Here is a 288358-nt window from a genome sequence, read left to right as displayed (position 1 = left end):
GAAGCTTGGGCTGTGGGGACAACTGTGTCTGCTTCCACTGGGACCTGCGTCTAAAGGTGCCTGGGGGGTGCTGGCTTGGGAAGGCCCACTGAGGGGGGCCTGGCAAAGACGAAGGCAGGGCACCATCGGCTGTGCTGGGTTTTATGTTCAGTTCTGATTTCTCTGAAGATAATATCCAAATATAAAAGTGGTTGAGAATAAGTTTCAGAGATAATACTAAGGCTCACTGTCATTCTGCCACAATGACACTGTGTCGAATTTCTTCATGGATCTTTTTTTAGGCTCCAGAACTGAGATAAACTTTTAAAAAGTGGTGAAAATTTATCACATATCGGAGGGAGGAAAAACCCCCTAAGTTGTCTGGTTTTTTTTTTATTGATAGTCAAAGGTCAGTACAATTTATCATTATATTATGTGACAAAATGTTATTTTATGATAAAAATTAAGGTCATAAAATGGTGAAAAACAGAGCCTTTGTTCCCTCGAGGTAACTGGCTGCCTGTGACCGTGAACAGGAGCGGCAGGACGTCTGCGTGGCCCTGTCCGTTCGCGTGGACCGGGTCTGCAGTGCCACGTGGGTCCCGCTGGAGTCGGAAAACGGAGACAGCTGGGGAGACGCCCTCTGCTCAGCTCCACGCCGGCCTCCGCAGAGTGCGGAGCGGGAGGTACTGCCGCAGGCCCTGCGGAGAAGGCCCAGGGGAGGGTGCCTGCAGGTGCCGAGGATTCGGCGCAGCCTCGGTCCTCAGAGAGGCCGGAACTTGGCCCGCGGGCTTCACCCTACCCCTGGGCGGGGCCGCGCTCTCGGAGTGCAGGGCACACGGCAAGTGCGATAGTTTTTGGTCAACAGCGTAACAAGTATTCTGCAAGACCAAGCCATCTTGCCAGTAAGGAAACTATTTCGTGTTCAATTTGTAAAGGATTATGTGTTGGCATATCTCATTCATCTTCCTCATCATCTCTCCATTTTATTTTATTTTTGCAGCTGAAGCCTGTGGTCTCCATACAAATTGCACTTGGGGAAAAAAGAGACTAAGTCGAGCAAAACAAAAGAGAAATAACATCGTTCTACTCATTTCCCTTCCTCTCTCGCAACTAGCCTGGTACCCACCAGAAGATGCCACTCAATCCCCGCAGTCTTATCGTCTAGCTCCCCCCAACCGTGGCGTTCCTTTCCTGCCCTTACTGTCCACCCCAGTCACACTGCCCCCTGCTTGAGGAGAGCGCAGCGCACTGTGCGCTGAGGTGGGCGCTGCGCCACGGCCCCCTTGCCGCTGCTTGTTTTCTTCTTCCTCTGCCAGGAAACCTGTGAGGCAGAAATCATGGTTTCCATTGTACGGGTGGGGAGGTCGAGGGGCAAGGGGTTAAGCACTTCGCCCGCCATCAGAATTGCTAAGTTCCGGATGTGGAATTGAGACAGAAGTCTATGATCCTTATTGTGACTATGCAGCCAGTGCCAATGGAGACATCAGCTAACCTAGCAGCTTTTTGGAGAGATGGCCCATGCGACTAAAACATGGTGGAATGAGTCAGCCCTTGCAGTCCTCTTTCTAAGCTTTCAAATGAGCTTTTCCCTATTCCTGTCACCATGGCTCTACTTCTAATTCCGTCTTAGTGGGCTTTGTGTTTTCAGACTTCTGTCGAGTTTGCTGTCCCCACAGATGCTAGACATATCTTTCACAGGTAAACCTGACACGCTAGTCCTTCCTTGAAGTCCTTTCCTATTTTCCCTTCACCTACAGAGCAGTTTTCAGACTGTTGTGACAGGTGCTTTAGGGATGCTGCAAATGCTGAATCCCAATTTTAGTCTGAATCAGTTTTAATGTTCTACATACTTTGAAATGACCTAATGTGTTTTAATAAAATGTATTTTAACCCCTTCAAGTTGGTGTGGGGTTAAGAGTCCAGCCACCAGGGGGGCAGGTCGGAAACACTAACACCCCAATGAAAACAGGGCCCACGTTCCGCCAGTGAACCCGCAGCTCTACAAGAGCCTTTTCATCCGCAGCAAATCATAAATCTGTTCTTCCCTCATAGTGTATAGTACTGTAAAACAAAACTAAGAAAGTAAATCAATAAAATCTCCCACAATTTTCACTGGTACTTGTGAGGCAGAATAGATCACAGGCCAGGAAAGGGAGAGAAGAGAGGCGTGTCTCGCTCATTAATTCAGCAGTCATGAGCCTGATCACATAAGGCTGCCGTTCCGAAGATCACGAGATTCACCAGGGTAGCACCGGAGGAGGGGAGCCTTTGAAATCCTGTGTGCATTATTTCCGCTAAGAAAGGCAGCCTTTGAAACTGTATGTTAATCCCAAGGTCCGGAGAAGGGAAGAGGAAGACACTAGAAGCTGCCTGTGGGCATCAAATCTCTAAAATCCCAATAGACAGGGCACTCCCACTAGCTGGGTTCCCACTTGCAGCTTTGCGCTCAAGAGCATTTCACAGATAAACTTGCTATCTCACTTCCACCATACGATTTGTCTTTAGCCTGATTTCATCTGCTTCGGTGAGACAAGAACTGAGGAGGGGGTGCCCCCTAACTCTGGTCTCCCCAGTAACAGGACTGGCCTATCTTTGTTAAATACCTTAAGACTGGCACAGGCTAAGTGCACAAGCCAACCAGTCCTGCTGCAAAGTATCATCGTTGACTGGATTATTCTGAATTCTCGGTTCTTTTTGATGGATATGGGCACTCTTTAATTTTTAGAAATAGCTCAGGTCTATAGGTTTTCTGCCGTCCGACTCTGCCACCACAGAAAGGGTTAAAGTGAAGGTGAGTCTTGGACTGATCTCTACCACCCACCCATAAAACCATCTATTAGCAAGAAATTATAAAATAGTGGGCTATCACTTCTGAAAACTTGGAGCCCTACCTCCCTGTCTTATTTTCTGTAAAGTACACAAAAGACATTTGCTACAGGCAAACGTGACAATTTTCAGTGACACGTCTGGTTTGGGAGAAGGACTGTTTCCCTCGTTACTTGCTGCAGAGGGTCTGCTCCCTAACATGCAGGACGCTGGGCCCAGTCAATTCTCGAAAGGGTGGGATTCTCAACACTTTTCTGTTAATTGACATATGTTGGCAACTTTTAAGATCCAGTATGTTGATTTACCTCCTTTGTTGATGAAGAGGGGGTTAGCGGTTATAGTAGCTGCTTTTGGATTACGACTTCCTGCATCATGGACTTTTGTGTGTTAACTACACCCGAAGCTGTTAACTAACCACCTCTAAGAAACATGTGAGATTGAACGGTACACCAGCCTCACTAAGAGGAAATGAGTGGGATGCAGGCACTCACTGTTGCAGTATGAAGGTCATCTTCAGATGTGGGGCCTGGGGACCTGGGGACCATTGGAGTGGGGACTCTCCCTGACCCCCAAATGGAATCTGAGTCTTTGAGGACAAGGCTGGCCAGAGGATGGGAGGCTGGTTCCTCCCATCAGTAATCACATTTAAATTTGAATTTTCATGAGATATTATGTATCCCAAACTATTTATGTTCACCTCTTTAAAGGTACATTACAAACCATAAATAAGACCTCACTCACCCGTCAATGGAAATTCCTAAAGCTGATTGTCCCTGTAACTACCAGCTTTAACCCCAATAATAGGTGACCACTGGTCTTTACTGGAAATGAGTGGCTTGTCTTTTATTTATGTATTTTAAAAATCTGCAATGTGTCTTTCACAAATGTCTGGTTAGGGAAATTAAAGAAGGATATTGAAGAAAATATAATATGGTAATAGGAAATATTTCTTCACAAAATATCAAAGTTATTTGTATTTTAAAGAAATTTTGGCAATTATTAAGTTACTGCTCTTCATTGGTGAGTAACCAATGGTATCTAGCTAAGAAAGATGCGCAACCTGAGCAATTCTAGAAGTTATTTTCAGTGTGTGCACATTTTTTGACCTTCATGCAAATGTCGTTGATATCAATGTCAGTCCCCAGGCCCGGGGGTAAGTGCAGTGCGGTGGGTAGTCTGCCAACTGCACTTGGCCCTGGTGCCATCTTCACTTACTGTGGGGCTCTGTTGCACTGCTCCCTGCTCTTTTGTGTCTAAAAGGGGTCTGTCTGCAAGTGCCTCTTGGCAGGGGCGGGGCGAGGATAAAGGAACTGAATGTGAAGTGCTGTGACTACTGTCTGGCCCACAGTAAGTGTTTGAAATGGAGATATTTTTCTTTTCACATCTAAACTCCATGCTCTGCTCTGAGGACCTACCCCGAGTTGCCTTGCCCAGGAACGTTTGACTCTTACAGAGGACCGAAGGTTTCAGGAATGGCCCCTCCCGAATGCCTGAGTTGGTAACAGCTGGTGTGCTGCCCCTCCGAAGTAGCCGCTTGTCTGCCCTTGGGCCAACCCCAGGCTGCCTTCTGTTTCGGCAGGAGGAGATGGACCAGCTCCCTCCATCTCCTGTCCTGGGAATGCTAGGGTGTGGAAAGAACAGATGTGGAACCCCCGCTGCTCCCAGAATGTACAGCACCCCCACTCCCTGTGAGTTTCCAGGGAAATCCCCCACTATCTCCTTTCTTGGGCTAACTTCCACTTTCCAAATTTGGGCATCATCTTGTCTCATTATCAGCCCTGCTGCTTGTCCTGACCCACTTCTTCTCCCTGCCCCCAGACCTGGACGGGCTCCGCTCAGGAGAGTTTATGCCAGGGTGGGCCCCGAATGGCCCTGGGCAGCGCAGGAGCGCACCATGGTGGAGGGTGTCCTGCAGCACAGGACACCTCCCGGCTGTGTCCCTGCTGAAGGCAGGCCTGTGGCTCTTCCTGGTCTCGGGGCCTGAAGGTTTTCTTCTTTCCTCTGCACTTTCCACGTGGTTTTCATCCCTTGTCAATTCTGTTTGCCCCCACACCTTCCCATCCTTTCTTCATTTTAAACATTCAGATTTTCTTGCTAATGAAACATCTTAAATCCATAGAAACACATTGCTTACTGAAAGAATCCCCCCTCCCACCACCGAGAAACGTTCAGCAACTATTTAGACGTTACCGAGGCAGGCCCCGGGGAGGCCGCCTGGACCGGCGTGGCTGTGAGCATCTCGCCTCCGGCAGCTGCAACGCAGGCTCCTCTCCGTCCATCCCGGACCCAGAGCAATGCTTCTCGAGTCACTTCTGTTTATAAACATCCAGTGACTATTTGTAAAAAATTAGCTCTATGAGTTGACTATTTTGGCTAATGGGCCACAAAAATTACATTTAGGAATGTTATATTGTGATGTTCAGTTTTCGCAGGTTCCTGAAAGCCGCCTCTTTGCACTTGAAGCTGAACTGTGTAAGTTGGTGTCTCCAACTGTGGTTCCTATAATCATACTGATGAGGGTGTGTTTTTTCGTGTTTTAGATACTGGATGTCTAGGTAGCTGCTGTTTGAATAGGGGTTATTCTCAAAAATCTATGCCCTATCGACCATGCTTCAGGTGATTTTGCAGAGTTCCTAGGCCTGCAGGACCTGGCCTCGGCTAACCTGCAGCCAGGAGTCTGCCTAGCAATCACTTGTTGGTGAATGGGTGACTTCGGTCCTGCTGCTCCCGCCACTCCTCCCGCACCACGTGCTGGCTCTGCCTCCCCCCTTATTGTTCTCTCCTGCCCTGGGATTGGTTAAGGCCTGCTCTCCTGTCTTGGGATTGGTTAAGGACGGATCCTGAGAAGCAGGCCCTCGCCATAGGGCCAAGTGGCTGTGGAGGGCCCCTCCTGCGCCACCCACGTGCGGAGACAGGCGGGCCTCACCGGGGCTCGCACTGACTTCCCACAGGCTGTCCTGTCTGCCCGAATGGTCCCCAATGCAGAGGAAGCACAATGCTCAGCCCGAGCAGACATTATGAGTTATAACGAGAAACAGATGTGGGTATTCGTGTCCGTTTTTGGCACAGAGCAGCTAACATCCTCATGCTGTCCCAAGTGAGAAGAGCGCGAGGAGCATGTCTTGTTCCAATATTTGTACTATCCGCCTCTCCCCTTCCTGGCACATGCCTCCTGGAACCCTGGTCTTTTCCAGGGCGATAGGAGTGTCTTTTGATCCAATGGGGGGACTCCAGGTGGCCGCCGGATGGGGCTGGTCACCAGTGGCATTAGTGATGGTCACACCGTGTGACGAAGCCTCTACTAGCTTCCCCGTGGTACAGGGCTCCGAGAGCTGCCCGGCGGGCCGGCCGTCAGGGGTCTGGCAGCGGGACTCAAGGCGGGGCGGGCGGGGCCTGGCCCCACACTCCGCTTCCATGGAAGGCTCATCTGCTTTCTTTACCGCGTCTTTCATAGACGTGAACAAAGTCAGTGAACCGTTTCTCTGAGCTCTGCCAGCCACTGTGTCAGACCGATCGAGGAGGGGTTTGTGGGGAGACTTAGATTTAGAGCTGACGTGTCAGAAGCACAGGTGACAACCAGGACCTCAGCTGGCGCCTGAAGAGGGGGCGGCCTTGCGGGCCTGCGCTGTCGCCCTGTGGGGTCTGACGCCAGGTCAGAGCTGGGCTGAGCCGCGGGACGCCCACCTTCCTGGCGATGGGGAGCTCTGCCCCGTCCCCTTCTGCACACGAGGGAACACCACCCTTTACAGGGTGAATGTTCATATGCCCCAGCGTTGGTGTGTTCAAGCAGCTAAAGTCGAGTTTCCTACCTTTTTATGTGGTTACATGCAGGAAACAAAGAAACGGGAACATGTTCGATAGTGTCTCACTTGGCCTCTCCAGCTCCTTTTGTCTTCCCGAGCTGAGGCGTTTGCAACAGTTTTCCTCCAACTCCGTTCACGCTGAGTGGCAGTGGTGATGACCCGCCTGGACTCTGTGCTTCGTTTGCCTGTTTAACCCGCAGCTTTTGTTTGTTTGCTGTGTTGTTTATTTTGTGCTGTTTTTGCACACGTGTGTATCTGGAAGCTTGTAGCATTTCAAGTTTATTTTAAAAGTCAAAATTTCTAACAGGATTTGTACATGTGTGTTTCCCCAAAATCTTTTCTTCAACTGTAAAAGTTTGCCTTATGTAATTATTTGCTCAACTATTGATACACATCTTTTTTCTTTCTGTAAGCTTTTTTAGTGGACGTTGCCTGGCCTAGATTTGCCAAGCATATATTTTATCTTTACTCCATGTTTTATCTTTTCACCTCTCCATACTTTGAATGTGGGTGGGATCCACAAATTTGGTTTCTAGCAATATGTATTTTTGGAATTACCGAGTTCTCAGTTTCTCAGTCACGATTCTTATTCTCAGGAACCCTTCTCGTAGTCCGATCGCTTCTCTATCTTTGCAACTTGCTCTGGTTCCCAGTCGCTGTGGTTCTCTTGAGCCTCACTGAGAATACTTATTCTATAGTTTTAAAGTTCTCTCTAAATTCCTTCCTTAAAAATTTAGCAATTGAGCAATTTCTCTTTACCTCTTCAGGTACACATCTTTTTCCAATCAAGTCTGTCATGTGTGATGCATGCTTCTTCTTAAAATATCCCCTGAATATTTTAAGCTGAATAGTTCCTGGTACGTTGAATGCAGTGTTTTTCCATTAAACATGCTAACTGGTTAAAATGGTATATAAGAAGTATTTGATGTTTCTTATCACCATTTGTAAGTGTTCATCTCACACATGTCCCCAAATTTCTATTAGGTTTCAGGTAACCTGATTCTATTTTTCATTTAAATAGGACATGTTTGAAATACATAAAATGATATGACAAGCATTTGTACCCAACTCTTAAAAATAATATTTAGTTATACTCATTTTGAGTATTTGGAAATACCATATAACTATAATGAAATAAATATAGTAAACCCCCTTTAAATATACCTTCTCAATCCTGTTCCCTTCACTCTCAGAAGAAACAAGAATCATGAAGTAATTGATTATTTTTCCCATGTATGGTTCATTTATTACCTATGAGTTTCCATACACAATGCACGCTATTATTTCAAATGGCGTCAATTTGTCATAAATTCCAATATGTTGGATATACTTCATTGGTTTCTAAATGTTTTCCGCAGGATCAATCCTGATTGGTTGAAACGCTAGAGCACAAAACTTGAAGGAACTGCCATAAAATACTGTGGGCATTTATAAACACACATAGACCACCACACAAAAATGGCTGTAACACAGAGAATTAACACACCATAAAGTTATTCAAATATTAACCTATAATTGATTTTAATACATGATATTTATAACTATATACTATGTCCCTATTTGTCTGTTTTATTAGATTTACCATTCTTCTGCCATTATATCTCTAAATTACATAGTCACACAAAACATCGCAATGAGTCTCCATGTAGGTGGATCTTTATGTTTATCTTGAATTATTTCCTTGTGATACATCTGCATATTGGAAACACGTCTGAAATGGAGGTTTCTTAAAAAAAGGTTTTCCACTTCAGTTGCCCTCTCTAAAAGTCGCACTGCTGCTCTGTGCCACCAGCAGAGTGGGGACGGTTGGTTTACTTCAGCCAGTAATCTCCGGGGAAACAGCCAAAGCTTCTGTCTTTATAGCTGTATCTACATTTACACCCAAACATAATAGATTCTTGTATGGAATCGGCAAGCTGGGGACCCAAGACATCCAAGTCCAAGTCCAGCGGCCTGCAAACCTACCTCAGTGGCCTGCAAACCTACCACCCAGAAGTGGGCACCGCAGACAGGCCACCCACATCTGAGGGCTGGGAAAGACTCCAGTCCCTACTCCAGTGTCAGGAGGGAAAGTCTTTCCCTTGCTCGGTTGTGCAGTTCTCCTCGGGCCTTCAACGGGCCGAGTGAGGCTCACTCACGTTTGGAGGGCAGTGTGCTCTCCTCAGTCTGCTGGTCAATGCACACCTTACCCAGAGACACCCTCACAAGTAACACCCAAATACTGTGGGCCCCGGTGTGTGGGCACCCATGGCCCAGTGAGGTGGACACATACAGCATCACGAAGACTATGTTTTTTACTACTTTATGAACTCCTATCTCCCGTGCATTATCATGTCTCATATGCATACCCACTGGACATTTTTCAAGGAACCTGTCATGATTACCATTCATCAAATGGAAAAATATTACAAACATCACTCAGAAGAACATCTCCAAGACCAAGTATGGCTTCTATTCCTTGGAGTCTTCTTTTTATGTGCTCTTAATTTTAGAGGTAGAAAAACTTATCAGGGACATTCTTGTCCATAGTTCAAAGCCTGTCAATAAAAAGATTTACTTCTGTTGAATAAACCTCAGCCCACAAGGCAGGCTGGACACACTTGAACAAGAGCACAGACAGGTTTGGATTTGACCCCCGACTCTGCCACTTTAGCCAATTGTCAGAGAGGTGCAATAAATGTTTCTGGAATGAATAAATGAGTCAATATAACTTATCTTTCTGTTTTAGATTGCATTTAAAATGTTGTAAAACTTAGATAAACTTCAGTGTGAATGTACACAGAGATCCCAGCAGACAGGAATGGCTTGATAACTGGGCACAGCAAGTGCTGCGATGGCCGTGCTGCTTTGGTTGCTCTGGAGCCGACATCGGCCTTTTGACAATTTGTAGAGACGAGCACGTCTGTGTTGATCTGAGTTTCTGGGGGTGCCGACACTTCATTCATGAAAAATTAAAAACGACACCTGTAAGGTGCTCCACATCAACAACCGGCACATACTTTAGCACTTCAGAATTTCTGATAATGGTTGAAAGAAAAGATGATATATGATCTAAAGTATTTTCACCACATATATAGGCTTTAAAGTAAAATAGGTCTATTTTAGCCATATACATAAATATATACATACACACACATATAGATGTGTATATATATATATATATATATGTGTGGGTTTAAAATGATATGCTGGACAAATAATTTAGTTAATATAAGAGGTACAGAAAATGTAGGGAATAAAGGGAGGAAGTGTGTTATTGTAAGAAATGATCAAAATGAGGTAGCCGGAATGATAGCATTTTCTTAGAAATAAGACGTCTATTTCTCCTGACATCGCCCCAAACCATTATGAATCCTAATCCTACTGGGGCACTGTCTGCTCCACACTTGTCAGGTGGGAGCTGAGAGACTGAACACACCAGTGAACAACAGCCAGGCCACCTAGGAAAATAAAACTCTGCTCCGCAACCTGCAGCAGCCAGTCCAGGAAGCCTGGCCACAGCCTCTCGCAGTGAGCCCCAAACGGGAGTAAACAATAACTATCAGCTTCCTTAATTTTTGCTTCTACTTCTGACTTAGGACCAAAGAAAGTTAAACCTGCTTCCCTAACCAGTCACTTCTACTTAGCCTACCTCCAGCTTCCACCTGGCAACAGCCCTCCTATCAGGTGAACCCGACTGAGACCTCCCATTTCTTTCCACTCTTAAAGCCTCCCTGGCTCCTCCGCCTGCTTTCTGAGCCTCCTCCACTGAGCCCAAGGACGGTGACTGACCTTCTTGCTATAGGAAGCTCTGAATAAAGCCTTCGCTCGTTCTCACTCAGGTGGTCTTTGTTTATTTTCACAGAAAAGGTTTCATATAGTGGATCATATAAAATCATTTCACATAAAGAATCCTATGATCATGCAATATACGGAGTTTCAAACGGTCTGCAGGTGCCATGTTAATTAGTGACCACCTTGTGATTTGTTTGCCTTGTGTTTACGATGGCCTGGTTATTTTATTGCTCCCCTTAAGCTGCACTAACTGTCCTGTGTAGTAGCTGGAGTGGCAAGCGTATTAGCTGCTAAGCTCCCATCCGTTGCCAGCAGTATGGTTAATATTACAGTAATAATCCCGGAGATGGCTTCTCATGTACAAGGCGTGGATTGTGATAACTTTACCTGGGGAGTTAATGTTTAATGGGCACTTTCAACAGCTGCCCATGTTTAGTTTGTGCACTGCTTTCAGAAAGCCTTTGAAGGAGAGTGATATACAGCTGTCCAGACACCAAAGTCCTAGGCTGTCAGCAGGACACAAGCTCACAATTACTCCTTCACAGATGAGACGGCCAGCTAGCTCATCTTACATACCAACGTTATAAAAATATTGAAATATATTGTGAAACTGTGCTTGGGCATAACACTGGACTAATTTTAAATTGAGCGTACTGAGCCCTGGCTGGCATGGCTCAGTGGTTGAGTGCAAGCCTGCGAGTCAAAAGGTCACTGGTTCGATTCCCAGTCTAGGGCACATACCTGGGTTGTGGGCCAGGCCCCCAATGCTAGGAATGTGAGAGGAAACCACACACTGCTGTTTCTCTCCCACTCTCTCTCTCCCTTCCCCTCTGTAGAAAATAAATAAGTAAGTAAATAAATAAATAAAATCTGAAAAATGCATTGAATGTGTCAAGGTTTTACAGGGTGGGGCGGCAGAGGCATATAAAAAGATGTGTCACTAGCCATCAGAGAGATGCAAGTTAAGAGCACAATGACACATCACTTCACACTGGTCAGAATGGCCATATGACAAAATCAACAAGTGCTGGTGAGGTTGTAAAGGAAAGGGAACCCTAGTGCACTGTTGGTGGGATTGCAGACTGGTGCAGCCACTGTGGAAAACAGTATGGAATTTCCTCAGAAAACTAAAAACGGAACTGCCTTTTGACCCAGTAGATCCACTGCTGGGATTATACCTTAAGAATCCTGAAACACAAATTCAAAAGAACCTATGTGCCCCAATGTTCACAGCAGCACAATTTACAATAGCCAAGTATTGGAAGCAACCTAGGTGCCCATTGGTAAATGAGTGGATCAAACAATTGTGGTACATTTACACAGTGGAATACCACACAGCAGAGAGAAAGAAGGAGCCCCTACCCTTCACAACAGTATGGATGGAACTGGAGAGCATTATGCTGAGTGAAATAAGCCAGGTGGTGAAAGACAAATACCATATGATCTCACCTATAAGTGGAACCTCATCAATAAAACAAACAAGCAAGCAAAATATAACCAGAGACACTGAAATTAAGAACAAACTGACAGTTATCAGAGGGGAGGTGGAGGGGATAATGGGAGGAAAAGGGGAAAGGGTCATCAAGGAATGTGTATAAAGGACACATAGACAAAGCCAAAGGGGGACAGGACTGAGGGTGGGAGGTGAGGATGGCTGGAGTGTGGGGGGTGGTGGGGAATGGTGGAAAGAAAATGGAGACTACTGTACTTGAGCAACAATTAAAAAAAGCAAAAAGAAATCGAATGTATTGAATAACTTATAAATAAAGGCAATGAAAACACACATTCCATGATGAGTATTGCTATAGATTGAACTGTGTGTGTCTCAGCTTCACATGTTGAAGCACTAGCCCCCAAAGTTTTGATGCTTGGAAATGGGTTCTTTGGGAGGTAAAGTTTAGATGAGGTCATGAGGATGGAGCGACTACAGTAGGGTCCGTGTCCTTATAGGAAGGTCAAGAGACCAGACCTCTGTATCTCTCTGCCATGTGAGGACAGTGAGAAGGGAAGAAGAGGGTCCTCACTGGGGAACAGAGTTGGCTGGCATGTTGACTTTGAACTTCCCTTCTTATACAACTATGAAAAATAAATTCTTGCTGTTAGCCAACCAGTCTGAGGTATTTTGTTTTGGCGGCTCATGCTGACTAATACAAGTTTCAAAAATGTATCAAATTTTGATTTTGACATTCTAATGAATGTTTCCGTTTTCATCCACTAACCTACTATGTTGAATTTTTATGAATATCTTTTCTTTTGTCTTAAGAGGAAACTCATGCTGAAATTATTCGAATGATAGAGCTGGTTAAATTCAGATAACAACCCCAAACCATCAATTTTAAAAGATATTGTTTGAACTAGATGCAGTACGAAGTATTCAAAATCATGATTTTATCATGAGAAATTTCAGCACAGTAACTGTTTATTTAATAATCAAGGTACTTCAGGAACACTGTTTTTTCCACTTAAAGTCTTGCTGGTTGTATAGGTTGGGCATTATGTGTAACTTTCTATACTTTTGTAAATGGTGTGCCTTTTCTGTGTCGACCCCAGAGTGATTGTGAGCTGTTGTTGCTTAATTTCTGTATAGGTATGATTATATGGGTCTCATTTTATAATTTATTTCCAATTTTATTGATTATAAACATGTAATATACATTTCTTCCTCTCATATATGCATCTATGTATATGTGTATTCAACATCATTGACTATTTATTCAATTGCTTTTCTCCTTTCTATTTATTTTACTAATGGATATGTCTGTTTCTTTACAATTTTTTTCTCTGTATCCTTTGAAAAAATTGTAAAGCATTGAACAAGTTGTATGCACTTTTCCTGTAGTTATATGAATAGTTACCATCTCGGTCTTAGCCGTCATAATCACACTCCTGATCCCCACTAGACTTGGGACCAAGGCGGCAGCCGTTCCTCGCCGGGACTCGGTCCCGCTCCCCACCACCTTTCTTCTCAGCTGAAGCCTGTAGGACAAGTTACTTCCACGCCCTCCTCCTCCCTGCGATCTGAAACAGACACTCTCCTCTTCTCTCCTTCCCTCCACCCTACCTCAGAGATTTAATAGATATTGCTTAAGACTTTTAATGTCCCATCGTTTTCCTCTCGATGACAAGAATGTCTCTTTCATTTTGGTAGCTTAATCCATTTAATTTGAGAATGTCTGTTCAATCTGGAGCGGTCCTATGACCGTTTTACGATGCTCCTAGACAGTACCTCATCGGTTGCATTTAATGTATACTCAATGTGTGATTCCTCCTCCTGCCCCTCTCTTGATCACCTGCACGTGGTGGCTTTGATTCTATTTTCCTTTTAGGTAACTTGTTCCTTTTCTCTGGAAGCTTTTACTTTCTCCTGTTCTTTGAAGTTCTGGAATTTCTCCAAGCTTTTGTTTTTCATCATTAATGCTGCAGGGGTTGCGTAATGACTTCTCATCTGTAGGCTCAGTTCTTTCTTTAGCTGAAGTGAAAAAATGTTTCATTTTATTTGCTGTCCTCTGTTTCTGTTTGCCCCTTTGTAACTCTTAAGATTCACTCTCAGTGATATCTGATTTCTCCCTCAAGTCTTGCGTTCCCAGTATGGTTTTCTGCTTCTCTGTATTCTTGGTTCTATGGTGTAACGTATTCCCTGTACTGTGTCGTTTAGGCTACAAATTCTGTCTTGTCAGTTATGGTCCTATTTTTCAATGTGTGTTGAATTTCTCGTTTTATGCTTCCAAAAATCCTAGTTGTACCATGCTTGGACTAAATGCTGACTGCTGTTGATGCTCTACCTTATCTCTTCCAGTATTTTTATTCATTCATTGATGCTTAATCTAAGCTTAATTTTTCTTTCTCTCCTCGCTTGCTCATCTGTGTTACATACACGATTATTGTTTTGTTGCTGATTTTCTGATTCACCGTCTGGGGTGTCTCCAGAGGAGATAGCCACACGAGCAGCAGAGGTAACAGGGTTCCGCACTCCGGGCCCGGAGACGGGCAGCAGCAGGCCGTCGTCCCCATCACAGCACAGAGGTGAACGGCTGCCCCACCCATCTCTCCTCTGCCTCTTACCTCTGGAAGGATGGAAGCGGCCATTGCTTCCCAACTTCAGGGCTGAGAAGGCCATGCTCCTGTGGTGGGTGGATGCGTCTTCCCTGAGCACAAGCTGCGTTCACTAAAACACTGGACTAATAGCCTCTCCCTGGGTACCCAGCTCTGCTCTCTAGAGTAGTACCTGCCCCAACTTTCAATAGCTCGTGCAGGTTATTGTGGTCAAGTCTGTCGAAGGGTCCAGGGCCCAGTAGACAGGTGACTCCAAGGAGGGGTGGTGATGACTGGCTGCCCAGCTCACTGCTGCACACACTGTGCACATTTACCATCCCAAGGGCTTCTCCCTGGGGGCTCCAGGACCCATATGCACCCCAGGGGCCAGCCCACCCACCTTCTTCCCCCTCAAGGCTTGGCCAGGGCTCTCTCCTCTGAACTTAACCTCTGTTTCACGCCTCTCCTTCAGTGTGGTAGTTGGAAGACCCCACTGATGTCGTTTCCTGCCATTAACAGTGTTTGACTGATGGGTTGTATAACTCAACACACATTCACTGAATGAACACCTAAGTAAATGAATTCCTATGAGTATCTTTAACCTAAGATGATGAAGTGTGGAAAATGCATAAATATCACAGCACCTGGCACAACATGACTGATGCCCTTGCTAGGCAGAAGCGTTACCTGTGGAATATTCTGTAGGAAGCAGCAAGTGAGCACTGGACATCAGTCCCGCTGTCTTCAGAGCCACGACATTGGCTTTTATCCGATCTCTCCCTCCAAAGTCTGCCCAGCCGGCTACGAGGAAGATGCTGAGGATGCCTTTGAGCATGGCGTTGGCGCCGGGAGCCACGGTGTCGAGTGGAAGCACGTGGCCGGCGAGGAGGGATCACGGGCCAGAGGTGACCGTGGGGCTCGGATCACAGTGGTGATTGTGACGCACAGTGCGTGATGTCAACTGTGTGCAAAGTCCCATGCAAAGAGCAGGGCTAACGAAGACGCAGTGAAATAAACTTGGCCTCGCTCCCTTCAGTCAGTAGGTGTCTGCAGGTCGAAGGCGGGAGCCCGTAGAAGACTGGACCCCAGCCTTTCCTGCTGCGGCAGACACCGCCTCCAGCACAGGTCGCTGCCGGCTGCTGTGCCTTGGCACTCAGCACCGGCTGGTCCTCTGCGGTGCCCGTGGGCAGGGACCTCCACAGGCTGTGGAATGCGGAACGCAGCATTGAATCAGGGAATTGTCCAACATACTCCCTGGAAACTGAGAGAGACCCATGGAGCTACCCACGGAGCTGCCCCCCGGCCATGCCCTTGCACTTCTGCACGAGGAGAGGTTTGGAGAAGTGTCTCTCGCTTGAGCAAGTCTCCACCCACTGGATTATCAACTGTTCATGGTTTTAGGGTTTCTGTTTAGTATTGCTTTCTTCATTGTGTTCACAATTCTTTTGGAGGTCAATTTCTGTACGTTGAAGTACAAGAATCTAAGCGTGGCGTTATGAGGGTGGACAGAGTGCTTAGGTGAGCATGGGGCCTCCTGCAGGTCCTCCCACTCCCGTCTGCCCCGGTGCAATGCCCCTGACCAGGCAGCGGACGTGCATGCAGGCTGAAGGTGCGGAGCAGCAGACCCGGGCCTGGTCCTCAGTGTCTGTGCGCGGTAAGGACCGAGCCATCGGGTGCCTGTCCAGAGTCCCCTCCCGTTGGCTGAACCAGTGGATGGAGGGACCCCGAACACCAGCATCTCCCGCACCGGGTTCCCACCCAGGTCAGCTGAACCGCACACCGTCACCTTCCCAGTGAGGAGCCGTTCCCGTGAATTCCTTCGCGGAAGGAGCTGCATGCTTTCACAACACATTCTTCTTCTTCGAGAAAGCAGCCGGAGACTTCTTCTCTTAACTGAGATTTTAATACACAATTTCTGGTTATGGAGATGTAAGTCTGACCTTATCGCCCACATGAAACATACCAGGTGACGCGTGTTGAGAAAATGTAGGTGGAGGTGTGAGAGGGAAGGAACGGCTTGTAATGCTCAGAGCTCCTCGGTGCTGCGCGGAGGCCCGAGGAAGGAGGGCAGTGACCGCTGACCGGCTCGCCCTGTTTGGGGATGGACGTATTTGAAAATGGGGTAGCAAAATCGCTTCTTGTCTCTCGGCTGAGATCGCGTGTAAAATTAGAGAGGGAGGGCAGGCCAATTCGGAACGCCCTAAAGACCCCTGAATTGTGCACTTCACAAGGATGAATGTTATGGTGCGAATTGTAATTCACACACGAAATTATAACTCATGGACTACATTCTATATTCACCAGAAACCTACTATTAAAAAGGAAGGAGTCGAGTAAACTACAAAGCTTAATAAGTTTCTGAAACAACACACGAGCCACGGCACACGAACACTGGGCTGGTCTCAGAGACGCGCTGCGCAGGGACGTTCCCGGATCCCTGCAACTTCCCGTGGTTGCGACCGCGAGAGCGTCTGAACCAGCGTGGAGCGACTGTCACGGGCTCCCCGCGCAGCACACGACGTCGTGTGCAGTGAGGCCAGAAGGAGGAATCGCATTCGCCACACATCCCTGTGGTGCACGCACTTCCGTGTGTAGACACGGGCATGCATGTGCACACGGACATGGCACACGCACACAGCAGATGGGATGTGTTATTGCTCTCATGCTCCCATAAGGAAATATGGAAATAGAAAATTCTGTGCAGTTTCTTCATGTAAAGAAATGAACTGGAACTGGATTCCGAAACGGCTCATAATGTTTTTGGTTTACCTGATTTAATCTAGTCTTTTTTTTTTAATTTTATTGATTATGCTGTTACAGTTGTTCTATTCCCCCTTTCATTCCCCTCCACCCTACCCCCCTCATCCCCACCATTACCCCCCCTTTAGTTTATGGCCAAGTGTCTCAAGTCCTTTTGATTCTATATTTCCCATGCTATTCTTGCCCCCCCATCTATTTTCTATCTACTGTCTATGCTACTTATTCTCTGTACCTTCTCCCCCCCTTCTCCTCCTCCCACTCCCCTGTTGCTAACCCTCATTGAGATCTTCATTTCTATGTTTCCACTCCTGATCTAGCTGTCCTTTTAGTTTGCTTTTGTTTTAGGTGTGGTTCTTAATAACTGTGAGTTTGCTGTCCTTTCACTGTTCATCTTTTTTGTCTTCTTTTTCTTAGGTAAGTCCCTTTAACATTTCATATAATAAGGGCTTGGTGATGATGAACTCCTTGAATTTGATCTTATCTGAGAAGCACCTTATCCGTCCTTCCATTCTAAATGAAAGTTTTGCTGGATCTGATTTAATCTAGTCTTTTTAAGAGGAAGCATCTACCTTCTCTACCTTCCCCTCCTTCCTTGCTTGTAGCAACTAAGCAAAGATACCAAAGCCATAGCTTTTCTTGTATCTTGACCTGAGTGACTGGGGATCGAACCCATAACCTGGGTGTATCTGGGTGAGGAGAGTCCAACCAACAGAACTACCTGCCAGGGTCTAAATTGAAATTTTTAAAAGCTGAGTACATTTTAGTTTATTACTTAAGAAACATTTAATCTTCATATGAGTATGTTCTTTATGTTAATGTGCAGTTTTGTGTGTTTTCTTTCCCCTTTTTCTTCTTTCTTAAAATCTTCATCTGAGAACATGTTTATTGATTTTTTTAGAAAGAGAGGAAGGGGGAGAGAGAGAGACATCAATGTGTTAGAGAAAAATCTATTTACTGCCTCCTATACACTCCCTACCGGGGATCGAACCCACACTCGAGATTTGTGCCCTGGCCAGAGATCTCAACCCTGACCTTCTGTTGCATGACATGACACTCCAAGCACCTGAGCCACCCAGCCAGGGACCTTGCCTTCCTTATATTTGAGTGTATTGCTATACTAATGGGGAAAAAACTGCTGATTTTTAAAGATAAGACATTCATTCTATACATGTCTTTGGCTGAAAAAAGAAATACAGAAATAAACAAGAGAAATGGACAAAATAATAATAAAAACCATCCTCGGTTGTACTCAGGGCCTTCAAGAAAATACATTTCAATCATCCCACTTTAAGTGTGAGAAAATTGTTAAGATTTGATCAGGAGAGTGTTCAAGAAACAGCTCTAGCTTCGAACGCGTTGCCATTTTTTTTTTTGCACGTGTAATGATAGGTGCCCAGAATACATGGGTTTGGGATGCCCCTGGGCAGCCGAGCTGCATTGCTGTGGACAGCACTGTGCCCACTTGGAGGAGGTGCAGAGGAGAAGGTGGTGGCGGGAACCAAGCAGACCGGCCGGGAGGAAGGTTCCTGTGCAGCCAGTGGCCAGTGAGTTCAAAGACAGCCAGGCCAGGCCAGGCCAGAGGTGTCGCTTTGTCTGCCTCTCTGTCCCCAGCTCCCCACCAAGTGCTGGCCCTTGCTTAGTCCCTAAGTAAATGTTTCTGCAATTGAGTCAATTGAATTAGCACATTGCAACTCTATAATGGCCCAGTTAGGTCAGTAACATTTCCATTTACTTTTAAGGTTATCAAGGCTCAAAAATTACATAATAGAGGCAGGACTGGGAGAACTGGGATTTAAATGTATTCTTTGGGTATCAAAAACTCATATAGTACTGCCACTAAACCAAGGTTTTTCAAACTGTGACTTTAGCTCTATAAGAAAATTGAAGACAATGGGTCTTTGGTTAAACTTCCAGGAATTCCTATACATAGCCTTGCCCTGAAATTTCATAAAACATCTAAAATATGAAAATCTCTAACAAAAATTTTAGTTAAGCAGTTGTTCTAACTTTATCTGTCAGCACTTCTGGAATGTGATTTATTGCAGTTTTCATGTCTTTTTTCCATGGTTTTTTTTTAATGGGGGAGAGAAAATGGCAGGAAATGTTCACTGTCCATCATAGTAAGAGAAATTGTATCGCTGACTAAAAACATGAAGAAATATCATAGTCATTACATTCTGGAAGAAATTAATTGAAGAGAACAGAAAGTAAAGGTGGTAAGTGTCTGTGCTTGTAAGGGTGTTTACTCTCCGCCACACGCTCCCTGCAGTGACGGTCTTGTAGTTGGAAACACACATTTTTTGCATCTAGTACTTTTCTGAAGTAAGATAGACAGAAAAATGCATTATTGTCTTGCAGTTGTCCACACACTTGTCATTTAATTATGTTATAAACTGTGATATTTGGCATGAAAAAATCTCTTTGAATTTAGGGAGCTCATTCTAAGTGTTTTATCATGTGTAGTTGTTTCCTATCATGAAACTTCGAACAGACCAACCTGTGAATAAAATTAGAAACACTGTAGTCATAAAAGAGGTAATTGGAAGCATAGTAATGGATTCATAAGTACATAGGTGGGCTGCAGAAATTGTACCTTATGAATGTTTCCCTGTGAGATGCTAAACTAACATATTCTCTTTTACAGATACGGTGTTTGACAAGCACAGACATGAGGCAAGCAAGATACACTTAAAATAAAGTGTGGACAGAGCCCACTGTGTGCTAACACCAAGGAAAGTCATGATGACTTATTATGAGTGTTGTTCAGTGCATTAGCCACAAAACTGCTTACACTACCAGAGATTAGGCAAGCAGACCAAACATATGTCAGGATCCTGGCATTTTCATTTCATTACACCAGGGGTGTCAAACTCATTTTCACCAGGGGCCACATCAGCCTCAAGGTGGCCTTCAAAGGCCCAGGTGTAATTTGAGGCCCAGGTGTAACTTATCATTTCTACACAACCTTCCCAGGGAAAAAGTGCAAGTTAGGAAGGAAAAAGTGCAACTTGCTTCACTTTCAACAGAACGTTTTATTTTCTTAAAAAGTGTATTTATTGATTTCATGAAATAAATACAGGGTGGCGCAAAAGTAGATTTACAGTTGTGAGTATGCAAAATAGTGTATTGTATTATTACTTATTAATTGTTTTATTACTTCCATGAGAGCAGCCGGAAACCTACTTCTGCCCCACCCTGCTTACAAAGTCAGTCTTTGTTCTGTGCACTGTTGCTCGCACATAGGAAATGAAGACTAAACAAAGGAATTAGCAGGCAGGTATTGATGGAGCAGCTGTTGCTTTTTAGGTTAATATAGTAGGTTAGCTTTGGGGTGTCAAATGTCACGTTTAAAACATAACAAGGAGGTTTGGTTGTAGACCCGTGTCTGACACATGTTAGAAACTCAATAAATTATTTTTGATAGATGGAACATAAAAATGTGAAAAGTTATGTTATATCCTGACAGCATAAGAATGCAAAGAGTAATTAGTAAGGAGTTCCGGATGTGAGTTTTCAGTATGGATTGGAACATAGGAAAAAGCCTCATGAAGAAAAGGGGCTTAACTTGGCTTTCAAAGGTGAGATTATTTTTTCATGGGGGAAATAAGACCAACATTAAAAGTCTGGAACTGATGCTTAACACAGAAGTACTCAGAGTATAGGAGGTCTGTGCAGAACAAGCCCATCCATGGTCAATACACTGATAATAGTTTGCAGTGACATCTACGTAGCTGGGCAGCCAAGGAGAGTGGCCTGGGATGCTCATGCATGAACAAGGACAACTTCACTGTGCTGGTCACTGGGGGGGTAGATGCCATTGAGTGAGCATGTGCACTGTGTGTCCATCACATTCAAGATGACTGGGTGAGTAGAGCAACGAATCTGCACAACATTTTGTGTTAAGCTTTAACATTCCTCTGCAGAAACTATTCAGATGATTTTGAAGGTTACAGCTAAGGGCCTTCAAATGGTGATTGGCAGCTTCATCACGACAATGCACCCACTCATGCATCAAGTCTGGTGTAGAGGTTTTTGGAGAAACTTCAAATCACCCTGGTGACTCAGCCCCACTACAGCCCAGATTTGGTGCATTGTAACTTCAGGCCTTTCCCCTAATTAAAATCACCTTTGAAAGGTAAGAGATTTCAGACCATCAGTGAGATTCTGGAAAATACGATGGGGCAGCTGATGGCGACTGGGAGAACTGCGTGAGGTCCCAAGGTGCCTACTTGGGGACTGAGGTGCCATTGTCCTATGTACAACATTTCTTATATCTTCTTCAATAAATGTCTCTATATTACATGGCTGGATACTTTCTTGACAGACCTTGTATGTGGCAGAGAGACCTCGTATATGGTGAGCAGAGAAAGCCGGTGAAGATGATGGCGGGTTTGATGGAAGAGAAGAAGCAGGGTGGAAGCTGAGACTGTGCACACCCATCAGGGAGGCTGTTGCTGAGAAGGTTAAATAAGAGGCAAGGGAATCTGGTGTGATAGGAGTTTTAGCCATTGGACATCTTTAATCTGGGAGTGAGACCCATTTCCATTCATTAAGAAATTCTCTACAGGCTGCATTAGAGTTTTGTGAAGCATTAGATAGGTTTTTTCCTCAGATGGATAGATTTAGGAAACTTTTGGAAATTCAGGCCTGTTGCAAATGGGACTGGCGTAGGAGAGTGCAAGGAAGTGTGCAAGTGAGGTAGGCATTGGGACAGAGACCGGCGTAAAAGGACCTCAAGGGGAAATCCTGTAGGACTTAAAATGAATGAAATAGCAGATTTACTAAGTAAATTTACTAAGTTAAAAGTAAGAGCAATATCAAATAATGAAATTTATTCCTACTTACATTATTTTTAAAAACTTAGCATAGCAATAATAGTAAAATATGAAGCAACAAATAATATATATGCATGCTATTAAAATGTAAATGTTATTAAACAAAGAAACTATTTTGCATAGCAACAACAAAATAATAAATACCTATGAGTATATGTAATAGAGGTATGTAAAACTGTTATGGAGAAAATTATAAAGCTTTATTAAAATACATTAGATAAAACCTAAACTTACTAGACAGTTATCAAATGCTCATTTGGTGTCATAACAATGTCAGTTTCACTGAAAACATGAGGTAAAGTCTGTGTAATTTCTAACGAAGGGCAATACATACTTTTCAATTTGAAAAGCTGATTCCAAACTGTGCACGTAAGTAAGTAGGGGGAACATTGATACTTGGTATAAAAAATTAATATAACATTGAAGCAACTTTTAGTTAAATGGCAGGAAAACTAAGTGGAACAGGAACAGGGGCCCAGGGCCAGTCCCGCACCCTCCGGATGTGGTGTCCGCATGAGATGGGACTGCGGACTCCGGGGAACGGCAGACCGTTCAATGACCACTAGCTACTGTAAAGGACCTGTTGTTACCTCACACAACAAACAAAAGTAAATTCTACATACACTGAAGATATATGTGAGAGGCCACATTTTAGCAGAAAATTAACCTTGGCCTAGAGGAAGGATTTCCTAAAGCAAACAAACCCCCTCAAAAACCATTTTAAAAAGCTTTGATAAATTTCATTGCCTTCAGATTAAAACTTTTCAGCAACAAAATCACACTAAGAATATATAAAAACTTTTATTTTTAAAAATGTTTTATTTATGTATTTTTAGGTGGAGGGGACGTGAGGGGAAAAGAGAGGGAGTAAAACATCAGTGTGTGGTTACCTCTTGCGTGCCCCCTACTGGGGACCTGGCTACAACCCAGGCATGTGCCCTGACTGGGAATTGAACCAGCAACCCTTTGGTTCACCGGCTGGCACTCAGTCCACTGAGTCATACCAACCAGGGCGAGAATATATAAAAACTTGTATAAACAGAACAAGGAACTGACAATAAATCTAATGGATAAAGGAGCAAAGGACATGGGCTGGGCAAAGGGAGTCAGTGCAGACTGGTCACAAAACAGTCCCCTGGCTGGGAAGTACGGCCCAGAGAATGTGGTCAGTAATCTAATAACCACGGATGGGGCCATCTGGACCCTGGAAGTACCTGGGAAACAACTTTGTAAATACACGGTTGTCTAACCACTATGCTGTACACTTGAAACTCATACAAAATAATATTGAATATCAACCGTAATAGAAAAATAAAATTAAAAAAAGACATAATAAGGCAGTTTATGGAAGACATATGAATGACTCAGATCAAATGAAAATACCCTCCCCATCAAGAGACATCATGGACATATAAATTCAAACTGAAACGAGATGTCTATTTACATGTAATAAACTGGCAGAAACTAAAAAATATGAACATGGCAGGGACGTGAGACAGCCCACTTGGAATCTGCTGTGTGATGTAAATTGATACAATCTCTTTGGGAAACATAATGGTATTACCTAATAATTTGGAGACGAGCCAACACTATGACGTAGTCATTTCCCTGCTACTTGTAGACCACAAGGGAACTATTGATATTTCACGTGCGCACTGAGAATGCGCATAGGGGCCTTGCTCATGGTAACCAAACACTGGCAATCGCCCACTGTTCATCAGTGTGGAAACAGAGACACCCATGCTGGCAAATTTGTATCATGCAGTCGTACACAGCAGTGAAATTGAATGAACAATGGCTAGAAACAAAATGTCTGTTTCATTTACAACTGAATGCATAAAGCAAAGCCACTGTAGAGATATTTTCCAATACATATTTGTTGCATAAATGAGTGAGGATCATAAACTGACCACCACTGGAAAGAGACAACTTGTCACTTGCACAGGTCACCGAAAGCAAGTCCAGGCTCATTCCGGAAGGCCGGCATCGTCCTCATTGAAACAGAGGCACCTTTGGCTAGTAGTTGATCTAGGATGCCCAGGTCTGAAGAGGTCAGACATGGGTCCCTTCGCTTCCTTGAGTGTCCCACCTGCTGTGGCCTGAGGCTGTAGACCCTGCACCCTGCAGGAGCAACAGGGACACCCACACTCCTTTGCCACTGCTTCACCGGAACTGCTACCACTCTCATACCTTCCTGTTTCCAAGTGGGGGTCACAACATTGGACTCCAAAGGGCCACACGTGCTTCCTCCTTCCTTCAGTGCGCAGGCATTCTTAGCTGCCTGCGGCTCTCAGGCCACATCTAGCTGGGCCCTGACCGTGACAAGACACTGCTTTCTGTCTGCACTGGGGCCTCTACCCTCAGTCCTGAGTACAAGCCCGTAATTTCTCTGAAGTAGCAAATGTTCTTTCTAACTCCAGCCACATTATTTCCCCCACCTGTTTCACAGAGAAAAACTCCAGCCTTCAGGGAATGAGTCTGGACACAGTGAAAGGCTGGTCCCTGTTCGCAGGGTTGTTGGCTGTCACGGCCTTCACTCATGTGGCTGCTTGCAACCACTGGCTCCTCCGCCTGCTGCCCAGACTTGCAGTGCCTGGTGCATCTGTTCTGTGGGACAGGCAGGCTCCCCGGCCGGAGAGAAACAGGCTGCAAATTTGCAAACTCAGAATGGGTCTTGAATGTGACAGTATCATTCACAAACAAATAATTGTTCTATTCTCTCCTTACTGCCCTCTAGAAAGACAATAATACCTATTTGCGAAACGAACGTCCAGAGATGTTAAAAATAAAAAAATACTCAGTGATGGTGTTATCTTAAAACATCTGGTTGTACCATTTTACTTCATTCTTCTCTTTCTTTCCCTCAGCGGGTGCTTCCCTAGACTTTCCAACCTGCAGAGATGAGGGCCAGGGGTCTGTTTGCCCTCCTGTGTTTACGAATGGTGAGCAAAAGGCTGGCTCTTGTATGCAATCAGATGAAACCAGCACGCAAAGCAAGCAACTCATTTTGGTAAAAGTCAAAATATTTATTATTTTTCAACTTGTAGCAAGATGTATGCAGAATGTGGTGTAATTCTAGAATGTTCTGGTTGCTTTCCATTTAAGTGGAAACCAGACAAAAAAATGTTTTTAGCAAATATCTGCATTCTAAGACAAAGCTGGGGGTGTGCCAGTTGCTCAATGATCTTATCTAACTTTCTAATAATGGCTTTACATTTTAAATGTTTTGTGGATAGTTTCTGGGCTACTCATGTATTATCTCAGGAGATCATGACCATTTTACAGGCGAGGAAATGGAATTGTATGGAGTTTAACATGCCCAGCGCTTAGGTTAATTCTCATTGGAGCTGCTATTCAAAGCTAGATCTGTAAGCTTCAGGGCTTAAGCACTTTTCCAATAGTTTACATAACAGCCAGTCAATAAATCTTTGTTTCATTTAAGTGAATTTTGCTACCCGAGACTCAAAGTGCCAAATGATAAGGGGAAAGGGTTAAAGAAGTGAGTTCAGAGTTGGAGAGAATGGCAGAGTGATTACAGTGAATCTCGGACAGTGCCATCTCTGTATGTCTCTGTGTGTTTCTTTGCACTTGGTGATGCCCGGTATTCAGAGACTCTTTTTATAGACTTTTCAGTAAGTACTATAAAAGGCAACAATGAAAAGTGTAAGTGGCAAGCCAAAAAGAGTTTACTGCTTCCTAATTACAAAAGGTGAAGAAACCAAATTACTTTGAAATATAAATGCTCACAGCCTGTCAGTCTGTTCTCACAGTTCCCGAGCAGACTAATCATTTGTTCAATTTGCTTCTTTTACCCTAAAGCTGCTGATGAATTGATTGAAAATTGTGTACAGTACAACAGATGATTCTTGTTTTTGTTTTGGGGGTAAAACTGAGGAGACAGGGAAAAGACGTATGGAAGGAGAATAACCTACCAATAACAAGTGGAAGTCTCAGAACTGAGGGCTGTTTTCACGAAATTGTTATGGAGTGAACGAAGAGCGGGGGCTACGCTGCTATGCACGTGTGTGTCCGTAACCATCTCACACGGTGGTGCCACAGTTTGTTATTTCACTGACTTGACCGTTTCTCTCTGTTTGGAGGTTGCCATTTTTGAACTCCCAGTTCACCTTAATCTTTCTGTGATAATCATGTTCCCCTATACCGACATGCATCTCTACCTTACCCCAAAGTCTATATACACTGTGTCACACAAATACACATGAGCACATACATGCATGCCAACACATGCACAGACGTGTTCACATGCTTACACCAACACAAACTTAAGTCCATACTCAAATTAGGGAAATCACTTCAATGGAAATATATTTTACCATTGTTTAACAGCTATTTTTTCTTTGTGAGGTCATTTCTTCTTTTGTTTTTCTTTTTTGGTTTTCAATTACAGTTGACATTCAATATTGTATTAGTTTCAGGTGCACAGCATAGTAGCTGAGCATTTATAAAACTAATGAAGTAATCTGCCTGATAAGTAACTGATCACCCCAACAAATTGCAAATGTTTCTGTGGTCTCAGTTGGACGTCACAGCCATGATCACTGGCATTTTGATGCCCTGCTCTGCAGCTCTTGGGCACCAGGTGGCCAGTGCACAGACATCGCTGTGCTCAGCTGGTGTACAACCCACAGCAATTCAATCGTCTCATACAACGTTGGCCAGGGAGCCTGGGGCCTCCTTTGGAGGTGCTATGGTTTGGGCAGTCTCGTGGCTATTCTTTCTGAAGTTACTGAGAGATTTATAAGCATGTGTTTGTGAGCTCCCACTCTGCACCAGGGAGATAAGCGCCTGCCAACATTGGCCAAAAACCATCTTTTTGAAGGCCAGGTAGACAGAATGTTGAGAAGCTTCCCTTTCCAGCAGGTTGAATAAATTTAAAGGAAACTAATTGCAGGTGGAATAAAGTAAAGACAAGGATGCACAGAGGTGGGTTGGGCATTACTCATCTTTTTTAAGTTGTCTCCTAAGCAGTGACTTGAGGTCTGTGAGGGGTCTGCCAGAATATTCGACTGTCTAGGCATGTCCAGAGCGGGGGTATGGTCTCCTCATGAATGCATTTCCATCAGCTTGGGGCCATCTTGAGTTCTTAAAAAGTGCTGGAGCAATGTAACACAGGGATGAGTTATTAAAAGAACCTGGTAGCACCCATCCACCTGGGCTTGTGTTGGACATCAGGATGTTTGTTCTCACATGATTTGAAAATACCCGACCCCCAGGGCTGATGCAATGGAGAGACGCGTCCGTCAGGGGCGCAGTCCCGCTGGAAGTGGACTCTTAAACAGCTCTGTATTCCAAAAAACCAACTACCCTAGCAAACAACAGGGATTTCAGATACAAATTTTCAAAATACTTTTTAGACTGTTCATCTGTATATCTTTTCCATGAAAATTTGACACATACGCAGAATGCAAATTAAACTCAAATGTAGGTTTTGTGAGTTATAAGAGAAACATTGGTCTAAACTCCATCAAGTTCAAGAAATAAAGTATTTCTAGAACCCCAGAAAATTTTCATCTTTCCTCTCTTTACAAGTGACAATACTCTTGAAATGTCCACTTTTGCTACCTAAGAGTGTCTGACTACTGACGACAGTCAGTCTGGTTTTGACCTGTTGTGAGAGTACACACAGATCACGTACCACCCCCACTGTCCCATCCCACAGCTGTGCGGGCCTCGTCCATGGCGGTGTGTGGTCCCTTTGGTTCCCGTAGTGATCTGTTCTGTACTAAACCATAGTTTATTGTCCGTCCCTCTGGTTGTGTACAATTGGATCGCTCTTCCTGCTTTACTGATAAGTAGTTGACATATACGACTGTAAGTTTAAGGCACACAGCATGATAGTTTTGAGTACATTATTGTGAAATGATTTCCACCATAGGTTCGGCTAACATCCATCCTCATACAGATAACAGTAAAAAAAAGGCAAAGCAAAATGATTTCTCCTTGTAATGAGAACTTCTAGGATTTACCCTCTAAACCATTGTCCTATGTGTCATACGACTGGAGCGATTGGATGGTTTTGAATTTTAATTCTCATACTGCAGCGCGAACACACTGGCATCTCTCTGGGTCTTCCCCTCCAGAGCTCTGGGTGCGTCCCGGGAATGGCGTTTCTCAGTCGCAGGAGCGTCACCGGGGAAGTTACTGTACCCACTGGTGTGGCCGTGCAGACTGGGATTTGGCTGCCTGGCGCCCTTACACATGACCCAGCGGTCTGTGTTGAAGCAAACAGGTTAGTACCAACAGGAGTCCAATTGGGGGGGCGGTGCTGAGAGCACTCCTGCTCTGAGCCTTCTCTCCCATGGGACCCGGAGCTTCCCTGGCTCCCCAAAAGATTACAAGCCAAAACCACACCTACAAGTCCCCCATTTCTTTACCTGCCCTTTTCGGAGCTTAAGCTGCACACGCACACAGGTCTCCATCCTCTCTGGAGTGTGCACTGGGGGGTCTCAGAGTTGCCACCCTCGGGCGGCAGCTCTTTCCCTCAGGCCCCGGGGCTGCTGCTCACGGTCTGCTGGTCGCCGTCAGGGACTCGTGTGCCATGCTGCCCTGGACCGCAGTGTCCTGGGGGCTGGAGCCCAGGGAGGCCCGCGTCCCAGCGTGAGACCCTGCCTCTACGAGCGGGCTTCCATTCCTGCGGGCTCTAAGCCCCTGGCGGGCTCAGCATCCCCCTGGTCCCTCAAAGGCTCCTCTCTGGGTGGCAGGGCCAGAGGCCTAGAAGGTCCAAATGCCAAAAGCCCAGAGAGAGCCTGCGCCAAGCTCCAAAGCCCTGTACCAAGAGCCCTGTACCGGGAGAGCGACTTCTCTGTACCAAGCGCTGAACCAAGAGCCCCAGCCTTCCTGTGCCTTTGCTCCCTTGAAATCCCGCGTGCACGGAAACCAGGGGGAGCGTCCAGCTTCTCCTACGACTGTGCATCAGCGTCCGCCACTGTCGTCGGGCCCCCAGCGCCTTGGACCCTCTTTCACCGGCCACCTTCTGTCAGGGCGACAGTTTGCCAGCCACGCACAGGCGCGCACACATGGGCCAGTCCCAGGGGCCGCCCTGTCGCGCTTTTAATTTATTTAAAATCTTAAATAAGTAAGCAAAATAATTAATTCTAGATTTCGATAAAATCACTTTTATGAATCAGTTCACTAATCAGTCACCACTTTCATGTCAAATGTACTTTGAAAATATGATCTCAGTATTTTTAATTTTTTACTAAAATTGTTATAAATGTTCTGTAAAATTTTTATTCTCTGGGTTAAAAAAATCTAAGTTTTCACTTTTCTCTGTGAGAAAAAGATTGTATCTGTAGAGTTAACATAAACATGCATTCAATAAGTTTTGCTTCTGGACAATATTTTGTATTTAAAAATTTCAGTAGGTACCCTAAGTATTTCCACACGTATTGGGTTTTTTTTTTTTTGGTTCCATCAAGAATATATTTTCACATAATTTCACTGGGAAAAAACGTTCAAATCAATTGTTTTGCTAATGCTGCAAAATTAAAGGCATTGTTAATTTCATTCCATTCTAATAAAAAATATAAATTTTACTAAAAATAGAAACTCCATGAAAAATTTCTTTCTGCAAGTCCCTATATCTTAGAAAGAGACTTACATATTTCAAAAATAAAGTTTTATGAGGTTACACGCTTTGTTAGCTTGCTCAGTTTCTCTCTTGATCTCACATTTTTGTTTAAATAACTAGCTCAGTAAAACCTTCAAAGATGTTTGATACTATGTTGAATAATTGGATTAAGTCTTTTTTACAAGGGTTGGAAAAACAGAGGCCCCCCAGCATCAGAGGGCCCATTCGCAAACATTTCAACACAATCGTGGCATACCTGGGTTGATTTACAAAATAAATCTTCAAAGGCACGAGCTTTTCGAAAGTCCAACACGTGGTCCGCATTGCTGTGTTGGCGGATTTTCTTTGGTTTTTCACTGTCGACTCGATCATCGGAGCTTTGTGGTTCAGTCACTCAAACCGCGTGCACTGTCCAATCTGACAACGCCGCGCCTATCCCCCTCCGCGGGCTGCCTGCCACCGTGCTGGGCTCCGTGGAGAGTTTGCAGACGCCACAGGTCCCAGCACACCGCGGGAGGGAGGGGTTAGAAAGAGCGTTGTCACTAACCATCTTTTTCGGATTTCACTGTGTGTTCACCCGAGACTCCTGTTAAGACTCATGCGCTAACAGGAAACGGCGTAGGAGAAAGGGCGTGCACGGTGGGGTTGCCTGCTCCGTCCGGGGTTTCAGGGCAACTAGCAGCAGCAGCACAGTCGGGGATGGAAAACATCTGGGGTAAGCACTCAATGGCAGGGGGCGCCAGGACGGCAGGGAGGCTGGGACTGTTCGTGCATCGTCCTCAGGGGAGCAGGCGAGGCGCGGAGTTCCAGAGTGGACCAGGGGGTTCCGGCTGTTTCTTATCCTTGCTGGCCTGGTGGGGTGGATGGGCCTCCTCTCACTTGGTGTTTTGTTTTTCTACTTCCTTGAATAGTACCTGTTTTACTTTTACTCTCCATCTCATCCCTCAGGAGTTTCGTGTTCTTTATCAGAGAAAAACACACACTTAATTTACATTCATCAATATAGACTTCAAAGCACTAAGATACAACAATTAACACTATGGTTTAAAATAAGCTAAGTGACTAATACTAGTTACTGAAGTGTACAAACTATCACGGTGTCTTTAAAGGACAGCTATACAAAATGCCTCACGTGGAACACATGCACACCTTTCATTTAAACATGGGTTCCTGCTATGTGTCCCAGAGAAATATTTATCCACGAACAGAAGGGCTCGTTCAGAAACTTGGATTAAAGCTACAAATGATTTCACTTAAAATACATTAAATGCCACCTTTAAAGTGAATTACAGGAGCCATCGTTTTGCAGGGAAAAGAGTGCCCGTGTGGATTTTTCAAGGAAAGCAAGCTGCCGTGAGAGTGGACAGGCGGGGCCCCCAGGAAGCTGCGGAAGCGTCAGGACTCAGAGCCCTGCCCTGCACGGGTGTCCGGGTCTGAGGTCTGACCCTGAGGCATGTACATTCTAACAGCCTGTGTGTTAGGAAAGGCTTTCACGAAGCACAGACACACTTCTGCATGTTCATGTATGGCCATATAGTCTGACAAACAGATCAGAAAGAATATACAACGAATTCCTAAGAATGATTATTTGGAGCTGGGAATTAACACTCAGAGTCTGAAGAAGAGACAGGAAAAGTCTGAAGAAGATTTAACTTTATATTGTCATAAAATTCTGTAGAACGAGTACATATTATTTTATGATTTATGTAGTAGAAAGAAAACTGTTGATTTTAGATATCAAAAAAGTAGAAAGAAAATAGTCGGTGGAATTTTATTTTCTTGTCAGGAATTAAAAAAGGGGGGTACCAAGGGAATAGGAAAAAATTATGAAAAATAACTCGAGACTCAGAGGACAGTTTGAGAGTCTGCAAATCATTTCTGAAGGAAGCTACACAGGATGAAAGTGAGGGAAGAGTTAAAACAATATTTAAAAGGATGGAGTCTTGTCCTGGTTGGTGTAGCTCAGTGGATTGAGCACAGGCCTGTGAATTAAGGGAACCTGGTTCGATTCCCAATCGGGCAACATGCCTGGGTTGCAGGCCAGGTCCCAGTGGGGGCCACATGAGAGGCAACCATACACTGATATTTCTCTCCCTCTCTTCTCCTTCGCCTCTAAAGATAAATGACTAAAATCTTTATAAATAAATTAATTAATATAATATAATTTTTAAAAAAGATGATTTTTGTAATGGATGGATGAGTTTTCAGCTCAGGGGTGGCCTGCAAGGGAGTTCTAGTCCCTGTGTTGGAACCCACCTTCACAATGCTGTGTTTTTAACATATTGCGAGAGTATGTTCGTGTGTATACTGTTTAGGAATACACATGTAGATAAATATGTGTATTCATACTTATATACAACATATCACAGCACATACATGTTACTTACATATATGTGCACTCTGACATGTGCTGTACATACAGGTCGTGATAAGGGCCTGGAGTCCTCTTCTGGGTGTCCGGGAGGAAAGAGACCCATTTGAGGAGAATGACATGTGCCTCTCAGAGCACCGAGATTATGCCAACAAAGTCTCAGGACTTCACCTTAGCAATCAAACGCTGTGAAGCAGGAGAGAAGAAAATGACCTTGGGGAGAAGAGAGAGGAGAAGACCCAGTGGACTGGCAGCCAGAGGGGTCTTGATGTCCAGTCTCGAGCAGAAGCCGTCCATGTCTCCTCGAAGGTTTGATCCCAGATTCCTAGGAGAGCTGTGTCCTTCACCAGGAAGGTGAATGCAGGAGATTCCCGAGAGGTTCTGTTTCAGACCTGCTGTCGGTGTGGATAACCTAGGAGGCGGGGTAAGATATCCCTTCACCTTGGAAAGGAGAATTCAAACTTTTAATGAAAGCTACTGTAAAAAAGATAATTGGGTACTATATGATACTTTATTAAATAAAAGAAATGACAACATGGTGATTGCCAGAGGGAACGGTGGGTGGGAAGAGGTAAAAGAAAGTATAAGGGGGATCATGGAGATGGATGGATGTCACCAGTAGTCTGCCCGAAACACATTGACCAAGATCGGGACAGGCATAAGTGTTTCCAATGAGTACACAGAAGGCCAGCAAGATAATGGGATAGCGGAATAAACCCTTCCAGGCCTCCTCTGGCACCAGATTGGGGTGCGACCAGGGGAAGGCAGTCACATACGGCATAGAAGTCAAAATGGCACCAGGGGCCCTTGCTGGTGTGGCTCAGTGGATTGAGGGCTGGCCTGTGAACCAAGGGGTCACTGGTTCCATTCCCAGTCAGGGCACCTGCCTGGGTTGTCAACCAGGTCCCTGGCTGGGGATGTGGGAGAGGCAACCACACATTGATGTTACTCTCCCTCTCTTTCTCACTCCCTTCTCCTCTATTTAAATGGCACAGGGGTAGGTGCTGGACCAGAGAGTCCTGCCAGTCCAGCCTGGGGAAAGAAGGGATTGGTTGGGAGGTAGACCCACCCAAAGTGCAGGAAAGTTTGGGACCTCGACTGGTCATGTTTAGAAAGCACCGGTCTGTCCCACACCCTAGGCTAATATAACTCCAGAAGAACAAAGACATGCTCTCTGGTGCTCACGGCTGCCTTGCTTAGTACCTGCACTCACACGGTGCCTCAGCAGCCACGTGGCCCACGGCCTCCAGGAGGGAGTCTCTCTCCTGCCCTCACAAACCTGGTGATGCATTCACCAGTGTGTTCACACTCTCTCCCAAGCATGCATCCTGGTGGCCCTTGCAGCCATGTGGCCCACCACCCCATGGACCTGCAAGTAGGCTCCAGGAGGGAGCCTGAAATGAACCGCAGCTCCAAGCAGGTGTACTTAACCTCAGAGCAGGAACTCTGCACACTGGCTTTGTCTTGGTCTCGCTGAGGAAATGGGCTTTGAGACGGGAGTCCATCATTGTCCCAGGTCACACAGCGCCTGAATAAAAGCTCTTTTGCACCAGCATCTGCTGTGTGCCTCACAAACATTTCTATTGTGGTGGCTGTTTTGGTATTGTTTTTTCAGTAACAAGAGACTTGACTTTGCTTGGTGAACACACAATACAATATACATGATGTTTTATAGAACTGTATAGCTGAAACTTATATAATTTTATTACCAATGTTGCTTGATAAAGTTAATTAAAAATTAAGAAATCCAAAAATGAAATAGTCATACCTCAGTACTCATCAGCTTCAGAACTCACCCAACCCTGTATCGATTGCATCGTTCGGTATTCGCTGGTTTCAGCACTCGTCACCAGTTCCAGAATGAATTAGCAGCAAGTACTGAGGTACCACCGTAAAATAAACAAAATCCCAGCTATTCTGGTTGAGGCGGCGCTGAGAACTCTGCTGTTCTCAGTGCCCCAGGCCTACCCCTGGCCTCACGGGGTGCCTGGGATCTCGGGCTGGGCCCTAGGAACCAAGGCGTAAAACACCTGATGGAGGGAGAGCATGATGTAAACTTACATACGTGTGTGTCCCTGTGTGTGCGTGTGTGTGTAATGCAAGTCTGAGCACACTAAATGCAGCACTGCTTAGAAGCAAATCTTAGCGCAGTTCAAGAGGGAACACAGTCACTGCCTATTGACATTCATCATGTAAACAAAAGAATCTCCAGCAGCGAAGCCCAGTGTGGGAGGAACAGAGAGGGAATGAGAACTGTTAGTGAAACACAGTTGGACATCAGTTTTGGGTTGTCTGCTATGGTCTGCTAGTAAGTTATCTCATAGCAAAGGGGGTTCAGTGGAAGTCTTCCACCGGGGATGACATGAGAAAAATTAGTTATTCTTGAAGAAGGTTCCTATGGGAACGGTGTGTGGTTTAGCCTGAGCCGAGAAAGCCTGGTGGCAGCAGGACAATGTGGAAGTTCTGAGAACAGTCCAGAGGCGGACATAGCGTTGAGGCTAGTGAGGTGGTGGCATGGGACCAGGGCAGCGGGGAGAGACGCGCATCTCAGGGCCGCTACAGAAGCCGCGTGTTTCAATCTGCAGGGCTTTGTGACTGATGAGATTGTGCGGGGATAAGGGAGAGAGGATTTTAGACATAATTTTGAGGTTTAAAGCTTGGATGTCTAGGAGGATTATGGTTCCATTAACAAAATTAAAAGCAACAGGAGCACAGTGAGCTTCTGTGTGATCAGCAGATAGAATTTGACTTCGGACTTTGTGAGGCTCTTGTTCCTGGTTCGCACTGGTAAACATACCGTCAAATCAGTTGTTTTGATTAACCTACATTTGTGAAATGACTACTAGGCCTGAAGTGTGTATAGTATGATCCTCTCACAGTTTCCAGTTTTAAAATACATTTCCTAATAGCTGTTACACTGAACATCAACACGATCTGTAGAGTACAGCAGGGTTATGGAACTGCCAATCCTAACAATTTTAAAACTCTGAGAGGTAGAAAATGCCTGTATTTATCTATGTGAGGAATTAGCCTGGTCACACACTAGCCTGGTCACACGCACTGCCAGACATCTGACAGCTGATACTGGTGCAATGACAAAAAGACAAATCGAATGGAGTGATGCTCCCAGATGTCACCCCACAAGTCCATCTGGGGAGCAAAGCAGCCCCGAGACAGCAGGCTTTCACTGCTCAAGCCCCTGTGTGCCGGACGGAGGCACGTTGCTGCCCCCCTCGTAGGGATGAACTCTCGGAGCACTGGCCCCACCTCTGTGTGTGTGGATTCCTCTCCCAGAGCCTCTGAAGACACACAGTGACACTCGGCTGCAGATTTGCTGCAGGTTATGTGGTGGAGTGTGTAAGAGAGGGAACTTGCTCCCTTTGTAAGCCCAGGAGTAAAGCTGGGCATTTTAAACCTAAAGGCAAACAATTGAAACAATTCTCCATTGTCATTGCAATTTGCATACTGAAAGATCTCCCTGCCTTTCTGTCGCTGGTGGACTTGTTCCATATGTATGAGCTCTGCGGGATATAGTCAGATGTTCATGCTTTATGGAGGAAAACCAGAGCTCTCACCCCAAAACAGAGACCTGCATATGATAATCCTTTACCCGGGTACCTGCTAGTTGAAAAGGTAAATTCACAGCTCCATATCAGTGTCCCTGAAATGTGTCCCAGTCAAGCCCCTCCACCCCCACCCACACACCGCCTAACTTTACCTGACCCAGAATTCCCTTTGGACCTGATCCTTCTTACACATATGTTTTTCTGATTTACCTAGAAACACATGTATTTACTCTTTGAGACAATTTAAATATTACCTGTCCTACATTTCTGGAATTTTTTAGGTAGTATTAAATTGAAATTAACTATTATCCTGTAGTATTTCATTTTCTGCTTGAACACTTAGAACTTAGTGGGTCGGCATATATTTACAATGAACTGTTCAGTTTGCGTGTTTGTTCTACCTCATCAAATGCTTCTAACTCAGGGCTCCCAGAGAACCCAGTTAATGAACGAAGACTGGCCTTCATAGCACAACTCACACTGACCGGCCCTGGGTAAGCCCCCCCTTCCCTGACGCCACTGGGCCCTGCTTCCCTCTTCCCTACCTTTCCTCTCTCCCTTTAAGATGCCCGGTCTCCTCTGTACAAACTGCAATTAAATTTATGTTGGACCCTTCCCTATTGCAGTGGCTCCTACTGATGAAAATCTGTGACCACTTTAGTGTCTAGCTTTGTATGGCAATCCTTTGGCAAATGCTTGATCCTCATTAAATCCGAATGTTGGGAAACTAAATCTGGATTAGTCAGTTTATCGTGAGGCAAAACATCAGCTTTCACGTGAAGTAACAGATTGCTGAAAGGAACATGATTTGTGTCATATGGATAATAGAGATATTATTAAAAATATTCCAATCTCCATTTTGATTCGCACAGATAGATGCAGTCTAAATATACATTTATTACATAAACTATTACCTCTGAGAGAACAAACATGGTTCTTATCAAACTCTATGGAATATGAAGTTACTTGGTTTTTCCTGTAATATAATTTTGATTATGATGAACTTAATATTTTTGGAATATAGGGAACATATAAATAAGAAAATCTTACATATACCCACTATTCTTATTTAGCCACTATTAATACTCGTTGTATTTCTGTCAAGCTTTTTCTGTTTCCTAATCATCACTATTACGTCACAAAGTCTCCCGTGTCATCCGAGATTCTCTCCGACACCTGTGGTGAGTGTCGGCCCCCCCCCCCCCGTGCCTACATCAGCGTGGCATGCCCGCCCGCATCCCCATTTACACAGCTTCTCATTTACTTGCTACAGACTAGTACAGACAGGGCTATCTGAGCACACAATGAGCTTTTATGTTAGTTTACTTTCAGGTCTCACTTGTAGAAGTGAAATTATGAATTCTAAGGGCAGAAACATTTTATGCTCTTGGTGTGTATTGCCAACTTGCCTTTTCTCCCCTCACAAGTCTGCTCCAATTTAAAGCCTCTTTGGAAGATTAAGAAATTGCTGCATATACACATTTTTAAAAAATTATTCCTTTTTATCTCATTCTATGGATGGCAAGTGATGTTTTACTTGTGTATTAATTATTTCTTTTCACTATTGCGGAAACTGAATTAAACATCCCAGGGAGACAGTTAGGATCAGTGTGAGGCTGCGGACTATGGTCCGAGAGCCATAATAACCTCTCGCTTCCTGAATGACTTCCAAACTGTGGCATTTATGTCCCCAAGAGGTTTCAGCTGATACCACCGAGAAAATGAAGGCGCTGCATTTCTGGGACGGGACCCCCTCCAGACCAGGGGATCTCAACTGAGCTTCAGCAGGAGCCTCATCCAGATGGACGTGATGTAGGTTTCCGAGATGGAAGGAGTATCGGGGTGAAGCAGAGGGCGGACCTGGTGTAGGTGCCGGGTGGGGCCCCAGGAACGTCCTTCTCACGTCACTGACACGGTTCAAGAGCGAACAAGCAAAACGGAGGGACAGAGAAACGGAGGTTCGGTCTGTCCGGTGTCACACCGCTCTCACTGGTACAGCCAAAGCGTCACTCAGCGCTTTGCGGACGTGTGTGTGTACACCACGTGCATCTTCTCATTGTTTCTCTCTTCTACGGCCCTGTGGTCCCCATTCTAGTAGCAAGAGGACAGTTTCCCTCAAAACGTACCATTCTATCTGTTGACAATATTTGCTTCAAATGTCATGCATTCCTAGCTTCACAGCTGTGAATTTCATGCTGTTGCCATAATCCAAGCTTATTTGTTCCAAAAATATACTCATAGGCAAATACTGAATAACAGAGAATAAAAAAGTCAGGGTAAAGGAATGAACGGAAAGTGACAGAATTCCAAAGCCCCAGAACCTTTTGCATTTCTTAGATCTTGAAAAAAAGAAACACGGGGATGTGGGTTTCCTCCTCTGTTTGTGGGACACGAGGAGCTTTCTGCTGGGATCATGGCAGAGACCCTGGTTTCTTCCACATGGAAGTAACAGTTTTTACTACTGATTTGGCAAAATTTTCAGCCTCTTAAAATATTGAGATACTGAAATGGTAACATTTTTTCTTTATATCATAAGGGAATAATGGAATTTTAAAGTTTTTTCTTATCAATTAATCTTATTTTCCTCTTTTCAAATGGTATCACAAACACAATTTAGAATAAGGAATATTTCATGAAATGCATACATTTTTTGGAGTCTCTTTGGGTCTCCATCTAGTGAGCAAACGTTCAACATTTTTTGATCCCGGTCATGGCCTTTATAGCATGAAACTGTTCATGAGCGAATATTGAACAGTAGCTACATGTAGGGGTGGGTGGAGGGAGTTTGAAGGGCTCCCTCTGTCGATAGAAAGGCAGTTTGAGAGCTTGAGACACTGCATCTGAGATGGTTCCGGGAAGAGAAATTAAAGAGTCGAGGTGAAGACAGCACCTACTTGTCTCTTCCTGCTGCCCGCAGGTGGAATGAATCCAGAACTCGTACTATGTACGCCAGCTACCCTGTATCCTCCATACGTCAAAGCAGTGTTAAAGGAGCTGCTTTCTTCTTTACTCCTTGCCGTTCTGTTGTCAGATGTTGTTACTGCATCTTATTTATCTGGGAAGGGGAGGAGGCAAAGGAGCTTCTACACAGGCGATCGACTTCAAACAGGACAGTCCAGCCAATGGCTTTCAGTGGACAGACAATGGCTTTCTTGTTCAATGGGCTGAAATTCAAACACTGCCAGTTACCTGCCACCTTCCTTCAGCTTTCTTACTCAGTGCCTAACAGAGCTACTCCTTGGGGAATAAAACAGGGACTTATCTTAAATATACTACTGAACTACTAAATGCATGATAGACTGGATTGACAAACGAAGGATATACAACTTTCGTATTTAAGGAATGGTTTACAAGAAAGAAAACTGAGCTTCCATGAATCACAGTTCACACACACACACACACACACACACACACACACACACGAATCTAGTTAATGTTGTGAGGACAAAACCTGGTGAGAATTTTTTTTTAATTGCTGGGAGGTGTGATTCAGGGCCTAGGTGTTTTGGGTAAATTAGATTCATTTCCTGGCAGCTGTGCATGGCTAGCGTTGGTCTGCCAAGCTGCCACAGCTTGAGACCATCCAGGATGACCTCTGACACAGGCTCCTGTGCCCAGAGCAGTTGCTGTCACTCTGCCCTGCCTTGTGTCCCGCCTATTCAGGTTGAACTGAGGGGGCTGAACTTGAGTCTTAAGTTCTCTAAAACTCTATCACTGTGATGGCAAAAATGATGTAATACTTAAAGGATTCTTGTATATGTTCCTTGAAATTCACTACAATTCTTCTCATGAGTTCCTTTTATTATTTGCTTTGTTCCCCTCAAGAACCCCAGTAATGATGTGCACCATCCCTCTGTTTTACTAAGAGTCATTTTCAGTAGACTTGAAATTTAGTTTCTAAAGATTTGAGTGCTAAATTTCTGTTGGAAAAAATTTCAGTGGGAAAATATTTCTGATAAAATTACACTTACCATTTTTATCTCTAAAAGTCTTCAAAATATTAAATAGCAGGTGGAGGGAATAAGCTGGGCATTTTTGCCAGAGACCTTGAATTTCAGGTGCTTGGCATATGTTCAAATTAAATCTCATATTTTCCAGCAAGTATTTTACTTACATGATTTAACAGAAAGGATGGTTACAAATACACTGGGAACCATGCTTGTGCAGGTAATGGAATCAAGGCAATTTATTATTTTTTTATAAATTTCTTTTACTTTACCACCAGTTATTCATATGCAAATTGAAAAATAATTCAAAATAATATCACCATTTGTTTTTCGCCATTGATTATCTACATTTTAACATTTTACTTTTTCTACTCCTCAATATTAAAGTTTAATTTTTTTACAGACAATTATATTTTTATTCCCTTTTTTTGATGGTGAACAATTAAATTTTATTTTATTTTTTAAAAATTTTATTTAGTTATTTTTCAAGTACAGTTTTTTGTCTATTTCTTCCATCCCAGCCCCCCCCCCTGTGCTCCCCACCTCCCTCCCATCTCCACCCCCGCTAGCTCTAGTCCCTGCCTCCTTCACATTTGTTCCTCCAAATCCCTCCCCCCTTCCCCTTTAAATTCCCTTCCCTCTCCCCTCTGGTCACTGTCCCCTTGTTCTCTATTTCAGTGTCTTTGTTTTTATTCTGCTTGCTTGTTCGTTTTGTTGTTTAGCTTCCTGTTAAAGGTGAGATCATCTTGTATTTGTCTTTCAACACCTGAGCTATTTCACTCAGCATAATGCTTTCCAGTTCCATCCATGTTGTTGCAAAGGGTAGTAGCTCCTTCTTTCTCTCTGCTGCATAGAATTCCATTGTGTATATGTACCACAATTTTTTGATCCATTCATTCACTGATGGGAACCTAGGTTGCTTCCAATTTTTTAAATTTTTTTTTTGATTATGCTATTACATTTGTCCCATTTCCCCCCTTTATTCCCCTCCACCCTGTGCACCCCCTCCCACCTGCATTCCCCCTTTAGTTTATGTCCACAGGTTGTACATATAAGTTCTTTGACTTCCACTCTTCCTATACTATTCTTACCCTCTACCTGTGTATCTCCCACCTCCCATCTATGCTACTTGTTCTCTATACCTTTCCCCCTCTCTCCCTACCCACTCCCCCGCTGCTAACCCTCCATGGGATCTCCATTTCTGTGATTCTGTTCCTGTTTTAGTTGTTTGCTGAGTTTGCTTTTGTTTTCATTTTAGGTTTGGTTGTTAATAACTGTGAGGTTTTTTTTGTCATTTTTACTCTTCATATTTTTATCTTCTTTTTGTTAGATAAGTACCTTTAACATTTTATATAATAAGGGCTTGGTGATGATGAATTCCTTTAACTTGATTTTATCTGGGAAGAACTTTACCTGCCCTTTCATTCTATTTTTTTAATTAATTTATTTTTTATTGATTATGCCATTACAGTTGTTCTATTCCCCCTTTCATTCCCCTCCACCCTACCCCCCATCCCCACCATTACCCCCCTTTAGTTTATGACCATGTGTCTCAAGTTCTTTAGATTCTATATTTCCCATACTATATTCTTGCCCCCCCATCTATTTTCTATCTACTGTCTATGCTACTTATTTTCTGTACCTTCTCCCCCTTCTGCTCCTCCCACTCCCCTGTTGCTAACCCTCCTTGAGATCTTTTTTTCAGACTGTCAGCGGATTTCTCAAAAGAGACCTTACAAGCAAGAAGGGGCTGGAAAGAGGTATTCCAAGTCATGAAATCCAAAGACCTACAACCAAGATTGCTCTATCCAGCAAAACTTTCATTTAGAATGGAAGGACAGATAAAGTGCTTCTCAGATAAGATCAAATTCAAGGAGTTCATCCTCACCAAGCCCTTATTATATGAAATGTTAAAGGGACTTATCTAAGAAAAAGAAGATAAAAAAGATGAACAGTGAAAGGACAGCAAACTCACAGTTATTAACAACCACACCTAAAACAAAAGCAAACTAAGAGGATAGCTACATCAGGAGCAGAACCATAGAAATGCTCTTTCATTCTGAATGAAAGCTTTGCTGAATAGAGTCATTTTGGATGTAGGTCCTTTCCTTTCATTACTTCAAATAGTCTTTCCAGCCCCTTCTTGTCTGCAAGGTTTGTTTTGAGAAATCAGCTGAGAGTCTTATGGGAACTCCTTTGTAGGTAACTCTCTCCTTTTCACTTTCTGCTTTTGAGATTCCCTCCTTATCTTTAATCTTGGCTAATGTAATGATGATGTGCCTTGGTGTGTTTCTCCTTGGGTCCTACTTCTTTGGGACTCTGAGCTTCCTGGACTTCCTGGAAGTCCATTTCCTTTTCCAGATTGGGGAAGTTCTCCTTTATTATTTGTCCAAATGTGTTTTCAATTTCTTGTATTAAGTATACAACTTAATGAATTTTTCACAGTTGCCCATATCTTCATACCTGGCCAGAGCAACTAGCGCCTCAGTTTCCAACTGCATAGAGCAGTGTGTCCTGTTTTTATGAATGGGATTTATACTGCTTTCAGTCAATTACATTTAAGATGCTCATCCACTTCATGGCACACAGTTGCAGTTTGTTTACTCTTGATGTTTTATGGGGTTTCATCTAATTATGCTACAGGCTGTTTTTTACTCAGTGGTGGATAAGTATTTGCTTAGTTTCTAGTTTTTTGTTTTATGTTTTTATAAACAGTGCCTACATAAACATGTCTGTGTGTCCTCTGGTAAATGTGAATGTGTATCTCTTGGATCGGTACCTCGGGCGGACATGGTGGGCCACAGGCACTGCCCTTATTCAGCTTTATGAGTCCCTGCCAAACTGTGTGACAGGGAGCAGACAGATGCACGTGCTGGCAGCACTGCCTGCGTGAGAGCCGCGTTTGACTCCATTCTCTCTGAGCTCCCTACATGCTTGCATCTGCTCTCTTTGTCCTTCACAGATTTAAAAAATCTTAGCCAATGTAATGATGATGTGCCTTGGTGCGTTTCTTCTCGGGTCCAACTTCTTTGGGACTCTCTGAGCTTCCTGGAAGGACAGATAAAGTGCTTCTCAGATAAGATCAAATTCAAGGAGTTCATCATCACCAAGCCCTTATTATATGAAATGTTAAAGGGACTTACCTAAGAAAAAGAAGATAAAAAAAGATGAACAGTGAAAGGACAGCAAACTCACAGTTATTAACAACCACATCTAAAACAAAAGCAAACTAAGAGGACAGCTAGATCAGGAGTGGAACTATAGAAATGGAGATCGAATGGAGGGTTAGCAACAGGGGAGTGGGAGGAGGAGAAGGGGGGAGAAGGTACAGAAAATAAGTAGCATAGACAGTAGATAGAAAATAGACGGGGGGGGCAAGAATAGTATGGGAAATATAGAATCTAAAGAACTTGAGACACATGGTCATAAACTAAAGGGGGGTAATGGTGGGGGTGGGGGGTAGGGTGGAGGGGAATGAAAGGGGGAATAGAACAACTGTAATGGCACAATCAATAAAAAAAATAAATTTAAAAAAATCTTAGCCATTGCATGATACTGTGGCTTTTGCATTTTTATAATTTCTAATGAGGTTGAGCACATTTTATATGTATTTTGTCCATTTGACTATACTTGTTTGAATTGCCTAAACAAGTTTTTATGCACATATTTTTATTTTATTTTGACCGTTTCTAATGGGCTTTCTTTATATATTGTAGACACAAGTACTTTGTCAGATATCGCAAATATCATCTCCCATCCAATTGCTTAGTTTTTTCTCTCTATTAAAAGTTTATAATTACAATATGTTCTGATTAAATCAAAGTTTCTGTTATTATTTTTATTATTTGTTTTCATGTCCTGTTTAAGAGCTTTCTTCCTCCCCCAAAGACATTCTTCTATGTTTTATTCTGAAAATTTTGTGGTTTCACCTCTTTCATTTTCAATCTGGAATAAACATGAAGTTAATTTTGGCCTGTGGTGTGAGGTTTGACTCAAGATCTGATTTTTTTCCGAATGGATATCCAATTGACAGGACAGAGCAACATGCATTAACAACAAACCAACCCTCGCTGCACTGCACTGCACTGACCTCTTTGTCAAAGTGTCCATGTATGTGTGTGGTCATCTCTTGTTGGAAAGTGTGAAACGGGTAAATTAAGCGTAGCACAGGGGCGTGTATATATGAGCACATGCCTGTTTGGGTTCCATTGAGATGTGATTTTTGCGTTGAGTATTTAATTGAACGAGGGTTTTCAACTATTCCATTTTTCTTTTCAAGTGAATGCTGGTAATTTTTGCCTTTCAAGGAATGTGCCCATTGCATCCAGGTTATCAAACCTATTGGTGCTGTGCTGTTGATAATGTAACAGAGGGGTCAGGTTGAATGGAAGGCGGGGCGGAGCAAACCCTCAGCGGAGATGGAGACTGGAAGTGCTGGCCCTGCCTGTGGAGAGAGGGAGGGCAACCTGGGCGCAGTTTCAGGCTCCGCAGACAGAGCCTACATGGAGCAGGTGTCCCTGGAGACCTGGCCACCTCAGGCAGCAATGTGGTGGCCAGAGGGGGCGAAGTTGGCCACGGCTGACATTGGCCCTCACTGGTTGAAAAGGTGAACATTCCCACTGGCTTCTGGCCAGTGAGATTTTGGGGAGAGGACTTTTAAACCAAAGGCAGACAGAAGTTGCTCTCTTGCTGTTTCCCTACACGTCAGGGAGCAGTGGACACGAGGCCCACCGGGGTCTTCGGCCCACATGGCGGGAAGCCAGCTCCGGAGCGGGGAGTGTAGGGTCCCATCCCAGGATGTAGGCTCTGGGACGCCCCGACCCCGGGCAGCAAGGCACGTGGTCCTGGACTGCTTCAGCTCTGCCGCCCTGAGGGCAGCTCACGGGGGCTCAGGAGTCAGGCCTCCCCACATGGCCTGAGCTCTGCAGCCTTTCACGGGCGCCAGCGCCAGGGAAGACCCAGCCCCTCGGTGCACCTTCCCCAGTACCTGTGTTGGGGGGGACCCAGCTCAGGTAAACAAGGGTCCTTCCTATGCCGTCCTGGTGCGTGCCATGTGGCCGCAGCAGTCTCCACCTCTGCATCGTACTTGGGGTCGGGATTCATCCGCCTCTGCGGGGATGTGGCCGCTGCAGTCTTCCCTGCTTCCTGTCTGCATGGCCTTCGATTTCCAATTGTTCACGTGCTCTCGCCTCGCTCTGTATTTACTGTGTGGCTCTTGTAGATATCTTAGAGTTGGGGCTAGTTTTTAACTTCATTCTGACAGTCTCTGTCTTTTAATTTTTGTCCATTACATCTAATATAATTTTTCATATGTGTGACTTTTGGGGGTCTATCATTTTATTTTTATTGAATTATCTTTTTTTGCTTGATTTCTTATATAATGTCATCATGTTATTATATTTTCATAATTGTATTTTAATTGTATTGGATTTAAATTTTTTTTTATTGTTAGAGGGAGAGGAAGGAAAGGAGAAAGAGAGGGAGAGAAATATCAATGTATGGTTGCCTCTCCTGGGTTCCCCACTGGGAACTGGCCTGCAACCCAGGCATGTGCCCTGACTGGGAATCGAACTGGCAACATTTTGCTTCACAGGCCCGCACTCAATCCACTGAGCTACACCAGCCAGGGCAATATTTTATTGGCTTTTTAGCTAGAATTCTTCTCTGTCATTGGTCTCTCATATAAAATATATGCCCTTAACTTTTCATAGTCTAAGTACTGTAAACACTATACCAGCTCATAAAAAACATAAAAAATATAGGTCCACGGCCCTTCTTAATTTTTCCCGTTATAATTATTGTATGTGTCTCATCTACATAATTAACCCTATAAGAAAACGTTACAATTCCTCTTTGAAATAGTCATGCGGCTTGCACGTAAGTGAAGAGGGATGGATACAAGATGCAGAAGACACGCCCTTTACACTTCCCTTATGCGGACACTGACCGTTCTCAGCCCTCTGGTCCTCACCGCGCACCGAGCTCCGGTCTGACCGTTCCCCTCCAGCACGAGGACCTTCCGTGATTATCACATATAAAGCAGTGCTGCTGCTGGAGAAATCTGCCCGTTTTCCTTTATCTGAAAATTTCTTTATTCTCGCCTTCCTTGTGGAGAACGTCTTCGCTGAGACGTAAAATTCTGGGCAGCTTTCCTTTCTGTTAGCTCTTTATAGTTGTTTCACTCTCTTCTGACCTCCGTGGCTTCTTATGAGAAACAAGCCATTAATTTTCTCACTGTTCCCTGTTTGTGATGTTTCCTTTTTTCCCTTGATGCTTTCAAGAGACCTCCTTTATTTTGGCTTTTGACCTTTGGAAATGGGAAAATCTGAGGCAGAACCAAAGCGGAAACTGCAGAGAGGACACAGGAGTGGGCCGTGTGTGTGTGTGCAGCTGCCTCGGTGGGTGTCCCCGGGGCCCACCCGAGGGCGGGGCGGGCAGGGCCGTCCTTGGCCAGGAGGGCCAGAAGGTGGAACAGTGACATGTCCGTGGGACAGAGAAGAGAGAGTGATCTGAGGCCTGCTGTGCTCTTGCTTTCGCTTGTCACCACATCGGACCCACAGCGGCTTTCTGGCAGCAGTGGGCTCTGTCCTCGAGGTCTCGTCCAGAGTCATCACCAGCAGGGAAGGCTTTCGGGCACCCGGGCAGGCCTGCTTGGTGGGCATTGCCCTGGCTGCTTTGTGGGGAACTTCTCCGGGGGCAAGCTGGTGGCAGTGAGGACAAGAAATGCAGCAGTGTGGGTGGCAGGAGGAAAATGTCATCGAGGGACCTGTCGGAGGCGGATCCAGGGAACGTGGCAGGAGACAGATACACGGGAAAACTGGGGAAGGGCCGTGGCGAGAGCGCTTCGAGAAGAAAGAGTAGATGGGGGATGGGAGCGGGAGCCGAGGGCGGGGAGAGGAGAGGAACTGACGTGAGGGCAGAAAGGCGCTGGGGGCTCCTGCCACAGCCACGGGGACTGTGCACACAGCAGAGGCCTGTTTGCTCCAGGGGCTCGGGGCTCGGGGCTGGGATGGAGAGCTAGGCCTGACAGTCGACTGCACGTTGGCGGGAATGGAAAATGTGGCGTTGCCCAGCAGAGAGAGGGTACAGGTATTATCATTGTGGATGATTGGACACATTGGTTTGGAGACCACTCTGGTTCTCGCTGGGCTTAGAACATAATGCAGCATGGAAGTTTGCCTTTCCTTACATTTATGTTATGTGTTCCACTTTATTGCATTCCAATAAATATTATGTGAGGCATCTTATTAATAAGCTACACAATGTGTGTTTCCCTATTTTATGTGACTATCAACCCAAACACAGACAGACAGCTTGTCAGGGCCTCTCTTGGGGCATTTGTAATTGCATGTTTTCCATTTACGATGCAAATTGTACTTGACAGCTTTCCCCCAACTGCAGCCCTGCTTTAAATTGCTTTCATTCTATCAGTGCAAAGGTGAGTGACTAGTGCAACCACTAGCTGCTTAAACCGATGCAGCTTTTGGCTGTGGACTCCTACATTCTGGTAACTGGGAGGTAAATGGTATTAGCCACCATGGCCAGTTAAATACTAAAATATATTTATGATCTTATGTAAACATTTAAAGGTAAAGTTCCTTGAAATCGTATTTCCTTGAAAGTAGGTGAAATCAGACTTTATAAATGCAATGGCCAGTGACAGTCCCTTAGGCAGTTGCTTAAGGAGGTTTCCAGCTGTATCTTGTGACTGGGATTACAGTTCAAGCTTTAAAGCTTTCAAGCAACGATCAGGATTCACTATGTTAAATGCCACTTGTGTCCCTGCAGAATTATTCTTCACGGAATTTTATTATGCTACGATATACTGTCTTTTCCTTTTTCAAAAACAATCATTTTATTATTTAAAAAGAAAGAGGCTCTCAAGTGCAGTCATCCGTTGGCCTTTGTCTGCCTCTGTAGTGTCCGGATGAGAAACGCGGTATTTAGAGAACAGGTTAATTAAGGTACCATGTGGAAAAATTACCCGTAAGTAACACCCTGTCGCAGACAGAACTGTTAAGGATGTAACCATGGACTTAGAACTGTGACAGTGCAAAATGTTGTCACCAAGCCGTATCTGAGACAGGAGTCTTTGTCATCCGCAGTCTCCTGCAGGTAGGTGGCTGTCTTGTGTCTCAGGAACCTAAGGCCGCTGATGTTCCCTGCCTCTCTGTGCGAGCCTCTGGTGAGCAGAAGGACAGAAAACAAGGTGCTTTCCTTTGGCACGTGCTGCTTGGTTTGCATGTTGCTTTACCTAAAAAACAGGCCTTCGCCCTTGCTAAACAGTGGGGTTTGTAATTTTTGTAATGATTTTTCTCACATGGGACCTTCTCAGTGGCTGTTTTTAAAGCAGCCTTATTTTTCACATTTATTATTATTAATGTGTCAACATACAAACCCTGTTAATAGGGCCTTCCTTAATGAATTAGTTGACATGGAGTATGAGATGCTAATGTGGTGTGTAGCAAACGTACCAGGAAGAGCCTGGGTGGTTTCCTACTTTTTGAAGAGTAGTGTTTACTCACTACGCATGCTGTGTGTTGGAAATCTGTATTGGACGGTTACTGGGGTTGACGTCGACCTGACCTTTTCGATCATCGTTGTAAGTATTGGAATGGATGGAAATGCCTTACACACATGTGCTGACATGGGAGTAAGCACCGCAGTACGTGGTTTATTTCAGGCTCAATGTAGTTCCATATAAAAGTTATACATGCAGCAGAGAGAGGCCTGCCTTCAGGTGAGGTCTCCTACTAAGAACCTGTCCAGCTGTGAGGGGGACCCTTGGTGGGGCCTTGATTCTGTTTATTTTGACAGCCAAATTCAGCCGACTTATTTCGGGTGTCGTGTGGTTTTGGGTGCTCATCAAGTTGGCCAGTACTGCCACTCCTTGGTAGACGGCTTCATTTACTGGTTGAAGAGACTTCCCACACACTGCAAATGTGGTTACGCAAACTTCAGTCTTTTCGGGGCTGCTTCCTCTTGAATTTTGTCATTTCAAAGTCTTGCCGTTCCTCAGACCCTGAAGCCGGGTGCACAGCAGCTGGGATGTCTGTCCGTGGGCCTCTCACCCCCCTGCCTCCCTCCCTCTCCGCCCCGTTTCCCCTCGCTGCTCCGCACTGTGGCCAGCTCTGGCCGTGGTGGGGTTCGAATTCGCTTTTCTTGGAAAAGTAAATTCAAGGTTAGGTAAAGCTGAGAACACCCACACTGAGGAGCCGTGTAGCTTCGGTGGCATATTTATGCATTCTGGCTGTGCAGTTGGGGTTTATTCATGGAAGTGTGTAAAATTCAGTCATTGGGTTGAGGGAGCTTTAAACTGGTCCTCTAATGTGTTGGTTACTGATTTCAGCTGAAACGTCAGGCACTGCTCCTTCCATCAGGTGGAAGTTATTTAGTGGTAACTAAATGTTACAACAAGTTACAGTTAAGAAAATAGGCTGTGGAGTCAGACAGATTCAAATGGTGTTTCTTCCACACACTGCTTTGTGATTGAGGGCAAGTTAATTCTTTTGGGTCTTAAATTCTCCAGGAGAATTTTCTAAAGCTGATTAAGCGATCCTTTTGTGCCTGCTTTCGTAGCTTCTCCTATTAACGTTTTGCTGTCACTCAGAGTCACTTCACAAACAACAAACTTAAAACACTGCCAGCTTGCACGGGGCTGGTCTTCACCGCAGGGCCTTCTGGGTAGCGCCACGCCCAGCACCCAGGGCTCTGCAGGTGGAGCGCCTCTGATCGGAGAGGATGCGAGACTGGCTTGGACACACTGAGAAGCATGTGGTGAGAAGCTCGGACACAGCCCTGGTTTCAGTGGCTGCTGTGCGGGTGCTGATTCCCTTCCTCTCTCCTAGTGGACTGGACTCGGAGGACGAAAGCTACTTTTTCTTCTTTACCTATAACCTATTTTGAACATGTAGTTATTTGTCTCATAGACTTTTATGTGACATGCTGTCTAAAAAGGGATCTAGTGAGTCCCCGACTCTGAGTTCTGTCTAGATTTAACAATAACTAGCTGAGTTGCAGAACAAACGACTTTCTTGTACAAGGGCTGCATTCATCCAGGAGTGAGCACTGGGAAAGGGCATATTCTGTTCAGAATGGGATCTATTGTTTACCTCTCAGCGTCTGTCAGCCTGATGCCTTTCCTGTCACCGGAGGCACAATCCATGAGGGGTTCCCCCCTCATCTACACGCAGGGCACAGACCTGAATCCATATGTGTTTTTGTCGGTTTAGCAGAGAAGCATTAACGTTTTCTAGAGATAGTCGTGTCCTACTGTAAACAGTATTTATAACACCGGGGACTGGAGAGCCGGGGAGTTTGGCTGCCTGAGCGTAGCTCTCCGTCTCTGCTCTTGGCATGGAGCCCACATTGTGCAGTTGCCTGAAGTTGTATTGGCAAAAACTCACACTTGGAATTGTTTCGTAATCACCCACTCTTAAAAGCTGGCCTGTTGTGTGTGTGGCAGGGGTGGATTTTTTCTTCTGTGAACTTTGACATTACAAACTTTTGGTGCTGTTTCAGAATCTTTTCTTGCCTATTTCAGGAACTAAATGACTTGCGCTCAGCTCATAATCAGCTCACAGCCTCCTGGTGACTTAGGTTTCCTTTAGGTCGATGAAAGTTCTTCAGACTCAGGTGAAGACTGCCTGTGGCAAGTCTGTGTTAAGAGTAGGAACAATTTTTGTGAACATCACTGCTATCGCGTTACTAGCTTTAGACTTTCTGTGCACTGTCGCAGCTTCATTTTTTTATTTTTTTTGACACAGCAGGAGTCCTGGCACTTGATGGTCGCAGGTAAGCTGGCTCCTGGCTCCATTCAGCTTCTGTAGGCGCCCTTCTGAAAGATGGCTTGGCATCGCTCCTCTCTCGTTCTTGGTAGGAGTGTTCTGAACAGCGAGAATTCGCTCGGGTGGACTGGTGCTGTCTGTTTCTGTCGTCGGGGGGCCTCAGCAATTTCCAACTGTGCAGTACACTTCGAAAAGTTCTTTTCAGATGTGTTTTCCACCAGGCTGATTTCTTAGTATGTGGGCAATTTATAGAAAAAGAATGTAGAATTTAGGTGTCTCGTGTCACTCTTTCATGTCTACTCAGAGCTGTTCCCACTGAAAGCCCTTTGGAGGGACCTTTAATGTTAGATGGGACGTGAATCTGGCAGTGGTCTGAGGCATGTACTTTCTCTGCGATGAAAGGTGATTTGTTTTTGTTTTGTATTTTTACTTGTAGAAGAGGTTTCCTAAGTGTGTTCAAGACACATTAAAAAAGGTCATTTTATTGGGTTTGAGGCAGGTTCTATTCTGAGTTTAAGGAAAATTAATTGATTAGTGTTTGGAAAATAAGTAGACTTAAGTGAATCTATATGAATATGAAATTTAATATATACATAATAAACACACACATAAATGCACTTTACATATATATATATTTATACATATACAGCTGGATAATTGCTAGGTAGAAAATATAAATCCCTTCAATTATTATAATGTCAAACAGTTTTATGGCTTTGTTTTTAGAAATTTAAATCCATACCTTGATATATATTGTAAATTACATTAAAATAAGAGAAGAAATATTTTAAATGTTATTCATTTTATATTAATATTTATTTCATGTATTAAAATGTTCTCATTAATTATTGTGTTTTTCTAGAGCTTCATGAAAACTGACTTCTAAATGCAATTCAAAATGATGTGAACAATTAGTGTTCCCCTCTTTTATTGCATTTCCTTCAGAAGACACTGTGAACCGTCTTTTCCCTGATGCATTATTAACTGGAATTTGAAGGGCCAGGAGAGAATATTTTTAAAGGTCTCAAATGCTGGTGATTTTTCACAGATCTCTGGCAGGCACTGTGGACACGCTTCTGTGTGCCGCTTAAACTTTGCTGTCATTTCATTGTTCGGACTCCGGGGCTGACTACTGTCTTCACGGATGCCTATGCAGTCATGAACATAAAGGCAAGAGTAACGTTTTAACCCCATTAAAGCCACCAAAGTCCCTCTCCCAGTGTCCCCGCCCACCTGCACCGCTCTCCTTCTCTGTGGCAGTGTGCGGAGGCGTCTTTCGGCCCTCACTCCAGTGCCGCTTTCTCCTCACTGTTTCCTGCTGCTGATCACGTGCCTCTCCCTTTTCAGTCCCATGGGCTGCGATTGAGTATTTACTTCTTGTTCTTATTTTTTTTTATCTCGTGGTAGTCTGTAAATTCTGGGAACAAGGCCCCTGGTCTTCCTTTCACCATTGTTGCCCTCCACGCTGGGATAAGGCCCGCAGTCATTGATTCTGCTGGAGGCACGAGTGGCCCTGGAATCAGTGAGCTGAGCTTCTTAATGCAGTGGGAGGGCTTGTAGCTTGGGGTGCCACACCCACAGGCCCCCCACTGGGATGCTGGGAACCCATCAGCAAATCCAAAGCAAGGAGGAAGATGTCCTCAGAGAGCTGACCTTGTCTTGACCCCAAATGGACCAGTACGGAAATCTCAGAGGAGTCAGCTGGCTTATCTGGTCATGGGGGTGTATTTTTTTAGATGGCTTAGTTGTTTCAAAAATTTATTTGAATGACATTGATGTGTAAGTAAGTAAGTGTGTAAGTAAGTCAATGAAATGAAAGATTGTTGTCGAGTTGTCACAAGTGCTTAAAACAGTGGCCCTCCTGACCATGAAGAGGCTGCAGGAAGAAAGGTACAACTGTGGTTGGTCTTGGGGGCACATTTGAATGTGATGATCCAGGTGAAGTGTGTGCAACAGGCCTAGAATTGTAACCAAGACAGGTCCTGTGAACTTGCCCACCCCAGCTGGAACCAAGTGATAAGAGGGAGCCCAGGAATGTCTGCGTGTGCTGGTTTCAGTTGTAGTAGGCGTGATGGATGCCCTGTCCCAGCTCAGGGCTGCACCTGACGCTTGGAACACAACCCCCCACTCAGGATGGGAAGAAAGCTGGATACATTGCAAATGGATGGCTGTCCTTGGACCTGCAGAGGGCAGGGGTTGCAGAGCAGGCTGGAGGGATAGGTGTCTACGGGGAGACCCAGCTTGCCTTCCTGCGACAGACAGCCTCAAACACATTTCAGCTGCTAAAACAGTTAGGGCGGACTGTATAAGGCATTGCTCAAGGCCAGCTGCACACGACAGTGAGAAACTGCTTGGGAAGCAGACACAAAGGGCCTCCAGCCTCGTGCAGGCCTGCCCTCCAGTGACCTCAACGGAAGTCACAGAGAGTCCAGGGCAAGCTCTTCTTTGGAGCTGGTGGGCTGTGGGAAGGGCAGCCGTGGCCAGAATCCCCTCAGACACACACCGTCCTCTCCTCTGGGCCTGGGCCTGGGCCTGGGCCTGGGCCTGGAACCTTCTTCAGGGAGCAAGCTGAGCAGCCCCAGGGCTCCTGTGTTAGTCCTGCCTCTCAGGGGTCACTGTCCCTCACTGTCTTTGGTCCCTGTCTTGAAATCTATTGACGTGTATCTTCTGGTTGTTTGTTTTAGGCAGGAGGGTACATTGGTCTCTGTTATTCCATTGGGAATAGAGACACTAGTTCCTTACCCAAACAGTTTTAGCACCAAAATTATAGAGAAACTACTCCAGAGCCTTTGTGTTTTGAGTTATGAATAAAGGATTGAGAACCATCCTCAAGTTCCCTGGGTCCAGACATAGGCTGTGCATTCCCAAGTTGCACCATTGATTCTCACACTGAAGGATGAACACATTCGAGTATGTTTGTTTCTTATAATTTCAGTTTTACATCATGTTCACTGCAAGGTACATTTATTACTCCTACTCTAAGAAAATACCTTACCCATTTTTACATGAATTACGTTGTCTCTCTGGAAGCATTTATGAAACATGACATTTTCCCAACCATCTCCCACTCCTATTATGTAATTTATTATGCATTTTAGAAAAGGACCTACCTTCAGGTGTTATGAATCTGTCTCTTGACTGAATATAATTCAGTGAATCTTCAAAAATTCTTTAAAAATGTAAGGATGGAGTTTTCAGGACTGTTGCTCAGAAAGGTCTTGTACTATATAGCAAAATCCTGTGGCTTGCCTTTTCATTGTCTTAATGCTATTTTTTTAAATAAAAATAAGGTCTTAATTGTAATGTACAATGTTTGACCATATGAAATTGACTTTGCTTTTCTCAAAAATGGCCAAATGGTGGCAATGTCATATGATTCAGCCCAGAGGTTTAATTGTTTCCCTTTCAGGATAGTGTTTTCCTTACATGTGTTTAATCCTACCTTTTACAATTGAGGTAAACTTGACGAATGGCACTGTACTAAATATTTGATGAAATATAGAAACAACCCAAAAAACCTTATATAAATTTTAGGTGTGCAACATGACGATTCCATATCCATACATATGGCACATGGTCGCTGCAGAAAGTCTAGTTACACACACCGTTACGCTGTGTGTGTGTGTGTGTGTGTGTGTGTGTGTGTGATGAGAGCTTCGGTGGTCTACTCTCTTAGCAAGTTTCAGGATACAATACAGCATTGTTACCAATAGTCATGTGTTTTAAGTGATATTTCCTTCTTCCAAGTCACAGTAGCCTCACGTTTTATATTTGAGGAGACTCCTTGTCTTTTCATTTACTTTTAGTGCTACAGTTCATCTGGACTTATTTTCTGGAGCTTTTTGTACATGCCACAGGTCACCCTGTCATAAATCATGTGTCCACATTCTGATTCTGGGCTTTTTATTCTATCCCTTGGTCCTGTTTGTCTAACCCTGCTTCAGTCGGACTGTCTCTTAAACACCACCCTTTAAAACTGTTTACAGAGAACGTGTCCACACCTTGTACTTCCTCAGGAGGGCACACTACATTCCCTTTTAATTCTTGTGTACTTCTTTAAAATTTTTATTTATTTATGTTTAGAGGGGAAAGGAAGGAGAGAGGGAGAGAAACATCAATGTGTGCTTGCCTCTCGTGGGTCCCCTGCTGGGAACTGGCCTGCAACCCAGGCATGTGCCCTTACTGAGAATCGAACCACGATCCTTTGGTTTGCAGGCCTGCAAAAATTCTCAATCCACTGAGCTACACCAGCCAGGGCTAATTCTTGTGTACTTCTGATCCAGCTGTGTTTAGGGCAGAGGTTGGCAAACACTGAGTGTGGCCTGCAGCCTGTTTGTAAAAAATGGTTTTATTGAAACACAGTGCATAGGCCAGGTGTTGAAAGACAAATACCATATGATCTCACCTTTAACAGGAAGCTAAACAACAAAACGAACAAGCAAGCAGAATAAAAACAAAGACACTGAAATAGAGAACAAGGGGACAGTGACCAGAGGGGAGAGGGAAGGGAATTTAAAGGGGAAGGGGGGAGGGATTTGGAGGAACAAATGTGAAGGATGCAGGGAGGAGAGCTAGGGGGGGTGGAGATGGGAGGGAGGTGGGGAACACGGGGCAGGGGGGGCTGGGATGGGAGAAATAGACAAAAACTGTACTTGAAAAATAACTAAATAAATAAAAAAAGAAACACAGTGATGTCCACCTATTTAAATATGTCAGTCATTGCTCTCCACTATAAAAGCAGAACCGAGAAGTTGCTACAGCGTGCGCTGTGTTTACTGCCCAGCCCCTTACAGACCGGGCTGGCCTCTGCTTGAGGACGCAGTGCTCTGTGGGGTCAGCACAGGCCTCCTGCTGCCTCTCCAGGACGTGGAGGGGCCAACGTCCCCCTCTGGGGACTTGTCCCAGGTGCTCCCAGCTCAGTGTCAATGTGGCTTTTGCTTCCTCATTTGCCTGGCAGTTCTCATTATGCTGCAGGCTTCCCGTGGTTTTAAACACAGTCTGAAAACGTATTTCTCAGTATCCTCAGCATCCTCAGTAAAAAGGCCGGTCTCCACGATCTCACATGCTATACGTATAAGCAGAACATTCCGGGGTTCAGACAGTCTGCATGCTCTGTGAGGACACCAGCCCCAGAGTGCAGGGCGGCACCAGAGGGTCTCCGTGCTCCACCAGTGTCGCTGAGTTAGAAGGGGGGTTGTGGGTCCCAGAAAACCAAAGCTCAGGGGCACTTGTGGGCTGGGACTCTCATCCCACGGAGTATCACTTTCCCAAGTTGATATTTCTCCTATCAGGAAGCAAGGAGAGCGCAGAGTTTGATAACTGCTATTCATATCATAAAATATCAATAATCCCCAGCTGCAACAAAATGCTACTTTGTTTTATGAGAAATGTAAAGATGAACTTTATGATTAAACATCGGAATTTATTAAGCTGCTTGTAGTTAAAACCCAAGAACTTGCTTTCAAGTCTGGAAGAGTACCTTTTCGCCTTCTGGTAGTGGGTCTTTCATATAAATAAGAAGTAGATTTAATGTATCGCTGCAGAAAGAAGACCCCAATGTCTGTAGATACAACTTTAATTCCAAGTAAGATTCATTCTTCTGAGGGCCTATAATTGTCATTAAGGAGCGTTGAATTGTCTCCTTGCTGGAATTCAGGGTCTTATCAATAGACTTTTTGAAAATTTAATTTATATGAAGTTGCCATTAATGATGCAGGGATGAAACAGCATGTGTTCTGTCACGTTTTCAGGCAGGGTCTGAAGAGCGCGCAGCTGACTCCAATAAGCCGTGTGCCCCCTTGGGTCCTTCCGCTGTGCATGGTACAGTAAATGGTAGGGTGATTCACGTACTTATTCATTACAAAATACTTTGTTTAAAATTTTTCTGTGTTAACCTTGTGATCTGTTTATCTAATGGCGAGGCAAAGCCCACAAAATTGAATTTACTCTAATTTTTTCATCTCCCTTTGACTCGTTTCTCTAAAGGGACTCTCCAGGTGGCGCTGTTCTGCCCTAGTAGAGCATCACCGTGCCAGGGGTGGGGGAGGGGAGGGGTCTGGCTTCTGTGATCCCCTGGCAGCCGAGAGAAGACCAGCCCTTGGGATCGCTGCAGAGTTCACTGGGTTGTCCCGGGACTCTGTGCAGAGAGACTGATCTCCCAGTTGACCTTTTGACATGGAAGGACAGTCCCTTTGGCTGGTTGGATTGGACGTGCTGCTTCCAAGACTGCAAATGAGATCCAGCCTCTGGTTCAGCAGCCCCGCCCTCTACAGCCCAGGAGTGCGGCTGCCTGCGTGGTGTTGGCCACCCGCCTCCGGACCACCTTGCTGGGAACGTGCAGGGTCCTCACAGCCCCGTGCTGGCCTTGAAGAACCAGAGGCCCTATCTTGGCTCATGTACATGTTTCCCTTCTGCTAACATGTTCACACCGCACTGCGTATGGTATCATTTTGGGTAATTTATAAAAATCTGAGTGTCTCCAGTGCACAAATTGACACTCTTCTGTATACCTACATATAGCCAACACCTCAAAACATGCATATTAAATGCTTATAGTGTCTGTGCAATTAAGGTCATTTTGCTTTGATGTTTTTTTGGTTTTCTAAAATTCTGCGGAACACTTTTCTACTCAAGGAGAAATAAGTGAAAAGTAAAAAGAGCTAAGTGCTTTATTACAAAACTGAAAAAGAACATAGCCTGTTTGATAAATGTATAAAAATGGTAACTTCATTAGAAAATAACATACTTAAAAATAAAGGACATTTGCCATTGTTTTACCTAGCAAATCAGAAGCATTATGCTAATTATTTTCTGCTGTAAAGAGTAATTTGGAGACATAGGTACAGACAATTGCAATGGCTGTCAAAGATCAAGCATCCGGAATTGCTGACTCGCGTGGTACTCACTAGGAAACACAGCGTCTGGGGAACCATTTCGTCCATTACCGGAGAGAGTAAAAGTTGTTTTAGGGTGGTGGTTTGACAGTCTCATCAATATCTATCTCAATGTCAGGAACACATTAGGGACACTGTGGGTGAAAAGTCCAGAGACGGGGAAATAAGGAGCAAACTGACCGTGACGAGAGGGGAGGTGGGAGGGGAGGTACCGAGGGAAGAGGGGCAAGGGCCTAGTCAAGGAGCATGAAGAAAGGACCCATGGACATGGGCAGCGGTGTGGGGATTGAGTATGGGAGGGGCGTGCAGGGCAGGGGAGAGCAAGGGGGGAAATTGGGACAACTGTCCTGGAACAAATGTAAAACTTTTTTAAAAAGTGAAAGACAAAGGAACCCTTTGAGACCCAAAATAACAAGCCTCTCGAGAACAAAACTGATAAGAAAACATAAAAGAGGTCTAAGTTTTAATTAATCCTTGGGCTAAAATTCAACCTGTTTCGTAATACTTACAAGTTTTATTTAAATTAATTTTGGCTTTTTTTGTGGAATCGGACTTGATATAGTTAATCTGAAGCTCTTTCTCAGCGCAATAGTTCTACTAACTTGCAGTGGTGAATGATAGTTGGCCAACCCCTGTTTAGTGAGGGCTGTTTCTTAGACTGTAAGCACCCCAAGTGCCACTTGACACCCGTGTACACCTCAGAGCTCTGAGAACGCAACCTCGCGTAAAGTGCATTATGTGATGTGCCTCCTTGCTAAATTAGAGATCTTGTGAAAGTAGATTTCAAATTTTAAATGTGCATGTTTTATTACAATTGCTGAGAATTTCATGGATTTATTGTTATGAACACAGTTTAGATTTGGGCAGGACTTGACAGTTTAAAGTGCACTTTCAGATACACTCTCTGACCCTCACAACAGTTCATGACGTAGAGTAGGTATCCCAGTTTCACAGGCAAAAGGTGTACATGAGGTTACAGACCGAAAGTGCAGACGTGCAGACTGACATTCAGGTCTTCCAGTTCCATGCCGTTGTGCCACCTCCTACGTTACGGAGCGCAGGCGAGGTGCCACGTTGTCTCTGGGTCTGGAGCGTGTTCCCACACCCAGAGCTTACAGAGCTTAGATGTGGGAAGTGGAGGGATGAGGCGGGAGGGAGGGAGATGGGGACTGCGAGCGCACCCCAGTCTACAGGGAAAATCGGTGCTTATCTGACACTTGTCCTTGGACTTGTGGGCCTAGACTCTCCAAACCTCTGTGTGCTATGCAGAAGCAAAATTGAACTGCATAACACGAAACTGGAAAACATTTGTACAAGCTAAAGCTGCCTTCTTCATTGCATTTTTAAGAACTGTTCTAAAGCAAATAGTGACTAAATTGCTGTACTGTCGAGCACTCAAAGCTATTACAGAAGGTAAAAATATTTTTGTAAGTTTTTATTTTTGAAAAATGTCAGATTTCAGAAAATTTGCAATAGGTATCAGATACACATATAACATTGTATGTCAACTGTGGTTGAAAATAATAAAAAAATAGTGAACAGAATTCCCATACATCCATTTGTAAGATTCCCCTACTTAATTATTTAATTGTATTTGCTTCATAGTGTTTCATCTACACACATATAAAATAGTCATATAAATATAATGTGTATTTGAACCACTTGAGAATAAGTTGAGGGTCTTGGACATAACGGTCCCGTCACGTGTACATGCTGGGGGTGAGTCCTGGGAACAATGACCTTCTCTTACACATCCTCACTCAGGTCAGGGGATTGGATGGTCCACACTGTCATAGAATCTACAGCCCTTTTGGCAGATTTTGCAAATTGTCCATAACATTTCCTGTACGAGAACAGAAAATCTCTTATCTTGTGTTAAATTTTCATGCCTTTTTAGTTTAATTTGGAAGAGTTCCTCAGTCTCCCCTTGTGTTGCATGACCTTGAGGTTTGTGAAGATGCTGGTCAGTTACTTTTTAGAATGGTCCTCAATTTGGGTTGGTCTGATGTTTTCTCATGATTTGACTGAGGTACGTTGTTTATGTAGCTCAGAAGTGACTTTGTCCGCCGCACATTCCGATCAGGAATCACGTGCTTGGTTTTGTCCCATTCCTGATGACAGTAATTAAAGTCTTGCAGTTTTCTCCACTGAAAAACTTACTGATTTTTTCCTTTTGAGTTAATATGACAGGAGAATATCTGAGATGCAGAGAACTGATTCATCGTCAGTTATTGCTGGGAAATGTGTCAAATAGTGTTTTCCTCACTACACTTTTGTTACTACATTTATCAGTCAGCATTCTGCTACAAGGAAGAACATGTCTTTCTTTTTATTCATTTACTTATATCAGCATGGACTATTGAATTCCTATTTTATTCAATGGATTCTAATCAAGGTCTAATTACCCATTAGTATAACTACTTGCTTGCACACTTTCATGTGTATCTACTTATTTCAAGTAAATATCCATGAAATGTATTTAAATTATTATTTTTCTCTCAGACAGAGATGATCCTAGACTTAGTTAGTGGGAGCTTCCTCAGGCTGACATCTGTCCTTAGGACGTTTCCCGTCACCATTCCCTGAGCACGCTCTACGTTCTGTCACAGGAAGCCTCCCGGGTTCACCCACAGCCGCCTGCTCCAGAGCCGAAGCCCTTTCTCTGTGAGGCCAAGCCTAATGTGAGGGAATCGATCATATGTAGAGATTAATATGTGTGTGCCTGGTGTGTTCCTTGCTCCTGGGTGCTAATTTTAGTCCTCCACAGCAGTCAGAGATAGAAAATTAAAACTTTGACATCCATTTGTTCCATGGAAAGACAAGAGCAAGTGCTAGAGATGTCAGGAGTCTTAGGCATGTTCAAAGTCAAGTCCAGGAGTCACATAACCTCACAAAGTTGCATAGAATATGTGCATCATCATTTTGAAGTATCCTTTGATTTCTTTACTTTAATATGTCTCTAGGCTTTTCAACATAATGTTATTGACTATTATTAGGGTTGGATTTGAATGTCATAGAACAATCTCATATTGAAAGAAGCTCCAATAATATTGATAGCTTCCCATTTATGTTGGACAAATTGTTCACACAGAACAAAATTTTACAACTACTATTGAATAGAGTCTAGCACATGAGCCAATACCCAAAAGTTAATATAAAATGAGTAGTTCCTAAAAGGACCCTCTTCCTTTGTAGGATTTTATTTCAAAGAAAAGTTTTTCTTTTTAAAAAATTTAAAAATTTATTTTTAGAGAGGAATAGGCAGGGAGAAAGAGAGGGGGAGAAACATCCATGTGTGGTTGCTCCTCATGTTCCCCCCACTAGGGACCTGGCCCACAACCCAGACATGTGCCCTGACTGGAAATTGAACCAGCAACCCTTTGGTTTGCAAGCCAATGCTCAACCCCCTGAGCCACACCAGCCAGGGCTCAAAGGAAAATTTTTCATACACAAAAAATTACTTGTTTTCAGTTTTGCTATTCTTAATAACCAAACCCATTAAAAATGAGAAATTCTTCAGGAACATGAATCTTGAAGAATGTGTAACTTCATGTAAATAAGAACAAATTTTCTATCAATTTTGAGAGCTTATTTATTAATAGATTTCTGAGTGGTCACCTTCCTGAGGGGGAGATAGAAGGATCTCTGGCCCTGTTGTCCGCAAGGCTGGCAGTGTTCCACGCTGCACTGTCACACTCTAGAACAGATTCGCACTAGCATTCATGCTAAAAAATATTCGAGTGTTCTAATGCTGCTTCAGAAAGCACAAACTTTTGAACATTGTTTTAGGAAGTAAATGAAATTTTGAATATGGCTTGAAGAATATCTTGAGAGCATAGTTACTCAGAAATCTCTAAGTAGAATCATTTCTAGATTCTTGATCAAGAGCCAAAAATGGATGCTTTGTCTTCTTTCATAATACAAAACAAGACAACACAATAAAATATAAAGTAAAATAAAAAACTTCCTCTACTTCTGAAATGCTGTTCAGGTATGATCAAAGACCTTGACAGAATGTTGATTTTTTAGATTGTATGTCAGGTAAACATCGCCATTAATGGAATCGATTTACATTTGTGTTGATTATTGGAAGGGGCCAATCCTTAAAGGTACAGCATTCTGACTAAATTACTTCTGATTATGCAGGAAGGATGATTCTAGGTTTCTATAATTAAAAATTAACATTTTAATTTCAAAATCATTTAAGTAAAAGATAGCTTTTTAAATAAAATTTTTTCAGAGAATAGTTTTTATATAACTTTTATTGGTATATATTCTTTTGTACTTACATGGAAAATTAATAAAACATTTTTCCTCACAATAGTGAATTTTCATTCACTGAAATATCTTTTCTATAAAATATGATTGAATCTACCAATTACTATATCTGACTTTTAATGAATTACCATAACACAGTAACGGTTATTTAAATAATATGTTTTCTTTTTATTGATTCACATAAATTACTCAGGAGGAGCTGGTATACTAATATTAATCTCTGCATATTGTTCTAATGCACAGGAGGTGAGCCTGGGAGAACTCCCTCTGGGCTTTCCTGTGGGGGCAACTTTCTCTTGAGTCCCCCCAGTTGCCATGGATGAGGGTGAATCTGGCTGAGACATGATATGATCTGCTTGGGGAGGAGGAGTGGGCTGTGGCCAGTTTCTCAGGGGAGACAAAGGCCAGAAGCAGCCAGTCTCTCCGAGGAGAAAAAGGCCCTGAGCCCCCACTTCCATGGCCTTTTATTGGGTTGTAATACACAGGAATACAGGGCGGCAAAGATCAAACAGTAGATAACATTTCAAAAGAATCTGAGGGCTTCAGAGTCTGTTAGAAACAGAATTTTAGGGTTTCCTGCTCGAACCCTTGATATATGAATGACAGCACTCTTAGAAGAGCAGATTTCACAGGTTTATCGGGAAGTCTTTGTGATGCCAGATTTTTCCCCAGGACATACTCTAGCAAGGCAAGGAGCTGCACCTCTCTCCATCAGGTATTCAGGCTTAAGAGGATTAGAGTCAGGAAGTACTTCTCCCAGAGAACATGGGGACCCGGGCTATGTCAAAGCCTGGGGGGGGGGCAGCAATAGTCCATTGCTCTTTGTTGCAGCTTCACCCCCGCCAAGTCCTTCCATGAAGGCCTCCCACGAGATCGAGTCTGGCTTAGGTTGCCCCCCCCCCCACTGTGAGGGGTCTCACCCATCGTTGACTTCCGACCAAGCTCTGGGGGCAGGGACAGGAACTGAGGCAGCGTTTGCTACCAGAGACAGGCTTTGTCTCCTGTGGCTGGCATTCCGAAAGTCGTCTCTTGCCCTTAGCCACAAGGAGTCAAGATACAATTCCTAGAACCAGGCAGAGCAGTCTACAACACTCTCCTGTCTCAGTCTGAGCCCGTGGGTCACGTCCTTCCCATCTGGGCAGTGCCCGGTGCCACGCCTACGCAGGGACCGGGGCTTCGCAGGTACCTCTGGGTTCAAACAACAGCATCCCACGCTCTGTGCAGGGCTCAGGGTGTGGGCACAACCTGTCAGCTATTCTTGTGGAGTAAGATGCAAAAAATGTGCATGACTGAGAGAAAAATAATAATTTAAATAAATTTCATGTGTATTTATTATACCCGTGCTCATGTTCACATCTTTTGCCTCTCAAATTTATTCCACCCTCATCCTGACTTCCTGGTCCTATGTCTATCATATGAAGAGTATTTCTCTAACGGTTACCATAGTTAAAAGGGTGGGCAAAAGTAGGTTTACATGTGTGAGTACACAAAACAGTTTATTATTTTTTTAAAAGATTCTATTTATTTACCTTTGGAGGGGAAGGGAAGAAGTAAAGGAGAGAAATGCCAATGTATGGTTGCCTCTTGTGGGTCCCCTGTTGGGAACTGGCCTGCTGCCCAGGCGGGTGCCCTGACTGGGAATCAACTGCGGTTGTGTGGTTTGCAAGCCCGCACTCAATCCACTGAGCTACACCAGCCAGGGCAACAGTTTATTATTTTATTGCTTATTAATTATTGAACTATTTGTATGACAGCTGTAAACCTACTTTTGCTCACCCTTTGTGGTTATAGTGAGTTCACAGAAACTAAAAAATCTAGCCTGAATGGCTTGACTAATTCCTACCACTGCAGTCATCCTGGCCAGCTTGGGGTTTTGAGAAAAATAACTCAGTTCCTGGAAAGGGCAATGAGGAAGATGAAGCCAGTAGGAAAACGGCGAACCAAACACAGCTCCATGACATGGGGCCTGTTCATGTCTGTCATTTAAACTGAAGTCATGCTGTGTATTGGTGACAAAGTCTTCACACATTTCACATTTTTAACGGTTTAGGTGGCTTATTTCCATAAGAGCATTTAATTTCGATAAATTAATTTAAATGTTTTGGGGAGGCAGGTTGCTGGTGTGAGGTTAGTTCAGACTGGGGAAGAACAAGACTGAAATCCAGCGATTTCCCCACACCCTAATCCGTTCATTGCCCTCACTTATCTACCATTTCTGCTCCCCGCAGGTACCTGGCTGCGACTCAGCCCTGTACTTCAGCAGCGGAAGTCCTGTGTGCCTCTTTCCAGTCCTGGCCAACACATCCCACTGCGTAAGAGACGGGACTAGTAACAGGGTATTGGACCAAGGCTTTGTGAAATACTTTACTCCCAGCTGCAAGCAAATGTCCCACATCCTGTGTGATACAATCTAGTGTTTAAGAATGATTTTTTAAATTTACCAGTGAGGACCCTGAAATAATGTTTCTCTGCAGAAGCTCACGGTGTGCGGTGAGAGAGCTGTTGACTGCCCTTGACGTCACAGCTGCAGCCGGCCACCGGCAGCAGCGGAGCGAGTGATGCCCCGGACGCCGCAGCGCAGGCTGGGCAGCGAGCGCCACAGCCCCAGACATGGTCGGGGCAGCCTGTGCGCAGCTCGGGGACACGTGGTGGCAGCCGGCCAGAGCATCTGCGCTCATTTTCCACTGAGTCACTCCGATCGCTCCCAAACTCACCCCTGCTCCCCTAAATCTTTTGTTTCAAAATAAGTCGTTTATTTAGGAGCATTCTTGGACTGACATAAATAGGAATCTGAAGGATAAAAATAATAGATAATATGGTATGGTAATTCTCAGCCTCCTCACTCCTCTCTGGCTGTTGTTCTCCACCGCTCTGATCTTTTCTTTCCTCCGTCTGCGCTGGCCAGTGAGCATGTGTCCAGCGGAGCGCCCTGCGCGTCCTCCCACGCCCACTCGCTGAGGGTCTGTCAGGCCCTGGACACGGCCCCCCTTAGTCTCCAAAGCCCCTTCCCTCCGGTCGGTGCCTGGGCTTCCCTGGTCCAGGCACCCAACCTCCAGAGATGCCGGGTCCTCTCAGGATCTGCTCCTGGCATCATTTAGTAGCTGTGCCAACAAGTATATTGCCTTGTTGAACAGAGACTACCAGAGTTAAGAGTAAAATTCCGAACAAAACAAAAGCGAAATTCTGAATGGTGTTCATCACAAAGCAGAGGAAACCTTGTGCTTGCTCTCCTGGTGTCTCTGAGGACTCCGGCAGCCGCGCCTCTGTTTCCCAGAGCCTCACGGGGGATGTGGCTGCCACAGCCACACGTCCTTCGGGGCGGAGTCAGTCTCTCTGTTGACAGTAGAATGAAAGCTCCCTGGGACTGGGAACGCCCTTGTTCATCATTGTTGCCTGGCGTGTAGTATGTACTCAGCATATGCTTTTATAGTTGAATAGATGTTGTGTGTAAGGAAAAACATACAGTTAACTTAGATTAAGATGGTTACTTGAAGTATAAATAAATTTTTAATGAGCCTCTGAGGTGAAAGAGTAAATAAGGATTGTTTTTGTTCTATGTACCAAGCTGGTACCAGAACATAAACACTCTACAACCTGCTGGTGTCCCCTGAGGCCCTGGATGAACGGCTCAGTTGGTTAGAGCACCGTCCCACTGCCCGGAGGCTGAGGGTTCGATCCCCACTCAGCTCATGCATAAGAATCACCCCATGAATGCATCAATGTGTGAAACGACAAACTGACGTTTCTCTCACCCTCCTCCTCTCCTCTCCCTTCCTCTCTTTCTAAAATTCAGTACATAAATTTTTTTAAATTCCCCACTGAGAACCAGGTGCATCCACGGGCCTGTTTTCAGCACCGGAGCCTGCAGGTATCACAGGCTCGATTGCTCACCGGCAGAGCTCGTCCTGTCAAGTGATTGAAATGAAACGCGCCTTCACCGGCGTTGCTTTCTGATTTGAGAATTTCTTAAAATCCATTCTTAATTTTTCAATGAAAAGTATGAAATGACCTATTTTCTTAAAAATAATTTGTGTTTTTAGTATTCAAAATTTGAAAAAACATTAAAGTACAAAAGATAAGTTACGGAACTCAGGGGAGTCCCCACTTGGGGTGCTCTATGCGAGAATGGGACCTGGTTGTCCTACGGTAGTTTTATTTACTTGCAGCAGATAAAGCAGACGGGATTAGCTCCCAAAGCTCCGTCTCCTCCTGATGGAGGCTTATCCATTGCTGAGCTGCACCGTTTGGTCACTTACACGTTGATTTCCTCTTTGCAGTTGCCTACATTTACTGGGTTGAGTTCTTGGTGAAGGTCATCCTGTTCACAGCTTGCCAAGATGGTCTACAAAATGCTGAGCTACATTTTAACATTGAGCAACAATGGGGATTGCTTTTAGTTGTATTTTATTGTTTCTGCTATTGTGATTGTCTCCATTTTTCCCTCTTTGCCCCTTCCACCCGGCCCTCCCCCTCTCCCTCAGGCAGCCCCCACACTGGTGGCTGTGTCCGTGGGTCACGAGTGTGGCCGCCCAGACCTTGAGTCTCTTGTCCTACCCAGCAGGTACACAAATAATAAGGCTTCTCACCCCAGAGGGTCCATGTTCTCTATTCAGAGGAATACATTCTCTCTAATTTATTGTATTTCTCTCAGAATATATACATTTGTTTTTTACATACATTTACATTTGTGTAGCATTTATCCACACGTATTAAAAAATGTGTTTACATACAATACGAATGGAACTGTAACTCTGAAACAGCCCACATCTCGTATTTCACAGCCTCTACAAGGCAGGAACGGCTGCGGCTCGGCTGTCCGGGCCGGGAGGTCTGCGGGAGGCCACCCCGGGCCACTCCGCCACGTGCGTCCCAACTCGAGCGCTGGCTGCAGGGCTCCCTTCCTGCTGGTGGCTTCCGGAGGCCACCCCTCTGCTCCTTGTGCATCACCTCGCTGCGAAGGCCGCAGAGGAAGTCTGACAGAGTTCAACCTTGTCATTCTTTTTTCTACCCTCGCCTGAGAACGTGCTTCATTGGTTGCCTCCCGTACGTGCCACGACCCGGGATGAACCTGCCTCTGTGGTGTAGGACACCTTGCTCCTGGCAGCCGAGCCGCCGGCCCGGGCACACTCTCCTGTGACTCCCATCGCAGACGTTCCATCCCCCCAACTCAGAAGCATTCCGCTGATAAGAGGCAGGTTACTTAAGGGGAGGGTTTACACATACCCACAAACACCAGGAAGTGTTGGAAATTGTCCTAGAAATGGCTTAATAAAGTCTGGCATCAAAATTCTCATATCACCTTCACATGCCAAACAGTAAGCCCCCACACCAAAAGTTTTTAACAGTTCAGACCTATCACAGAATCTGCTCCAAGTGCAAACACTCACCTTCAGAAACACGCTCAGGTACTTGTTAAATGGGACTCCAGGAACACAATCCCTCTTGGTCTGTGGACACGTGAAACTAAAAAGACAAGCTGTCCTGCCCAATACCTGCTGGTGGATGTTCGAAGTGGATGCAGAGGTTCCTGTTTGAAAAGGGGAGACAGGGAGGGGACACGTCGGCACAGGGTTGCAGGGCAGCGGGACACATGCCGGAAGTTCCTTCATGAGGTTGCAAGACTTCAGAATAATTTTATGTACCTTTTTGCAGGGAGAGGAGCACTGATTTGTGCATCTAGTCTAGAACCCGTCCCCCACACCCCAAGAGTATTTCAAAGGTGTTAACTGCCATGCTGCATTTACAACATTTCAAAATCCAAACCACCCCTGGCTGGCATAGCTCAGTGGATTGAGTGCGGGCCTGAGAATCAAAGGATCACGGTTCAATTCCCAGTCAGGGCACATGCTTGGGTTGCAGGCCAGTTCCCAGCAGGGGACGCACAAGAGGCCACCATACATTAATATTTCTCTCCGTTTCTCCTTCCCTTCTAAAGATAAATAAAATCTTTTAGAAAATTTCCAAAACACCTTTGCTGGCAAATCGAGAAGGAAAAATTTAACTACCAGTGACTGGCTTTCTGGCTCTGGATGGCCACCTCTGAGAATACATCCCGAGAGTCAAGATAGCTTATGGTTCACACGTCTTGCAGAGGACAAAGGTAGTGACAGATCTTATTTCCATCTGTGGCAGTAGGAGAAATGACAGTCACCCGCCAGCCACTTGGTCTTGAATTCTGTTACTGATGCACACCCGTCCCAGACTAGCTGAGTGTGTAACGGCGAAGCACCAGGCCGAAACACTGCCTTTCACACAGACTGGTGGACGGGGCCGAAGTGCGGGCAGCGGGTTTCCTCCGGGAGAGTCTCGCGGCTGGCGGCACAGTCGGGAGCCTGGCCCTGCGTTCCGAGCTGGGCCCCTGCCTGTTCCGGCAGAAGCGCCTGCTCCACCCCGAGATGCTTTGTGCAGCAGGCTCTGCCCGGGAGGCCCACAGCCTCTTCATTTTCGGTTCTCTTTCTTGCTTCTAGTTCCAACTGCCAGTGGTTTTGTTGACAGGATTTTCTAAAACATGTATGGACCTTTTGTGGACTTTGGTGGAATTCACTCCTTCAGACAAAAGCCACACCCACAAATGTCTCTTGGACAAACCACTTCCGACCGTGGCTTCTGCAGAGGTGCAGGGGACAAGGCTCTTGAGCAGCGATTATCAGCCTTTGTCATCTCTCGGCACACACAGACTAATGGCTAACATTCTGCGGCACACTAGAGATATATATTTTTGTCGATCTGACTAAAATAGGTATAATTTTGATTCGTTCCCACCAGACGGCTAGTGTTGTGTTGACTGCCGTCATTTCTTTATTGGACAATCTGAGGAAAAGAGGTCAGTGCCGCTGACCACTCAGGCAGGGCAAGGTCAAAGGTGCTTTGGGCACACCGGTTCCTGGGCGCCCTGTGGTTTCGTGGAAGTGTGAGGCACACCGTTAATCTTTCCAAATGACTCTTCACGACTGAATACTCTGACGCTTTATCTTTCTGAGGTTTTAATAAAGGTTTGAGCAGTACATGCTCAGCTTTATCTCTAGACCAGGCCTTTCCCTAGAAAACTTTTTCTGACCGTGCTTGGCAGTCACTTCCTTGCGTGAGTGTCTCTGGACACCTGCAGATCACCATGTGGGTGTCCTTTTGTTCGACAGTTCACCCCTCAGTTTTCCCTCTCCGAAGCTCTGTACAAGCAGCAAGAAGAAACCAGGTGCATCCTGACACTTGGCTTAGACATTTCTTTCATGAGATAGCCAAGTTTACCACATACATGTTCTGTTTCTCATACAGCTGAAATGAGAATTCGCCCAGCTTTCCACCGCTCCAAGATGAGGGGCTCCTATCTCTAGGTACAGATGTGCCCCACTCTTCTACCCCCACAGCGTGGACCCCACTCCTTCTGCGATCTTGCTGGCAGGGTCCACAGTGGCCAAATTCCTTCTAACACCCTGGTTAAGCAATGTTGACTTTCCGAGTTATCTCCCTCCAAAGTCTTCGAGCCTCTAACTGCTGTCCAGTTCCAAACTGCCACCCTGCTAGAGAAGTACCCCACATCCAGGTGCGAAAATATGTGTTAGCCATCTCTGCTGCCAAACCACTTACTGCATCATAAGCACCTTAACATATGCCTCTGTACTGCTCACACTTTCTCTGGCCAAGTGTTGAGATGTGACTGAATTCAGTCCTCCGCTTTACCAAGGTGTCCTCCAGGCCTGAAGTTCCTTCTGCACGCTTGAGGGAAGAACCCACACACAGCTCCGTGGGGGCTCTGGGCTCAAGGGCTTCAGTCCCTCACTAAGAGTTGGCTGGTGGCGGCCCGAAGTTCTTTGCCATTCAGATATCTCCCACATGGCCACTGGCTGCATCAAAGCAGTAAGCCAAAGAGGCAGGGAATCTGCTAGCGAGACAGCTGTGTTGCAATCTGACGTAGCCTAAAGGTTAGTGACATCCGTCACTTTGCCATGTTTAATTCATTAGAAGAGTGACCCACACTCAGGTTGGGATTACTTAAGGGCCTGAATATCGGGAGACAAAAACCAGTGGGGACCATCTCAGAGTCTGTCCCCCCAAATTCTCGGAGCCATTTCTTCCCATTAAATAATGTAATTTAATAACCATAGCATGTGTAGATATAGCTCTTAAAATGGATTCTTAATACTTTTATCTAACTCCTTTGTCGGGATGTTTTACAAAGAAAAATGCAACAGGAAAGGAAAGGTATGTGAAGTCTATTGTAAGTTCTGTTACAAAAACAAAATTCCACCGAGTACATTTAGAAATCAAATCGGCTTTTTGTTCATTTTTTATTCAACATTTGCTGAATCAATGCACCCTCTCTAGCAAAAAGAGTGGGTTTCTGAGCAGCTGTTGAAAATGAAAGGCTTTTATAGGCAGGAGGGGTGGGAAAAGGAAGTTTCTAGCAAAGCGACTGCCTCAGGCAAGATCACCTTCCTGTGGGGGTCAGAAAGGGTCCCCCGGGCAGATTGCCTGGCAGTGCTGACCAGGTGACTCCAGTCTGACTGGTCACAGGTGGCACTCCGGGGGCAGGATGAAGCTGCAGTCAGGGTAGGTGTTGAGTCTTAGTTTGGTGACAGGTGCTCAGTACAGCGACTCCACCTGGGTGCTGGTGGTCTCTTTTCTGGCAGTTTCATTATATGTAAGTAGAAAACTTTACTGAATGTATTCTACTCCACAGAGCTGTTTTTAAGAACTTTTATGGCCTTCTCCATACTGAATTCAATTTAGAAATACAAGTAACAAGGCCTCTATTGCTTGTCCTTCATTAGGCCTTCTCACCAAAAGTTCAGTTCCACACCGTGGAGAGAATTCAAGCCTCGGCAACGTTCTCCACTGAATGTGTAGCTTTCTAACCACCCTGTCACCTGCCCACTGGGAGGTCAGGCCTGGCAATGAGAATGGTTATAGGAAGTTACAAGGCTCTAGGTCTTGTGACTCTACATGTAGAGCTGGTATCACTTAAATAAAGAGAACGTTTAGCAAGTTCCCTGGTCACATATCGGAGTCCAACCTCTGCATGTGTGCAGGGGGCAGAGGAAGCCTTGTGCTTTGAAGCTGTGGTGCACTCACTGCCCTTAGCAACCTGCTTAGGGACCCTCTCTCCCTGCTCAGGTACAGCACAGGGTTTCTCTCTGCTCACCCGGCTTCTCGGCTCCAAACCTCTGACCACGGGTTTCATGGACATGTCTGTTAAATGACTAGAGAAAGATGACCATTTATTTCAAGACTCTTCATGAATCTGGAAAAATATTTGACTTCAGAAACGGAAAACGTATTAATTCCCAATATCACACAATAGATCCCTCCAACGATAGATGTCTAGTAAACACCCAGAAATACTGAAGGAGAAGTCTGTAATGTAACAAGGTATCATCTTTTAAAATGTTTTCATTGACTCATCAGCACTCTCATGAATTTCTATGAAAACTTCTCTGTTAATAGGACCTTATTTTGTTACTTATTATATTTGGTAGCAAACTCCAAGAGAAGTTTTCACAATAGAAAAAGCACCTTGTATGTTTTAATACACAAGTTTGATTAACTTGTAATGTGACCAAACCTGGTAGTGTTATTTTTTCATGTTACATATGTCAATCAAGTTTAATCTTATTACAGTGGATTTAACAGTAAATAGCAAGTACATAGAACGTGAGATGATTTCAACAATTCTTCATACATAGGTATGAGTAGTTAATGAGGTAGTGATATTTTATAATAAAGTTTTGACCAAGGTTACATTAAATCTCTAGTTTAAAAAAAACTCTACAGATAATCCAAACTTTCAAAAAGATTAGAGAGGGGTTGAAATTTATAGCAGTCCCTTCCCAGTGGTAGCAGAAAATGTGCTCAATGAGCTAGCAGGGGCAATAGGTCACAGGTTCAGGGCTGGGTGAAGGCACCACCTTCCTTCTTTGGGGCTAATTTTTCTTTATTGTTTTTGAATCTCTCATCCTACGCTATGCCCTCCTGTTTAAAGGCGTGTATTGCTACTTTGAATCCATGAAGCACAAAGCACGGATGGGCACCGCGATGGCTAAATGTTGTTCTTTGTTCCTGCCACGGGCTCTGCCTGCTGCGGGACAGTGTTACAATCATTTTCTTCCGGAATCATAACCTGCCGCACGGAGAGATGTGCGTCCTCACACATTAGATTTGAAGGGAAGCGGCGACAGTGCCAACCACGGATTGTTACGGTGAACGGCGGTCACAGCGGCCAGTCGGAGGGGTTCCGTTCCTGGACAGTCCCATCCTGCACTGGCAGAGCACCCGCGCTCCTGACTCAGAACTGGACTCAGGCTCCTGTGCGAGCAGAACTCTTGCTTTCTCTGATATTTCCAGTTTATGTGTATAGGATAGAAATGACCTTTAAGTGGTTGGAAATACCCAAGATCAGTCCTGATGCTAATAAGCATTAAGAATTACATACCACTATTGCAGTAATAAAACATAAAACAAGTCAAATATATATATTATATATTGCATATATATGTATGCATGTGTGTATATATACATATACACAAAAAGGTGATGTATATAGTTTCTTTTTAAATTTAAATTTCTTACCGTAGTATTTGAAGTATCTACTCCAAAAAAATACAGCATCCACACTGGCAAGTTGCATAGCGGTGCAGTGGGTGGTGTTAGCTGTGACCCCTGCAGACGAGTAGGGGCTGATTAATTCACGGCATTATTTCCAGAGTCCAGCAGACAGTCCTCACAGGCTGTTTCCTAGGGCTGCTGAACAGTGTATCGGACACTGGGGAACAGCAGAAATCTATTGTCTTGTGTTCTCAGGAGACCAGCATTCTTCCTCCGAAGGCCCTGGAGAGCGGGGAAGGATTTGCTCCAGACCTCTGCCCTAGTTTCTGGTCACTCCCGGCTTGCAACAGCATCACCCTAGGCTTCGCGGAGCCTGCCCCTTGTGCACAGGCCTGACTCCGCATCGGAGTTTCCCCTCTTTATAAGGACATCAGTCGATAGGACTGTAAAACCCAACCTTAATTTAAACAACTGCTATGCAATGATGTATTTCCACATAAATTCCTTGTATGGTCTGCTGGGTTGCTAGGACTTCACCATACACACTTTTGTTTAATGTAATCCAACTCACAACAGATAGCAACAAAATAAATCTTACATTGCATTCAGTTGATATAGGATATAATCTCAATAAATAATCTTTAAAGTATTTATAAATTTAAAAAATACTTTGGCCAAGATACATCTCTTTGCTTTCATTTTTTCATCTGGAAGTTGGAGATAATTTACTTTTTTATAAATTGATAAGATTAGAAAGACACTGTTTAAAGTGTTTTGCAACATGTATAGAACATAGTTAAATGCTCAAGAAATGTTGCATTTAGTACTACTTAAAAATACTTAACAGGAACATTATCATTGTTTCTAGATTCTACATGTAAGAGAGATCATATTATATTTGTCTTTCTTTGGCTCATTTCACTTAAACGGCAAGATTTTGTTCTTTTTTATGGCTGAATAGTATTCCATTGTGTGTGTGCATGTGAGTGTGTGCACATCACATTTTGTTTATCCACTCTTCCGTTGATGAATGGAAAAGCTCCTAAGTCTGGAGTACTACTGGTTTTGTTAGTGATAATAAGCAACTACAAAAATAGAAAACATTTATAGTAGCAGCTCTTTGATCCGAGTGGTGTTCTAAGCATTAATCCTCATAATAAGTATATAAAATAGTTAATATTACTATACTGCTGATTTTATAGGTCAGGAGGTTGAATTGCAGTATTTTGTTTATTATATATACGGAAACTTACATAGTTTCCGTATCTCAGCTATTGTAAATAATGCTTCAGTGAACACTGGGATGCATTTGTCCTTTCGAGGTGTTTTCATTTTCCTCAGAAAATTATCCAAGAGTGAAATTATTCAGTCATCTGAAAGTTCTGTTTTTAATTTTTGAGGCACTTTCCTAGTGTTTTCCACAGTGGCTGCACCAATTCACATTCCCACCAACAGTGCACAAATGTTCCCTTTCCTCCACATCGTCGCCAGCGCTTGCTGTTTGCTGATTTATTGATGGTGGCCGTTCTGACAGATGTGAGGTGATACATCACTGTGGTTTTGATCTGCATCGCTCTGATGGTCAGTGACATTGAGCGTACTTTTCATAAGTCTATCTGTAGCTTCTCTTTGAAAAATGTTTATCCAGATCTTCTGCCCACTTTTAATTGGATTGTTTGAATTTTTTTGCCACTGAGTTATATGAATTCTTTACATATTTTGGAGATTAGCCCTTATGAGACACATGGTTTGCAAATATTTTCTCCTACTCAGTAAGTTGTCTTTTCATTTTGTTGACAGTTTCCTCTTTGCTTTAAAGAGAACTTTGTTTTACTTAACAAATTTTCACAGAATGTTACCATGAATTTGCTTTAATTGTATTTTAATATATATTTTTAATCTGCTTAAATTGTTTACCTCAGCTTGAGGGTTTTCTTCTCTAAAAAAGCTCTATAAAGTAAGAATGGAAGATATAGAAATGCAATTCCAATCTTTGAAAAGACTAGTAAACACTCTGATCTCCGTAGAAAATGGTTGCGAGCTGGGTATTAGGTTTCTCCTTCTCGCTCAGTGTGTGGATATTTCTAAAGTCTAGTGTGTTCACATCTGTTTATAACCCAGTGGTGGGACCCCCCCAAGAAAGCTCTGCTATATGTTGTTTGCCGCTTCGAATCAGTTTCATTACTTGTTTCCTAGTTTTTAATCAAATACTTGTCATTGTTTTTCAGTTGGTCTTCATTCTCTCTCTTTCTCTCTGTCTCTTTGCTCATTTTTGTTTTGTTTTGGGTCATAATTTTTGGTCAATGATAAGATACAAATCAACTTTGCCATTATGAGCTTTACTGTTCATAAGTCTGGGGTACTACTGGTTTTGTTAGTGATAATAAGCAACTACAAAAATAGAAAACATTTATCGTATCAGCTCTTTGACACAAGTGGCGTTCTAAGCATTAATCCTCATAATAAGTATATAAAATAGTTAATATTGCTATACTGCTGATTTTATAGGTGAGGAGGTTGAATTGCAGTATTTCGTTTATTATATATATGTTGTACATGCAAATATTCATATATTTTCCAAGCATTAGGAATATGGAATGTATTCAGTCCTAATTTTAGGTAATTAAATTTCACTCTGCCTGTTTACAAGATGGGTGGTCAGCAAACATTTTCTCTAAAGAGTCAGATAGAGACTAGTTTAACCTTAACTTAATATCTGCTATATTTTATCAACTTGTCATTGAAAATAGGTAAATGAATAGCGGTGGCTATATTTCACTAAAAGTATTTATAAAACTAAGAACTAGGTCTGATGTGGGCTATAACTTAGCAATTTCTTAGCAATTTTTAAAAAACTTATTCTTAAATTTGAAGAAACTGCCACGTTCTCCATATGATACATAGATTTATTTTTCTTAGACTGCATGTCAGGAACTTTTGTAAGAAAGTGCCTTGCCTTAAAAATAAAATATTGTCTTCAATTTTTAATTTAATGTTTATAATAACAACATATCTAAAACCAAAAAGTAAATATATCATTAGAAATGCAGTATCATATCAATTCTAACATATGTACTTTTCACACTTGAGTGTTTATGAAATTAGAATGTGCCTTATAATGTATAGGGTCTTCCATTTGAAGAACTAACTCGTTTTTACTATACTGTCAATAATTCTTAGTGAAGGGCCACCAGGAGAATCACCGGTGGCTGGGCAGGCTGTGTGAACTGGGCGTTTCAGGGAGGAAGAGGACACACAGGGGTGAAGTGGCCCCGAAATGACTTATGGGCTTTGGGAGTGTGCAGCACGTTTAGGTGAGTGCTTTATAAAAGTGGAAGATTGTTTTAGGTTGGATGCTCTCTGGAACGGTGAGTATGTTCTATGACTGGGTACCAATAAATCACATGGAAGATAGGATGGTTAGGTCAAGGCTAAGTTGGCTGTTGTCCAGGGTAGAGGGACCTTTAGTCCATTCTGTGGTTGGACGATTTTCACAGTCACAGAACGGTTTGCTTTGCTCTCTCCAGCCCTCATGGCCACACCTTGGGGGATGCTGTTGTACAGGGACTGACGCAAAGGCCTCTGCGGGTACCAGGCCAGCCTTTGCTTTTCTCTCTCTAGAATGTTACATTAACCAAGTTACCACCGATATCTAAACTTGTAGTTATTAACAAAGAGCTCCATGTGTACTTTTTATTCTTAGATTTAACTCTCTCTGAACTAATTACGTTCGAATTAGAGGGCCTAGCACAGATTCCTGAGCGTAGTAGGTATTCCGTAAACCCCGGCTAAAGGAATAGACTCCAGTTCTTTTCGTGACTATTAATAACTGAACTCTAAATACAATTTCGAGGAAACGAGTGTCACATAAATGCTGTTATGTAATCTGATATGTCTAACAAAGCCTTTAAACATTAGACTGGCAAACCGTTATTCATTGAAACACTGGATAATTTCAGTCTGAGTCCTTACTGCCTAAGGCAATACCACCTTAGAACACAACACAATCATTTACAATTAGACCAAAAAACCTCTGAAATGAGATTGTCTGGGAGAAATATGTGAAAACTATTCACCCTAAATGACAAAATAAAAAGGTAAAAATGATGCCAGTAACTATAGCTTTTGATAATTCTGATGGAGAATTATGAGTGATTTATTGTGGATCTGCATTCTTTCTGAGTCTGTGTCCCAGAAATTAGAGCTTCACATAATAAGAGCTGAAAATATCTGTTGCTAAGATTTCGAATGGCACGGGAAGATACAAAATTAGAAGAAATACAGCAAACAAAGCACAGAGGATCTTGCACAATGGAAATATTAACACTAATAGTGGATTGTTGAAGTTATTTAAATTCCTTGACTTAAATTTTATGGTTAACTGCATCATTTTTTCCCTACAATTCTTAAAATGTTATCTTTTTTTTACAATGTCGTTATTCTCATAAATAAAATTTAAGGAACTTGTTTCTGAAAACATCACTTTTTAATGACAAGAGCAGAAGTTTGTAAAATGTTTTCTTACATAAGTGAGGAATCATGGAAGCGTTTATGAAAATAGCTTTCTGAAGAACTTTCTAGAAACTGCTACGTGAAATGTGTTAGGATTGAGTTTAGCTCAGACTCCGAGGATCAGGAAAACATTCCTTATTAAACTGTCACTCAGAGGCCGCACGAGTAGACAAAGCTATTGCTGATTTAATTAGCTCTTTAGGATTTTGCAGTTTAATAGTGGCAGTTGCCCACACGTGGACAAGAGGGGCGTTATTGCTATCTCAGTGTTACCACATTCAAAGTCGACGTCATGGTGAAGGCAGAGACTTGCCCTTTTCAGGGCTGCAGTCATGGTTTATATCTGGTGTCTCTCGGGTACATGGAAACCGGCTTTTTAAAATTAAGCTTCAGCCCATTTTCACTGAAGTGTGGGCTGAAGTAAAACAGATTGGAAAATCATTATGAACAATAAAATAAGAAAACATATATTTTTTACCATTCAGAAGGAAAGTTAGTTGAGGCGGAAGCCTTGCTCCCAGAAGTGTGCTCCCTGTTGTGGTAGATTCCTTCTGGGTGAACAGCTGCTTTTGTCCATCAAGCAGGGAACAGCTTTTCATTTTCACACAGGTGGATACCCATGGAACATTATTGAATATTAAATCTTGAATTCAGTATAATTTCTCAGGGACTTTATTTTAAGGTATCATTAGTGACTTATTTTTCAAATGTGATTATTCATCATGTGGAAATTGGGAACATAGACAACTAAAATTTTTCTTTTGCGGTCCAAGATCAGACCACTTGACTATGAAATTCCAAGTCACAATGAAATGGAAGATGTAAGGATATGCTCAATCTTAGACGCCTACACTGCTTCATTCTGGGCACGAATGATTCACAGCCATAATTATGCCGTTATTCCTGAGAGCAGTTCTTGGGAAGATATGAGTGAACAGAATCCAGAAGTTTAGTAATTTAGGCAAAATGTGCCAGGAAGTAGTCCCAGCATAGAAAATTTCTCTACAGGATGTGGGGGGGGCAGCTGTTCTGGGACGCTTTCCTGGAGACCTTGTTTAGGGTACCATGGTCAGTGTGTCTCTGGTTATAGGGTGACCTGTCCCCATCAGACAGGCCGGTAACTGAAGGTCTCTCGGTAAACATGTCCTTGTATGACCTTGGAATCCTGCTGCCTGTCTTTTCAAGCCTGACATTACACTTTTATACTGTTAGTATTGATCTATTCATTGAACAATGGGTCACTGATCAGCTCTTCCAGAGTGAGTCTTCCCACATAAGCAGCATGGATACACTTTGCTAGCTCTGAGTTCCTGACCAGGTAAGTTTTCAAGAACCTGCTATCTCCATCATGTTCAATTCTTCTGTAATCTTCACAACAGATGAATAAGAGTGATGACTAGGAATAATTATAGTAGCTATATTTGTATGGTCCTTGCATTAGCTTGCTAGTCTGCTATAACCAAGCTCCACACACGCAGTGACTTAAACAAAACTCTATCATCCTGCAAACTTCTGGAGGCTAGAACTTCAGAACTGTGATGTCCCCAGGGTTGGCACCCCGGGCAGCCACGAGGGACAGTCTCTCCCAGGCCTGCCCCCTAGCTTCTGGGGGTTTGCTGTGTTTTCACATGGCATTCTCCTTATATGGATATCTGTCTCCAATTTCCCTTTTTTATAAGGACACCAGTCAAACTGGATGAGGGCCTGATAATTCCACTTCAGGTTGATTACATTTATAAAGGTCTTTTCTTTTTCATTTATAAAGATCTTATCCCCAAATAAGGCCACCTTCTGAGGTCCTGGGGATTAGGACTTCAATATATGAATTTTGGGGAATCACAATCCATACAAGTCCTCAAATAGAAATGACCTAAAATTTCATCAACTCAGAATGGATAAATAAAATGTAGATCTAAAATGGAAGGAATGTTGTATGGTAATAAGAATCAATGATGTATTGACAAATGAATCAACATGGATGAATCTCACAGTCATAATATTGATCAAGCAGCCAGAAATTTACACATGGAACACTACATAGGAGAAAGCACAGGACGTTTCAAAACAGTGGCACGTTTTCAGGGCGGGCACCGTAGTGACTGGAGAAGACTCAGGGGTTGCCATGGGGGCGTTCTGTTCTAATTCTTGATCTACAAAGTGACCAAATGTGCGGTTCCACTAAATTAAACTAACTAATCAATTAATTAAACTGTGCATACATAATTTGTGTGCTTAAAAATATTTTGAAAGGACATAATACAAAAAAATCAAAGGTGTGAGAAAGGGGACGACATTCTGTAGTGGCCATAGTGACATCGCAGAACACGTACAATCAATCTCAGTAAAAGTATTGTCCGATTTAAAAGTCGTTCATAGTCTAATAGGAAATAAATGCTTTAATAAATAGGGATGAATTATATCTCCAAGCCCCACAGTTGGAGCAACTAACTTTAGTTAGAAGACTGTGTGCCAACTTTGAAGTAAAGGTGATTTACGAGCACATTCTTCATGGGTGAGTAAAAATGCTACAGGCCTGAAAATGGAAGAGAAGTTTTAGAGAAGAGAACTGGTGTGGTTTAGCGGAGATGATTCACACCAGCTGTTGGGAGGTGTGCGCACTCTGAGTCTGGTGTCTGCCCTGCACGTTACGTCTCTGACATGACCAGGCAGCTGGCAGAGCCCTCCCCGCCCCCGCCACATCCCCGTGAGGAACTCACCTTCAGCGCAGGCCTCAAAGATGTCCCAACTTGTCCCCAAATTAAAGTCTAAGAAAAATGAGCCAACTCAAAAATTATTAAAATATCATCAAACAAACAGAATACAAATGAATCAACAAAAAAGAAATCAGGAAAATCATCTTTGAAAATCTTATTTAATATATTGATATATATGATGATCAGAATGAAAAACACTGGAAAATAAAAACATTATCAAAAAACAAGGAGACTGATTTAAATGGATTTGTAAAAGTACTAGTCCAAACAAAAGTAAAAAATATATAAATTAAATTAAAAATTCAACTAATATTTACACATCAGAATGAATGTAACTCAAGAAGGAATTCCCAAATTGGAAAATATAGGTGAGTAAATAACACTGAATTCAGCACAGAGAGAGATAAGTAATATTTAATGTAAAGAAAGGTTTACAGATTGTATGAACATTGTAAATGATGAATAGCCGTATACTAATAGAAGGCTTGTTCACCAAAAATCTTTCAATTCTTCACCATTATACAGTCAATACATGACTTCTAAACTAAGGAGGCAAATATTGACTGATTATGAAAGAAAATGGAAAAATTACAATTACAGTAGAAGATTTTAATTCAGTATTCTCAATTATTGTTGGATCAAGCAGAGAGAAAGTGTATACAAGTGATCAATATAACATATAAAACAAACTTCATCTAATAAATTTATATACAACATTTAATAACTGAAAAATGCACATTTCTACATGAAATCTTCCAGAAAACTGAAAAAGAGGAAATACCGACTCATTTAAAACCAGCATTACTCTCTTACCGAAGCAATACCACATTATATAAAAGAAAATTTTGTGAATATTTATAAAGCATTAATGCAGATTCAAAAGAAACAAAATTAAGGAAGCTAGTGTGTAAAGCAGTGTAACAATTGTTCAGAAAGTGAACCCAGGATTGGCATAGGACCCGCGAGTCTGCTCCAGACGTGCGCTGCGAGCCAGGGAAGGGAGGGCTCAGACAGGCGCCCGCGCGTCCACGGCCTTGGCAGCGCCGTGCACAGCAGTCAGAAGAGCGAGGCCACCCGACTGTCCATTCGCGGACAAATGAATGAGCACAATTTTATATGCAGAACGAAATATTATTTCGCCTGAAAAACGAAAGATATTTTGACCCATGCTGTATCACGGGTAAACCTTGAAAACATTACACTGTGTGAAATAAATCAGTCACAAAAGGACAAACGTTACATCATCCCACTTATATGAGATGGGTGGAGCGGTCAAGTTCATAGAGACAGAGTGAATGGTGGGTGCCAGGGTCTGGCGGGAGGGCAAAGGGCGTGAGTGTTTAAAGGGGACAGCGTTTCAGCTGGGAAACGAAGCGTCATGGAGCCGATGGTGGTAATGGCCGCGCAACGACGTGAATGTACTTAATGCCACTGAGCCCTGCACTCAAAATACGGTTAAAGGGGTAAATTTTGTCACGTATATTGTACTAAAATGGAAGTGATAATAAAACACTTGCTAATTGAATCTAAACATTTATAAAATAAATATGTTAAGGTAAAGATGGATTCATCTTAAGTATACAAAGATGTTTTAATATTTAGGTGCACATATACTTTTAACAGATTAAAAAAGAAAAATGTTAGGACAGGTTGTTTTTGAAATGAAGCACTCTTCAAGATGAGAAAAAATCTTATGAATAAAAATAAGTAAGAGAAGGGGACTTCATTAGCCATATATATAGCCATATATATATATACACACATATATAATTACAGAACAAAGTATGTCATCCTAAATGGAGACATTGAAAAAGATGATCACCATTATTACTTCTGCCCATCAATGTACTGAAGGTCCTGGCCAGGGCATTCAGACAAAAATTAATTTTAAAAAACCCATAAAACAAATATAAATAAACTAGAGAATAGGATAGGAATAAAGAACATGGTAGAACTATTATCCTAGAAAATCCGAAAGGACTGACAGGCACCCCGACCAGTGAGGCTCAGTGGGTTGGGCTTGTCCTACAGGGTGAGCGGTCTCCGGTTCAATTCCAGTCAAGGCACGTGCCTGCGTTATGGGTTCTGTCCCTGACTGGGACGTGAAGCAGAGGCAACTGATGGATGTTTCTCTCTTACATTGACTTTTCTCTCTCTCTCTTTCTTCCTCTCACCCCCCTCTCATACTCGCCCCAACTGGGGACCATACTCAACTGGGGACCAAACCCGTAACCTCAGCATGCGTCCTGACTGGGAATAGAACTGGCCACCTTTCTCTTTGAGGGAAGACACCCAACCAACCAGGCCACATGGGTCAGACCTCAACACACATTTTCTCTTTTAAAACTTTTATTTACTTATTTTAAAGACAGAGAGAGGAAAAGAGAGAGACAGTGAGAGAGAGATTGGTTTGTTGCTCCACTTGTTCATGCACGCATTGGTGGATTCTTGTACGTGCCCTGACCTGGAATCAAACCCACAACCTCCGTGTATGGGACCGACACTCAGACCGACTGAACTGCCCAGCCAAGGGCCCACACATTTTCTTAAAATGGGATAGTATGACCCTTAAATAAATAAACAGGTCAAATGGAGGAAGACTATCTAGGTTACTTTTAAAAATGCAGATCACTGGGAGGGACTTGCCCTCTCCAATATATATGGATTTATTCTGAAGCCAACATGAAGGAAAGAGTGTGGTATTCTTGCAGAGGTAAAACAATTGGCAAATGGGATAGAACACAGGACACAGACCCAGATTCGCACACTTGGAAACCTGTAAGTCCTACAGATGTCGCATCGGATTAGTGAGAAAGGAGGCACTGTCCAGGAAGTGGATTAAAAAATAATCAACGTGGGAAACGTTGAATTGTGGATGTATTACCCACCATATTAAAAACTCAACCCTAAATATGGTAACTACTTAACTGTTCAAAGGAAAATTTTTTGTTAGGAGAAAATAAACATGACAATTGATTAAAATAAGTTAAAGTTAAATCTGTTAAGACACAAAAAACGTTCCTCAGGAATAAAAGGTACATGTAACTCATTAAAATTAAATGTGTGTTTCTTCAAAACACACCTTTACAGATTATAGTGAAACAGAGATACACGTTCCCAACAAACCAGGGGAGAGTCGTTCAATGTCATATCAATTAGGAAAATGCAAACGTGACCATAAAGAGTTATAATTTTATACCTAAATAGCCAATTAAAATAAAACATTTATTTGCCTTATGATCCAGTTATTACTCTAGGCGTCATCCTGCCCCAAGGGAAAGTTGGCTGTAGCACAGGTGACAACCGAGAATACCTACCAAGACCCAAGTGCCCGATGACGAGCAAGTGGGTGAGAACCGCTGCTGTTGCACAGTGGCGGTCACGCAGCCCAAAGTGAGCGTGAGCGGGACATTATACTGAGTCTTTGCAGCACAGCCTTAAGTGGGAAGCAAGTTCCAAAACCTAACATACAGCAAGTACCTTGTATATTTGGTTGAAAACTGTATAAAACTAAAATTAATGTGTGAATATATGTGTAAATACACAAAAATTATTTTTAGGAATACACACATATGCATTTAGGAATGCATAAAAGCAAAGCATATATTAAGCTAAAAGCAAGGCAAAGATGAACTTGGAATTTATGGAAGTTTGCTGAAATGTGGGAGAGGTGGAGGAGTGTAAGGGTGGTAGATACCGGTCATTATTCAGGTCGTAGCTTGTGTTATGGTGACGGTCTCGAACATTGCTACAATACGGTACGAGATGGTAACAGATTGCAATACTTGATAACAAATTAAAGTGGCTATGCAGGGGTCAGTAATGAGGTGTCATACTGTCAATGCTAATAATAGTTTATATTTAGAGGTCACCCAAACGGCATTGATCTTAAAGAAAATGCTTGGATAATGTGTCTATCTTAAAGTTGAAATGTTTTGTTCTTCAAAATCACATATAATTTTATTAACCAGTGTCACCTCAACAAATTCAATAAAATTTCTTTAAAAACTATTTCTTCCCTAAATAAATAGATAAGAAAAAGGTAAAAGGATGAATTTCAAGTGGAGACAATGTGTGCATCCTGGCTTTTTTCCCCCACATGTGGGAAACCCTAATTAAATAAACAATCAGCCCAAATTTAGGTTCATGACTAATTCTGGGCAGAAGGGTAGAGGCCTAATAAGAGAAAGCGCAGCACAGACCTTAAAGACACTAGTACTATTCTGGGGACTGAGCCTGCAGCGGGTGTACGGCTACTCTTTGTGAGTAAAATGCTGTTGTGTGCAATATTTTACCTACATTTACATGCATCGATATATATTTAGGCTCTGGGCCAGACCACCCAGAGGGATTCTCGGTTCTCACTAACGCATCTTCGAGTTGTACGTCTCTGACATGGCAGTGCCTATGCTGCCCGCTGATGTTAGAATTAAACAATTTATTACACATAGATACATTACGGCAGGGTCTTGCGCACAGTAAATCCTCTGTAAACGTCAACTGTTGTTTTTATTGCAAAGCCCCATAGAGCCCATTTGCATAACTACTTAATCAGCAAAACAACCTTCTGAAGTTGGCAGCTTTAACAACATTTTGTTGATAAAAGGTTTTATGCTTTCCAATTTAAATATCATCCTCTTGGTCATATATTTAATGTGAAATAGAGTCAGAAGCCAGATTATTATACTCTAAATTACGATCAGTTTGTTATAAAATGCCTGAAAAGCACTCAGTGTTAAAGCGAAGGCGACGTGCTGTGGTATTCAGGACAAATGAGTTCCGTCCAGTCTGCTGCAGTGAGCTGTGATCTGGCCTCCTAACCGCCCTGGGCCTGGCTGGGGGAGCCAGGCTGGTGGGGTGGGGGGTGTCCGCGGGGGTGATTGGGCAGATGAGTTTGTAGCTCACGCAGGACTCTACCTCTAGGATTGTGTCGCAGCTTTGATTTTTACCTCTGGTGTTTTTGTAAGATTTGACCAGAGAGTAGGGGAAGGGGCGATATATCCACATTAATTTCCTGAGATGAATTCTGCTTCCTGTTGGTCGATTTCTTGTCCTTCCTTTGGTTCACTCTTGCTTTGTTTTCTTGTCTCTCTTCATGTGTGTCAATATAAAACCAGTTAGCATTTTTTTCTCTTCAGCACTTTATTTTAAATTAGAAAAAACATAATCCGATCCTCAGCCTTTTGTAGAGACTATACCATACTCTTCATCAGCTCTATATCCTGGCGGTTCACAAGAGACATGTACGTCTTCACACTGTTGAAAATGTTTTACTGTTTTGCAACCTACGGAGTTTTATCTGGAGAAAAACAGAAAGAAAGAATAGAAGGTTCTCACCTTTCTCTTATTACTTGAAAAGTACACAGATGACCTAGCAGCTGAGGAGCAGTGAATAAAAATTTGTTTGTATCATTGCTAACACTAATAAAATGGAGTTAGGCCCCAGATGGTGTGGCTCAGTGGATTGAGTGCTGGCCTGTGAACCAAAGGGTTGCAGGTTCAATTCCAAGTCAGAGCACATGCCTCAGTTACTGGCCAGGATCCCTGGTGTGGGGCGTGTGAGAAGCAACCAAACATTGATGTTTCTCTCCCTCTCTTTCTCCCTCCCTTCCCCTCTCTGTAAAAATAAGTAAATAAAACATTTTTTAAAGCTAAACTAAAATAAATAAATGAATAAATAAATGAGATGGAGTTAGGCCTTGACATGAAACGCCCGGAGCTATCTTTTGGTTACGTGGTAGGGCAAATACAAATGTCAGTGGGTAGGAGACTGTGTTTTGTAATGAACAACAGACAGGCGCTGGGCCCCGGGAGGAGGGGTGAGGAGGGGCCACGCCAGTTGCTGGGGCACTGAAACCACCCTTCACCCATGTGCACCTGCTGGAGCTGGTCTTTGCAGAAGGTACCTCGTTCTCAGGGAAGCTGTTAAAGCAGTTTCCGAGCTGATGAACATGTTTCAATGCTGAGCCCTAGGTTAGCTGACCCACTCCGGAAATAATGTATATTTCCATAAATGCCATTGTAATGTACTTCACATTCTATAGATAGTTCTAAAATTATACTCTAGAAGGAATGCCAGAAGAATCCAAATACAGAAAGCAGTAATATTACTAGGGGTGTTCACATTATTTTTAAAGTAATTGGGAAATAATGAAAAACAAACATCATAATTTAGAAGGATTTCAACATCCATTCAGATAACATCAATACTATATATACTTTGTATAGGAAGCTGTTAGGTATTAGACTTTAGGTAAAGACAAAAGCAAAAATATTAAATTATTTTTATAGAAAAAAAGGAAGATTTCTGCACCTACAGAAAAAGTCAGTTATCACTCCTTCTACTACCAACACATTCCAGCAGCGACTCTTTGGGGTGAGGACAGAGTGTGGAAGACAAGATGGTCTCTGCAGGAAGACCTGCCACTTCCGGAATCTTCCTGAGTCCCCCTCAAAGAACTGTATGCAGGTATTAAAAAATCATCCAAATGCTTTCACGATCATGAAAATCTTTTTCTTTGTTAAGCAACTATTTCAGTGAAAGGCTTATGTTTATCTAAAAACACACTTTACTCTTAAATGTCTTGACTTTTTTCTGAACATAACATTCTATTTGTAGCAATTATGATATAAAAATACAGGTGACCTAACATAATAATGGCAGTTTTAGTAATATACTTTCTCTTTTAAAATTTTTTATTTATTTATTTTTAGGGAGAGGGAAAGGGAGGGAGAGAGAGAGGGAGAGAAACATCAGTGAGTGGTTGCCTCTCACACGCCCCCTACTGGGAACCTGGACCGCAACCCAGGCACGTGCCCTGACTGGGAATTGAACTGTTGGTTAGCAGGCCAGCACTAAATCCACTGATCCACACCAGCCAGGACTTTATTAATATACTTTCTGAATATCCTTGTTCAATAATATAATTTAATGAAACATACTAAGAGGTTCATCAGCTGCCAATCATCTGCAAATTAAAATTGATTTAATTAGGCCAAATATTTAGAATATTTATATGTTCAACACTGTGCCGTCACATAGGCAGTTGCATGGGTACTGTTCCCTGTTATTCTCTGTTCCCTGCTTGCTCTTTGCCTTGTGAAAGGTAGTATGTGAAATAAGTGAGTCTGGAATCGTAATGCCACTTGAAGAGTGGCAGGGGGGCATTTTCTTAGAAAACATTTAGAAGTGTACAGTGGAAGAAATGCAGAGCATTAGATGTTTACAGTGTTGGGAATAGGGCCCTGGCCAGGTAGCTCAGCTGGTTAGAGTGTCATCCAGATTCGCCAAGGTTACAAGTTCCATCCAGGGTCAGAGCACATGCAAGAATCAACCAATGAATGCGTAGGTGAATGGAACAACAAACTGATGGGGTTTTTTCTCTCTCTCTCTCTGTAAAAAAATATTTTAGATGTTAACATTAGGGAATCCTGGGGCATTAAATTTATATAAAAAACAACACTAAAATGTTAAAAAATAAAATATTTTTATTTTAGAAGACTAATTACTTAGAAATGGAGGATTTTAAGAGTGCTATATTTCAAATCTATTATTTTTAAGATATTTTAGTTTAATTATTAAATTTATATTTAATGTGATTTTATTTGTATTTTTCTATTACTATTTATCCCTCTTATTCCCTCTCCCTCCAACAACCACCACACTGTTATACATGTCCCTGAGTCCTTTTTCCTTTTTGCTCGACCCATTCACACCTTCACTGACCCCCACAGCTGTCAGCCTGCTCTCCATCTATGAGTTCGTCCCTAGTTTGCTTGTTAGGTCAGTTTGTTCATTAGATTCCACAAATGAGTGAGATCATATGGTATTTGTTTTTCTCCAACTGGCTTATTTCACTTAGCATAATGTTCTCCAGATCCACCCATGCTGTCCCAAAGGGTAAAATTTTCTTCCTTTTTATGACCGAGTACTATTCTACTGTGGAAATGTCCCAGAGTTGTTTTACCCATTCATCTACTGATGGACACTTGGGCTGAGTCTATATGTTGGTGATTGTAAATAACACTGCAATGAATATAGGGGCTTATGTTCTTTCAAGTGAATGCTTTGGGTTTCTTCAGATAAATTCCCAGAAGTGGCATTGCTGGGTCATAATGCAATTCCATTTTTAATTTTTTGAGGTACCAATATGCATTCCTACCAACAGCGCAAAAGGGTTCCATTTTCTCCACACTCACCAGCACTTGTTGTTTGTTGATTTATTGATCATAGCCATTCAACACAGAATAAAATACCTGGAGATAACTCTAACCAAGGATGGAAAAGACCTGTAGTTTAAAAATTATAAGACACTAAATAAATAAATTAGAGAAGATACAAATAAGTGGAAAGACATACCATGTTCATTGATGGGAAGGATTACCTCATTAAAATGTCCATACTACCCCAAGCAATCTATAGATTCAATGCAATTCCTATCAAGATACCAATGACATATTTCACAGAACTAGAACAAATATTTCAAAAATTTATATGGAACCACAAAAGGCCCTTAGTAGTAGCAGCAATCTTGAGAAAGAAGAACTAAGTTTGAGGTATCAAACTATACTGTAAGACCATAGTAATCAAAATAGCATGGTACTGACATGAAAACAGACACATAGATCAATGGAACAGAATAGAGAGCCAAGAATTAAATCCATACCTTTACAGTCAATTAATTCTTAAAGTTATTTTTTGAAACAAGAAGAAAAATTGTGAGAAAAAAGTTATAGAATAATTTGAATAATTCTTTTCAAGAAACTACTAATCATCTCAATAATGAGTCAATATAACATTGTAAAGAACAGTCTAAATTTTAACTCATTTATTGGTTGTATACTAACTTGAGAAAATAACATTAGGAAATTAGAGGATGCTGGGAAAATCACAGCCTAGGTACAATAAGGCAAGCTTCTTTCCCCAGAAGTTGACTATGTGTACATGTGTGTACCTGCACTGGGAATGAGGGATGAGGGAGGCACCTGTCTTGCTAATTAATCCATGAGGATATGGTGGGGATCTATAGTCTGTTTCCAATGAGTCATCACTGTGCTGTTGGGTGTGGGAATAAGAAGGAGAGGATCTAGTGTCCGGGCAGGACCATTGCCTCTCCAAGTGAGCCTGGAGCAAAGAAGTGCTGCTTGATGTGCTTGCTCACTGAGGGCACCCAAAGAATGCACACGGTGTGTCTTGTTAGCCATCTGTTCATTCATTAGTCATTCATTCATGCTCTTCCGCTTAGTGTGTATTTTTCAAGTTATCTATAATTTTTCAGGAAATGACTTGGTATTAGATCTACAATGGGAACAAAACAGACATGGTCTGTACCTATGGAATTATCAACTGATGGACATTGGGTGATGGCCGTAAATGAGTAGAAAAAGCATCAAATTAAAAAACATATTCTCCTTCAGAAAAACATATGGTATGTGAAGGGTCTGTGACAGGCATGATCTAGCCAGGGGAGGTCCCTAACTAAGACTGGACAAGCGAGGAGGTGTCCCTCGCTGCACAGAAGGGCCTTGAGAAGAGCATTGCGGGAAGAAGAAACATCATGTTCGAAAGTCCTGAGGCAGAAGAGAGTGTGGTTCATTTAAGGAATTAAAAGCTGGATGGTTTGACTGGAATGAAGAGAAGAAAGAAGAATTGCACACCATGATGCCAGAAGGGTTGGCAGTGCCCAAATCTGCCCTTCAGTCTAAGGGAAGGTATTGGTTCAAGTATTGAAACAGGATGGCATGGCTGGATTCGTTTTGTATGAATGGCCCATGGACCACAGGCCCCTGGAGTAGCTTTGAAGAGACCCTAAGTAGATGGAACTGGAGGCAGTGACGAGAGGACAGATTGTGAGATATTTGGGGGAAAACATATCAGGTACAAGAATATGATAGTCAAATTGGAAGGACTATCAGTTTATTGCAAGGGGGTATTTTTTGGATACATCAAATTTGGAGAGCATTTAAACTATCCAAATGGAGATTCAAAACAGTAGTTGGATGTGTGTAATTGCAAATGTCAGCTACGTCCTGGGCTACAGTGGTCACAGTCATGAAGAAGTGACATCCGAAACGGTACGTGTGTACGTTACCCAGAAGCATGCAGCACTCAGAAAGAAAATTACAATAGCAGTTGGGGAAGTAGAAAGAAGACGGCCTAAAAGAGAGGAAAGGGTAGAAAAGGGGGATGAAGAGAAGAGTGGTAAATGTTATCACAGTGGTGACGGGGAAGCTGCTGAGATAAAGGTAGAAAATGTTCATTGTTGAGAATGTGGAGGGTCTGGAAGTGACTGTGAGACAGCACAGTAAGAAGCAAGGGACATCCCTGGGCAAGTGGGATGGGGAAACTGAGGCAAGAAGATGAAACAAAGCCAACCAGTTTGAGCCACTTAGAGCCAGCTGGTGAGTCACAAGACCTTGTCTCCCCTAACACTCGAGGACAAATGGTCTGACCCTCTCCTGCCTGACCAGAGAATGCGCAGCCTCCCCAGCCATGAACCGCAGGTGCCAGGGGAAGAAGGGAATGTGATGCAAATGGGGAAATAGCCGCAGAGCAGATCCCGCCAGCTGGGGAAGGAGCTGTGACTCCCGTTTCAGCTGCAGCTCTCCTTACTCCCGACAGCAGCAGCTCGTCAGCTCCCCCTGGGAACTTCTCCTCCCCAATCCCCATGTTTCCCCTATAGCAACTCACTTCTGAAAGCTTAGGGTTTTAACCCACCATCTTCTCAGGCTGCTGGTCTCTGATATTGATAAAAGCGTAATTGTAATGGGGTCCAGAATTTGGGGTCTTCCAGGAAATAGGATAATGGGCCCTGGGGAAACATGAAAGTTGATCTTAAACAGGTTATAATGAGAAAAACATTGTAACTCTGAGCTATGGATGTTAGCCAGGCTTATTGTGGTGGCTATTTCATAATATAAGCAAATATCAAATCGTTATGTTGTGCACCTGAAACTAATATAGAGTTATGTTTCTATTCCATTTCAATTAAAAACAACAATAAAAATATCAATAAATATGAAGTTAAATCTGTGCTTAAAGATCATGGAGAAGGCTGAACCACAATCTAATACTTTGAGTCAAAAATTAGATTTAAATGGAGAGAATTGCATTAGAAAATAGTATTTCCTTAACATCTTAATGGGATAAGAATCACTGTGGATTTTGTTCTTACCATCATTACTTTTAAAATTAAAATTAGATTTGTCATCATGTGTAAGTACTTCCAATATTTTAATCTGAACGAAACTTTTGGCTTCCAAAAACTTACTTCCATAGAGCCGGCAACATGGAGGATCCAAAGAAAGGTGTTATGTGGTTTTGTGTCATGTTTTCATTTTGGTTAAATGATCATTCAGATCTGAGTTAATGTTTATAAAGCGGTGATCTGCCTGAAAACTCCGACCTAGGCTTGGCTCACAGCCAATTTCCGTCCAGGGTCCATTTCCTGGAACAACCGCATCGTATCATAGACTGGCGTGTAGACGCGGTGGTGCCGCGCACAGCCGCTGGCGTGCCAGGTAAAGTGCGGTGTGAGGCAGCGTGGTGCCCTGCAAACGGTTGCCTGAGTGCTAGGAGTCCACCTCTGTTTTGTTCAAAGTATGTTTTTTTAGGATATATGAAAGGCAAAAAGAAAGCTCACCTGGGAAATCATATGCTCCTGGGAAAACCAAATAACAAAAAAGAGGGAGGCCCAGTGAAAAGCACAGGGCTCTACTAGGTAGGCGCCTCCAAACGCAAAGAGTGGACGCCTCTGCTCTCTTTAAGGTAAGAGCGAGGGCGCCTCAGGAACAGGAAGGCCCAGGTGGGCCTCCCCTGTTAATGCAGCACTAACTGGAGGAGTTTATCATCCTCTTCGGAGGGTCTCAGTCCCAGCCCATGGCCTCACAGGCCTCGTGCCCAGCAAGGCAGGATGGCCCTACTCCTGCAGGCTGACACCCAGAGGAGCTTCCTTTTTCTTTTTTTTTAAAGATTTTATTTAGTTATCTTTAGAGGGGAAGGGAAGGAGAGAGAGAGAGAGAAATATCAGTGTGTGGTTGCCTCTGGTGTGTCCCCTGCTGGAAACTGGCCCGCAAGCCAGGCATGTGCCCTGACTGGGAATCAAACCATAAGCCTCTGGTTTGCAGGCCTGTGTTCAATCCACTGAGGCACACCAGCCAGGGCTCCTTTTTCTTTATCAGCTGCTCCGCAAACAACCCAGGGAGAGGCTCTGTCCTCTTCCCCCTGCCCCTTCTCCGAGTCCTGGTGTCCAGGTGCGCAGGCAGCAGGGGACTGCGGGAGGGCCCTGTCTGAGCACACAGTACGCACCCCTACAGTCAGCAGACCCGCCGCGGCCAGCGGAGGGGCCCTCCCTGAGATGCAAGCCACCAGCAGATGTGACAAGGACCCTCTGGGTTTTAGGTGTGGGTCTGTGGTCGCCCTTCAGTTCCTACAAGTTGTCCTTGCATCTCAAGTGCTTCCGAATTCCGTGGCTCAGAGGTTTCCCAGTCCTCACTGTCCTCTCCTGGACATCAGGTGCGACAGGCAGACCTCAGGCCTGACTGTTCCACTTCCACTGTCCCCTGGCTTCTCTGCCCCCTCCCTGGGCTGGGCTCCAATGGGTTCTGAGCCCCTGCAGGGAGAAATGGAGCTTGTCTGAGGAACTGGTTAATCCTATCATTATCTTCAGGAAATACTCGTGACTGCAAAGCAACTGAGAGAAACCCTCACTATTTGTCACAAAAGAATACTTAGAACTTAGAAATAATAATGAAATAATAGATGTGCTGTGCCCTTATTGATGTGAGTCCAATTCAAAGGGTGCCTGTTACACCCCTACAAAGTAATGGGATTCAAGGGAAAAGACATCAAAAGTTACAACCCCCGTTTTCGTGGACATACAGAGTGCAGTACAAATCGATGGCATAGAAAGCGAGTGTGAATAATAATGGAATAATGATAAGACTATGAAGACTTCATCTCGATTGGCAAGATGAGAAAACTTCAGAGGAGGTAACCTTTGAGGGGAGATTCAGAGTGTTTCTGCTGATAAAACTGAGATTAGGAAGCCAGGTTGTCCATTATAAAGAAAAATAACATGAGAACTAGTACAAATGAATGACTGGAGAGTCGGGAATCATCTGTGTACTCCATTTTTGTTTCATTTAACAAATAGTTATTGAGCATCAGCAAACAGTGTCTAATAAGATAGCGTGGGCCGTACTCAAGGAGTTACAGCCTAACACTGAACACAAGCATTAAAAGTGAATGATTGTGTTTGGAATAAACGCTGTGGAAAATACCGCAGGTAGGTTTTCATAGGTCCTCACTTAGTCCCTCCGGGTGGAGGGGTGGAGAGATCTTTCCGATGAAGAGACTTGTGAACGTTTAAGTCAGCTATAAAGATTGTTTATATTTTGTGATATTTAATCTTTTTTGTTAAATTTTGAGAGTAAATTGTAGACACTGGCTTTTAATGCATAAATATTTTAGTAGGCCTCTCTAACACATAAGAATATTTTCTACATAATTTAAAAATCATTATTAAAGCTAAGGTGGTAATAGTTCCCTAATACCATATAATAGGCATATTTAATCTTCTCAAATTTTTTTCTTAAAAATGCCAAGTTTTTAAAAAAAACCAAACTATCATCAAAGCCATGAACTGCATTGCGCCCCTAACTTAGCTTTGTGTGTGCGCCCACATGTGTGTGCACGCACATGTGTGTGCGTGCACATGACATTGCTGTGGGCCATGTTTGATGTTGTGGGTTTGTCTAGATAATTTATTTTTGGTGTATTTTAACTTGTTTTTTATACCCTATATTTCCTGTCAACTTTACATCAAATGTAGAGGTTGTGTAAGATTCACCCCAGAGATGACGCTGTGTACTTTGTATAGCATCATTTCAAAAGGCGTGTAACACGCAGAAGAAGTTTTCTCAATTTCATTCATTTCAAGCTTGGTCTCTGACTTAATGTGAAATTGGCAAGATTTCTCCAGTGCGAGGTGCATTGTGCTCTAAAGTCAGCAAGTGAACTGGGCTTACCTAACTGAGCACCTTGGGAAATGTCTAATTCTTTATGTACCTTTAACCTAATAGTTTGTGTCCAAGGATTATACTTAGGTAGCAAATGTACCACTACAGTTGCAAAAATGTGGTTTCCTAGTTTTATCATCCAATATGTTTTTATTAGTTGATCATTTTTAGTTGATTTGAGAAAGAGTGAGAGAGACCTCACCCTGTTGCCCACTTCTCTGGGCATGTACTGGCTGCCTCCGTTATGTACCCTGGCCAGGAATTGAACGCACAACCCTGGTGCATCAGGACCACAATCCAAACAACTGAGCTAGTCTACTAGACCCTAGTTGGTCATTTCTAGAGCTGTTCCTAATGTCGACTGGAGATATTTTGTGACCTTGAAAGACAATTTTTACTGAACTATCATCACAGATGCCTAGTGAGGAGTTAGTTTACTAATTCATTTGATGAAACACTTAAAATAGAGACAAAGGAAAAACAAGAAGCAGAGAAATTTTTAGAGAAGGAAAAGCATTTCAAAGACTAGATTTGAAAGTGTACTGCTTATTAAAGGAAACGAAAGGATGGAGTGGAGATTGGATAGAGCACAGGTGGCAGACACAAGGCCCACAGGCCGAAGCCGGCCTCTACCTGGTTTTATCCGGCCCAGTACCTTGTCTCTACCCGGCAGCAGCGCCGAGCTCGTCACTGTTACGGAGCAGTTACACCTACACAACCCTAACACTGCGTTCGGCCCTTTGAAGGCCACCAGGTGGCTGATGCGGCCCCTCGTGAAAATGACTTTGACACCCCTTATATACAATAAGCGAGATGATGCTGGAAGAGATGAGGCCCAGTGGTGGCCTTAGAATCAATGGTGAGGACTCCGGTCCTCGTTTCCATGTCATTATAAGATCATTCACGAATTTTAGGGAACAGAGCAAAGTATGCGTATTTCCGTTTTTCTTTCCCCGTTTCTCAAATTGAGTTACATGACACAGAAAGTAAAGGGTGCAAGTCCTAAATGCATGACTCGATGAGCCTCCTCGTGTGAGTGCACCCACCGGCCTCCACCGAGAGTCGTTTTGTGTGATGCCAGCGCTGCCGCCTCGCTTGGTCTTGCTTTCCGGTGCACGAGTATCTTCAGTCTCTTCACTTGCAGCCTACACGTGGCCTTGAAGTTTAGGTGAGTCTCTTGTGGGCAGTAGAGTTGGGTCTTGCTTTTCTTTATTCATTCAACTACTGTATGTTTTGTAATTTTTCAAATTTGTTCCGTCATTTTACACTCTTTAAAAAGTTGATTAAATTTATTGGGGGCGATGTTGGTTAATAAAAGTAAGTAGGTTTCAGGTGTGCAGTTCTATAATATGTCTCTGTATTTTGCATTGTGTGTTGAAAACTCAAAGTCAAGTCTTCTTATGTCACCATGCACTTGCGTACCTTTACCCTTTAGCACCCCACCCTTTCGCTCTGGTAAACACCATACTGTTGTCTGCATCTATGACTTTTTGTTTGTCTTGTTTATTTGTTTTTTAAATTTTTCAATTCTGTCAGCCTTCTGTCTGGGAGAGTTCGTCTAGCTCTTGTCCTGATTCCAGACAATTCAGTTCCTCTCATGGGCCCTGGGGCTTTTTGAGCTGCTGCCACTGTGCTGGAGCTCAGAGCAAGTGAATCTTAGTGAGTCTGCGTGCGGGCCCTTTAAGAGGAACACCTGGGACTCCAGAGCAGCCTGTCTCCCTCGGCCTCAGTCCCCACTGGTTTCCACAGCCTGAATTTATGGGGGGTTTCTTCCCAGGACTGAAACCCTGGGCTGAGGGTCTCGGTGTGGGAGTGGAGCCCCTCACTTCTCAGGGGGACCTCTGTCGTCGAGACGCCCTCCTGATTTTTATCCACCAGACATGGGTGTGGGGCCAGACCATGCCACACGGCTACCCCTCCTACCTGGTCTCACCATGGCTTCTTTATATCCTTCCTTGTCGGGCTTCTGGAAAGCTACATTTTGGCGGCTCTTAATGGTGTTTGTTTTCTAGTTTAGTGGTGATTCTGATGTCTTGCTTGTTCGCGTTTTATTTCATTTAACACTTTCACTATGTAGTCAACCATTCTAGCTGCTCCACATTCTCACGAACAGTGGTACTGTTCCTTTTTGATATAAGTCATCTGGGTGGATGTGTAACGGTATCTTGTGAGTTTACTTTGCATTTCCATGGTGTGGGATGTTCCACAGTCTGTGGCTCTTTAAATATCCTCTTTGTGATATATTTGTTGTTTTTTTGCCATTTTACTTTTGATTTTGATCTATATTTATTGATTTAAAGACTTTTTAGGATTCCTTTATATTTTCAGGATATGAGTCATTGCTGTATATATGTGAGAGGTTTTCATTTTCTGTCTCTTGATGTCATTTGTTATTTAGCAGAAGTAATTAAGTTTAATAAAACCAAATTTATGTATTTTTTTGTTTAATGCCTAGTGGCTTTTGTGCCCCATTTAAATGTTTTTGCTTATTCCAAAGTTATGAAGATATAATTCTGTATTAAATTAAAAGCAGTATAACATAATATGCCATATTTAAAGCCATTTTAAATTAACTTTTGAATAAATCATGGGGAAAGGTCGGGTTCATGTTTCTCTGGGATGGCCAGTTGGTTCAGTGTTGTGTTCCGAAGGGCCATCGTGTGCCCTAAATTCCAGTGGCACTTTTGTCGCAATGAGATGGTCGTATAGAAGTGAGTCTGTAAACGCTGTGTGGGCCCCGAATGGATCCCGGAACAGAAAAGGGACGTTAGTGGAGAGGCTGGTGACTCTCCCACACACTCTGGAGCTTAGCTAGCAGGAATGTGGCAGGGTTGCCTTCTCACCAAGGTATCACGGCGATGTAGGGGCTAACACCACAAGAAACGAGCGAGGACGTGGGGGAAGTTTCTGTGTTATCTTTGCAAATTTTCTCTGTGTTTGAAATTATTCCAAAAGAGGGAGTTCGTCTTTAAGGGGTAGGTCTGCTCAGATTCTATTTTGTTTATCTTTGTAATCTTTACATTGGTAGCACAGTGACTTAATAACCGTAGCTGTATAATCACCCTTGATACCTGTGGTCCAGTTAAATGTGGTGGAAGTGAACTTCCAGTTCTGGAATTAGGCCCTACGAGGGCCTGTCAGATTCTGCTTTTTCACATTTAAGAGTCCTGAGTCTCCGAGGCAGTAGCCCCAGCTGGAGAGACGGTGGACAGCTATGACATGGAGAGATGACAGGGAGGATGACGCAGCTGTCCCAGCCTGTTCGCCAAGCCTTCAAGGTGACCCCTCCAATCAGTGGACTGGGGAGCTCCAGTCCAGATGACTGAGGCGACTTCCAGTACCTCGTGGAACAGAATTTTTCAGGGGGTCCCAGCCCACCTAGAGCACTATAAAAAGCACCTTTTAAGCCACAGAATTTGGAGGCTGTTTATTATGCCACAAGAGCTAACCAAAATAAAAGACTTTAAGGAAGGCAGAGGCTAGAGATAGGGTAGTCAATCACCGAGGTTAAGAGAAGATTAACTGGTGACTGGGAGGGAAGAGATTTCTGTGCCGAATAAACAGAAAGCAATTGACCTAAGACAGTTCTCTGAGGGAGACAGTACATGGCGTTTTGATGAGGTGAAAGGAAGAAAAAAAAAAGCAGTGAAGTTATTCAGAGAAGGGAAACGTGGTGAACCCATGCTCGCACCAGATTCTACTCAGAAGCAATTTCCGAGCCCAGGCGCAGGGGAGAGGAACCGCCTGCACAGCAAGGTGACTGTCCTAGCTGAGCAGACAGGGCTCCAAGTCCAGGGAAACCTCAGGAGAGGTTTCCTCTCAGAAGCCTCAGGAGAATGTGCAAGGAGAAACTTGCAAAGGAAAAATGCAGGAAAGTGCTCCAGAAATCAGAATAAGGGTCCCGTGGACTCTTTAGCTGAACCTGCCTACACACATCCATGAGATAAGCCCTGGGAGAGAAGGGGGCATGGATGGGGGTCTGCGATGGGGACAGCCTCCAGCCTCCCGCAGGGCAGGGCCGTCAGAACCCTGGCGGTGCCGGGACCACTCTGAGCATGTTCCAAGGAGCAAGCAGGAGAGACGCAAGAAGGGTCCACCCTTGGTGGCAAGGCCAGTTGAGCCCGGAATCAAGGCTACTACAGATCCGCCCTACAAACGTTTAAAAATAAGCCTCCGAATATCAACCTGACCAGCAAGTAACTGAATTGCTTACAAAAACAAACTTCAAAACTCCAAAAGTTTTGAAGTTTTAATATAGCTTACTTTTTCCTGGTACAGAGCTATGAATGTACACACATGGCTTATACACTTGTGAAAACTCACCAAAATGTGCACCAAAAAGGAATATTTTATAGTACATAAATTATAGCTCAAAAGTTAATTAAAAACTAGAGTATAAAACTGTCTTGGCATACAGGATCTGGATCGAGAGTGGGAAGAGCAGTGAAAGAGATATTTGGAATAATATATAAATTTTACATTTTGAGACTTTATTCTGCTCTTCAGGCTGCTGGAATATCACATTTCCATATTTAGTATTAGACATTCAACTTCATGAGTTAAGTATTGTATCACACAACGAGACATGCGTGTAAGGAGAAACTTGTTTAAACATCTGGATGTGAACTAACAGATATACCAGGATGGATAACCTTGGCCTCAGGGAGACTAGTCGTCTGAGTGTTAACTGGCTCTTCTTGGGAGGCGTGCTCACAAAACTATTGTAACAGACTCACTGAACAAAGTCTAAATAAAGCAGACTCAAGTGCTCTGAGGTGGTCATTTTCATGGTGGAGTTATAAATCCTCCTCTTCTACATTTAGGAATATATTTTTATTATGATACCATTTACGTACTAATGGACAAGCAATAAACTCTCCTGTCTCGTGTATGTTGATCGCCCTCCGTATTAACAAACTCCAAAGGGTGATATGATTTTACAGTTTGCAAAGCGTTTTTATGTAAAAGTATATATTAGTTTTATTAGTTATAGTAGCAATAGACGACATACTGGCTTTATTTATATTGGCTTCATTACAGTGCTACTTCAGAGATAAGGAAAGTGTGAACCCACAAGTGAAGGGAAGGAGACACAAACACGCTGACATTCAGTGAACGTTCACTGGTGTGGGCACCAGGACACACAGCCTGTTTCAGTTAGTCCCCATGACGCCTCGGGGGACAAGGGGGGCGTCTCTTGTGAGCGGACAAACAAATGGCTCTGGAGCGAGTGCAGGCTGGTACAGATCCGGTGGAGAGTGACGCCGGTGTGTGAAGCCCGGTGTCTAGTTCCAAAAACCTGTGTTTCCCCAATTACACTGCCTTATGAGAAAATGTCAAGATGTAGGTTCTGAATCCAGCATCTCACATTCCAAATTTAGTTTTCCCACTGTGCATCTGCTGGTCAAAGTTGCTTTTCTTCAACTTGCTGCAAATTAATTTTATAATGTCAAAAGTTTTCATTAATTCCCAAACTCACAGATTCATTTTTACCCACTTTATGACAAAGAATAGTTCAATTCATATAGAATTTCATCAGTGACATAAACCAAACTCTTAAATATTATTCATTTCTAAAATGTTTCGCTCCACACCTCCTCTTTTCTATATTTTGCGGATTTGGGTAGGCTGCCTTCACACAAACGCTTCCTGACAGTCACCCGTCTTGTTATGTAACTTGGGACAATGGGCTCTTGTTTTCTATTCTGGGACATACCTGTCTTCATTGTTGGCACGTGACCCAGCATGCTCTTTCTCCAGAGGTCACTCTTGACCTTTGCTGGGTGGTGGCGCGCTGCGGTTTCCCTCCCAGAGTCCACAGTGTCCTGCTGAGTCGTGGCCCGAAATGCATAGTCCCAGGATCCCATGGGAGGTACCTGGGGACTTATAAGAAGGCAATTAAAAAAAAATGCTCAAATGAATGGGCCAAGTAAGTTTATAACAACAGATTACAAAGTACTCATAAAGAGTACAGAAGCAGTTAATTTTGTGTGGAATGAGCAGTGACGGGCCATTTGGTTCCCACGTGCTGCCTGCAGTGAAGAGACCGTGGCCTCAGAGGAGCTCCGGGAAGAAGCCTGCAACGTGGCCGAGCAGCGGGCGTCCTCCCGTCAGGACCGAAGTAGCAGGACTGGCTCTCAGCCGCCCAAGTGTCTCATCTAAACAGACCGAGGTCGCGATTCCTCACCGGACACTGAAATGCTCTCAGCGTTTGAAACAAGGTGCCCGCTAACTCAGAGTTGGGGCCGTAGTTTTCTGGGGTTGGGCTTTGCTCCCATTTACTGCCACTTGGCAGCACTTGGCTGTTTATAACAAGGCGGGGGATTTTACAGACACTGTGAACCTAATTAATACTTTTCAAATAATTTTTGAGGAGTTTATGAATGGCACAAATCTTTAAATGGCTGTTTTCCTTGTTTAGTTTTATAGTTCATGAAATTTCAGAGTTGAAAAAGTCTTATATATTCAGGCTTTAAGCAAGTGAAAACAACTCCACTAATTTATCTAAAAGTTACCCGGATTTAGGCAAAACTTGTGTGATTTTCTAGAGTTTTGTTTGTGTCTGCTTGACCTCACGAAGCTTGCGCTCTTACAGCTTACATTCAAGCAGAAGTTAATGGTCCCGAGAGGGTTTACTGAGTTCTGACTCGCGGGGCAGTTTTGCCAGCAGAGGGAGGAACGTTCCTGGAGGAAGGAACCCGGGGGTAAAACTGTGGAGGCCGCAGCCACTCCAGGAGAGGAGCCAATTAGGAACAATGACTTACTCAGCTGCGTGAACGAGCACGCTGTCTCTGTGCCCGATGTCAATATTGTAGCATAGTGTTAACTAGTTCTCTTCGTTTTACCCTAGTAAACAGGGGCTTGCCACTTTAAACATCTAAACATATATGTATAGTATGTGACCATAGCTCCTAAATACACAGTCCTTGTAGGGGCATGACAAAAATGACTAGTTTTACTAGCTGAAGCTGGGAGTTCTCCTTCAGAAAGAATGGCCATTATTTAGGAAAACCCCCTAATGCAGACCTCGAAGGTTCCGGGCAGGCCTGATGGCGTGGGTGTGGAGGAGATGAGGAAAGGGCCAAATTTTCTGCAGAAAAAGAAAACAGATAGGAATTGAGAGGCAAGAAGGGACTTGAATAAGGAGAGAGTCTGGGCTCCTATGAAAATGGGTATGATTGAAGAGTGGAGGATTCTCTATTTATCTCTCCAACCTCAGGCATTTCCACAAAAATCCCTGCTATTGCCATTCACATTCTGTGCGTGCCCTTTAGGGCAGAGCAGACATCCGTGACGAGCCAGTCCCACATGTCTCACTCGGTGAGTAAATGAACAAATGGGCGACAATAATACTAGCGTGCATCCGGCAACCACTGTTGGCAACCATTCAACTTAGGTTCTAACATGGAAAGATCGCTGAGGCCCTAAAGGCCCCTGGGCCAGTTCTCAACTCCACTAAGTGGGGCCCTTCCACTGACCTCTGGCGGTCACCCATGTCATCTTCTGCTGGGCTGTCAGTGAGCACTTACAAATCCAGCCCGTGCCCCCGCTCACCCGGTCCAGTTCTCTCCAGTGGCCTACAATCACTGCCGTGGGTTGGGAAGAAACATAGGTAGGTAGTCCTTAAAATATTGTCAGAAACCAGTAAGTAGGCTGTGATTTGGGTCAGGGACTAGGTGAGATTCTGCAGCCAGTGTTTCTGGGCACATGCCTGGGCTGCAGGCCAGGTCCTCACATGGATGTTTCTTGCCTTCTTTTTTTCCCTCCTTTCCCCTCTCTCTCAAAGTAAACAAATAAATGAGTAATTAAAATCTTTTAAAAAAGTATTTTGGAAAAAGTATTTTGGAATGAGCCATATGAATACAATGGAAAGAAGTATGACTATTATTTTGTACCTCAGCTAATAGTATATGCAGGATTATTTAATGATATTTAATGTAGGTTAAGAAATATGAACTTCTGAAAATTACATTTTTGATTAATTTTTTTTGGTTTAAGAATATCACTGCCAAAAAATATTAAAGAAGAGTAAATTCAGTAAAAGTGAGCAGTACAACACATTAACATAAGTTTTAAAAATAGTTCTATGTGTGGGAGAGAAGCCGGTTGCTCTGAACTTCATTAAGCCGATTGTTGAGAAGACATCTGGAGTCTGAGGTGGGGGGTGGGGGAGGCGGGCCGCACACGTGCACAGCGGTTTCTGTGAATGTGCCCCAACAACGTGCGTTTTCATTACTTGCCAACTGTGTGGCTTCCGTGGGCCCTCGTCGGGGTTGGGGGCAGCAGGGCAGAGACAAGGAGCGACGGCCGTGGGAGGCGCTCCCCAAGCTGTGCCGTGTGACCTGCTCGTGTGAGCCACCTTATTTTTCCCTCCCGCATCGTAAACTCATCGAGCATAAAACCATGGGCTTTCTGGATCCCCATCACCTCGAATAGTGCGTATTCGATGAAAACGCATTAATGAATCGTTTACTTCCCAGGAAATAGCATAAGAACTGTTTTGAAAGAAAAGTCGTTCAGAGTTAGATATAGTGGGGATTCAAGGAGCAGCTCTTGTGAAACATCACAAGGTCCACGGTTTCAGCCGATAACCACCAGGCCCGGCTCCTGGGCAGGGGAACAAGACCCGGCAGCACCTCCCAAACCTTGGAATTCCCGGAGCAGGAGCCTAGCTGGGAACTGGAGCGCTGGCCGCGCCCCTGGATACTCCGTCCCGATCCTGCTGCGGCTGCCACCGGGGCCCTGCCCACAGCCAAAGACACGTGCATGACCTTGCATTTCTACTTTTATGACACTACTGGAGCTCACCACAGTGACGGTCGGGACACAGCATGACACAAAGCATGCAAAAAGGACTTTCCAGCTGGAGCACTACTTGGGGCCAATGCCGGCTTCTGCGGGCACCTGCGTGGCGCCTCCGCCTCTGCGGAGGGACAGGCTCTCCGTCCTCTCTGATGTGCTGAGGGGCGCCAAGTCATCGTCAGGTCATTGCTCTGTCTCACGGGCAGTTACTAGGTGCCTGCTGGAAGCCGGGAACTGTTCTGGGCAGTGGTGACAGAACCAGGATCACACGCCACAGGGTCATATGCTCTGGGGGCCCGCAGTTCCAGGCCACGTGCGCCACATTGTGTCCCCTCCCTCACCTCCCGCTAACTGTCCCTGCCAGTCTGTGTGCTCCTCTGTGCACCTGTCCCTAAGGGGCCCTCGCCCTCAGCTGGGCTGTCTCCTCGTTCCCAGGAATGCTGGCAGGCCTGGGTCCATTCGGCCGGCATCTGCTTTTGCCTAATTCTGGCAAACAGTCTCAGTTTGTATCAGCTGTCATCCCTCCAAGTGTCTCCTCTTTCCTTCACCAAAGCACATTTTAAAAGGACTGCATTTTTCTTCTGGTTCAAAACAGCTTTTTCAAAATACGTACAGTTTTTAAAAAGGCGTTACCCAGGACCCGCTGCTCCTGAGTCTCCCTGACCCTGCCTCCCGGCCAGCGTCCAGTGCCCAGCGCACCCGCATTCGACTTGGCACGTTTCTCGGAGCTTTCAGTCCCACAAACTTGTGGTGCTTTTTCTCATGAGGGAAAGCAATAAGGGTATTGCCATTTTGAACAAGCATCTAAGGAGATGTGCCGGGCAAATGTATTCTCAGAGGAACTGTTCAAACATTAAATCGAATTCATGTGAACTGTTAAGGTTACTGCAGAAAATAAAGCTGTTTTTCTTGTGCAGAGTAGATAGAAGAGGGAAGAGATGTGCCCGGCCCGTCTCCTGTAGAATCAGGAGCACCGTGGAAGGCACATGCGTTCTTCCTCTAGAGTATGTGGAACACTGAACAATTCCCATTTTTCACATACAAATTGATCACTTAATTCTAATAAATTACTGCAGTCAAGGACTTTGAGCACAAAAGAGGGGGTTTTGACCGGTGCCATATAAAATAGAATGAACAGAACTTAGGACCTGATTGTCATTTTGAAAGACCCTTAGTCAGATAAACAAGTCTAACCAACTTGACTCCTGATTTTGTGTAATATTTCTGTTCCAAGACCCATCCCGACCACCTCCCTATTCTCATGACCCGTTGCCCCCACCACATCCAAGCGTCCAGTCCAGAGGTGAAGGTTGAGATGAGGTGAGAACACGGACATGCATCGCTCATCTCAGGGCCACAACTTAACTTCCCCTCAGGTCCCCTCAGCCTGGCCGAGGACAGCACTGCCTGCGAGTCCCTCACACAGCTCTCCCCCCTGTTGCATGTGTACTGTGGTTTCCACGGGGCCCTGGACCACCTGTCTGTGAAGTCCTTGAGAAAACTTTGGCTCCGTTCCTAGAAGAGTGATTGTCCTAATAGGGGATATACTTAGTTGTTGGAAATAGGGTTATTTTGATGATCTTTGGCATGGGAAATTTGGCAGTGGCAGTGCTGTCAGAGTGGTCCGATGACGTTTACGATGTCAGTGTAGGGCGCGGTGCTGCTCATGGAATGAGTGACGTCTGAGAGCGTGTTTCCAGCTTTTCGATTTACCACCCTGTTGAGTTGGAGGAACACAAAGAAGTTTTTCTATGGTTACACAGTACCTGTCTGCATTACAGTGACCAGCTCCCAGTGGCCCCAGGAAGTCCCACCTTCCGGCGGCATGCCTGCTCTCAGCCTCCGCCGGGCAGCAAGGCTGACCTGTGCATCCACGAGGACACTGGCGTGATTACTGCCTCTCTGCCTTTCTTTCTCCGATCATTGTCTCAGGGTGATGCCAGCTACCATGTCCCGAGAAGACACAAGCAGCCTTTGCAGGGATCTCTGTGGCAAGGAACTGTGTCCCCCTGCCAACAGCCAACGCTGCGGGCGTGGTCCTCCAGCCATGTCAGTGCAGATGGCAGCCGTCGGGCCAACAGCTGGACCAGCAGGTGAGAGGCCCGAGCCGAACCGCGATGAGCCATCTGCAAAGCTGCATGCACAGGAGATAAAATAAACGCGTGCTGCTTCAGGCTGCCCGGGTTGGAGCAGTTTGTTAGGCAGCGAGGACGGGTACCAGAAATCGCCACCACTTCGAAAGTCTCTCTCCCTTTCATCTTCACAGATCGAAAATATGCTTTATATCATAAACTAAGCCTAACAAACTAGCTGCTTTATGTGAGGTTACAACCACAAAAACACTCTAGGACAGAAATATTTAAATATATCTCACTCCTGGTCATTTTTATTTTTAACAATGCCAGCAACCAACAGAACAGTTCTTCTTACTGTATTTATGAAAACTTTGTCTTAGAAATGGTTTTATAGCTTTCGGTTTAAGAATATCACAAATATTTAATTCATATGGTGTCCAATTAAAATATAGCTCTTTACTATTCATAGCTTCATTTAATTTAATAAGTTACTCTCTAAATAAAAAAATATGAGTACAAATCTACGCATTTAATCTACCTGAAAACAAACTGATGCAAAGTGCTGGGTTTTGACCCACTATGCTTAATCTGTTTTAGAACTCCTTTTGCAAATAGTTACTAAGAGACCCGGCATTCAAAGACGTGTTCTAAGTTGCAACACGAGGTAACACGGCCGTCCATGTCTCCCTCCGCCTCCGTCCTGAGAGACACACCGAGAGGAAAGGCGATCCGCCCTCTGCCCGCCTTCCTACTGATTTAGTCCGCTGAGCGGCTGTGCTTCTTCCTCCACAGGTAACCTCTCACCATCCTCCAGGATTTAATATGTCCCTCCTAGAGGAGCCATATTTTATTCCTTTTCCAAATAACTGGATTTTTAATCATGCTGAGGCCAAGTATATTTGAGGTCTAGGTGGTAACTGAAGTAAAATATTAATCTCATCAAATCAAAAAGAAACTCAAATTATGAAGCCGGCCAGCTATTTACCTACTGGTGATCAGAATGAACAGGTCTCAGCGGAAGTTCGCTCCTCAACAAGTATTCATGTTCAGTGCTGTTGTTTCTTAGCTTGTTGGGGAAAGGTTCTGTGTGTTCCAGGGTTGCAGTAAAGGGTTGGCAAGGCTCCCTGACTACTTGTCAATGTAGGGAAGTGGGAATAATGGTGTTTTTTTTTTCTCATTGGACTCCCTTGGTATTGAAAAATGATGAGTCTGGTCTTTGTGAAAAGCCGTGCTGCTGAATATGCTCAGCTCTCCTGCAGGAAAACAACAGCATTTCGCATTCACTTATTTCCAGAAATTTTCTCTATGATGCTCAAAATACTGAAAGTTCACATAACGCTATTTAATCAAATAGAGTTGGTTCTTCTACTTACTAGTTCTCCTGAATGTAGCTCTTTACTCATTTATGTTTTATAACCTTATAGTGATTATATTTCTTTTCTATTGAATTTATTGGGGTTACATTGGTTAATAAAATTACATAGGTTTAATCATGTAATATGTCACCTGGATATGGTAGTGTATGTTTGCCGCCCAAATCGTATCTTTTTCTATCGCCATTTATCCTTCTCTCTACTTTCTTCTGTCTCCTCCCACTGCCTTTATTCTGGCAAACACCATACGATTGTCTGTATCTATGAGGGTTTTTTTTAATCTTTTCACCTTTTTCACCTGATCCCCTCCCCGCCCCCTCCAACAGTTATGAGTCTGTTTCTATTTTTTTTGTTAGTTTCGTTTATTCCTTAGATCCCATCTATAAGTGAAACCATAAACCTTTCTCTGGTTTATTTCACGTAGCATAACACTCTCCAGGTTCATCCATGCTGTGGCAAAAAGTAAGATTTCCTTCTCTCTCTTTTTTTAACTACTGTGTACATAGTATTCCATTGTGTAAATGTACCACAGCTTTTTATTCAATCAACAATGGATCGTATTTCTTAATCATGTGAGCCTTAGTTTTCTCAGCTACAAAATGGAAATGACAATACCTAATATTATTGCTATAGGACTATGATTATTTCACCTGAAGAAAAGAAATATTTTGGTTTAGAAGGCACTCCTCTGAGTAAATGAATGCAGAGAACGTGGAGCTGGGCAGGCTTTGGGGGCGGCAACGTCTTCTTCCCGAGAACGTTTAGTGCCCTGAATACAAGAAAGCAGTTCAGCCCCGACCTGCAGAGCTGCTCTCTGAGCAGCTCCTAGCACAGACATGGTGCCTCTCTGTGAGGTGTGGGCCAGCCAGTCTTTGGATGGGCAAGCCTTCAGATCCGTGGAGGGCTGGGGCCGGGTAACCAGGTACACCTATAACATGGATTTGACCTGTCCACAGGACACAGTTCCTAGGGGGCTCCCTTTAAAATAGCAGTCACAGGTCATAACATCATCAAATGATTGTGTCCAGTCTGCCAGCATTCTCCCTTGTCTTCCAGGGCAGGACAGTGGCACAGTGGGGCAGTTGGCCATCGAACCTTATCGATCCTCCTTTTGTCTTACCTGCCCCTGAGGGCTCAGTGCCAGGACCTGTGTGTGGAATTCCCTGCTGTAACAGAGAACCACACAGAGCACCGAAATGCACTAGGCCGTGGAGCTGGTTAAGTAAAATATGAACAGACATGGACAGCAGGCCCAGGCCACGGCTCACATCCAAATGGTACGTATTCCCTTGTCCTCGTCTCCACTTTGCAGTCACTTACCAAAATTTACTTTTTAAAAATAAACTAATCCTCACCTGAGGATATGTTTATTTATTTGAGAGAGAGAAAAAAAACATCAGCGTGAGAGAGAAACTTTCATTGGTTGCCACCTGTAAGCACCTCAACTGGGAATCGAACCGTAACATTCTGGCGCTCGGGATAACACCCCAACCCACTGACCTACCTGGCTGGGGCCTACAAGATTTACTTTTAAGGAAACTTCTTACTTAAATGTTTTCTGATTTTGCCTTAAAATGTTTAATTTAGGAAGCATTTTCTTCAAACTATGTTGAATGAAGTTGTAGGTGATTTCAACTGTGCTCAGATTTGAGATCGATACACACTTTTTAAACATTAGAATGACTCTTTGGATTGTTCACTTTTTTGGTCAGTGACTCTTGCTACATAGCAGTTGTCCTAGAGTGTGACATAGGGCCCCTGGGCAGCAAAGGGCCAGGGGTCAGGGGAGCAGCGGGAAAGGGGCCACCCTGGCAGAAAGTCCAGGTGCCCAGCACCTGCAGCACTATTTCCAGACCAGCTGTGTCTGGACATTTATTATAGTGCAAAGATACGACATATAGTACTTGGAAGGCCTGGGACACATCAGGACCACAGATCTACGCACAGGTGCCAGAGAGTCTATGGTCAGGGTTAGGCGCACGGCCTGGGATGCTGTGGACGAAGCTGCACAGGGAGTGATGAGGGTTGAGGTGGGGAAGTTGCGCATCTGTTGAACTTACGTGACTGCACGTGAGACTGACTGACGCACAGCCGCTCACCTTCCCCAGCGCAGCCGCAGCCGCACTGAGTACTTTACTGTGTCCCATGGTTCTCTCTGCCTCCGTCAGAGTTCACACGAAAATCGTTCCTACGCATAATGCTTTTGTGTGTTTTGGAAGTGATAGTCATTTTGGTCCTTTAATTCTTTTAAAAACCGAATCTATGAGAAATCTGTGAATTCCTATTTTCAGGACAAAATGCCTCAAAGGTTAATTTAACTTCTTTTTTAAAAAAGCACATATAAAATATAGTTAAATAAATTCCTTTCACAAAAGCGTTTCTTCTCAATGCCAAGAAGGGATTAAAAGCAAGTGTATTTTCAATAGTTTCTATTTTATCTTAAACAGCTTAAGTTTTTCATTATTTCCAAACAGTTCAAGATTAAATGGGGGTGAATGGGACAAAAGAACAACTAAATACAATATCCTAAAGGCTTAAACAAAAGCATGTTCATTTGGACAAAACCTTCACTTTCTGTAGATTTTCTCGTAGCAAAAGCCTAAAAATGTCCTGCTCAGATATTAAGATTTTTCAAGGTTAAATTTATAACATATTCTATTGGCTTTTCAAAGGTCAAGGTATGAACTACATTTATTTTTACTTTTTTTAATATTTAAAGGTCTATTATTAACATTTCGCAAGACACTGGAATGTGCATTTATATGTCTTCTTGAAGCTGCAGGAAAAGGCATTCAACTGGATGTCAGGCAGGAATATACTGAATTACAGATGCTAATATAGTGTGGATTTTCATAAGGCCCTACATATATTTATTCAATAGATATAAACAATATGTGAGACCCCTAGGTCGGAGGGATTCCGTGAATTCCTGGCCTCATGAATCACAGAATCTGAGAAGCAGGGCAGACTTCTCACAGGTTAACTACATTTGGACAACATCACCTGAGAGGCTAGAGAGAGAGCCCTTGAAAGGGAACTTTGGGGGAGTCCAGAGGGAGGAGTGAGCTAGCTCTCCTTCTATGAGTGACAGAGCAAAGAACAGGCCTGAAGGGGCAACTTCCTTTTTTACATGTTTCTTTCCCCCCCTTTTTATTGAATGTATTGGGGTGACACTGCTTAATAAAACTACACAGGTTTCAGGCACACAGTTCTCCGACACATCCTCTGTACACTGCATTTTGTGTTCGCCACCCCAAGTCAAGTCTCCATCCATCAAATTGATTCCTCCTTTACCCACCCCCACCTGCACCTCCCCCACGCTGAGAATCACCATGCTGTTCTTCGTGTCCATGAGCTCTCTCTTCTTCTCTATTTTCTTTTTTTGCTCAGTACCTCTACCATCACCAAACACTGCCCCCCCCCCACCGGAACTGTCAGCCTGCTCTCTATCTATGAGTCTGTCTCTATTTTGCTTATTAGTGCAGTTTGTTCATTACATTCCGCATGAGTGAAATCATATGGTATTTGCTTTCTCTGACTGGCTTATTTCACTTAGCATAATGTTCTCTAGGTCCATCCATGCTGTCCCAAATGGTAAGGTTTCCTTCTTTTTATGGCCAAGTAATATTCTACTATGTAAATATACCACCGCTTTTTTACTCACTCATCTACTGATGGACACTTGGGCTGCTTCTAAATCTTGCCTATTGTAAATAACACTGAAATGAACATAGGGATATTTATTTACTTATTTATATTTGAATTAGTGTTTTAGGCTTCTTTGGAGAAATTCTGAGAAGTGGAATCACTGGGACATAAGGCAGCTCCGATTTTAATTTTTTGAGGAAACTCCATACTGCTTTCTGCAGTGACTATACCAATCTACATTCCCACCAACAGGGCATGAGGATTCCCTCTTCTCCACATCCTCTCCAGCACTTGTTGTTTGTTGATTTATTGTTGATAGGCATTCTGACAGGTGTGAGGTGATATTTCATTGTGGTTTTAATTGGCATTCCTCTGAGGATTAGTGATGTTGAGCATCTTTTCATTTGTCTATTGGCCCTCTGTATGTCCTCTTTGGAGAAGCATCTATTCAGGTACTTTGACCATTTTTTAATGGGTTGTTTATCAGGTAACAAATTTTATATGTTCTTTATAAATTTTGGGTACTAACCCCTTATCAGATGTATTGGCAAATATGTTTCCCATTCAGTGGGTTGTCTTTTCATTTTCTTGACGGTTTCCTATGCTGTGCAAAAACTTTTTAGTTTGATGTAGTCTCATTTGTTTATTTTTTCTTTTGTTTTCCTTGCACAAGGAGGTATATCAGAAAAAATAATGCTACAAAAAATGTCTGAGCTTTTATTGCTTATGTTTTCAGGATTTTAATGGTTTTGAGTCTAACATTTAAATCATTAATCTATTTTGAGTTTATTCTTATGTATGATGTAAGAAGGTGGCCTAATTTCATTTTTAGTGTGTATGTCCAATATTCCCAACCCCTTTTATTGAATAACTATCTTTACCCTATTGTATGCTTTTGTCTCCTTTGTCAACTAATAATTGACTATAAATGAGTGGGCTTATTTCTGGGCCCTCTATTCTGTTCCATTGATCTATATGTCTGTTTCTATGGCAGTACCATGCTGTTTAGATTATTGTGGCCTTGTAGTATAGTTTGATAGCAGGTATTATGATTCCTCCAATTTTGTTCTTCTTTCTCAAAATTGCTGTTGTTATTCTGTTCTTTGTGTGTGTATGTGTGTGTGTGTGTGGTTTCATATAACTTTTGGGAATATTTTTTCTAGTTAAGTGAAATACACCATTGGTATCTTCATAGGAATTGTCCTGAAACTATTGATTGCTTTGAGTAGTATGGACATTTTAATAATGTTAATTCTTATCCATGAACACGGCATATGCTTCCACCTATTTGTATCTCCTTCAATTTCTTTATTAAGTGTCTTATAATTTTCTGAGTACAGGTCTTTTATATCCTTGGTTAAATTTATTCCTATGTACTTTATTCTTTTTGAATAAATTGGGAATGGGACTTTTTTCCTTAGTTTTCCTTTCTGATAGTTCATTATTGGTGTGCAAAATGCAAAGGCTCTAAATGAAAAAACTGAACAAATCTCTGGAAAAAGAGCCACTATCTTCTAAGGTTCAGGTAGAGGAAACAGAGAGTTAGGAGAGGCCACAGAAATAAGAAGAGGGAGAAGAAAGGAACTGAAAAAACAAAACTAGAATCACAAGTCATAAGAAAATCAAGGGAAGAGAATGTAAGATGAAAGAGGTCAGAACTGCCATTGCTGTAGAGAGAGATGAAGTAGGAAGATGCTGATAGGGGCTGGGACATGGGTGGTCTGGACATTGTGTGAAACCTGAGCATCACTATCTTGTCACTGATTGAGGGTTCACTGGAAAGTAAGGGAATGAAGACAAATATATGCCACTAGAGCTTAACCCTGTTGGTAGAAACTCAGACTGGTGCAGCCACTTTGAAAAACAATGTGGAGATACCTCAGAAAATCAAAAATTATTCTGCATTTTGGCTTAGCAATCCCACTTCTAGGAATATATCCAAAGGAACCCAAAACACTAATTCAAAAGAACATAAGAACCCCTATGTTCATTGCACTATTATTTAGAATCACCAATATATGGAAGCAGCCCAAGTGTCCATCAGTAGATTAGTGGGTAAAACAATCATGGGATATTTACACAATGGAATACTACTTGGCCATAAAAATAAGAAAATTTTGCCCTTTGGAACAGCATAAATGGACCAGGAGAGCTTTATGCTAAGTGAAACAAGCCAGTCAAAGAAAGGCAAATACCATATGATCTCATGCATATGTGAATTTTAATGAGCAAACTGAACTAATAAGGAAAATGCAGACAGACTCATAGGTGGAAAGCAGGATGACAGCTGGTGAGGGGAGAAGGTTAGGGGGTGGACGGGTTGAACTAAAAGGTAAAAGGACTCATGGTCATGGACAACAGTGTAGTGATTGCTGGAGAGCAGGGGGTATAAGGGAACTAAATGTAATGGAAAAAATACAGTAAAGATTAAATCAAAAACCAAAATAAATAAAAAAGTTTGGCTCTGAAAAGATTAAAAAGCCAGAAATTGAAAGAAAGTAAGGGTAGTTGGAGAAGATTTCTGTTTTGTCTCACTATATTATGTTCTGAGAATGCAGTGCTGTTGGTATCATCACAGGAAACACAATGGGAACTACAATAAAGAAAGTAATTCGGACATGTTAATAAAAGTAAAAATGTGTTGAAAGTGAGTCTTCTTTATAATTAATGATTTAATTATACACAAAAATACTGAAATATAAAACATAAGCAGAGGAAATTTCAGGGGAAGGGGGAAGGGTTTTCAGGAACAAGTATAAAGGACTCGTGGACAAAAACTAAGAGGGGTGGAAATGGGTGGGAGGTGGGGAGCACTGGGGGGATGGGCTGGGATGGGAGTAAAAGACAGAAAACTGTACTTGAACAACAATTAAAATAAAAAAAACTAAGCAGAATTATGAGATGTGTGATTATATCTCAACATTTTAATGTCACATAAAATCTAGAATATTTTCAATAGTACTTAAAGCTCCAAAACTAGCTACATTATTCAAATTGACTTTAATGGTTCACCATGTAATGACTGATTATTTTCTTGGCTTTGACCCAGAACATATGAGGATATTAAATAAAATCAAGTAGCAACTAACTCTCCTTAAGAAGGAAGGCTTTGTCTAGCTTATAGTTGTGTCAGATTAAAGGGTTAACACAACTTCTGTCTTTGCTGAAGTCTAAACTGTGGATTCAGGTGTTGAAAAGAAGGATTTTCTGGACCAGCCATTAACTGAGTGAAACTTTTTACACCTTTCACTTAATGAATGGATGAACTAAAAATTAATTAACAGTTTGAAAACACATTCAGTCTTTGAATACAAAGTATGCCATGATCATCCATATCAATAGCAACTATTGCTAAATTAAGCCTAATTGGAAGTTAATCAAGACCCTGTTTTATCATTGTGAACTACAATTGAAAAAGTATCTCACAGTTCAATATTACCTGTGTTGTATTAAATGATTATCTTCTGTTGGGAACTGCCCTTCCTGGTTTCAGAAGCTATAATCCCCTCATGGCTAAGACTGAGTGAGCGACCTTGGGACCATCAACCACTAAGGACACAAAGCTTATCTCCCTGGCAGGGATGCTGCCTCTGCCCCTTTTACTTCACCCAGCCTGACCCCCAATGCATTATAAGTTAGCTAATGATGGGTAAGATTCCTTGATGGAGGGATGACCTAAGATGGGCACCATCACTGGGGGCCACCAGGGAAGGACTTGTGGGGCCATAGCAAAAGGGGGTGAGAGACCCTCACCCCTCGGTTTTGACACAGCCTGAGTCCTCATTCTGTCTGCAAGAAGTCTCCTAATCTCTTGGCTGCCTTACTTCCCCTGCCTGACTTAAGCCTGAAACTATGACAGAGGGCGGTACAGCCCTGGGCTGGAAAGGGCGGGTTCCCTGGGTGATCAGGCCTAAGAAAGAACACATAAAATCCTCTGAAACCTGCTTTACTAAGAATGCTCTCAATTAAATGATAAGGATCTGAGCAGGAACTGAGTTTCTTTCTCAAAGTTTTATAGCCCCTTAGCCAACAGACTCTGACTCAAAATAAGCCCTCATAGTTCTCTTTGAATGTTATCTATTGTTTGATCCTTACTGCCTGACAATGACTGATGAGCTTTACCTGTACTCCTGTGCAAAATGAATCCAGTAGAAGCCCACTGAGGAACAGGCTTGTGGCCCTTCTCCTTTGACAGATCGGCCACCTTTCCTCCCCAAGCGGATCATGTGTTGGTAGACTTATTCCCATCAATGGTGTCCGAGGGCCGGGGTGGGGGGGCCCTTTGAATGGAGGGTCCCCCCCAGTCTTCCATTAATTATTAAGTACTTACTATTTTATTAAACATTTAGTGACCACTGTCTTACCAATTAAGATAATTCCATGGAAGCACTGGATTAATCTGTTAGAAATAATCATTTTCCCTGATTATGATTCTTCTATGCTTAGAAGACTGTTTTCAAAGTCAAACATTGTAGCAAAAGAAAAAAACGGGTAAAATTAATGATTTCTAGTATTACAATTACTTGATTCAATTCAAATAAAAATTCTTAGTAGAATATAGGTGAAAATAGCTGATATTAAAAATAGATAATTTAATAAATGATATTTTAAAAGTTGAGTAGTCGTGGTTAATAAAAATAAAGATCTCTATTTTTTTACATCATAATAAATTCCAGATGAATCAAATTTTTAAAGCTAAAAATAAATCTGGTTTTCTGGATTCAGCTCCAACATGTAAAGATCTGGGAAGTAGCTATTCTTGTACTTACACAAGAAAAGGCTGGACAAAGGAAAACTGATTCAGGCCTCATGAAATGACTGAAGCCACAGGACAGACTGATGCCCCAGGCATGCTGGTGCAGAAACCCAAGGCTGGCTACTTGGATCAGAATGCTCTGAAGTCATGACCTGGTTGGAGCACGTACACGGCCCTTGTGCTGAACTGAGCAAGAGTCAGAAGCTCCTGGGAGTTGAGGGAAGCCCCCCCCCATGTGTTTCACAGTGAGGACCCGGCAGGTGCAGGGAAGTCATCGTTGAGCGAGAAGCCCAGCTCATTCTCCCCGCACTCTCAGAGGTGGGGCATGTGCAGGTGAGAGGAGAGGAAGACCTGCCTAAGTGTGATTCTCAAACTTGATCTCAGCTGTAAGGAGGGAATGCCACCTGTGCACATCTCCACAGGTGATAGGGTTTCAAGAAAATAGTTTGGAAATGTTGCAGTCTGGAAAGGCAGGCGGGATGGGCCGGGAGAAAAAGCTGGGTGACTCAGACGGAAAGTGAGGGCTGTGTGCTTGCTCAGGAGACCAGTTTGCCCCTGCTGCTCCTGCTCCCTCCATTGCGTCACAGCACCAATGGGGCTCTGGTGTAATTTCATGAACCGCAGTTGAAGGAACAGCAAGATGTCGACTCTTCTTTAGAAAGAGTGCTTAGATAAGCCCAAAGTCTAGAGTAAAGGCAAAAACAAATAGAGAAATTTGAAACCTGACGCTCCACCTTCAGCAAACAGTAAACACGAACTCCTTATCACATTCACACATTACTCACCCCAGAGCACTATCCACCTGAGACAACATAGCTGGCTTTCAGAAGCAGAATTCCACAGCCAGATGAAAGGCAAGAAGAAACACACTATGAGGAGACAAAGCAAACATCAGAATCATACTGAGATATGACAGATTTTGGACTCACCCCACAGGGAACTTAAAATAACCGTGAATAAAATGCTAAGGAATTTCAATGAAAAGAAAAAGAGCATGTAAGGACAGATGAGTAATCTAAGCAGAGGGATGGAAATTCTAAGAAAAAATCAAATGAATATCTTAGAAATAAAAAAATACAGACAGCAACAGAAATGAGTTACCTCTGACTGGCTCATTGGTACATGCCATGAGGCCAGAGGGCGATTCTCTGACCCTGTTCATGGGTCGATAGAAACTTCCAAGCTGAACTGTCAGAAAAGAAAAAATGAATGTGTTGGGTTGTCCAAAAAGTTCATGTGGTTTTGTCTGTAAAACAAAAGACACATTTTTATTTTCACCAATAACTTTATTGATTTGGATATTTTGAGCACGTCTACTAGCTCCTGCATGGTATAACATTGGTTGTTCTTCACTGCCATCTTGATTTGCCTGCGATCAACTTCAACTGCTCTACTGGACCGTGGAGCATTGTCCAGCCAGAAATATCCAGCACAAAACTTCGTAAACCACTGTTGACGCATTCAGTCAGTCACAGCCCCTTCTCCATACCCTGCACAATTCTTTTTTGCATTTCTATTGTGTTTTTACCATTCTTGAAACAATAAAGCATAATATGCCAAAAATGTTGCTTTTCTTCCATATTCAATATTAAAGTGGATACAGAAAAATTCACCAATTTTGATGTTTTTTAAAAATGCTCGTTGATATGACAGCTGTCACAGAACAATCTAACAAAAGTGTTTTGAATGAAGTTAAAGGCAACTAAGGGCTACTAGAGCCACCTTATAGAAAAGAAACCAAATGAACTTTTTGGCCAAAACAATAATGTCAAGGAAAAAAACAAAACCATATTATCACACCCAAAAACTGTGAGATGCTATTAAAATATATAATCTATTTGTCATCGAAGTACTGGAAGAAGAAATAATAGACACAGCAGAAAAATACTTGAAGTAATAGTGGCAGAAAACTTTCTAAAATTATTATAAGTATAGACACCAAACTACAGATCCAGAAACCTCAGAGATACCAAGTAAGATGAACACCGATAAATGCACATCAAATCATACATTCGAACTGCAGTAAACCGAAAAGACAAAAAAGGATAAAATCTTAAAGGACATTAGGAAGTGGGGGAACAGGTTACTGACAGAGGGACACAGGAAGGGGGCAGGCTCTTCAACGAAACAACTCAGTTCAGAAGACCATGGGCCTGCACGTTTCAAGGACTGTAAAACATTAAAATAGTGAAACGATCAAACTAGAATTCCATGTGGACAAATATATGTTTAACAATGAAGGCAAAATTATGACATATTGCAACATACAAAATCTGAAACAAATTATTACCAGAAGATCCACATTTTAAGAAATATTAAAAGAAGTCTTATTATAAAGCAGAAAGAAAATATCAGTTGGAAAGAGGTGTCCATATAGAACAAAGAAGCTCATTGGAAATAATCTTCATTTGGGGGAAATTATTTGCATCATTTTTAATCTTTATAACATTTCTGCAAAAACTACAAGCAAACTGTGAAGACTGCGAGTGATCATTATGTGGGTTACAGCACATTTTTAATTAGTAACTTCCAGAAAGGAGCCAAATTACAAGCATTCTGTTGCCTGATTTTTGTCTGATGTATTCTTTTCTGTTTTTGTTGTTCTTTTTCATGAATTATAATTTTCTCAATTTTTGTGTAAACTGCATTTTTAGTAATAGAATGTAGCAACCCTGGGTGCTGTGCACACACCCTGCAACTGTGTTCTCATTTATAGTTGTTCATTTAGTGACTGACTGGATCATTTAACGTGAACCTATTCTAAGCCCCCCAGAGTTAAGCCTCTGCTGTTACACCTTAGGAGGGACAGAGCCCTGAAGGACTGGGCTTCTCTCTGACAATCTTTATTCTTAACCACAACTCAGGTTCCATTCAGCAGTGCCCCAGGGCATAAATTCCCAAAGGGACTGCACTCATCACTTGAAGACTCCTTCGAGAGAACACTTGCTGAGGTTGAGGTTCAAGGCTGTGAACACCAGTCAGGCTCGGCCTGTGGCCCTAGTAGGGGGTCTCACAGGAAAACCAACCAGCAGCAGCTCAGCTCTGGCCACCAGGATGCTCTGGGACTCAGCCTCAGTGTCTTTAGTGGGAGCCTTGCCGATTTGGAGAGGTCGTAGGCTGGGACCTCTCCACACTTCTGCAAACAAAGTCTGTCTGTTGAGGTCACGGTTAGGAGCCATCTGTTTTACGCACTGCTTCTATCCCAGGGGAAAGGCTGAGACTGGGGTCTGGAGCTGGGTTTGGAGACAATAAACACATGCTACTGAAAGGCATCACTGCTTTAGGAGTGAAGCACTCAGCAGCGGGAAAGCAGCCCAATGGGTGTCCCAGTGTCCCGGTGCCTCTCCTGGCCCGATGCCATTGGCCCATGGGAGCGGGGAATGTTCCACTCACAGGTGAGTGCTCACTCAGCCTTCCGGAACTCAGCCTCAGCAAACAGCGCCTGGGGCGAGATGAGAAGGGCTGCCGACCTGCTCGTCCCTGTCAGCTAGCCCTGCAACCAGGCAGCAGCTGCAGCAGCAGCTCGGGCTCCCTGGCCACAGCAGTCTGGATGGGGTTTTCACCTGCCTGGACTGGAAGCGGGAAGGAAAGCACGTATCAGTTCAAATACCACAAATTCTCACTGCTTTTACCAAACGTTACACATTCACCAGTTGCCTCTTTGTAGAAGCCCTGATATGGGATCAAATCTGAGACCTACATATCTGCCCTGACCAGGAATCGAATCTGCAACCTCTCAGTTACTGCCGAGGCTCCAACCAAGTCACAGGGTTGTTAGTACAATTTCTTTTCTTTTTATTGAGACTTATTTTTAGAGAAAGGGGAAGGAGAAGGAGAAACAGAGAAACATCAGTCTGTGGTTGCCTCTATGGTGGGCCTCCTACTGGGGACCCAGCCTGCAACCCAGGCGAAATCTAGCCTGCAACCCTTTGGTTCGCAGGCGCGAACTCAAGGCACTGAGCCCCACCAGTCAGGGCTTTCAGTAGAATTTCTTGAGTAAATGTTTCACTGTTTGCTGAATATCTATGGGGCCCTTTCCAGAGACCGCTGATGTTTGTTTTTTATACACAGACACACACACACACACACACACACACACACACACACACACAATTGTCCCTGGTATCAGTGAGTGAGGGGCCCACAGGGTGCCTTGCTGAAATATTGTAGTACTGCAGAGAAATGCATCCTGTAGTGTTCAATTAGAATAGAAAATGCAAATTCAAGTGGTTGGGATTTAACACAAGGAATTGTAATATAGAATTAATTATAAAGAAAATAAAATAAGGAAGCAAAATCATTCCTCTTGTATATTAAAATGTTATTCGGAGCTCACGTATTCAATCCAGTACCTTTATTCATTTCAAAGGCAGCAAACGAGAAAATAATGCATTAAAAAGCCTGTAACCAACTGCAACAGATGTTACAAAATCCGTGCACACACTTATACTCAAGTATTCAAGACCTCACTCAGAATCAGGTTACATTCAGTGTAGACACAATTCTACCTTAGTTGTCTGCTTTTGAAACCCAAAGCAGTTTAGGAGCAGTTATTAGTAAAGTGAAGAAATTTCATTGCTGCAAAATTTAGAAGCACAACAGAATAGACCCGGTGAGTATAGGGGACAACCATCTGCGATACACACAAACCTAGCAGCTGCTGTGAGCAGGGACTTTGGGCTGGGCCATGGCCAGTGTCAACCCCTAAGCTGTCTTCTGTGTCCAACTCAAAAACCAACACAGGGACGAACCTCACAATGATGCTTGTAGTAGTTGGCGTTTTGTAAATGTTCATTAAAAACTGGGCTGATAAAGGGTTATGCTCGATGCATTTTGTTATTTTCAGAGTAACTATTTCATGGTTAAAATAGGTGATGACTAAACTGTGAAGCACCTCCTCTCTCCCCTAGGTGAGTGCAAGGCATTTCTCAATGCCGCCTCCGCCTTCCTCTCTACAGTGTCGTCCTAACCCAGAGACCAGAGTTCTCCCTGGAACCTATAATTACACATGTTACTCTTTGCCTGGAACCATTCGGTCCTCCCATCTCAACTGGGAACAGACCTCGAGCTTCCCAGCCGCGCGCGCTGGGCGTTGCGCTGGGCCTGGTTTTCCCACCAACGGCCGCGCTCGCTGCTCTCTCTCGGCCTGTGCCACTCTGCCCCGCTGCTTCTACTCGCTTTGCTCTGGTTGGAACACACTCTCCCCGGTTCCCACTTCCTTCCTCTGCTTCCGCGGCTCGTCCCGCACTGGGCTGCGGAGCGCCTTTCTCTGCCTGCCTGAAATCCTCGGGCTCCTCTGCGTGGACTTGTACGACCGACCCCTCGGACACTTCCTACGCCCTGTCCCTGCGCACTGTGCTCCGGGGCTCCCGTCCCCCTCAGAAATACTGTTTACTGTCTACGTTCCTGTGCACGATACAGGGTATAGGGAAGCAGGGTGTTTCTTTGTTTGCTTCGTTAATAGGTAAAGTCCCAGGTCCTACAAAAGCGTTTAATACAAAATATGATCTCGCTATTTTTTGACTGGAATGCCAATGAGCTGATGATGCCCTTAAATTTAGGTGGAAAAAAGGAGCCAAGAAAGAGCAAAGTGAGAAGGCAGTCACGCAAACCATGACTAGAAAGAGTGTCATGAACTTCTGGATTGGCCAAGACGTGAAAACGTCACAAGTGGTGAAGATTTTGAGGCCAGATCATAGTTTGAAGTCAGGAGGTGGATGATAAGAAAGAACCTTCCACAGAAGGGTGGGGGATTTGGCACTGATGAAGTCCAAGCAGCATTATCTGACCTGATACTACAGACTTGGAGCGAGAGAAAGGAATGTAGATGGAAAATGCTTCTATGTGGACTTAGGGTTGAAAATAGATTATTTTTAGGATGTGGGAGACCTGAGCTGAAATGAAGGCTGGAAACTAGGAGAGATGAGCTCTGGCTCAAGGTGATAAAGTGGAGTTTTCTGCTTTTATGGATCCATAATTCTAACTGTGGAGGAAAAGCCAGAAATGGCAGTAAAGAACAGAATATAATCAGAGTTATTAGAGGGGCAATGGAGTTCAACCAGAATAGATCATGGAAATGAGAAAGGTTTCATCGAGGCTCTGACAGAGAAGACGGGCCATGAAAAAGACGACGGTCCATTTGTAATACTTACACATTTACAGTTTTCACTTAAGACTCAAGTCTGGCTAAAAAATACAAAATAAAGTTAACTTACACTTTGAAGTTTTGTTGATTAAGCCGCTATGCAAAATATTAAAGTGCAAGGAAAAAAATTTATAGAAGTAAATTGTGGACCTCTGATCCTGGTGGTTTTAAGAGGTTCCAGAAGAAATATGCTACACAGAAGGTTCTCCCACAAAAAGAACAGAAAACTCCAAACTGAGCCAAGGGAAGGGTATGTTAAAGCAGCATCACCACAGCCTAAACCTAAAAATAATTCTTCGCATCTTAGTGGGGAATCTGGCTGCAGAAATGAGAGATTTTGGAGGTATATGTCATCCTAACTCAACTATTTAAATTTGTTTTTTTCTGGAGTGGTGTTGGGTCTTGAAATTTCTTAGTATCTATTTATTTGTAAAATTGGTGGGCCTCTGTATTTGAAGGATATGATGAGAAATGATAAATATAATTAAGCTTGTGCAAGTAACAGGCAGGAAGATACTGCTGCTTCAGCGCCTGAGGTGGCAAGGCATTCATCAGTGAGGAGTGACAGGACGGTGGCCTGGGTAAAGCCAGGACGGTGACAGGAGACCACGTGGCTCTGCCCTCTGTCTTAGGTGCACGCATAATCACATACGTGATAGGTACAGTGTTGCAAAGCTTCCCGAGGAGACCTGTGATGTATCTTAATGACTAAGGAGGGGCTATTTGGAGTGCACTCATGGGAATGTTACTCAGATCATCAGATCGGTGTCATTGGCATGGGAGCTCCTAATGAGAACAAGGACAGACAGACAGCGTGCACACTGGCGAGGGGAAAGGTAATGAGTCGACTTCATGTTTGCTTCTCATTTCCCAGCAGCATGCTGGTTTAAGGCGATTAGTGCTCTGTAAAATAAGTTATTTAAGCAACTGAATGGCAGGGGAAGTTCTTTACCTATTTCTATAACACTCGGGACTTTGTATGAACACAGTGAAACGTGGTTTCTGGGAATGAGAAAGTCCCGTAAGGTGTTTCATTGTGTTGTCAGGTGAAAGTAAACGTTAGATTGTAAAGGAATACTTCCGTAAAAAGATATTTTTCATTGATCAGCTGAATGAAAAATTATATAATACAGATTAACCTCTGTCTTTTAGTTTGTGAGAAGAATGGAATGACCAGGTTTATAGTCATTGTCATTAAAAATGGAATCATTTTAGGGCCCTGGCTGGTGTAGCTCAGTGGATTGAGCGCAGATCTGCGAACCAGACAATCGCGGTTTGAATCCCAGTCAGGGCACATACCGGGGTTGCAGGCCAGTTCCCAGCAGGGGACACACGAAGGGCAACCATACATTGATGTTTCTCTCCCTCTCTCCTTCCCTTCCCCTCTAAAGATAAATAAATAAAATTTAAAAAAAATGGAATCATTTAAAATGGAAAATTTATCATTTTTAAAGCAATGGATGATTTCTGAAAATTTTGCACTCATTTCAATATTAAATATATATTTTAGAAACAGTTTTCTTGCTGTTTTATTTTAAGCAAAAATAATTCAATACCTTCTCAATATTAACCTTTTTTTATAATGCCAAACTATTCAGTCTGCTCTTTGATTAGAGGTTAGGAATGTGAACCAATCAGTAAACGGAAAAATAATTACATAAACTCAGAGCTTAGACATTGGAAGCCCTTTGTTATTTTGAAGTTTTTTCATTGTGAATGAATAAAAACACGAGTCCCAACATTGACCTCTGAGCCACTGAATTAGCTCGTTTCATCAGCGATCTCCTACTGACATTCGGTAAGCACAGTGTGTGTGCTGAATGGTTCCTGAAGGAGGTTTGCAGCCCAGTGGCACAGCGAGTAAGGAAAGAAATTCATCATAGCACTGTGACTACGTGAGGCTGGCAGAGGAAGCTACTTCTGGTTTCCCTGGACGGAAACGGCACCTGCGGGAAGAATACTCAGGGACGTGGGCAATGAGGCCGGAGGACCCAATGGGACAAGCGGTGGTGGGTATGGAGACGGAGTTGGGCGCAGCTGCTGGCATGGTCAGCACTCCCTGCTGCTGCACGCGCTGGACCCTTAAGGGCACCTTCCTGCGACTGCAGATGATTTCCCACCAGCCCTTGCAACTCTGCCTCACTCCCTGACTCAGACTCAAGGTGACAGTCTGGCTGAACTTAAGGGCTGCAGCCCTGACCCTGGCTGTCAAAGGGAAGGCAGAAAGCATTTGCCCCACGCGGTCAGCAGTCCATCCAAGGCCAAGGCTCCCACCACAAGGGTCAAGAGGTGGAGCCTGGAACGCCTAGGAGCAGTTGAGCCTTGGGTGGCTCAGGCCAGCCTGAGGTGAGCCCAGCTCGCATTCACATAAATTTGATAACAAAAGGGGAAAACAGATCTTCCAGCACCTGCTTTGGCAGGTGCTCATCCTCCGTTTATCCCGACTAGTCCCGACTTCTGCTCAGCCAGGGTTTCCTTCGTCTACGTGCAAATAAATATGGAGGTGCTGTTGTTTCCTCCCACTGACACGTGAGAAAAAACATGAAGCCACTGTCCTGCACCTTGCTGTTTATATTTAGTATACCTTGGAACTCTTTCTCTATCAGGAAATATTTTTCACCTATCTTTTTACAGGTCCGCATATTATGTATGGATTGTTATAATTTCTCTTTCATTTAAATTGCTTAAAATTGAAATAAACTGAATTACATTCTTTGAATTTAAACTATCATAATTTAAGGTGCATCAACAACATCTTACTGATATGTATTTAAGTTCTTTCTTCAATCTTTGCCAACACGAACAATTTTTGCAATGAATAGTCAAAATCATTTTGCCAGCGTGTACATATACATAGATAAATTCGCATGTGTGAAATTTTCCGGTTCAGAAGTGTATGTGTCTGCTGCTTTGAAAAACACTGACAAAATGTTCTCATCAAAGCTGAATTTTTTTTTCCCAGCAGCATATGAAAGTGCACAATTCCTCACGGCCTCTCCAAAAAAGAACATGACATTGAACTTTTGTATTTTTGTCCATCTGCCACAGTTGCAGATTTTTTTCCTTGCCACTTTTCTTTTACATGTGTTTACCAAGCTTTTCAACTTTTAAGTGTGGCTTTAGTCGTTTTGTCGTTGCTGTTGGTTAATATGTCAGGTTTCTCTCCCCGGGCTGGTCTCGATGATGCTGCACAGTGAGAGAGGCTCCCACGGCACGGCTGTGATGGGCTCTCCCAAACCACCCGCCAGAGCTGTGTGCTGTTTTACATTTGGATCTTGGGTCCATTTGGAAACAATTTAGTGGAAAGTGTATGACCAAGCTCCAAAGCCATCTTTCCCGCATAGATACCTGGTCACCTGTTTATTTCAGTTGAAACTTGGGTCACTGTCTGAGCGTCACTTTCATTCTCCCCTAAGTTACTGACATATTTCTAGGTTTCTAATCATATTACCTTGGCACATATACCTAACTTTCCAAAAAAAATATTTTTATCTACCAGGATGATGAATTGCTTTTCAGAATATAAAGAAAAACTTGATGCAAATTGTTGCACTTGGTTTAATTTTAACCACTGAAAAATCGCTGGGAATGTGAAAGTACAAGCAGGCCTCAGAGAAAGGTGCAGAGAACACTTCTTTTTTGCCAAAAATATCTCCCCTACCAACTTTTTCATAATTTTTGCAATTATCAGACAATGCATTCTTAATGATTACAGTGTTGATGGCTCTTTTTCAAATGCAAATATTAAACTGCTTAAAATATTTTTAACACAATAAAATGCAGTTAGAGGTAAACCCTTAGACAAAGCAGTCAAAATCCAGGGTAAATGACAGAGACACCAGGGAATCTTCATGAAGTCTTTCACATTCAGAGATTTTCCAATTTTCTGTTCCCTGGCCATTTGTTTCCATGAAACCACATTAGATCAATTCCATAGTCAGCAATCTGCCAACTGCTCTGTTGAAAGTTCAGTAAAAGTTCAATATGTGCTTTTAAAATGAGGGTTCTCCCCCCCCCAGAGTAAGGACTGATTTTACTGCTCTGAGGAAGCAGGATCATTTGGGGCCTTTACTGTCTTTACATTTTACAGACATAACCTGATCTTCATCCAAAGACTCAGAAATGTTCTCTCTGGCAGGGGCCCAAGCCAGTGCACCTGATGGCAAACCGGGAGTGTCTGGAAGGTGGCTGTGACAGGGACTGTCAGACATGCTGGGTAACGAGTGTGCAGCCCAGCCTGGCTGGGAGACAGGCAGCTGCTGTGGGGCCCCAGTTCGTGTGCTCACTGGTCATGTGTGATGAAATGAACAGGATCTGAATCCTTAAGAGAGAAGCAAAAGGGTGTCCTTAAAATCGATTTTTGCTCTTTTATTGCCCTACCACTTATTATTTTTTACTATCGCTTTCTGCACATTTTTAATTGTTATAACTTGTACAATAGTATAAGTTTGTTTTGCTTTAAAATTAACTTTATTCATGTGCAATATCATAAAGTAAAAGGCTCCCATTTTAAGAGCACATTTCAGTGAGTTTTAACAAATATATACACCATATAGTAAGCAACACGTCCATACTCAAAGTCAAGAAAGAGAACATTTCCTTTGCCCCCAAAAGGAGACTCCTGCGCCTTCAGGTCCTTGGCAGTAGGGCCCCCACTGCCCTGCAGCCCCCGCTTCAGGGGGCCACCATCGCTTTCTGGGGCACAGATCCACTTTGCTTCTCTAGAATTATGTGTCAATGGAAACACGCAGCATGCACACTTCTGAGATCCTGTTCTCTCAAAAAATATGTTCTCAGATTCATCCGCGTGGCTCATCATCAATTCAAAGATCTCTTTGAAGTGCTTAGTTTTATCTCTTGCACATTTAAATGCAGTTGCTGTCTTATTCAGTTGTAGACAGTATCTATTCTGGACACCAGTCCTTCATCAGATACAGGCACTGGAACACGAGACTTTCCTCTGGTTGTAGCCTTTTCACTGGAGACCAGAAGTTTTTCTCACATTTTTATCTCTGATGCGGTCCAATTTCTCATTTCTTTTTATGCCTCAACTAAGATCACTCCAACTAAAACAAACAGCAACAACAAAGATATTTTCTGCATTGTTTTCTTCTAGAATTTGTATAGGTATAGATTTTAGGTTTAATGTTTTTTTAGTTATTTTTTCTGCATGATGTAAGGAAGATAGCGTAGTTGTTTTTTTTCTAGTTGTCCTGGCCAACTTTGTTGAAAGGTTTTAATTTTTTCATGGAATTATCTGGTGCATTTGCTAAAACATCAATTGTCCAGGTGTGTACAGGTTGCTTTGTGGATCCCTTCTGCTTCATTCATCTTATATACCCTGGCGCCTTAATTGATGCAGCCTGTTAATAAATCCTGAGTTAAGATTTTGTGAGCAAACATCTCTTCATATGTCCAACTTTGGCAAAATGGTTCTGGCTATTCTGCATCTACTGCATCCCTTTGTACTTGTAGACATGAGTTCATACTTACTCCAGATATATCCTGCTGGGTTTTGGTGGGATTGCACTGAATCCATAGATTGATGTAGGCACAGTCAGTGTGCTCACAATTTCCAAACCAGGAATGTGGTATCTGGCTGCGTTATTCAAGTATTGAACTCTCAGCAGAGTTGCATGGTGTGTAGGTTTTGTGCATCTTTTGTTAAAGTTACTGATAGATATTTGATGGGATACATTTAATTATTTTAGAACTAACCAACTTTAAATTTAATCTCAAGGTGTTTATACCTATTCTGGAGATACAAAGTTAATTTAGCTTGACCTTGCTAAATCAATGTATCAATAGTGATAGGTTTTACAAAGTCCACAGCATGCCTCGCCCACAACCACGCCCTCTGTGGACAATGGCAGCGGCTTCGTGGGTTCCTTTTCACACTGCATGGTGTTTATCCCCTTTAACCACTAAATTAGGTCCCCACGTGTTATTTCAACTTCTGTTTTAATTAAAACGTTTTTAAAAATTTTTCCTAATCACTTCGGTAAAATAGAATTGACTAAAACACTTTGCGCATAATTAAATGATACAACTTGATAGTTTTGGACAATGTTCACCTAAGAAATCATTGCCCCGAGTAAGGTAGATGACACGCCAGTGACCCCCAAATGCTTCCTCTTGCCCTTTGAAATCCTTCCAAACCCATCCCATTCCCCCACTCCCACTTGCTTTCTATGGCAATAGATTAATTGGCATTTTCTAGAATTTTATATTAATAGAATCATACAGTACACTCTGTTTCTTGTCTGACTACTTGCTCAGCACAATTATTTTGAGATTCGGCCATGTGTATTCTGCGTAAGCAGTTTGTTCTTTGTGTTTCTGAGGAATGTCTCACTGTGAGGCCCTGCCGCAGGGGGCGCACCACTCACTGTGCAGGGTGTCGGGCTGTTCCAGGGTTGGGCTGTTAGCTCGGTGCTGCTGTGAGCGTTTATATTCACGTCTCCATAAAGTCCCCTTCTCCTGAGTGACTAGATCATATGGAAGATGTAAATTTCCAAACTATCTTCCAAATTCTAACTCTTTACATTCGAGTAGGATATGGGAGTTCAAGTCGCACCAATTATATGCCAAATTTGGTGTGGTTTTAGTCTTTTAAATTTTAGATATCCTAATGTATGTATAATGTACCTCATTATAGTTTGAATTTGTATTTCCCTGATGACTAGTAATGTTGACATCTTTTTATATGCTTATGTATGACATCAAATCATAATAAATTAGTTTAAAATGACACATTTCTACAAAACGAAGTGACAAGAAAGTAGACATCTATTATTCTTTAACAATTATGACTAGAATGATTATATATGAACCACAGTTGCAGTATCTTGCCATTAGTAAGTTTGATCTGATATTTTCACTGTCTCAGGCTTAAAATATATTTAAATGTGAAAAACTAAGAGTGCCATGTATTTCAAATACTTTTCACTAGAATAGTTCTTTCTGAATATTTCCCTAGTTTTTCAGTTTACCCAGCCATCCCCCTGTAACACTTAAAAAAGTCAAAGACCATAAATAAAAATAATGTTAGACTTAGAATTTTAAAGTCTTGTATGTACTATTCTTCTGATACTACTTCTGATGTGACTCCTATGTAATATAATGTGCTTAGCTCATTTCTAGTTAGTAGCGAATAATTTCTGGCATTTTATCTGACCCTCCTATGACAATGTCAAATTAAATGTAATGGCACTGTCCAAACTACTGTACCACTGCGGTGGTTTGGCCTAGGAGCTGTCTTTACAGGAATTAAACCAACAGCCTTAAGTCTGTTGAAGACAACTTCTAACCAAGATGGCTTATATTGGACCAGTTTCTATGCTTGGTTGGAAATATGCTTTAATGCTGAGTATTGATCAGTTTTGGACTCACTTGGCTTGGGTTCAATTTTGAGGTTGAATGTGTATGAAGCATATAATTTTGGTTGAGTAATTCAACATCACTGCTGCTCAGTTTTATAAGTGATAAAATTGCATGAAAATCTTTCTGATGTGACAAAAATAATAAATATACACTTACAGGCATAGAAGTGATGGAAATATTTTAACTGAGACATGGTCTCCCTTGTGGGCCCCGTCCCAGCCACGGTGATGCGGCAACGGTGCAGGTGCGAGTCCCGCGTGGTTCTCGCCTTTGAGGTGCTTGTGTCACGGTCGAGAAGACAAGCTTAAGGAAATGAGATCAGTAGAAATATTGAGAAATAAAGGAGGTAAATAGGGACATGAGGAAAGATGATAATAAGGCAGAAAACTTTCCACAGGCAAAAGCCAGTAATTAAGAGAGTTAAACCTTTGTATCGGGGGCAAAAGTTTGGAAAGTGAAGGGAGAGAAGGTACAAGATGGGCCTAGAGGGTGAGTGGGAGGCGGCCCAGAGCCGTGTGCGCATCTCAGTGAGGATGGGGCTCGTCCTGAGTACAGTGGGGTGACTAGGTTAACCTTGACTAAATTGCTGTTCTTCTAGATCAAAATACCTATTTGGTCCAAACTTGATAAATAATAATAAAACATAAAACAAGGTTGATGACAGTATCTGACATGTAGAAATAAAAATTTACAGGATTCCGTACATTTGAAGTGCTGAGCCTGTGTCATGGTGCATAAATGTTAACTCTATTTGGACAAGCCTAGGGGCGGCCATGATGGAGAGAAGATGACAGATAAGAGGTTAGGTTTAGAAAAGGTAAGATTATTTGGAAATTTATTGGTTATAAAGGAGTAGGGTGAGTCCGGAGTTTAAGGATGACCTTCAGATTTCTGGCATGATGCAGATTATGGCACTACTTCTGCGAACTTGAACAGGATGAAGATACAGGTAGGGGAGCTGGGTTTTGGACAAGAGTTGCTGGGAATGGCAATGGGCTGAGATCATGGAGGCGTTTGGCAGTTAGATGCATAGAACGCTGTCAGTGAAGGCTGGCAGGAAATATCCGTGTAAGACTTGGCATGTGGGTAATAACTGAAGGGGTGTGAAAGGAGTCGAGGATCCCGGGGGAGTGTGCAGCGGGGGAAGTGAGCTACACCCACTTTTAAAGGGTGGGTGGGAGGGTGGAGACGCAGAGCAAGAGACTGAACAGGAGCTCCCGAGAGCAGGAGTGTGTGCCATCTCAGAAGTCCAAGGCGGAAAGGACTTTGGGCAGGAGTCACCGGCAGGGAAGCCAGCAGACGCAGTGGGGTCAGCTCCTGCACCCACAGGAAGGCTCTGCTCCCCACGTTTCCTCCACACCCGCTTTGTTTTCCTAGTGAATTTCTGCCAGGAAGGTGCTTCGGGGGTCCCCCAGAGGCAGCACGGCCGCAAATATCAAGGAAAGACTGTTACATCCCTTGATGAACGCCAGGAGACACAGTTCCAATATATCCCAAATCAGACTTGTTCCTATGACTGTTTTTACCCTGTGCTGATGGCAGTATTTGTAGAGGACCGGTTTGTCTTGGCCTAGCAAACGCGAGTCAGCTCTGTATGGAAAACCTACAGAACCAAAGTGGTGGGCGGGAGCCAGACCTTCAAACCGAGTTTTCCCGTGGGAATCAGGCCTAGAAAATGCATACAGACTGTTATGGCTTGCTCTTGCTAAAACTCCCTCACCCTGGTCTAAAGCAACAAATGTATATTGTTTATCCTCACGGTAACTCCCAAACCCGTGTGAGCTCTCCCAAGGACAGAGCTAATGAGCTCATTGCCATCCCCCTCTGAATGCTATTTTGATTTCCTTGATTGTACCTAGAATGTAGATAATAATGCTCTGTGTGATAGATAATAAATCTTTCTCTGATGTAAGACCCCAGGAAAACAATAAAAGCCTGTCTAGGCAAGGGTCAGGGCGCTCCCCTCTTGAGGGAGTGGCCGAGGCACCATAGGCACTCTCCCCTTGAGAGAGTATTCGTACCTGTTCCCTTTTTCCACACAGGATTGTCGTCACCTGTGCATTCATTCTTGTTGTATACCACAACAGGCAGACTCTGCTGGCCAGGGTCTGCAACAAGTATTGACCAAGATAAATGCCTGAGAAAAGGCAGGAAGTTTGACAGTGAAAATGTAATGATTTGAAATCTTGTTTCAAAGTCATTGGTATTCATTGAAAATGAAAAGAATGTTAATCTTTTAACTCATAACTAAGCAAAAGTAATCAAACGTGGAAGGAGCTTGGAGCACCCTCCGACGAGGGAGCAGAAGGGCCCTGCACCTGCTGCCGCTGGCCTCACTCTCTGGCAGGGCCTCGTGAACAAGGGCATCCACCCGACGCAGTGCTGGCCGGTGCCACGCTTGTCACATTCCACCATGTAATTGGCAGGTTATTTTGGAGACTCTGTTACCCATAAGCATATCAATGAAGGAATAATTTACAAACTATTTGCAGTTCCAGAAGTGATGCTATCTTGGAAGATATTTATAGTCTAGTAATAAAAACCCCAGGGCGTGAAATAGCAAGATACATATATTTCAATACTTCTGATACAGCATTCTAAAATTAAGTATAACAGAATAGAAAACTTGCACCGATGGAAGTTTATATTGCAAATGGGTTTACACACTAATCTAAATTCTAATGTTTGAATGTTATTTATGTTCATGGGGGGAGAGGGTTGGAGGAGAAGACACTGGTTATTATATAGCTCGTGTAACATTCCACTTTCACCTAAAAATAGAACACCAGGGTTGCTATCCTCTTCTTCGAGAAAATAGTACGAAACAGCGTGTCATCATCAGTAAATGTGGGTGAGCTGGACGGGGCTCTCGGGCCGTGCCTCGTGGTTTCCTGCAGACTCAGCCCTTCCGTTATTGACCAGTGAGAAATCGATGTCCCTGTTAAATGGGCTGACCAAGCACAGACGTCTCCTGAATGTCTTTACAGAGGAGGGGGAAGAACAGGAGGAAGTTCGGGCCACCAGTGGTGAGCAAGGAGCAGAATATAGAGCAGTGGGTAAAAACTACTGGAAACTCACAGTTTATCAGGAGGTTAATTGGAAAAAGAAGAAAATTAATCACTAGCATAGAAAAGGTGATTAAAGGAGGAAGTTAACAAAGTTACTCAAATGCTAATGAAGTACAGAACAGAAGAAATAGGAAAAATGTTATCCTACTCACCTGGAGATGGAGAATTATGAACTTAAAAAATAACTACCAGAACTGATAAAATGAATGTTTCTGAAAATAAACTCTTATGGTTCATTCAAATATCTAATATAAAAGCACCACATAGAAATGGGATTAAAGTAATTCTGAGCATTTTGGAGGTTTGGAAGTCTACAGCTTTATTGAAGTGAGAATAATTTTGGTGTGGGATTTTTAAATACTATATTAATTTACAGTTTTAAGTCTTCTCATGCACAGAGGTGTGAATGATCACTAACACTGGTTATGTTTTCTATTTCACAGATCCCTACCAATGCTTTAGTCAAATTCATATTGTGAGTATACCAGTGACATTGCCCTCCAAGGTCTGGCTGTACACTTTTTAAACAGATGAGGTAGACGTCATCTCAACATTGCATAGTGCTAAGGTGAAACCAATACCTGAGGATGAGGCTACATTATTACTAAGAAGATAGATTACAATTTAAAAAGTCCAACAAACAGCAACCCTCTCTGATGGGCTTCAGTAGGAAGCCTCGTTCTCTAGTTCTCACTTCGTCAGGAGGAACATATCACTTATTTTTTCACTGCTCTTGAACTCCATTTTAAAATAACCTCCAGCACTTACCGAAATGACCTTACTACGTGCTCAAAACTTAATTTCTCCAAAAAGTATTCCTTGGGAAATCTATGGTTATAATTGAAAACTTCAATTTTTATTGATTCTCTCAATAAAACAGCAAATAGAATAGGTCTCTCAAAGAGAATAGCAAATAAATGACTTCTGACATATGTTTTAGGAATTTTCCAGAAGATGTGGAGACACTTGAAATAATAATCCAACTCAGAAAACGTATGAAGCACTCTGCACACTGACACTGGGCCAGTAGCTCAGCTGGTTGGAGCACCGTCCCAGTGTGCCAAGATTGAGGGTTCAGTCCCTAATCGGGACACATATGAGAATCAACCAATGAATACACAAGAGAGTGGAACAATGACACAGTGTTTTGCTAACTCCCACCTTTATTCTCTCTCTAAAAAATAGATTAAAAAAGAAAGAGGCACACTGGGTGGTACAGCATGGGGAAGTGGTGAAGGACGGCGGACAGATGCCTCCTCCTGGCTGTGTGACTTTGGACAACTGTGGAAGTGGGAATTCATCAGTATCCACTGTTGTGAGCACTTGCAAGGTCATGCATGAAAGCACACAACACAGTGCCTTCTACATGTACATGCTGATAGAAATACTGGTCTGTGGATGACTGGTCAGCCAGGGATTGTGACTGAATTACATCTACAAATGAGAAAGCAAACAAGGCCAACTTAGAGTTTACGGGTCCCCCAGAGCTTATGCTGAAGTCCAACAGTGGAGGGACGGTCAGGCACTCAGAGGGAGCAGGGGGACCCTGTGTTCTCTGTAAATCCTCAGAGTCCACTAGGTAGTATTCCATCTCTCTGCACCTCTCCTGGAGACTGGCTTTCTTCTCTGAACAGATAAAACCTGAGTACCTATAGACCAAGGCTTAGCAGGTACACAGAAGCCTAATGCTCAGGTTCTGGAATATGAACATTAAATCAAAAGTCTAAAGACTGAAAGGAAAATCTCTTGGGCCCATGCTCCACCTCACATGAGAACACAGGTGGCCCGGAGAATCAGAGAGGGCTTCCTCCGGATAGCACCATCTGGGAGGTTGCCTTGCAAAGCGACCTCACTGCCTGCTCGCCCACAGGGAAGCCTGCCTGTGAGTACGTCTGTCCCCGTACACGTGACCGTGGCCTGCACGATTTGGGAAGAGCTGCAAAGGATGCCACTTCCGGAGCTGTGGCCCCTCCCCCGTGAACACACTGACATCTTTGATTAAATGTATTTCATGTGAACTTGACTATGTCGTTTTCACTAATATATTTAAATTTTACTAGAGAATCAATCAGAATCTCTAGCTCCCAATAACAAAGGAAACTAATTTGCAGCATTAAATTGGAATGAATAAAAAAGAACCCAGATGGACTGAGTACGACTTCCAACTTCCGGTGGCCATTTGGGCATAAAGGTGACCTTGTTAATAGGGGGCATCACATGGGCGGTGGCCTTTATTCTTCACAACGAAGAACATGTAGCCACCAAACTTGTTGACTTAATATACCATGTTAGGATAATCATGACTTCTGACACATCTAGAGAATGACTTTCGGCAAATAGTCATGCCTCACAACACTATTTTTCTTCTATATCAAGAAAAAAGTGAGAGATATCATCTATGTATAGACTATTATAGCAACCTCATCACTTTTCTGTTTTTTAACTTTCAGCTTACTGTGAAATTGTTTTTCCAATCTTCCTTGTACTAGGCCTATGAAGAATTAACCAAAGTAATACCAAAGAATTGTAATTATGATATAGAGAAGGCATTACCTTCTCTTAACATTCTAATAACATTACCTAGAGAAATGTTATTGGAATAAGTGATTTTCAAACTATTAAAAGAGTAGTTTTAAAACATTAAAATGCTAACTTTGAGAAAATGATAAGATTTAGTATTCTATCACTTGTTATTTTCCATGATGTAAGCAACTTGTTAATAACCAGAACACCCTTTAGGTAAAAGCACCTTAATTGTTCTCCACCTGCTGACACTCAGGGTGACCACTCACATCTTCCTGCTCTGGGTGACGTCTCTGGCACAGGGTTATTCTTCCAGAGGCTGAAAGAGGAACAGGACAGGCCATGTGTTTGCTTGCTGTTTGGTTATCAGTGCCACTCACATTCAACCGCCCTGTTTCTGCAGGTCCTTCTCCGTTGGAGCCCTCACCCGCCCCACGTCTCACCTGGCCCACGTCGCGTGGGGGCCGTCTGGGAGAGACGCTGCTGTTTCAGGACACGGACGCTGCACGTCCTGGCCAGCACATCCTCCCGTGGGCTCCTTCAGAGTCCTCACCTTGGCCTTCTGCCTGCCTTCTCAGAAGAATGCCTTCCAGATGACTCGGTGCAGCTCCCTGGCCAGGCGTCCACGCGCCAGGAATTCACATCTTTGCAAGTCAGGGTGCCCCCCAGCCTCCCCTCCGCTCGCCCTGCCGTGGGGGCTGCTCATTCTGAAGGCTGCCGCCTGCCTGCAGCCAATCCATAAACTCTCATACTAACTGCTCCTGGAGACTTAGTTCGCATTTGCCCCAACAGGCACTCATTGGATTTCACCCAGAAATTACCTTATTGTCTCTGTATGTTAATTGTTGGCTTGTAGATATCCAAACAAAGAGGATGCAACAAATTTGGTCTGAAGACTGGCACCTGGTAGAGGCTACAACGTCTGCTGCGCACTGATGGTCGAGCCAGACCTCCTAACCTATCTAGAGCTGCAGGCAGGTTCCTTTCAGCCCCTGTCCTTGCAGAGAAGCCTGCCTGGCAGGCTCCCGACTCTGTGCAGGTGACTGAGGGCTGCCACCTGACTTGCTTGAGCCCAGGAAAAGCCAGTTATTTTCCACAAGAGAAGCCGTCCTTTCGCCCTGCTGCTGGGCCAGGTTCCTCAACTGTTCCGTCAAGCTCGTGCCAGGTTTTGAGCAGTGGCAAGTTCACCGTCCTTGTTTTAATTTAAAGATATGCACATCATACGTAAAAATAATTTTGGTGATCACGACCTTTTTATCTCGGTTTGCCATTATTCAGAAGCATTTAAAATATCGTGTTCCCCTGGGGAAAACTAACACGTTGCCTTTTCAGAAAGTTGTAATGTGTGTGTAGCACTGGAGGTTGCAGCCCCATCCCCACGGTATGCGGGGGAGGGAGACAAAAGGTTTCAAAGGGATCAGGTGCCCGAGCCAGGCCTGCCGCAACCTCATGTTGGGTGACTTGTGGTGAGTAAAAAAGCACAAAGTTAAACAACTCAGGTGGCACTTCTACGCTAGTTTCAGTGTGACATGGAGCTAATTAAGGTGCATGTGTATATATGACCTCATATGTATGTATATATGAACATTTCACTTTCAACTGTGTAAACACATGTTTTTAATCGCCATTTAACAAAAAAGTCTGAATACTGATACCCAATGAATTTTTATGAAGTGTCTTGTAGTTGGATGGTGATATCTTTAAATATATTTTATAGAGAAAGTGGCCTGATGTGTTTCTACATTACAAATTGGTAAAATTAGATATGGTGATTTTTTTCAAGAAACTTAAATAATAGTCAGGACCGTTTTATAATGATATGCAAATAACATTTTAAATACAAAATGTTGCTTGCAAATTAGAATGACAAGATATGACTAGGATATTTTCAACTAGAGAAGAAAAATGTAACAATGAAATTAAAGTATAATGACAAAAGAAACTACTTTTTTGAAATATTTTTTATTTATTTATTTTTAGGGAGAGGGGAAGGGAAGGAGAAAGAGAGGGAGAGAAACATCAGTGTGTGGTTGCCTCTCACCCCCCCCCCCCCCAGGAAACCTGGCCAGCAACTGAGGCATGTGCTCTGACCGGGAATTGAACCAGCGGCCCGTTGCTTCACAGGCCCATGCTCAATCCACTGAGCTACACCGGCCAGGGTGAAAGTACATTTTAAAAACTGTGTTGTGCAATTGTTTTCAATTTCCCACTAGTAAAATAAGTCGTAGTGTGAACTATTATCAGGGTGCTTGCTGAGATTTTTCTTTTTTAACGAACTCCTTTGATTCATATTGCCTCAGAGGGAGTGGGACAAAGAAGCCAGATGAAGCACCACCCCAGCTTGTGGCTTCTCTTTCTTCGCAGATGTTTGCTTACACTCCCGGGCTGGGGCCTCAAAGGGCCATCCAGACTCACTTAGAAAAGAAGACAACGTCAGCAATGCCGCATTTCTGAGCCACAGTCCCAGGATACACAAGCCCTGACATTGGTTTCCCAGGGTCGCCTGTGCAAGCAAAGCAAGGTCTCTGTTAGTTGACTAATTGTAAACATTGCACAAGAGGCAACCATCAAATTTAAACTCTTAGACTGTTGCTTATTAGGTCCCTATGTTTTGTCCATTTAATTTTAGTGAAAATATCTTTTGAAGATGCAAGTAATTTTATCAAAAGTTGTTTTGGAATAAGTTAATTTTGAAGACAAAATTGGATGTGTTCATTGACTTTCATTTTGAGTTGATTCAATTCAGAAACAATTTGTGAATTATCCAGCTATTGAAATTAATTTTTTTCAAATAGTTCATTTACATACCTTAAAACTCTTAAACTTAAATTTTGTCTTACTGATGCATATTTAGAATGTAATTAGTATTTTAAAATGTATGTTTGTGCTTTATCTTCAACTGCATCCTGTCTAAAGTAAATGAATGGTAAGCAAACCTTCAAACTAGGTAATAATAGATGGTCACTGTAATAGAAATGATGATATTGTCTAATTGCCCATTTTTAATGTCAACCAGATGTTATCTGTTTATTATCAGATGGCAATAATCTGATTATCAGATGATGATATCAAAGTTCTTCCTCTTTTTAATATATTTGAACAACCTCTTTTTTTCTAAAAATGAAGAACAAAGGATAATATATTTTTAAGCTTAACATTGTGTATCATATTCTCACTTAGAAAACGTATCATTGATTTATTTGCATCACCTACAATTGTAGAATATAAAACACATAAGAAAGACTGTAGTTTAAAAATATGTTTATTATATAAGCTCATTATAAGGGAAAAAATTATTCTTCTTGTCAGAATTGTCAGAATTTTCTATAATCAGTGTACATGTAAATAATACAAATATGTTTTGTTTAAAAATTTTAGTTTCCTTTGCTTGCTTTTGTACTTTAATTTTTGGGTGTTAATTAGTTAATTCATTTATTTATTTTTGACACTATTACAGATTTGAACTAATTAATCATGCCTGGTCTGCTTGTTTAGACCAATGTTCATAGTTTTTACTTCAAATTCGCATGTTCCTGTGCAGTGGTTGTCAGACTGGATAGTCTCGGCTTTCAAAGACAAACACTGGAGACATTGGATAAAAACAAGATCATCGATAATGATAATGGTATGTAGCATTTGCTGAGAAAAAATGCAGCCTCTAATTAGGTAACATGAATGGACTCCGGGAACTGTGTCAGGAGCTTGACCTTCAGGAAACCTTCTCCTCATGTAGCCGTGCGATGCAGAAGGTCCTCAGGGTCAGGCTCCAGCCTTTCCGGCTCCCGTCGCTGGAGCGTCTCTGTCCGGAGCAGGCAGGCTGAGGTCAGGACATACAGCAGTGCCGAGTGAGGGACACACTGCTGTCCCCGTTGACTGGCCAGTCCGTGCTGCACCCAGGCCACCCTCTCCCCTCACCCTCCACCTCTCACCCCTCCCCTTCACCCTTCGCCCCAACCCTTCACCTCCCAAACTCTGTCCCCGACCCACCAGTCCCTGACCCCCACCCTCCACACCCCCCTCCTACCACTCACCCTGCCCTCACCCCATCCTTCACTGTCCACCCCCACCTTCGTCCCTCCATCCCATCCCTCAGCCTGGCCCCTCTCCCCTCCCCTCCCCTCTTTCTTCTCTCATTCCCTCCCCTTCTCTATCTTTTTTGCAGTGAGGTCCGTCTGAGCCACTAGCCCTTCAGAAGTGCAAAAGCAGCAGAGTTGACACTAAGGCGGACTTCTCCAGTGTGTCACAGAACTGCCATTTTCTCCCTCCGAAGTCGGTTTGGTTTCTATCGCGGGATGTCAGGAAGCTTTGCGTTCGTGTTCTGCACTGGAGACGGGGGTCTCGTTTTTGCACATCATTTCCTGCTTTGGTTTTCATGATGAACAGCAAATTTAGATTCTAGGCCAGACTGTACCATTAGCTGTGGATTATTTATTCCAATATTGTTTCCATACTCATAGGAGATGCAATGGTGTGCAAACAAAATACACTGTTTCTCCCACAGGCTTTGAGCATTTTGTTCAAATCATCCTATGAACTGAGGTAAACTGTGAGAAAAAAGTGTCACCTAACAGAGCGAATTTAACCCAGACAGGGGCTGTTGGGGGGCTCAGGGAAAGTGGCTCCAAAGGAGATGCTCTGAGCTGAGACCGGCGCAGGCACTGGGGGCTCGCCGGGCTGTGGGGAGACCTGTGCACTCTCTGCTCCTGCAGCCTCCTTTCAGGTCCACTCGTCCAGCCTTCTGACCTCCCAGGTCGCAAGCTGGCTCTGAACGGGAGCGGGAATGTATGGGAAGCAAACCATCCATGCAGTTCATCTTTCTCTCCCTACTACAGCTTAAACAAACTACCAGCCGCCGTACTCTGTGGGTCAAATGCACACACACACAGAAAATAATAATCCAAATGCTGCTAAGGAAGAAGTAACTAAGCGGATTATCAGATTATGATCCAGACCTAGTTACTCCTGTGTTCTGAATTGTATTGTTTTACGTGAAGAAGCACGCCTATGTAAGGGAGAGGTGAGTTGTTCATTGAGAATATGACCTTCCCTGAGAGAAATGCACTTGACAGGTTTCTTGATAGCTGTTCATTGCCAAACTATGAGATGTCTTTGTGACTTATCATTCATGCTCCTTCTTTGCGCTTTTGATGGTTTAATTGGTTGCAGAATTCAGCTTTTTCTCTTACATGTTTTTTTCTTCCCAACTCTATACTTTTAAATCTGAAACATCACTATTTTCATCAATTTTTGTCATGGCAAACTCATGTCTGGAGAATGGATTCATGAACGTCTTGTCAAAGAGAGGCCACACATTTCATCGCTTCATCTACGTGCCGCACTTGGAAACGCAGAAAGTGAAGATGAACGGACCTCGTCTGGGGCAAGTGGATGAACAGACGGCTTTTCCAGACAAGCTTCCAGTAACCAGTAGGCAAACCAGTTATAAACTGGGACTGGAGCCAGTACGCACATCTCTTTCTCTCCCAAAATTTTTGACAAGCAAAGAACTGTGATGTCCTGAGAGAGTTGATCGCGGTCCTTCTCCCAGATGGGCCGAGCTGAAGTCCTGCGGGAGCCTCTGGCTCCGGTGGGGTTCCAGCGTGAATTCAAGCCCCAGTGTGTCACAGGCCTGCCATTTTTTCCCAGTGTGTCACAGACTGGTCATCGTGACCTGGTGTTTTTCATGAGCCCATCCATCCACCAGATGGGATCATTTTGGAAAAGTGTTTGAAAGTAGCCGTGTGAGACAATTTGTGCATTACCCTTGGCATCGATAACAACATTTCACCTTGGGACCTTTCGCTCCCACTAACAAGATTCATGGGGGTAAAGTAAGTCAACTGTGTGTAGGGCTGCAAAAATGTTATATTGTTTAAATTTTTAAAAGTTGAATTTTGAATGAAAGAAAACTGGTGAGTTGTGAAGAGAAGCTGAGAAATTTTGTGTAAAGACCATAGTCTTTGACAATAGGCATATTTAGGTTCAAATATTTTGTCTATATATGAGCTATATAATTTAGAAGTAATTTTTAACTGTTCTTGAGACATCCATGCCTCATGTTTAAAGTTAGAATAATAATATCAACTTCTAAATTTTCTATGACAGAGAAGATTAGGTTTCGGTTTACATATTGAAATTACAAGCTGCCTTGTGTGGTATTTGTTTTAAATTGCATGTTTTTCTCGCTGTCATTGTATTGCTGTGCCGTGAGTGTTATCACACCATCTCAGGGTATGAGTTCAAGGATGGCACTGCCCCCAGTTTCTCAATGGTGACTAGCCTATGACTTTAAACATTTTCCTGCCAAACTGCATTTCAGGCTTCATGCGGGTTTTTACAGGAAAGAAGTGAAGCACTAACGCCGACATAATCAGAGAACAAACCGCATTAGACATTGTAACCACCGTCGGGACCAGCCTCGGCTACCCGTTCACCGATCGGAGTCTGCCCTTATCAGGAGACAACGGGTCAAGTTTGTCAGTGCTACGGCCCCAAGCCAAGAGATGTTAACTTGTGTTATCGTAACTAATATCTTCTTGTCAATAAAAATTTTACCACTACGGAGGAAAAGTAGTCTAAAATAGTATTTAAGTGAACTCTGAGTTAGGTTTAAAGTATGTTTACTAATAGCAAAGTAGAAATTAAAGTCTTGGTTAAACTGGAAAAACGAGCCCCCTTGACTGAATGCCTTCTCTGGTAGTCTGGCAGGCGGTGTGGAATAGCATATTTACTGCGGGGTCCAGACCCTGTGCGGTGGGGGCAGCAGCTGGGGGGCAATTCCGGGGAGGTGAGGCTGTGCCTCCCAAATTTATTTATTTGAATAAATCCGGGTGCTCGTTCGAGTCCTGTAAGAAAGCACGTGCTAATTAGACGCTCGTTCTTGCTGGTTATTCGTGTTTTTCCTGCGCTGTCCTCACGTCAGAAACTTCCCTGCAGCGTTCGGGTGCCTCAGTGTCCCCAAATGTAACCTGTCACTCAGGCTCGGCCTGGGACCCAGGTGCTGAGAGGTGGGCCATTGTGGGGCTCCCACCCTTGCCTCTGATGTGGGAAGCTTTGGAAAACCTTTGCTCACCCAAAACCCCAGGCGCCCTGGGACAGTGATAAGGCCGTCTGGGAAAAGCAAACAGCAGGATAGTCACAAGCACTGGGACTAGCACCCCCGCTGATAGAACTAATTCTCACATTTAGCCTTTGTACTCTGCTTCTGCCTGTAGCTAGAACTAATTACCGCATTCTGCTTCTGTATCCCGCTTTGCTACATAGACAGGAAGACCCCGTAGGCTATATAAACCCAGAGAATCCTTTGTTCGGGGCTCAGAATTTGGAGACTGATCCTCTGGGCCTGTGCACATTAATAATAAACCTCGTACTCCAGAATCCCTCGGTGTCTGGTTGCTTCGTTTTCCTGTAACATCTCCACTGGCAGGCGGCACACGGGGCAGCTCTAACGTGTGACACCGAGTAAGGCCCTGGAGTCCACCTGGTCCACTTGGCTCCTAGGCCTCTGCGTGGCTTCTGGGTCCCGGGCTGGAGTTCCTTTCCTCCCCTGGACGTCCCCCACACAGCAGCTCCTGTCGGTTTGCTCCTCACCAAACCAGGTGCCCTTGGGGACTGTTGGGGGCTTGTGTTTCGGATACAGTTGTTCCCGTAAGTCAGCCTTCGGTTCCTGCTCAGATGGTCGGATCTGGGTCTTAACAACAGAAAGCTCTGAGCCACTCGCATGGTCACACCTGCAGGTGACACTGGCACCTGTGGGAGCAACTTAGCCCTCAAATCCCCAGTCCGCCACGGATGAAAGTAACACTACCAAGACATGATCTGCTCGGGGAGGAAAGGTGGCCAGTCCCTCAAAGGGGAAGGGCCAAGAGCCCCTTCCTCAATGGGCTTTTATTGGGTTCACCTGCACAAGAATACAGGTGAGGATCAAACAATAGACGGCATTCGAACAACCGTGAGGGCTTATTCTCAGTCAAGGTCAGATAACTAAAGAGTCATAAAACTTTGAGGAACCAACATCTTGCTTGGACCCTTATCATTCAAATGAGAGCATTCTGAACAAAGCAGGTTTCACAGGATTTTTACATATTCTTTCTTGGGCCTGAACACCCTGGGGAACCCGCCCTTTCCAGCACAGGGCTGCACCACCTTCCCCATCACAGGTTTTTAGGCTTAAGTGGATTAGAGCCAGCAAGTGCTTCTCCCAGATGGAAATGGGGACTTGGGCTACATCAGAATAGCTGGGGGGGGGGGAAGAGGGTCCATCGCTCCCTCTTTGTCGCAGCCCCGAGTCCTTCCATGATGGCCTCCCAGTGATCGTGTCTGGCCTGGGTTGGCCCTCTCTGAGGGGTCGTACCCACCATGGACATCGACCAAGCTTTGGGGGCAGGGGGAGAAGCAGAAGCAGCGCTTGCTGCCAGAGACCAGCTTTGTCTCCTGTGGCCCACATTCTGGAGGTTGCTCACTCAGCCTTAGCCATGAGAGGCAGTTACAATTCCTGAATTCAGGCAGAGCGGTTCCCAACAGGCACCTGGAAGTAGCAGGGAGCACCACAGGTGAGCTATTCACTTGGCTTTTACTAATGCAGATTTAATCCAAATCTATACTAACCTAGTAAGTCCTGGGTCCAGCAGGGCACACCTTCCCAGCACCCATCAGTAGCAGCAGAACCGGGGTGGAGCAGCACCTGGGTGTCTGGGGGCCTCAGCTGCAGACCCCTTGAGGGTCTGTACTCCACCCCCCTGGGTCTCTTGACAAGTGTCTGTGACACCCCTGTGGGCGATCGGGGAGATTCCCTGGGGCTTCGCCTGGGGCGCTCTTCAGGCGCTCCACCGCCAGGCCTCTTCAGGTCACTTGCAGATGTCTGGCCCATTGCGCCCTGCCAGGCCGGACTTGGGTCCCGTTCCTCCTGAGGGGCAGGGCCAGGGCTGACCGGCAGCCACCTTCGTTGGCGTAAGTGACTCGGTGCTGTTCTATGTTGGCGCGTCACTGCTCCTGCTCTCTTCAGAGAGGAAGGGGCTCGAGACAGTTTGTGTGCCGGTCCCACGCGCCACAGAGCCTGGAGGAGTGTTCTCCTGACAAACGTGGCAAGGCCGCCCCTCCAGTCTCTGCTGCCCCGGGGTGGAGCGTGCGGGTGTCTCCGGTTCGCCCAGCGTCTGTGCAGTGGCTGCTAGTTCCATCTGCAGTTCTGTTACCGAACAAGAGGTCGGTAAGGGGGGGGGCAATATTTGGCCCACCTGGGGATGCCCATAACTGCTACAGAACAGGGGCCCCTCCCAAGGACAGAATACTAATATCTACTGGGCTCTTCTGTCCACCGCCCATTGGAAAGACATCTCTCAATGCCAGAGATTTGTGAAAAGGAAACGAAATGTTTATTTCAGACCTAATGCCTCCACTAAAATATCAAAGTCCTTTAGGGTATACACCTACACCCACACAGTGCTCCCTTCTCCCACTGTCCCAACTCCGGGTACCGTAAATTAGGAAGAGAGCACACGTCTGTGTTGCAGGCCGCTGGCACCGTCAGCTGTGTCACCGTGCAGGCAGGATCTCTAGTTAATCGAAAGTACTGTGGTACCCTCTCATGGTCCACTGGCAAGAGTCCTTTGTACCCAGTTCCAGTCAAAGTCTCTCCTGCTTTCCAGGCCCCGTGGCCAAAGGGGGCACCCCAAAGCCGTGTGGGCCTCTTCTACCAAAGCTGCAGGGGTCCGCACTCCACCAAAAGCATGTGGCTTTCTTCTTCACCTGGCTGCAGGGATCTCCATTCTGGCAAAGCTGCCTGGTTTTCCCTTTCACCTGGGAAAGAGGGGTCTGCGCTCTGCCTAAAACCACGTGGCTCCCTCTTTACCTGGCCAAGAGGGGACCCTTACTTTACTGAAACTGCGTAGCTCTCTCTTTCATCTGACTGCAGGGATCTCCATTCTGCCCCAAACCGCGTGGCCCTCTCCTCACCTGGGCAGTTCTCCCCTCATGTCCCAGAGCCAGTCCTTTCCAAGCTCTCAGGCAGGCCCTTCTCACTCAGGGGCGCAGCCCTTAGTTACATCCTGGATAGAAGCCACTCCCTTCTCCCTGGCTCAAAACTTGGCCACAACTATTTAACATAGCTATGAAACCAGTTAAAGGTTATAGATATGTTAAATAATCATTCCAGAGGTTAGCTGCAGAACTGTTGCTATGCAAAACAGCTTTCAATGGCCCTGGCTCTATTCGTTCTTTCCCCCAACTCACACCTGTGGGGGGAAGGGGTAAGGACATCTTATTATGTCTCTCCAATACTCCTATTCACTTTGAATTTTGAACACAAATCTGATTCCAAATCTTTTTTGGGCCTCCCCCCTTGGCTGCACCCTGTATCAGTTCCATTTAGGTTTCTTATGACCCCGTGTGGATGCAGAATGAATGTAGGTCACACAACTCAGTCTTTCTCTTTCCATTGACTTCAAATAGTTAACGCTTGCATGCAGCGGAAGGATTGGTCCCCTGTGAGGGCACTGGCTTGATATGGGAAACTTTGAAAAACCTCTGTTTAACCTTTATTTGCCCAGGCCACAGGTGCTCTAGAGAGAATGATGGGGCCGTCTGGGAGGGCGGGTGGCCGGATAGTGAGGACTGGAACTGGCACTTATAGGAGAAGCCCTGGGAGACCTTTGCTCACCCAAGACCCCAGGCGCCATAGGAGAACCATAAGGCCGCCTGGGAAGAGCAAATAAAGCAAATAGCCAGATAGTTGCTCCGGCCCGCGGAGCAATCAACTGGGGCTCGACCACCTACCTAGAACAAATGAGTTGGGGGGACAAGAGGCGGAAGAATGACAGCAAGACAAAAAATTCTGATCAAGCTGCAAACTTTATTTTTCCGAACTGGGTATATATATAGGGGGGAGGGAGAGGAAGGAGATTAGGTTGCTTGCTATTGGCTAGCTTGAGACAAAGAAGGGCCCGCTTATTGGTTACTTGGGTGCAACTGGTACTCGTGGACACCTCATGTGCCTGTAGCCGATTGGCTTGGGGAGCGCATGCACACCTCATGTACCTGTAGCCGATAGGCTTGTGGAGCGCACAGGTTCCTGTAATCAATGCAATGTTTTTAGCTAGAAGCCAGGTGTAAGGTTCCCAACAGATAGTCACTAGGACCAGGGCTAGCACCCCCACAGATAGAACCAATTTTCACATTTAGCCTTTGAACTCTGCTTCTGCCCAGTAGATAGAACTAATTACCGCATTCTGCTTCTGTATCCTGCTTCGCCACGTAGATAGGAAGACCCCTAATCTATATATTCCCCAAGAATCCTTTGTTCAGGGCTCAGAATTTGGAGACTGACTCCTTTGGGCCCGTGCACGTAAATAATAAACCTCGTACTCCAGAATCCCTCGGTGTCTGGTCGCTTCATTTCCCGTAACAGGCTTTAGTTCAACAAGGGCCTGTGCTTCCTCCATTTACACAAGTCCCATCATGATTGAGAAGTTCCAAATGATGGTGATGCTTGCTGCCATTTTTTCTAATTTTTTAATGGAAATAGATATATAAAAAATTTTTTTCAGGTTTTGCTCAACTTAGTCATTGGTAGTTAAATTTGGCATTTACAAGGATAATGAACAATTTCTTTTCAATTATAAAACAATCAAATGTTAAAAGTTCTGTAATTTTAAATAAGCCTGAAGTTTGAGCAGTTAATAGTATTATCCCCTGGGTTATAAAAATCTGCTGAATGCTAATTTCACCATTTTGTTTATTTCTATAACACGATCAGCTTTTTAGTGTGTTCTCCAGACTAATCTAATTGCAAGAAGAATTAAGGGGTAAAAATCTACATTATCGACCTGATGAAGCCAAGAAAATCTCAGTTTGCGTTGAATGCACCCTTCATTCTTATACTGCCTGTATTGATACAGGGTACAGCCAAGGGGGAGGGCCCCAAAAAAGATTTGGAATGGTGTCCAGAATTCAAAGTGTATAGGAATATTAGAGAGACATATGAGATGTCCTCACCCCCCCACCCAGGGGGAAGAGACAAATAGAGGCAGGGCCACTGAGAGCTGTTTTGCATAGCAACAGTTTTGCAGCTAACCTCTGGAATGATTATTTAACATATCTATAACCTTTAACTGGTTTCATAGCTATGTTAAATAGTTGTAGCCAAGTTTTGAGCCAGGGAGAAGGGAGTGGCTTCTATCCAGGATGTAACTAAGGGCTGCGCCCCTGAGTGAGAAGGGCCTGCCTGAGAGCTTGGAAAGGACTGGCTCTGGGACATGAGGGGATAACTGCCAAGGTGAGGAGAGGGCCACGCGGTTTGGGGCAGAGTGAGGACCCCTGCAGTCATGTAGGGGAGAGACACACGGTTTCAGCAGAGTGAGGACCCCCTCTTGGTGAGGTGAAAGAGGGAGCCATGTGGTTTTGGCAAAGTGCAGACCCCCTCTTTCCCAGGTGAAAGGGAAAACCACTCAGCTTTTCCAGAATGGAGATCCCTGCAGCCACATGCTTTGTGAAGAAGCATGTGAAAAGCTTCTTCACATGTGAAAAGCATGTGAAGAAGAAAGCCACATGCTTTTGGTGGAGTGCGAACCCCTGCAGCTTTGGTAGAAGAGGCCCACGCGGCTTTGGGGTGCCCCCTTTGGCCATGTGGCCTAGGAAGCAGGAGAGACTTTGACTGGAACTGGGTACAAAGGACTCTTGCCAGTGGACCATGAGAGGGGACCACAGTACTTTGGATTAACTAGAGAGAGAGATCCTGCCTGCACGGTGACACAGCTGATGGTGCCAGTGGCCTGAAAAACAGACATGTGCTCTTTTCTTGATTTACGGTATCCAGAGTTGGGACAGTGGGAGAAGGGAGCGCTGTGTGGGTGTATACCCTAAAGGACTTTGATAGTTTAGTGGAGGTGTTAGGCCTGAATAGCATTAAATAAACATTTCATTTCCTTTTCAGAAATCTCTGGCATTGAGAAATGTCTTTCCAATTGGCGGCGGACAGAAGAGCCCAGTAGATTTTAGTATTCTGTCCTTGGGAGGGGCCCCTGTTGTATAGCAGTTTTTGGCATCCCTAGGTGGGCCAGTATTGTCCCCCCTCCACCTCTTGTTCTGTAACAGTATTGATAGCTACAAGTCTTGTTAATAAGATTTCAGAAATTATTCCTTAATTTTATTCAGTTTTACCTGTTTAGTACAACTCCAAAAAAAGTGCTAGCACAAGTAGAAACTTGGCAAGGTAAAAATGAAAATATTTGAAATTAAGTATAATGTAAATTACTTGAATAGTCATCTAGTATTGATCTAGCATATGATATGTATTTAAAATAAACTTCTCTGGTGAAGTTTCTGGTGAATACTTAGGGCAAAAGAAAAGGTTTTCTTAAAAAGGGATTTCAAAGGGTATAAAACCATGTGGTTCATACATTTTTTAAGTAACCAATTCTGCAGTTGAAAAACTCCTTCTTTGAAAATAGACTAAAGAATTTCTCTAAAGAAGTTCTGATCAGGCACTGAAATGAAACATAGTGTCTCAGACAGCAGTGATTGTTTCCCGTTTGAATGAAGTCGACCTTGCCAGCCCCAATATGTTTCTGTCTTCAAACTGAGCAGGATTTAATATGTACATCTTTCGAGTAATGGCCTCTTGTCGATGATGCTTAAAGGTTCTCATCTACACTCTGTGCTTTAAATGTCTTTATTTAAGGCCATATTCTACTTTGTTTGATTTATTTTTTTTCCCTTCCTCAACCCTTTTTCATCAAAACTCAAAAGTCTGGAGTCTCAGTGTGATAGAAAAAATGTGTGAATATGAGTAAAATGGCAGAACGGTGATGATGTCTCTGAAGATATTTTCCCTCCATTCCTCTGTCTCACTCCCAGTTAATAATTGTATCTACTCCCGTAGCCCAAACCGGGACCTAAATGTGGGGGATTTGCTCCCACCAAACCCATCCTGAGCCTTTGCCTGTGAGGAGTGACCTCAGCTCCCCTTGCACCTGGATGTGCTTGAACTTCTCTGCCCTTCAGGAGCAGCCGCCACCAGTGCTTCAGTCACCGTGCCCCTTACTCCCACTTCAAGCATCTCTCCAGGGCGTTTCTGGGAGCTCTGCACAATTGTCATCTGGGCTTTTGAACACGTCTACTCCTCCTCAGCAGTTGCTATCTGGCCTGCCCATCAAAGTGTTACCGAACAAGAGGAGGTACGAGGGAGGGGCAATACAATATCTGGCCCACCTAGGGATGCCCAAAACTGCTATACAACAGGGGCCCCTCCCGAAAACAAAATACTAAAATCTACTGGGCCCTTCTGTCCGCCGCCAATTGGAAAGACATCTCTTAAAGCCAGAGATTTGTGAAAAGGAAACAAAATGTTTATTTAATGCTATTCAGGCCTAACGCCACCACTAAAATACCAAAGTCCTTTAGGGTATACACCTACACCCACACAGCGCTCCCTTCTCCCACTGTCCCAACTCCGGGTACCGTAAATCAGGAAAAGAGCACACGTCTGTGTTGCATGCCGCTGGCACCGTCAGCTGTGTCACCGTGCAGGCAGGATCCCTCTCTAGTTAATCCAAAGTACTGTGGTCCCCTCTCATGGTCCACTGGCAAGAGTCCTTTGTACCCAGTTCCAGTCAAAGTCTCTCTTGCTTTCCAGGCCCCGCGGCCAAAGGGGGCACCCCAAAGCTGCGTGCGCCACTTCTACCAAAGCTGCAGGAGTCCGCACTCCACCAAAAGCATGTGGCTTTCTTCTTCACCTGGCTGCAGGGGTCTCCATTCTGGCAAAGCTGCGTGGTTTTTCCCTTTCACCTGGGAAAGAGGGGGTCCGCACCCTGCCAAAACCACGTGGCTCCCTCTTTCACCTCACCAAGAGGGGGTCCTCACTCTGCTGAAACTGCGTGGCTCTCCCTCCATCTGGCCAAGCGGGGGCCCTTCATGTCTTGGAGCCAGTCTTTTCCAAGCTCCCACCCAGGCCTTCTCACTCAGGAGCGCAGCCCCTAGTTACATCCTCCTGAGTCGAAGCCTTTCTCACTCAGGAGAGCAGCCCCTAGTGAGTCCCTGCCACAACCTTCTCCCTGGCTCCAAACTTGGCCACTCCTATTTAACATATCTATGAAACTAGTTAAAGGTTATACATATGTTAAATAACCACTCCAGAGGTTAGCTCCAAAACTGTTGCTATGCAAAACAGCTCTCCATGGCCTGGCTCTATTCATCCCTTCCCCCTGGTGGGGGGCGGTGAGGACATCTTATATGTCTCTCCAATATTTCTATACACTTTGAATTCTGGACACCATTCCAAATCTGTTTTTTGGGCCCCCCCCCCGGCTGCACCCTGTATCAAAAGGACCTCATCATGTCTGGGTGCTGAAGAACTCAACCCAGGCCCAGGTGCTCCTGCTCTGTCTTCAGGGTGTGCCCAGCTCTGCAGCCCCACCCAGCACTGGGGCTCCTGGGGTGGGTGCTGGGCAGTGGGGGGAACGAGTCTGCAGTCACTCTGTGTGCTTCTTTCCAGCCAAATACGTCATGCTGGTTCCTGGATGCTTACACTTTCGTGCATACAGCGAATGTATGAATTGGTATCTCTTTCATGAAACTTCATCAATCAGTGTAGTGAATGAATCATTCTAATAATGGATCCTCTCATACCTCTCCTACTCAAAAATTATTTACTTGCCCCTAAACAATAATAACAATAAGAGGAAAGAAATGACTTAGGGAAACTTGAACAGAGAGGTTTCACCAAGAGGCAGAGTCTCCCACGTGGGCTCAGACCCTGTATCCCACTACTCGGTAACATCAGTATCTGTGCCACTTTCTGAGCTTTAAATTGTGAGTTCTTTGATCCTTTTTAAATCAACCGAAATTTAAAATCATGTCAATGCATTGTCACTTTCTGGCCCCCCTCTTCGTCTCCCCGTAAACTTACTGCCCTGTGCAGGCCTTGCTTTCTCCTGTTTGATGCATTTGTTTCATGAAGGCGGCCTGTGGCGTGGGTGTGTGTATATATGATTTTGGATTTGGGATCTAACAGTGACAAAGACGGGTTTAAAAATAGGAGTAGGTGGAGGTATTGGTGCAATTGTACTTAAACATTTGGTAGAATTGATCAACGAAACCATCTGCTTCTGGGCTTTGCTTTGTTGGAAGATTTTTGGTCACTGACTCAATCTCTTGTTATTAGTTTATTGACATTTCTGGTAATGGTTTGAGTACAGTTTATCTAGGTTATCTGATTTTTTGACATACAATTGTTAACTATTCTCTAATAATCCTTTATATCCTGATATGTTCCCTCTTTCTTATTTTGGTCATTTGAATCTTCTCTCTTTTTATTGGTCAGTATTACCAAAGGTTTGCCAATTTTCTTGATATTTCAAAACATCAACTTTTCATTTTATTGATTTTTATCATTTTCTCTTCTGCAATTCATTTATTTTCCTTTAATCTTTACTATTTACTCTGTTCTCTCTTTTTTTGGTATACTTTGCTCTTTGTCTTTTAATTGACATTTTCTGTGTCTTAAGGTAAAAGGTTAGGCTATTGATTGAGGTCTTTCTTCTGTCTTGTGGGGACCTTTGCATGTCCATATCCTCCCCTTAGCACGGCTTTAGCGGGGCCCGATAATTGCTGCTACACTGTGTCTTCAGTTTTATCATTCGGTTACCAGACAGACTGTGATTCAGCCACCTGCCACGGTACACAAGCATAAGACAGTAGTTTGTGGGGCAGGAAAAAGGGTTTTGTTAACACGTCGTCCAGTTTGGGAGAATCTCCAGCTCCAACTCATAATCTTCTGCAAAACATAGGACGAAGCCAGCCACCCCCAGCACCAGAGTCAACGTCCAGACACCCTGCTCCATTCTTATCTGTCTTCCTGGGGCCCCGGCTCTTAGGCCAACAGTCTCCGTGTTTCCAGCTCCAGGCTCTCTTTCTCTGGAGTGAGCACTGGCCGGGCCAGGGTCTCCACTGTCTGACCACAGTTTCCTACCTCTCCCAGGGCCAGCTCACTGCTGCCAGATCAGGCAACAGGCTCCGTGCGCAGGGCCCCAGCATCCAAGGCTGCTCACGCCCCGGAGCCAGCGAACACTCCAGCCCACTCATCTGTGCCCCGCTCTCAGAGCCGGTGGAGGGCTGCAGTCAGGGTGTGTGTGGTGCGGAGCCGCAGCATCTTGCCCAAGCCTGCTCCCGACCCGGTGGGCAAGAGCAAGAGAGCGGGGAGGGGGACCGGCATCCACTGGGCGCCACCAACGCTCTAGACCCCGCAACAAGGCTTTGGAAGGCAAAAAGAGAGCCAAGACTCCACAGCCTCTATTTAAATCTTCCACCCCCAGAATCTTGCACGTTGTGGGGCCTTCTGCCTTGCCAGCCAATCTAGGCCCATGTCCATCACACACGTCTCCTCCACTCCTCCCCCACCATGACCCAGAGCTGGCAGGAAGGGGGGCTTGCTACATGGGTGCCCAGTGCCTGCCGTGGCAGGGCGTCCCGCGCTGGCTCGTTTGCCCTCACCCAGGGGTATGGAGTCACGTGCTGGCTGCGGCTTCAACCCCGCGACGCCTCCCTCACTTTGGGGAGTGCAGCTAGTTCCTCCCGTAGTGTGGCTGCGGCTGCCCGGTTGCCAGGGCAACACGCCCTGCAGCGCGGGGCTGGTTCACAGGCCCGACGGCTCTTTCAGGCAGCCTCCCCCTGGGGCCGCTCCTGCTCCAGAGGCGGGCCTCCCACGGCCTCGCGCATCCCTGCCCCCTCTGCCCACGGGTCTGTCCAGATCCCCTCCCCCCGTCACAACGGCACAATATTTTTAAGTTGGCCTCTGATTTCTTCTTTGACTCCTTGGTTCGTTAGGAGCGGGTTGTTTAATTCCAACCATTTGTCTGTTTCCCGAATTTCTTTGTTATTTATTTCTAATTTTATTCGATTGCAATATAGACACATACTGTGTATGATTTCAAAGCTTTAATATTTATTTAAGCTTACCTGGAGGCCTAACGCATGGCTCACTCGCAGACCGTTTCGTGTGAAACTGAGAAGAACTGGAACTCTGGCCCTTCCCCGCACGCCGAAGGCTCTGCTGCCGCCCCTCTGGGGTGCAGCCTGGCGCGCGCTGCCGCCCTGGGGCGGGCGTGGCGCTGCCGGGGTCCCTCTAACCGGCTCTTCCCCAGGCCTTCGGTGCCGCGGTCTGCCTCCGCGGGCACTCCGCTCAGTCCCACTAACAGGCTGCTGGTTCTGTGGGGTTTCGTGGCGCCTGGGACACAAATGGTTCCCACTCTGACCCTGGTAAATGCAGACTCCTCTGAAGCCGTGTGTCTGGGGTGGGTCTCGAGATTACACCGGCCCTAGGCTGCCTCCTTCCCCAACTCTCTCTGAGGACTGTGCCCACCGAGTTCAGCCTACGGGTCTGTCGCTTACCCCCCCCCCCCGCCCCGCTCCGTGTCACCGTTGTTTGGAGAGTAGGTTCCTGCTCGAGCTTCTCCACTCTCTCGTTCGAACTAAGACAGTTTCCGTGGGAGTAGCTTCAGAGTTCTCTGTCACCGTGGACTGACTGCTCCCCTGGGGAAAAAGCTTCTGATCCTCTCCAGAGCAGGCGGAGGGAAAAGGACCCACTTTCTCCCAGAGTGAGCTGCCTGCTGAATGATGGGGCTGAATGGAGGCAGTAGCCTCTCCCTGCCTCTCCCAGAGGGGACATTTTACAGTATAAGGGAGTGGGAACGAGGGGGGTCAGAGCCCCAGTGCTCTCAGTTTGCCGTCGCTGGGAATGCACCTGTGCCTTGTGCGTGCGAGCCAAGTGGAAGAAGGAAGCCCTGCTCTCTCAGCAACACCCACCAAGAATTTCATCTCTGCAGCTTGCAGTTTCGGGGAGGGAGGAATGCTGGGGCCCGATTTTCCCCGGGAGATACTGGAACCCTCACCTGAAGTTAGAGGAGTGGGACCCACTCTCTTAGCCACACCCAGGGGTGGATTGGAGCTGAGAGAGAAGGATAAAGTCGCTGCTCAAGTGCCTGGACTCTTGCTGTTCAGAGATTTAATATATTTTTTTCTGAATAAATGTTTCTTCTTTTGCTATATGCTCTTAGGACAATTTCCAGGGACTTTAACCACTCAAGGCTGATCTGTGGAGCTGCGTACACAGAGCTCCCCATGCTGATTTTGATTCAAAGGGTTTTTATTTACCACAGAGATCGAATCTAAAACATGGTAGTAAGATCAAGTACAAGAGTGGGGTTTTGGAGAAGAAGAATATTTGGGGCTAAAGTACTTCCCTTTGTTATGTAAAGAATTATTATAAAATTATTGTACTGTGCCCTGGCTGGTGTGGCTCAGTGGACTGAGTGCCCACTGGTGAACCAGAGGATCACCGGTTGGATTCCCAGTCAGGGCACATGCCTGGGTTGCCGGCCAGGTCTCTAAGTAGGGGGCGTGTGAGAGGCGACCACACATTGATGTTCCTCTCCTTCTCTTTCTCTTTTCCTTCCCCTCTCTAAAAATGAATAAATAAAATCTTTGAAAAAATAAGACTATTTAAAGTAATATAATAAGAATGGTGAGTGAACATGGAGACAAACTAGAGAACCCTGAGACAGGTGCATGAAAGCATGACCTGCTATACAAAGAGTGGCGCCCTCGTGAGGAGGAAAGGTTAGCCGGTCCGATGACCGGTACAGGACAGCTGTTTTACGTATAAGGTGACATTGCCTCAAGAAGTGTGCATACATTTAATATTTTTGAAAAACCACCCGAATTTGATCATTTTGTTTAATGATTGTTTAATTCCAACTATTTGTCTGTTTCCCAAATTTCTTTCTGTTATTTATTTCTAATTTTATTCGATTGTGACATAGCCATCGTACCCATTATATTCAACCATATACGATCTATAGGAATTTGTGGAGACACCTTGGGGATGAAGGAGACGAGGAAAGGAGGAGAGAACACAGCAGCTGCTCCCAGGAGCTGTTCAACTGGGGGGTTCGGGAAACTGGCGGCTAATCCTTTGTGCAAACATTGTAAAATGCCGGTGGTTTGGAATCATCTGGGAAATGTTAGCAGAATAACTTGCTTAATCTGGTAGTAGATGTAGGTGGAACCCAGATTCTTCTCCCAGAACCATTTCCTCTTGTTCTTGGTTGTGTGAGTTGACGGTGTCTAGTCTCCCTTGCAGTTGGGTGTGGACATGTGACTATTCCGGCTGGTTGGCAGTGAGCAGTTTGGAGGTGCGCCACTCTCATGCCCAGTGTACAACATTTCCTGGACCCCTCTGCCGTCTCGTCCCTCTTCTGTGCAATGGATGCAGACATGGTGAGGCCCTGGAGGATGGGGAGACAAGAGATGGAAGGAGCAAGAGCCTCTGGACCACCACGCCGAGGAGCTCTGCTGACCACCTTCGTACCACATGGGGCCTTGCGTGAGCAAGAGAGGAAACCGTGTCATGACGCCGCCACAACTGTGGTGCCCATTTGTTAGCCCAACACACGTAGTTCACAGGTGTGTGTTTTTAGGATTGGAGGGTGTCAGGATGACATCATAAAAAGTGTAAATTTGGGTCATTGGAGGAGGAGGAGATAAACAATACCTCTATATCCTTCATAAAACAAAGTGGACAAGGACAGGGTACTAGGCTGACCAATGGCCCCTAAATGGGAGAAGACTGTCCAAGTTATCCATTGCTGTGAAGTGAACTGTTCTAAAACTTAACTACTTAAAGTAATAATCATTGCACTCTATGTTCTTGCAGTTTAAGATTTTGAGGGTCAGGACTCCGGTAAAGCTCAAGGAGGCGATTCCTCTGCCCCAGAGGGCATTAAGAGTAGAGGGTGGGCCTGGCCCATCCAAGATGACTCCATTCACGTCTTGTGCCTTGCCGGAAACGGCCAGAAGGCCGGGCTCAGCTGACTTTATGGACTGAGGGCCAGCACAGCTCACACACGATGCCTGAGCCTCCTAGCACGGGTGTTCTGAGAGCCTTGGTGGAAATCAGGCAGGCTTCAGGTGGTCTGGACTCAGAAGTCCCAGCTCAGTTTCAAGGGCAGAAAAGTTAGATTCCACCACTCCTTGTGAAGTGTGGCAAATAATTTGCTATCACCTTTAATTTAAAGCAGAAGAACAACTCTTTAATAATCCGAAAGGAAGAATTGATTTATAAGAATGTAAGTTTGACTTTAGAATCTCTAAAAATATCATTGACTTTCTATTGACTCTGAGGTGATATTTTTGAGAGTTTCTGAGAATTCTGGTCCAAGTCCATTTGGAAGCAGAAACTAAGATGGGATTGAATATGCAAAAGATTTATTTGGGTAAAATTCAGTGAAGGACAAAGGACAGAAAACAGCAGCTAGCAGGGACAGCTGTTGGATCACAGGCAGGCATGACAGCTTTTAAGAGACAGGAGAAGGATCGAATCAGAGGAGGCGATGAACAGGACTGAGAACACCGCGGGCAGGGACCGGGAGTCCCAGCCAGAGCGTGCCCTGCAAGGAATCCCCCGTCAGAGAGAAGATTGCTGTGTCCCCTCTGCACGGCAAAAGCCCGGGCTGGGGCAGCCTGGGAGCAGTCTGTCCTGCCGCAAGGGCTGTGACCCACTCAAGTCTGACAGCAGGACTCCGTAAGCTCCTCCCAGTGGACCCCCCAGGGAGGCAGGAAGGAGCAGCACATACCCATGGTGCCATCAGGTTTTTGGGCAGTTGAGAAAGTATGAACACTTCCTGTGGAGAAGGGACAGTTGACGTAGGAGAAGTAGGAACAAATTCTGTAACTGAGACAGCTAGGTTTGGTGTGTATGGATTTGGAGCACAATAGACCCCTTGCAAATTTCTCCTGCTCAGCTGTCCGGGTTCAACCTTAAACTCTTTCTTATTTCTAGTTTCTCTGTCATTCCTTTGCTGCCCTTGTCTTCCGTAAATGATTGCCCCACCCACCATGGAACTGAGACAGACGACAGATGAGAATGACTTTAAAGCACACATGCACCACGATTTTAGAAAGCGCTGTCCGGGTTGTTTTCAGCTCCTCAGATATTCTGCTAAAAATACTCATGCAGTGGTTCTGCAGAACAAATGGCACCAGGTGAGGGAGGATTTACCCAGGAGTGAAATTTTTAGGCCACGAGCATGCACATTCCAAGCGCAGAAGACGGAAGACATCCCAGCCCCGCCTGCGAGTCCCTGATGCTCTGCTTGTCTGCTAATGCTCAGGAGGCCATTTGCTTGGGGTCTTCTTTTGTGTTCCTGCTGGTTTTTGTTCTGTTTTTATCCATTCTGGGAATGTATAGTGGACACTAATTATGCTTTAATATGTACTGTTCCTACTTACTCCTAATAAAAATAATCTTCCCAGGTTATTACTGGAGACTTGGATGGCTTCTACTGCTCAGCTCTTCCAAGTCTTACGCCCATTTTATTACTTGGCGATGTGACCTTTTTTAGTGAAGGCTAGGCCTTCTTTGTGCTCCCAAATGTGAGGTCTCCACCAGTTTTATATATTTCAAATGCCGTCTACTGGTCCGGGGCTTGCATTTTCACATTTTTAATGATACCTTTTAATAAATGTCTATCAGTGTTAATATAAAGAAATAAATGGTTTTATTCATATAAGAAAATTCTACACAACAAAAATTGGTAATCTGAAGCTACTTAGAAAACTGCGTAGATCTTAGACACACTGTTCATAAAATAAATGATGTAATAAAATAGTGTCCCCTTTGTGATTCCATGGATTACAAGCTCCAGAATAAGCCCAGTTCTCAATGCTGCTGTCAGTCTGGTTGTGCGTGGGTCTCGTAACCTCCCCTATTGGACCTGAGCTGTGTTTGCGTTTTGTTTACATTGTTGGTCATCGAGTTGTATGACTGTGCTATCTGTACAGTTCAGGTGCAGAATGAATGCTATACTTCAACTTTAAGCAAAGATTAGAAATGTGAAATACTAATTTTACCAAGAAAGTGTGAAAAGTACTATGAAAACAGAAAGCATTCATAAATCACAATAGTTTTCAAGGTGATCTTAATAAGGATGGGTACAAAAAGCACACTAAAATCCAGAAAATTATCGCACAGACTTGTTAAGTGATATCGTCTATGAGGTTACTGCAGAATTGCTTTGTAGCCAATAAAACAGTTTCCCTTGTAGTTAAATCTCAGACTAAAATTTGTCTGAGCAACAAGAAATCCTACTGTCTTGAACAAGAAGCCCAGGGTGAGGGAGCTCCAGAGCCTGCTGAACCCACATGTTACGGGCTCCATGCGCCTCCCCAGATGTGTAATGTGAAGTGTAAGGACCCTGTGGGACCGCGCCTGTGGGAGGTGACTGGGTCCTGCAGATGCAGCCCTCGTTTGCGATGAGATCCATGCCTGACTGCAGGCCTGGGCCGGGAGCTGGCTTCCTCTCCCTCCACCCTGTGAGGGTGGAGAGACACCCTGCTGCCTGCAGACCAAGCCCGCACCCAACCTGCAGCCTCCGAACTGTGGGAAACCAATGTTTGTTGTCCCAGACCACACCGTCTTCTCTCACCGCAGCCTGAACTGGCCCAGACGCCCATGTTCCATGTGACCCCCGCAACCCGGTGTTCAAAATTATCCTGCTTTGCCATCTTCTGTCAGATTATCCTAGGCTGGTTCATCGGAGTCAAAATATCTCAGTTAGCCCTGTAACAACCAGCATTATAAAAGGGATTCTTCTTAATCAATAGAGCAAGGACATGTTTCCTAGAAACTCCACAGAAGTTCCCCTTTGTCTCTCATTAGCCTAAATCACTTGGAATACCACTGCTCTCATCAATCATTATTAAGGGGAAGTCATCGTGTTTGATTAGCTCAATCAATAACCACTCCTGGGCTTGAGATGAGCTCATCTGCTGTGAATTGGAATGGCTAAGAGAACTGAGAAACAGGGATTGATTTATAAACAGAAAGAGGTAAGTGAGGACAAAATTGGGCGGATGGAAAGAAGGGGAGGGGAGGGAGAGAGGAGGGAGGCGGGGGGCAGGTAAAGTTGTAGGCAGCATGCACCGACGCTTAACGAATGGGAGGTTCCTGCCCAGTGCTGTGAGGAAAACTGACTACACAAGCCTACTGCACACCACCTTCTCGTATTTTCTGCCCATTAAGAGACCTCTCCTCATATTTCACAAAGACAAAATTCAAAGCAAATGTCCACATCCTGTCAGCTTTCTCCTTCAGAGAGCTCCTCTCTGCCACGTTGAATTTTTCCCAAGATTTTTTTCTTCCCTTCTCAGACTGCTTCCTTGGACAGACTCAGCAACAGCTCTGTAGCTGATGTGGCTGTAAGTGCCTACAATCACGAAAACCTACAGAAAGTTTTTTAATTTTTCACTTTCCCCTTAGGCATACATGGTCTCTTCTCCCCCAGGGGCAGATCGTGCCGAGTGTGTGTGTGTGCACATGTTATAAAGACAGCTACCATGTTAATAAAATACTCAATTTGAAATCCTAAAAAATAAAAAGGTAGACATCTTTAGCAGGAGGAAAATATGGCACATGCACCATTTGCCTTTCTTGCGTCATGTTGCATTGGAGCAGTAATAGTCATTATTAGACATGTAGATAATTTTATGGTTTACAGTGAAATTGTAGACCAACTTCCGGGGCGCTAAATCATAGCACTTTTTTTCCAGTTCGCTTTTGCCTTATATATGGGGCATTTTATTCCCTTTGAAATGTGCATTTCTTTTCCAGCTTCTGGCCTCTTTGTTTACCTGCCTTTCTTCTCTGCTTGTTTACTGTATATCAGACCTGCATGGTGCCGGGAAAAATGACAGCCAAAGCAGAGAAGAGCCACTGAAATGCTGTCAGTTTAAGGGTCCTGGTCAGGGTTAGTGGCTTTACTGTAGAGGTGGTTAAAATTCCAAAACATCTCTGATGTTTGGTCCATAGACATTGCCCTGATTCTGCTAGTGTCCAGCGCACTCCCAGCACATACTCCTGTCTCTCTCGGATGGATGCCCCCTATCCACAGGGGATGCACGTCCTAAGGGCACCTGGCAGCCCTGTTCTCCAGGACTCAGGCCAGCCCGGCCAGGCCCCCGAGGGCGTTCCTGCCAGGAGACTCAGCCAGTCTCTGCAGCCTCACTTCTCCGGTGGCCATTGGCTGCTGGCCTCCCATCCTGCCATGATGTGAGTTATTACATTGTGGCAACAGTCCAGAAACTCAGGTGAGGGGTTGTTTACCAATAAACGCACACTTGGGGTTTAAATATTTCAAATGACTGGGCTGAGCATTGACTATTTTATTGTAGCAGCACAGACACAAAAGGAAATAAAACTGAGTTTCTCTTTTCAAAAGGGGATTCAGTTTTTCTAAGATGATGGGCCTTTTCGTGTTAAATAGTTTTGAGTCCAGAATGTATTAAGTTTGGTGGGAAAATAATTTGTGAAATTAGTGCTCTCTAAAGCAAATCTGGCTGCCGTGCTAGGAAAATCACTCTTCCGTGGCTCTAGCCTTTTGCTTCCACAGAGCCTGAGGGATGTTTTGTTTTGTATTATCCTCTGTGCCCGGGAAGTTAATGATGTCTGAGAAACCAAACAGGATGCTTCCTTCGGATGAAATGTGATGATTGTGTTCACAGGAAATTAATTTAACTAGATTTGGGTGAGTTAAACATAAGTTTTCTTAACAGAGGCACTAACTCTTCTCTGACAGAATGTGGTGTTTTCCATTTAAACCACATAAAATTGCTACATTTTTCAGATTCAAAAACCGATGCCATATCCTTTTATCCAAAGAATTCACTATCTCTCATCTAATTTCTTAAAAATCAGGAGCCCAGCAAATTTATTAGGGCAGATTAAATGGAAGAAATTTATGAAGAGTGTCTTTCCCAGCCAAGAAGTCACAGCTGTGGAAAGAAACCAGGCCGGCTCTAAACCATTAAACTTTTCTGTGTCGTTGAGCCTTCAACTTTCCAGGAAAGGAAAGTGAATGAATCCACTAGGCAGTCCATACGATTTCACTCAATTGGTAATATTCGTCTATAAACTTGGAAAGCCTCCATGGATCTCACTTTAAGAAAATGTACAAATGAAAAACACGTATGCATTTTAAATAAATGAAAATTGTCAGTTGTACTAATTCTGATAACTGGTTCAGATTTTTACCTTGAATAATGGTTATCTAATGGTCTAGCCAAAGCTCAAAATTCCGAAAAGGTGTTATTATTCCAGGCGACATATGCATGCTGCTTTTGAATTAAAATTCTGACAGACTTACGAGGGTGTGTTCTGACTTGTGTCTCCTCCCTGCTGAAACTCAGAGAAACATTAAGCTCGTAAAACAGCAAATCAGCCAACTGGAGTCACTAAACTAAAAACCTTCCGTCTGAGTGCATTCACCATACTCCATTGTAGGTTGTCGGATGAGCCATTCCTGTAGGACGGGAAAACGCGTGGCTGGTCAGTGCTGTGCTATTTCCTTCAAGCGGAGGTGTCTGAAAGGAGTGTAATGAGAGGCACATACATATGTTTCAATATTCTAATAGTCAATCTTCAATCTTCTAATATGTCATTAAAGATATAAAGAAACTTGTGATGCTAATTTAAATATAATTTAATTCACCCCATATGCCTGAATATCATTATTTCAACATGTTATCAACGTAAAATAAGTGTTTGTGTTATATTTTCACTAAGTCTTTGCAATCTAGTCTTACTCTGTTCTTACAGCACCTCTGTTTGGATGAGTCCGTCTCACGTGCAGACGCCCACGTGACGCCCGCGTGGCTGCGCGAGGGGACGTGGGAGAAAGGTTTTCTTAGGCTGCACAGAGGAAGAAACGTCAATCGGCCACAAAGTTAGGCAGTATAGAGCTTTATTCGGGTTTGTGCATCCGCCGGGGGCGAGGTTCCCTGGGGTTTATTTGGTTGGCTCTCTTCGTGGGAGCTGAGGATTGGTCCCCTTTGAACAAAGCATCAATATATCATTGGTGGCTTTCCTCAGGCTCAGGTTGCTATGCGGATATAGCCCGCCCTTTGGGCTCCCTGGTTTGACGCCAGCCGTCTTTTCCGGTTGTAGTTCAGCCGTTCTTTCGTCCTGCCCCGCCCATCTCGACAAGGCACAGGTCTAGACCGATCTGCAGTGACCACGATGCCGTGGTGCCTTCTGGAGAACTGTACACTGCTTGGAGTGTTCCATTTTAAAAAAACATTTCATTAAGGCTACATTGTAACATTAGAATTCTCTATGGCCTGTGATTGCACAGTTTTCAGAAATTTTAGTCATTCCCAATCTGATCAAGACACTTTGGAAAGGTGTCTTTCTAAGGGTGTGGGGGCCAGTCATGTGTCAGAGGGGTGGAGGGCCCCACACAGAGCGGTTTTTTAAGGCCTTGGAGATTTTAACACAGCTCCCATAGGTGTGCACTGTTGTTCTAACAAGCACAGGAAACCAAGCACGATGTGGTTGTGTGCACAGGTCTGGAGTGCTGACGTGAGACCCTCCTGTTGGGCTAAGCCAGTCTGCGTGGAGTCCGGTTTTCTGAAACAGAAGCACTTGGAGCACTTTGAGTGATCTTTTTTTTTAAAGATTTTATTTATTTTTAGAGAGAGAGAAATTGAAGGAGAAAGAGAGAGAAATATTAATGTATGGTTGCCTCTCACATGCACCCCACTGGCCCTCGACGCAGGCATGTGCCCTGACGTTGAACCAGCGACCCTTTGGTTCGCAGCCCACGCTCTATCCACTGAGCTACACCAGCCAGGGCTACAGATTGGGTGATCTTAACAGGGCTTAACATCCTGCTCAGGTCTCTGCACGTATCCACGTTTGTACTCACTGCTTCGTCTAAGAATGGGTTCATTTCCACGTCTCAGATATAGTATGTGAGTTCTTCTCACTTTTCTGCAGAGCTGTAAGTTTCTGTGTCTCAAACTCATTATTATTCGAAGGCTATCCTCATCACCCAAACTTCCATGGAAAAATAGAGAAGAACGGCTGTTCAGCTCTGGATGTTGTAATGGAGGTAGGGAATAAAAATACGCATAGATTTAAAATGAATTTCATAGATACGTTTAGCTCTAACGGTTGTTGGGACGCAGCTGAGCACTGCCGGCCCGGGAGCGTGCACGTGGCGTCAGGGGTGGTTGTGCGGGGAGGCCTCGGACGCACCCGCGGCTGGTGCGCGCCTCCGCACTTCTGTCCCTCCCTGTGATCATCGCCTTGTGACCAGCATGCGGCAGCCGCGTTTTGGAGAACGAGGTCTCACTGCTGATGAGACAAACTATCTTGAGTAGACCAAGTTAAAGTAAAATTAACAGGCATATATTCAGTGGTTCCTACCGAACTCTTTTGAATAAGCATATTCTTGAAAATTCCCTAGCGATTTGGAGATTTTTGCTACTTTGCAGTTGTTATGCCACGGTCAACTTCACCAAGCATGTCTTTGAAATCAACTAGAATTCAGACAGCATCAAGCTCATCTTAAAAATAAATAAATATTTTAAATATCAGAGGCATCGTGTATAGTGACCAATGCTTTCTCTATTTTTCAATGTTAAGGATTTAATTACAGACAGACTTTGAGGTGTACACTATTTTAATATGAAAGAGGAGCAACTGGATAAGAGAAATCATTATTGTTGGCACGACCGATGAAAGATGCATCACTATTTTCTTGGTGCTTGGATGGGAAATGTAATTTTATGTAGCGTGTCCAACGGGGTCATTAAAAATACACTGAAGCACATCTGTGTGTGCACGCACTTGTGTACAGGGTGGTGTGAAGAAAGAGATGTTCACAGTTTTACTCCGGATCCCAGAAGCATAACTCAAGGACAAGAACTGAGATGACGTCAAACTGTTTTCTTGGGGAGATGTATCTCAGAGAGCCAAACACATTAATGGGCCGAGAGATACATGACAAGTTAGTTCACCCTCTGAAATAAGAAAAAAACAGCATATTTCACAGATTTCTCTGCAGAAAATATCATTTTTCATAATCTCATTATAGGTGGAGCATTTTTAAATTGAAGAGAACTCTATGCTCAGATTCGCTCTGTATTTGAGATACACAGGAAGTTTAGAATTCTGAACGATTTGGGCAAAAGGAAATAACTTGATATTTAGGTGTGTTCTAGTTTATACTAATAATATTAAAATTTTTGAGAAGACTAACTTACATGAAAATATTTACAAATTCTGTAATTGGAATAAATGCATAATTTGAGAATAGTGGGTGCAGAAAACAAAGTCTACTTGTAATATTTATGTGAATCAACACATTTGCTTGCACATATGCTGCCAAATGAAAATCAATGCTGTACCTTTCCATTGAAAAAGTAAAATTGATTCCTTGTTATCAAATTGGAGACCTTTGTGCTGTGGGTTTTGTTTTTAAAGATTTTATTCATTTACCTTTAGAGGGGAAGAGAGGGAGAGAAACATCAGTGTGTGGTTGCCTCTCATGTGTCCCCCACTGGGAACTGGCCTGCAACCCAGGCATGTGCCCTGACTGGGAATCGAACTGCGACCCTTTGCTTCACAGGCCCCTGCTCAGTTCACTGAGCTACACCAGCCAGGGCTGTATTGTGTTGTAATAATCTGGACTAAGCATTTCATAGTGTACGACTCTGAAGGGTGGGTTTAACAGCTTCCGTGTGACATAGCCAGTCAAAAAGATTTGTGTTACATTACACCTTAGGTGAAAGGCTCATTTTGTGAGATGTTATGTATCATCAACATGCTTTAAATATGCTGATTTTTATAGTGAATATAATTCAAGAACTTTATTGGAGTGTTTGTAAAATCTAAGTTTGATAGGTGCTGATGGGCTACCAAGCTAAAGAAAGCTTTTGGAGGCCTTTCAGTCCGCCCAGAATGAAATAACTTAACACCTATGGAAACCCTGTACTGTAACCCAAACAAGAGAAAGAAATCTTTTGAGCCTGAAAGCGCCTGGGTTTTGTGCATTTGTTACCGCCTAGAGAGGTGGCGGATCCAGAGAACCTGGCGATCTCGCTGAGCTGAGGATACAGATACTGAGAGAGAATTGGAGGGCGGAGCATCGGGGAAGAGAGCTAAGCAGGTCAGGGAAGAGCTCTAATTCCCCGGCTGCGTTTTCCCCGAGCACCTGTGGTGCACAGAAACAGCAAAAATTAGGCAGAAGGCAGCCAGGTCACTGTGAGTTGGAAAAGCAGTGAAGATACACAGTTGGAATCTCAGTTTATCACAGTGGCGATATCTCGGAGGCACGGTGGAGAAATCGGGGGAGGCCAGGAAAGGGAGGTCTGAGGAGGAGGGTGAAGCGCGCTTCAGGCAAAGCTTCAAACACGCCTTGGAGTGCCCCAGTGGATGTGCAAGTGAATCGCCTCCCTGAGAACACAGAACTCAGGACTCCAGAGAGCAACAACAGAAGTCACATGCTTAGTAATCTAGGGTTCGGAATATCCAGCAAGGTCTGTATTTACTATACAGGAAAATATGCTCCATACCCAGGAACAATCAGTTAGCAGGAACAGAGCTAACAAAAAAAGTTTGAAAAAAGTTCGGAGGATTTAATACTTCGAAATTACTCAGTTTATTTTCTAGGTGAAGCACAATTGAATTAAAAGTCAATGATACTGAAATATGTAGGAAAATAAAAAATATTTGGTAATTAGACCACATACCTCTCAATAATCTATGGATACAAAGGAAATCACAAAGAGCTAAAATGCCTCTTATGAAAGAACATGCTTCGAAGTTACTCAGACTTGGGTTTTAATTCGGCTGTGCCACTGCTAACTGGGGCTCTTTGGGCTCTAATTCTTGTTTTTCTCCCCTTGAAAATAGCTAAAAGAATGCCCGCCTTATTGATTTGTTGTGAATATTCAACATTTACTACAGGTCAATTACTGTGCATGGTCGGTCACGGACAGCCCATCTGCCCACCGTATGTAAGTTCCATGCTTTCCTCTTCTTAGCGCCTCCCATTTTATTCAGACAATACCAGGCGCTGGTGTCCTGACCTCCGCGTGCTATTGCTCGTGCGTGGAGATCTGAGGGGACGGGAGCAGAGGAAAAGTGCCAAGGGACCCTGAACGCACATCTTCATTTTCCCTGCTGTGCAGTGCCCGTAGTTTTTAGATCCAAGCTCTGTAATTGCTGCCTGCAAACTCCCCTTGGACAGGGTTGATTCAGGCCAAAGCCCAGGAGAGAATGAGAAAGAAACAGGCAATCAAGACAAAGTAATTTCCTTCCAGGGAAAAGAAAGAGCGCACCCCGGGAATCTGTAGCGGCGCTCAGAATCCCAGGAGAAAAGTCACTTTTAGGGAACAGATGGTTGCAATCAAATAAATGATCGCGAGTCTTTACACTGAGTCAGATGCCACACCATTGGAGAGAAGATAAAATACAAGCTTTAGTGAGTCGGGAATTAACTAAGGACTCACTCAGAATATGTTAACAAACTTTTCAAAAAAAAAAGATTCACTTAAAACTTCCTGCTGCTGCCTTTACATTTTTACTCCATGTTGTAGCATCAACATGTCCTATAAAATGAACACATTTTCTATGTGCGTGGAAAACAGTAAATGTGTGGGGTTTCTCAATAGTTACCGATTTTAAGAATTTCTTCTTGTTTTTCTCTTTTTTCCATTTTTGTTTGTTATATTTTATAGTTGCAGTAATCTTTACTTTTTTCTTGAAACATGACATTAGAAATACATTTATTTCAGATACAAGGGCACTTTATTTTTGTATTTATATAGTAAATTTGGTAAATTTGAAGTATATCATGTATTCATTAACTATTCATTAAATGCTTGTTAAGAAATCACTGGGTGTCTCAGTCCACTCAGGACAAAAGCATACCACAGACTGTGTGGCTTATAAACAACAGAAATGTATTTCTCAGAGTTCCTGCATCTTCACACAGTGGAAGGAGAAGGGACTTCTGTGAAGTCTTTTCTATAAGGGCACAAGTGCCATTTACAAGGGCTGCATCCTCTGTAGGAGTGACTTTCCTCGCAAGTCCCCCCAGCTGCTACAGATGAGAGCAAATATGACTGAGACATGATGTGATCTGCTTGCGGAGGAGAGGTGCCCAGTTTCCCAGAGGAAAAAGGCCATGAGCAGTGACCAGTTTCTCAGGGGAAAAAGGCATTGAGCCCCCTCCTCCAAAGACTTTTATTGGGTTGTAATACACAGGAGTACAGGGTGGCAAAGATCAAACAGTAGATAACATTTCAAAGAAATCTGAGGGCTTAGTCTGACTCAGAGTCTGTCAGGAAGGGAGTTTGCAGAAACTTTAGGGTTTTCTGCTCGGACCTTTAACATATGAATGAAAGCACTCTTAGCAGAGCAGATTTCACAGGTTTATCAGGAATTGTTTGTAGTGCCAGATTTTCCCCAGGACACGCTCTAGCAAGGCAAGGAGCTGCACCCCTCCCCATCAGGTATTCAGGCTTAAGGGGATTAGAGCCAAGAAGCACTTCTCCCAGAGGACACGGGGACTTGGGCTTTGTCACATAGCCTGGGGGCAAGGGTCTACTGCTTGCTCTCTGTTGCAGCGCCCCCACCCCCCGAGTTCTTCCATGAAGGCCTCCCAAGTGATCATGTCTGGCTTAGGTTGCCCCCCCACTGTGAGGGGTCTTACTTATCATTGACTTCCAACCAAGCTTTGGGGGCAGAGAGAGGAACTGAGGCAGCGTTTGCTACCAGAGACAAGCCTTATTTCCTGTGGCTCGAATTCCATAGGTCGGCACTCACTCATCCTCAGCCACAGGGGGTAGAGCTACAATTCCTAGAACCAGGCAGAGTGGTCCCCAACAATCCTCATGACCCCACCTCCCACAACCTCCCACCTCCTAGCTCTGCCGAACTGGACAATAAGATTCCAACACATGAATTTGGGGGAAACACAAACATTCAAATGAGAGCGCTAGGCTAGGCTCTGTCAGGATAGTACTGATTATATATATATATATATAAAAAATCAGTGGATTGACAATTATGGTTGTGCTTCAAAAATACTGTATGACTGTATTATTGAAACTGATTTGAAAAACCTCAAGACTGGAATCGTGAATATTCTCTAGGAGAATATCTAGTCATTATCTATAAACTGAATATAGTTTGGGGCTATGCTCTGTCTCCATCTTGATCCAGCGTAACATTCGAAAACATACCAGGGTACCAGCCAAAAATAATCGCCCAGCAATTTAGCACCCCTTTTCCCATCTCTCTGTTTCTCAATGCCTCACTTGTGTTTCTTAGTTATTCTCAATGCTTTTCTTCGACTACAGACCCAAGCCCCTTAAACTTGGTCGCTGAACTCTGTCTAGGAAGACTCTTTAGCCATTTCCTCCTTAGAAAAACCTTGTCTTGCTAAGGCAGGTATCTTTCAGACATTTCTCATATAAATTAAGCCAGATTCTAAATGCTAGGGAAACTAGTTTTTTGTTTGATCCATTATCTTGAATTGCAAAACAAAGATTTTGTAAAGATTAGGTAAAACAGAATTTGTTCCATTATGTATCCATTCAACAAAAATTTGTGGGGCAGAGCTCCATGCTGGATACAATTACAACCCAGTACTACAGTGGTAATCTGGGGAGACATCATAGTGGTGACTGAATTAAGGCATAAATAGGAATTAAACATAAATAGGAATTAAACAGTAGATGCTTGTAAGGAAGGAAGGAAGAAGATTTAAAAAAATGGAAGATTATGACTTCCTAAATAAGTCGATGTTTATGATGTTCAAAAGATGAACTCAGGAATTAAAACAAGTTGAGGTGAGAGTGATTTTTCATTTTGGATATTTTGGTAAAAACTATTTGAAAAACACACTAATAAAGGCACCCAATAGACAGACAATTTTACGAAGGGTTCCAAAATTCAGGAGAGTTATCTGGAGGCTGATACAGATTTGGTTATCACTAAACTTCAGGTGTAAATTAACACTGCAGAAGGCATCTGACTTCATGAAAAGTCAAATGAGAAGGAACAAAGTAAAAGGTCAGTGGTTAAATCAAATGACGGGATTACATGAGAAGTCAAGGTTAGAGAGCCACTTAAAGTAGAGGAAGTTGTTCTCCTGGGAGTTGAAGGAAAAATCGCGTTAAATGTGCTGGGATTTCTCAGAGAAGTTGCTCCATTTGACAAGAAGCAGTTTCATTGGAGCTGTAAACATTGATACCAATCTTCAAAAAGCGTCAAAGGAAATAGAAGTCAGGAATAGCACATTGAATATATAGCAGTCAAGCATAATTATGAAGCGAAAAAATATTATGGGCAGGCGTATTCTTCTCTCCCTCTTTCGGTGATCGAAAGAAAGGAGTGGTTCTAGTGAATATTTTTATTCAGCGAGGTTGTTCTTTAGTCCTGATCGCCCCTTTCCTGAATTATCTAATGTTATCCATGCCTTGATCTTAGAGTCAATGCTGATCTCTTTCTTTCTTTTGTACTGTATGTTCATTCGTTCAACCAGAAATCCTTGGATCTGCCTTCAACATAAACCTGGCATCTGACAAATTCTCTTAGATCCTTATGTTGCACATTCCAAATTTATATCTTGGATTATGCTTTTTCTACCATTCCTTTCTTAATTTGGCAACCCATTTTTTTTTAATTAAGCCACTGTCCAGCAACACAGACAACTGAAGCAACTCCTATTGGGGAAAACTCCCTGAGGCAATACCATTAGCAGAGTGTAGGCCCCTTGCTGCCTACTGCATTAAGGGAAAGCGCATAGATGTGTGGACGTGAGGATGGGGGAGATGATGTTGACCAGAGGCTTGTAAGAGCACAAGTACAAGAGTGGTCCCATGAACAAATGGGGACTGAGATCCAAAGGCAAGACAGCATGCTAAACGTTGGCTCAGCCCTACCTGCCAACTCCTCTGCTGGAGGCCAGGTCATTCTTGAGCACACTAACCCTTACCTCTCTTCCAGATCATGCCACTCTCCCATCAACAACTCCCAGTGGCTCCTCAACCTCATTCAGAACAAAATTCAAGAGTCTTTTTTTCCATTTATTTAATTGTTGTTCAAGTACAGTTTTCTGTCTTTTACTCCCATCACAGCCCACCCCCCAGTGCTCCCCACCTCCCTCCCATTCCACCCCTGTTACTTTTTGTCCATGTGTCCTTTATACTTGTTCCTGTGAATTCTTGCCCTTTTCCCCTGAAATTCCCTCCCCTCTCCCCTCTGGTCACTGTTCCCCTGTTCTCTATTTTAATGTCTTTGGTTATATTTTGCTTGCTTGTTTGCTTTATTGTTTAGGTTCCTGTTAAAGGTGAGATCATATGGTATTTGTCTTTCACTGCCTAGCTTATTTCATTCAGCATAATGCTTTCCAGTTTCATCCATGCTGTTGCAAAGGGTAGGAGCTCCTTCTTTCTCTCTGCCGCATAGAATTCCATTGTGTAAATATACCATAGTTTTTTGATCCATTCATTTACTGATGGGCACCTAGTTTGCTTCCAACTCTTGGCTATTGTAAATTGTGCTGTTATGAACATTGGGGTGCATAGGTTCTTTTGGATTGGTATTTCAGGGTTCTTAGAATATAATCCTAGCAGTGGAATTGCTGGGTCAAAAGGCATATTGATTTTTAATTTTCTTAGAAAGTTCCATAATGTTTTTCATAGTAGTTGTACCAGTCTTCAATCCCACCAACAGTGAACTAGGGTCCCCTTTTCCCCAAAACTTCTCCAACACTTGCTGTTTGTTGCTTTGTTTATGATGGCCATTCTGACCGGTGTAAAGTGGTATCTCATTGTGGTTCTTAACATGGCTGCCACGGCCCTCAATGGTCCAGCCCCCTTATCTGTCTCTGATTTTGTTGTTTACCCTCCTACCTTAGTCACTGTACTCTAGTCGGTAGTCTCCCTCTTCTCATCCATGGCCTCGTGGGAACATTTCCCCACCCACCACATCTGCAGGCGGGCGTTTCCCTCATCCGGGCGCATGCTCAATCATTATGCCTTCCATCAGCGCATGTGTGAATTCCTTTCTTGTTCGGTAGATACAGTGAACAGCATTGATTTATTTTTAACTGTTGAAAACATTCTTTTAAATGATTCCATTCTATGGGATATGTAGTGGTATACTCATTGCTATTTATTTTGAATTTCTCCATAATTAATGATATTAGGGATATCTGCATGTATTTGCCACCAGTATATTTTAATTTTGAAAGTGTCATAGAAGATTTCATCAGTTAAAAAATTAGTTTGTCTTCTGATTCTTACTGTATATAAGAGGTCTTTTTTTATATATTCTGGATACAAGTCTATTGTCATATTTCTATATATAAATATTTTATTTATTTGTTGATTGTCTTTATTATTTGTAACTGTGTTCAAATAGTATATTTTTTTCTTTTGAAGAAATCTAGTTTATCAATTACTTTCTTTTTTATAAGGTATGATTTTTGCTCCCTAATTAATATATCTTGGTTAACTTCCAAAGTCACTAGGATTTTCTCTCATATTTTTCTAGAACTTTTATATACTTAACAACTACATTTAGGTCTTTGGCGATAATGTTGGTATATGGTTAAATATAACCAAATATTATTTTTGTGGTGTATGAATATTCAATAGTTGCATACAATTCATGTAGAAAATTGTATTTTCTCCATGTAATTTCTTGGGATTGCCGTCAAACATCAGACAATTTGGATGACTCTGTTCCTGAGTTCTGTATTTAATACTATTTATCTATGAGCTCATTTTTATGCAAATTTCACAGTTGCCTGGATGTAGTCATTTTAAATTAAATTTTGAAGAGAGATATAGTGATGGTGTTTTACATTTTTTAATGTTTTTTTTACTATTTTAAATCTTCTGAATTTCCTTACTATTTAAAAAATGAGCCTATCTATTTACGCCAAGAACAATCTGAGACTTTGACCATCACTGCAGTGAAGCTGTAGTTTAATTTTGTCAAAAATAGACATCTTAACAATTTTGAGTTTCCAAATCCACAAATGGGAGATATCTCTCCACTTACTTTGTTCTTTGCTCTCTCTGTGCAAGGTTTTCTAATCTTCAGTGTACCGATCCTGTGTATGCTTTGACAAACATATCTGTCATTATTTTATACTTTTTGATGCTATTTTAAGTGGCACATTTTAAATCTAAATTTTACACATTCCTCTTGTAGTATATAACAAATCCAGTTCATATTTGTTTGTTGACTTTATATTCTAGAAGCTTACAAAACTCACTTACTAGTTTGAGTGGCTTTTTTTGTAGATTTCCTTGGATTTTTTTTACAGATAGGATCATATTACCTGTGGAAAAGGACAGTTTTAATTTATTTTTTTCTGTCTCTGTGGACATGCGATGACTGTGAGCAGCACATGTCTGTCCATCTGGCTAAGACTGTTGGTGCGTGAACGTGCAGCTTGAACTTCAGCATTTTTTACAAGATTTCATCGTCACACACGAGTGGGAGAAAGCTCCTTCCGTTCTGGAGCCTGGGAGGCTGCAGACCCACAGTTCCATGCTTCTCGGTCCACATGCCAAGAGGCCATATGTCCACTGCGTGTGGTCATGAGTCCATGTGCATGGGGACACTTACAGAACAGAGATGAGAGTTGAAGAAGTGTCTGAGAGTGTTTGAGTTTCCGGATCTGGCTTGTTCCATTCTCTGACTATACATCATTTCCTAACACAAGAAAATGTATTCCTCCTCCCTTTTAGGTTTTGCTCAACTTAGTTTAATTTGGGTTTGCATCATTTGCAAGTGAAATGATCTTGAATAATAAAATAACGATGAGTTGGGAAGATTATAACACTTGCACAAGTAGTATGAATGCCAGAAATAACACAAAAGCTGGGAGAGGTGCAATGGGATGTGCTGATTGGCAGAGCCAGAGGTCTGCCATATTGGGACTCGGGCAGCAGCCACCTGTTACCAGAGGGTCTTGTTCTGGGTGAAGCTAAATATAAAGTCAAATACAGTCTGCATAAGCCTCAGTATTAAAAATTAGAAAACAAATACAAACATAGAAATCAAAATTATTTCATTCAAAAAAGAATAAAATAGCACAAACTGTCAAGATATATCAAAAATAAAAACACACAGGCCCCAAAATACACATGTAATTAAGAATCATAATGAGATAGATTCTACCCTGTGTAGCAATTCTGTAACAAAATCTTTTTCTTAATTCTGATGAACTAAAGATTTTTTTTTGTGCAAAAACAATTCACTGAGGTGAAATCAAACCCAGTGCCCAGGTTTACATGAAAGTAATTTGGAAGTTGCCATTGTCCTAAAAAAAAAACAGAAAGTGGAACAGGCTTGGAAAGCCAACGACTTTTCTTGGATCTGAAAGGGAGGTGAGTACACAGGACGAACAGCTGCACCCAAGACTGGAGAGGGACACAGGCGAACACAGGGAGGCCTGACTGCCCCCAGCGGTGACTCCACGCGGAACCTGCACTGGGGCAGGGAACCCTGGACTGTAGTTGGTGAATTGCCGGGAGCTTAGTGTGGACAAGTCTGAGAGTTAACAACTCCAGGGTTATCCAGCCAGGGGAGCCCCGATATTGTGAGGCTTTCCTCCAGGAGCCAGCACGGTTCTGACAGTAAACATTGATGGAAGCCTTCTCGTGCTTCCCATGGGGGAGGGGGGAGATAGGAGCCATACTCTCCCCCTTCGACATACACAAGAGGGCTCTTCTTCTTAACTAGGTTGTGCTCAGGAGAAACTAGCTGGCTACACTCTCAACTCCTGGGTATTGTCAGAGCCTCACTGACTCAGGAGAGGGGAAACGTCCCACCACAGATGTGCTAGCACTGCCGTCTACCTAAGGGGGAGGGGACCAAGAAACACCTGTGGCCTTCACAGTCCAAAGGCACAGACTCACTGAAGACACCTAATCACAGGACACAGGCTGTCTCCAGCCCACACACCCCACGGCACCACATCACTGGAGTCCTATTACGGCAATCTGTTTATGGGTACATGATGTCATCTACAAAGAAAAAATTAAAATGTAACCAAGCAGACAGGGGTCCATTCACGTGAAGAGACAGAACCACCGTTTCAGGACCAGACATGGCAGGGACGCTGGAATTAACAGACAGGGAATTTAAGACAACCCTGGTTCATATGCCAAAGGTTGTGGTGGATCAAGTGGACAGCTGCAAGAACAGACAGGTGAGGCGACAGAGAGAGAAACCCTAGCAAGGAACTGGAAAGAAGTGCCAGGGATCAAAACCACTGTTATAAAAGAGGAATGTCTTTGATGGGCTCATTAGCAGACTGGACACAGCTGAGGGGAAAAAAAAAACCCTCTGAGTTTGAGGATATGTCAACGAAATCCTCAAAAACCATAGAACAAAGAAAACAGAGACTTAAAAAAGAACAGGATAACCAAGCCCTGTGGGGCAACTACAAAAGAAGTAACAGACATGTAATAGGGATACCGTAAGGAGAAGAAACAGAGGAACAGAAATGATACTTGAAATGATGGTGACTGACGTTTTCCTCAAAATAATGTTGGACACCCGACCACAGATTCAAAAATCTCAGAGAACAAACACCACATAAGCTAAGTGGCAAAAAATAAGAAACAAAACCACACTATTCCTCAATATATCATTTTCTTTTTTTAAAAAAACATTTTATTTATTTATCTTTGGAAGGAGAGAGGGAGAGAAACATCAATGTATGGTTGCCTTTCGTTCGTCCCCTGCTGGGAACTGGCCTGCAGGGAACTGGTCTGCAACCCAGGCAAGTGCCCTGACTGGGAATCGAACCGCTATTGTCTGGTTCACAGGCCTGTGCTCAATCCACTGAGCTACACCAGCCAGGGCTCAATATATCATTTTCAAATAATAAAATATCAAAGATAAAGAAAATATTTTGAAAGAATCCAGAGGAAACAAACACATCATCTACATGGGAACAAAGACAAAAATATTGGCTTCTCAGAAACCATGTAAACAGATGAGTGAAATATTAAATGTTGAGAGAAAATAACAACAACCTAGCATTCCATACCCTATGAAATTACCCTTCAGAGGTGAAAGGAAAATAAAGACTTTCTCATGCAAACAAAAACTGAAGGGATGTTTTTGCTTCCAAACCTACCTTGTAAGAAATGCTACTTTTTTAGAGAAGGAAAATAATATAGGTAACCTTAGACCTACATAAAACAGAATTACTCAGGAAGGAATATGTAAAAGTAAAAGAAAAACTTTCTCCTTACTCTTAACTGATCTAACAGACAGGTTGGTTCAAGACAATGATAGCAACAATGTATTTGTGTATATATACACAGACACATTCGGTCAGATGGACACAGTCAAATTTAAACCATCTGCTCTGTGAAAGACAATGATAAACAACTGAGAAGACAAGTCACAGACTGAAAGAATATTTGCAAAGACAATAAGATAAGGAAGCATTATCCAAAATATACAGAGGCTCTTAAAACTCAGCCACAAGAAGACGGACAACTTGTTTAAAAATCGGATCAAAGACATGCACAAATACCTCATTAAAGAAGATATACAGATGGCAATAAGTGTATGAAGCTGTCCTATATCATATGCCATCAGGAAAATGCAAATTAAAACAACAGTGAGGTACCACTGTACACCTATTTATTTATCAACATCTGGAAAACTGATGATATCAAATGTTGGGGACAATGCAGAGAAACAGAAATCTTTAGTAGATATGCAAATATCCTGGTAGATATGCAAAATAGCACACACCTTAGGGAGATGGTTAGATATTTTTCTTACAAAACTAAAATAGTTTTACCTTATAGTTCTGCAATTATAACCCTTGGCATTTATCCAAGGAGCTGAAAACTTAACGTCCACACAGATGCTTATTGAAGCTTTTTCATAATGGCCAAAATTTTGAAACAATCAGGGTGGTTTTCAGCGATGAACAAATGCATAAACTCTGGTAGATCCAGACAATTGAATATCATTCAGCACAAAAAGAAATGAGCTATCAAGCCATGAAAAGAGATGCAAGAACCTTAAATGCATGTGGCTGAGTGATAGAAGACAATCGGAAAAGGCTACATGATACACCAATCTAACGATATGCCACTATTATATGAAGACAGTGAAAAATCACTGGTTGTCAGGGGTTGGTGGGGTTAGAGGTGAAGAAGGGGAGCACAGAGGTTTTGGGGGGCAGTTAAAAACTGTGTGATACTGTAATGATGGATTCACATCAGTATGTATCAGTCCAACCCCACAGAATGTTCAAGACTGAGTGTGAATTTTAATATACACTGCAGACTCTGGGTGACAATGATGTGTCCCTGTTGGTTCAGCAGTGGTAACAAATGTACCACCTGGTGGGGCGCGGTGGCAATGGGGAAGGCTGTCCAGTGTGGGGGCAGGGCTGTAGGGGGAACCCCTGTACCTTCCTCCCAACTCTTCTGGGAACCTCAATTGCTCCCCCCAAAGTCTACAAAATATCAATTAAAAGTAGGATATTTGAATAGGCAAATATATGGCAAATAGCTGTTAATGAATTCCAGTGAAAATGCACCAGATACAGGTAATTTCACAAAACAATTTAGTTAACCTTCAAATAACATGCAGCGCAGGTAGCATGATTTTTCAAGCAATATAAAAATGTACATATCAATCTCTCCCATTTGTCTGAAGATAATATATCTCTAATAATAAAGCACACAGAGCCTATTTGCAGACTGTGAAGTATTCTTCCCAGGGCCTGGATTGTCTTCCAGGAAGCAGACGCCCGTCTTGGGCTTCTCCTGCATGACATCTGATAGAACTCCCTGAAATTCATTATAGTTTGACTGTTCCACGCCTTTGTTTTCTAGCATTTGTTTTGCTGTTTCTTCATTTTATATTTCTTACTTAGCTTATTTTAGAATTTTGCTGAGAAATAAAAGTATGCCATTAAGCTTATATTATTAATTTATAAACACTCTTGCTTTTCAAATGATGAAACTGGGGAAAACTCATAAGTCATGGAGATTATAAAGAAAGTAGGAAGTAATAACTCATTTATTTCTCTGGCATCTGCTTAGTCCCCATTCCAGGGTCTGGTACCGCAGCTGTCCTGACTCAGTTCCAATGCTGTGTGGAGAGCCCTCCGGCTTCACAGATGATCCATTTTATTTTGAAGTAGTTCCGATCGCAAAGAAAGAAAAGAGAAAATGTACGTGTTTTGAGAAATCAGATTTTTTATTTGTGGGTTTGTTTAATTTGGGGGGGGTATGTGTTTGGGATCTGGATCTGAGCTTACAGCCCACTAACAAACCATGTGTTGCCCTGGGACTTTGTGTTTTTCATGGGTTTTTTATAACAGTAAGTGAGGGCGGGCTGTTGTGCCTTAAGGGGGGGTGTACCAGCAGGTCTGAGACACCTGCGGGGAAGGCAAAGGAATGACTATATCCTGAGTACATCATTGGGCTGTGAGGAATGACTGTTGAAGTTAAATATATGCGTGTATGTTCATACATACAACTATGTAATTATATTGACGTGGCAAAACTCTTATGTCTCACTTTGATTCTATTGATGGTGTACAGGTGAGATCTTGGGAACGGTATTTGTACATCGCCACCATAATGGGAGAACATTCGCATTGGCTGTGATAGTGTTAGTAAAGAATAGTGTTGTTGTTAATGATCCATATGTTGTTAAATGGTAAAAAAATTCTATTAAAAATAAAAAAGACAAGTTCTTCATTATGCAAATTTATAGTAACAGTAATACTTCATATATATTTACAAATAGTAACCACTCAATTGTGGCCCAGTCTTCTTCTCAGTCAGCTTTTCACACCAAAGTTTTGTTTTAAAATGGTGCAATGTTTTCTTTCAATGTTCTCTTGCATGAACAAGTTCAAAGCAACCAGTCTATATAATTGTCCATTTGTCATTTTCTACTCAATCATCTACCTGCAGAGAAAATCAAGCACACACTCAGAAATTATGTGCTCACTTTTGGTGACCACAGCCTTTAGTCTACCTTTGAAAATGCTGATTAAAATTTAGGTTTGAGAGTTGAACTCTGAGAGTTTGTTTACATCTAAGTTCAGGTGCTTATTACATAAGGGATGAATCAATTCATTTTAGTCTCTTCGCTTGAGGGAAATATATTTGACACAGTAAATACTAAAATGTTAAAAATGTTTATGGAGCCTAACCGTCAATTCTTGGTTCACATCATTTGAAAACAAAGAGGGTAAGCAAGCATTCCCATGGAAAAATAACAAAGCCATGAAAAAGTGCCATTGAGCCCGGAGGTGTTGGAGGTTCCCACGGACCAGAGAAACGAGTCCCTGACAACCTAAACATTGGCGGACAGCTTGTCTCAGGTGCACTGGGCTGCCCAGTAGAGTAGCCAAAGTTAAAGTCAAATAAGTACATTTGGTCCCTCCGGTGCTCTGGTCACATTTTAAGTGTTCAGTTAGCCACATGGGGCTGAAGGCTGAGCTCCTGCGGAGCACAGAGCATTTCCATCGTCCCAGAGGCTCTACGGGACAGTCCTGAGCAGGCCTGCACACGGAGATGCCCCACAGGTGGGAATGTGGGTGTGAAGGTGGGCAGTGGACTTCTTTGTAGAATCATCAGCTCCACCCCTACCCACAGGCAAGGAAGAGTTGGAGCCATGAAATAGGTAAGAATGCTAAGAGCAGCCCTGTCAGAAGATCTGCTAAGAGCAGAAGCCGGAAGAGCGGACCATAAAACCCAGGATGCTCGGGAGGAGAGGAAGAGTCTAACTCGCCCATGCCATCAGGGTCCTAGGTAACAGTATTTTCAAAAACGTGCCCGATACACAATCCCACACAGAAGAGCAGAGACAGTCCCCAAGAACCAAATCACCAAGTATTTTCCTTTCAGGGACTCTCACTACCATGGTTTGGGGAATGTTTCTTCTCTTTTGGCCTTTGAGGTCCGCACCAAGATGGGGTCCACGCACAGCAAAGTTTCTGTGTTTCATTGTAAGTGAAGACTTGGGGCAAACCTTTCCTCAGGACAACTAAGAGGTGACAGGAGTTTTGATTGAAAATACATATCATAAAGATACATAATTAAAAATACATTCAGTAATGTGTTTTCACATAGTGCATTTACATCATGTAAAAATACATTAAAATATATATTTTAAAAGGAGATCTATTTGCTCCATCCCTTGCCCTTCCACAGGCCCTGAGAACGGAGTCAGCGCCTGTGCCAGCGGTCACTTTGCTCTGCGGGCTGTCTCAAACCACGTGAGTCTCCCCTCCCTGGCGCAGGGCAGTCAGGTCCTCGTCACGGCTGGAGGCTGCCGCGTGACAAGCTCCTGTTCAGAGCCTTGACCTTGTCAGACTTGTAAGACTTTTTACACCTCATTGGTGTAAAGTAGGATCTTGCTGTACCTTACACTTCCCTGAAGGTTAGAAAGTTAAAGCATCTGCCCATGTGATATCAGCCAGTCCTTTTGTTCCTGCGCACCGGCCCTTTTCTCTAGAGTTGTTCTTTTTTATTTTGAATCACAATGTGCCTACTTATTTATTTAAATTATCAGTATACTGTCTTGATTGCTAATGTTTTTAAAATAAATTCTTTTTCTAACGTCTTGCCTTTGAAGTTTCCTTATGGTGTTTTTCTGTGAACAGAAGTTTTGCAGTCTAAACTTCATTTTTATGGTTTATACACTTTGTACCCATATAAATCCTCCCTTACCGAAGGCTAATGACATTCTCTGACTCTTTTTTCCCTAAAAGATGTAAAACATTGCTTTTGTTTATATGTTTACACTAAATTGAGTTTATAACTGCTTCGTAGGAGGTATTTTTAAAAATAAACCAGGCGCTCGAACCAACTACTGAAGAGCTCAGCACTTTGTGGCTGTCCTGCTGAGCCCGGGCAGCCCTGCCCCAGGTTTCCACGTGCGGGTGGCCCTGTGTGGCCTTCCTGCTCTAGGTCACTGGTGTCCCTGTCCCTGTGCCAATACCTCAGTGTCTTCATTACTTTCGTTCGATACTAGAACTTTATATCTGATAGCAAAATACTCCTGTTTTTTCCTCCAAAATTTCGATTTTGTTGCTGGCCCCGGAAGCTTGTTGGCTTATTTTTGAGCCCAGCAATCTCTTTCACTTATCGTTTTCAACATTTTTCCTATTTTTAGGGGACATAGAGTGCATCAAACCCTGAGGAGCTTGAGAGCCCCAGTGTCCGTCTTGTTCCTTTGTTTGGCCCGCACACCTGTGGCCTTGGGCTGCTTAGACTGAGCGCACGTGGCCTCCCACTGTGCCCTTGAGAATGCCTTGTGTGTGCAGGCGGACGTGAACATCGAGCGCAGGCCGTCAGCACCCGGGAGCGGACTCGGGCCTTCTTCTTCTGTGGCTTTGACTTTCCCGTCACTTCGTCCTGGTTGTGGACGGTGACTGTACACCGCAGCGGGCTGCTGCGGCCTGCCATGGGCAGTACGCAGCGCAGACTGGGTGTGGGGGCGGTCAGAGGACAGAGCGCGTTCGCCTGCGGGTGCCTCCCAGTGAATGCCTGCTCCCGGGGCGCCACCAAACACTCTGGTGTGTTTTCTGCTCCTGAAGAAGTGTGTTTATTTTTCAGTTAGATAAGGTTACGAGGTTTGGAATGTGCACTGTGGAAATAAGATTTCTGTTAAAATCCTCAGTGCCGAGTATAGAGTTGACTAGAGAAGACAATATCTATTCAATGATTTAACTAAAGACGTATATAATAGTTAACAAACAGACACAGTGTCACCACAGGATAGCCTTATATGTCCTGACCTATATGGTTTGTCTAAGTCCCTTCCACTGAGCCTGGAGAACGACTGTCGTTTTCACAGAGGAGCTGACAAGTGGACTTCCTCAGGAAGTCTCATGGTTCAGGAAGGTCTCCATGGAGCAAGTTCTGCTGCTTGGCGCTGCTACTCCAGACGCTGGATTTTGTCTAACTACTTCCACAGCATGGCATTTGCTGGGCAACCAAGCATGACCCAAAATACAAGGAACTAAGGTGTAAGCTAGAGGGATATTTTAGCAATTTCTAGAGGAGTCCATTATTACTGTGACCAAAATATTTCTAACCACACTCCTGCAGGAGGCTTTGCTGTTTCAGAGTACTTGGAAGGTAATCAGTAATGAGATGTTTGGTTAAAGTGGAATGTGAGGGAAGGAATACAGAATACAATCTTAACAGATATCAAATTAAGTCACATGTCAAGCACCTGCTGAGATCTCACTATTCACAGATTACTATTATAATTGTTGAATATGGTGACATTTGGTAAAATACAGCTGTTGACTCCATTTCTCTACAGCTGATCCTGCGCTTATTTCCCTAAAAAGTGATGAGTAAGTAAACAAATTCCTCACTGAGTGTTCAATCTCACACTTGAAGAAGCTTAGCTCTACTGGTGCAGTTGTCTGAGGGCAAAGGGCACTCGCCGGTCGGGGTCCAGCTTTCTCGCTGCTCCCACCTCACTCCCAGCACGCTCGGATTTCACCCAAATCACCTTGCTTTGAGTTTGGGGGTCTGCTCAAAATTCAGTTTATTCCATTTTCTGATGTCATACACACAGGTAATCATAAATGTTTCTATGTATACACACGCTTCCATATCATCACACACCTATATACATCATACATACATACATGAAAGCATATATGCTAATTGTGAATATACACTCTGTATAGATTATATGTGGATACACACACATTCCCAGAGGGTCATCTTATTTTCCTTATTTTAAAGTTGTTGTAATATTAGAGTGCACAAATGACACTGTTAATCTTTATTTAAGAAGCTGGTCTACTAGCAAATTAGTCAACTGAGTGAAGAAGAAATACAAAGAACAATGAGACATTTACACAATGGAATTCTACTTGGCCATGAAAAAGAAGAAAATTTTACCCTTTGCAATAGTATGGATGGACCTGGAGAACTTACGCTAAGTGGAATAAGCCAGAGAAACACAAGTACCATACGATTTCACTCATATGTGGAATCCAATGAACACACTGAACTAACAAGCAAAACAGAGACAGACTCATAGACGGAGAGCAGATGACAGCCAGTGGGCGTGGGGCAGGTTAGAGGGTGGAGGGATTGAGCAAAAAGCAAAAAGGACTCATGGATGTGGACAACAGTGTGGTGACTGCTGGGGTCAGGGGACATAAGACTAACTGGTAATGAGAAAATATAATGAAGATTATATTTTTTGTAAAAAAGAAGAAATACAAGGTATTTAAAGAGATCGTGGTGAAGAATATGGCAGTAAAATTGTGATCTGGTTACCTGTTCACCCGTTTGCTCATTCTTGGTGCTAGGTACAAAGTTCGGGCCCTGTATCACCTCGAAGAATTCTCATGACATTTTTTCAAATGCTGCATTATTTGAATTAAAATAGTAATGCTGCATTATTTAGTATTAAAATTTTAAATGGTAACTCTTAGTGTTTGACTTTTACTTCAAGAAGGTAAAATGTCGTCCTTTGAAAACCTGAGCCATACATAGCACAGAGCTGAAATAATGTGTAAGTTCTAGTCACGCACATTCAAGCCTTGTCTTCTTCTCTCTTCCCTCTCTTTGGTTAGATCTTATGTCTAGAAAACATTTCCTCCTCCACACTGGAATGGAGTCAGCACGTACACAGAGTATGGGTCCCGTATTCAGGAGAAGGTTTTAGCTAAAGATATAAAATTGGGATGATGTTCCAATCCATGTGGTCAAACAAAATGTGCAAGAGAGCAGTTAGGTGAGGAGAGATCATAACCGACATCTGAGTCTAGGGCCATGTCTGTATTAACTGTTGGGAAGTGGGAAAGAAGAAGACAGATTAGAGCAATCAGTGACACAAGAAGAAAAACCTCTAAGAATCAAATAAAAATAGTATCTGAAAACCTGCTAAGTCACAGATGAAGAGAGTCAAGTGTAGACCATCACAGTTGGAAACATGGATGTCAGGAGTGCTCTTCGCTGGTGCACTTCGGAAAAGTCACGAGGCAGCAAATTGCTGTGGGGCTGGTTTGAGGGAAAATGGGAAGAGAGGCCCCAGCCCCAGTGAATATCAGCAGCTCCTCGGGTTTGGCTGTGAAGCAGAGTCAAGTCACTAGTTTATAGCCACTGGGGAAGTGGGGTCAAAGGATTTTTTGTTTCTTTCTGTTTCTTTTATATAAGAAGATAGACTTAATGGCTAGCTGATGGGAATGATTTATTAGTGGGATAATAAATATTAATGTAAAACAGAGAACAGAGATTTGCTAAAGGAGGTCCTTGAGGATGTGAGGGGAAATGAAATGGAGTGGGAAACTGGGGGAATGGCTTATTGTTTTGGGTCCAGGGTTTTAATCTGTGTGCCTTTGTATCCGTGTCCTCACATGTGTATGCATGTATGTGTGTGCATGTACCTATCTATGAGTGTGCGCACACACATGACTCTTTGTGGTATGCCCTTATGTGTGCATGTACATGTGTGCTCTGTTTGTGTATGTGCATCCCTGTGTGGTCTTCAGATCCTAGGAAGCTCTAGGAAGACTCTGGGCTATTTATCATGAATAATTTCTGAATGCATAAGACAAATTCCCATAGGATTAAAAAATTATAGTAAAATATAGTCACAGTAATTTTAAATTGCAGTATATTAATATTGTTATTATTTTATTAGTTCATTAAGATAAAATAATATAATGCAGATACATTTATATGCTAATGGCATAAAGGTTAACGTTGCTTGGTTTGAAAGATGGCTGGATAACTTTGCCCGATAGTGGTAAGTGTATAAGACATTTTACTTGTCTTATTCTGCTTGGGCAGCCATAACAAAACACCCCAGACCAGTGGGTTAGAAACAACTGAAATTTATCTCCCACTGTTTTGGAAGCTGTAAAGGGTAATATCAAGGTGCTGGCAGATTTGGGTTAGTGGGAACCCCTTCTTACTTGATGTACAGCTTACTTGGCTCTATCACCTCTCACAGCAGAAGGGGCAAGGGATTTTTGTGGGATCTTATTGTATGGGCACCGATTTCATTCCTAAGAGCCCTCTCCTCATGTTTTAGTCACCCTACAAAGGCCCCACATCCAACCACAATCAAACCGGGGACTAGTTCAACACAAACATTCAGTCCACAGCAGATGTGTATCAGCAATGTGCAATTTAATACACATCCCCAATAAACATTTCACAATGCCAGAAATTGGTATTATATACTAAGTGGGTGATGATGATGATGGTGATGATGACATGATGCTCTGAACATGCCTGGCTGGCACGCAGTTGGCAGCTGAATTGTCTCGTCTCCATTTTTATTTTGCTTCTTTAGGGTGATGGGTCGCATGGTGGATTGTGAGGTTCAGTTGCCACCCCACCCTGCCACCACCTCTTTGCAAGGCTGCGGGCAGCCTCCTGAGTGTCATCATCAGACACACTCTGGCTGGTCCTTGTCACAGTCTTCCAATCCTTTGTGATACAGGGAGCCTTTTACTGATACGTGGAGCCATAAGTGCACCGGATGTTACCGAAGAAAGCATCTAACCACAACGCAGAAGGGATATTTTCCGCATTTCCAGCTTTTCTCTTCTCTGTTGTAGTTGATCGCTGCCAAAAGTATAAAATTTACAAACATTTTTTGTCAGTACCAAAACATTGAGATCTTCCAAATTGTCCTATCTCCCTCCCGCCACAATTTCTTTAACTCCAAAATTCAAAATAGCCAAGAGGATGTACCTGAAAAAATTATGGTTTCTGTTTATCTGTTTGTGTATTATGAAGTTATTCTTTATTAAACAAAATCATCACATTATTTTCAAGTTTTTTCTTATCCAAATTTTAAAATAAAAATTGGGGAACTAAAGTCTAGATAAAAAATACATGTAATCAGTTGAATACACACACAAATAATCATTTAAATTTTTGATTGACTTACACATTTTGTAGTAGATTGAATCCTCTTAACCTCATGCTTATTTAGTAAATATACTGGAAACTCTTTTATTATGTTACACTAAAATAAAAGTAACATTTTCTGGTGCCATATAGTTAGCTTATACTTTTCTTGTTTTGTCTTAAAAGTAAACAGGCTAGCAAGCTAAATTGCAATAGAAGAAAATATGTAAGGCTTTTGAAGAAACTCATAGTGTTTGAAAGGTTAAAATTCTTACCTTTCGATTATTTTTTTAGTTTTTTTTTCCACAACCACAGTTGACAGGAAGTCAAAGAGTGGTTAGGTAAATTTTGAAGTAGTTCATATAAACCTCACATGGATCAATGAATGGAATGCTTCTGTTTACACATTTGGATTAAATATTGAATTTGTACACAGACCCAGAGGCCATAGGCTTATATTTTAAATCAAAGCTACTGCACCTCACTGAGTAGAACAGACCACTTCTATAGCAAAATCTATTTAATTCTGATTGATTTAGCATATTTTAAAGAAATGCATAAAATACAATAATACTTTAAAATAGAGAACCACTATGGAAATTAACTTTATATGCCTGAAATTATTCAGCATTGTGCACGTGTTCTAGATAATTATGTTATCTTCCTATTAAGATCTAATCTTAATTTTATTTATGTGTTTTCTCCTTGTCACAGCTTATTTTTTCAAAAATATGTTAACTGGAACACACAATATATTAGAATGTACTAAGAATACGTGGAAAATATAATTTAGTAAAGAAGTAAAATATAATAAAGTAAGCAAGAAGCGAATACGTAATTTTCAATTGCGAACAACAGTACCAGAAGGGAAAAACAAAACACAAGCATAGAACATAGGAGAGCTTATTCTGGTTACAAACTTCAAGGGGGCAGGTTAAAATTGTAAAGACGTGGAAGATGTGGAAGACAGAGAGATCCGGGGCCACAGTAGGGGTTTGCATTTCATCCAGACAGTTTAAAAGGCGCTGAAGTGTGAGGGCCGGGGCGGGGCTGCCCGGTACACCGGGAAGTCCCTGGGCACGACCAAAGCAGCAGTGAGATCCCAACCCAGATCAGCTTCTAATGAGATAGATTAAACCCACAGACAATGCTATGCTCATTCCACAACAAGAAAACGGTCTCCATCTCTGACGTCCAGAAATCACTGAAAAGTATAAGATGTACAAAGACACAGTAAAAGCCAACTGATTGATTAAAGAAGAAGTCATCATGTGCAGGAAACCCAGACATGGCCCAGATACATGGGTCCTATCCACAAGAAATACCTTCGAAGTTCTGGAGGAAAAGGTGGAACATACGCAAAAGTAAAATAATGAGGTGTAACTCATAAGCAATAGTGGACATGAAATAAAATAAACAGTTGAAATAATTCAAAGTAATGGAGGTAGAAAAGGAACATAGGGTAAAGGGCCCTTGCCAGAAACGGAAAGTCACCAGGTGTCTGTACGGACATATCAACCATTGCATGAAACAAAAGTGGTCAAACACTGCACTGAAAACACAGATGTGGTCAGGTAAAAATTAAAATATGGCCGAGTTGCGTTTGGTCCATAAGAAGCTGACATGACATGTGAAAACACAGCTCGGTTACATGTAAAGAGATGGCCAAACACCTAACAAAGAAAGTTAGGGCTGCTGTACTCATATCAGATGAAGGGGCCAAAGAGCGAGGGGTGAATTCAGCCACAAGACATGACAGCCAGAGCTGTGAGATTCATGCAGCAAAACCTGACTGATCTGAAATGAGAAACAAAACCAAACGTCCAAAGCTGGATCTGGAGACCTGACTGCCCTCTTCTCGGGAGCTGGTGGGTCAAGTGGAGAAAGAAATGATCAGCATTATCAGAGGCCAGAACACGAGCCAGCCACTTGCCCCGGATGAAATTAATCAAGTAATCTCCTTATAAAGTGCAGAATCAATCACTTGTATTCTTAAAGTGTTCCTTACTTCAATTTAGAAGACGTTTTTCTGATTTTTAAATTATATTTTACTCATTATGCTATTACGATTGTCCTGATTTTCCCCCTTTACCCCTCTCCACCCAGCACCCCCCACTCCCTCAAGCAATCCCCCCACCATTGTTCATGTCCTTGGGTCATATGTATAAGTTCTTTGGCTATTCTATTTCCTGCACTGTACTTTACATCCTCATGGCTATTCTGCAACTACCTATTTGTACTTCTTAATCCCTCATCTCTTCACCCACTCTCCTCCTTCCCATCTGGCAACCATCTGCTAATTTCTTTTCCTTTGCTATTTTTAAGAATCTCTCTTTATCTTTAATCTCTGGCCTTTTAATTATGGTGTGTCTTGGAGTGGGCCACTTTGCATTCATATAATTGGGACTCTCTGCACTTCCTGGACTTGCATGTCTATTTCCTTCATTAACTTAGGGGAGTTTTCTTTCACTATTTTTTTCAGATAGATTTCCAATTTATTCCTCTTTCTCTTCTCATTTTGGCACCCCTATGATGCAAACATTGGACCTTTTAAATCTGTCCCAGGGGCTATTTTTATTATCCTCATTTTTTGGATTCTTTTTTCTTCTTGTTCTGCGTGGTCGTTTTTTGCTTCCTTATGTTCCAAATTATTGATTTGTTTCTTGGCTTCATCCACTCTACTCTTGCTTCCCTGTAAATTCTCCTTCATTTTAATTAGTGGATCCTTCATTTCCGACTGGGTCTTTTTTATGCTGCTGAGGTCCTCACCAAGTTCCTTGAGCATCCTTTTAACCAGTGTTTTAAACACCTGACAGTTTGCTTTTCTCCATTTCATATAGCCCCTTTTCTGGAGTTCTGATCTGTTCTTTCATATGGACATGATTTCTTTTTCTTTTCATTTTGGCAGCCTCCCTGTGTGTGTGTCTGTGTATGAGGTAGAGCTGCTCTGACTCCATGTCTTCGTAGTGTGGCCTAGTGTAGTAGGTGTCCTATAGGGTCCAGTTGCGCAGCCTCCCCCATCAAGCTGGGAACTTGAGGCGTGCCCTTCTTGTGGACTGAGTATAGCCTCTCTTGTAGCTGAGCCTTGGTTGCAGTTGGCAGATCAATGGGAGGGATTTGCCCAGGCCAGTCAGCTGTAGGGACTGGCTGTGACCAATGACCACCAACCTTCATCATCCATGGAGGATGGGCTGTACAGGGGCAAGGTGGTGGTGCTCCAACATGGTCTGTAGCTGTCCACTGGGTGCCCGGGCCCTGGCGCTTCCCAGATGGTACAGGCCAATGTCAGCCCCCACCAGTGTTTTGTGTTGGGCACCCTGCCTGAGCTGTGAAGTGCTACTTGTGCTGAGCTTAGAGATTCCCAGGTGAAGCCAAGCTGTGAGTCTAATCTGGCCACCACTAGGGCTCACTGAAGCTACCTGTTGCTTGTTCAATAGGATTTAGGAGCTAAGACTGGCCATTCGTATGGAAAAGCAGCTTGAGTGGGCCCATAAATTGGGTGGGGCAGAGCCCCTATTGATCTCCAAGGTAGATCGAACAGTATTAGTCAGGTTGTTGGAGACTCAGATATGGCACCAGTTTACCAGCTCTGTGCAGGGAGGGTTTAGCAAAGGAACAAGGCCCTCTGCTTGCCTTGATGCCAGACACTTCGTCTCTCCTTATATACCACTGGTGCCTTTCAAGCTGCGATCCTGGCGCTGGAGCTCAGAGAGGGGGAGTCTGAGTCAGTGAGTCCGTGTGTGTTCTTTAAGAGGAATTGCTTGGGGCTCCAGCAGTTTCAAAAACCAGAAGTGGGGACTCAACCCCCACTAATTTTTGTAGCCAGAAGTTGTGAGAACTTACCATCCTGGACCTGGAATCTGGGGCTGCGGCCCTGGTATGGTCTGAGACTACTCTCCTCCTGAGAGATCCTCCCCAAGTGTTTATCCATGGCTGTGGGACCAGCCCATTCAGCATCGGCACCCCTCCTACCAGTCTGGATGGATGTGGTTTCTTTAATTCCATAGTTGCCAAACTTCTATTCAGCCCAATTTCTGGTGTTCCAGAGTGATGTTGTTGTATATTTTATTTGTAATTTTGATGTGGTTGTGTGAAGAGGTGAGCCAGGTCTGGAAGTCACATTTTTCTGATTTTGCATTTAACATATGTTCCTTATAGAAAATTAGGAAAGTGCAGGAAATGTATAAAAACATTTAAAACCTTTAGTTCTTTCTGATAAACAAGTAGTACTTTTGTTTTGGTGTAAATATTGTGGAAGAAGAAAGTATTCAGTAACATTTGGCAATGGTGAGGTAGGGAGCAGGCAATGAGCTTTACAGGGAAGGAGAGAGACTGGGCTTCACACAGCCGGGGGAGGGGCGGCATTTGTGGTCAGGGAGCAGGGCGGGGCCCAGTGGGTAGACAGTTGCTAGGAGGTGACATCAGGAATAAAGCAGATACTTGCTAAACTGACCTCACTTGGGGGAAGATTTTAAGTTAATAATTCATTTCCTGAATAGTTCTAGAGCTATGCAAATTGCTATGTCATATTCAGTTTGTTGTGATTTGGGGTTTTTTTAAAATAATTGGTCCATTTGCTAAATTGGCAAATATATGTGTATGGAGATGTTCTTAGTATTCAGTCATTATCCTGTGGGTGTTTGCAGGGTCTACAGTGAAATCCTGTTAGATTTCTGATATTGGCCAGTTGTGTCTTCTCTACTTATTTTTTGTCAGTATTGCTAACACTGACAATTTTATTGATATTTACAAAGAACTAGAAAACATTATTTTAAATTGCACAGTGGAAATTCTCTAAAATGGAGCGTATTCTGGATCAAAACAAGAACCTCAACAATTTTCACATATTTAAATTCAATGGGGTGTGTCTTCTGACCCTAACAAAATCGATAAAAGACATTTGGAAAATACCAGGATCCCTGGAAATTTAACAGTGCACTTCAAAATAACCAGTGGGTTGGAGAAGAGAAGTCTAGAGAAACGAGGACATATTTTGAAGTCAATGAAAATGACAACCTGGCAGTAAAACTCTGCGGAACACAGCCATAGAAGGGCTCGGGTGGAAAGGGAAACACAAGTGAAGCTTATGTGAAATAAATATATTAGACCAGAAGGAAGGTCTCAACAGAATGACCTCAACATGCACCTTAAGGAGACAGAAAAACACTAGCAAATAACACACTAGCAGAAGAAAAAAGAGAGAGAAAAATAAAGACCGAAAGTTGCAGAAATTGAGGTCAGAGCCCAGGTTCTGAAGCAGGACTTGGCCGTGGGAGGGTCTGTTTCCTCCGGTCCCGGAAGGGCACTGTCCTCGGTGTCCATCCCCAGGGTTGCCTGGATCTGTTGCATCAATGCCGGTGTCCTGTTGGGGTTCCTGGCCTCCCCATCCCAGGAGATTTCAAATTTCACAAGGAAAAGGCTGGGAAGGACAGACTTGCTGATGGGCATTTCCCGCCATGGCCGCCCTGCACTCTGGGAGGTGCTCTCAGACGCCGCGACGTTGCAGCTTTTCTGAAAATTGCCCACCCAAAGCAGAAGAACTGTAGGTGTGTTGGCCTCGTGGCAGAAAAGTTGAACACAAAGTGGAACTATATCAAAGTCTGCTAAAATTATTTGCTGGCTTAAAAGCTTGTGGGCTCCTTCGGTCTGGAGAACAAGTGAGGGACGGAACTTCATGTTTGACTAGGAAGTCGTGGGCCGCATCTCCACCAAGAAAAGTGCAAGCCAAAGGGATCCGATGCTGGGAAACACATTTCCTGTGGGAAACAGCTTTTCCAAGATTGGGAAGCATTTCTTTTCAAAATGTATTTGTTATAACTTTATACAGGACGACTATTCCTACAAACCATAAAAGGAGAAATACCTGGAAATGGGTAATAAACCCAAATGGAAGAGCCAAAACTACAACCCTTACAGAAGAAAACATGAAAGAATATTTCTGTGATCTTGGCATAAGAAAATACATCTTTCTTAGGACATACATGCATAAATCGTAAGGCAAAGACTGACTAATTAGGCTTTATTGATTAAAATCTTTTGTTTTTGAATGATGCTATTTAAAAATGAATAGTCAACAACAACAAAACAACCAAGAGGAAGTACAGGCAAAACATATTTAACGATGTTTGATAAATGCACAGGTGTAGGCAGCCATAAGGTTAGGAAAAGGCACTCAACAGGACTAGCCATCAGGAAAATGCAAATTAAAGCCACAATATTAGGACACTACAGACTCAGTAGTGGTAAAATTTAAGAAAACTAACAAGACCGTGTCCTGGCCATTCTGTGGAGCAATAGGACACACCACTCACTGCCAGCAGGATGCAAAAACTGTTCAACCACTCAGGAAAAATCTTCCCTAACTTCCCACCAAGTCAGATTCGCACCCACCACACTACCTAGCCATCACATCTCTAGGTATGATACGGAAAACTACTTGAAATAAAAGTGAATAACTGCTGATAAATGTGACAACATGAATGAATTACAAATGACTAATGCTAAATGAAAGAAGCCGGAAGCAAAACTGTGCATGATGCCTTTGTGTGACTTCAGCTGCAGCCAGAGAAAAACGGGTGAGTGGGGGCCAGCAGCCGGTTCCTGGGGGAGGAGGAAGCTGGTTGCCAACTGCCGTGGGAGAGCTGCACAAGCTGAGGAAATATTCTGGGTCTTGACTATTTTGGCAGTCGCATGACTGTGCATGTTTATCTAAAGTCATGGAACTGTATACTTTCAACGAGTGAATTTCATTGTGTGAGAATCCATCCTGAACACAGCTCCCTTAAAAAGCCCCTCCTTGTGTTTCACTGGCGGTCCACCTTGGAAGTAGCTGATTAAACTGGAAGCCACCATCATTAAGAAAACTGCTGCCTTGGGTTTTCTTAACGCTGGTGTTGGGGCTGGGGGCACAGGGGAGGGGGCCAACAGCATGGGAAAAAGCATGTTAACTGGGAGCTTTTAAAATTATAGGCCCATGGTCTCTGTACTTAACTAGATTATAAACCTAATTAAGAGAAGAACAGTTTTTGGATTTAATGAGGGAGTCCTTTTTTGTATTCCACAGACAAATACAGTAGCAGGTGCTTCGTGAAAAATTTTGAAGTGAATGAAGGAGTGGGAATGAATGTACTGAAGAGTTATAATCACAGATTAACAACGACTCTCAGAATAAACTTTTAGAAGACTGATGGACTCCACAGAAAAAGTCCACTTGGCCACATTCGTGACTGCTCCCCAGGAGTGTCCAGTCGCTGTGATGGAGGGATACGGCCGTCCCTATGCTCCATCCTCAGACGTTTGCATTTTAGGCTGTAACTGGGATGAAAGCGTGCTGTTGTTATACACTGTGTGTGGGCCAGGCACGGTGCTTCCCCCAGGGGCCTGGGATGGCTCTATGCAATTAAACATCGCCTGGTGTCTTACTTGATTTGAGAATGTCATGTACGGGAAACACATATTTATAATGACATGAGCTTAGAAATAACTGTCAGGTAACAGAAGAACCTTGTTTGTCTTTTGATGCACTCTGAACTCTGCGAGAATGTGAGTGTGAATGTCCTGCCAATGGAGAGGAAAGGGTGACTCGTTTCATTAGAACTTTAGTGACAAGGATCTCCACTTGAAGAGTGATGCAATACCGCAACTGTGGATTCATTCTCCAAGAAAACATGTCTACATGTGTGGGGGTGACTTTCCCCACAAGTCCCCCAGTCTGCCAGGGATGAAAGTAAACAAGACATGATCTGCCTGGGGAGGAGAGGTGTCCGATCCCTCAAAAGGGAAGGGCCTCGAGCCTCTTCCTCCAGGGGCTTTTATTGGGTTGTAATACACAGGAGTACAGGTGGCAAAGATCAAACAGTAGATAACATTTCAAAGAAATCTGAGGGCTTAGTCTGACTCAGAGTCTGTCAGGAAAGGAGTTTTGCAGAAACTTGTATGGTTTCCTGCTCGAACCCTTAACATATGAATGAAAGCACTCTTAGCAGAGCAGATTTCACAGGTTTTTCAGGAATTGTTTGTGATGCCAGATTTTTCCCCAGGACAAGCTCTAGCAAGGCAAGGAGCTGCACCCCTCCCCATCAGGTATTCAGGCTTAAGGGGATTAGAGCCAGGAAGCGCTTCTCCCAGAGGACAAGGGGACTTGGGCTATGTCAAAGCTGGGGGGTGAGAGTCCATTGCTCTTCACTGCAGCTCCCTGAGTCCTTCCATGATGGCCTCCCAAGTGATCATGTCTGGCTTCGGTTGCTCCCCGCTGTGAGGAGACTTACCCATCACCAACACAGACCAAGCTTTGGGGCAGGGAGAGGAAACTGAGGCAGCATTTGCTACCAGAGACAAGCCTTGTCTCCTGAGGCTTACATTCCAGAGGTCACTCGCTCATCCTTAGCCACAGGGGGCAGAGTTACAATTGCTGAAACCAGGCAGAGTGGTCCACAACGTAAATGAGAGTGTGTTTGTAGCTGCCGCCATCCCAGTGGCAGGTCCTGTCAGCCTGATTATCGGGGACCTTCGTTATGATTTCTTGTGCAGTGATGCCCAGCACGCACACATTAAAACCACGACCTTTCTATAAATCAGTTTTCTTCTTTTCTCCATTAAGTTACAATTTTGGCATTATGTTGAATTTCACGAAATTACACATATGGTCTGTATACATTTTCTTTTGACCTAAAGAACATTCAGTCTGATAGAATTAAGAACAATGTGTGTGTGTGTGTGTGTGTGTGTGTGTGTGTGTGTGTGTGTGATCCTTGACTTGGGTGTACATACACAATGCATGGCCAACCATCCCCCATTTTGGTCGCTGTTTCATGTCCGTTATGCTTGCTAAGTGTTTTCCGGCTTTACTGAGGTATGGTGGTCAAACACAGTTGTAAGGTATTCAAAGTGTGCAGCGTGATTCGAGGTACATACACTTTGTACTAAGATTCCCCCAGTCAGTTAATACATCCATCATCTCACATATTTCCTTCTTGTGAGAGCACTTGAGTCTTATTCTTTTTGCAAACTTAAATTATACGAGACAGTATTGCCAACCGCAGGCCCATGTCACACGTGTGATCCTCAGACCTCATTCACCCTGTAATTGAAAGCTTGTGCCCTTCAATTGGAAATCATCTCCATCCAGATCAAATATTTTATTTGTTATATTTAACTATAAAAATGATGCATAGCAAGGAGAGCACTTTTCCCAAGAAATTAAGCCACCCATTCAGATAATTATGGTTTATAATTCGCATGACCTTAGTTATGTAACAATGTTTTATGTCTTAAATTCAACAATAAAAAAGTCATTAGAGCCAGGAAATCAATTAAAAAACAAAAGCAAAAGAGAAATATGAAAAAAGATTGAGTGTACACAAAATCAAGTAGGTTAATAACTGATCTAGTCAACAGAGAGATGCTGAATAAGAGAGTGATACCTAAGGTAAAATTGAAACTTCCTACTATGAAATATAAGCCCTTATTTATTTTGTGTTTGTTTTTGTTTTCCTTTTCAATAGTTTTCGCTGCTCCTATGTACTGAATTGTCCCTGAGTTCTTCAGTTGAAACCCTAATATTTCCGCCACCTCCTCCCAGCTCTCCTGTGAATGCATTCATAGGTACAGCCTCTAGGGAACTAATTAAAGTTAGGGGAGGTTTTAGGGTGGGGGTCCCACTGCCAAAGAACTGGCACCTTAAAAGCGGAAGAGACTATAAGGACCTGTCTCTGCTCACAAGGAAGAGGGTCGGCAGGCAGCTGACTGTCCACAGGCCAGGAGAGGGTCCGCACTGGAAAACGGGTTCCAGCCCCTTGATCTTCCCTTCCAGCCACCAGAGCTGTGAGGAAGCCGTTTCTGTAGTTCAGCCACCTACCTGGTGCCTGGCATGCCGTTCAGGCTGCCCTGCAAACCGACACCCTCTCCACATCACCACCTCCCACTTCTGCTCCGTTACTTAGTCATATGCTCCCAGACACACCCTGCGTTGGCATCGTTTCAGTTGTTAGGGGTACAGCTCTGTACTAAATACAAAATTATCACTTCATAGGATTTATATTCTAGAGGCAAAGATAAAAGTGAACAGGTCAATAATTTCACAGTATAATATCACTTAAAAGCTGGGACAATGATGATAAAGACTGGAGAGGAAAATAACAGGAGGCCTTGCTACCATTAAGTCAGGGAGTCCTTGCTAAGCAGGGGACAGCTGGACAGAGTCATGAGGGAAAGGAGTGGGGGGACAGAGAAATATGGAGTGACAGAGGGGGCAGTGGCAAGTTCAAGGCCTGAAGGCGGTAATGCGCTTGGCACAGGGAGAGTCTCACGAAGGCTGGGGTCCCGAGCTCTGGAACAGGCAAGAGAATGAAGGAGGACAGCAGGGAGCACAGCAGGCTTTGCTAAGAACTTGGAGCCAATGTTGGGAGGACCAGCATCTCGCAGCCTGTCAAGGCCAGACACGTCCACTTGGGGTTCGGGCAGAGGAAGAAAAGGTGCGCAGCCCTGGGGATGCCAGACAAGCTCTATTCACTGGCGGGCAAGCCACACTCGCTGCGAGCCACGTGTCACACAGCTGGAAGCCCAAGTCCCTTATACAGTAAAGGGACACAAAGCTGGCAAGGTGCCAAAATACTGTATGACACAGTGTGATTCTGCGCATGCGGGCCCACTCAGGGTCATGGGAATACGGGAACACAGTTTATCCATCCCAGACTCACGGCTATGGGAACACTGCTTATCTGAGTTCCCCAGACTTCTGGGTGAGGGAGCCAGACTGCCTCCACTTACCCTACGCCATGTGGCCGTGATCTGAAATAGTCCTGAAGGACTACTGGGGCACCCACGGGTCGGAGGGATGGAATTGAAAGCGGCAGGAAGCACATAGAAGAAAGGAACCAGAGTGTTATAGCAGGAGGAACAATGGTTTTTAACGTTGTTTTAATGTCCGTTCTTCAACACTCCCCAGTGGTTTCACCCCTCAAAGGTTGCAGTCGAAGAGTAAGAAGAAATCAGGAAATGGGACAGAGCGAATTAATTAACTCCTAGGCCAATATGGACTGCTTTCAGAGAGTCAGATAAAGTGAATTGTTCCGTAAACAAATTACTCCAATCCCTCAAGACTTAGTGAGGGCAAAATTAAAAGGTTAAAGAAATCAAATCTTGTTCTATCCAGAGATTGGGATTCTGAAATCAACAGTTATACATGTACATTTAAAAAATACAGATGCATCTTTTAAGGATTTTGTTTATTTTATTTTTTAGAGAGAGGGAAGTGGAGAGAGAAAGGGAGGAAGAGAAACATCGATGTGAGAAATATTGACCTCATGCCCACCCCAACGGGGGACTGAGCCCCCAACCTGGACATGTGCCCTGACTGGGAATCAAACTGGTGACCTTTCACCCTACTGGAGAATGCCTGGGTGAGTGAAGCACACCAGTCAGGCCCAGATGCACTTTTAATAGACTTTGGCTTTTTTAAGAAAAAAAGCCAGTTCTATAAGGTTACTAGCAATTTTTACAGTCATATGAAGTAAAATCAACTGAGTCATACCTAGCATCAGATTTCTTCTTAAAAAGTAAATGAAATAGTATTCTATTTTTCAAACAGCTAGGAGAAAATATTTCCTCTTATCTACCATACAGTAAAAATTGGGAAAACTTGTGTGTGAGAGAGAGTTTGGAGGAATTTCTTGTATATATGAAAAAGAAAACACTGTATTCCTATTACATAGAATACACATGTCTAAACTAGCTACTCAGCAATGCAGTACCACAGATCCTAGCCATTCTTTATGGCTATATTGTACTCAGTGATTAAACAATTAATTATCTAAATGATACAACAACACCAATATTTCCAAAACCAAGTTCATTGCCTTTCCTTTAAAAAATTGCTTTACTAATTCCTTTATAGCTCATATCATACCAGGCAAATATCCTGAGAGATACATTGTATTACTAATAATAGTCAATATTCTTTCTGGCTTTGCCTGATTCTTCCAAAGCCCTGACTTATTTTCACACATACTACTACCATGTATAATGTGTTTTCTCTCTCTTGCCAGCAACAATCCCGGGCATATTTGTTATTTCTGATGCAAAACTCTGCCTTCACAAGCCAGTGGGTTTCAAGTGCCCACCCCCATCAAACCTCATGAGACGTGAGTCCAAGTCCCTCAGTGCTGCCAATGCCCAGCCAGGGCCTGAAAGACTCTGGTGATTGGGTCTCGTTCTTCCGGAGCTCCGTCTGTTTTGGAAAAATCAGGACAGTGTATTGGCCAGGTAATTTGCAATATGCTGTATCCAAATGCAAAGTGCTTTTCTGAGGCTGAACTGGGGACCTTTTATGCCTTGCTTATGCACACCGATACCCTCAGAATGGCGTCTTCACCACGAACAACCTCGCCTTCATATCTCCAAGTGAGTCAGGTGCGTTGATCTCAAACATCTCCATTATCGTAAAGTGCAAACCCAGGTGTCCAGGTCACGGAGGTGAGTGGCTTAGGGACATGGGTATGACAAAATCCTGAACAATAAGACATGAAGGTACATCCAAGGAGGAGCAACATTAACTGGTAAAATTAGTCAGCCTATGTTTTTATTTCCTATAATGAGCTCACCACAAATTTAATGATACATATGGTAATGTCAATATTTAGATTTTGCAAATCAATATATGGGAGAGTTTTTAAATTTTTCACATGATTATGATTTGCAAATTTGATGAACAAAAGTATAATCGGTAAGTTCACAGTCGGATGTCCCCGGAGAGCTAAATCCTACTTGAGAGGTAATACCCTGCCTGGCCCCAGGACAGAGTCCTTGGCATTGATGTCAGCATCTCCCATGGCACCCAGAGCGGCTTCCTTTGTGTTCTCTGAGAACTGGCTCCATGGTCTTATTTTCTGCCATCATCCCAGTGAGAAATTCAGAGAAATTGCCAGATGGCTCATTCTGTGAAGTACTCTGTGTAATCAGGAAGACTGAAATCAAGCAAGCCTTGGCAGAAACCAGCGAGCAGAGCTCATTGTTATTGCTGTCATTGGAAGGTCTGCTGTCCTGTGCTCAAGGGGAAAATGCAACTGCTGGAAAGCCAGATTGCCACAGGGCTGGATACCGGAAGTTAGTCAGAGTTTATGGGGAGCTTTGCTAGTGACCACACGTGTGTTCGTCCTTAACACACAGAGTAGAAAAGTCCAATTTAAACCAAAGGAGGAAAGGTTTCAATGACCTCTATGCAGTGCTAGATTTAGCTGTGAAGAAGATCACCAGAAAATCTGATGATGGAGTTTTCACCATCATTTTGGGGTTTAAGACCTTTGTGACAGGGATTAAGTCTTTAGTATATAATGATGTACGATGATGTGACAAATTAACTATATCACTTTTGTTGAAAAGTATATATAAAAAGACATCTCGGCTCTTAAAGGAATAAGTGGTTCTATGTAGATCTTTACTATAACCTGTCCAATCAGTTTTAACAAACATTAATTTTCATTGTGTTGTTTTGTGTGTAAGGACATGTATTTTTATCTAATTTTTTACCAAGCCAAATATAAACTCTGGAACTTGGGATTATTTCTTATTTCATCTTCATCTTTGTTTCAACCCCGAACACACCCCCAAAGCTACTGCCCGTTCATTAAGAGCGCCATTACTGCAATCATCAGTCTGCTTCCTGACCGGAAGATTCTTTCTTTTCACGCTCAGAGCCTAAGCTTACTTATAATAATTAACGTCTGCATGTCTTTCAAGTCCACAGCCACCAAAATGACCCTACTCTGAATTCTTTAACTTAATTGTTTATAAACTGCACATTATTTTCTTATATTCTACCTCGAAACATCCCTTACCAATTTTTCAGCACGGCAGAAGTCTCCCAGGCTTTCCCCTCACTAGGCTCTCCTGTATTTCCATTTGTCCCCTCGCCCCAACACCCACATTATTAACTCTCCTGAAGTAACTCACGTTGCGTCTCTTTTCTGCTCCAAATCATTCCCTTAATCTTCAATGTCTATGGAAACCATTGCACAGTTCCAAGCTTAGTGTTTTTAGATCTGCTTTTTAAAAAAATCACCCAGGTGTATACGATACATATACATCAATAAATGGAAAGGAAATAAGGAAACATAAGTGTTCTAAACAAGCAGTTTCCTTAGAATGAGAAGGTAGCAGGATGAATAACAATGAGGGAGATGTCTTGATGAATTTGAGTTTGTTTAATATGTTGGTAACTGTAAGGAATACATGATCTCTTTGTTGAGCAAGAGAAGAATGTGGGAGGATTGCAAGTCAAACCTGAATATGTGAGCCAGGCGGAGAACTTGGCGCTATGTGTAGTAGCAACTGAGAGAGTGCAATTTGGAGAAAAGAGGGAATCCAAGAAGGGACATAGGTGTCCTAGAGACACCCACTCTCTTTGGCATGTGACGCTACACTCCTATTCTTACCCCACTTTGTGCCTGCTGGGTCCTGTATGAAGGCATTCTCTTTCATGCCAGCTCAAATTCTGGGTTACTTCTAAGCACCATTTTTCATCCTGCCATCTTTCCTACTCATTGTGGTGACTTTTCTTATCTCCTCCTACAGTGTCTCTGTACATTAGCGTTCCTCCAAGACTTGTCCTCTGCCTTCCTTTTTTTTTTTTTCTCTGGAAGATGTTCAACAACACTTTGGCCTCTACCCCCGAGAGACCAAAGGAGATAGCTGACATACTCAAAATGTCCAAATCAATAAAGTTATTGCTGAAAATGAAAAGTGTACCTTTTATTTTATGGAAAAATGAAACACACTTTTTGCCCAACTCAATAATACAATTAACTGTATTATTTTCTCATATTTTAATTTCTGTCTGAAGAATGTTGGTTGTCTTTGCACATGAAATGACTTGATTGCCTACTGATGATGCATTTCTTAGCCACCTCCGTCTGCATTCCCAAGGTGCCGTGGGGAGAGGAGGTAGAGAAGGTCCTGCCTGTGATGTACATTCTGACAGAGCATCTCTCTCTCCTTCCGAAATCTAAAATTACTGTGGAAGGTGACCAGACACTGGTTCCAGTGCTCACATCCACAGTCCTTGGGGAGAAAAGCCAACAGCCTAGCTGCCCTGGGCAATCTGCTGTGTGCTTCTAGGACCCACACCTCCCTGGCCTTGACTTTCTGCAGTCTTCTATGGGATATGTTTAGACCTGGTCTTTCCTTCAGCTGTGCTTCTGTCTTGATCTTATACCCTTTAGTCCTTCCAGGAATTTCTCAAATACCAGCTATGTTTATAGTTCCATTTCAAATCAACGTTGTTCTGATGGAATTTTTAAAAATCTTATGAATATTTTCTGTAATTTTATTCAAATTAAAATATGCCTCCCCAACAAACAATACTAAATAATTGGGAAATCTGCAAAGAAAAGTCACCTTAAACTCTACCTAACAGGAAAAAAAATTGAAGATGCCCCATAAACATAATTGACTAGAGACAGATAACACAACAAAGCTTATAAAGATAACATAGTAAATTTCTTTATTTATTTAGAATAGTCAAAGTTTTCTCAACTACAGTATAATTAGGTATTGATCATAAAGAAAAAGACTTTTCTTTAAATTGGACTGAATTAAAATCTAAAACTTCTGTTAATTAGAAGGCATGATTGAGTGAAAGATAAGTCACATAATGAGAGAGATTCACAACATTTTGACAAGCAATTCCTGTCAGAGTACAGAATTCTGACACTAAATTAATTTTTAATAACAATCCTTACTTTCTTTCTTTTCATGTACGATAAAATTACTAGAGCATGAAATATGTTGAGTAACCGAGGAGTGAAGTACATTTCCCAAGGTGGACTTCCAAGTCAGCTATGTAGTCAGGCTGAAAATCCACTCTAGCCAAACAATGCACACGTAAACCAGTGCTCACAGTCACAGTACTTCAGATGTTTTCAAAGGTGAAAGGAATCAAGTGAAGGCATAAAATGAAGCATATTCAAGTATATGAGATTTTAATACTTGGAAATAATTTAGGACAATACGAGAGAGATGTGTATCAATATATCATATTGTTAGCTAAGTTAGTGGTGACATTTTTCTTTCTCCTGTGTGATTATTATTTTATACTTAAATGATAGTCTATAGTCAGATATTTTCATTAGAAAAGATATTATCTGGAAATCATCTGATTAAGGGTAACAATATGTTTCCATCTGTTTTTAATCATCACCTTGATTTGCCAGGAAATTAAATAGAGTCTTTCACAAGTTGCAATGTTTTCAGTATGAAATACGCTCATGCAAAGCTTGGCAGTTTGGTAAACTTTTCAAAATAAATAGTTTTTATTCCAAATAGTTATTTAAAAATTGGTTTGATAAATCCTGAATAAATTATTTTGGAAAGTATTTTTTTTATTTGGATGCTTGTAGATTTTTTTAATTGAACTTGGTGGATCAAAATTAAAATTCAAAATGCTGACAAGGCCCTGGCTGGGTAGCTGGGTTGGTTGGAGCATGGGCCTGATACACCAGGGTCATGGGTTTGATACCCGGTCAGGGTGCATACAAGATACAACCAATGAGAGTGTATGTAAGTAGAATAACAAATCAGTCTCTCTCTCTCTCTCTCCTTTCTTTCTCTAAAATCAATAAAATAAAACAAAAGTGTATTAAATTTTTTAAAATGCTGATAGTATCTCAGTTTGGAAATGAAATTCCTCATTTTCTTCTCACATAATACAGTTTTAAGGCAGGACTCTGCTGGCCTTGGCGTCAACTGAAGTCTTTGTATGATAGCTAGCTGTTCTTTCCCAAATCAAGTTTGAAGGGGTTTCCTTTATGCAGAAATTACAAGAGAAAGCTTTAAGAATTGGCTCCAGGAGCCTTGGACTCCTAAGATGATAAAGGAATTAAGAATAAATGAGAGCTAAAAAAGATGAAGAGGTTTAGAAGAGCTTTTTTCTAGGAAGTGCATTTGCCAAACAAAGTCTGCCCACAGGGAGGATGGTAGATGACTGCTTCCTTCAGCTCCACCCAGCAAGAGCTCAGCCTGGTGGTCTTCCAACCTTCCAGCCCCTGAGGACGCAGGAGTAGTGACTGACTCCCCCCAAGGAGCAGCAACAGCACTGGGTGGAAGGTCACAGTGGCCGCCCTGGGAGCCACTGCAGATTCAGAGCCTGTGAGGCCGGGGAAGCATGCTCCTCCTGAGCAGTTCCACGAACGTGGGAGAGAAAGACAATGTGGGGTCATATCGAGACTTGTCTTTTAATGTCTTCAAGAGGGACAAAGAGAAGCAATCCATCAGCAGGGAGCAGGGAAGAATGCGGTACCCAGGAACTACATGAGATGTCACAAAGGGACACCCTGAAGGGAGTTGTCCCCCCAGACCAGTGGCAGGGGGTCTCCAGTGACAGAATTCATTCAAGAACCTCAACAACTGTGTGAGAAAAATTTATGTTATTTTGGGGGTTTGTGTCTTCCAATAAAATCGTTCATTTTGTCTAAATTATCAAAATTATTGCCATTGAGATGTTTATAGTATTTCCTTATTATGAATTTAATATCTGTAACATCTACAGACTTACTCCTTTTTTCATTCTGGATATTGGGTCCTTTTGGAATTTCTTCTTTGTTAATGATGAGGAATGCATCAATTTTACTATTCTTTCTTAAGGCTTTGGTTTTATTTTTTCTCTACTCATGTCCATTTTCTATTTTCCTAAATTCTACTGTTATCTGTATTGTTTTATTTCTTCTACTGATTTCGGGCTTGATTCCCATAACATTTTTTTATCTCCCCAGGGTGAAAATGTAGATTACTGATTTTAGGCCTTTTTGTTCCAGTCAAATATAAACATTTAAGGTTACAAAATGACCTCTAAGCTCTGCTCTAGCTGTCGTTCATGAATTTGATGTGTGTGTTACTGTTTAATTTTAGTTCAACTGACTTCTAACCTGTTCAACAGGTCTAACCAGTGACCTGTACTTTGGTCATGGACTGTTTACAAGTAAGTTCTTTAATGTAAAAAATAAATGAGCCTTTTCCAGATTCTTTGCAAATTGTTGATTTTAATGTGATAATTTCTTAATGGGACCACATACTGTGTGTGTTGTATCTTCTTATGTTTATGGAGACTGCGTTCCTGCCCCGTGTGTGGCCTGTTGTGGGGGAGATGGTGGAGTAAGGGTCTGGAAGAACTGTGTGCGCTGCCGCTACTGTGCGAGTGTCCTAAACTGTCAACAAGTGGTTCTGCTCTTCTAATCACCGGGAGCTGGGTGAGTCCCACTTTAGTTACACTGTCAAGATACGGGAGCAACCCAAGTGAAAAATAATGGAAGAATATTAATTTTTCTAAATCCAATTTTGGATTTTTCAATTTTTTTCTTCAGTTACTATTGTTTCTATTCTTCCAAAGTTAGTTATTAGGTGTATAGGTACATGTTTAGAATTGTTTTGTCTTTAAGATGAATCGACACTTTATCACTAGGAAATACCTGTTGATACCCCAGACAGTGATAGTTTTGTAGAAACTATTGTTTCTGAAATTAATATAAGCACTGGATCTTTTTATGTTTTTATAATGATATTTCTTACTCCATCATCTTACATTTAACCTCTCTGTATCCTTATATTTAAAGTGAGTTTCTTATAGACACCTTATTACTGCATCTTGGATCTTTATACACTTGAATATGCTCTACTTTTTTTGAGTGTTTAGGATATTTACCTGAAATAAAATTATGGATATTATAGGCTTAAAAATCTACCGACATGCTATTTGTTTTTCTTTGTCTTCTTTCATCAGTCTTTTTCTTTGCTGCAATTTTAAAATTATATTGAGTTTATAATTGCATTGTTATCTCTTCTGTTGGTTTAGTGTGATAACTTTTGTTTGACATTTTTAGTCATTACCATACAGGAGTAATTGACAACTTTGGCTGTGAGATGGCAGTGAGGTTTGCAAATTAAGTTTTACTGGAACAGATAAACCTGTTCATGTGCATACTGTATACGTAATTATTTAAGGATTGTGTTGTGCTATATTGTCAGAGATGAGTGGATGAGACAGAGAATGATTGGCCTGTAAGCCTAAATAGTTGTGATCTAGCCCTTTAAGGGAAAGTTTGCAGACTCTTATCTAATCCCATTCATGCACCATCTGGTTATCAAAACCACAACCTAGATAGGTGACCTGGCCAGACTTGAACCCGAAACCTTTTGGTGTGTGGGATGATGCTATCACCCACTGGGCCACCAGGCCAGAGACTGAGTCTTCAATATGCATCCTTAGTTTATCATTCTCTACCATCGCCCAGCGTGCTCTCAGTCCAAGTGTAATGGGACAGAATTTCAGCTGTGCACCCCAACACTGTTCTTTATGCTGCCTGCTCAGCTATTTTATTTCTGTAAATGCCAAAACCTCATAATGTGTTGCTATGGATACAGGCACACCTCGGAGGTGCTACAAGGTAAGCTCTAGAGCACTGTGCTAAAGAGGACATGTCAATAAAGTGAGTTGCACAACTGTTTTGGTTTCCCAGGGCATATAAAAGTTACGTTTACTCTATATTATACTCTATTTAGTGCGCAATAGGATTTTGTATAAAACACAAAAAAATGCCTTATTGCTAGAAAATGCCAACCACAGTCTGAGCCTTCAGTGAGTCATAACCTTTTTGCTGGTGAGGGTGGAATCCTTTGCTGTCTCAACAGTGTTCACCTTATTTGCATCAGGAGTGGTTTCCATCTCAAGAAACCACTTTCTTTGCTCATCCATGAGAAGCCGTTCTTCATCCACTACAGTTTGATCATGAGTTTGTGGCAAATCAGTCCTGCCTTCAGGCTCCACTTCTAATTCCAGCTCTCTTGCCATTCCCACCACGTCGGCAGTGAGTTCTCCCACCAAAGTCTTGACCCCTCAAAGGCATCCATGAGGGCTGGAGTCAATTTCTCCCAAACTCCTGTGAATGTGGACATTTGGACCTCTTCCCATGAATCATGGATGTTCTTCATATCATCTGCAATGGTGAATCCTTCCCAGAAACTTTTCAATGTATTTTGCTCAGAGGCATCAGAAGAATCACTGTGGTAGCTACAGCCTTATGCAGTGTATTTCTTAAATGATCAGACTTGAAAGTTGAAATCGCTCCTTGATCCGTGGGCTGCAGAATGGGTGTTATGTGAGCAGACATGGAATCAACATTAATCGCGTCATCCATCTCCATCAGGGCTCTTGGGTGACCGGGCGTGTTGTCCATGAGCAGTAATAACTTGAAAGGAATCTTTTTTTCTGAGTTACCACAACAGTGGAGTTAAAATACCCAGTGAACCATGCTGTGAACAGGCGTGCTGTGAACAGGGTGCTGTCACCCTGACTTTGCTGCCCCGTGCACAAAGCACAGGCAGTGCAGATTCCGCTTAATTCTTTTTTTTATCACATTACAATGTCATTGTATGCAAAAATTCAGCCTGTCTTAAATTAAAGAGAACGAATCTAAAAAAAAAGCACAACCTTGTCTTGTCAAACTAGTGAGGTCCCTCCCTCTTTGGGGGTTCTTTCCATTACAGTGGACACTCAATATCATTTTACGTTAGTTTCAGATGTGCACAATTGTTAGACAGCTATGTAATTCAAGTACCAACCTCACACCATAGTTACTGCAGTATGGTGTACTATGTTTCCTATCCTGAAATTCATATCCCTGTGACTATATTGTGATTACTGATTTTTACTGATTACTTCTTAATACTCTCACCTTTTCCACCCAGCCTTGGAACCCCCCTCCTATCTGGCAACTGACAGTCTGGTCTCTATCTATGTGGCCATTCCCATTTTCTTTGTTCATTTATTTTGTTCTTTAGATTACACAGATAAGTAAAATCATATGATATTCGTCTTTCACTGTCCGACATTTCACTTAGCACACTACACTCTAGGTCCATCCATGTTGTCACAAATGTTAAGATTTAATTCTGTTTATGACTGAGCAGTATTCCATTGTGTGTATGTACCACAGACTTTTTATCCACCCACCTAGTGATGAGCACTTGGGTTGCTTCCATATCTTGGCTATTGTAAATAATGATGCAATGAACATAGGGGTGCATCTATCTTTGCAAAATATTGTTTTGGATTTCTTCAGAAATGGGATTGCTGGGTCAAAAAGCAGTTTCATTTTTAATTCTTTGAGGAACCTTCATACTGTTTTCCACAGTGGCTGCACCAATCTGCATTTCCACCCAGAGTGCACAAGGGTTTCCCTTTTCTCCACATCCTCCCCAGCACTTGTTTGTTGATTTATTGACAGTACATTTCTGACAGGTGTGAGGTGAAATCTCACTGTGGTTTTAATTTACATTTCTTTGGTGTTTAGTGACTTTGAGCATCATTTTTCATTTGTCTGTTGGCATCTGGGCATCCCTTTTTTCAAGTCCCCTGCCATTTTAATCAGATTTTTTGTTCTTTTTGGTGTTGAGTTGTCTGAGTTTGTTATAAATTTTGAATATCAGATCCTTATCAGATGCATCATTAGTAAACATCTCCCATTCAGTAGGTTGTCTTTTTGCTTTGTTGATGGGTTTTTTTTTTTTTTTGCTTTGCAAAACTTTCTAATTGGATGTAGTTCAACTTCTTTCTTTATTTTTTTGTTTCCCTTGCCCAAGGAGATGTATCAAAAGAAATATTACTAAGAACAATGATAGAAAATTTACTGCCTATGTTTTCTTCTAGGACTTCTATGATTTCAGGTCTTATAGTTAAGTCTTTAATCCATTTTGAGTTTATTCTTGTTTATGGTATAAAATGGTGATCTAGTTTCATTTTTGTGCATCCATCTGTCCAGTTTTCCCTACAGTATTTATTGAATAAACTGTCTTCACCCCATTGTATGTTCTTGCCTCCATTGTCAAGTATTAATTGACCATATAAGTGTAGGTTTATTTCTGGGCTATCCAGTCTGTTCATGGACCCATGCGTCTATTTTTATGCCAGTACCATGCTGTTAGGATTACTATAGTCTTGTATTATAGTTTCATATCAGGTAGTGTGATACCTACAATCTCAGTTTTTTTCTCAAAATTGCTACTGCTAGTTAGGGGTTTTGTAGTTCCATATAAAGTTTTTAATTATTTGTTTGAGTTTCGTAAAAACACCATTGGTATTTAGATGGGTATTGTGTTGAATATACAGATTGCTTTAGGTAATATGGACATTATAATGATGTTAATTCTTCCTACCCAACATATCCAAATGTGATTAAATGTATTTGCATCTTCTTCAATTTTTCCTTCAATGTCTTATAATTTTTCAAGCATAGGTCTTTTACTGCCTTGATGAAATTTATTTCTTGGTATTTTAGTTTTTTTTGCATGCGACTGTGAAATGGGACTGTTTTCTTACTTTTTCTTTATCGTAGTTTGTTACTGGCATAAAAAATGCAACCAATTTCTGAATATTAATTTTTTGTCCTTCTACTTTACTAAATTTATCTATCAGCTAGTAGTTTATCTATCAATAGTAGTTTTCTAGTGGAATTTTTAGGTTTCTTTTTATATATCATCATGTCATCTGCAAATGATGGTTTTACTTTTTCCTTTTCAATTTGGATGTCTTTCATTTCTTCTTCTTGTCTGACTGCTGTGGCTAGGTCTTTCAATACTATGGTGAATAAAATCAGTGGAAGTGGACATCTCTGTCTTGTTCCTGACCTTAAGGAAAATGTTTTACCTTTTCCCCATTGAGTATGATGTTACCTATTGGTTTGTCATGTATGGCCTTTATTATGTTGAAATATGTTCTCTCAATTCCCACTTTGCTGAAAGTTTTTATTATAAATGAGTACTGAATTTTGTCAAATGCTTTTCTGCATTTATTGATGTGATTATATGATTTATTTTATTTTATTTATTTATCTTTTAGAGGGGAAAGGAAGGAGAGAGGGGAGAGGGAGAGAAATATCAATGTATGGTTGCCTCTCACATGTCCCCTGCCGGGAACTGGCCTGCAACCCAGGCATCTGCCCTGACTGGGAATCGAAACGTAATTGTCTGGTTTGCAGGCCCACACTCAATCCAGTGAGCTACACCAGCCAGGGCAATGATTTTCATCTTTTATTTTGCTTATGTGTTATATCATATTAATCAATTTGCATTAATCAATTTGCATATTAATCAATTTATTCGACCAATCTTGCAACAAATTCTATTTGATTATGGTATATGAACTCTTTAATGTGTTGCTGAGTTTGGTTTGCTAATATTTTGTTGAGGATTTTGGCATCTATGTTTATCAGGGATATTGGTTTATAATTTTCTTTCTTTGTAGTGTCTTTATCTGGCTTTGGAATTAAATTAATGATGACTTCATAAAATGTGCTTGGTAATCTTCCCTCCTCTTGAATTTTTTTGCAATAGTTTTAGAAGGATGATTATTTGTTCTTCTTTGTGTGTTTGATAAAATGCACCTTTTAAGCCCTGTGGTATGAGACTTATTGCTGGAAGTTTTTATTGTTACTGCTTTGGTCTGTTCAGATTTTCTGTTTTTTCTTGATTTAGCTTTAGAAGATTGTATGTTTCTAGCAATTTATCTATTTCTTACAGGTTGTCCAATCTGTTGGCAGATAAAATCCTTTGTATTTCCAAGGTGTCAAGTGTTACTTCTCCTCTTTCATTTCTGATTTTTCATTTGATTTCTCTCATGTTCTTGATGAGTCTGGTTAAAAGTTTATTGTTTTTTTAATATCTTTTCAAAGAACCAGCTCTTGGTTTCATTGATCTTTTGCATTGTTATTTTAGTCTCTATTTTGTTTATTTCTACTGTGATCTTTATATTTCCTTGTTGTTTTTTTTTCTAACTTTGTGCTTTGCTGCTTACTTTCTAGTTTCTTTAGGTATAAATTTGGATTGTTTATGTGAGATTTTTCTTGTTTCTTGAGGTAGGCCTGGACTGCTATGAATTTTCTTCTTAGGACAGTTTTCACTGTGTCCCATTGATTTTGTGTTCTGTGTTTTCATTTTCATTTGTCTTAAGCTACCTTTTAATTTCTTCCTTAATCTTTGTTAACCTATTTATTTTTTACTCATATGTTATTTAGCTTCCATGTTTGCATATTTTCCAGGTTTTAAAAAAATAATTGCTTTCTAGTTTCATACCACTGTGGTCAGAAAAGATGCTTCATATGCCTTACACCTTCTTTAGTTTATTGAGAATTGTTCTGGTCCTCACATATGGTCTACCCTAGAAAATGTTTCATGTGTACCTTATAAGAAGGTATTCTACTCTGGGGTGAAATACTCTGAAATATCAATGGAATCCATCTGGTCTAATGTGTCATTTAAAGCTATTATTTCCTTGTTGATTTTCTGCCTGGAAGATCTATCCTTTGATGTCATTAGGGTGTTGAAGTCCTCTCCTATGACTATATTACTGTAGATCTCTTTCCTATGGCCATCAATATTTGTATTATATATTTAGATACTCCTATATTGGGAGCATAAATGTTTACAAGGGTTATGTCTTCCTGTTGGATTGACTCCTTTGTTTTATGTCTATTTTGCCTAATATACATATTTTATCTCATTTGCATGTGGTATATTTTTCCACTTGCTTACTTTCTGTCTGTGTATGTCTTTTGAATTGAAGTGGGTCTCTTTAGATAACATAGGTATTTGTCTTGTTTTTTTTTAATTCATTCATCTATGTCTTTTGATCAGAACACTTAATCTATCTACATTTAAAGTGCTTATTGATATGTGGTTGAATGTGTCAATACAAGACCCATAGATACAGGGTGCCAATGGTATCACATTAAAATTATTCAATTATATTCTTTTGTTTTAATGTGCACACTTAACTTGGTTATTCCTCATTGTGTCTAATTTCTTTTAAACTCTTTTCATTAGTGTGTGGGTTCCTTCATCTTTGCAAACTTTTGTGTAGAATTTGCTATTGTGATTAATGTGTTTGTTCTTCTTAAAGCAGGTTTTGTAAGTCTGGGTCTACAGAGTATTTTGTTGAACCTCAGAGCAAAATTTTAAACTTCATTGTTTAAAAAATAGCTACTGAATTATTTATGTAAAATTCATGTGCTTATTTCTAATTTACTGATTTAATTGATGCCCATATATTTACCTTCTTGTTTTGTGGCTCACTTACTGCACAGCATGGGAAGATAATCATGTAGATAGAGTTTTTCTACTGTAGGGCAGGCTGCACTAGCAGAGCGTTCAAGCCGGTCCCCTCTGGCATCTGCTTTTGTGATGCGGGACGCATTTCCCAGACTCCCAGCAATACACGTTTATACACATGTGACTGCTCACATGGCCACGCAGTTGACCCAGCGATATTTCTTAAAAGGGCTTCCATTCCCCTACTTCTCTGTTATGTCGTCAAAAATAAAATCCTGTGTCTCTGTTTGTGCAGCTGTGTTTTGAATTCTCTATTAAGTTCCATAGATTGATCTGCCTATATTTGTACCAATATCACACTATACTAATTAATGCCATTGAAAATAAATTATAACATCTGGTGAAATAGGTCTTCAACTTAAAAAATCTTCAAGGTCGTTTAGGTTGAATATGGCCCTCTGACTTTTAATAACAAAAATTATACTTAGCTTATAAATTTTTACAAATCCTGCTAAGATTTTGACCTGGATCATATCACTGAATCCATAGATCAACTTGAGGAGAGTTGGTATTTCTATAATAGGTAGACACAGAGGAGTTTTAGGGCAGTGAAAATATTCTATATGATACTGTGGTGATGGGTACAGCTTATTACGCATTTGTCCAGAGACATCAAATGAACACCACCAAGTGTGAGCTGAAATGTAAACTTATGGACTCCAGATGATAATGACAACGATGTGTCAATGTCCCTACAATAAACCTTTATTGATTCTGGCAAACGGAGCATCTGGTACAGGTTCATAGTGGTGGAGGCTACCCATGTGTGGGGTCAGGGATATGTGGAAAACCTCTGCATCTCCCCCCAATTTTGCTGTAAACCTTGCATGTCTCTATAAATAACATTTATTTTTGAAAGGCTAATCAGGTAAATAGGTCATCCATGTGAATGCATGCACTAACCCAGCTAGGATTTGCTTGCGTCTGATGCTGTTGCGCCTGCGGGTGCCAGGGACTTCATCTGCTTCCAGTGTCCTTGATTCTGACTCTGTTCGTGGCTGTGTGGCTTCCACATTCACTGCTCCACAGGCAGAGCCTGCACCTTGCACGTCGTGCCCTTTAACTCCCTGTTGCTACCCTGGAGGTTTGCTGGTGCAGGTGGCACGTGCAGGCATGGGACCGTCCGTGGTCTTCCGATCAAGTCAGACCTCAGTAGGACTGTGCCCCTGGGTGTGGCCTCCCGGAGTGCTTTGGCCCTTCTCCCTTCATTAATAGAGTCCACTCTAGATACTGTCATCACAGAACCTGTAACTCTTAACTTGTTTTCACATTGGTCTCACCTTCAAGCCTGTCAGTCACTTCAGGTCTGACCTATGTCTAATCCATTATTTTAACCCCTTGATTTTTATAATACTTGTTAGTAATATGCACTTACTAAATACTGTTGAGTTAGTAAATGAAATAATATGTGTTTTATTTTAAACACATTTAAAATAAAAATGTGTTTCATAACTTACATTTTTAAATTACCCAGTCACACTCATCTGATGTTTACTGAATTAATGTTTTCATTTTACATGAGTTACATTCTGAATTTAATAAGCATGCTTGTGAAAAGATCATTAATGAGAAAAATCTATTTCTGATCACCTAGGGAGGAATATGTAACATTTCTTTGAGAAATTTCTCACTCAGCAGCCGAAACCGAAAGGCGTGCTTGTCTGCATTGCTGACTTGTTGTTGCTGGAAGATTGCATTTATTGATCTTTCTAAGAATGACATTGAATACTTGGATCATTCTACCAAAAATCCAATAACTATGTTTTACACTTTTAGGTATTTCCATGTGAATTGAACTTTTAAAGTGTGGAATAAAAAAATTCTCTTTTTATTCCTGCCCTTGAAATAAGATTGTAAAATTTTCACTGCGACTATTTTATTAACAAGGTGTGTGAGCAGTGACTCCTGGCCACCTCCTGAGCTAGCACAGACGACAGATAGTCCAAGGACATGGTGCATGTGGTTGGCTCCGAGTTCTCATGCTTCCTGAACAGCTTCATGCATCTTTAAAGAACATGCAGCAAAACAGTCCAAGCACGAAGAAGTGAAAAATAGAAACAAATGTGTTATATTAACCAATCTGCAGGGATCCTTCAATGCAAATACTTTCCTACCCATGACTGATTCAAAAGGCAAACCTTTCAGACGAATAAAAAAATATTCAGTCTCTCCTTTTAAAAAATACTACCTCAGTAATCCTTTAAAGTTCTAAGAGTCACAGCACTGGTATAAAGCATTGTGTCAGGAGATCCTATTTACAGAAGAAATGGATGATCACTCAGGGTTGCAATGGGGTGAAGAACAACCCAGCAGTTTGCTTCTGGTTGAGGAGAAAAGACTCGGTTAAAAGCAGTTGACCAGCAGCCCACTGGCATCTGGTTGCCTCTATCTTATCCTCACCCTCTCCTTTCACTGGTTTTAGAGAGAGAGGAAGGGAGAGAGAAACAACCGATGTGGGAGAGTCGATCAGAAGCCTCTCACAGAGTACATGCCTGGAATCGGGGTCGTATGCACCCAGACCCGGATCAGGCCCGCAACCTAGGTATGTCCCCTGACCAGGCATCGAACGAACCTACAACCCTTTGGTTATCGACTGATGCCCCGACCAGCTGAGCCACACTGGCCGAGGTTCTGTCTGCCTCTTTCCTTGCTGTCATTCTAATCTCCCCATCCTGGAATCAGAGGCTTCATACACAGCAAGTCAGGTAGAGAGGCTCCTCCTAGGAAGCAGCAGAAACATTTTCCTCCAACAGAAATAAGAAAAACCAACATCGAACATGCACAACCACTTTCATATGCTCATGGAAATTTTCATAAGAAAGAATTTTCAGGGAAAGGGAAAGACCTGCGAGGAAGAGTGTTTTACAGAGCCATGATTGGTTTTACCTGACCACTAATTACTTACCTTTGCCAGTTTTGCAGAAACAATGTTGCTGAGTAACATTTTTGCTACTCAGCAACATTTTTGCTGACTGCGACAGCAAAGACTTTAAGGCACGTCATTCTGTTATGCATATTGCCAAACATAATTCCTCAGAAAAGCCAAATCCTCCATATTTACTCTAAATCAGCGAATAAAGAATGGACTATAAGCAAATATTAGAGCAGTAAGTTCTTGGTTAACTTTAAGCTCAAAAGTTCCAACCAACACCATTAACATGGAGTGAACACTCCCCGTGTGTTCCATTTGAGAGTGTCCGTGTGCACACAACAGGTGACCGTGAGCTGCAGGTGCCATGGGAAAGTGCTGCCTTCTTTTTGAAGTGAGTTCATCCTTGGTGAAGCTGGTTGAAAACACGATCACCCAAGAGTGAGGATTTTCTCACTCCGCAGGGAATACTTCAGTCAGGTGTGGAGAACCGTTGATCAAATTTTCTAAGAGATTTGTTACTACCACATTTTCACTTTTAATGTGGTTATATAAGTTTTTATTTGGAATTGGAGAATTACTTCAAATATTAAATATGATGTAATCATGCATCTTTATTAAGGTATTTCTTGTTTTAAAAGATTATTTAAGGTATTAATGCTTGTGAAAATTATAAAGAATTTGATGTTATCTTTTGAGTACATTTATAGTGATGAAATAAAACAATAAGAAAACACAATTTGTTTAAAATTAGATGGTTTATGGGTCTTCTTAATGGCAAATATAATATCTATTATACTATTTGTAATTATGATCACTATTTGTAGCCATGTATGGTGTGCACTTTTTCTTCATTGGGCTTAATATTTAGAAATATTTAGACTTACTACAATGGGACACATTAAGTAAACTAAAAATTAAGTTTGTGTTGATTGAGTTGGGCATACTTGAAATGCATGTCTCATAAGCTTCATATTTAAAATGATAAAATATTTTGAAATGGCACTAATTTTACATTTAATGCTGAAGTAGTAATGAAGATTTTGAAAAGTGCCTTTAGATACTGCTGAATACCTCAAGAGATCATTTCCTATTCTTTGCATTTAAAATCGGTCCTATTATAATAATCCCAATGTACATGAAATCATAAATATATGTATTGATGAACTTCTCAATATAACATGCATTTCTTCTAAAAGGCTACCTCTGTTCTGGGGCCCGAGTTTCTCACTGAAGCAGCTACGAGATTCGCATCTTGTTTTCTATTCTATCCCATGAAGATGCTCCCACTCCCAGATGTGAAAATAAAGGAAATGTGTCACTTATTTAAGAAACTAACTAGTACCTCTTGATTAAACTTCCTCAAATGAATCAGTTTTGGTCTGTCCTTTCTCTATTTCTCCATAAAATTCTATGAACCTTGCTATTTACATTCCTGTCCACAATTTGCTCACTGGTCTGAGCACTTTTAAGTTCTCTAAATACTATTTTAACTTAATGTTAAAATGCAGAACGTAAAATTTAAACATTCCCTCTTTATATTTTAGTTGATCCTTCACTCTTGTAAAGGAGCAGTCACCAAGAAACTATTGCAATTTTCAATGCATATTTGTGTCTGTAAATGAAATATTCCATTTTACATGTTATACTTCCTGTTTTTTATTTAATAAAACATTCTTAAGCCCTGGCTGGTGTAGCTCGGTGGATTGAGCTCGGGACTGCAAACCAGGCAGTCTCGGTTCGATTCCCAGTCAGGGCACATGCCTGGGTTGCAGACCAGTTCCCTGCAGGCCATTTCCCAGCAGGGGATGTGCAAAGGGCAACCATACATTGATGTTTCTCTCCCTCTCTCCTTCCCTTCCCCTCTAAAGGTATAATAAATAAAATTTTAAAAAATCATAAATTAAAACATTCTTCAGATGGAGATCTTGTACTGCTACTGCACATACATCTTCCTCCATAGGCCCAAAGCAAAGGACCAAAACAGGACATGATTTGATTAATCTAGTTTTAAGTACTGTAACCACTACAAATGCCCCCCCATGATTTGTATTCCACAGTATCGAACAATGTTAGAGGTGATCTTAATAAATGGCTGTTGACAATCTTTACAAATCTTTTTTTTTATTTGTTTTTTTTGTTTTCTTTTTTTTTTAAAGATTTTATTTATTTATCTTTAGAGGGGAAGGGAAGGAGAGAGGGAGAGAAACATCAATGTATGGTTGCCTTTCATGCGTCCTCTGCTGGGAACTGGCCTGCAGGGAACCGGCCTGCAACCCCAGTATGTGCCTGACTGGGAATCGAACCGCGATTGTCTGGTTCGCAGGCCCGCGCTCAATCCACTGAGCTACACCAGCCAGGGCAATCTTTACAAATCTTGAAGAAAGCAAGAGATGTTAGGAGACAGTTTGACAGATGTTGAGAATTTCAAAATTAGGAATATTCTTCAAACTGAAAATTGGTTTAACAATTGATAGCAAGTACAATAGATTATTAGAAGTTTTATTTGTGCATCTAGCTAAGTGAAGATCACTAGGCTTTAGAATGTGTTCCTTGTGAATAACTACACCAGGAGCTATTCAGTTTTCAAATAGGGGCTTCGAACTCATGGCTCCATTTTTCATGGAACGAATGCTAAATTTAGCTGAGTGTTTCTTAAATTTCTCATTGGAAAAAATTCGAAACGTCTCTCTTGTGATGTGTTTAGCTAATTTAATAGGTTCCCCTGAATAGGTTGTCCTCCCACAAATTTCTTCATGATATTGATGAATGGATTAATATCAACCTGAGGGTACATTATTAAGAACTTTGTCTTTGACTTTGTTCCAATCAATGACTCTTAATGAACAGTCGTTTGGACAACAGGAGGGGGGACACTTCAGAGGAAGGAAAGCGTGGCCGGAGAGAAGAAATGCAGGCAGCGCTGGCACGTCAGGCCCGGGCACACCGACTTTATATTCCCGAGCCTTTTGCAATTTAGCACACGCTGAATAAACTGGTCTGTGAGTCTCCTTCTGTCCACAGATTGTCATGTCAGTTTAATATTATTCATAAGAAGCCTTTTATTGCCAGAGCCCCCCCTTTCCTTAAAAGTATGGAGACATGGTTTATGGAGTGCTGTGCCATTCTTGTGAACAATTTTCCACTCGATATTATACACACTTACTTTCAAGTACAGAAGGACTCCCAGGAACAGCAAAATGGAAACGCAGGCGGCTGAGCGCTCAGCAGGTACCCATCACGCTCCGCTGGGAGCTCAATCCAACCTACCCAGGCCCAACAAAGGAGTGCTCCGGGGCTTCCAGACTCTCATCCTCTAGGGACGCCAGCAACCTGCGGAGCTGTGAAGAACTTGAAAACTGTTCTTACGAACCGCAACATATAACAAAAATGGCAACATGTTGATGCACGCTCACGTGATTTGACATTACACAGCAAGGAAAATGTAGTAACTGTAAGTACAGGTAACCAACATAGAAGCATCTTAGAAATGTAACGGCACATGAGAGTATACAGCACTAGAATCTTTCCATAGTGAGATGGTTTGGCATCAAGTCGGTATGAAGTGAGAGTGAACAGTGCTCTGGTTGCAGCTCGGTGTGAGCGCGGCAGGTGGCAGAGGACTTGCCGCTGCGGAACCGCTGCCCCAGCGCTTGGTCTCAGCCCAGGACTGCCCCTCCGCTGAGGAAAGTACCTCCCCCAGGTGATAATCTCTCTCTCCGGGGCACCCTGAACCCCAGGACTGGTGATGTTGAGGTGAAAGGCCCAGCCCCCCGGGAATCCCAACTCACCATTCATAGAAAGACTAATTTCAACTGTCTTTTAATTTGTGAAAGAAATGTATTGGGTCACTTAATTCACTTCAGGAGTTGTCTGTCAATACTCAGAAACATCCCTTCTGTTTAGAGCCTGTCCTGAACCGCGGGTCTGGTCACAGCCTGCCCGTGGGTAAGTGGAGAGCGAGACGCCCAGGGTCTGGTGTCCGGTGACGCAGCCACAGCGCGCTCGGAGCCCCAGCCTCCCCGCCCACTGTTAGACTCACCTGGGTCCGCGGAAGGCTTCCTTCCTTCCAGGCCACCTGCAGGCTCCCGGAGGCGGCGCTCTGGGCAGGAATGAAGGTAGGCCACGCTGCCTGACTTGGGCCCCTGACTTGGAGGAGGGTGGGGGGCTCTGGAGCCGCAGCTGCGGGTTACAGCTCCTGACCTTTGGGGTCAAAGCACACGTCCTCTCCCTGGACTGGGGGCGGGAGCAGAAGTCCCAATGCCGTGACCCTTCGAGATTTTTGGCTGATCTCCACGTGACTGATGAATCATCGCGCACCGAGGACTTCAGCGCTTGGGCAGTGAGCTGAAGCGTTCCTTGTCCTCTGTGAACGGAGGCGATCGGACTCCTGCTGACCTAGACCGCCCGTCCGAGCCATGCCTTCCGATCCATTTCCAGGTCCAGGCGGGTCAGGACGGGAGCCGCGATGGAAGACAGGGAGGTTTCGCCCACGTGAGAAAGCAACCTGCTCCGTTCCCAGGTGGGTGCTCGGTGCTCCCCCTGCTCCCCTAAACAGACTGTAGAGATATTCCCGCATCAGTCAAGGTGTGGGGCGGCTCCCGGGTACTACGGATGCGCAGGGGCCGCGAACTCCTGAGGATGGAACACGCCACTGCGGCCCAAGGGATTTCATCCTGGGACCTTTCTACACCCGGACTAGTGGCCCCAAGGTCCCAGGCTTTGGTTATTATATTCATAGTTCTCAAATTTATGGTTTGGAAGTTTGAATAGAAAGAAGGAAAAAAATCTCTGCATTAGTTCACTGACTGGTGGACTGGACGCAGTGAGCGGAAAGCCCGTCTCCCCCTTGCGACAGCCCCTCTATATCAGCGTAATAGTTGCTGTCACTGCCCCCCCATCTAACTGATTTATTTACTTATTTGGCCTGTGGAAGAGAGCGTGACCTTTGGGAATTGACAGTAGAGCCCCCGGGAGTAAGTGTACCTGCAGCTGCCATTCCAAACGTGACCTCTCGGGAGGCTAGGAACGCTCGCCCGCAGCACCCACCGTGCAGATGCTGGTTTCCGTAGTGATTGACCGAGACCACCAGAAGCCACGCGACTCCACTGTCTGCCCCCAGGGCTATGTCCGGGCCGAGGTTCCCTGCCAGAATCCACTCGGACATGGACGATTTCACTATCCCCCACGATGCTCTGCGGGCGCCAGGCTGACCACGTGGAGCCACCTCAGTCTGGTGAGAGGGGTTGGCCAGCAGGCCCGGTGCCTAAGGGGACACTCATGTAACGGCGGGGAATTAACCCCGAGAGGAGAGAGGGGTCTCCCCACCAGGTAAATTTGGGGAATTCATTGATTTGAAGCATATCTCCAAAATACCTAAACAGGTTATTTGGCCATTTTATTCCAAGAAAATAAACAGTGCTTGATGAGCCCTTTTGGATTCTGGACATAACAAATTTCATGTTTAATTGTAATATGACCTGTGATCAACCACCTTCCACTGTCAATCAAAATAATTTTATTTATAAAGTCATGTGTATGTGGGTATACAGCAACAATCCATCCTTATGTTTAAGGAAGCGTAGAAGATAATGTTCAATTCAAAAAATTAAAACTATGTATATGTATATGTAAATATATACAAGCCTATATACCCTTTTATATGTGTATACTTTTATAAATGTACATAGACATGCGCAAGAACCTTAATGAACTATTTAGGTTATTGGGAACACATTTACTACTATGCATGACTGTTATCAGTAATTACTTCTTAGTTTTATTTGTTAAAGTTTTCTAGTGCCCTCTTTCTCATACAAAAACATTTATTCATGTATTTATTTCATGAGTTAAATAAACTTTTGAAGGAATTTTATGAAGTCCCTGGGCACATAAAGTGAAAATGGAGCTTAGTGCTTCTTATAAAATGACTTACCTGACATTACAGATACATTGTGATGTTGTGACTCCAGTTTTGCTAATCTGGATGTACCTTTACTAGCTTGATCCATGAGGGTTAAGCAATGAACAAGTTTTAAGGCTCCTTCATATCATATTTATGAAGTGGGTTTTGTGGTCTAAGGGTCTGGATAAGTGCTGGCCTCCTGATGGAAAGCAAGACCTTCCAAACTAAGTGTGCTGATTCGGGTTAACCGTTAAGACATGACTCAGTCAACCTCCTTTAAACATTATTTGAAAAAATGAAAGAAAACCCACTAAACATTTTAAATTGGAAGTATTACCTTTTGCCTTAGAGTGGGTGTTTCAGATCTTTTTTGGTTGTTTGTTTTTTCTGAAGCAAGACTCTTAGGAGGAAATTATCCTAGCAAAAGGAATATATGTAAATTTGGAAAGAAAATGTGGATCAGATGATTGCTATTAGTGACATATGATGAAGAAAGCTCCTTTTTATTTGCAGATATGGCACTGAACCAAAGGGAGGGTAGATGGTGGCCTGTTGAGTCTGTCAGATTCAGTCAGGTGGGGCGGCAAAGGACAGGTGGTGTCCCTGGCGTTTTTAGTTTGGTGACCTATTGATGGCTGTGAAGAGAGTTATCCAACAACAAAATGATGTCATAAACTGTGCCCAAGGGTCAATGAACTCTCCTGAAAATATGTTATTTTTTTAAAGTTAATTCAGTGGACTCCTTTTAAATACAAAACTAGATGCAATTGGAATTTTCAATTAACATTTAACTTGTGATATCATTATAGTATTTGGTATTATTTTTAGTCAATGGGCATTTAGTTTTCTCTGGAGTATGTGTCAGAGATTTACATTCTGTTTGTTGCCTCCTATCAAATCCACTTTCCCTGGTTTGGGCATTTGGCACACAGGGAGCATTCCCAGCCGTGAAGCCACATCGTGGGCACTGTGTGGTGTGACCTCAGCTTGGCTGTCATGCTCCCTCCAAAGTGTGAATTTCTCCACTGCAGCAGCTACTTGGGATGGTGGAGGTGGAAGTGACAATTGTTCTGGCAGCAGCTCACCTGAGCTGTGTCCCCTATGACCTCGATGGCATCTCCACCTAGCGGTGATGCACGTGGTGTTACGCTGGACAAAGTCTGCAGAATTAAACAGAGCCTACTCACGTTTGTATTTTTGAAGACATTTTCCTGGATATTATGGAGCAATTGCTAAGGAACAAGAGGCCAACTAACTTGAGAGCCTGCGGGCAGCACCGCGTCAGGGACTGAAGGTCAGGCATGCGGACGTGGGAGCCAGGGGCCTTTCCCTGCCCTGCCTCCAGTGGAGCAAACCTGCTCTCCCAGCGTCCTCTCAGTCACCCTCATGGCTCGCCATGTTGATTTTCACCTTATTCTTCCTGAAGAAATAATCGAAAAAATTATGGAGCATGGAGACTCCACAATCCTAACTCGAAGGCTGATTAATATATTTATATTATGAAGTGTGTTTCTTATAGTATACATTGTTTTCTGAATTTCATATTGGACTGAATATAGGAAGACACATCAGAATATAAAATAGGAATATGCAAATGTGCACTTGTATACTAGAGGAAATAGCACTGCAAATATTCTGTTATTTAATCCGCTTTAAGGAGCAGTGATACTAGAAAAAGGAGGTAGGGATTACTTAAATTGAGGCAAAAATTCTAAGATATTCAATAACATCGTATTACATATTTTCAGAAATTACCACTTACTCTGTTTCACTAGAGCCATGTAAAATCAGCATGTTGTCTGGGAAATTAGAAAAAGAAAGTAATGTTTTTTTTCCTAAGCAGCATGATACATAAGATGGATTTCAATGATTAAAAACAAAACAAAAACAGCAATTTTTTTTCTGTAGATGGCTTGCCCCTTCACCATCTTCCAGAAGTTGCTACTTATAATGATCTTCCAGATTCACTTTGCTTAACAAATCACCCATCCTTCAGCAAAAGTAATTCTGATGAGGAAGAAATTTATTTCTAATTAAGGGAAAAGCAAATGTTTGCTATGTAAAGAAAATGAGAAATTTCCTGAATTATGTACATATTTATGCTCTCAAGATAAAGAACCATATGTCTACATTTTTAGGTTTCCAATAGTAATTTAAAATGGTTTTTACCATGTATATATTTAAGTAATTGAAATTATGCCAGTCATTAATTATGTTTAAAGTGAGAGCAATTTAATTATATTAACATTATTCTAGAAAGAATAACATAGCTTTCTAAAAAGATAGAGTTTTACTCTTTGTAGCAGCAAAGGGTTTTTATTTCAGAAATAATGATGAGTTTGGGGGAAAATATGAAAATAACTGTTTGAAAACAGTCAAGAGTGGGTGGAGGAAGACCAGAGCCTGAGGTAATGCCATCCCTGAGAGAAGAGAAGCTTTCTGGGTAAGACCCGCCTTTCATGGGCTGGCTCACTGGACACACTCGAATCTGGGTCCATGGACAGACAGCACTCACATAAAAATGAGCCATGTTATTTGCCTGAGGAGTTAGAGTTTGGGGCTGCTTTGGATATTGGCTATAAAAGGGACAATCCTGGAAAGCACTACTTAAATATATGAATGTGTGGAAACCACAGTTGGATTAAAAATTCCACCACAGTTTTAAATGACTTCAAAATACACACGAGGCAGGCAATACCCCAAAGTACTGAAGGCACAGCAACAGGCAGAAAAGTCTAGAGCATTGTTTCCCTGTGTGGGCTTTCTGGATCACCACCTTGAGCCAGCAGCTGTTACACAAGACTCTCACATCTGAGCTCCCAAACCCCAGCCACCAGGTCCATGTTCCCAGGCTAGTGTTTCAGTTACGAATTCTATTCAACCTGAGATCAGGCGGACGACCGCAGGATGCTCATGGGCTCTGCACTTACTTATTGTACAGCCTCTCAGAAGCTCTCCCTCCCTGCCTGCATTCCTTCCTTCCTTTTCTCATTTTCGCTCTCCGAGTATCTTCTATTTATTTCAGCTAAATCATCCATTTAAAAACTGAAAAACATTTTATCTAGAAATACTGCTGTTCAGTATGAGAGCTGTCTCTAAGTAATTAACCTGCCATATTTTTGAAAGAGAAGCTCATTGCACAGTTTTAGCAGAGTATTCAGGAAATTGATTCTGCTGCACAGCTAGTCAAAGGTTTCAATAATTCAGGTTTTTTTTCTGTCTTAGCAAAATACTCATCAAAGCAACTTTACCGAGAAGAAAATTGACTGATGAATGCTGCTTGTTTTATCACTGAAGTTTGACTTTTCATCACCTGCAGAGGAGCCCCCAGCCATCAGTCCTCTTCATCCGCGTCTCCAACCTGGTCTTCAGTGCTGTGGCGCTGGCAGGTGCACTCAGCGGTGAGTTTGAGGGGCCATGATAAAGACCGTGCTAAACTGCAGAGCGGAGAGAGTCATCACAGCTTCTCTGCTGTTTCTTCCTAAAAAGCTCCACGCAATCAACAAATTAGTCCCTGATTTTAACAAACTCCATTATTTTTACAACACCGGCATTTGGGTTGGCCAAAAATGTAGGTGCACATTACACACAGCAAAATCCAGTACATCTTCATTAAAGACCTATAAAATGACCTGATCACTAAGGTTTTCATCAAATTTAATGTAAACGTTATCCTTTATCTAATAACCAAGTGTTTAAATGTGTTTCAGGCATTTATTAAAAAGCATTTGAATAGCATTACACATTGCATGTATAACATATAGATGTCTACATAAATATTCATGTAATTTTATATATAATATATCTTTTTATTGACTTTGCAATCTTTTTTTAATTCATATTCAGTTAAACCATATCTACAGCCTCGAGTTTCACTAGCTGTTTTTTACTGTGGTGACATCACCTACCAAGATGCTTTATAACTCATCTTGAAGGAAATAGCAACCATATAAATATTTTTATGTGGTGCTTGCATTGTTGGTGATTCTTTTTAGCTAGAAACAATTAGGTGCAAAAGCAAATGCTTCGTTGAATATTTTGATATTGAGTAACATATTTAAATGCTTAAAAACAAATCAAGCAGGACCGATGGATATAAAATTAAAAATAAAAGTTGGTTTCCATATCTTCCTCAAATATGTCCTGATGGCAACCACTTTTAAAAGTTACCGTTTTAATACTCGTGATGGAGTTTACATGGCATGCGTGTGTGTCAATTTCTTAATTTCAGATAATATTAGTTAACAAGAAAATTAACTCATGGAAAGTACTCCCATCTCTTCATGTACTGCTCCCAAATTCTGTGTGATATTATTTTAATATTATATTTACATTATAATTTAACATTATATTAATACTAATTTAATGTTACTTATATTATTTTGATTTGCCTGATGTATCTAAAATTATTTAAATCCGTTACCATTGAAACTATATCACAATGTCTCACTGGGTGTAACAGTGGGTGTCTGTGCCTATGGCACCCCCTCCCTCTGCAGAGTCCTCTTCACGTATCAGCTACTGCCTACCACAACATTATTCCATCGGCATCAAATGTATTATTCACAACTTCTGAGTGCTCCTCATTAACGATAATTCAGTGTTCTCTGTTCTTGCTATCGGTTCATTTTAAAGGGAAAACTAATACATGGCATTTACATGATTATTATGTTAATACTAATTTCTGCACAAGGTATGGGATTAAAATAATAGAGAGAGGGATTTAGCCAAAATCCACTAAGTCGGTTATTCTAGATCAGTGACTAAGAGGGAAGGTGTAAATGCCTTCTATCTTGCATCCTTCAGTTGTCAGCATTATACCACAGTTTGCTTTATTTAATGCGATTTATTTGTCTGCAGTTTTTACTTGCCTTTCTAATGCGCTCTTTGACTCAGGCACCTATGACATCATCTGGTCGCCGATAGTGCCTAGTGTCTGCTTCCTGTTGCTCACCCTCCGCTCTCCCCAGGGAGCTCCGTCTCTGGCTCCACTAAATGGCCCGTGGGCTGTCTTGGCTTCGAGGCAGTGAGCCTGAGACTCTTCTTCTTCCACTCTGCAGTGAAATCTGCCGGCTCTTCTATCCGATGCCTCGGTCACTTTGTGTTCCTTTACTGTTTTCAGAAACTATGTCCCCGAGCACGTTTTTAAAGTTTGGAAAGAAAATTAACTTCTGACACTGCATATGGCGATGTCTGTTTTGCCCTTTGGTTTGGTTTGGAATTGTGCGTTTATAATGACATGACCTTAGAAACCCAGGTGCATAGGTCTTTTCCCATCAGGACTGGCAATGTGGCGCTTGACTCTAATAGGGTTCCCACATCATGTTGGTGTTCTGTTCTGATTCTTTTGAAGCGTTTAGCGACCTCCTGCTCTCATTACCTCTCACGCTCATGTTTCAATTCAGTAACCTTTTCACGTGTGTGCAAAGGATTCAGCATTCAGTTTTGTAGTAGGTAAATGAGATTTCAGCCTTGAAAAGAGTACGTGGCAACATAGGTTATACTACAATATATTACATACAATATATACAATGTACAATATACAATGTACATGCTCAGCCCTTCTTTTCACCAGAAGCCAAACAAGTGCTAAATAAATGGAACTGAAACACTACACATTGAGGTCCTCAGACTTCAGGGTTTGTAGTGTAAGTGGAACCAGAGTCATTTTTATTTCAATACATACTTTATTCAATATGTAAGATTTGAGTAGGTTTATTTATTTATTTATTTTGCCCAATGCCTTGATATATTTGACCAATGCTTTCACATTCCTTGTCAAAATCTTTGGGGGTTACACCAAGAACCACAGTATTCCGTGTTTGTTACAATCTTTATTATTTGCATCATTTTTATATTCAAAATTACCCTGTGCATATTTTCCAGCTTCAGGCTTGCGCTTCAATTTTATGATTTTAAGATGTTTGTGAAACATAATAAAGTAAAACCTCAAAATATTTAATTATCAAAATTAAGACATTACATTTTAATGAATTTACCTATGTCCACGTGTGATAAAGTGCTTTGGGAATACACAAAATCAGAATGTTTTTTTCTAAATCTTTGAGTGAAGTCAGTCACCAGGGTTAATGCCCATAGTCAGTACTCATTCCCCAGTTTTCTGTGCAAGGATGTAGCTCCATGAGCCCTCCTCTGAGTAGCAGGGAGGCATATGAACTGGAGGGTCCAGGAAGCAGAAGCGACAGGAGAACCAGGCCCGCCTCTTTCTGATGCTGAGTCGGAGAGACAGTTCTCTGGGGTCTGTCACAGGAAATGCAACAAACACCTTACGGACACGTCTAATACTCTCCTGGGGTGCACGGTGCTGGCACCTTGCCAAAGGCAACTCTGTAAATGCTGCTGCGCTGGGAGGTGATAAAATTATGTGGTCTGGGCTTCCGGTCCACTAATGCTATTGATTAATTTATGAATAGCTATTAGAGCATTCAGAGATGCAAGTGCACGGCCTACCACTCAGAATCATTTCCATAAATATTGTATCACTCAGCTTCCCCTCTCATAAATATTGAGGAGTACTACATTTGGGTTAAATACCCTGACAAGTGAGTGGATTGCAACCCTTGGGTATTGACATTGCAGTGCAGAATGGCATCTGGTGACAGGTGATCTGGGAAAAAGACAAGAGGGCTGGTGGAGGTGGAAGCTGGTATAAAGGGCATAAGTGCTACCATAAAAGATACAATACAAATAAACTATTAAAAATTACTTGTGGAAGCTGAGGCACCAGAGAGAGAAGTATTTCATGATACAGAAAAAAATCACTCTGACTAAAAATGTTGCTTAGGTGAAAAACAAAGAGCAGGTACAGTTCTCTTTTAAAAAAAAGAAAGAGAAAAAAGAAAAAAAAAGGACATCTATTTTCAATATTTTAATGATCATACCAAGATCACAATCAGAACAAAACATGTATCTTGTAACGAACATAGTTCACGTTTTTTATGCTGGCATACAGTCTGGGGGGTTAAAATTAGACAATTTCACAAGGCGTGTCTAAAACTCCTGGCTTCTTCAGCACTGGACTGACGGTCCTCCGAGGCAGTGTTTGGCCCGAGCTACATATTCAGTGGCTCACGTATATGGTGAAGTTACTTCACCAGCCTGAGTAGATAATGGTTTCCATGGCCCTAATTTTAAAAAGTCCTCTAAATGCAAGCCAGGAAGGTTTTTAACATTTTATGTATAACCTGCATACCGTACTTTGCACGAATGTCTTGACTGTAGCCTGGTAAGTTTTTACGTGGTGAATGAAGCTGTGCAACCACACGGCGCAGGCTCGCGCCCACCGCAGTTAGCTTATCCGCGCATGTCAACCAGGTCCTGAGCCCCAGCAGCTGTGCTGTGTGTTTGAATTCTACCTAAACTGGATCATAAAGCCCATATGCCCAATAGCATTACCCGGTAGAAGCAGTATTCCTTCTTTTTCATTGATGTTTGCCATTTTGTTTTATGAGTATACTAAAATATATTAATTCAATTTGCCATTGATATACTATAATTGGTTCCAGGTTTTGTCTCTGAATAATGAAGCTACTATAAACAGTAATGCACATGTCTGTTGATAACTCATGTCTTCATTTCTGTGGGTAGATTCGAAAGAGGACACTGATGCCACAGACCATGTCTGCAGTCAGCGTGGCAGAACCTGCCATTTTCCCAAACGGCTTGCCCCACTCGGTACCTCAACCAGCAACGTTGGACAGTTTCAGCCGCTCATATGTTATTTTCAATGTATTTTATATTTATCGTTAGTATATTCTGTTAAGTGCATAGGGTATCTAACTTCGATTTTATTTTAAAATCGCTAATGCAAACTACTTTCCCATATTATAATTGGGTACATATAGGCATCATCTTTGGTGAGTTACCTTTTTCAAGATTACTGCATTTTTTTAGAGAGCCTTCTCTCTTTTCCTGATCAATGTGAAGATATTTTGATATTTCAGATGCAAGACCATGGCTTGGTATACGGAAATTTCTGACTGTGTCTGTGAGGTGCCTGCAGGGAAGTTGGCACTAAGTAGAGAACACTCGGCGGGCCTCGTGCAGTCCCCTAGGTGCTCAAGCAGAACAAAATGTGGAAACAGGGTGAATTCACTCTCTGTCCGAGCTGAGGCACCCATCTTCTTCTGCCACCGGACACGGCGCTCCAGACTCTGGCGCCTCTGCGGTCAGACCAGAGCTATGCCCTCCGCACCCCTGGCTGTCACTCAAACCAAACTACACTCTGGTCCTCCTCGCCCTTCAGTTTGCAGGCGGCGGGTCACGGGGCTGCTCGGCCTCCGTAATCCCTCTTGTCAATTTTGTAACACATCTCCTCTTGTCTATGACTTTGTCTGTGTCCCAACTCTACCTGAATCTCTATGTCTATACCTATTTCTAAACCTCTGCTTCTGTCTATATGTTTTTCCTTCCACATCTATAGCTAAACTTCTTTGTCATCTATACCTATCTCGAAACCCGCTCCTAAATCCGTAACTATGTATCTAAATGTATCTATGTCTGTATCTATAGCTACGCCCATGTTTACATCTTTATCTCTATGTCTGTATTGTTCACTTCATCTCTGTGCTGATCTGTATCACCTATATCTACAGGGTGGGGCAAAAGTAGGTTTATAGTTGTAGGAGAACGTTTATTCTTGTGTTGTAATTAATTATTGTATTATTCTATTTTTTAAATATTTTATTGTATTGTTTTAAACAGGGGGGAAGGGAGGGAGAAAGAGAGGGAGAGAAACATTAATGTGTGGTTGCTCCTTATGCCCCCCTACTAAGGTCCTGGCCCACAAACCCAGACATGGCCCCAACCAGGAATTGAACCAGTGACCCTTTACTTCACAGTCTGACACTCAGTCCACTGAGCCATACCAGCCAGCGCAGTTATTGTATTATTCTCAATATGAACAACTGTAAACCTACTTTTGCCCCACCCTATCATTTACCTATTTATCTATCATCTATCATCTATTTCTATATCCTATGAATTTTATTTCTCTGGAGAACATTGACTAATTTAGTTGTTATAGATTTTTTATTAAAGAATAAACTGAATGTTTTCTAATTTTTAAAGACTTTCTCTTGGCTATCTGAAATATAATCTTCCTACATAAAACTAGAAAATGGCTTACCATGTGAGGATATACTGCTCTCAAATAGAATACAAGACACAAGTTTCCCATCTCAGATTTTAAAGCTTGTGTCAAGGTAAAGTAACAAACAGATATGTGGCAACAAGCTTCCCTTTGGCATTAGGGAGACTACGAGTCCCCAGTGTTTATATCTGTCAGATGATTTATTTGCACCGTGCCCCGGAATTTCCCTGCTACTGACGGGTGAAAGGAAGAGTGGCCAGAGCTAACAAAGCTTTGGTAGACGCGCCCGGGGCCGGCTGTAGATTTATGCCTTGTCACATGGCCGTCAGCACAGTTATAGCTCACTCCTCCCAGAGCAGCTTTCAGTTAGAATGTCTGCCTGGCAGTCATGGAATTACGTGTGTGGTGTTAACAAGCCTGTGTGCGTGTTGCTGAAACTGCAGAGTCTCGCTCACTGCTCTCCTCACCCACTGCAATCAGAAGCGAGAGGGAAACAGCCATTGCTCGGGTGAGAATGGCGTGTTCAAGAGCGGAGATCCACATAAAATGCATCCCTTCAAATCATCCAGCCCTCCTTGCTTAGGCTGCTTCCCCGCTGTAGAGCCCTCCTCTGTCTGCTTTTCCTTTAGGGTTACCCTTGGGATTCACTGGGCATTCTGCCCTCATTCTGTTTTCCAGTTCTGCAAGCATTAGGGGCTCCCGCCAGCTCTCGTGCAATCCTCTCCTTCTTCCTTTCTGGAATTCCGATGGTACCTGTTTTCATCTGCAAAAATCAGCTGTCATGTGATTTAGGCTAAGGTTAGAATAAAAACTCTTAAATGAGTTTCTTGCTATATATTATTTCGTTTAATTGAAATGTTCTAAAATAATGCCTAGGTGACTAATAACGCCTAGGTGAGATAAAGCTCTTTTTGCTGCTAAGAGGCTTGAGTCAGCAGTCTGACTGTCTTCACCAACCCCAGGGCATCACGCAGCCCCCTGAGGCTTCACTAGAACGAAGAGGCGGAAGAAGGGTGAATTGGCTGTGTCTGGAGGAATGACCTACAAGGATAAGAGGTGACAGGGCAGGGCTTGAGCACAGGACCGGGAACAGTGCCTGCTCTCATTGGCCAGACTGGAAACCCTCAGGAGCCAAGAGACACTGGGGAGAGTTACACAGAAGGGTCTCACCTCACCCAGAGCAAAGTATTATCCTCAGGCTGAAGCTGCTTTAGTTTTACCTTAAAAAATTCACAAAATCAAGACCAGAAATTATCAAACTGTTCCCAACTAACTTAACTACATTGCAGAATAAAGCTTAACATTGTTAGGGATATAAAACATCCAAAACATTGGTCAAGTAAAATTTATAATGTCGAACATTCAGTAAAAAAGAAGATTGTCAGACATACAAAAAAGAAGGCAAGAAAAATCAATAATGAGGAAAGGAAAGGAATTTACCAATTAAACCCTGGCTGGAATCGAAATAGATGTTGGAATTAACATGAAAGAAATTAAACCAATCATTAAAAATATTCTCTACTTCTGGTTCCAGTACAACATGTAAAAGCTTTGGAAGTCAGTATCCTTATCCTTACAACACTGAGACGTGTTCTAAGCAACGTTTTTAATGGAAAATTGTATTAGCAAGAAAATCCCCAAATCCTGGAGAGTTAGGCAAGTACAGGAAACATGGCCCAGGTTGTCTCAGCATGAGCAGAAGCCACTGGAGTTACAAACAGGTAGGAACACTTAGGTAAGTGAAAGTTTTGACAAAGTCTTGGTGACGTAGCATAGCAGTGAGACACTCTTAGGGGCTGACACCTTAGGGGACCGCCACACTCTCCTGGGTTTTATCTTCAGGTGAAACATCATTTCTCACTGTGAGGAGCCAAGGAAAAAAGTTTGCTAGTGGATCTGGCAGGCAAGGGAAAAGTAACCATCTTGAAATAGTTCCAGAGTGTTGTTCTGAACAAAAGCTTACTCTCCACGGGGAAAACTTGACCAGGAGTTTGTCCCACAGAGAGGAAAGAGCGTTTACCCATTCCAGCCCCTCCGGTCTTCCTGGCTCACTGTGAAGCGTCCCAACCATGGACATGGGACCGACTCCCAAAGGCTGAGGCCTGCACAGAAGATAGTAACCCCCCTTCCCTGCCGTTAGCATCGCACCCTCAGATTCTCTCTACAACAATCATGGATTATGGACAAAAGGACAATATACCAGATGGGCATTCTCATCTGTGCAAAGCAATGAAGAGCATCAGAAATGGTAACTACGTATAAGACTTTTGTTCTATTTAAATTGACCCTTTGGTTAAATATAGAACCATGGAATATGTAAAAAATATCATACAAGGAAATAATAGCACAGAGTGTAGATGGGAGAAATGAAAGTGCACTATTTTTAAGATGATACTCATAATTTAGATGAAGTGTCCTATCACTTGACAGTAGACTAACTTAAATGTGTATACTATAAACTATAGAGCAAAGACTGAAATACAGAGTTAGAGCTAATGAAAGAGATAAAATGAAGAATAAAATAAATTCAGTTAATCCAAAAGAATGAAGGAAGGAGGACAAAAAAAGAGTTGAAGTAAATGAAGCACATATAATAAGATGATACATTTGAACTTAATCATAGCAATAAACTCCTTAAACATGTCATTAATTAAAAGTTGGAAATTGTGAGAGACAACTAAATATTAGCAACAGAAAACACAGCCAGAACACAGAAAATTGAACTTTTCGGAAGTCCGTTAACAACAAATTCTTCAGTCTGACCGGTAAGGGGCAAAACCAGCAGCTGGTGGAGTGGGGTTGCACAAGAAAACTCGGTCAGACAGACTCAGGAGCGGAATCCAGGCCTAGGGTTAGACCTAGTGAGCGAGTGACCGTGGGGAAACAGCGAGGGAGCAGGGCTGCGGGTTGACTGTGGTTGTGCATTCGTGCGCGGATAGACAAGCAAGGGAGTGGGCGATTGGACCGGGACCCAGCGCCATTTCCCCGCTCTGACCCCACTTCCACATACAGCGTCACAACCCAGCGACCTGGGAGTCCAAGGCTCCGCTCCTCACACTTAAAGGGCACAAACAGACCAAAAATGGCTCAAGAAGATCTCAGAGCCCCAGAGCCTATAAATCTAAGCGATGAAGAAATAACAAAACTCTCAGACACACAGTTTAAAACACTGGTAATGAGGATCCTCACAGAACTGGTTGATTATAGCCACAAATTAGACAAATATATGAAGGCGAAACTAATTGAAATGAATGGAATTGCACAGGAAACCAAGAGTGATGAAAAGGAAACTGGGACTCAAATCAATGGAGTGGACCAGAAGAAAGCAAATAATGGCCAAACAGAAAAGAGTTGAAGGAGCAAGAATTCAAAGAAATGAGGAGAGGCCTAGGAACCTCCAGGACATCTTTAAACACTCCAACATCCAAATTATAGGGGAACCAGAAGGGGGAAAGGCATAGCCACCAGTGGGAAACTTATTTGAACAAATAATAAAGGAGAATTTCCCCAATCTGGCAAAGGAAATAGACTTCCAGGAAATCCAGGAAGCTCAGAGAGTCCCAAAGAAGTTGGACCCAAGAAGGAACACACCAAGGCACATCATAATTGCATTAGCCAAGATTAAAATGAAGGAGAGAATCCTAGAAGCAGCAAGAGCTAAGGGGACAGTCACCTACAAAGAAGTTCCCATCAGACTGTCAGTGGATTTCTCAAAAGAGACCTTACAGGCAAGAAGGAGCTGGAAAGAGGTATTCCAAGTCATGAAATCCAAAGACCTACATCCAAGATTGCTCTATCCAGCAAAACTTTCATTTAGAATGGAAGGACAGATAAAGTGCTTCTCAGATAAGATCAAATTCAAGGAGTTCATCATCACCAAGCCCTAATTATATGAAATGTTAAAGGGACTTATCTAAGAAAAAGAAGTTAAAGAAACATGAACAGTGAAAGGACAACAAACTCACAGTTATTAACAACCACACCTAAAACAAAAGCTAACTAAAAGGACAGCTAGATCAGGAGTGGAAACATAGAAATGAAGATCTCAAGGAGGGTTAGCAACAGGGGAGTGGGAGGAGGAGAAGGGGGGAGAAGATACAGAAAATAAGTAGCATAGACAGTAGATAGAAAATAGTTGGGGTGGCAAGAATAGCATGGGAAATATAGAATCTAAAGAACTTGAGACACATGGTCATAAACTAAAGGGGGGGTAATGGTGGGGATGGGGGTAGGGTGGAGGGGAATGAAGGAGGGAATAGAACAACTGTAACAGCATAATCAATTTAAAAAATTTTTAAAAAAGAAAAAACTTAAATCAATAAATAAAATAAAATTTTAAAAATCTTTGTTTATTGTAACTGAATCTGTGGGAACTTTCATATCTTTCCTGGTTACCTTTGTATTGATTTTTTTGCTTAACTGATCATACTGTGCTGCAAATGTTAATCACTACCTAAAATGAAAATATAAACACCTGCTTATACTTGCAATAAACGGAACAGAGCTTCACTGTCAAAAAAAAAAGATGGAAATTGTTACATTTGATACAAGTGCAAAGCCAAATTATGTGCTGCTTACCAAAACAAAGAAAAACAAAGGAAAGAAAAACCACTTAAAACAAAAGAAACAGTTTGCAAATAAAAGATTTCCAAAGACTTTGACTTGATGAGATTTACCAAGAATGACAGGTTCTTTTCCCCTTAGGATTTCAGAGTTTTATATTATCTGCATTTCATTTACTTGTTTGGTTCCGTTGGCTCCTGTTTCCAGTTGAGAAACTTCCTAAAAGTTCATTAACATTGAGCGCAGGCCTGTGAACCAGAAGATCGTGGTTTGATTCCCAGTCAGGGCACATGCCTGGGTTGCAGGCCAGTTCCCAGTGGGGGACACATGAGAGGCAAACACACATTGATGTTTCTCTCCCTCTTTCCTTCCCTTCCCCTCTAAAGATAAATGAATAAAATCTTTTTTTAAAAGTTTATGACAGTGCCATCGTCTGTGTCGGCACGTGAAGGGACTCTTCTTCCATGACACCCCTCGCTTATGGCGGACGCAACTGTCCTCCCAACAGCACTTCCACCCCCATGTCCCTGTCTGGTGCCTGCCCACTCAGCATTCTCGGCCTGACGACAAAGCTGCTGAGTCTTCTACTTTTTAAAAACCAGTAGCATAGCATTATGTGGCAATAGGGGAAAGAAAAAAAGTCCATTTAATTTTTTAAACTATTTCTTCTTCAGTTGCTGTGTTTTGTGATTGTCTTATATTTTTATATGGTTATACTGTCAGAACACTATTTTCAGAATCTGAATGTAATTTGTGCAATAAAATGTTTTCATATAATTTTTTTTAAATTCCAAAGACAATGAAGACCATTTTAGAACAATAAAAAGGTTGATGCATTAAAAGGACTTTAAATATCTAATTATTTACCTAATAATGAGCCTCAAATTATGATCATGCAGAAGAAATAGACACATCAGTATTTCTGGTGGGCGATATTAATAGCCCCCTCTCAACAGGAGAACAGATATTCAGAAGGCCAGTAAGAATATGAAATACTTACTTCAACAACACTATCGAGCAACTTGGCCTAATTGGTGTTTATGGAAGCGTGGTATGACGTCAGCTGAATACTCATTCATCATTGGTATACAGGAGGCATTTACTGAGATGAAACACACATTTAGACCATTAATTAAACCTCATTAAATTAGAAAATATGGCAGAATTAACCGTTATTTAGAATACACAAGCTACCAGAGTTTGTTAGAGAAGAAATGGATATTCTAAATAGCACTAGCTATTAAAGATGTTGAATTTATAGGTAAAAGTCTTTCACAAGAGGACTTAAAGCCCAGATGTCTTCATTGTTGAATTCTACCAAACATCTCAAGGAGATAACAAAAGTTCTATACAAAGTCTTCCAAGAAAACAAAGAGAAGGCATATGATTCCAACTCATTCCACGAGACTAACATTACTCAGATGCTAACAGTAGACAAGGGTGTTAGAAGAAAAGAAAAGTACTGGCTGATAGTCCTCATGAACATTGACACAAAAAACAGGATTCTAAACAAGAGCCGAACCATGAACTGCAGACATGCCTAAAAGCAGTCACACCTGGGCTTTGTCCCAGGAGCACACAAGTAGCTTGATGCCAGCAGAGTCACACTCGGTTGTTTGCAGACAGTCTCTGAATGCTTTCACATTACAAGGGGAGAAGGGAGTCGCTGTGACAGCGACCCGTGGCCTGCAAAGTCTCAAATTCCTTACATGTCCCTGTGAAGACAAAGACCGTTGATTCCTGGTCTCTGTAGAAAATCTGAAAATCTATTTTTAAAAAGTGCTAGGAGTAGTAAATGAGTTAGACAAGGCAGCAGAACATAAGATCAGTTTGCAAAAGTCAGTTATATTTTTATAGATTTGCAGTAAAATTGGAAATTGAAAGTTTTAATAGCATGAATAATGGTATGAAGTAGGTCAGATTTAGGGGGTTTGTGTAGATGGTGAGCGGAGGAAGCAGGGAGGGATAATCGGATCTGCAATGAAGAACGACCTCCAGTGTGCGTCTCAGAAGAGCAACTCTGTAAAATCAGGGCTGTCATTTGCCCAGCAAATGGAGAACAGTTGCATATGAAACATAACTAGCAAATACATTTCACCAGTGTCTTTGACATTTTAACATAGCCATCATTTCCCATCTGTGACATAATATTCTACAAAGCAAAGCAGACAAAACCATATATTTGATGAACAATTGGAGAGAGAAATTCCCCTTTCTCTATAATTCACTTCTATGGACATAAGATTTACCTCTTCATATTTATTTTGGCATGAACATAATATATCGGATATTTTATGCAACTGTTTTTTCAAGTATGTCATTAATGCATCTTGATTTACAGATAAGCATCGATGGTTAGCATTTTCATAGCCAAGTCTCATCCACCTCTGCTTTGCAAAGTGCATGGTTCTGTTTTGCAAAGTTTCTCCAGTACATTGTCCCTGGGGTGTCAGGATGATGCACCTGAGTCAAAGTTGCTATATGAGGAGACAGACCTACAATGTTAATATGCTAAATTAAAAGTGCTAATTTGGTTTGTCCCAACTCTAAGTAAAAATTTGTACAGAACTGTGCAGTTTCTCCTCTCTTAATACCAGGTCTGTCCAGAGAAAGTCCAGTCATGTTAGTATAAACAGAGCGGTTTGTGTGACATCGACATAACCTGGCAGCCAAGGAGAGTGGACTGCAATGCGCATGCGTGAACAATGACGACTTCACTGTACAAAGTAAACATAATCAGATGAGACATCATGCAAAGAGAAAACAACTGCTTATAAAAAATTATAAAATTTTCAATTAGAAAAAACAGTATTCTTCGAAGTTAGTTAATTTGTACATCATAATGAAAAATATGTAAATTAAGATAAGTGACTTGAGTAGCTGATAAAAAGCTATGAATGATATTGGGAGAAATTAAAGAATGATTATCAAGATTTTTTACCAAAAACAAAAAACTGATATGTAATTATTTTAATATACAAGTATAAATATTATTAACAGAGAAAATTAAATATCCAATTTATTTTTAACCTTTAATTTATACAGTAGAAAGGAGTGATAAAAAAAATCATGAAATAGACCAATCTTGATAATATAATTGAGTATTGTAACACTGAATCTGTGAGGACAATAAAAGACTATCACACTATTAAAAAAAAGTGTTTTCCAGAAATGCTAGGGTCATTCGCTGATAAAATTATATTCAATATAACACATAAGTAAGACAAAGGAAGAGTACCCTTCGGAGAGTCTCAGTGGGCTAGGCTTCTCTTCTCCAATGTTGCAGGAGGGGATGCTATCAGCTTCCAGATAAACTCCTGAGGACACAGAACTTCCCTCCTCCTCAAAGGCAGCAAGCGATGGTCCAATTGCACCTGTCTTCTTGGAAGTGTTTAGTCAACAGTGTTGATAATATTTATGAAGAACTCCAGGGGCATTTTTGTGTTAACAGACTAAAAACTTAAGTAATTTTTGGATCTCACACTTATTTCAGAAAGGAGGGGGACAGACATCTGTGAACGTATTCATAACCTCAGTACCTGTAGTTTAAAGTGCAAAACTGCAAATCATGCATCATTGCCAGTAACACCAAAAAGTAAGGCAGGACACATCGAGTAGAGAGCTTAGAAGTCCATCTTGTGGCGTTCTCTTCCTGTTAAAGACAGTTACAAATACAAGCAGGACCATTTAGAATCTAACATATGTTTGCGGAACACTCCTGTCTCTTCAAGCGCAGACACAGGTGCAGTTGGGTGGTTTTTGAAGGCTTCCCTGCAACTTATTTAGCCTCTTTTCTTCATCGGGTATTTGGGTGGTTTGTCTGGTTTTCATTTATTTAAGTGACAGTATAATAAACACATTGTTACATAAATTTTTATACATTTTTCAGGCTATTCATGAAAGTCAGATTACCAAAAGTTAAATTATTAGAGCATAAGTCTAAAATCCGGTATTTCGTGCTACCTGCTAACTTTGAGATTCCAGGCTTCCCGTTACCTGTTAGGTTTGGGATTCCAGGCGTCCTGTTAGGTTTGAGGTCGCCAGTGGCCACTGGAGCGTTGCGCGCCCGCAGCCCGGGGCTGGAGTGAGTGCCTCGGAAAGCAGCGCCGAGTGCCGCAGGGGACGCGGACGTCATACACCTGCCGGTCCTGTGATCCTCCGACCAAAGAAGTAGACTGTAATCTTATGTGACCACACCCACTGGCTATTTTGGTATTTGTTGCTGACTTGTGTTTTTAAATCTTAAGTTCTGCTTAAATTCTATTTTCAACCTAAAAACAAGATGAGCAGCAAGCATGGCGATTTTGGACAGGGTAGGAGAAGCACCGGCTAGCCACACAAACCTGAGGTCCCAGACGAAGTCGTGGGAGCCAGGGTTCACGTCCCGTTGTCCACATGGGAGCCCGCCCCGTGGTCATTAATGAGCAGGGGCCCCACTCCCTCACCTGCACTGGGAAGATGGTGGGGGTAGGAACCCGCCCACCTACTGTGCGCGGGCGGGGGGGGGGGGGTAGTGTGAGAAGAATAAAACCGGGCAGAACGCTCTCACTGTGGTGTGCTCAGTGCGGCCAGCTGTGTCCTGGGGTCCCCACCCCGTGTCCATCGCACAGGGGGAGGCGGAGCCTCACCGTCCACAGTCAGCTCCTAACGCTAATAAAAAGAAGATTGTCTTGAAACTCATATACCCGAGACCGACCCTTAAGCACAGGGGTGGAGGTGACATGCCCCAGCCTGGCCCCCCCGATCAGAGGCTACCAGCTGATCTCTGGTGACTGTTCTCCTCTTTCCAGGTGGCCCTTAGGAGATCCCCTGAGTCTTCCTGGGAAGTCCTGTCCTGTGGGTGCCAACTGCAGTGGGTAAGAGAAGCCCTAAGGAGTGGGGGGTGGCAGAAAGGTGCTGATAAGGTCACCAGAGGCAGTGCCAGGCTAAACCAGGACTTCTATCTTTAAAGTGGATGGGGAAAGGCAATCACATGGCAACATCTTGGAGGGCTCAGAGTTGGTACTGGACATCTGTTAACTAGAGGTAAATTTAACATAAAAAAAAGGCAAACATGAAAATGTGGCACATTCAGAAACAGCGTGATTAGTACCAGAATCTGGGTTGACAAATTAGATGTCTAAAATGTTGGCTAATATATCACCCATTCTTTTTTTTTTTTAAAGATTTTATTTATTTATCTGTAGAGGGGAAGGGAAGGAGAGAGGGAGAGAAACATCAATGTGTGGTTGCCTTCGTGTGTCCCCTGCAGGGAACCGGCCTGCAACCCGGTATATGCCCTGACTGGGAATCGAATGGCGATTGTCTGGTTCACAGGCCCGCGCTATCACCCATTCTTATTAAAGAAACATCACTGTACATGTTTAGCAGCTAAGTCATTTCCATATTCCTAGGATGATGACTGAAAATGGGTTTGCTGTGCACAGTTCGCACCAGGCTGTGCGTTTAAAGCCCAGTTGCTTTTCAATTCCGAACCACCTGTGATAGCATGTTGTAATTTGGGTTGCGGCATGCGTTACCCTAGACTCGGGGTCTGAAAAACCCTGAAAAAGGACGTGGAGCGGTCAGGGCAGCCACTGAACCCCCATTTGGGTGCCGGTGGAGTGAATTATGAAGGACTATGTCCCGTTCAGATGCAAAATGTCCGTTCCCTTTTTTCTTTGCTTTCCTCCCGTTGGAGGGGAAGTCTATCTCTCTCCCTCCACCCCCCTCAATCTTTTGTGACTGATGGAGGTAATTAGTCACCAGTAAGGTGTTGAACTTAAAAGGATTCATGGCCAGGTGATGTCTATCTCAGAAATTAGTTTGAAATAACTTCTGGCTCAGACCAATTTGTCTTCTACTCTCCTAATGTCATTCCATTTCCTCTTATGGACCCACCACAGCAGAAGTGAGTGGTAAGTGCCCAGTTCCCTTTGGTGCAAAGGAAAGCCTTGGAATCACCTTGAGATCTGTTTCTGAGCAGGAAAGGCACTTTATTCCTGAGGAGATACACACCACTCACACACTGAGAAAAACAACCTGAAAATAAAAAGGTTCAGAAGGATGTAAAGACCTTGGGTAATACAGTTTCCTTTTGGTACTGTATTTTATTGATCAATTCTGGCACATTTTAAATGTATAGAATGAGTCAAATATGATTTTAATCCAGTCTAGAAACAGCTGCATTTCTTTTGATTCCTCTTTAAAAATCAGCTAACAGGCCCTCACCGTGGGCCGTGAGGACCATAACCATGTCCCGTGTCCCTCTCAGGCCTGCAAAGAACAGTGGCGACACAGGAGTATCCCCTGAGAGAGAGAGTGCCGAGCTTGGGCGAATTGTGCTTCTTCAGAAGGTATGTTCAGCTTTCATACCAGGTGCTAACTCAAGATAAATATATTACAGTTTTCATGTAATGTTTCAGCTCTACAAGCTCATGGGTTAATGCGTACACATCTATCAGATGGTTTGTCCCAGTAACTATGTGAGAATCTTCTAATTTAAAAATCAACTGAAGCCTTAGGGCCTTGCTGGTAACTTTAAGTTAAAGGACAACATTTCTGGTGTTTGAAGTCCGACTTGGATGACGAAACAGTGCCTTGTGACCATGCACGTGCCACATTGCTCCCCAGACTGAGCCTTCTCGGAAGCTAATGTAAGTCCAGGATTAATAGCATCTCAGAGTTCTGCTATAAAGTAGAGTAAATAAGACCCTGTATAGAATGCATTCCATATAGTATTTGATACCTAGTAGGTAATAAGTAAGTATTGACTATTATGTCTTTGGAAGACACTGTTATTTCATTCATCCTGCAAATGTTTTTCACATGCCTGCCCTGGACAAATCGCTGCTCCAGCCACAGATGCTTCAGCAAGACAAAGGACAGCCAGGAGCTGCTGCTTCCATGGGCTCGCATCCCCGCAGGGGACTGGCAATGAAGAAGACAGTGGTGAATAGTGTGAGCTGGAGAGGGAATAGACTGAAAGGCAAAGGATAAAGTGAAGAAGAAAGGAGAAAGTGCATATGGAAAAGGTGAAGATTTTTGGCAAGGCAGATTACAAAGCCCACATAGGGAAACTCTTCGAAAAGTGTGAGTGGGCGGGTCCCGCGGAAACAGATCACTTAGGGCTGAGGGACCAGGGCTGAAGGACAAGGGCTGAGGAGTCTGAGGCTGGTGGAGAGCAGGCCAGCCTGGCCGTGGCGGTCAGAGGGGCGTGGGGGAGGAGCGGTCCTCAGAGCCTCTGGGGAGTCCAGGAAGGACTTTGGCCTGCTGCCAGGACATTGCAGTGACATGCGTGCGAGAGGGCCCTGGTGTGACCTGACCTCTGTGGCATCCCCGGGCTGCTGCGCACACACATCATTTTACCAGTGCAGCCCTGGATTCCAAGGTCCAGCGTGGCGTTGCTGCACTAATCCAAGTGCTCTCCACAGACCTGCACCAGCTTGGAACTTGTCGAAAGGCAGAGAAGGACACCTATAAGTCAGAGTCTACTTTTTACCAGTTTTCCAGGTTACGTGGAGAAACACTAAAGGCTGACAAGTGTTGGTCTATGTGTGTTTCTCGTAATAGCAGGCGAACTCCAGGCATGACTGGCTTACCAAGAGCCATTCACCTGGAAGATGCCTTAGTTTTACACTATTCTGATGTCCTAATTTACAAACAGTGGCTTGTCGGGGAACATTAGCGGCGTGGCTCTCTGATCTCCTTTCCAATTAGAAACACTTTCCACCTTGACGACAGAGTTATAAAACATCGTGTCCTTGGTAATTGAGGACAGCAGCACCTACCCCACCCACAGCCTGGTGATCAGCACAAAGTGCTCCCTCTTTGCAGTTCTCTGGAGTGTCTGGGGCTGCCATCCAGCCGGCCTGCAGTGACACTTCATTGTTGCGCAGCCTGGTGACAGACACACAAGTAAACACGGTCCGAAGTGGATGGGAGAGCTGATGATGAAGAGGATTTCCCTCACCCTCCTTTTCGTGATGGCCTGGGTGCAGTTTTGTTAAAGGAAACTCCTGAGATGGAAAATCTGGTGAAATAATCCTAAAATGATCCATTTCCAAAAGGTTGACGTCCTCCCCCCAGAAGCAATGATTTCAAACCTTGTGGACAGTGGTGAGGGCAGGTCACGGGGCGGTGCCCCTGGAGCCGCGTTTCCAGTGGGCAGAACGTGTGCTTCAGGGGATAATGCCCGGCTCACATGTTTGCACCGGGGTGATTACGCAATCTCTCTGTGAAGCCCTTACGACATGGCGTTGCTGAAAAGGGAAAGAACAGCTTTTGTACTACAGCTGGACCTCTGACAGCTCGCGTGGTGGCTGCTGGCCCTGTCCACCCCCGCGGTGACACGGTTCCGGGTGTTTCCCAGCGAGGCAGACCAAGGCCAGGATGGGTCAGATGGGCACAAGCACATTGCTGACTAACTCAGCTCCTGGACAGAGCGTCTGTGTTCCGAAAACATGACCCTGCTAACGTGTAACCGATGTACAGCGGCTCACGAGGAATGCCCCACTCTCCCCTTTCCCGGACCACATTTGGGATCTGCCGGGCCCTTGCTGACAGAGCACACCTCGGGCCCACCGGCCCAGCCGCAGTGCCCCCGGTGACAGTGCCGGCGGCCTGGCCTGGTGTGGCGGCCAGGATCCCGAGGCTCTCGGGCACCCCGTGGTGGGGGCGCTCCTCGCAGGCCCTGCGGGAGCACGCGGCGCGGAGGTGCTGAAACGCAGTTCATTCTTCGGTGGATGTGGATGGGAGAGAGAATGTCCGCTCTGCCTCCCGGTTTTCCGGGTGCTTTCAAGTTCGCGCTTCCCTGTGCCCTGGCGTTGCCATCCTCGGGGCCCACCTCCCTGGTGTGTGGAGACTGGGTCTGACGGACGTGAGGTCCGCCCTGCCCCACCTCCCGGGTCAAGGAGGTGTACAGCCCGGGCACGTACTGTGATTGACCAAATGAGAATTTTATTTTTACTGGCCGGAGTCTTCCTTAATGAGACCTAAATAAACCCATCGGTCGGAAGTCACTGAGAGAAGAAAAGGCTGCCGGCGCCTGTGTGCCGTTGCCGCCGGGCAGCGGGAGCTGGCGGGGCCCGGCCGGGCACGTGCGCCTGCAGGGCGGCGTGGGTCCAGTGTGCAGCCCGCGGCGTGGGCAGCGCCCGGGAGTCTGAAGAAGCGGAGAGGTGGTGAGTGGGTGGGTTTCCTGCCGTGAGCGCTGCAGTAGGAGGGAGAGTGTGGAGGGAGGCCTGCAGGCCAGCGGGGATTGTCCCCTTTGTCCTCCGCCAGCCGGGGCCCTGCGCCGGGCAGCGGCCTGCAAGGACGTCGGTCCGGGCGGGGCGCGTGGGGGGGCCCCGCTGTGCGACAGCGCGAGGACTCGTCGGACACGCGGGCGGACGGCGTGGCGGCCGCGGCCCAGGCGCGGACACGGCCCACACTCCCAGGTGGGAAAAGGCGCCCACGGAGCAGCGCGACCGGCGTGGTGCGCAGGGTCGGGCGCGGGACCGGGGGGGGCTCATCGCCGCGAAGACCCCGTGTTATTGGAGCGGGGTCCTGGTCTCCGCCCCTGACTGGCCGATACCTCTTCGCGTCTCAAGCCCGTTCTCTTGCCTGTTTTCCACCAAGACTCCTCCAAACCTCTGCGACTCTGCCCGACCTCCGGCCCCCTGCGGACAGGCTTTGCCCCTCCGAGTCTCTCCGGGCCGCGCCTGGCTCAGCGCGGCGCTGGCCAGCGCGGGTCGCCGTGGGCAGGTCGCGGCGGGCAGGTCGCGGCGGTCCAGAGCCTCTTCCCCGCACGGTGCATGGAGACACGGGTCCCCACGGCAGGTGACAAATACTGCACACGGGACCATTTCTCTTGTTCCCACTCATTTTTACTCTGTAGCAATGCGCTAGCCGGATATTAATTCGCTTACACTTCACGACTAATGCATGAGCTAGGTTAAGATTTACATACACAAAACCGAGGTAGAAGGGATCGGGTGATAGCCCGCCCTGGGAAAGTAGCGCAGCGGGGACTGGACACTCCGGTGACAGGCCCCCAGCGGCGCGGACTCCGCTGGGCCGAGGGCCTCGCTGGAGCTGCAGGAGGTTTCCCTGAAAAGAGGGCTACGCTGCTGGGAGCGGGGCTGGGGGAGGGGGGCCCGCCCATGCAGTCGACTGATTGTACTCAGCAATGATTATTTTGTTATTTTTTACCTAAATGTTCTCCCAACTTAAGTTTTCTCTTATGAGACCTGTGAGAATTTTTCCTCGATTCAAATATAGAAATAAAATATCTTTAATTCTAAATTCAAAACTGCCTTTGGTAGCACATTTTCCCCTGGTATATGGCACCAGACAAGTGACTTGAGATCTAATGTAACATCATCAGTATGCAACATACATCAACAACAGCTTTGTGTATCAGAACTCAGGCAGCCTCGGGTCATTCATTATCAGGGTGGCAGGAAGGTTGCTATTTCATTAGAGTAACACTTCACCTGGTGTTATGCAAATATTTAAACAAGGACTGCATTACAGTACAATTGGATTTTCCCCTTCTAGTATGTCTGGTTAAAATTAATGATGATGTACTGAATAGGTAAATGTTACATAATTACAACTCCAGTTTAAACAATGACTAAGCTACCCACCAAATATTTCATACCTCTTTCTTAAAAGACAATTGCTATTTAATTGCTCCTTTACCCACTCAGCTGTCACAGTGACAATCGTTTTTAAAATTCAGCTAATTAAGATGCTTTTGTTCTGACAAAATTCAAGTGACGTTAAAGAGCTCTGATCACTTGAACCGTAAAGTGTCTGACCCCTCCTCGCCTAGACAACAATTAGTCTGTAGTGTTTATTATAAAATAAATCCATAAGCTTCCCCACACAACTTTCTGCTGCAGCGAAAGAGCTGGAAGTAGGAGGTGAAGGACAGGTAAAGAAGAACCATCCCAGACTTCTCACGTTCTCCTTTCAGGCCTTGAAAGGCTTGCAGTTCACGGGACTGGAAGGAGCTCCCAGACTGTCTCTGGGAGACAGTGGGTGCAGGCCTGCAGTGGGGGTGCTCTACTAAATCCATGGTGAGTTGCATGTGTGCCCCGAGAGGAGGACACTGAGGATTCATCACTGTCAAGCGGGGAACCAGCATTCGGTTTTATTCATTTACGCCAAGACTGATGACTGTTGAGGGAGTTGGAATGCTCCTGGTAGCTGAGCAGCTCACCGTTCGAGCAGCTCACCTTTTGATTCGAAAGGCTACATTAATTCGGTCGGTCTTGGGAGACCGAATTAATGTGAGAAAAACAGGCCTTGCACTTGAATGCTCTTAAGGAATGGTGTCCAAAGTTATAATAGTTTGATCAATATCTGCCATAAAGATGTAAGTGCCAAACTCAGAACTTGTGCTGTTAGCAATTACAACCTCAACCCTCTCCAGTCCTTAGAAACACAATTGGCTGACTTCGCTAACGGCATATAAAAATGTATTATATATGAAAATATGGATGAACATTTAAACTCATTAGTAGTTAAAGTTTTTGTCACTTTACATTGCACATGGTAATATCAAAGTGATTCCAACACATAAAAATATTAGGCATCTATCTTCCGACTAATCTTTTTTTTTTAATCATTATCTTCAGCTACATTTATGACTCACCACTTTACTCTGTCTCATTGGAAGAAATCTGCTACGAGTTATTTTCCATCCATTTTATATTTACTTTGCTCCATTTCAGAAAACGGCATTTCTGCACTGGCCCTGAACTTCGAGGCTCCCTGAACTTTCCCTTCTCCAACAACGTGCAGCGAAGAAACCCAAGGGGAACTTAACCCAGAGAGAGCCATCTCAGTTACCCACACCTTCCAGCTTCACGCCTTTCTCTCCATCTTGGAAAAAATACACAAACAAACATTCTCTTTAATAAACAACTCATTCGATACATATAAGAACATCAAGTTCTTGACTATTCTTTAAAAAATTCATTCCAGTTAGTGTACACGTGTACTTCACTAAGCGATCACATTTCCGTCAGAAACCGTGGATATGGAATCAGAGCGTGAAGACAGGGAGTTGCTGTAGGCCCCTGAACGCCCAGGGGTCCAGGAAGTCCCGCAAGGTCGTGGTGCTGGTTGGGTGGGCGAGGCCATGGCTGACGGATCTTGAAACCTAGACGATTGTTTTTGCAATGAGGATCTTTTCCAACCACCTTTTGGTTATATTTTTAATACAACTGCTCACTCAACTCAGAGTATGAGTGATTATATGGCAAAATGGAAGTCCAGATACTTTGACGGCTCTGCGTGCCGTTAGCACAGTGCAGCCACGACCTCCTGGCCACACGACCAAGGGCGATTCCCGCACCGCGGGGGAGAGAAGCGGGAGGTGGACTCCCTGCAAGGGGAGCCCAGGGCCTGCGTCCCAGGGACCAGCTGCACGTTCTCCAGCTGGGCGTGCGGCGGTCCCCGCCTTTTCAGGGTTTTTCTTTGCCTGGCTTCAGCGACCTGGGAGGGGCACGGTCTGAAAATATTAAGTGGAAAGTTATAGAAATAAGTGGTTCTCAAGTTTCGTGAAAGTGGGCCCCATTCTGAGTAGGAGATGAAGCCTCGAATGTCCCCTCTCGTCAGCCTGGACGAAGTGACCATTCACCTGTCCCGTGTTTTCGCGCTGTGGGCGCTCCCCAGCCACCGGTCACTGAGTAGCCTCCTGGGTGGCCAGCTCTGCTGCCAAGGTTTCAGTGTTTGGGTCCAAGCCCCCCTCACTGTATTTAATAATGGCCCCGGCCATTCACCTAACTTTTTTAATTTTATTTTTTAATTACAGTTGACATTCACTATTACTTTTTATTCACTTCAGGTATACAGCACAGTGGTTAGACAATCACACATATTACAAAGTGTTCCCCCGATATTTTGAGTACCCTTCTGGCATTACGGTATGTTATTCTAATTGTTCTATTTCACTATTAGTAATTGCTGTCAATCTCTTACTATGCCCAATTTATATGTTGAACTTTATTGTAGGTGTAGAAGTATAGAGAGCACATGGCATGGATGGGGTCAGTGCTCCCCATGGGTTCAGGCAGCCACTCTGGTGGTTGGAATGCATCATCCAGGGGTAAGGGGGCCACTGTACTTACTTTCTTTAAATCTCACTTTTTTTTACTGTACATCAGGGATCTTATGACACTTAAACATTTAAATTTTTCATGTCTTTCTTGGTGTTAGGCACAGAGTAGATCTTCAAGCAAAATAATTTTCTTTTCCCCAAAAAGAAAGAATGAGGACCACGCATCTATCATATTTTTACAGATATGTATCAATGCAGAGAACTCTGTGAAACATTTCACGCTGTGAATTTAGTGGCGAAAGAAGCCCAGTGAAGAATACCAAGGTATTTTTAAGTTAATTAATGAAGCCAGTAAGTAATTAAACTTGAGATATGTTAATATTAAATGTAATACTTTATTGTCAATATAACCCCTTATGACATAGGAGCTAGAATTAGAAAATAAGAAAGGATAAGTTTTTGTTTTTTTCTTCACTGGTGAAAGAGCAAAGAGATAAACATTACGGCATCTCATGCCATTTCTTAATGAGCAGTCCTGGGCCGCAAGGCTCCAATCGAGTGCTCTGCTATGAGCTTCCACACTCTGCAGAGGTGCGGCTCCTTTAAGATACCTCGCAACTGCATCACAACCAGGAATGTCTTAAATATGTAAAAGAAACGTGCTATTAAATGCACTGTAATGTGTATCCTTCTTCAGGGTCACTAACTGTATTTGACTTGTCAGTGCATGCCACTTGTCATCCCCAATTACATCACTTTCCTTCCCCATCTCCCTTTAGAAACATCAAGTGTCCTTATTTGTTGGTAAAACAAGCTCCCAGCTGAGTAGTTGGGGTCTGTTCAGCACGTAACACGTTTTTCCAAACTGGGAAAATGAGTTTATATGCCTGAAAACAGACTGAAACAAGATGGACAGGGATCAAAGAGCCATCCCCTCAGACCCGCCCCTCAAACTGACCTACTGAAGGAAGGCACCCTGTCCCCACCCCTTCTGCCGAGCAGCCCGATGCCGCCAGTGATCACACATAATAAAAGAGAACAACAATTAAAATTTTAAAATAAGTGAAAAATTTTTTAAAAGTGCATTGCCCGTACGAGTATCGCTCATAACAGTGGAGTAGCACATGCGCCTACCCCGGGACCCCTTTTCCAGCTCCCACACCCACTGTTGTTGAAATTGCTGGTTCCATGCAGTCATCCACTAGAAATCATTTTGCTACTATTGACTTAGCTAATATGTTTCATCCAGGGTTTATTTTAATAGCTTCTCATCCACAATTTGCATCTACCTTCAAAATGACACAATGTACCTTTACCTGGCCACCCACGTGGCTTCTCAACAGCACTTTGGCTCACATCCTCTTTTCAGGGACCATCCTTGTCACACGCAGCCCCAGGATCGATGACATCCGTCTCTGAGGAGATTCATTTGAGGCACTCAAGACACTAATATCAGCTGGTAAAAAGATGGGCCACAGCCCTCCACGTAGCCCAGTTAAATTTCTGGGTGTCATTTGGTTCATCAAGCACTGCTCTGTCCCTGACATTGTCACGAAACAATGATTGACCTTGGTGGAACCTACAACATTAACACAAGCCCAGTACCTTTCAGGCCTTGTCTTCCAAAGGCAACATGCTCGTCATTTACAAATTTTATTTAAGTGCTGTTTATTTATACTGTTACTTTCAAATTGGTCCGTTTTAAATGAGGCCTCCAATAACAAAGGGACCAGGATCTTTGTAAAATGCCATAAAAACAAACCGCACTAGCGCTCCTCAGACCCTCCTTCATCACAGAGAATGTAGCAACTTCATGCACCCTGGTGTCTCTGGGCCACCCAGGATGTTGCCCATACGCTTCTGTTGCAAAGTTCTGCTTGCTTTGTCCCATTTGCATTGTGTTAGCACAGCATTTGCAGGTTGCAAAGCAGGCCTTTGGGAGACTGAAGCGGCGTGGTCCTGACCAGGAGCCAAGGACCCACTTGCCGATTATGCCTCGGGACAGGATGTGGAAGCAATACCCCACTCAGTCAGCACAGCCGCAGATGTCTTCTCACTGAAACGAAAACGATACTCGCAGGAGAGAGGTGCCAGCACCCGCCACTCATGGGAGCAAGGGCTTTCCTTGTTCTGTCCGTTATCAGAAGCAGTGGTTGTGAAGAAGGTCACCTCTCTCCTGGACCCACCAGACACCTGGGAAGACCCTTGGGATCAACTGAGTGAACAGAAAAGGCAGTTTAAATGCCTCCCTGGATGGTGTCACCATGCCATGTGATGGAGTCACAACAGGTTTGCTGCTGTCCCTCCTGAACAAGGATGTCCCTGCCCAGGGATGGTACCCAAGGATCAGCACCGTTGACCAAACTCCAAGCAGTTATCTTAACACTAGAAGATGCCCTGGTGAATAACCGGCCTCATCGGCACATTTTTCCAGACTCCTGAGCCATTTCTCGTGGTCTAGCTGTCTGGGCCAATCGATGGCAACAGTTCCTTATTGAAAGTCACCAAGTCGGGGGGAAAAACCTCTCGGAATGTACTTACAGATACCAAAATTATAAAGCATACTCACATATTTCTGCACATACCCAAGTCTCAGTTCAAGGCTTCATCAGATACTTCTTCATCCTTTTGAAAATTCAGACATTATTGCTGGTGACCAAGGTACTCATTTCATTCTCAAAATTCCCAAAGCACAATATGGGCTCTTGAACAGACATCGACTAGAATTTTCACGGCATTCACCAGCTTCAGGTGGTGGACTTCTTAAAGCACCTAACGCCTCACTTAAATGAGCACAAATACAATTAAATGAAGCATCACTCATTTTAGTCCTACTTTCCTGCCCTGGTCCCTCCCTTCTCTTTTCTTCCACCTGGTCAGGCCAGTGAGAAAGTCCATAGGGTCCTGCCCTGAGCACTGGGGAAGCTGAAACTTGGTCCAACCCAACCCTGTACTGAGGGGACCCTCACTCGGGCTTCACCCCCTACCTGTGACCTGGTCACTGACCGCCGTCCACTCAAACCATTTCTCTCAGGTGGGGGCCGCTCTACCCCGGAGTCTCGGTGTGTGTGTGGCCTTTCATGTCTCAGTGTCAACACTCGAATGCATTCCAGGATGAGTGGCATTCATTCGGCCTTCTGTGGGCCAGCTGCAAGACCATGTATTGTTTGGAACATAAATGGAATATAAGCTCCAAAAAGTTAGAGGTTTTTCCTACTGTGTGTGATCCTGCATCTCTGGGACATAGCACAGTGCTGAGGTACAACGGACATTCAGGAATGTTCACTGAATGAATGCGTTTGTCTGCCACACAGCCTCCTGACAGCAGGCCTTGCCATCCTTCCTTCCAATCACAAAACCTCCGGTGACTGAGCCACCCGTTGTTAGAGGAAATTAAGTGGGAGACTCAGGAACTAAGCGGGAGATTTTTTCATTCCATTAAAGAAGGTAAATTAGTATTTTTCTACCTGCTCCTACCAGTAATTGCAGAGGATGACATTGAACTTGTAGAAAAAGATGGGGAAGAAAGAGCAGTGTTAATTTCTTTCAAAAGTTTAGAATATTTTCAAAGGTTTGGTCATACCTCTAGTTATTCTCATTTATTCCTTAATAAATTATGCAAAAAGTCCTTCACAAAGTTACCCGATCTCACAAACCATATGCCAGTGTTCTTGGCTTGGCTGAATCGTGAACACTAGCTGATTATTGCTCATTTAGTCTGATCATATATCTCCAATATGCAGAGTGACAGAAGGAGATCATTAACTATGGAAGGGTGTTTTAAGATGATTACATCTTGAAATTTATCATTTCATAAGCAGATATGGCTTGCTGTAGCTATGCAAAATCGATTTGTATGCTCAAATAACAAATTAAGTTTGAAGCATGAAACAGAAATCGGTAAAGAACACCTGGTGTGATTCCATTAAACAAAGGGTTTAAGTGGGAGAAAAATGGGATTTAAGAATCATTTCTTCACTTGGAGATAAAGTAAGAGGCTCTCAGCTAAGGTGAGCCAGTGAGAGAGACACCAGCTTTGTGCTCCACGGTTTGTAGATTAATGTCCCCGACAACTCATTACCTGGTCCTGAAGTGTCCCGAGTTCATTAGGCTCTGCATGACTCAGGTGTCTGTTGTACGGCTACTCCTGTGTATCTTCTCTTCCCCCACACGTGTGCCTTAAATCTCTCTCCCGTTACCAGCTATGAAAAGAAGTGAGCTGTATAGTCTGACCATCCAGTTAGAGTGATTGACATGAAAAAGGGAAATTAAGGTGCTTACCAGGTTGCAAACCCCGATGAGCCTGATCATATGTTTTGCTTTAAGAAATATATCCAACGTGAAACTTACAGAACAAAGCTTGGTCTTGTTTGTTTTTGCAATAAGTCTAATAGTCATACTATCACTATGCAGATGGATTCTATATGTATACTACATATAACTCAGAGATTGTAACCAAGGGCTAAGGTAAAGGTGAAAAACTGTATTCTAATACTACAGGAACTGAATAAACTTGGTTCTTATCAGAGCTGTGCTCTAGCACCCTGACCAACACAGAAATGACCTTCTTACCTGCACACGTTTTCCACTGAAATTTAAATGTCATTAGACAATAATTCAGTTCTCACCTTCAAGATCTTTGTGTAAAAATGGCAAAGTTGATGCTTACGTCCTGATGCAAATTAAGATAACTTAACATTTCCAAATTCTCTTTTCCCTCTGCCTATTAGAATTTTAATTTATTTAATTGACTATTTAAATTATGTTAGAATTAACCTCAGTAGTATCAATTAACCTTGAGAAAGTCATATTTAATTACGAATGGCTGTCTTGTGCTTCTTTTAAGTAATTTTCACTGGGGACTTTTTGTCCAGTGGGAGAGCAAGCAAGGACTGTAGTAACTGTTAGAGCTCATATGAAGTTAAACTTATATGTCTTTCCGCTTTTCCGTGCTCCCTTAAACTATGAATTAAAAGATTTCCATCGATCTAAATGACTTTATTGAATGATATGATTAAACCAAGGGAAAAAACAATAGAGCTAAACTCCACCCCTTTTCACCATTTGCTAGACTTATGACCAATTGTCAATGCTCTTAAACCTCAGTCGATCTCAAATTTAGACTGGGAAAAATGCCTATCCTCTATAAGCGGAATTTTGCGAAAATATTTAGAGTTGAAATAGGAATCTTTGTCCCTTGTACAAAAGGTACCACCTCAATTGATGTTACAGTAAGGGTTAGATTAAGTTCTAATTTTTCCAAGATCAGAGAGTTAATCGACATGTATACTTTGAGCCAGTAAGATTTTATGAAAGAAAACAAGAATTGAAATAAAAAACTCACAAGTAAATGAAAACACTTGAAATGATTCTCATATCACGCAGACTTAAATCAGGGCAAAAATAAGTGGCAATGCTGTTCCAAATATTCCAGTTCTACGTTCCAAAAGGCAGGCTGTCATTCACATGGGGGCGGGGCCCTGTGCCCACCTGACCTGCAGACACCGCACTCACAGAGACTGCTTGAGGGCCTGCTGGTGCTTCCCTCCCCGCCCCAGTCTCCCAGCGCCTTTCGTCCTCTGCTGACTCACCCTCCATTTAAATGACCCCTGGACCCTTGACTTGAAAACAGTTGCACCAGTTCTCTGAGCACCACAGAGAAGGTTCTGACAGGCTCTAGAATTCAGACAAGCTGGGGAGGAAATAAGATAGCTGGTTTGAGAACAAGAGCATGCAAATACCTAACAACATTAACTTCTGTGGCTGGTTCTTTTCACGTGGAGAGCCAAACAGTTTAATACGTGAGTTTAATAATGTGATGTAGCCACACTTGTTTATATTTGTTTTTGCTGCCTTTGCTTATTTTTTGTCAAAATTGAAACATAATAACTGCCAGGTTTAATGTCAAGAAAGTTTTCACCTATGTTTTCTTCTATAATTTTTATGGTTTCATTTCTTATGCTTAAGACGCTCATCTATTTTGAGTTGATTTGTGTGTGTGGTGTAGGATAATACACCAATTTTATTCTTTTGCATGTGAATATCTAGGTTTCCCTGTACCATTTATTGAAGAGATTGCATTTTCATCCTAAAAGAGTATTTTTTCATACTATGAGATATCTCTTGTTGTGTCTTATCATGCTTAAGTATCTATTATCCAGATTATAAAACAATAACCATATTTTAAGGTTAACTGTTGAAATAATGAAAGGTTCCAGTTATACATATGGTACTGAATTTATTCTAGCACATCCTTTTCTTTCTCCTGATTGAAACATACTGCACTGAGCAGCTGATATTTGGGGACTTGAAGCACATTAAAATGTTGAATAATTCAAAATACAATTCTTATATGACATGAAGATAACTAGGGTTTAAATTGGGATATTAAAATTAAAGTGATGCAGAAAGATTATGGGAGATAGAATGATAGAGCGATAGATATATTTGTCTACAGCTAAACGTGCCAAAAGAAAAGATCATTTCTTTTTCCTTTATTTTTGCCTTTCTTTAAACTACCAAGACCTCAATTCCTAAGTGGTTTGTAAATTATATTTATAATTGGAGGTCAAATGATATGCAAAATGTTAATAACAGAAATTAACTTCATCCCCAAATAATATTACAAAGTCACACTTGAATCAATAAGAACGTATTTGTTTTCTATAAAAAGTTGCAACATGGAGTACTAAACATTTTTTTAAATCTTTACCAAATTGATAGAAGAAAGGCAGTTTTACATTATTATCGTACTTATATTTCTGTGGATAACAGAACGATTAAACAATTTTTCATATACATGTTAAAGATTTATGTATCTTACTGTAAACCCCCTATTGTATTCAATTTACCAAGAGAAGTTAATCTTCCCTTGTGGATATAAAATGTTATCTGCATAACAAATTTATTAGTTCATTTTGTTACGTTCATTTTATGGTACAGTTGACAAACTGAAATTTTTAATACAGACCTGCACCACTTAATGAACCGCATGTTTGATGGTGGTCCCATAACACTGTAATGGAGCTGAGGAGTTCCCGTTGCCTAGTGACGTCATCCTGACCTCACAGCGCAACACATTTTGCACTGTGTGTGGTGGTGCCGTGAAATTGTATCTGTTGCTCTGCCAGCTGCAAACAAGTACAGCGCATACCAGCAGGTATAGTTCGTAACACTTGAAAATGATGTATGACTGTATCACTGTCCATGTATTTCCTACACTACACTTTTTATCATTGTTTTAGAGTGGACTCTCTCTACTTACAATAATACCTCTCTATAAAGCAGACGTCTGTGGTGCTGGTAGCTGCCCCTTGCAGTTCGTCTTCACCCCGCCTCTTGATGGCCTCGTTTTCGGGCGTGCGGGTTCAGCGCCAGGTCCCGTTGCGCCGGCTGTGGCCCCAGGAGCTGTGAGCTGTGCCCCAGGTGTGAGGTAGACCTTCTGGGCCTCGTGAGCATTTCTCAGAATGTGTCATCCCTGTCATTCAGCAGCACGTGGCTGTAATGTAAAAATCTGTCTTTTGTGATGTTTATATTTGACACAGGCTTAGAAAATCTCCATCTATTGGGACATGATCTGGGTAATCATCTATAATTTCATGCATTAATACTGATCCAGCATGGTGTACACTGCATACACCAACTATAATTTTGACTGAAGATTTAGGACCTGGGTAGGAGGTGTCTACTGCTGTTCTGTTGAGTCCTTTGATGGCTGAACGAGGTCTTAGAGGGGCCCATGTCATGTATCTTAAATTCTAAACTACCTTGAGGCTTTATACAACTTAGTTGCATTGTGTAGACTCAAGTCTCTAATCTTAAACAATAATGCCTCATCCTGTTTTGCAATTAGCTGGGTAAATATAAAGAAATAAAGAAAGGAATGGGGTCACTAGGAAGGCCACTACCCAAAGACACACAGCCCCATTGCCTTAAGGAGACAGTGCCCAGCACTGGGGCCACCTTTACCAAATGCTAGGCCCCTGAGTGCATGCGCTGTTACAACTGCATGTCAGGCTTCTGTGATATTAATCAATCATAGCCCGCCCTCTGAGCTGCCGTCATACCCTTCTCAGTCTCTGCACATCCGCCCACAGCCTGTTGTTCCCCCATTCGTTTAAAACATTTCACATTCGTCACGTCAAATTCTCACACATAGTTGAATCTATTCTGGAATAGCAGTAGGAAATCTCACAGAGATGTCTGAATCCCAGTGAAATATTTGCAGATAATGCAAACAAAAATATATATTTCTGATTCTTTTTTTGCAAGGTCCTACACCCTGAGCCAAGACTCCTGACCTGCCCAAATCGTGCTGCCCGCCCATCCTCCCTGGTCACCTCCGCTGCACGCGCCTCTCCTTGGCTGACTGCTGCTTCTGCGCGCGCCGGTATGAATGGGGTGCACGGACGGACGTGCTGTACCGCGTGCCTGCCACTGCTCTGGAAGCTTAGCTGGGAGGTGGCTCACTCCCTGACCTTTCCCCATGCAAGTGTCCTAGGGTCCATTCTAATCTCTGATCAAGCCACTCTGCAGTTACAGTGAATTAGTAAGATCCTCTCGTATCACCTTTCATTTTCCTCCAGTTTAACTCTCCCTTCCTGCACAGGGAAAGTTTGTGTCCCCCCCCCCAAGGTCAGTCACATGTTGAAGCCCTTCCCTCCGAGGCAATAGTATTAGGGGGTGTGGCCTTGGAAGCCACTAGGCTTTGAGGATATCACCTGGGTGGGGCCGCCATGACAGGAAAGGTGTGCCCTTATGAGAAGAGGAGGAAACCAGAGGATTTTTTCTCTCCACGGTGTGAGGACACACACAGTCGGAAGACTGTGGTTTCTGCAAACCAGCAAGAGGGCCCGCACCAGGACTTCCGATCCAGCCTCTAGAACTGTGAGAAATGTACATCTGTTCTTCGCACTGCTGGGATATTGTTACAGAGCCCGAGCAGACTAAGACAGGGAATCATAAGTTGTGGATTTATTTTCTACAACAATGTTTATCTGCATGATTGTTTGCAAAAAACTTCATAAAACTTTTTCTTGATTCACAAAGTTACCTAAAAGTGACACCTAACTAAAATACAACATAATTTTGCAAGAATTAAAATACAATTGTGTGCATTGTAAGTGTGGAGGCCTTTTTTAAAAACTGTCAACATGAAAGTGTATCTTCTGATTTCTATATTAAGGTATTTTAATATATATTTGTGACGAGTGGCATCAAGTCCTCTCGCCCAAATTTTCTAAGTTCTACATCCAGCACCTGGGACTGACTGTGTCTGTAGATAGAGCCCTTAAAGAAGTCACTAAAGTAAAGTAAGGCCATGTGGGTGGGACCCCAACCCAGCCCGAACAGGGCGGTTATAAGAAGAGGAGGTGGGGACAGGACACACACTGGGGAGTGGCCCTGGGAAATCTCACGGACGATGCCTCTGCAGGGCAAGGACAGGGGGTCAGAGGGAAGCAGCCCGCTGACCCCTGACCTCGGCCATCCAGCCAGCAGAACTGGGAGGAAATAAACATCTATTGTCTAAGCCGCCTCTTCTGTGGTAGTTTTGTGGCCGCCTGAGCAGACTCACACTTCATTTTAGCCCTGGGTCCTCAGGGTGCTGCTCCTTCATCTGGGTAGTTTGGGAATTTATTATTGCTTCTCAGAAGGGATTCTCTCTCTTTTCCCTTTCCAGTATGAAGATATATCTATAGTTCTGATGATAACCAAGACTTAATTACCAACTTGATCCCGACTACCGTGGGGAGATGTCAGAGAGTTCCAAAAGACGCATGTTTAGTCTCGCTCAGCCTCCTATCCAGCCTGCAGTGGCTCCCAGTGCAAACTAAAACCCCACATGGCCCCTCTGTTCTCAGCCAAGAAGGATTCTCACCTCTGAGAGCTTTGTGAATAGCGGGCTTCTGGGTAGTCCCAGATACTCTCCCCGTCTCAAGGCCCATACTGAAATCACATTGGAATCAACACCTTTTCATATAGTAAATATCAGTAGAACACAATAGTTGTTCGCAGGAGAAGGAAAATGAAAACCCCCAAGCGCTGCCCGGGACTTCTCCAGGGAGGTTTGCCCAGGGCGGTAAGGAGGAAAGCTAAGTAGCTGGGGTCTCCTGACAGGCAGAGGCCACAGACCATGCTCGGTGGGTGCAGACCTCGTGGAGAGCACAGATCCTTGTGGACACTGCAGGCTCGCTGGCCCATGTCCAGTGCCTCAACTAACCCCTGAGGCCTGTGCAGAAGAGGTAAGTTGCCTTGAAACAAATACCAAGCATGCATCTTGAGGAAGCAAAAAGTCTCAAAAGTTCAGGCTACCCCTCAAGGAACTCACCTGTGTGCCAAGACAATACCCAAGAGCCTTGAAAGCAACCTCTTCTGGTAGAACTTCACGTTCAGGAGGAAACAATTTTTCTCACTGTCCCATATAGTAGCTATAGTATGTGTGGGTATTATGTGCTTGAGATATCACTGGTGTGACCAAGGAATGGAATTTTAAATTTTATTTACTTTTAATTAACATAAATTCTAATATAATATTCCAGTGGCCAAATGCAGCTAGCAGCTAACAAAGTAAATATTGCACCTTTAAACAAAGAGAATAAAATTCAGACCTTCAGCCACATATTATTTGCAAGATGCAGTCTTGAATCATAAATTAAGACATAAAAAAACACAAAATATAAATCATATGAAGAGAGAAATTGGTCACTAGAAAGCCATAGAAATGACAAAGATCACAAAAAAGGTAAGCTTAAAATAATGAGGGAAGAATTAGAAGATGTGGAAGGAAATGAACAGCACTTTGCTGGCCTGTATGGCGCGCTGTACCTGCAGGTCAGGGAGTCGGTGACGCTGGCCACTGCACAGTGCTGGGGCCACGGGGGTCATTCGATTCCTTAAGTACCTAGAAAGTTATATCCCATTCTGGACCTCCTTACCCTACCCCATCTCATTCAAAGGAGACGTGCCATGTATCAGTTCTCACTTTCACATGTTCGCTCGCTCTTGCTGTGTCTAACTTCTCAACAGGCTCCTCTCGGTGTCTCATTAGAAACCAGTGCTGGCATCTGCGCGTCCTGCCTGGAAAATCTGAAGCCAGGACTCCTCCGTGCATCACCGGACAGAGGCAGGCTCCTTCCTGGTTAAAGTTTTCTGCATTTTAACACCTTGATTCCATGAGGGAGCTTTATGTTTTCCTTAGGATGATTTTAAATCTCAAACAAATAATGCATAATATATCTTAAATAATTATATGCTGTCTTCTGTATAACTGGGTTATTTAAGCATAAATATTGAACACTAACTTGAAAGAAAAATGCGTTTGAAACATCTAAATAAGCATTGCAATTTAGAAGATCTCGAGATTCTTCTTTTACCTTTTTAAGATTATATTTGGGTTGTTATTTCTGTGATCATTTTCATTCAGGTGACCTTTATATAATATTGGGTCTTCTGAAATTGAATTGTGTGGAATTATGCTAAAGAATTTATTGGTACATCTTTATCTAAAGCCATTAATTATTGAGGCTTATATTTAAGAAAAACTTTTAGTGAGTGTAAAAATATAACCATAAATGTGGGCATTAAGAAAATATTTTTAGGGCCAAATTGTCATTGGCCATTTAACATCTCTCTTTGTGCACCTATTTAAATCTCATACATAGTGACATTAGAAAAATATGGTAACTACAATTTGAAAAATTATAATACTTCCATTGTGAATGGTAGACTAGTAATTTTTAATTATATACTTTATAGTGTATGAAGATAAAGTAGTTTATATAGTACTTTCCCGAAATAACTTTTAGAGTAATTCGAGCTTTTCAAATAGACACCTGGAATAAGTTTTTAGGTATTTAAGTTTACAGGGTTTCTAAAGTACTTAAAGGTCAAAGTTTGAAAATAATCACTAATATAAAATAAGTCCAAAATGTAGAATATATCCACATATAGAACAAAAGAACACCACAGATATATTTCATTGTATGCTCTTTGTGATATAGATGTCTCATATGTAAAATGCATGAAATAACAAATAATAGTACTTCAAACCTGTTATAGGTCAAAATATACAACAAAAAGCAGGAAAATGACCTGAACCATCCCATGAATAAAAGTATCTAGACATCTAGTTCACAGAATGACAAATACTTATAATTTTGTCATTATATTCACATTTTCTTTGTGGTAAATTTTCATAAAAGCAAAACAAACCAATAGAGCCTTTTTGATATGGTCTCTGTTTGCCCTTTGTTTCTTTCTACATTTCATTCATTAACCATATGTATATTAATTACCATGACTATTACAGCAAAGTGCTAGGGTAACTCGGACTGTGTAAGCCTGGCTCTCAGGTGTTCACATTTTCTACCTTTGTCATGCACTTTGAGTTCAAGTCTTTGTGGGCATTGACCTGGTGCTTCCTTCCCTTCTGAGAAGGGCTGAGTGCCTTGGGCTCCACTTTCCCCTCAGGGAAGGGACGTAACTCAAAGCTAAAATCACACGCTGATTACAGACACTTTCCTATCATTGTAACCCACCCCACCATTCTTTTGATGCTGTTTCTCTAAATGCTGGCTCTGACTGGTCCATGACTTTTAGATAACAGTGTGTTTGTATAAGAATCCTAGAAACTAGTTTTGAAAGATACAGACTTGACCTTCAGACATCCCAGCTCCAGGAGATGTGCTGACTTTCACTCCTGAACCAAGATGGTGCACACCACGTCATTGCCTGACCAGTTTCAAGGTCCCCATGGGAACGGACTGTGCTGGTCTGCACGTAGAGAGCTTTTCAGCCTCCTCCTCTGACCTCTTTGTTCTCCCTTGCCTGCACTGAGAGGTGGAGAAGGGCTTTGAGATGAGATGCCCCCATCTTCTCAGGCTGCCAGCTTTGGAACAGCCGGTTTCCAAACTTCATCACCTGCCTCTCCAATACTGGCTTTGGAAGCAGCAGGCAGCTGAACCTGGGTCTGGTATCATCTTGATTTTCCAAATGAATCTTGAGCTCTTTGACTGGATTATGTTGGAAGGAGGGGAGAGAGCCTTATTTCTCACTTCTTAGAGGACCAGAGGGAGAGTTTGGACCCTGGGTCTGACTGGGCCAGCCCCGGCTGAGCACCCTGGGCCCCGTGTGGAGCAGAAGCAAAGGCTCTCTGGCTGGAAAACGACCTCCAGTTTTGGGCAAAGGGCACTTCAGGAGCTCGTGTGTTCAGACAATCGGACACCATGCTGTTGCAGAGACTCTCTGAGACTGTTGCATGGTCTCCCAGGTGGGACAGGAAGTCTGGACAGTGACTGTGATCGCAGGTCCCACTGACTTGGCAGGACAGGGACAAGCAGATTTCCTTCAAATAGGAAATGATAGCAGTGGACACGTTAATGGAACTGAGTTAGCGGAGTGAGAACCACAGCCACCACGGTGGACTTCGGACATGGATGAGCAGCAAGTTTGACTGCTATGCTGGGCACGGTGCTAAAGAGACTTTGTGAGAAAGAAGACTTTGTAGGCACAGAAGAAAAACATGCCAGACACCCCTCATATCCTAATGAAGCTGGAATATGCATGTTACTTTATGTATTCTCTCTTGAGAGCTTTGAAAACATACTAGAATCTAGCAGCTCAACGATAAACCAATAACTGGTTGAATAACAAGAGCAAAGATGAGGGCAGAGAGGGTCTATCTGTTGGCACATTCGTAATGACTTTCTTCAGGGTTTTAGTGCTGTCGATGACCACGTCGAATTTACTTTACTTATTCTTAATTCTTTCACTCACTCATTCAATAATACTGCTTTAGTTCTTTCCGTGTGTCAAGCGCTTTCACAGATCAGATCAGACTGCTATGAACAAGGCCTCGCCATCCTTGTGGAGCTAGAGACTACATGAGCAATGCTGCTGAGCTAGGCAGCATCCCCTGGAGTGCCAACAGGAAACAGGTGGCCCTGTCAAAGGTTTGACTAATGGGATGTCATGTGGTGCCAAGTGAGGAGGTATGAGCAGGTCAAGGGACCATTGAGGGATGGGGTAGTTCCAGGAATTCACAACAGCTGACATGTGTTGCCCGCACTGTGCCTGAGGAGCAAGGAGAGCTATGAGCTTGAGCAGTGAGAGGGGGCCGCTCAGCCAAACCATCACCGGAGGGAGGCAGCCAGAGCCCAGAGAGTGGCGTGAGCCTGACTGTGAACTGGGGGGAGGACAGTCAATGAGTGGAATCAAGTCAGCTTCCCGGGAAGATAGTGCAGCCCCTGGCAACTCAGGGGCTGAAGGCAGGACAATCAACACAGTCCCAGCTTCTCACTCAGCATCTTCTCATCCTTGGTCAATTTCAGCTAAGGGAAGTCGGGTACCCAAAAAGAACAGATAGCTATTTCTTTATGGAATTGGAAAGCAATGTCAGCTTAGTCTTGCCCACACTTGGAACCTGCATTTAATGTTAACCATCAACCACCAACACACTCGTTCTTACAAAACAAAGCAAGGCAAAGAGAGGTGGAGAACAACTGAGAAGTTGGGAAGATGCCCAGCATCACATGCTGCTGACTTAGAAGGTGGGAGCGGGAGGCAGGAGGAGAGCCTGGGGAATCGTTAACCGACTCAGGACGATGTGATGCCGTTTACAAGACAAAGAAAGACCATGTGAAGTTGAGGCCTGTGTGATGCAGTGTTCAGGACAGTCATTGAGCAGGAGGGGTTGGAAATACGCTGTGAAAGAGCAGAATGAGATCAAACCAAGAAAGTTACGGCTGGCTCAGCCACACGTCCAGCTGGCACCCTTGACATTTCTCCCAAACGCACGCCGGAGTTACCAAGTGCGGTAATTGGCCCTTCTTTGAGTGATTTTTGTTTTTGCAACCACTGAGTAGCTTTGTCTCTAACGTAACCATCAGGCACTGTGGATGCTGAGCACTGGTTCTGTCCCCTCCCCAGATCCGCAGTCCCAGGCCACAGGTTTCTGTACAGGACGTCCTGTGTCAATTTGATTGTTTATTTTTCTTTAAAGATTTTATTTATTTTTAAGCAGAGGGGAAGGGAGGGAGGAAGAGAGGGATAGAAACATCAATGCGTGGTTGCCTCTCTGCACCCCTGGCTGGGGACCTGGCCCACAACCCAGGCATGCGCCCCGACTGGCAGTCGAACCAGGGACCATTTGCTTCACAGTCCACTGCTCAGTGCACTGAGCCACACCAGCCAGGGTTTAACTTGATTGTTTTTAAGGAAACAGGAGCCTAACTTCACTGTGCAGCCCAGATCTGGTGCTGACTCTTTCATAAACCCCTAACTTAATTCTGAGCCTATCAAACCAATGTTTTATTTTAAAAACACAGAACACACACAAACACAAACTGCTGTATTTAAATGTCACACTTCCCAAGTCCTACAACATCTCTGCTCTCTCCTTTGCCCTGAGAAATGCCCATGGCTTCTCTGCTGTGTCTCCATGACCCACATGCACCGATGAACCAGACCGGGGCTGCAGGCATCTGTCTCCCTGGTGTTTGTAGACCTATCGGGCCAAAGCAAAAAACAAAATCACACATGTCAATTAAAGACATTTCTACCAATTGCTAGCACAGTCTCTTTCAAGCCCCTCCCCCACCCCCAACCTTCACTGTTCCTGAATGGACTCTGCTTTCAAGTCCATGGCAGCCATTTCTCCTCTTTCCAGGTCAGTGAGCCACATGAGCTTGTGCCCTGCATTTTAATAGAGCCCTTGGCAGTCTGGAATTGTGTCTTACATAACTCAGTTATTCTCTCAGTGACAGGGAGAAAGTGCTGCTCATAAATATTCACAGAATGAGTGAATTTTGGCAAGAAGACTGTAACCACATCGATAAGATACACTTACCCAGGTCAATAGACCCATAACAGCAAAAGCAAACACATACAACAGGGCACCGGTTTCTATGGCGAAATGCCTCAGAGTTTTCTTTGCCTGAACATAAAAAATGAGTTAATTAATGTGACATGGCTGCCAAGGTAATAAAACAAACTACAACAATAATTGCAAAAAAAGTAAATAAATGAATAAAATAAATGTGCCTTAGATGGTCTTACCAGAAGTGTAAGTTTCAGATTAAATAATATAACAAACACTAGCTCTTCATCTGATGAGGACAATGTTCTCAGTGAGACATACTTGAAGACCAATGCTAAAAAACTGAAGTTAGTGCAAAGTGAACAAATATTTGCAGGGCCTTAAAGTCATAATCAGAAGGTTGAAAAGGATGCTTGTGTGCATTTGGAGAAATGAAAAGGGCCATGTTTCTGATAAGCATGGAAAAGACATTGTGTCACATGTAGACCAGATCCACTTTGTGGTTTTCCGGAATTTCACACTTGACCTGGTACATGGAAGCTAACGGAAGCAAGACTGGACTCAACAAGGAGCGACTGCAAGGGTGAGACCCCTGAAGAGGGAAGAGGAGACTTTCACAGTCATAGGGTTTCATGGGGGAGAGCTGTAGGACCACCTTGAGTTTTTGCAGCGTGTCAGGGATCTGGGGAAGGCAATTTGCTGGGTTTCTAATTATTATTTGTTCTCTAGGTGTCTTTATTTTGACCAGGAAACAACTCCAGAGGATATGAAATAGTTCACATCTTCACTTTTTACAAAAACATTGAAATATGCATTCTCATAGAATTCCTAGAGTAATCGGTTGAAGATATTTCTCCAGTAGTCAACTCGCTTCTCAAAGGAAAATGCCCATCCTCCGATTTCCTGCAGGAGGATTAGTATTTCTCTGAGGGCAGAAGTATCAAGTATATATGTAAGTGAGACCCTATTATATTAGATAAAAACCACTTATTAGTAAACTATAACATGGAAGAATTTGATTAAAATGAACCATTTTCATGGATTTTTCAAGTTCATAAAAACCTGACAAACCAGATTCTATTTGTCAGTTCAAGGTGTCTCACCACTCACCACTCAGAAAATCACCTGAGAAGTTTGTTAAAATTCATCTCTGGGTTTTAGGCACAGCGAGTCTCGCACGGGGACCTGACCCAGAGCCCAGGAGTCTGTCCACTCAACAAGCGCCCTCTACGGAGCTGACCCAGGCTGTTCTTCACGAAACCACCACCCAGGCTGCACCCAGCCAGGAAGGACACAGTGGGGGAGGCCAGGTGAGGTGCGGACCACAGGCCAAGGACTTGCTGACGGAATGTGCCAAGTTTCTCCAACAAACTAACGAAAGGAAATCATACTACTACTCACATAAGACAACATAGTATTTATCTATTTCATATAGGAAATTTAGCATTGAAAGAATACAGTGACGAAAAGAGCTATTTATCATCACTTCAAAGCAGCACTTTTTTATTTCATGTCTTCTTTTCAAAAGTCTTAGTTGTTCAAATCAAGATAATTGGCCTCCCTACAGGATATATTTGAAGTATCTTTTCAAATTGTTAAGAATAAAATTAGTTCAATTCCCAGAGTATGTTCCAAAAAGAATTCTCACTTCAATTTAAATCTGAACAACAACAAAACTTTCTGAAAATATCATCTCTCTGATGACTAGCCGTATTTCACTTGAAAATGTTTGTGCTAATTCCGATAATTCTAGGGTTGCTTAAAAGAAAATTGAATTTGCCCAATAGATGAAAACTATGACAAGGAGTATTTTAAAAGGAATTAACGGGAGGAAGTGGCAGCTCATGTTTCCAGAGCGGCCATTGGGCCATTGGGCCATTGTCAACTGGAATTGAAAACCAATCCTTTGAACATTGCTAAAGATGCTGCTTCATCTCAACACTACTTCACACTTGGCTGTTAAGAGTCAAAGAAAGGGAGTAGTGAGGAGGCACTAAAAGAAGGTGACTGATCTTTCAGCACCTGTTCATTTGCTTTAGAAATTCAAAGTGAAATAGGCCACTTTGAATTAAAGGATTACCCTGATTCTAGAATCAACATCTCTGTTACTGGACAAATGGTCTTGGACTTGGGGCGGTGGCCTTGGTTCCCCTCCATTGCAAGCAGCGGGTCACTCCAGGGCCCTCACCAGGTTATGTCTATTTTTTATTAGTGAGATAGGAGTGAAGGATGCAGTTTGGTGACATTTTGACAGTGGCAGCTGTTCCCTCAACCACAAGAGAAGCTTTCCCCTGTTTCCCTCCAAACCCCCATCGGAGCCCAAGGGGCTCTTAGAAGAAAGCTGTGCCCAAGGTGGGAAACTCTGCCTGCATTTCCCAAGAGCTCCCACTCTCGACTGACCTGCACTCTGCCTTCGGCTGCTCCTTAAACCTTCCCGTTTCACCTTCAGCTGGTTCCCAGCACACTCTGGGCATCTCTCCAGCTCCTCCTTGCTGATATCTGTCCCTTGGCGTGTCTGATTAGTTCTCTGCCCTGAGACCTCAGGTCTCCAACAAGTTCGTGAAAAGTCCTTCATCTAAAGTGTGTGCCCCTTTTATGTCATCATATTAGACCGAAGGTCTTCCAACTCTTCATGTCTTGGTGCTGAGACCACAGTTCCCAAACCTGCCCAGCCCAGTGAACTGTCAATCAAAGAGCTTATGACTCAGCTACAGGTGCAGTCCTCAATTTATGTACAGTGTAGTTGTGATATGTGGCATATACACATTCATACTGATATGTCAATATTATGAAAATAAAATTATTAAAATATTGTTGCATAAATGTTCTGAGAGTTCTGAGAAAACCAAGACTACTTCTAATTGCACCAAGTTCAGACGCAGCTTTGTATAAAATTTAAGTATTTGACAAAGAATGAAGGTAAATGTTTTGCTTATGCAGAACATTAAATGCTTTGACTAATTAATTATTCTTAGTACTTTGTAGCTCTTTATGGTCTTTTCTTTTCATTACTCTTACATTATTGTCTATCTGCCTAATCTCCTAGTATCTTTGTGCATAAACTAATATGAACAATCATGGGAGGAATAAAATAGGGGACATGTTTTGTAATTATAATGCAATCAATAGAAGAGTCCCTCTTTAATTTATTTAATTTACTTCCAAATAAAGAGTTGATGGAAATTTCAATGAAATATTTGATAAGAGTCAAATAGGAGTTTGGTTAAAATTAAATAGAAGGACTGCCACACACACAGAGACACACCAACTTATAGAATTAAAATAAATGCATGAAACTTGCTCTTTTATTTGAAAAACCAATTAATTTTATTTTTTAAGTTTATAATTAGTAGAGAATGGTTAGCCTGCATACTCGTTCTGCTGGACTGGACAACACTTTTTATTGGTGAACATGCCCAATTTGGTTACAAGAGAAATTTTTTCAGAGAAAATAATATGCATCATTTAATTAAAATGTTATTGTAAAATACACTTTTGAAAACTCTTCAGGAAAAGCAGAAATATAGAGCACATAATAAAAATGACCCACAATCCCACAGCCCAGTGAAACACACAGGAAGAACATTTATGCTCTGAATTGACTCTGGCCAAGCGCTCACTGGAACGAAGGTCTGACCCACTTTCTCTGAAGTCACCCTTTCAGTCAACAGTTCTGCCGGCAGAACGTAACTGCCTCGAGTGGGCCCAGTCACGAGGAAGGGGAGCTTTAGGACGCCCGTGTGACGAGGTCAAGCACAGCGGCTGGGCAAACTCTCTGTACTTCAACTTCTCTGTAAGTCACTTCATTCCCAGGTTTGAATGTCCTCCCTGTTGCAACCACCAAGATGAAGTATCTACCTTCTTTCAGTCTGAGTCTTAGAAAATTGTTAGAAGTTTAGCACAACAATGATACATAAAGATATGCTGTTTCGTAGCCTTTATTATATGGGGGGGGGCAAAGGTAGGCTTATAGGGGGTGGGTGACTGAAACAGTTTGTTCTCCTATTATTTTTATTAATTATAATATTTATTTGTATTACAACCGTAAAGCTACTTTCGCTAACCCCTGTGTGTACATACATTGACAGTTACATAAATTTACTCTAAATAATTATTCATATACCTATATATTACATAGCTATAATATATTCTTAAACAAGAGTAAAATATAAATAGAGTTTTGTAGCCCAATCTTTTGTATTAACTCTACAGACAGGACATCTTCATATGTGACTGTGTGTGTATGTATGCATATTCATATACGTTCACATCACAAACTTAAAGCCTTAGAAAGTTATCATTTTGTATGTGCTATGCCTTTTACATGTTTAATTTATTTTTATTTTTCAAAACTATTACACTTATTGGGGGCGACCTTAGTTAATAAAATTATACAGGTCCCAAGTGCACAATGCTCTAATACATCGTATTATAATACATCGGATGTACATGGCATTGTGTGCTCACCCCCAGGTCAAGTCTCCTGTCACCACCATGTGTTTGATCCTCCTTGTCCCCGACTGCCAGCCCCACCCCCGTCCCTCTGGGGACCCCATACTGTGCTCTGTGTCTGTGAGTTTTTGTTTGTTTATCTTCTTTGTTCACTTACTGTTTTCAGTTTTATGTCCCACATGTAAATGAAATCACACAGTTCTTAATTTTTTTCATCTGATTTATTTCATTTAGCAAGACATTCTCAAGATCCATCCATGTTGTCAAATGATTTGGATTGTTTCCTTCACAATCCAAATGAGAGGTGGAAAGAGCTAATACAAACCACATGTTCACAGGCATGCTGGGATTTCTTTTTTATTTTCTCATGATAAATGTTAATATCTCTAATATGTAAGGTAATATATATGCTGTTATTTAAAGTATTTGTTATATACTGCCAACATGCCCTCAAATTGTATTGTACCTATTACAGGATCAGATTACAGGGAACAAGCCTAAGAATAGAAAGAGAATCAACATTCCCTCATCCGAACCAATCTCTAGTAATCTGCTCCCCAGGGAACCAGAGGACCGGGAGCCGTGTTTGGAAGACAGCGTGGAAAGTTATCACTGTGTTAAACCATTCGTCTGCTCTTCTTCCAGTGCAACTGCTGCTTCTTTCTTGAAAAGCATTTTTTACTCTAGTGATTTTATTTTGCGCACAGCCACTTGCTAAACTGCGACTCAGGGAACATAGGCTGTGTAGCCCAGAAGTGTAAGTGAGGAGTGTAATCGAAGCCAAAGACAGAGCTTGAAGGCATCTCAGCCCACGGTAGGGGGTGGGGGGAGGGTGTTCACTAAAGATCAACAAGAAACCACTGCACTGCCGCAGAAGGCTCCACTAGCTCCAGAAAATGCCAATGGCATCTACTGATTTTCAGTTACTCGCACAGAATTTGAAAGTGGGGTAAGGACATTATAAAGGCTGGTTACACGAAAATAGACATAGGGAACATATCTGTGAAAATAGGAACATACATTTTAAAGACAGAATTTTTTATAGGCATAACATTTCTCTATAAATCCCAAAGCCCATGTTGGCTGTCTCTTGCAAAAGCAAATGTTAGGCTTCCAGCATTGCATGGGCTTTTCAGTGTGTTCCCTTGAACTGCTCTTGTTAGTTCTTTTGTTTTCTTTGTTTCAACAACTAGGATGAAGTTTCCACAAATGTGGATATGGCACAACTGAACAGTAAATTCCTGATGTGGGCAACTCAGTAATGTTCACAAGAATATCGCAGAGTCGGTGGGGAAGCGGAATGCGAGTTACCAACCAAGAACTGCCTCCTTCCTCAGGGCAGAGGGAGGAACCGTTTACTTCACCCGCGGCCCGGGGGTGTTATAGAAACAGAGCTCCACTCAGCTGCCCTGCGTAAACACAAAGACGCTTCTCTGCGGCACCAATAACTGCACACAGCATCAGGGAAAACCTGCCTTCTCCCGCACAGAGCTGAGGTCACTGCCAAAGCGTGACTGTGAAATGACTGGTGAAAGGCAGCAGGGGGACAATCGTGACTCATTCGCATTCACTCACCAACGACTCTGAAGAGGACCGCTGTGGGTTCTGTGATACAGAAGGGGTCTGTACGCATGCAAGATGATGCACAAAAAAGACTGGGTACAATCCTGAACATAAATATTTCACTTAGTTACTCCGTTTTAGAAATATAATGAAGAATATTCATTTGGTGTTTCCTAATTTCACTAAGTTATGAGAGTAATATTTGCTAGATGTGTACTAACATTAGTTTTTCTACTACTCCTATTTCATTTTCAAATTCCAACCACAAAACACCTCCTGTCACAATTTTATAGGCAGAGTCCTGGACACTGGATCCTACATGATCTTAACCATACAGATTTCGATGTTACACATAGGCAGATTTTAAAAGAAGCATTTTTTAAAAGAAGAGTGACTAAAAAGGACATTCTTTTTAGGATATACTTCCACTGGGACAAATCAGAAAACGACTTCATGGAGAGAAAAAATAAGAGTTGTGACGATGGTGCCAGAAAGACGTGCCCAGCATAGCACCCACTGTGACTGAGCACGCGGAGACCGCTCCAGGATGGGATGGAAGACGAGTTTCCTGGTGGGAAGGACCCTCATCCCTGGACAGGATCACAGGGTCAGGGCCACATGCGCGTGGGCAGTGGAAGAGTGGCTCCGGGTTCGCACACTCCTCGCGCCCCCCACGGCTGTGCATCTGCAGCTTCTTAGACAGACTGGGAACCTAGACTTTGCGGGATGCCTCTTGGATTTAATATTTTTCTTCTTTGGGATATAAACGTCTAGCGATGAACTTGGGCAGTAGGCTGACCACTGAGAACATTTGAAAACAAATAAACAGAGATAGGAGCAGCACTATTCTGAACTATGTCGCTTTCAATGAACAAGATGTCTCAAATGTCCCAACGACACACAAAAATAACATGACTCATTGGTTTACTACTAGTTGACATGGGTAGAACAGCGATGAAAGCAATCCACTTTCCTTCCACTCTAATAAAGGAAAAACAAAGTTACCCAATTGATCTAGAGAAATGTAATAGATTTAATATTCATTCATGATAGAAACTCTTAGAAAAACATCAATAGTTGAGAAGTTAATCTGATACCAAGCATCTTCATAAACCTACACAAAACATACTCACTAAAAGCTGAAAGCATTTCCTTAATATCAGAAATGCGTGGAAAAGATGTACCCTATTATCACTTCTTTTTGGTATTTTAATAAAGCCCCAATAATTGCTGAAATCAAGAAAAATAATAAATGTGAGATCATTAAAAAGGAAAAATAATTTCTGATAATATGATTGGGAATATAAAAAAAACTCAAATGTAATTTTAATATGCCTTCAACTTACAATTAGAAAATTCAGTGATATGAAGGTTGTTAACTACAGGCCCCAAAATCCACCAAAATAAACTTAGAATAAATCTATTCAAATCCATAGGTTAATAAAAAAATAAAGCTTTAAAAGTTTATTAATGATAAACTTGTTAACAAAACAATGTATTATTAATTTCAATTATCATCATATATTTTTATGTCCATTGGAGACTACTTCCTAGTTCAAGGTATAATGATTTCTCTAAATGTTAATACTTAAAGTCCTCTTATATTGAAGAAATTTAAAACAACATTGCTTATTTCTACTTTTTGTGGTAGCAAAATGTGTGATGTGTGCTGACCAGGCCTCTGCGGTGACATGCAAGGTCACATGAAATTGAGCTGCATTTATGATCTTAGGGAAAATTCAGTTTGAGTAATGGAGGCTGCGGAGACTTGTCAGGAGAGCTCCACCCCAATGTAGAGTGAATAAAGGACCAGTAAACTTGAAAAGCACTGAAATACAAGAGATCAGTATTAGGACTGACAGGAAGTATCTTTAGAATGGAGACTGGTGAAAGCTCAATGTCTGCTGTCCCCAAGTGCTTCGACACAGCTGGGAGGCAGTTTAAACTCTACAACTCTACAGTTTAGAGTTGTGGTGGGAGCCGGTGAAGCGAGGCTGAATGAATGCAAGTCGACAACACGCAGTACAAATTAGATGCACACTTTCTATAGTTCAGCAATACTTACATTAACTTATCCTAAAGAAATACTCAGAGAAACATAGTTATCCTGTACATTGAACTGTGTTTATTGCAACATTCTTTATCCTAGGGAATTTAACATCTATTTTGTACACACTGTGGCTTCAGCAAGAAAATAGGTCATTAGGATTTTTGCGTTTATGTTGTAAGTGGAATTGGTCTAATGATTTCTTATACTCTCATTTTCCAAGTTTCTTACACATTTCAACTATGTACTTAAAATGAATTAGGTAGACTTTCCTACTTCTCTATTTCTTCAAACAATTATAGCAAATTAGGGCTAACGGTTCCTTAATGTCTGGTAAACTCGGGTATACAATTCCACAGGCTGGTACATGTGGTGAAGTGCGAGTCTTTTCACTACTGATTCACTGGAATAGACGGCAACACATGACCTCCCGTCCTCTGCCACGGGGCGAGTGTCCCCTGCAGCTGACCCTCGGTCTGAATTCATTGAACCCCAGGTCAGTCTCTGTCCACTGGATGCTTGCTCACTCTTCAGTGGAGTCAGTGTTGGCCATTGATGTTGTTTAGAAGAATAAACAATTTAAATGAATTGTGAAATTTACTGAAATAAATGTGCTCCACAGTTGTCTTCTATAAGCGTCTTCTGTACTATAGCTAGGAGGCCCGTTTGTCCACCAGATGTGTTCACTGTATCTGCTCTGATGCTGGAGATCAGACGTGCTTGGAGTTACTGGTTTGTTATTTTTACCAAGAATTACCCTCAGGTTCTGGCTGGTGTGGCTCAGTGGACTGAGTGCCAGCCTGTGCATCAAAGGGTGGCAGGTTCACTTCCCACTCAGGGCACATGGCTGGGTTGTGGGCCAGGTCCCCAGTAGGGGGCACATGAGAGGCAACCACACATGGATGTTTCTCTCCTTCTCTTTCGTGTTCCCTTCCCCTCTCTCTAAAAATAAAAAATAAAACATTTTTTAAAGAGAATCAGCCTTGGGCTTATTGATTATTTCTATTATTTTCTTATTCTTCACTCTATTTGCCTCTGACCTACTGTTTCCATTTATTTCATCAACTTTCCCTGAATTCTTGTTCTGAACAGCACCCTGACGGAGAGCTCTGCCCCATTCAGCTCCCTTCCAGCTGGGATGTGTCATTTAAAAAATAAAACAAAGGGCATAAAAATTAGAGAAGTCTTACAGAATCAGATGGAAGGGCACTCAAGAAAGAGAATTAGTGATCAATTTAAAAAGAGGTTTTACATAATTTCATTACTTTCTTAACCTTTCTTTTATAAAACCAGAGTTTACTTTTTGCTCAGAACCCTCAGGTATATGTCCCAAAATACTTTGCCAATTAACTGTCACTTCATTTGAAAGCCTGTCTTCAACATTAAAACCATTGGATCATTAGTCCTTGGTGAACAAAACTATCAAAGATGTGAAAATGAACACTGCCTTAGTCACTGGATCTCAAGTCTTACTTTAAATCTTCTCCATTGTTTTTTAAAATTATACTTTATTGATTATGCTATTACAGTTGTCCTGATTTTCTGCCTTCTCTCCTCTCAACCCAGTAGCCCCCACTCCCTCAGCCGATCCCCTCACCATTGCTCATGTCCACCAGTCATTTGAGTAAGTTCTTTGGCTACTCCATTGTGGCTACTACATCACCATGGCTAGTCTGTAACTACCTATTGTACTTCTTAGTCCCCTCACCTTTTCACCCATTCTCCCCCTCCCCCTGCCCATCGGGCAACCTTCCAGTAACTAAGTTCTTTTTACTTGCTTTTGAGTCTCTCTTTATCTTTACCTGTTGACCTTTAAATAATCATGTGTCTTGGAGTAGGTCTCTTTGCATCCATCATAAATGGGACTCTCTGTGCTTCCTGGACTTGCATGTCTATTTTCTTTGCCAAATTAGGGTAGTTTTCTTTTACTATTTTTTTCAGATAGATTTCCAATTTCTTGCTCTTTCTCTTCTATTTCTGGCACCCCTATGTAGCAAACGTTGGACCTCTTCAAGTTGCCCCAGAGGCTGCTTAGTCTATCCTCATTTGGGGGGAGTCCTTTTTTTCTTCCTGTTGTTTTGCATAGTTGTGTTTTGTTTCCTTATGTTCCAAATCATTGATTTGATTCTCAGCTTCATTTATATCTATCGATTGTTCTTTATTTCAATTAGTGTATCTTTCATTTCTGGCTCCATTCTTTATTTTTATGATAAATTATCCTTTTCTTGGAATCATAAGCAGTAGGACAAATGATATGTCTTTGGAAATAAACATTCATGGCAGCTTACTGACATCAATATTTATCATTTCACTCTGAGGCAGGGTAAGATGAAAGGCAGAACGTGAAGCACAATTGTTAAAGGAAGATTGGGAGACTCATTCGCTTTGGTTATTCCTCAGACGTGCTGGTTCTCCACTGGCTGCTTTTGTCTTTGCTGCTGTTTGAGAGCCTGCTGCTCCTGCAGGAAATGGAGACGGGGTGCACCAGCCAGGGGGAGACACAGGACGAGGAGCTCATTGCTGGGAATCTGGGGGGCAAGTTCTCCACCCCTCACACCACAGTAAACAGACAAGGGAATGTTACTTTTTTTTTTCTGATTTCAGGCAGGACAAATGGACAAGGCAGGGAGAAGATTTCGTCGACTCATTCGCTAGAACTCAGCTGCAGATGTCATTAGCTATCGCCTAACTCTGTTCTTAATTCTGAGGGCGGTGTTCATGCTTGTTTCTTCAACGCTACCTTCCTTCCTACACTTCATTCCAGGACATACAAGTTTATTGCTTCTACCTGAAGATCCAGAACTGAGCTTTTGTGAAATTTCTAATCTCCTGGCCAAATTAATTGGTTCAGAGATGTACATTGCCCACCTTGGTCCAATTAGCCTTCAGAAAAATCACACAATCTTTCTGCTGCACCAGAACTCCCACTGAGTCTTTTCTGAATTTCATAAATAAAACTTGTCTTTTTATATTTCAGCTTGTTATTTCCTGAGCTGAAGAAGGTTAAGTCACCAAAGCATAAGCAACTATTAAAATGCAAATATAATTTCCAGGGAGACAATTTCAGGCTATGAAGTAAATCAGTCTTACAATTTATTTTATCCCTATGCAAACAAATGATATAAGAAGAAAGTGACAGAATATTCTTTTTCTCTTTTCCAACGTGTTTGCTCTCGTGCACACACACAGCACATATGTGTCACACATGATTTACCCACAATATTTGCAGACGTATTCTCTTGGTGACAAGTTCATGGAAGTGTAATATACCAGCAGCTTGTTGAAAATCAAAAGTGATCCCAAGTGAGCAATGACATAAAAATTCAAAGTTACATCTTATTTTCAACCTAAGTAAATTTGTTTTTCAAAAGCTGAAATTTTCCTGCCAACATTTAATATATTTCAACAGTTTTTCGGCGTACTTAAAAGTCACTGCATATGAACATACAGTCCCTGACACTAACCCCTTAGCATCGCAACAAACACCAGCGACTGTGACCACTTGGGAAAAGTGAGGGTCGCTGGGGGCTCATCACACCTGGGCACCACCTCAGGAGGATGCCGATCTGATTCTGGGTGACAGACAGTTTACTAAAGGCCATGAGTATGACTAGTGACAAATACTGGTTTGGCCCAAAAGTTTCCTCAGTTTTCTTCCCATAAGCTGTCTCTAGTAGCTAATAGTTGTCATTAGTTAACGACACTTGAAACAATTTTGTTTAGATTGTATTGTGACATGTCATATCAGCACTTAAAAAAACATCAAAATTGGTGAATTTTTGTGTGGTCATTTTAATATTGAAAATGGAAGAAAATACACAATGTAATTGGCATGATATGCTTTATTATTTCAAGAAAGATAAAAACACAACTGAAGTGCAAAAAAAGATTTGTGCAGTCTATGGAGAAGATGTGTGACTGATCAAATGTGTCAAAAGTGGTTTGAGAAGTTTTGTGTTGGAGATTTCTCACTGGACGATGCTCCATGGTCAGACAGGCCAGTCGAAGTTGACAGTGATCAAATTGAGACATCACTTGAGAACTATCAACATTCTATCATGCAGGAAATAACCGACATACTTAAAATATTCAAATCAATAAAGTTATTGGTGAAAATGAAAATATGTCTTTTATTTTATGGAAAGAAAACCATACGGACTCTTTGGCCAACCCAGTATCTTTTCTGCTTCAATCTTACCAAGTAGCTCCAACTCTTAATTGTTCTTTCTCTTTCTCTGCCTGGCTCTTCTCTCTGTCTGTCTGTCCCCTGTCCCCCCACCTCTGCCTGTGCTGTCATCCTCACGGCTCTCTCCCAGCAGTCTCCTGGTGGGGATCGGTGGGGTTGGGGTCTGGGTCTTCAGCGATGAGGTGCACAGCGCAGCCTGAAGGGGAATCTGCGTTGCTGTGAGCTCACAAAGAGATGACAGGTTTCGTGCTGGGTTTTTACATTTCTAGATTTCCTGGCTGTGGCATGTGCCACAAAACAAAAAAAACCAGGGATCTCTGAAAGATGACAGATTAGTACTTGAATGAATAGGAGGCTTTTAACATGAAAATTCATTTGCTTTCCAGTCTTGGATAAAATTAGCCCCAAATAAAATTCTTGTTGCAGAACACACATCCCAGAACATACCAGCTGCACTGTGAGAAATGCCTATCTTCTAGGATCTAAAAGGAATAAAATATTTCAGAAATGTTTCTAATTCAACTCAAGAGAAGTGCTTAATACCATCTTCTCCTAGAGACTCTCAAGTAAGATACTTAATGAAGTCAAGGCAAGAATTACTTATTTCATAAATAATGTTTCAGGAAACAAGATGCGCATCAAACTGTGGTGTGTACTTCAAGGCGGAGGACTGTGCATTGAACAGCACATTCTTGATATTTCCTCCTGAATCTATTTTCATCAGTATCGATGCTTGATAGTATTTTCACAAACTCATTTAATTCACCAAAGGGATTAAAGGGGGGAAAGGCATGTGATGTCGACCTCACAGAAATTCAAACTAGGAAGGTACTTGAAAAGGAGGGAAGTTACGGAATGCGGAATATTTGATGTAAAGTGCTTTAAACACATCAGCATGAAGTGACTTACAAGGTCTTTCAGTCTCCATAACTGAATTTGTTCACCAAATCATCCTCCTAAACCGCCAGGCCACCTTACTTCCTACACACAGCTCGTTCTGAGACAAAGAGAAATGAACACCACCCAGCCAGCCGCACAGTTTAACGACACTGTACCCACGCGCTCCTGTGACCCAGTTAGAAGGGACCACCCCACACTTTCAGACGTTTCCCCTGGAGCCACAAGTATTCAGCCCCGGGAGGAAGTGTTCTCGGAACTAAGTTCACTGTGTGGCACTAACTGAGGTCCCCACCAGCACACTGGGACCATCGCTGCTTTTCCAGCGCGGACACTTGTATCATCAGGCCTTACTGCAGGCCTCCACTCCTACATGCCCCCCCCCCAGAGAGCCAGGCCCCCTGCTGTCTCACAGAAACATCTGGGGTGACAGGAAGGTGAAGAGCAGCTCCCCACCCTGTGGAAATGGTGCACATCGACAGAGCTGCAGAAAGCTCAGGAACAAACCCAGGTGTGAGACAGGGAAGGCTGAGGCGTGAGCCTCGACCTCTTATAAGTGGCGCTGCACTAACAGCTCGGCGCTGACTGTGTCACAGTGATGCTGGGAGATTTTCCGCAGTAACCTCGGTGAAGTCACTTCCTAAGAATTAATGCCATCATGAAGAACAGATCAATGAGATAACTTAGAGAAAAAGATAATGTTTATAAGCGGTTTGAATTATTTTAAAAATCAAATCACAGGAAGAAAGTATAAAATTGTAGATTTAAATACACAGATATGTAAAAGGTGTGCATACCAAAAACATCACAAATCACCCCAACAGCAACTGAAGGAGCTGACAAAGACTCACAGATTTGTCTCAGAGCACATATTGAATGTAGCGTATTTGTGGTGGGAAAAGTAGGCTTACAGTTCTGAGTCCACAAAACACGAATTCATTCATCTACTATTATTTATGAACAGTTGTGTTATTCCCCAAACAACTGCAAGCCTACTTTTGCCCCACTCTGTATTATATAGAATTAATAATTCTTATAAACTATTAAAGTTATAATATACTAACACATACATAATACATAGTCAATATTTTGTATGAAATGCAAGCATAAGTCATTAACATATATACTATATTCATAACCGTTAGATAAATATATTAGTTTATTATAAATATACCATATAGAATGATAAGCAATTAAGTATATGTATGCACTTTTATTATTAAGTATACAATTTTAAAGACATAATAAGCAATATTTAAAACATTACTTACTAGACTTTTCATTTTATTAAAAATGAGGTGTTACTTCACATTGCTTTAAAATGCTAAAGTATCTTTAAGAAACTTTTAGAAAAGACCATGAATAAAATAATTATCCGCATTCTTTACAATTAAGAATAAAATGTATATTTAAAATATTTGACCAAACTCTTTATTTTTTATTTTTTATTTATTTATCTTTAGAGGGGAAGGGAGGGAGAGGGAGGGAAACATCAATGTATGGTTGCCTTTCCTGCGTCCCCTGCTGGGAGCTGGCCTGCAGGGAACCAGCCTGCAACCCAGGCATGTGCCCTGACTGGGAATCGAACCGCGATTGTCTGGTTCGCAGGTCCGCGCTCAATCCACTGAGCTATACCAGCCAGGGCTTGACCAAACTCTTAATTAAATACGTGGAAAATAGTCTAATATTAACACTCTAGTGTTTATATATTTCCAAAAATAACATGAGTTGTAAAGCAGCTATAAGGAAATAGCACCGCCGTACTATTTTAATGGTGTAAATTTATAAAAACGTTCCGTAGGATATACTTTAAAGCCATGTACCGTGCATGTTCATAAGAAAACTCATCAAAGAAGACCACTCAGATGCCCCCGGGACCCATCGTGAACATGCGCACTACAAGCTCCCGTTGAAAAGGTGACGTAAACGAGTTACCTCGAGAACCAGCCGGGCCGGGCCGGGGCCGCGGCCGCCGGGGGAGGGCCCTGGTGGGCAGGAGACGCACGCAGGGCCGCAGCAGCCGTGCCGACGGCTCTCCGGGGACGGAGGACCGGGAGGCGTCCTCACTGCGTTCCTCAGTCCTCTCTGTGCTCCAAGTCCTTCTGTGTGTGTGGCGAGTTTACCGGAACCAAATGGAGAACTGCAAACGTTTCAGAAGGAAGAGCCGCGTGCTGGTGGGAGACCAGACAGCTCGCAGGGGATCCCAGGGAAGGCAAGGAAGGGGTCAGGCGGTCAGACCGGCGCCCACACGGGGGGCGGCCCTCGGGCCGAGTCCGGTCCGTGCAGGCTCCCGAGCGCGGCCCTGGCCGTCCTGGCGAGTGGGGACCGAACCCGGAGGCTCCGCCCGGAAGGGCCTCGGCGCAAGCGCTGTATCCGGCAGACCCTCCCGCGTGCTCAGTTTGAAGGAAAGCAACCGGTGGTGCACGAAGAAAGGGACCCTAGGCGTTAGTACACAATTTGGTAGTGGTTACACCTATGATTCCTATCAGGCTGACGTGAGCCGACATTTTGTGCTGTCTCATCATCAAGTTTTCAAGCTGCGAACGTAGGCGGTGAACTCGAGCTGCTGTCAACGCGTGTGAGGCGAACCCTGGGTAACGCTCTGCGCGTGCGCGATCGAAATCGGACGTGCCGGCTCCCCACGCTACCCACCTCGCTTTCGGCTGCCTTCACAGAATCCCCTTCTGCCACCCGAAGTCTGGTTCATGTTCAGTCAGAGCAAGGAGGGGGCGGTGACGGAGGCTCCTCTGCCCCGTCTGGGTCCCTTTGCATCTCAGTGAGGAACAAGAAGAGACACACTTGTCAAGTGCGCAACACTGTGCGACCCTGGAGACAGTCACACAGGTTGAAGGAATCTTGCAGCGGGTTTTGTTCCTTAGCTAACATAACATGTTTATCCACAGACATTGAGCACAGATGCTGGTTCCTCTAAATCCTGCAGGAAAAAGTGGACATAAGGTCACAGCTAAAGAATAATATTTTTTTCCTCAGAGAAGTTGAGCCCTATATCTTAACAAAGCAGTGACTGGGGATTTACAATAAGAATTTGTTAAAGAAATAGCCATAAATATAAGCCCTTGGGAAGCTAGCTTTACTATTAGGATGATTGAGTCATATAAGTTTTAAATGATTCTTATCAGATAATTGTGTGCATACGGACTCCTTCACACACACACACACACACACACACACACACACACACACGCAATAGGGAAAGTGCTGTTAGCCACCCACGGGTTTATAGTCCCTGAGACCTGAGTTGTGCTTTTCTCTTTTTGGAGACTTCACTTCCTAGCTCATCAGCTGCAAAGGAGATACAGTCTCCTATTTCCTCTTGCTTCAGACAGGCTGGACACATTAATCAATATGCACACAAAGCCTCATCTCTGCACTCCGCGCGTTCCTAGTAGCCGCCCTCTCTGGCTTCGTGTGCTGTCTGTCTAGGAGATAATCTCCCTCTGAACGAGCCCCTACCGAGCACACCCCAGGAGGGGGCGGCAGTCAACTCCCAGCACGCATGCGCCACAGGCGCTGGGGACGAGCGTGTTACTCAGAGGCTGTATTTTGTCGTGCCATGTTTATGACAAAAGATAAATTTTAAAATGTGTCAGGGAAACCAGACTTGCTGCCACCTCTACCTTGAGATCATTAAATGCTTTCCAAATGTTGTAATTTAATGAAAACATTGTAGGGCTCCAATTTTTGCACACTGTTAAAACAGGTACTGAAAATGGTGGGATTGATATCTTTATTACTAAATGTACATTTTGCTGTGTTGAAATGCCAAGAGATGACGATTCTGGTCATAAGTTGAACAGTTCAAGTTAATTTTAATCCTGGCATTATTTTCTGAAAAAAAAATACAATTTAAGAAAATTTCTTCACACAGAGAGTTTAATTACTATTAAATAATTAAAATTAACACTTGCTTTAACGTGGGAAGATTCCTGATGGGGATGTTGATATAACAGTACTCTTTATTTTCCCCTATTATTGAACATTTAAATGGAGAGGTCATTTCACAGTGGTATAGCAGAGCACAATTGGAAAGCCTTTTTTGAAAAACTGTATCTTGCACATTTCCTTCCCTTTGAGAACAATGATACAAAAATATTTTGTATATGCCCCAATATAAACAGATTGTAATTTCAGAGGAATTTTGAGCATTTAGCATATTACATTTACATCTGATTTTCTTACTGATTTTATGCCTGCTTTCCCCAAATCCCTGCAGTCCAGGCATTATTAGTCTGATTCCATCATCTGGGCTGCGGCGGAGTGGATAACCGCTATCCCCAGGCACAGCCAATCCGTCCCCACTGCACCACTGAGCCCTCCGGGACCTGGCTTTGCATCTGCATGGGCATCTGGCAGGCATTGCGCTGGAGTGTCTGTATTCTTTTCTGGAAGGCTGTTTAAAGCTATAAGAAAAAAGCATAGTGGACCCAGTAATGCTCAGCCGCTCCAGTCTTAATACAGAGCCTCAAGGTCACAGTGACCTTCATCCACTGAGTAAATAAACAACGGGACACAAAGGAGGTCAGGTGTTAATCAATGAGCTGATCTTCATTGAGTGCTGGCAGAGGCTTTTGAAAATTTTTTCTCAACAAAGTAAGTTCTAAGCTTTAATGCAGTTCTTTAATTCTCACATGCGTCTGAAATTGTCTAATTAAGAAACACCAGGAAAGATCTCTAAGAGTGGGACAATCAACGGGCATTTTATATTACTCCAGACAGCAATGCGGCAACATGTTCCTCATGCTGTGAGTTTTCATACCGTTGTTAATTTTTAACGATAGTGAGGGGAACATAGGAATACTGAAGAAATGGTGATACAGGGTGCAGCCGGGAGGGGGCCCCCCAAAAAAAGATTTGGAATGGTGTCCAGAATTCAAAGTGTATAGGAATATTGGAGAGACATATGAGATGTCCTCACCCCCCCCAGGGGGAAGAGATAAATAGAGCAGGGCCATTGAGAGCTATTTTGCATAGCAACAGTTTTGCAGCTAACCTCTGGAATGATTATTTAACATATCTATAACCTTTAACTGGTTTCATAGATATGTTAAATAGCTGTGGCCAAGTTTTGAGCTGGGGAGAAGGGAGCCGCTGGGGACCCAGGATGTAACTAGGGGCTACTCCCCTGAGTGGGATTGCGGGTGTGAGAGCTTGGAAAAGACTGGCTCCGGGACATGAGGGGATAACTGCCCAGGTGAAAGGAAAAACCACGCAGCTTTTCCAGAATGGAGATCCCTGCAGCCAGGTGAAGAAGAAAGCCACATGCTTTTGGTGGAGTGAGAACCCCTGCAGCTTTGGTAAAAGAGACCCATGTGGCTTTGGGATGCTTCCTTTGGACGTTTGGCCTGGAAAGTAGGAGAGACTTTGACTGGAACTGGGTACAAAGAACTCTTGTCAGTGGACCGTGAGAGGGGACCACAGTACTTTGGATTAACTCGAGATCCTGCACAGTGACACAGCTGATGGCACCAGCGACCCGAAACATAGACGTGTGCTCTTTTCCTGATTTACGGTACCCGGAGTTGGGACAGTGGGAGAAGGGAGTGCTGTGTGGGTGTAGGTGTATACCCTAAAGGACTTTGATATTTTAGTGGAGGCATTAAGCCTTAATAGCATTAAATAAACATTTTGTTTCCTTTTCACGAATCTCTGGCATTGAGAGATGTCTTTCCAATTGGCAGCGGACAGAAGAGCCCAGTAAATATTAGTATTCTGTTCTTGGGAGGGGCCCCTGTTGTGTAGCAGTTTTTGGCGTCCCTGGGTGGGCCAAATATTGTATTGCCGCCCCCGCCCTCGGACCTCTTGTTCGGTAACAATGGGAGTATTGTTATTGCTCTTGGTTGTGATTTGAAACCCAGGAGGGAGACACCCAAGTGTCCAGAAAGCCCAGTGCTACATTTGATTCGATATTCAGTTTCCCCCATGCCAAAATCATCTCTTTATTACTAAAAAATAAATCAATATGTTGTCTGGTGCTGATCTGTGTACAGGGAAGTAATACATTGGAGACAACCCAAGCCCTTACTCTTTTGGCAAGTCAGCTACTGCCGGAGACCACAGCTACCAGAGTCATCATCCGTCAGGGCAGGTAACCACGAGCTGGAGCAGCCTTGGACCCACTCCAAAGCTAAGTCGACTCTCACCTCCAGGGTCCCAAAACTACTCTGATGGGGACTCCACAGGTGCCTGACCCAAGGAGGTGGGCAACTTTAGGAGGCATGTATCATTGGCATAGACTTTTCCCTTAAAATACATGAGCATGTGTCCTGGACCAAGAAGAGCATATGGCTCGGGGATGACACTTGACACCACTTTCAACAACCCCTGGCAGTGACCACGGAAAAGTCTCCCGGGACCTAGGGACTTTGATTCTCTATTTGAATCAAATGTACATCATTCTCTCCTTGGCCTCTCGGTTTTAGCATGCAGAAAGATTCCAAAACCTTACCGCTCTGCTTCATGCCATGAAGAGGCCAGCCTTGCCACCTCTAAAGAGCACCTTCAAGGATGCGCCTTTGCACCAGAGCCTCTGTGGTGGCTGGAGGCTCCAGGAGTACTGGCTCCCCCTCCCTGGGCAGCCGGGGATATGCTCTCCACAAACACCAGGTTTCTGAATTGCCATATCAAACTTGTGATTTCACAGCAGACCTGCATTCCAACAACACTGGGAGTTCTTCCTGTCCTTAGAAAACTACCAGAGGCCCTGGCTGGTGTGGCTCAGTGGATTGAGCACCAAACTTTGAAGCAAAGGGTCACCAATTCAATTCCCAGTCAGAGCACATGCCTGAAGCAGGCCAGGTCCCCAGTAGGAGGCACGTGAGAGGCAAGCACACATTGACATTTCTCTTTCTCCCTTCCTCTCTCTCTAAAAATAAATAAATTAAATCTTCTTTAAAAAAGAAAGAAAACGATCAGAATTCAGCAATGTGAGAGGGGGGTCTACACATGCGTTTTTTTCTTCTAAGTCTCAGGAAATGACACCTCTTTCCCACCTGCACTGAGGGAATCAGAATTGTTCACAGTCGATTTGCTATCCATACCTTATAAAAACATGTGAAGGAGCAACCTATTTAAGAGTAAGGATGGCTGATGCCGAATAAAACCGAGGCCCCGGGGCCCGGGCTCAGTCTGGGTTCCCAGCACAGTCAGCAGCTCGGGCGGAGTGGTCACTGGGTTTTGAAAGGCTGTTGGTTCCCTGCATTAGGAAATAGGTCGACAGTCGAGTTTATAGTTTTTACCAGTGCGACCAGCAGATGGGGACCCCTCGTTTCCTCCTGGCTGTGCTCACCGCTCAGGCTCAGCTGGAAAGGGGACATTCTCCTGTCGGTGCGGTGACATTCAGAAACCAACACAGTTGACAGTGAAAAACACAAAAGCTGCCCGAATAAATTTGTCTGAGAACTTCATATCAGTGTGGAATCTGAGCTCTGATCTACCGTGTTCGTAGAACAAACAGAACGCTAGTGTTTCAGTGTTAATCCTTTGCAATTTGTAACTTAGAAATCCGCTCAGCGAAGTCGGCTCGGCAGTTTTGCTCCAAACATTCTGTTAAGAATTACTGTTTACCCTCTGATGTCTGACGGGTCTTTGGATTTCTTTGTAAACTGAGAGCCCTTTTGATTAAACTGCGAAGTGTTGGCATGTTCAATGGCTTTGCCTGCATTGTCACCACCCTGCTCTGAACTAGCGAGACAGGAGTCACAAAAGACATTTATCATGTTTCTAGCAACACACAGAGCCCCAGTGCTGGCACATTAAAGACACCGATTAATTTTTAAAGCAACGTAGATCAAGTTTCCAAACTCAGCAATACACTCCTATTTGAAATGAGTAAATCAGGGAACTCCTGGAGCTGCGGTAGGGTTACAGGAAGCGCCTGCTTCTGAGGAATCAGGAGAAATCAACCACTAGCCTTGAATGTCCCGCAAAGTCTGCTTGCTGGCCCGAATCCTCTGCGCTGAAAAACTAAACTCGCTCACGCATTGAGCACAAGCAGAGCGTTGCAGGCTTGATCAGGCTGTCTGAGGAATGTTAAGTGAGCTCTATTCAGAGACCTGTGATTTTCAGTAAGTCCCAGCCTCAGAAAATAACGCTAATACCTGGAACTGGGAGGAGACTATAGATTGAAAATTGATCAGAAAGCAATGAAAGTGCGACTTAGAAAATAAAAGTCACTCTATTTTTTGTGAATGTATCTAAATCCTCTGACACTTGCTGTCCTGCTTGCTGGTCTTGGATTATTTTGGATAATCAATATATCACTCACTGCGCACAGCTTGGCCCCTACACAACCCACACTGCACTGGGTTACCAGCAGGCTGACTGCAGCACCCTCAGTTGAAAAGCTTTGCAATATATTTGGAAATATGGAATACAGAAATAAGTACAAAATAATAAAACATTTCAGAAATTGCAGCCCATACAGATTAGTACCTAGGTAAAAAGAAGAATGGGAGAGGTTATTTAGAAAAACTGATGTTAAAGTAATTTTGAACTAAAGAAATGAAAAGAATTGGTATAGAACAAAATAATTAAATTCAGCATAATGCATAGTCATCAGGTACAGAGTATGTGGCAGGCATTTAGGGAGACCCTTGGAATGCCAGCTTGAACCCCTGATTGTCAGGCAAAGAAAGAGGGAACCTGTCATAACCAAAAGGTGACAGATGGGTGCTAGACTAATTAGGGTGATTATTTCGTCAGATATATAAATGTTCATTGTGCTCCTGAAACTAATGTTGTGTGTCAACTCACTGAAAATTTAAAAGGAGAGGGACCTGCTCATATTTAGTACAAGAATTTTTGTTTGGATGATAAATCAGTATTGGGGGGTGACAAGAAATGAGGTGGGTAAGGTAGAAAAGTCCGACTAGAACCCACCGTTGACATTTAAAACAGCCAGGGGGTCACAGATGAGGAGTCAGAGGTGACCGGCCTGGAAATGCATTGGAAGGGTGTGTCCTTAGAGCGATAACGAACTGGCAGTGGCGCAGCAGCACCGTCGGTATTCAACGATCTCTCAGGGCGTCACAGTGACCATGTGGCCACCCAAGTCACCCTGGCCTGACGGGAGCCAGGGTGACACGCATGCCTGAAAGCATGTTGCACCCCAGCACAGCCTCACGCCCTTCGCCTGGTGGAGCAGGGCTCAGCTCTGATCCCGGTGAGCAGAAACCGATGTTGAGAGGCCCCGGTGATCAGCAAACGTTTTTTTCTTGATGTCACTACCACAGAGCACTGGACCTGCTGGCCTGCCTTTGAGCTGGGCAGCTCAGCAGTGGGAAGCAGATAGCATATGTACAACACATGTGCACTCCCAGCCCAGTCCAGGAGTGCTGTTCGCAGATGGCTGAGCCTGCAGGAGTGTGAAGGGCCGCGAGGCTCAGCTAACCTCTTCCCCTTGTGTAGGAGGGCCGGGCTTCAGTCCTGCCCCTCAGTCCTTCCCCGGGAATGCTTGCCGGGCAGCAGAACCCAGGTGAGGTGCCTGCAGCTCATCACCAGGGCCAGGCCCCCAGGGGAGGGTCCCAGCACAAAAAGCAGCTTTGAAAGAGAGGAGGCAAGTCCATCTCTGCTGGAACCCCTAGCTCCCTAAACTTCTGGGCTATGCTGATGTTCAGAGAGCAACATTTAGACTCCTTGAGATAGTCCAACACAGGGATATACTTAAAAAATTAACAATAAGGCAAACATCATCATGGCGGAGCACCACGATACTAAAACAGTGGGTTCACCGATTTGGCAAATTGAATCTAAGTGTCATTTAGACCAAGTGGATGGAGAATATTAGAGTGGAGTTCTCAAGCATGTTATTTGTCTGTGTGTTTCCATATTTTTACCAAATTCATCAATGAATGAACAAGCACATAGATGAGGAGCTATTTTAAAATTCTTTTGAAGAACGGAGGTGTTTAGAATCAGTTTTGAAAGGGGTGCCTAAATAAGATTGGTAAATTGGAAAGCTGGTTTACTTTTTACAGGTCGTGAACTCCAGAAGCCTATCAGTTTTTGCAGATGAAATGCTGACCTTGGAGGATGTGTTGCCTGAGGAAGGTTGGCCAAATTAACTGTCACAATACATCTCTGACGACTCAAGCAGACTTGCTAGAACACGTGTGAACTTGATGGAACACTTCTATTATCATTTGCCTCTTTCCAATGCGGGACCCATTTTTGTTTCACAAGGAACGTTTATTTCCTCTGTCATACTCATTTCCTCCTTCTCACCATATATGTTCCTGGTAAAGCAAACACAGCCTCCTGTCCAGATAGATTTACACAACGGGCTCGAACGGTCCCCACGACCTGACTCTTCCAGTCCCCTCATCGTTCTCACGCCAAAGTTCACGGGCAGCGGCTACCCAATGGCACAGCCCTCAGGAGCAGGGACGGAGCTGGACTCTGCGGTTCCCGACTCCCTTAGGACTCTGCCCGGTACATCTTCCTGCTCATCTGTGTAAAACTGTACAACTTTTCAAGCAGTCGTTAACTCTACGCATTTCATGCAGGACATTCCCTAGGGAACGGAAACGCTTCCCAGTGGAACTCTCAGGCTGCGGTTGCCATGGGGTGTCCTTTCCAGACTCGGTAGGTTACGTCATCACCGAGGCCTTAAACTGAACTGGAAGTGCGGGCCGGGCAAAGCGATCACTCCAACTGCCGCCGCGGTGGGAAGGAAACCGAAGACAGGGTTGCCCGGGACTCACACTCTGGATCCTGAGAACTGTACATCCCAAGCACAGCGCAGCTGAAAGCAAACACTGAACTACTGGAGTCATAAAATGTCTGGGATTCTGTGATCCTGGGAAGCAACCCTGAGAAGAGATGGCTGAGCCAGGCTTGCAAACCTGAAGATAATAGTTCTTCAGGGCCACCCCCTTCTTGCCCTCCTCCTGAGCCCTGCAAAACCGCAGGGAATGCTCCTCCGCCTCAGGCAGAGAACCAGGACTGAAGTTTCCAGCGTCCACAGCAGGTCATCTGGAGGGACCCTCAGGGTAGCTCTGCGAGGCAATTCTGGATTAAGACCAAGACACATTTGCGTTTAAAAAAAAAAGGCTAAAAATATGGGGTTTGGATTATATTTTTCTTCCTTTCCTTATTTTATGAGGAAAACAAAACATGCCTAACACTCAATAATGACTATTCTAGATGTACATTCTAGATGTGTATATAGATATAGCTATAGATACAGAGATATAGATACAGAGATATAGATATATAGATGTGGATGATGTGGATGTGAATGATGGGGATGTGGATGATGGGGATGGGGATGTTGTGGATGTGGATGATGGGGATGTAGATGATGTGGATGATGGGGATGTGGATGATGTGGATGATGGGGATGTGGATGATGGGGGTGTGGATGATGTGGATGTGGATGATGTGGATGTGGATGATGGGGACGTGGATGATGTGGATGTGGATGATGGGGACGTGGATGATGTGGATGTGGATGATGGGGATGTGGGTGATGGGGATGTGGATGATGTGGATGTGGATAATGTGGATGTGGGTGATGTGGATGTGGATGATGGGGATGTAGATGATGTGGATGATGGGGATGTGGATGATGGGGGATGATGGGGATGTGGATGATGTGGATGTGGATGATGTGGATGTGGATGATGTGGATGTGGATGATGGGGACGTGGATGATGTGGATGTGGATGATGTGGATGTGGGTGATGTGGATGTGGGTGATGGGGATGTGGATGATGTGGATGTGGATGATGTGGATGTGGATGATGTGGATGTGGATGATGGGGATGTGGATGATGTGGATGATGTGGATGTGGATGATGTGGATGTGGATGATGTGGATATGGATGATGGGGATGTGGATGATGTGGATGTGGATGATGTGGATGTGGATGATGTGGATGTGGATGATGGGGATGTGGATGATGTGGATGATGGGGATGTGGATGATGTGGATGTGGATGATGTGGATGTGGATGATGTGGATGTGGGTGATGGGGATGTGGATGATGTGGATGTGGATGATGTGGATGTGGATGATGTGGATGTGGGTGATGGGGATGTGGATGATGTGGATGTGGGTGATGTGGATGTGGGTGATGTGGATGTGGGTGATGTGGATGTGGGTGATGGGGATGTGGATGATGTGGATGTGGATGATGTGGATGTGGATGATGTGGATGTGGATGATGGGGATGTGGATGATGTGGATGATGGGGATGTGGATGATGTGGATGTGGATGATGTGGATGTGGATGATGTGGACGTGGATGATGGGGACGTGGATGATGTGGATGTGGATGATGTGGATGATGTGGATGATGTGGATGTGGATGATGTGGATGTGGGTGATGGGGATGTGGATGATGTGGATGTGGATGATGTGGATGTGGGTGATGGGGATGTGGATGATGTGGATGTGGATGATGTGGATGTGGATGATGGGGATGTGGATGATGTGGATGTGGATGATGGGGATGTGGATGATGTGGATGTGGATGATGTGGATGTGGGTGATGTGGATGATGTGGATGTGGATGATGGGGATGATGGGGATGTGGGTGATGGGGATGTGGATGATGTGGATGTGGATGATGTGGATGTGGATGATGTGGATGATGTGGATGTGGATGATGGGGATGTGGGTGATGGGGATGTGGATGATGTGGATGTGGATGATGTGGATGTGGATGATGTGGATGTGGATGATGTGGATGTGGATGATGTGGATGATGTGGATGATGTGGGGGATGTGGATGATGTGGATGTGGATGATGTGGATGTGGATGATGGGGACGTGGATGATGGGGATGTGGATGATGTGGATGATGTGGATGATGGGGATGTGGATGATGTGGATGTGGATGATGTGGATGTGGATGATGTGGATGTGGATGATGGGGACGTGGATGATGTGGATGTGGATGATGTGGATGTGGGTGATGTGGATGATGGGGATGTGGATGATGGGGACGTGGATGATGTGGATGTGGATGATGTGGATGTGGATGATGGGGACGTGGATGATGTGGATGTGGATGATGGGGATGTGGATGATGTGGATGTGGATGATGTGGATGTGGGTGATGTGGATGATGGGGATGTGGATGATGGGGACGTGGATGATGGGGATGTGGATGATGTGGATGTGGATGATGGGGACGTGGATGATGTGGATGTGGATGATGTGGATGTGGATGATGTGGATGTGGGTGATGTGGATGATGTGGATGTGGATGATGTGGATGTGGATGATGGGGACGTGGATGATGGGGACGTGGATGATGTGGATGTGGATGATGTGGATGATGTGGATGTGGGTGATGTGGATGTGGATGATGGGGATGTGGGTGATGGGGATGTGGATGATGTGGATGTGGATGATGTGGATGTGGATGATGTGGATGTGGATGATGGGGATGTGGATGATGTGGATGATGTGGATGATGTGGATGTGGATGATGTGGATGTGGATGATGGGGATGTGGATGATGTGGATGATGTGGATGATGTGGATGTGGATGATGTGGATGTGGATGATGTGGATGTGGATGATGTGGATGTGGATGATGGGGATGTGGATGATGTGGATGATGTGGATGATGTGGATGTGGATGATGTGGATGTGGATGATGTGCAAGTGGATGATATGGATGTGGATATGGATATGGATGATGGGGATGCAGATGCTGGTGATCTGAATATGGGTCTGGATGATGTGGATGTGCATGATGTGGATATGGATATGGACAGAGACATAGAACTGGATTCAGACCCAGAGGTCAGAGGTTTTCTGCCTTTCTCACCTCACGGCACACACAAACTAATTACTAAAATTCGGCAGCACACCAAAACATGTATTTTTTTGTGAACCTGACAAAAACAATAGGACTCATTTTGATTCATTCATACTGACTGGCAATTGCAGTGCTGTCTGTTGTCATTTTTCACTTGACAATCCGAGGGAAAGACAGCGGGCCCCTGACCTAGCAGTCGGGTGTCGCATGTGTTACAACTCCTGTGGCGCCCCCGCACGCTGCGGCGCCCCGGTTGAAACCTGCTGCCTGTCTGCGGCCACACCACCCTGAACGCGCCCGATCTCCTCTGAAAACCGCTGACTTAGGGGTTTAGTTGTGGCTCGATGTTGTCTGTATGTTACTCAGCTCGGCGAAGCGGAGAGAACACGCGCTATGTTCCAGGGGTGGGTTACCTGCCGGAGAGCCGAGCAGGAGCAGGGTGTGGGGAACACGCCTGACTCCAGGAGCTCCCGTGAAGCCCGGTAATACAAAGATGGGCAGCTCCGGAGGGTTGAAAGATTCGCCTCCACATTTCTTGGCAATTGTATGTATCATTTGTGGTCAAGTTATGTTGATTCTGTTATGCCAGCTGGGGACTAATGTGAGCGTTTTTTCTTTTTTTTAAATAAAGCAGTAGATATTGTCCCTTTTTTCCCTGTATTCTCCAAGAACTACCAGCAGTCCCCAATTTTCAAAGCGTCCGTAGAAAATACGCTCTCACTTGCCGAGCCCGGGGTGAAGTACCGACCGTGTATGTTCTCGTTGTGTCTGTCATCAGTGGCGCCGACAGAGCCATGGGGACAAAACGGTGAGGGGGCGTCACAGGTTCTCTGAGGCCCTGCTCAAACTGACCCAGCAGAGTGGCCGAGTCTGCAGTACCGGGACGTTGGCACCGCGGACAGGATTTTCACACGGTCACAGTTTTGGCAAACCCCTTAGCTACTTCCACTAAGAGCTACTCTGTGATGTGTGTGAAGGGACGCGTGACCCAGGTCGCTGCGCGGTGACAGCCCGGCACTGGCGGGCGGCTGCGCACCCGCTTCATCTTCGGTTTCGTCTGACGCACGCATCTGCTGGTGGGAGCTTTCCCGACATTCGGGTTCCATACTTGGGGAAGGAACTATGAAACTGTCAGCAGGCTGTTTCAAATAGTTGCAAACACTTTACCTTAGGTGTATAGATTAAGGGGTGTGTGTGTGTGTGTGTGTGTGTGTACGTATAGATATAACTTTCTGCCATCCAAATACTTTCTCAGTTGTTGGTACTGCCAGGCATTGCCTAGTATCTGAATTAATTCGCCTGCAGAAACAAAGATCTCTGATGAACTTACACTAAACTAGCACGCGATGCTGAACTAACCGGAGTGTAACCAGGCAATCTGGCGCTGTGTTTTCTACAATAGGAAAACCTATTTCTTGCTTGAATACAATATGAGCTAAGTGGCTTCCCTTGACCAGTAAATATTCCAGTGGCAGCTTGGCAGCCTGGAAATGCTTTTCACTGACCTGCACTGAGAGGGGGCTCTGCTCCTCGGGGAAATCTTTCCTCTACCTTCGATGTAGCACACAGCCTGATGAGACCGTGCTGAATCGGCTCCAGCGGAATTGATTTCCTTTGTACCTCTAACAATACTCCCCAGCTATCTCTTTTCTCCACACCCGTCCTCCTAGGATCCTGTGGAACAAAGAGGAAGCTTGGGGGCAGGTCCCAAATCCTCAGCTGCTGGGAACAGTTTCCTTGCAGAGATGTGTCTGCAGTGATGTTTGATGAGAAATGTTATTAATTAGAACAGTTCAGCAACCACAGCATCTATCCACTTACTTTCCAGAAAACATCCATATTTCTCCACCTAATGGAATACTATTATGTTTTAAATTATTTTAGTGGTTCTGTTGGAGGTGGCGTTAAAGACTTCTTCCTTGAGAGAAGATATGAGGCAATTCCTTCAAGGAACACATTTTTTAATATTCAGCTTCTGATCCCTTTCATATCATTAAAGCAAACTCCAGTGCACATGCTGTTAAAGCACAGCTGACTGATGTAAATGACTAATGAAAAGTACAGCTGAGACATTCAGAGTATGAAGTTAGTTTAGCTTATTTATTGTGATGGCTTTTCTTAACTTGTTTTGGCAAGTCAAAAACTCAATACAACTCAAAAATATTTTGGTTGCTGTTATTCTACTTCTACTCTACTCAAAGTACAATATTCTGGCTCTCACTTTACT

The sequence above is a fragment of the Artibeus jamaicensis genome, unplaced genomic scaffold, assembly GCF_021234435.1.
Source record: "Artibeus jamaicensis isolate MK-2021 breed Jamaican fruit bat unplaced genomic scaffold, CSHL_Jam_final contig_473, whole genome shotgun sequence".
Lineage (NCBI taxonomy): Eukaryota > Metazoa > Chordata > Mammalia > Chiroptera > Phyllostomidae > Artibeus > Artibeus jamaicensis.
Note: the sequence above shows the minus strand (reverse complement) of the source record.